The sequence below is a fragment of the Eulemur rufifrons genome, chromosome 16 (genome assembly GCF_041146395.1).
Source record: "Eulemur rufifrons isolate Redbay chromosome 16, OSU_ERuf_1, whole genome shotgun sequence".
Lineage (NCBI taxonomy): Eukaryota > Metazoa > Chordata > Mammalia > Primates > Lemuridae > Eulemur > Eulemur rufifrons.
This window is the reverse complement of record NC_090998.1, coordinates 70,720,518-71,008,875: the sequence shown is the minus strand read 5'-3', so window position 1 is coordinate 71,008,875 and position 288,358 is coordinate 70,720,518.

Here is a 288,358-nt window from a genome sequence, read left to right as displayed (position 1 = left end):
GGTGCCCTGTCAGCAAGAGGCTCACCACTCACTGGCAGCAGCGTCTCTGGGCTGGTATTAGCAGGTCTCTACAACCACTCAGGAGCCGACCCGCAGTCTGAGATACAAGGGAGCGAAATTTAACCTCTTCACCTACCCTTGGCGCTGGTCTCCAAGCCTCTCTCTCACGGGCCTTTCTCCTTCCAGTTCTCCTCCGCAGCTTCTTCCTGTGGAGTCTCCTGTAGTTTCAGGCACCTTACTTCCGACCCTCCTCCAATCTATGTTTCTCTGCCTGTTTATTTTTTCTCACTTTCTTCTAAAATCTCTCTTTCTTGCAGAGATGCTCTGGCTGGTGGTTTTTCTCGTCGGCCATCTTGCCCCCAAAATAATCCATCACGACCAAGTGGGTTTCATCCCAGAGATTCAGAGATGGTTCAACATACACAAATCTATAAATGTAATTCACCACATAAATAGAAGCAAAAACAAAGGCCATATGATCCCCTCAATAGATGCAGAAAAAGCATTCAACAAAATTCAACATCCTTTTATGATAAGAACGCTTAACAAATAGGCATAAATGGGACTTTACCTAAAAATGATACAAGCCATATATGACAAACCCATGGCCAACATCATATTGAATGGGGAAAAATTGAAAACATTCCCACTTAGAACTGGAACCAGACAAGCTTGCCCTCTATCACTGCTTCTATTCAACATAGTGCTAGGCATTCTAGCCAGAGCAATCAGACAAGAGAAGGAAATCAATGGCATCCAAATGGGAGCAGAAGAGGCCAAACTGTCTCTCTTTGCTGCTGATATGATCTTAATATCTAGAAAACCCCAAAGATTCTGCCAGGAGACTACTGGAATTGATAAACAAATTCAGCAAAGTCTGAGGTTACAAAACAAATCTATAGAAATCAGTAGCATTCCTATATGCAAACAACAGTCAAACTGAGAACCAAATCAAAGACTCAATATCCTTCACAATAGCAACAAAGAAAATAAAGTACCTAGGAATATATTTAACTAAGGAGGTAAAAGACCTCTACAGGGAGAACTATGAAACCCTGAGAAAGGAAATAGCAGAGGACAAAAACAGGTGGAAAACCATACCATGCTCATGGGTCAGCAGAATCAGCATTGTTAAAATGTCTGTACTACCCAAAGTGATCTACAGATTCAATGCAATCCCTATTAAAATACTAACATCATTTTTCACAGATCTAGAGAAATAATTCTATGCTTCATATGGGAACCAGAGAAAACCCCGTATAGCAAAAGCAATCTTAAGCTAAAAGAACAAATTGGGAGGCATCCATTTACCAGACTTCAAGTTATACTACAAGGCTATAGGAACTAAAACAGCATGGTACTGGCACAAGAACAGAGACAGACCAATGGAACAGAACTGAGAACCCAGATATAAAACCATTCTCATATAGCCATCTAATCTTTGACAAAGCAGAAAACATACACTGGGGAAAAGAATCCTTATTCCAAGAATGGTGCTGGGAAAATTGGATAGCCTCGTGTAAAAGACTGAAACAGGATCCACACCTTTCATCTCACAAAAATCAACTCACAGTGGATAATAGACTTGAAACCTAAGGCATGAAACTATAAGAATTCTAGAAGAAAATATTGGAAAAACTCTTATAGACATTGGCCTAGGCAAAGAATTTATGAAGAAGACCCCAAAGGCAATCACAGCAACAACAAAAATAAATAAATGGGTCCTGATCAAATTAAAAAGCTTCTGCATAGCCAAGGAAATTATCAGGAGAGCAAACAGACAACCTACAGAATGGCAGAAAATATTCTCATATTACATGTCCGATAAAGGGCTGATAACTACAATTATATAGAACTCAGGAAAATCAGCAAGAAAAAATCAAATAACCCTCTCAAAATGTGGGCAAAGAACATGAACAGAAATTTTTCCAAAGAAGATAAACTAATGGTCAACAAACATGAAAAAATTCTCAACATCTCTAATCATCAGGGAAATACAAATAAAAACCACAATGAGATATCACTTACTTCCAGTGAGAATGGCCTTTATCAAAAAGTCCCGAAACAATAAATGTTGGTTTGGATGCGGAGAAATAGGAACACTCATACACTACTGGTGGGACTGCAAACTAGTGCAACCTCTGTGGAAAGCAATATGGAGATACCTCAAAGAGATACAAGTAGAACTACCATTTGATCCAGCAATCCCATTACTGGACATCTGCCCAAAAGAACAAAAGACATTGTATAACAAAGACATCTACATTAGAATGTTTATAGCAGCACAATTCAAAATTGAAAATATGTGGAAACAACCCAAGTGCCCATCAATCCATGAGTGGATTAATAAAATGTGGTATATGTATACCATGTAGTTCTAGTCAGCCCCCCAAAACAATGGTGATACAGCACCTCTTGTATTATCCTGGATAGAGCTGGAGCCCATTCTACTAAGTTAAGTATCACAAGAATGGAAAAACAATCACCACATGTACTCATCATCAAATTGGTATTAACTGATCAACACTTAAGTGCACATATAACAATAACATTCACTGGGTGTTGGGCAGATAGTAGGGTGGAGGGGATCAGTATATTCACACCTAATGGGTGTGGTGGACACCTTCTGGGGGAGGGACACATTTGAAGCTCTGACTCGGGTGGGGCAAAGGCAATATATGTAACCTAAACATGTGTATCCCCGTAATATGCTGAAATAAAATTAAAAAAATAAAATAAGGAGAAAAAAATATTTGCTTAAAATATTTATTCTCTTCCATTGTTTTTCTTCCTTGGTGCCTGCAATTACACATGCACTAAATTTCCTTTACTTATATTCTAAATGTACCATTTTATTTTAATTCTTATCTATCTCCTTATTTGTTTCTTTTTCTTACTTCTTTCTTACTTACTTTCTTACTTCATCAGACCCTTTACCATGGTCTTCACACTTGTAAGCCTTGTAATCTATTTTTCATTGTTGAAATATAAATTTTGTTTTTTTCCCCATGAGTTTTGCCAATTCCCTTATTATTGTTTTCAATTTGTGAGCATCACCTCTTACTGTGTGACTATGTTATTCCAGAACTCTTGTATTTGTGCTTTGTGATCTTCCTTCATAGCCAAAAATAATTCACTCTTATTTTTAAAATTCTTATTGTAATATTAGACTATAATTTTTATCTGCTGTGTAGCAAAGTAATTTTAGCAAATATTCCTTTCCTGTTGGAAAATTTCTCTAATTTTTCACATCTTTTTGTCTTTACTATTTTGATATTTTTTGTCTATATCTTTTTTCTTTTTTCTTTTTTTTTTTGCATCCTCATGTTTAGATAAGAGCAAAATATTGCTGGATGTGAGTATGAGGTAGAGAAGACTGGGTAGGGATAACCTCTCTGAGTCACAGCTCAAGCTGGAGTGATATAGTATGGAAACTGATCATTTGAAATAGACATCTCAGCCAACCATTACAGATTTTAGAGAAAAAAAAAATATTCAGGAGTGAGTTTCTATTGAAAATCAGTTCTGGGTTCAAAAATGTTTCTTTATAGTTGTGGCATTTCTATGCAGACACAGTTCCTTTGCTTCCCAGAACCTGACTTGGTCTGGAGAGCTCTCTCCTCCAGCCCTATATCCCCTGCTTGCTCTGTTGGCTGCTGCTACCAAGAGACATAGGTCTTGCTTTCCAATGTGATTCATTTACTTTTAAAAGAAAGTGAATTTTTGCTGACACTTGAACTCATCTCCTGTGAATTTGTCTGGGTGACTTCTAACCCTTCCCTCCACCCCAGTGCTTCTTCCTATTTGTCTCTCAACACTGTTCACAGCAGTTTGCCCTCGGTGTGAGACTCTTCACTTTTTCGAGGGTGAATATTTTGCTGTTGGTTTCTGGGATTCACCTCTGCAGTGTCAGCACCCCCCAGTCTTCCCTGCATCATGGCAGCTTTGGGGACTTCCTGTCTGGCTCTGCTGGTCTTGGCAGCATGTACACATAATTTAAATTTTGTGTGTTTTGTCTTCTATTTTAAGTAAAAATGGAGTTTGTGATTTTTCATCCTTTTTTTTATTATCTTATTGCTCTATTTCCAGGATGTGGACAGATTCGGAATTAAGCTGCCACTACGTTCTTCCAGAATCATAATTAACATAATTATTTTTTGTGGTGGTAAAAAAAAAAGCATATTCCTACTTAAGTCAGGTAAACAACGATGGAATTTTCATATGAAAATATGAGACTCTATAAAACATGTCTCCTTGAGCAAAATATATTCCTTGCTGGTGAGTTTTCAAGATGTGCTCTGGACATAATTGAGAAAAGGCAGCTCAATAAACTTGTTAGATAAGCAAATCTATGCGTATAGTCTGTCATTCTCTGAGAAATGAAAACTGGGGAAAAGAGTCAGATTTACATGTTACAAAAATGCTATTCTTTATTTTAATCGACAGAATTGGATTAGACTCCAGCATCAGCATGTATTTGCCATTGTTTTCTTTTTATATTAACTACAGGAGACTCATTAGAATTTCATGGATGTAATTGTTTCTGGGTTACATCCTCAATTAATGACTATAATTGAAAGATGGGATAAAACTGGGATGACGTGACTGTAATTTAAGTGTAAGATGTCTGGGCCTCTATTTACAATGCATTTGTTGTTATTATTTTTTTTCCCTACTGTGGAGGAGTATTTACGAGAGGCAGAAATAAGTGCATTTCAAACAGCAATGTCTCAATCAAAACAAGGAACATATTGTGTGCTGGGTGTTGTTTTCCTGGGCTGTTTTGTGACTCTGCAGCTCTCAGCATGATATGTGTGCATATAAAGAGCTTGTGCTCCCATCTTCTGGGAGGACTTGGGGGAAGAGAACATGCTTCCACAAAGGGGAGGTGGAAGAGAGGCTGTCTCTGCCCTTCTTTATGGACTGTGTTACAGCAACTGTTCAAAACACAGCAGCTCAGCTTGCACTTGCTAAAGATTCCCTAATCAGTTTTAGATTATGTCATGGGGAAAGAAAAAAGGAGCTCTCTTAAGCCCTTAATTATGGCTCTTCTCTACTTCCCTCTCCTTCTATCCCGCCCACTAGTAGATATTAACCTTATTAGTGTTTTGAGCAGGGCATCGCTGATTATTCACACGCAAGCCTTGAGAGCAGCTGCAAGGGGCAGCTGAACAATTATCCGTGGGTGGCCGGGTATGGTCCAGACTCTGGGCACAAAATCCATAGACTAGAGCTCCCAGGTTCAGAGGTGTCTGTTATGGCTCCATCCAAGGTCAGAAGTGGACAACTGTGCGGCTCATGACGTGTCCTTTTCAATAGTAATGATCTTTCTTTCTCTTGTGAGTCTATTGAATTGGAAAGAATGGCAAAAGCAGCCGCAGGATTGAAGGTGTGATAGCTGGGCTGGAGAGAACAGGACATGTGTCTGGACTAAACCACAAAGTCAAAAAAAAAGAAAGTGGGAGAAGAAACGGGGGAGTAGAGAGGTAAGAGGCAGAGCAGGCAGGGAGGGGCCCCTGACTCAGAAGTGACTTAACAACAGTGGTGGCCGGGCGTGGTGGCTCATGCCTGTAATCCTACCACTCTTGGAGGCCGAGGTGGGCGGATCGTTTGAGCTCAGGAGTTCGAAACCAGCCTGAGCAAGAGCGAGACCCCATCTCTACAAAAAATAGAAAGAAATGATCTGGACAGCTAAAATTATATATATAGAAAAAAAAAATTAGCCGGGCATGGTGGCGCATGCCTGTAGTCCCAGCTACTCGGGAGGCTGAGGCAGAAGGATTGCTTGAGCCCAGGAGTTTGAGGTTGCTGTGAGCTAGGCTGACGCCACGGCACTCTAGCCCGGGGAACACAGCGAGACTCTGTCTCAAAAAAAAAAAAAAAAACAAAAACAAAAAACAAAACAACACAACAGTGGTAATAACTTGACACTTATGTACCTTTTGTTTTTATAGCTCCACTGTTGATACTGCCAGCTGAGGAGTGTTTCCTCATAGGGGACGTTTGGTTCAGAGAGACACAAGGGTGCTCTCTAGGATGCAGATTATCAGGCTCCATTTATGTGAATCAAAATTTATGGATATGGGTCTCAGCGAGCTGCATTTTTCCAAGCTCCCAGGTGATTCTGACAGATGTTGAAGTTTAAGAATGACTGGGATAGAGGCAGTGGAGAGTAGAAGGAATGGAATGGCAGTAACAAGCCAGAAATTAAGGATTGTTAATGCTGGGAGTGAGTGGACTGAGGTCAGATTTGACAGGCACGTATTCTGTACTTACCAGTGAGGGGGCTATAAATTAGAGGAGTTGAGTATTTTCCTGTGAGCTGTATCTCTAATGAGCAGCAGAGCCACGCTTTATACTCAGAGATTTTTAAGATGTAAGGCTCTTTTCTTTGCATCAAGCTAAGTCAATAGGAATAGGCACGTGCTGGCATTTGGATGGCTGGTTACAGGAAGAAGGAACAGGGCTTGGGATCCAGGCCTTGAATTGGTTGTATGCTGAGATAAGGACATCTTTCAGGAAAATGGTGTGAAAGGCAAAGTATGTTCCAAGTTCCTTAATTCAGTATTCTGAACGTAACTTTTATTTGCCCTCTTCATGCTTTTGTGGGTTTTTTTTTTGGCACATCACTGCTGCATATTAACTGTAAAAATACATGCTCAACATTTTTGTTAAGTTGATGCAATTTTAAAATTCAACATGATTCCAATTCATCACAAAATCATTTTGATATGTTGTTTTTCTAGCACACATTAGCAAATATTCAACTAAAATTTCTTAAAAAGTATATCTGTGTACTAATAATATTTAAAATTATCTTGCCAGTGGTACTACACAGACTCTACTTTGGATAGCATGCTTTTATCTATTTTATCTTCTGCTCTAGCTTGATGCCTCTTTCCATCACTTTTCGGCTCCCCGCTGACTGGGATGTGTCTGCATTATCTCAAACCATGGTGCTCATTGGCATGGCCTGTTCAGCATCACTTTCCTGGTGCTGCAGCCTGGGTCCCCCTCTCTCTTCACTGGCTCCGCCTGTCCTTCCCCCACTTTGTCACTGAGCTTCTCCTCCAGCTCTTATTTCTAGTTCAGTTGTACCCCCAGAGTTTGGATCTCTGTGCCTTTACCCATCAATGCCTTTACCCAACAATGCCCCTTATTGACATGGTGTCAGTAAAACAATTTAAGGCTGCTGAGCATATTTTAGGTGGCTTTCAAGGGCTTAAATGATAAGCACTAAAAATGAACAAATATATATGAACTTCATATACTGATTCCTTGCATGGAGAAAGTCAAACAGAGCAAGGTATTAGAGAGAGAGACAACAGGGGTTGTACTCTCTGTGTAGGATGGGTAGGGACTATCACTTGGGAGGGGAAGCCTTCAGTTATAAGAAAGAGCCAACAATGAAATCTGGTGGCAGAGCATGCAAGGCAGGGGTGTGCAAAGACCCCAAAACAGGGGTGGGGTTGAGGGCCTGGTTGGGCATTAGAGGCAAAAAACAAGCCAAAAAGGAGATAGTAAGTAGGAGGAGAGGTTAGAGAGAAAGGCAAGGGGAAGATCCCATGGGTTCCTATAGTCTTCATGAGAAGGATGAGGTATACTCTGAGCACAGTGAAAACCACTGACGGGGTTCCAAAGGGAGGAACATGATCTAACCTCTCGGTACAGGTTCTAGAGCCACTGAACTAACTGCGGGTTCTCTTACTTAATGCACTTTCGCCTGCTTTTGTGTGTGACAGTCTCCTAATCAGGTTTACCTCCCTAACTCCTCCAGTTTTTCCAGCTTGTCTTGTTTCATTTTGACTCTAGACTCCCAGTGTAAAGAAAACATGATCAACTTTGTTTCAGTCCACATTTATCAAACTTATCTGACTACACACTTTTTAAAATTTATTTATTGAAAGATGAAGTCTTGCTCTGTCACCTTGTAGTGCAGTGGCACAATCAATCATAGCTCACTGTAGCCTCGCACTCCTGGCTCAAGTGATCCTCCTGCCTCAGCCTCCTGAGTCACTGAGACTTGTAACAGGCATGCTCCACCGTGTCCGGATAATTGTTTTATTTTTTGTGGAGACAGTGTCTCTCTGTCTTGCTCAGACTGGTCTCAAACTCCTGTCCTCAAGCAATCCTCCTGCTTCAGCCTCCTAAATCGCTGGGATTACAGGCATGAGCCGCTGTGCCTGGCTTCAACATACACTTTTTACAAGAAATGTCCACTACCTTCTTTGGGAAAGCGTTCTAGAGTTTTGAGCCACCCAAGTGCCTTTTTCTTCAGTTGTAAATTGATATAGTCACTTTGTTGATTACCTTTTATATTAATTAGTGTTCCCCTGGAGGGGAAAAAAACAGAACCAAAAAGAAAAAAATGTAAGAATGTGTGTGTGTGTGTGTGTGTGTGTAGGGAGAGAGAGAGAGAGAGAGAGAGAGACCTACTGGCTGAGGAGATTATGGAGGCTGGCAACTCCAAAATCTGCAGACTGGAAACCCAGGAAGAGCCAATGTTGCAGTTCAACTCCAAAAGCATCGGGCTGGAGGCACTGGAAAGAGTTAATGTTGAAGTTCATGTCCGAAGGCAGTCTGCTCTAGAATTCCCTCTTGCTCAGGGGAGGTCAGTTTTTGTTCTATTCAGTTCTTCAGCTGATTACATGAAGCCCACCTACATCATGGAGGGCAATCTGCTTTACTCAAAAGTCCACCAAATTAAATGTTAATCTCATCCAAAAACACCCTCAGAGAAACATCCAGAATGTTTGGGCACATGTTTAGGTACCACAGTTCACCCAGGTTGATACATAAAATTAACCATCAGACCTTTCTTATAAAAGAAGACAAAGGAAGAAAAACATTTTTTCCATTTTAACAAGTAGTATTTTCTGTATTTTATCACAGGTGGATTTGGACATATGCACTCTTTGTACTGTTTCCATGGAATTAACAACCTCCTCATGGTAATGTTCATATTTAATAAGACTTTCCTGAGATAAATGTTAAAGGTGTACTAGTCAGACAGGAAGAGTGAGACGAAGAATAGACCAAGAGTAGGAACATAGACTAGAATGGGATAAAAAGAACAGGAAAAAAAAATTGATGGAAATTTACTGATGAGACCCCCTAGTAAAAGAGAGTAGAAATAGCTAGTAGTAACCTAAGCTTTGCTGATGCAGGATGGAAGAGAGCAAGAATGCTTGATGATAATTTTTTTTTTTTTTTAGAGAGAAGCTTTAATTGATCAGCACTTCACGCAAATGAATAATGTAGGTGAATCTTATCAACCTGCTGGAAGCTCACAATTATTCAAATTACACAAAGCCATCAAATTTATGGAAATCAAACAACAGAAAGAGCCATTAATTCACATTCTATCCCCCAGCATTGTAGGGTTTTACCCATTTTTGTGATGGGAAGACACTTCAACCTTGAAATTAAACAGAGAACTCGGTGTGGTAATTTAGTCACACATTCACCATTTAATTGCTTTAAAGGTGATCTAGGCAAATGTACAACATTGAAGTATGCACATTTTTAGTGTGCAGTCCAATTCTCTTCCTGTCCTGCATGATGGATTCAGAATTTCAGATCACTCCACTTAAAAGAAAATGTATTTATTAAGATCAGTTTAATAGTGGTGGCTTTGGAGGATTAAAAAAATGTTTAATTTGAGCACCACATTTCCATTCTGAAAAGCTAGGGTGAGTGGAAAATCAATATATTGGCCATGACACACCTCCTAAACAAATGATCCTTCACAGACTGGATTTATGTCTTTCTCCAGTATGAGTCCATCTGTTAATCCATAAAGGACCCTGCCCTCCTCTCCCAGCCTTCCCCTGACTCTCCACACATCTGTGACATCAATAGCTTCAGAAGTGGCTGCCAACCAGAGTTCTGGAGCATTGCTGGGGAGAGAGGCCCTGGAGAATACAGGCTCTTTGCTGAATTGGAGAGGAAATTCATAGTAGAAGTGTCCATCAGCTACTTCCCATTGATCAAAATCCCATTTATAATGTGGCCACCGGGAATACTTCCTATGTGTCCCAACCATGTCTCATTTTAAGATGTCAGAAAAATGGCCTGATGATAAGTTCTATCACAAAAGAGATATTAGACTAAGGGGATGTGATAGTCTGGGAAATTCACTGCTACTAGCAAGATGTATGATGTAAAGCAATTTATTAATCTTTCTGTGTCCCTATTTCTTCATCTGTAAAATGCATAGAACTATCATTAATTGAGGTTGTGTTATGTGCTATGCACTTTTCATAATTTACCTCTCTTAGTTCATTAGGAAGTAGGTACAATGATATACCCATCCTTTCCTTTGTAGAAGACATAACTTATCCTTAGAGATGTCAAGTATTGTCCAGGGTCACATAAGCTATGGAGGCAGGATTTTTAAACAAGCCCCCCCATAATACCTGACCTTAATTATAGCACTGACCCCCCCCAGGACATAATTATCACCTTCATGATAGGGCTGTTCCTGGGCTGAAAGTATATGATGCTTGTAACACACGTAGCACAAATGCCTGAAAACAGATGTGAGCTTTAATATTTGGATAAAGAAACAATAACTAGTACTTCTTAGATAAGCTTTTTTATTAATCCCCTTTCAAAATTTCCCTTGATTTCCTTCATGCTAATAAATCTAGAATCAGTACCATTTAACAGGTATCTATCTATGGAATTGAAACCTTTCAATTGTTCCCTAATTATTTCTTGAATGAATGTGTTGTCTCTACAGTTTCGATTGCTTGAGGCAGTGTGGGAGGTCAAGGTGCAACAGGCTCTGGGTTAGAAGGTCAACCTGGATTCTTAGCTCTTCCACTGGACTTTGAGGAGAAAAACTCAGAAGTTCAGTTTTCTCATTTCTGAAAAGGTAGTAATACCTTTTCTTCATCCCGGTAAGCCCTAGATTAAAATCCAAAGGAAAGCAAGAATACAAAAGGCTTTATAAACACCCATATGCCACAGAAATCTAAGGGTGGTATTAGTAAGAGTTATGACATCTTCTACTTCCTTTCTCTTTGCATTTTCATGTGTCTACCAACATAACAATAATTTTTTACTTGCAAATATTACTATTTAGATTCTACTGTTGAAAGATGCAATGAAAGGAGGATGCATTCACAGGTTAATTTTATGTGAATAAATTATAGAAAAAATGTTTTTATTTTATACTTGCTCTTTTCTGGGACAAATGGTCTCATTATATTCATATTTAGACCAAGGTTTCAAATTTCTTTCTGCAAGTATTTAGGCTCTAAAAGTTAATGTAGGATAGTTAATTTGTATGAAGTTTGGTTGGTTGGTTTCAGACGGTGTTTAGGTTGGGATCCACCAGAAGACTTTGAGACAGAGATTTGAATACAAGAAGACTATAAGGGAGCACTTTGGGGTTCGATGCTTATGGACAAAGAGAAGGGTGTAGGATTGGGCGGAGGGAAAAGTTGGCCCCAATCAGACTCAGGAACACTCTCAACTGATCCCATGGGGAACCCCACAGTCCTTCAGAGTTGCCTCTAGTAAGAAAGAAAGGACTGAGTCTTTGTACGGACATTGACCAGTCTTGGATACAGACTTCCCGAGGAAGGGGATAGAGCTATAGGTGAGTTGGCTCTCTTCAGACAAGAACACTTGGCAAAATGGACTGACATCCAGAAGCAACTTAGAAAATGTGGAATTCTGTCCCTCATTCCTAAAAGGAGCCCTGGGCAGCATATTACAGCGTGCACTACAGTTGGTAATGTACCTGCTTTACCAGATCTATTTAGGAATCTCATGTACATCCTCTTGACAAATGGTCATGCAGACTCAGGCAAGTCATTATCTCATGAGTACCTCTTACCTGGTTTATTTAGAAATAATGCCTATTATATTACATTGAGATTTATATTAAGCTGAAATCAGACTCCAGATTCATTAATCCTTAAATAGAGAAGATTCTGAAGAAACTCTGCTAAAGACTCAGCCTGGCATCTGGAGCAAAGTGAGAAAAGTAACATACTTGGGCCTCATAAATGTTTGCTGAAAGAATACATGGTTATGTGAAATGCAAGAGTTTACGTAGCTAATGGCTATTGCACCAATCTTTACTCACGGCCACAGTTATATCAGCCCTGAGTGAGAATAATAGTTAATATTTATTGAATATTCACTACTTATTGGAGTCTATTCTAAGTGCATTACATAAGTTATCTATTTTTATATCATAGTAACCCTATAGGATGGGCATTATAAACCTCATTTTATAAATAAGAAAACAGGTTCAGAGAGGTTAAAAAGTATATACCAAAGTAATATGAATAGTAAATAATGAAAACTGTTACACTCTCTTGCATTTCATAATAGGAAAGATAAAGCGTTTGTTTAATTGCTTGCAGAACAAGGATAAAGAATTCTCTCCTAATAACTTTCCATGCCAAGCAAAACTACATGCAAGGATGTTTTAAGCCAAGCTACAGATCTTCACTTGCACAAACAGAAAACTTATGTTTATGAACTCTCCAGGCCCTCCCAATATTTCTCTTCCTAAGGCAAGCAACAAGTAGAGTTTCTCTTTGTTGACCAATCTAGCAAAAAGTTTCTAAGTTCTTGGAATAAAATAAGAGAGTTTATTTAAAAAAAATAGGAAAGATAGTAAAGACAGTAGACATCTCACATTTTAATCCTCACTCATTTTTCTGACATTTTCTTACTTTCTTTGCCACATGTATTAGTTCCCTTGGGCCACTTTATAAAGTTTCACAACTAGGTGGCTTAAAGCAACAGAAATGAATTATCTCACAGTTCTGGAGTCCAGAAGTCTGAAGTCAATGTGTCAGCCAGATCAGTTCCTGCTGAAGAGCTCTGAGAAATAGTACATTCCATGTCTGTTGTGCCTCTTAGCTTTTGGTGTTGCCAGCAATCTTTGGCATTCCTTGGCTTGTATACATATCAGTCTCTGCCTCCTTTGTCACATGGTGTTCTTGTGTGTGTGTCTGTACGTTTCTTCTCCTTTTCTTAAAAGGGATAATTTCAATTTAGCATGGTGAGTGCTACAATAAGAGTAAACCTAGATGGAATTCTCAAAACTGTTTGGGAAAACTTGAAGGAGGCTACAGTTTCCTCAAGACTGGTGGGGATGTATCTTTCATAGCTGATACTTTGTCCTATCTCATTTCAAAGGCTGGTGTGCCTATGAGAAACATGGGGTGCAAATGGTATTCTGCACAGAGAGAACCCACATCACAACACTGTATGTTTTGATGAAGACTTTTGTTTTACATTTCCTGAAATATAATGACAGTGTGTAGTACTAGGTAGCCATTTTTTGAGTGGAGGGACAGTTAGAATTAGAATATGACATTGACCCCAGTTGTCTCTCTCTGACCTTAGAGGAGCAAAGCATGAGGCAATGGGGTACTGCTTTTGAAAGAAGTCCTATATAAGAACGTAACAGGCAGACACATAGTTCATCCAGGGCCAATCTTTCTAGGTACTCTGTGCTAAAGAACACCAGGTCTCTACCATGCCAACAAAATTTCTCTCAAAATATTGGGCTCCCTCAGTGAGGGCACAGACTCTGAGTGGAACTTGCATGACTTAGTTCCCAAATCACATTTTCATAGACACCATCATCTGTATTAGTATGTGACAAAAATATCAGTAGCACAGACTCGATGATTATAATTGCTCTGTATTAATCAAGGCAGAAGCATATTTACTATTGCCAAATGGCCATAAAACTTCCTATGGTACCTAAGCAGATTTTAACTTTATACATGTATTACCTGTGCTTACGTCATTTTATCATTACAATATTAGAAGCTTAATTTGACCTTGACCCAGGATGTTGGCTTCCCCACCATGCCTTGCTAATGTTTTCTGTTTTTTGTGGAAATGGGTCTCATTCTTGCTCAGGTTGGTATTGGACTCCTGGCCTCAAGTGATCCTCCCGCCTTGGCCTCCCAAAGTGCTAGGATTATAGGCGTGAACCGCTGTGCCTGGCCCATCCACCTTTTTATAACATAGATGCTGCTTTTAAAGATACTGCCACTTAATTTCAAAGGTACTGAACTCTGCTGTCATGAAATTTTTAACACATCCTGAGAAAATCATGTAGCAAATATTTTAAGTGAATCCAGAGAGTGGCTTCCCTCAAAACAGTAACTAGTTTTCCCAGTGGAGATAATTCTTTCTTTCTGTACAGTCCAGAATAAAAATCAAGATCATCGGTTTAGAGCATAAATAGTGAAACATACTCTGGGTGTCCTACATGCTGGTGAGTGCAAGGCAGTAAAAATCAAGCAAAATCAAGGGAAAAGAAATGTGCTATGAAAATCGAGGGAAAATAAATGTGATATGAGAAAACCTGAAAGCCCACTCTGAGACATTAGTTTTTAAAACTGAAAGAAAGTCTATAAAATCATGTATAGAAATTTAAATAAAAATATTTTTATGAATACTCAAGACTTATCTCAGTGAAACATTTACTGAGTTGTGGCACCTTAGAAGTGACTGTGGCCAATCAGAATAACCATATTTTCCTAGAATATCAGATTCCAACATTAATGAACAGTCAAAACCCAATGCAGACATCAGCCTTCGTGCCCCATACCTCTGCTGAAAAGTGATGGCTGTGGGTTTGAGCTGGGAGGCATGACAACATGGTAGCATAGGGGAGGTTCTCTAAATAAATCATAACTAATTAAGCAACCACCATTAAAAATAAATCATTGTTGTCCTGTCACGATGTAATTTCCTGCTAAATTAGCTCCTAGATATTGTATCATGTCTAATCTCTTTCTGCAGGTGCTGGTGCTGGATGCTTTTTGATAGGAAATGGGAGAAAACCAAGAAAAAAATGCTCATGGTACATTAGTCATTTGGTAAGTCCTTTGAGAAGAATACCATTTGAGAAATGCTGATTTCTACCTACTGTCCCCTCCAGTACACTGCTATATATAACTGGTGAGTAGTGCATAAAACAAAACATCAATATTCTAATATGAGTTTCATATTCATGACAACAAATGGGGATAACTTTGTGATTTTTTTATGTAAGTGTATGTTTTGGAAAACATGTTCATATATATCATTAGTGCATAGTGGCATCATTCAGAAATTTGTGGGAGAATATACCAATTTTGTCTAAATTAAAATACTTTTCTGAAGGGATTCACTTTCAGCTAATTTAATGTTCCTGAGTGCCGGATTATGTCATCTTTTCAATAATAATTAGACAAAAATTCAGTCCTTGTAATTGTATCATGGATACATTTATTGTAGGCTGCATATAGAATTAATTCTCTCTGTTACAGATTTTATTTTTTGTTTGGAATTACCCAATACAAATAATTATTAAGGGACATAATTAGAGTTGGGTTGCCTTCTGGTGTTTGGGCAAATTAACTAACACTGTCGGGTTCCTTGGAGTTTCTGTGATTTGCATTTATTTTAATGCTTAGGTAGCTGAGCATCTTCTTATATGTCATAGAGGGCTGATAGAAAAGGTGAGAAGTATAATGACGTATTTCATCTCATGTGGAAAGTTTAGCTTGCCATGATGGCCTTCAGATGTGAAGAAGTGTTAGGTAAAATGTGAATTACTTGACTAGGGGAAAGTCATGTCTTCTGCCACCCACATGAATCTAATGAAAAATAGCGTTACGTTTTAATGTTGTATAAGAGAATTTTTAATAGCTGTTTTCTTTCTTACATTTACCTGTACCATGTACCAGTATCTGTGTGCATTTATTGAACTATTATGGACTTTTATTTTGTAAATAAAGAAAAAAAGTATTTTGCTGGAGTGGAGAGGGAAATAAGTGGAGGGGATTGGTATAACTTTTGTTACCTCAAATTCTTTAACTTTATGTTGTTTTCATCATTTAATGTCTTTTTTTTTTGAGGAGAGACTGTGGAAATTTGTTAATAACACATTTTATTTTGGAGTCCAGATGACAAAATCTAGGAAAGAATTTGGAGAAGGCAGTTTTTACTGCCTATGCTCAAGACCCAACAATGTTGTGGCTTTGATAGAATTGAGAGATTGAGAGATCATCCTCTTGGTGTTCATGTTACTATCAGAGGTAACAGCAGTGAACAGGCTCTTCAAGTGACTTTTTAGGAATCACCCTTTGAAAGGGATAGTCAGAGCAGAAGAAAACATGATGGACAGATACCATGGGAGTGTCACAGCCGACAGTTTGGATCACAAAAACACCTGAAACATTCCTGGAAAACACGTGGGACTCATAAAGAACTTAGTGGTTCTGCATGCACAGTTGACAGCAAGAATAGTGACATTAATTTATTGATTTTATTGTGGCTTCATTCATACCTATCAGGTGATGTGACCTGATATTTGGGAGTTGTACATTTTTAAAGCCTATCTTAGCTTTGATCTCATGGCTCTAGACATAGTCAGAACAAAGCCCAGATCCCCAAATATCATTGTGTTAGGATACATGATATTAGCTATTTCACTGATATATTATATAAAGGTTTGTTTTTCATTTAGGAGAAGTATGGTGCAGGTTGAGTATCTTTCATTTTGAGCCAGATGACCTGGAGACCATGACCTTCTCTATCTTTCTCTTCCATGCAGCAGCAAAAAAAAAAGAAAAAAAAAAGATAGAGGAGACACCCCATTCCTAGCACCAAAATCTGTATTAGTCATGGTTCTCTAGAAAAAGTAACATGAACACCAAAAGGGTTGCCTCTCCATTCTATCAAAGCCACAACATTGTTAGGTTTTGAGCATAGGTGGTGAGAACTGCCTCTTCATTCATATATCTGAGAGAGAAAGCAAAAGAGAAAGAGACATTATATGGAAATGGCTCACATGATTATGCAGTTAGGCAAGTCCCAAGATTTGCAGAGTTGACAATCTTTGGAGATACAGGAAAACTAATGGTGTAGCTTTAGTTCAAAAGCATGAAAAATAAGAATGTTCCAGTTTAAAAGTAATCAGGCAAGAAGAATTCTCTCTAACTTGGGGGAAAGTTAGACTTTTTGTTCTATTCAGACCTTCAACTGATAGGATGAGACTCACATTAGAGAGGTCAATCTGCTTTATTCAGTTTACCGATTTAAATGTTAATCTCATCCAAAAATATTCTCATAAAAACATTCATAATAATGTTTTACCAAATATCTGGGCATCCTGTAGCCCAGTCAAATTGACAAACGTTAACCTTCACAAGCCCACCCCTTGTCAGCTGGGCACTCACATGCATCTCCTTAACTCACACACAACCTCCAAATAAAGACAATAACCTATCATAATTCTGTTTAACATGATACAGCTATCCTGAATGTTACTGAAACTGCACAAATCCCATGCCCAGAAGTGGAGGTAAAGTCCACGCGTGAAGTTTACTACTTGCCTTGGTATCTGATACTCTATAACTTAAGTATTATGATATAAAGTTAACAATACTTAAATATTATGTTGTAAAGTCAATACATCATAAATTACACGATAAAGGAATAAAAGAGGAAAGAAAGCAAACATATTGGTTTAGTACACACCCATACAGATACATATTCATAACAAAATAGAGAAGAAATACTCATAACAATTACAGTCCTTATTTATGTAACTGGCCACTTGGTCATAGCTGGAATTTATAACTACCATTTTCTACTATGCATTCCGTATTTCCTTCACCCTCAGCCAGCACCTCAGCTAGTCATGGTTCTTCACCTGCTTGGGCAACCCAAACCTTTATTCCTGAATGGTATGGAAGGGCATTCTGGGAAACATAGAGAAGCGCTTTGAATGCTTTGTGAATCATAAACATCTCAATAATATAGCTGAAGTTTTAAAATTGAAAAAGAAATATTTAAGGCCATGAAAATCAGATACCAAAGCTAGAAAGCCAGACATTTTACTTTTTGACCATATGGGGCAGTTTTTATCTGGGGATTATTGATCCTATGTTTTTCACCTAAGTGAAAAGAGACTTGCTTTTATGATTCAGTTCTGAACAACTCTCCCATCGATCCCTCTCCCTTCCCATGGCCTATCCATTGGCCATTTCCCTAGGGAGTCTCAGGCATTTTCACAATATGGTATGTATTAATTAACTATGAAGTGATCCAGGCTACTCATTAAGCAAGTTGAAAGTTCACTGTCGGTATCATTTCTGAGGTATAGATAAACTCCTTCATCAAATATTTCTCTTCAGGAAAAGCACCTTTTGGGATTAAGCAAACAAACAGTTATATTACATAGAGTTATTCCATCAGTTACCCACAAAATGTGGTGCTGCCATTTCATCTCCCCAGAGAAAACATCCATCAAACAGAAACAAAATTGTTTATATTTAGTTCTATATCAGGCTGACTTCTATTCTTAAAGACTCTTCCTTCCATGAGCCCTGTGCTCTACCCAAGACTAAGCCAAAGACTGGGCATCCTTGAAGATTTCTTCTTTATGTTCTTCTCAAACCAATACAACTAAACTATAGTAATAATGATAATGGCACTCATATTACTACTACTGCCAGTAAGTTTACTGAATAGTCACAGCTGAGAAAGAATGGAATGGATGGAAACCCCAGAGAAAAGGAATAAAGAAAGGGGAGGAATTAGGAGTGATACTATCACAGGAAGACAAGGTAAGGAGAGGATTTTACTATCAATTAGTTAAGTGGTTTCCAAGATGCTATGATCTGGATATAGTTTGTCCCCTCCAAAACTCATGTTGAAATTGATTGCCATTGTGGCAGTGTTAAGACACAAGTCCTTAGAGAGGTTAAAAGAGATTAATGCATTTCTTGAGGGACCAGGTTAATTCTTGTAGGAGTGGGTTAGTTATCTTGACAATGGGTTGTGAGAAAAGCAAGTTCAGCTTCCTCAGCTTTCTCGTATGTTCTCTTACCACATGGTCCTTTCTGCTATTCCAACATATTACCATGCATTCTTAGACCCTCACCAAATGCATCATCCACCTTGAACTTCCCAGCCTCCAGAACCATGAGCTAAATAAACCTCTTTTCTTTATAAATTACGCAGTCTGTGGTAAGTCATCCCTCGGTGTGAGTTTTGAATATGTGAATTCAACCACCTTCCCATCAAAACCTGTGGATACAGAGGGCTGACTATACTATGCCCTTTTATATAAGGGACATGAGCATCTGCAGATTTTGGTATACTGGGTGGTGGTGGTTCTGGAACCAATCCCCCAAGGATATGGAGGACTGCTATGTTCTGTCATGGTAACACTAGGTCTTTTTTTACTTTTCTATTTTATCCATTAGTCTGCCTGTAGCAGTTATATTCTGGTCTGGATTTCTTTATAGATATCAAAAATATTGATTAGCATTAATTAGTTAAAGGAGAAAATTAGACTTATATTTGTCATCATATGGCTAAAATAAACAGATTTTCTAACTTAGCTTTTTTCTACCAAGTTCTCTTGGAATCAAAGACAGATGGCCTTAACCTCATCCACATACAGAACAAGGTCCTGTCCACCACAATATACTCAAGTTAGCATATCTAGTGGGGAGTATGAAGGAGTCACCTGGTTTTTGTTTACTTCATTATTCTGTAGTAAAGAAAACCCAGGGTTATATACTTTATTATAAAGATTTTTTGGCATATGGGAGGGTGTGCAGGGTATGTATATGTTTGTATTTGTTGATATGTATGTTTGTGTATCTGGAGTCTGATGAAAAATAAGATTTAAAGTTAGTTTGAGATTAGACACAATCAAATCTCCTATTATGTTTTCCAGTTTTCCTACTAAGCTTTCTTTTCTTTCTTTTTTTTTTTTTTTTTTTGATTGTCTTTAGACTTTGTTCTGAAAGAATGCATTTGATATCATTTTTCTGTAACAATACAAATTTTTAGTCAACATATTTGGGGTATGAACATTTGCCCCTATACTGTCCTTATCTGCTTTGATGTTTCTGACTCCTTCCTTAGATAGGATTTATTGTGTTATTTTCTTCTTTCTGATCAAAGAAATGTCAAAAAGCTCAGGGATTTCCTATCTTAGTGGACAGAAAATTCAAGGGTATGAAGTTTGGAAAAATTTAAAAGAAACATGTGAATGATGCAACTCTCTGTAGCCTGGTGTTTCTTGCAACTTACATTATAACATAGGTATGATGTAACTGAGATCAGGTCCAGAAATCATAATAGTATTTCTTTGATATTATATACAGTTAACAAAAACATTCATGTATATAAGCTCATGTTATATTTACAGCAACTCCCCCCAAATGGTGGTACAAATATTTTTATCCTTATTTTGTCAATAATAAAATCAGGGTTAAGGTTTTAAATAACAAGTATTTAGCAGTGGACATGATTAGAAATTATCTAATCTAGCATATTTCAAACAATGTTAGTGTAAGTTTACACAGGTGGAAAGGGGCAGTACTGGGACTCTGATGTTCCTAGCCAAAGTTCTTAAGAATGGAGACTCAAAAACTGGGAGACCAGACATATACATGAGGTCCAAAGGACTAGAATGAGATCATAAATGGGCAATAGAGCTAGAGGTTAGAGTGATCTGGTAATAAGATTAGAGTGGTTCAAACAAGCAGAAGAGTCCTGGGTCATTACGGAAAAATAGTAGGAGCTATGAACTGGGAGTCTGCTAAGTTAGTAGATCATGTTGGTATGAAGGTACAGGGTCAGAATAGACAATGCTGTCTCTCTATACAGAATTTCTAGATGTGAAAATAAGAGAACTTGGTCATCAGATTTACTTTGTCCCATCAATGTTTGACTCTGACTGACTCCAAAACTCTAAAAGGTAAAAATTGAGAAAGAAGTAATAGTGGTGACTCAGGGATGAAATTTGTATAAAAAGAATCACAGATGCTACTGGCTCTTGGGCAAGGTTTAATACCAAGATGGCAATAGGCACTGAGAGAGTGCTGGGACACTGGTCACTCAGCTGTGACCTGGGGATTTGACTTAACATAGGATGACTACAAAGCAAACAAACTGTTTTTCTGGAGCTCACTCACAGAATACTTTTGACATCAAATTTGTAAGGGGCTTTTTCCACACCAAGCAATTCCCTAGTTCTCAGATGACACCAACTAGATATGCTAAAAATTAACTCAATTCTGACACCATCTGCCTGGTATTAGTGAAAACCCCATAGGCTAAGGGCTCAGTCTCAGAAGACTCCCTGCCATTTCAGAAGCCAATATCACATAGTGGGCCCCTGGGTTACCCACAACTTCTGTCTAATTTGGCTACACATAAAAGGTTCCCACAACACCCTCCTCATGTTGGATAATTTGCTAGAATAGCTCACAGAACCTAGGGAAAGTTTACTTACTATTACTAATTTATTGCAAAGGATAACATAAAGGATACAAATGAACAGCCAGTGAAGAGATACATGGAGGGAGGTCTACGAGGGTTCCAAGCACAGAAACCTCTGTTCCTGTGGAATTTAGGAAGCACCACCATCCTGGCATATCGATGAATTCTTGCTCATCAACCTAGAAGCTCCTGGAACCCCATAGTTTAGGGTTTTTATACAGACTCCATTAGGTAGGCATGATTTATTAAATCATTGGCCATTAGTGATTGAACTCAATCTCTACCCCTTTTCCTTCCCCAGAGGTTGGGGGTGGGGTTGAATGTTCTAACTCTCTAATCATGTAGTTGGTTCCCCTGGCAACCAGCAGCCCGTCTTTAGGGGCTTTCTAAAAGTTACCTCCTTAACAAAAACTCAGAGATGGTTGAAAGGGGCTTGTTATGAGTAACAAAAGATACTCCTTTCACCTTTACATTCTAAAAATATTTCAGAAACTGGGGACAAAACCAAATATTATAACAAAAGATGCTCCCATGGCTGTTCTTATCACTTAGGAAATTACAAGGGTTTTAGGTGTTCTGGCCAGGAGCCTGGGCAAAGATCAAAATAGATATTTCTTTTTATCTCATAGTATCTCAGTGATTCACCTATAAATTGAGGAAGTTGGACTAGGGAGGGCATTAACAAAATACTTGTAGATATGAAGCCTTTTCTTTGAAAGATATCATGCATGGTTACTCAATCTATAAAAGAGATAGTAGGAAAGTTATCTTGGCTGAAGCTTAAGTGGGGGGGCCCAGAGTCTTGCCCTCTCCCATTCATCCCTACAGTGGCCCCTGAGGTACATTTTAGAATCCCTCATGTTTTGCAGAATGTTATCTGAAAATCACTAGATTAGATGGTTTCTGATCATACTTCCACTGTTAAAAATACTAGGAAACTGTGGTTCTAGATGCAGGCAGACTTTCACATTTGATTAAGGAAAGTAGAGGGGCATGTCATTACTCTAGTTTATAATGTTTGTATATGGTGAGAAATAAAAATAAAATCCTAAGCACCACCCCCCCTCAACTGACTGAACAGACCCCCTCTTGGCCGAGGGGACCCCAGAGAACCTTTAAAAACTGAAATCCTGGCCATGACAGGATGGGAGGTCAGACACACCTTGTTATACTCCCTGCCTCTATAACCACCATTGGACTTTCTTCCCTAAGGGTTAAGCGGAACCAGCCCTTTGGAAACACTTGCTCCACTATTGATTTCAACCAACTGCTGCTCCTCTGTTTTGCAGTTTCCACACACAATTCACCATTTTATTCCTTCCTGATAGGAGACCAACAGCCATGGTCTGGCCAGTCTATGAAGGCTTCTCCTAGATGGCCTTCCTGTCCTCTGTTTTACCTTTTGATGTCAGAGGGCTGAAAACTTCATCCTGGGATCATGCTAATGCCACCATTTTTTGAACATGGTACCCGCGAGGAGGCATGAAGCTCAATTGTACATGTACATGTTTCTTCTTTCATTAATATTCATGACTCTGCCTATAGCTTATTAAATATGTATATTTGGCCACCCTCTCAGCATAAATTCCTGTTACCTTTACCCCTCCCTTGAAGTGCTTTTTCTTGATTTCTGCCCAAAACAAGCTTCCCAGCCTATCAGAATGGCTGCCTGCAGGCTGCAGCCCTTTATGAGAACTTTATAAACCTCCTTTCCAAATGTATAAACCTCATCATTCTTCAGTTGACAATGGCTTCTTAAAATAACAATTTTACAGAGAAACAGATCCCAGTTTCCATCTGGCTTTTACTGTACTCTTAAATTTGGGGATACAATGGGGAATCAGGGCAAAATACATGTAAAATTACAATTCTCTCTTCCCAGGGCCAGGTGATAAATTGCCTTCTAGGGAAGTCCAATCCTGTCTCTCAGATAGCCCGAGGAATTGGGTATTGGCAGTGTAAGAAGCATCTACTGTCACATCAGCTATGGCTTTCTGGACATAGAGAAGCTGAGCAGAGTTGACAATACAGCTACACTTCATTCCCAACTTGGCTATTTCCTGACTGCAGGATCTTGGGTGTACCATTTGACATAAAGGTCAGCATGGCTTTTATCTTGCCACTTGGAGACTCAGGAGACCTAGAATCTTTAGGCCAGGTTTTCCAAGTCATAGTTTTTTGACTTTGGGCATGCTGCCAAGCTTATAAATAGTATTTAAAAATGACAGGTGCAACGAAACCAGCAGCAACCATAGTACTAATATAACTTCTTCTCTGTGACTAGTCTTTTCAGCAGCAAAATTATAAATAAAAAACACCTAACAAATCATTTTCTAGGGATGAGAGATCTTTTATTTCTATCGAGGAAGCTTTGGTATCTCTCTAGAGGTGAAGTCATATATTTGGAGGAATTTAGCAGCAGAGTCCAATGGGTTCTGTTAGGCTTAATCTCAAAGAGTTCTGTAGGAATAACTTTGTCATCAACCTTTGTATAGGTGAATTAGAGGAAGTGGCGGTAGCATTACTTGCTATATGCTTTAGGAGCAGGCATAGGGCAACACTCTAATATACTTGGAAACAAAATACTCTTGCCTGAGATGACATTTATTACTGCTGAAGTGTAGGGATCCTTTCTTTGCTGCTGATATAATAAATGAGTGATATTAGGCCTCAGAGGGCACGCATTTTCATGGTGCATCAATATTCTCTTGCTTTTGCTATTGCTGACAGGAAATATATAATTGGCCTTTCCTCATTCATGAAGCCTTATCATTTACAAGGTTTCAGATTTCAATAATAAGATATTTGATGAATAGGGGAAAAAGAGACTTTGAGGCAACCACATAATGGATCATCCATGATGTAGAATCAAAATATTTTCTAGCAAAATATAATGGAGCCCTTCCGAATAAGTTCAAACCAAGAAAAAAGAATATTAAATAATATTAAATATTGTAGTGGAGTTTGGGACACTAAGGTTGATTGGGCTATTTGTTTTGTGATGTTCCCAAGGGTTATTTTGTTGAGAGTTTGCCATTAAGTGGTCTAATTGTGTCAGTGGATGGGGGCCTTTTCAATTTGCATAATTTCCTCAAGGGACTATAGCTGCTAATTTGGTGATTAATTATCCATATTACACATTGTTTATTTGACCATGCCTAGATTAATTTCTTTTTCCTAGCAAATCACATTTAGATATGAATTTGCATATCTTGATTACATTTTAATGTCTTGGCTATCATTGTCTCTTCCCTGGACACCTCATGAGATTACAGAAGAGTGCTCAAGCAGAGAATGATGGAATGTCTTAAATGACATTGCACGTCAGTGGACAGATAATGCACATGACTTATTTTTAATGAAGAATGTGTTCTTTCATAATCAAGTGAGTTATGACATCTAATGTGTAATATACTTCTTATTTTTACCATTTCCATTTTACCATTACCAACCAATTTCAAAAGTAGTCTTCTTTAACATTTGGAATGTTGCTATATGTATGTTTATCTTGTTATATGTCCAAGTATTTTACTTTGATTAATCTGCAATCTTGCATTGTGTTGTTAAACACTTGCAAGCTGGGTTAATGTTCAAAGTCTCTAATCAGCTAATCTTCCATCCAATTTTTTCCGGGCTTGAAAACCACTAGGATTCTGGTGGCATGATACTATAAATTCCTTGTAGTCAGAGACTGTGTCTCAATTTCTCTTTTATTTCATTTCTTTTTTTTTTTTTTTATTTTATTTTATTTTTATTTTTTGTTTGTTTTTCAGCTCATTAAGGGGGTACAAAAGATCAGGCTATATACATTGCCCATGCCTCCCCATCCCCCCGAGTCTGAGCTTTAGTTGTGTCCATTTCCTAGACAGTGCACATCACTCTCATCATGTAGGTGTGCACTCCTCCCCTCCCCCCACCCCATCCCCCCCAGAGAGAACTTCAAACGTGTCCATTCCCCAGGCAGTGCGCATCGCACTCATCAAGTAGATATACACCCATCCCTTCCACCCAGCCCCGACAGTGTTTTTACTGTTACTATTTTTGTAAAAGTAAGTAGTAATTCATATTCAAAGCTACACCTTACTGAACACTACCTAGGTTCCAGGTAGCGTTAAGAGGTTTACCAGCATCATCACCTCTAATTGTTACACCATCTTATGAGAAAAGTATTATTTTCCTTGTTTTCTGGTGAGGTAATGAGTTCTAGAAGCAGACAGAAAGGCATTTGTTCAAGGTTAGATAACTAGGATATAATGAAGCCAAAATTTGAAACTTTCTGATAGTAAAGCCTGTGCTCTTCACCAACTGTATGGATGCAGAATGCTAAGTGATAAATACTCTTCATCTGTAATGAGCAAATACTATTATTCAACAGAATAGGCACAGAATTATGAGTGAACAAATGTTCTTAACCATAAGTGAATGAACATAGAATACTTGATAAATGAATAAATGAATGAATGAATGATGGCTTATCATTTTTCTGTACTAGAGATACAGCCATATGAAGAAATTTTGTTTCAACCCTCCATCCAAATGTCAAAGAAGGAACAAACAGGGTCAGCTCTAAGGCCTCCCAGAAGTGGGGATTGCCAAGCTGGTAGTAATAAGTAGGCTGTGGTCAGACTGCTGGAGTGAAGCACAGTATTGTTCACCTCTTCCTCTGCGTTGCATTCCCCTCACCCCACCCATGGATGGAACACCGAAAGTAGGTACTCAAGAATCTGCATAAACTGTGGCCTCTAGCCAGCATGTTGTCTTTAATGCCTGCAAGTAAAGAATAGCAACTTCCAAAGAATGCTGTTTAATATGGGACAGAAGTGCTGTTCTCTCCTTGTTTCCAGAAGAGGTATGCTTCAGGCACCCAAAAGCTCTTTCCCACCTGCTGGATGGTGCCAGGGCTGCATAAGTTGCTGTTACAGTCTTAACACTTAAGCACTTTACCTTGGTGGTTTGCACCATGCCCTAGCCATGCTAGATGCTGCACAAACTTCTTAACTTCTTTGCACTTCATTTCCCTCATCTATGAAATGAGAATAATAATATTATTATTAATATAATATTATTAGTATGTTTTAAATATGTAACTATATATGCTATTATATATCACAATATAATTAGTATATCAATGGTAATATAAGCAAAATATTAATAACTAATAAAATAATAATATTATAGAGTTGTTCTAACAAATAAATGTTACTGCTTATCGACTTTGGTTACTGCTATTTGGACTTTTGCCAAGCACTAAATATGTTAGGTATTATTATTACCATCAAAACTCTTATGCTTTTGCTAACAGCTCTCCCAATTTACACTTGGGCCATCAGTTTTAAAAATTCAATTTCATCATCTCTACTTCCTGCTCTTTCTGAAATTCATTATTTTTTCCCACTATCTCAGATAATACTGGAATTAATCTATTCATTAAATAGACATTTATTAAATTTTTTCTATTCTTGAAAGGACATCAATACTGATCTGAAGAAATTTGAGATCTAGATATGAAATTTGTAAACAAATAAATAGAGAATGTACTTGTGATGGTAAATTTTATGTGTTGACTGGGCTAAGGGATGCCCAGAGAGCAGGCAAAACATTATTTCTGGGTGTGTCTGTGAGGGTGTTTCTGGAAGAGATTAACATTTGGACTGGTTAGCTGAGTAAAGATCTCCCCTCCTGAACTCAGGCAGGCATCCTCCAATTCATCGAGGGCCTGAATAGAACAAAAAGGTAGAGGAAGGGTAAATTTGCTGTCTCCTCTTGAGCTGGTACATCTTTTTGCTCCTGTCCTTGGCCGTCAGAGCTCCTGGGCCATCAGAACTTTGGCCTTCAGGCTTTAGGACTTATTAGCACCCTTCTCAGTACTTAAGACACAGATTGAATAATACCACAGGCTTTCCTGGTACTCCAGCTTGCAGACAGCAGGTGGTGGGACCTCATGGTCTTCACAATCACATGAGCCAATTCTATCTATCTGTCATCTATCTATCATCTATCTATCTATCTATCTATCTTTCACCTCTTTCCTTCTGTTACTCCGGAGAACCCTAACTAATACAATATTCTAAATATTATGATACAGGAGAATTTAAAATTCCAGACAATTGCTATGAATATTTTGAAATATTCAGGTAAATGTCAATTTTATTTGTGCTTATAGAAAAGTCTTATCTTCTAAATTAGCAAAATGAGCCCGCTTCTGCTTCAAACCTTTAAAAACACGTTGTTGAAATAATTCCATACTAATGTTGGACTCCAAACAGAATTTCTAAGAGCATCCTGTTAATGAGGAGTCTCAAAATCTTCCTACTTTTTCCATGTATTTCCTGCACATATTGGCAAGTAGCATTAGGCTGATGAGGGAGAAGGAAGCCAAGAAATTATCTCAGAGTCATCTAATAAGCTGGAGAAAGACCTAAGCTTGTAGTCACAGACTGGGTTCATTACAGTTCTATAAAAACTCTTCAGTATTTTCTAATAGTGCATGTCACTAAAATATGAGTGATGAAGAGGAGTTTAAAGTAATATCTTTGTTAACTGGGGAATGAAGGATGATATGTTATTTCTAAATTAGAAAAACGTTGCCCTTTATATCCCAAGAAGCATTTCTTTCTATCTGTATCTGTGTCTTTCAAAATTTCTTGTCTATTTTCCCTTTTCCAGTTGTAGGTGAGTTCTGAGTAGAGATCTGTGCCAGTTTTGTCATAGATAAAATGCAAGAAAACATGTTTCCTTCCTGAGTTTTTTTGGAAGACCAAATGCAAAAGTCCCCGGCGAGGTCTCTGTCGCTGTGCGGGTGTGGATGTGCCGTAAACTGGGTGATGGATATCACCATGTGTCATGGTAGGAAAGATCATCAACCGAGACCCTATTCTGCCACTAATAAGCATGTGCCCTTAGACAAAGCAGATTACCTCCTTGGTCTTCAATTTCTTCATCTGTAAAACAGGGATAAGAACATGCCTTCATAGGGTTATTGTAATGATGCAACAAAGTTATGATGTGAAAATTCTCTGTAATCACTAAGGCCTAATAAAAACAAAATGTCAAACTGTATTGAGTAGTTGTACAAAATGGATTGAAAGCATGGGGGGTAAATGACTTTAGAGCTGATAGACCCCAATAGAATATTGTCTCTACTTCACTCTCCAGATATTTGGAAGGTTAACTTAACTCCTTGAGCATTAATTTTCTCAAGAAATTTATTGTACTATTAAATAAATAAATAAATAAGCATTTTATTTATATTATAACTTTATTATAAATTTATGTTATTTAATTTCCTTAATTTTATGATTTTCTCACAGTTTTAGTGAGGATTAAATAAAAAGGTATGTGAAAGCACTGTGTATACAGCATTGGGTGTAGAGTAGATGTCCCCAGAATGGTTTCTTTCCTCCTTCCTCTCCCTTCCCTTAACCTCCCTGTCTCCTTCCTTTCCTCTCTCCCTCTTTCTTTCCTTCCCTCCCTTTCACGCCTCTCCCTTTGTGCATTCCTCCCTCCCTCCCTGCCTCTCTTCCTTGCTCTTCTTTCTTCCTTCTATCCCTCTTTCTCCTCCTTTCCATCATCTCTTCACAAAGTCAGACTATGTATCACAACAAATCTCTTACTATCAATAGTCTCTTATTTAATATTTGCCCATCATTTTTTACTCTACATCTCTGAAAAAATTTGTTTTATTTCTCAAACACCTTTTAACCATTTTATCAGGTTGCATTTATTAGCGTCTCCAATACTCTAAACGCTGACCATGACTGTCACTCACCCTACAGGCTCCAGATGGGCTCAGCTTCCCCACGTCAGCTCTGCCATTCCCTACCCTCCAGGGCTGGGGTGAGAGCATAGCTAGAGGGTATCACAAACTGAAGGTGTAGTACCTTCTACATTTTTCTTACTTTGTAATTTCAGTTGTTTCATAGCTATTTAGCAATTTTTGTGTACTCCATGCTGCAAGAGTCACTGTTTTAATTATCTATATATTTAATTATCTGTATATGTAACTGTTTTAATTATCTTACAATTTATTTATATTTATGCCATTTGTGTGCTGGTTAGGATATTCTGCCTTATGCTGTGTGTGTGTGTGTGTGTGTGTGTGTGTAGTTCTTAACTACATCCTAGAGCTCAGTTCTAAGCTTTAATAAATTTTTCCAGCCCCTAGGTCTATGTTTATTTATTTAATGAATATTTATTGAATGAAGTCTATGCATTAGATATGTTATAAGCATAGGGAATTCAGCACTATCCCAAATGAGCACACTTCTTATTCTCACAGAACTTATATTCTATCAAGGGATAGACACAAAATACATAAATAAATAAATAAATAACCAAGATAATAGTAGATAGTAACTAAGTTATCCTCTCAAAATTATGGTTTCTGCTTTAAGAAATGGTAAAAACTAGGCTGAGCTCACTGGCTCAAGCTTGTAATCCCAGCACTTTGGGAGGCCGAGGCAGGAGTATTGCTTGAGGCCAGGAGTTTGAGACCAGCCTGGGCAACATAGTGATACCAGGTTTCTACAAAAAAATTAAAAAATTACCTGGGTGTGGTGGTACCAGCCTGTTGTTTTTCTAGCTTTTCAGGAAGCCGAGGCAGGAGGATTGCTTGACCTCAAGAGTTCATAGATACAGTGAGCTATGATGGTGCCACTGTACTCCAGCTTGGGTGACAGAGGTAAAAACTGGATCTTTCCTCCCAGGCTTTTGCAGCTGTTTTAAGGATGATATGGTTACATTTGGCAATGCCTTTGTACCCTATAAGATTATTACTATTAATGACAATAAAAGTGGAAGGAATCCTTGATTAAATGTCAGGGAACCTCAGTTCTAGCCACAACTAAGACATGAATTAGGTTGCATCAATTTTTCTTTCTTACCCTCAGTGTCTTCACTTGTAAAATGAAGGAGTTGGCCTGAATGATTACAGAGGCTCCTTCCAACTTAGTACAGGATGTTTCTAAGATCTATGATGTTGCTACTCATATCTATAGGCCCCAATTGATCCGTCAAAGCATAGAGAGTATCTTTGAAAAGACACTGACAATGTCTTCTGGGAAGAGTTTCGTTTTAATAACTATTAGGACAACAGGAACACTGTGTCTTTTATTAAATTTGTCTGTTCCCTAGTGCTGATAGTATCTTCTGAATATAAATTGCACAATATAATATAATAAAGCACAGTTTAGAATTGTTTTCATAATAGTGCATTCCATAGTACTAGGCCATAAAATAAGAACTGAAAGTACATCTTGTTCTGTAAACTCATAATTTTCAGCTGTCTAAAACCTGAGTGTAGAAAGGAAATTAATAAGAGAAAACATTTCACAGCATGCATGCACTGCTTAAGAAAAAAATTTTTTTTTTGTAGAAAAAATAGCAGGAACAACATTCTTTTGGAATTTGATAACTTAGAAAAATACTTATATTTTTTAAAATTTTGTTTTTGTTAAAAATTATTATTGCCACATTCATTTATTTTTTAATTCTTTCTATAAGCATCTGTTTAGCAATTACTACATACTCAGCTCTAGTAGAAAATGAACAGATATAAAGATTTATTAGACATTTAAAGAAAAGGTAGCCTCAAATGGTTGGAGGGCATGAGATTTCACAGTAAGGATAAGTGAATGTCTAGTTGAAGTTGAATATCTTTAATTTGAGTTTTGTCAACCTGTAGGATTAGTTTGAAAGTGATTTATTCTAGCAGCATCACTCAATTATCTTTGGTAGATCATTATTTATCGTGGGCATATGAAAGCTATAAGGTCCAAACTGAATGCAAAATGCGGTGGCAGTGCAGTTCTGTTAATCAGCTTGCCTTGTCTTTGAGATCAAAGTCATGGGTTTGATTTTTGTGAATGTAGATAATACAATAGTGGCATTAATAATGCTATTGTGTATTGTAAACTTAATTATGCAATGAGTGTTATACTTTTATTATGCCTCCATCATTTCACCATATCCCTGGGACAAATCAGGGAAAAGAGGAGTATCATTGTGCTCAAGAAGCCAATGCAGGGGGCTCACAGGAACAGCAGTGTGACAAATGCTGAGCAGCAGTGGTAAGGAAGAGCATATGAATGGTGACCAGCCCAGCCTTCAAGGGGTAAGTGGAAGACGTTGCACATTGTGTGTCTTGACTGCTTAAAATCTTTTACAGTAGACATGACAACCTGCATCATGTGCACAAAGAAAATGAGGCCAGAAATGATACATGATGAGATCAAGGTCATGTGGTAGAAATTGCGAGAGCTGAAATTTTAACTCTTGCTTCTAAAATTCTTACTGTTTCTGCCATAACAGAGCAACTGCTGTCTCATTCCCAGATGCTTGCTTGCTGATGGTCATGGGGAAAATGATTAAGAGAATGTGTGTAGATTAATGAAAAGCAGAAAAATGCTGACAACAAATACATATACACACATACATACACAAATACACCTACACACATACACACACGTACACACACATATTCACACACACAGACACATATTCTACTTGTTTTAAACCAAAAGACTCATCCTTATGCAAAAGAAGTAGCATAGTATAAGAGGAAAAATTAGGCTTTTGGAGCCAGATGACGTGATTTCAATTCCATTTCACATGCAAAATGAAACTGGTCACTGCACCCTTTAGAGGCTCACTTTCCATATCTGTAAAATGTCATTAATTGTAACAATATTTACTAATCCTGTATGTTGAATATTACACATTCAGTAATGCATTTGTAACCCATTATAAACTTTAAGCATTCAACAAATATTAGTCATTTGTTTTAAAGATGGTGATTTGTATGAAATTGTCTGATGTGGATGTTAATCTACCAGCCACTATGCCTAGAGTCCAATCTAAGTCAATTGGAGGCAGCAGTAGACATAATAAAAATTAACTGAATATCTCTCTTGTTATAGTACATTTGGAGCTTCATTTTTATAGTAACATGTGGAGTCATCTGGCTAGAAAACCTTTTTTTATGCAGGAGAACTGCCCTATTTTGTTGGATCCAGTGGTCATTTCTCAGGCCTCATCTTGCCTATCCATAGTTTTGACACAGTGATCCCTCCCTGCCAGGAAATGGGGTTGCTGCATTTTCCTAACTTTACAGACATTCCTCAAATCTCATTTAGTGCTTCCTCATTACCGCCCTGCCCCTCAAGGCTGCAGTGTCCCCAGGATCAAGCCATGGATGTCTTCTCAATCTACATTCACCCCCTTGGTGATCTCCCTCACTCTCATGACTTTCAATGCCATTTAGATACTGAAAATTTATTTCTCCTACCCACACTTATTTTCTGCACTCCAGACTCATATGTCTAACAGTCTATTTGATATCTTTACTTGGATGTCAAAAAAGCATCTTGAATTTGACATAATCCAAACTGAACTAATAATGTTACTATTACTCAATCCTGTGTATCCTTCAATATTTCCTCATTTAAGTGAATAGAGCATTATTTCTTTAGCTGTTCAACCACTAACTTTTGTGTAATCCTCTGCCCATTATTTTCCTCAAATGCTGTATGAGGCCTGTTGGTGCATTTGTTTGACTCTACTTTCATAATTTGCCCATTTCTTGACTCCAGTGCTGCCTTCAGAGCTATCATCACCTTGCATCTGGATTAGACAAGATTCTCCCACCTGCTATCATTGCTTCTACCCTTGACCCATTCCATGGTCTAATCTCAACACGGCAGGCAAACCAATTCTTTTAAAATGTAAGTCAGATCGTGTCACTTCTTTGCTCAGACTTTCCATTGATTTCCCATTCTGCTTAGAATAAAAGTTCTAATCACTGCCTACATGATCCTTATCATTTGCAGCACCTCCTCCCTCCCCCACCTCTCTGACCTCCTTTTCTTCTGTCTCAATTGCTCCAGAGACACTAGGTCCCCTCCTGCTCCTGGAAGTCCCTCCCAGGCACACTCCTTTGGGGCCTTAGCACTTGCTGTGTCCTCTGCCTGAAGTGATTTTTCCCAGGTATTTGAATACCCAGATCCCTTACTTCATTCACATGCTCAACAAAATGCACCTTCTCTGTGAGACTTTCTCAGGCCATTCTCCCTAAATCTATATTATGCCTTCATTTCGTACTTCCCTTCCCTGCTCTCTTTCTTTCTTGGCAATTATCACCACATTACACACGTTATTTTTTACTCATTTATCTTATGTTTTATGTATCTTTCTCATTTATGGAAAATAGGTTCCAAGAGTACAAATGTGCCCTAAACTTGAGTTATCTAGATAAATATCTCAGACATCCATCTATTCTATTTTGTTTGTGTAGGAAGAGTCTGAAGATAATTTGCATCACAAAAATTTGCATCACAAAAATGTCTATATTCATTCCTTAAACCAGGAGCTATGAAAACGTTAGAGAGAAATTAGTGTAATCTGAAGGCAAAATTAGTTGGGCATGTGTACAGGTATCACAGAAATATCACAAGCTTAATTGGTTTTAAAATTCTTCCTACGACCATCCTACTCAATCGGTGAGGAAGAAAAAAAAGCATCATAAAATTTTATTGCTGCCACAATGTGAAGCAGAATTTCAACATAGATCATTCAGTTGTAGCTTCAGATGCAATTTTCTGGGTAGACAAGAAATGCAGCAGTTCTGGCAAAAATATGTCACATTCTTTGTGTAGCAATAAAGGCCTGCGCTTTCAAGTTGAAGTTAATAAAGTGGATGGATTTGTGTTCTCACCCAGAAGTAGGTGCCATTAGAAGCAGTACCATCTTCAAAAAAAGAAAAACAGGAAATATTAAGTTTATCTAGAAATATCTAGAAATATCCTTAAGACAATTGAAGAGTAAGTGGGAAAGCACCAAAGCACTCTTTTTAAATGTGTTGGCAGGGCTTATCATTTGTCATCTAATTCTACAGGATCATGCTGTATCTACTGAATGACTGGCCTGACTTGTTTGTTATACACCATAGACTTACAGAGCGTAAAAACCCTAAGGTCAGGGAATTGGCTGCTTTCTTCACTTCTGCTAGTATCCACACTTAGTCACCTGGCATATTGGAGTAAAAAGCAAAGAAAAAGCCAGATCTGGGATAAAATTCAGGAAGTGTTGTCTTCCCAACATCCTGTGGCATCCAAAGGATTTTCCCAGGGATCTCCATTTAGTTGATATGAGGACCATTTGTTAACCCTGAGATAAGCAGATATAGGATACATTTGTGGATTAATGTATTCATTCAACACATATTTTCTGAATTTCTAGAATGTTCTTAACATTAATCTAGGACCTGGAGATACTGAGGCGAATACATAGACAATGTATGCATTGTAAATGGCAATTCATGTTTTTACAGGAATCCAGTTTGCTACACACCTTTGCATGTGATATTTTTATTTCCTGCATGTTATAGAAGGAGAAAAGCAGCAGGAGGGCAAGTGGAGCAAGGACAAGAGAATAGGAAGCATTTCTCCTGATTCAAGTTTCAGAAGCAGATCGTGAAACTGTCTTTCTACAGAAAGAGCAAAGATACAAAGAAGTTGTCTCTAAAAGTTTTTCCTTATGCTAAAGCAAAGCTATGGAAATGGAGCTGAAGATGTGCCTTTTGTGATTCCACATGAATTGTAGCATTGTTTTTTCTATTTCTGTGACAAATGCCCCTGGAATTTTTGATAGAGATTGCACCACATCTGTAGATTGCTTTGGTATTAAGCACATTTTAACAATAGTAATTCTTCCAATCCATGAACACAGAACAGTTTTCCATTTATCTGTCTCTTCTCTAATTTCTTTCATCAATGCTTTATATTTTTCCTTTTACAGATCTTTTACTTTCTTGATTAAAATTTTTTTCTAAGTATTTTTTGATGTTATTGTAAATGAGATTGCTGCTTTGACTTTTTTTTGGATAGCTTCTTGTTAGTGTATAAAAATGCAACTACTGATTTTTGAGTGTTGATTTTGTATCGTGCAATGTTACTGAATTCATTTATTAGTTCAATAGATTTTGGTGGAATCCCTAATTTTCCTATATATAGGATTTTATCTGCAAATAGATAATTTTACTACTTCCTTTCCAATTTGAATGTTATTTCTTTCTTTTTCTTGCCTAACTCATCTGGTTAAGACTTTCAGTGCAATATGAGATAGAAGTGGCAAGAGTGGGCATCCTTACCTTTTTTCTGAACTTAGAGGAAAAACTTTCAGCTTTTCACCATTGAGTATAATATCAGCTGTGGACATGTTATATATGCTATATATTTATATATAGTTTTATATGTATAATATATGTCTCTGTGCATGTGTATAGCCTTTATTGTGTGCAATTATTCTATGCCCAATTGGTTGAGACTTTTTATCATGAAAAGATGCTGAATTTTGTTGAATGCTTTTTCTGTACCTATGGAAATGACCATGTGATTTTAATCCTTTATTCTGTTAATGTGATGTACCACATTTATTGATTTGCCTATGTTGAACCATCCTTGCATCCCAGGGACAAATCACACTTGATCACAGTTTATGATCCTCTTAGTGTGCTCTTGACTTTGGTTTGCTAGTATGTTATTGAGGTTTTTACATTTATGTTCACCAGGAAAGTTAGCTTGTAATTTTCTTTTCTTGTAGTGTTCTTTTCTGGCTTTAGTATCAGGGTGGTGCTGTCTCCACAAAATGAATTGGAAATATACCCTACTTTTCAGTTTTTTTGGAAGAGATTGAGAAGGACTGGCATTAATTCTTCCTTAAATGTTTCATGGAATTCACCCACGAAGGCTTCAGGTCCTGGGCTTTTCTTTGTTGACAAGTTTTTGATTACCGATTCAATCTCCTTATTTGTTATTGGCCTGTTGAGATTTTCTGTTTCTTCATCATTCAATCTTAATACAGCGTATGTTTCTAAGAATTCATCCATGTCTTCTGGATTATCCAATTTGTTGGTGTATAATTGTTTATAGAAGTCTCTTTTATGATCCTTAGCTCTCTCTGTGTTATCAGTCGCATTGTCTACTCTCTTATTTATTAATATAATTGTATTTATTTGAGTCTTCTCTTTTTTTCTTAGTCTATCTAGTTAAAGGTTTGCCAGTTTTGTTTATCTTTTCAAAAAACCCAACTCTTATTTTCACTGATCCTTCCTATTATTTTACTAGTTTCTATTTCATTTATTTTTACTCTGATCTTTATTATTGCCCATCTTATGCTGACTTTGACCTTAGTTTGTGCTTTTTCTAGTTCCTTGAAGTACAAAGTTAGGTTGTTTATTTGAGATATTTCTTTTTTCTTGATGTAGGCATTTATTATTATAAACTTTCTACTTTGAACTGCTTTTGCTGACCACAGGGCAGTTCCTGGGGCCTGGGTCCATGGGGACTGGCCTGGAGCCTCTCAGACTAGCACTGAGAGGGCCTGGAGTTTGTATTCTTAGGGGCCAGCCTGAAGCCTGGATCCATGGGTGCTAACCAAGATTTTGGGCAGGCCTGAAACCTGGGGCCTCAGGGGCTGCCCTGGTTCTTGTGTACCTGGCTGCCTGGCCTGGTGCTGGGTTTCACTGGGGGGGACCCGCTGCTAGGGCCTATTGCAAAGTCAGGTGATCATTTCATTCTCCTTCCCCCTCACAGAGGGTTCCTCTCTCTGCGCACTGTGTTGCCCAGACTTATGGGAGGGGTGACTTGGGTAATGTGAAATTGTGCTTAGGAACAGTTTCAATGCATCTTTAATTATGTCTATTACAGGCCGGGCGCGGTGGCTCACGCCTGTAATCCTAGCACTCTGGGAGGCCAAGGCAGGTGGATCGCTCAAGGTCAGGAGTTCGAGACCAGCCTGAGCAAGAGCGAGACCCCGTCTCTACTAAAAATAGAAAGAAATTATCTGGCCAACTAAAATATATATAGAAAAAATTAGCCGGGCATGGTGGCGCATGCCTGTAGTCCCAGCTACCCGGGAGGCTGAGGCGGTAGTATCGCTTAAGCCCAGGAGTTTGAGGTTGCTGTGAGCTAGGCTGATGCCACGGCACTCACTCTAGCCGGGGCAACAAAGCGAGACTCTGTCTCAAAAAAAAAAAAAATAATAATAATTATGTCTGTTACAACCAGGTGCTGTAATCTTTTACCTGGATTCCTTAGCTCTTGTGAAGATTTTTTAAAATCAAGAATGGATGATAAAAACATCATTGATGTTTCTGTGAGGGGACAAGAGCTGGGAAGTTCTATGCCACCCTCTCACTGATGTCATGCCCAGCTTGAACTTCTTTCACCAAGTGTTGGTCCAAAGTTGTTTTCAGTAGAAAGAAAGGAGGATTTATTTTAAAATGCACAAAGGCACCTTCTAGTTGTGTTCTTGGCTAATATTATCCAGAGAGAGTAACTTTTTCTAATTTACACCAAGGCTTTTTATGGGCCAGGGGTGGTCCTGAGAGTCTCCCTAATATTTAGGTTACAAAGCGAGGATTGAATGAGGAAGTCTGACATGAGAGCTTTACACTGAACCACTACACAAATGCCTTCTTTAGGAATAAATTCCCAAGGAGGCAATTGCTAAGTCAAAGGGTAGGCACACTGAAAATGTTGAGTTTCTCCTTAGAAGACTTTTGCTTATTTTATGTGAGTGCTTGTTTCCCCATTCTCCAGGTAATCTTGGATGTCACAATTCCTTTTCATATTTGTTAAAGGTGTACAAAGTTGTCAGATACAGGTACATTTTTTTCCTGAAAAGAGTTTTTGTTTTTATATTACTCAATCAATGGTGACCAATACTTTTCTGTTATTCGACTTTTTGTTCTACAAGTAAAAGTGGATATTTAAAAGTCATGACAAATTGATGTTGCAGTGCCATTGATTTTTCTCTGCTTTGGCAAGTTGATTTGACATACAAAATATCATAGTGCTGTTGTCACACTTCATAAAGAGATTTGGTTATACAAAAACTTAGGCTTCTTTTGGATGATGTTTTCAAATTTGTGAGAGCAGATATAGATACCAAAATATCTTGCTGTATTTTTAAAGGCCTTTGATCCATTGCTAAGCTATTTCCCTTGGTATGAACAAAATCAATTTTCTGAGAATATTTGCCAACCATAAGCTGTATCTATAGACAGTGTACATGCTTTATACTAGGCCACTTCAAAGTCTGTGTTAATAGGATTATCAAGGCCCTCCAGTACAGGCATATTTATAAATTGCTAGTGTGTCCTTTTATCTTTAAGATCTTCTGATGTGGAGAATGGATAAAAGTTTGGAACCATTTTTAAAGACTCATTTAAAATTTCATTTATGCAGATGCAGATTTTATTTGTATTTCTTTCACTTACATGCGTATTTTATTAGAGTAGTTCAAATCTTATCTCCCATTTTAATCTATTCCATGCATTCACATTTTAATTTGGTTTACCTTTTTTTTTTTTGCTTTAATTTTTTTGTTTCAGGAAATTATGAGGGTGCAAACATTTTGGTTACATGTTATGACTTTGCCACATCCCGACCATGATTTGAGACCTGCCCTTTCCCCCCAACAACACTCACCGTGTCCATTAGTTGTGAGTTTACCCACCCTAAACCCCCTGCCCCCAAAGAATATTACTACTGTGTGAGCACCTTAGTGTTGATCAGTCAGTGCCAGTTTGATGGTGAGTACATGTGGTGCCTATTCTTCCATTCTTGTGATACCTCACTTTGGAGGATAGGTTCAAGCTCTATCCAGGAAAATATAAGAGGTGTTAGATCCTAACACAATTTAAATAATAGCTAGCACTTATTAAGGGGTTACTAGATCCCAGGTACAACTCCAAACATTTTGCATGTGTTGACCTATTTATCCTATGTGCCCTACTTTGCACATAAGAAAACTGAGGCATAGATAGTCTAAGATTAAGTGGAATTGAATCAAGTAGCTTGGTTCATCTCTCTTAACCATTATGTTATCCTACAAAGAGAAGGAAGTTTGTTTTAAGTAACACAGGGGCCACTTTGGACCATGTCTTCAAGAGACAAATGCAATTTATTGAAATGGGTATATACTACTCCTGCTGCCCACCATGCTTTTGCTGCTCTTAAACCTCAGCTTTGCCCTGTATTGACTTCAGTAAAATGAAGGAGAGTGAATGCATCAATAGATTCTGTAACTAGATCTGATTATGGTTTGATAGCAAATATTATCTTGCAGAAATTGGCTTTAATCAACTAACTTTAAATAAAAAGATTTTTTTTTTACTTGATAGGAGAGTGTCAAGAGAAAGGAGGAAGAATATTCAAGAATTCAACCAGAGTATCTCAGATTCCAGCCCAAGAATGAAGAAACTTAATAAGCACCTAAGACACATTAAAGGAAGACAAATTCCTTTTGGTGAAGCTTTCTAATCAACTTCTCTCTCTCTTTTTGGAGCCTTTCTAGGTTATGCCATAACAGTAATGACAGTAGTAGTAGTAGCAGTGGCAGTACTAGCTCAGCAGCAGCTGTAGCAATAGTAATAGTATAAGCATGGAATTTTGAATCAGAATCAGAATTAGAATCCAATCTGTCTCTAAAAACTGGATTCTCTACTTACTAGCTGTATGACCTTATAAAAGTTAATTAATCTCTTCTAGCCCTAATTTCTTTAACTATAAAATGATTATAATAGTATCTACTTCAAAAGATGGTTAGGAGTAAGTGAGATGATTATTATAATAAACTAGAATATATCTGACACATAATAGGTCCTTAATATCAGCAATAGTGTTAGTTTCTTCCTCTTTCCCCCACTCTTTTGTCATTTTTTTTTTCAATTAGAATGAAAAGAGCAGGGTGTCTGACAGTTTTCAAAAGCATTAGTTATCTTCCTTTGTTAGCATGTTGTCCATATCTCCAGTATCAACTAGTCCCAGCATCAAAATAATTATTAAGTGCTTTTTATAAGCTTGGTACGATCTCTCTACTGCTCCAGGGTCAGTTAGGTACATGTAAAAATGCTTCTGTAACACATTTATTCAGTTTTATTTTTCTTCAAAACATATATCATCATGGAAACCGAACTTTAAAGTTCAGTAATAGACGCAGAATGTATTAAAAACCTCCAAGCCCAATACTTTATTTTATTAGTGTTCTTTAGAGATTCCCACTAAGACATTTGTCTTTCTCTTGAGCCTTGAGTACAAGGGCACTAGGATCTTTTCATTTCAATACTGAAGTACGGAGTTGTTATTAGGCTAAGTATTAGGTAGGTCCAGTAGTTGTAAAGAATTTTTGCTAACAAGTAAAAGTTTATGTCAACATTTCTGTTGTTTGTTTGCTTGTTTACAAAATAGAAATCAAATTAAACAGTAGGACAAGTGAAGAGTACAAATTCAATTCTTATTGGGAAAAACATCATTTCTGGCCATACACACAATCTGGGCGATGTTGCATCCTCTCTCAGGAACAGAGACAGAAAATGTATCAGTTAGACCCTAGGGATTGCAAGCAACAGAAACTGATTTTACCTAATTTGTACAGGAAAAACAAAAAGATATCACTTAGCTGGATCATGAGTACAGCAACGGGAAGAGTAATTAGAAGTGCGATGAGAAGACTAGAGAATCAAACTCCTAAAAAGATAAGACTCAGAGAAGATCCCTGGATCTACATAATGAAAACTACACAGAATGAATATGCTTCAGCTGTTAATTTTTCCTGGCCTTATATAATGAGTTCTCAAGATTAAAATCTTGAAAAAGAGAATCTGGTTGAATTAGTTTGAGGGGTAGGAACCAGGCAGGACACATTGAATAAGAGTCCCACTAAAACTATACACCATGAAGGCAAGATAATTCCTTAAATTGCTAAAACAAGAAAAGAAGAGAGAGTGGATGCTAGGCAAGCACAAATCAGAAAAAACAAATGTCCGTTATGGAAGACAAATGGGTCCTTCCTGGCAATGACCAAATTATCTGGAAACATTTTTATACAAATTGTTATACAAATTTTATAATTTTTTTCAAAACTAATATACCATTAGATTTAAAGTAGAATCAATATAGAAAATAAAACTTAATAAGCAAATCCATTTTTAGCTAAATTTCTAGGAATAGAAATTTATTTTATAAGTCTTTTCTTACCACCAGCCAGCTATGTGACTTTGGTTCAATAATATTAACCTTTCTGGATATCCAATTCTGTATGCCTTTAAAAAGAGGAAAATTAGGCAAAGATCTCTTTAAAGTACCAACTACAGCATAAAAATGATCCCCGAGCCCACACTTCCTTTTTCAACCCTAACCCAAACTGATAAGGTAAGTTAATTTATGGCCATTTTGTTAAGCTTTGGTCATAGTGAGCTAGATTAGCTTTTCTTGATTAACTCATCTTGTTCCAATAAAAAAAGAAGTTCCATAATTATTCTCGGCAAGCATCCAAAAATATGCCTCACCACCCAGCTCCAATTAATAATGTGTGACTTGTTAAAAACAGATTTTGTTCATTTGAAGGTTTTACTAGCACCCAGTTTCAACTTAGTTCTCTTGGGAAAATATTTAGCATGCATTTAAATAGCTTTACACATACAGCTAATTAATTTGTCTAAAGCAAAATATTATATGAATCATAAACAAAGAACTAAAAATTGAAATAGTGCCAGAAGTAAAGCTTGAGATACCCTATGCTTAATTAGCCTCATGTTGTTTTGTTGTTGTTGATGGTGGTGGTAGTTTTTGTCCTTATTTCTACTAAATAAGGTACATAGAAAAATGTTATGTCATCTTCAGATAGAACACTAAAAATTTATATATAAGAATGGGAGGTCTTTATGTATTTTTATAATTAGAAAGGACTTTCAGAAATCTGATGTATTTTATTTTTTTTAATTGATAAATAGTAATTGTACATATTCATAGGGTACATGGTGACATTTTGATTCATACAATGTATAATGATCAGGTCAGGTTAATTAGCATTTCCATCATCTCAAATATTTATTGTTTCTTTGTGTTGGGAACAATGTTCTCTTTCTAGCTATAGAAATCTGATTTTTGAGGAATGTGTTGAAATAACACAGACCAAATGATGACAGACAGGATAACGAACTACAATGGGCTGCTGTACCTCTCCCCCCGGCCCAAACCTGGAGATGCACAGAAGCGAGAGGGAGGTTGAAGGATCTAAGTAGGATATTTGCATTATAGAACTTATTAAATATTCAATACTTCAATTTTTTTTGGTGGAGGTATGTATTTATTATAAAAATATCTTAGAAAACAGAAGTTGGTCATGTCCTAGTGTGTGGGGATAACAGTCCCCCAAAGTAGAAAAGGATCAGATGAAGTGAGTTGGAAGCAGAATTTGCATAGAATTTCTATCTTTTCTTTCTTACATATTTGATACACTTAATCAGCGAAACAATCTGGGCATGGCGTATTCTTTCCAGGAAGATTTTAACTTGAAATTTGATTTTCAAAATCAATATAGGACTATTCAGATTATCTGAGAAGATTCAAAATGTGCTATAATACTGCCCAACTGATAGACTTGCTTCTGAAGAGAATTGGAAAAAAGGAGAATTCTCCAGCATTAAAGACTTGTAAGGGAAAGAGGAAAGAGAATAGAAGAATAGAATAAAGCTGATTGCAATAAGTTTTTCAAAATTTACTTATGAATCATGGCGGTAGAAAAAATATATCAAGGGATTTTCTTAACCTAAATACCATAGTCCCTCAGAATCCATGAGAAATTGGTTCCAGTGTTCTCCCCCGCCCCCCAAAGTTATCAAAATCTGCAGATGCTCAAGTCCTTTATATAAGGTGGTATAATATTTGCACATAAATGCTATACATTTTAAATTATCTCTAGATTACTTATAATACCTAATATAATGTAAATTCTACAAGATGGTTGCTATGCTATATTTGTAAAATTTATATTAGTTTTTATTTTTGTATTGTTATATTTTTCCAAATATTTTTGATTCATGATTGAATCCATGGATGAGGAACCCATGGATATGGAGGGCTTATTGTACTTTTAAGTTCATAAGGTTGGTTCTTATCAGACTTCATTAATTTATATATGTCATATAAAATTTATAAATATGGTAAGTCATGGTTAGTAATATATTTCATATTAGTACTTAAAAGATCAAGATAATATAAATGTCAATAAATAAAATCCCTTTTATTCATACATTTGTTCACAAACTCATTTATGTACTCATTGATTCAGTTTGTTAATGCATGAAATTATTCATTCTCAGCTACTGTTTACCGAAGGTCTTTTATGTGTCAGCCATTGTTTGAGGCCTGGGAAATTTAGCTATGAACAATCAAGACCAGCATAAGAAAACAAATTAGAAAATATCAAAGAACCATAAAGCTGTGGTCCTCTGATATTACGATTAAAAATAAAGCCAGATGATGTGAAAGAGAATGATCTAGGGGGTGCTTTAGATTGGGAGGTCAGAACAGTATTAATGAGAAGATGGAACCTAAGCTGAAATTTCAGTGACAAAGAGGAGCTTGCCACAAACACACTTAAGGGACCAATAGTTTGTGTAAAGGAAACCACTCATGAATTAAACATTGTGACGGAATGAGCTGGGGCTGTCTGAGGATCTCTGAAGCCAGTGAAGCTGGAGCAGATTGAGGGAAATGTGGTTAGTGGAAGATGAAGTCAGAGAGGTAGAAAGGACCCTCATATAAGGACACTTTAGGCCAAGGCACTTTCATGGAGGAGGGGTGGAAATCTCTTGGAAGGTGTCAAGCAAAAAAGTGACACAATTTGATTTATATGTTTAAAAGATTACTCCAGATGCTAAAGTAGGACAAGAGTAGAAGCAGGTGATCAGGTGATGGTGGTTTGAACTAGAGAGATGGTAACAGAAATGGAGATAAGCGGATGGATATGTGTTACACCTTGGATACAGACAGAACATCCATGCTGTTGGATTGGATTGAAGAGTTGGGGAGTGTTTCCTTCCAATTGAGTTGCACATTTTTGGCCTCAGCAACTGTGTGTAGTGCTGACAGTTCCTGAGATAGGAAATTCTGAGTAAGAAGAAGATTTGAAGGATGGAAATCAAGATGTCTTTTTGGACATTTTAAGTTTGAAGTAGCTAATGGATATTCCAGTGAAAATGTTAAAGGCATTTGTATATCTAAATGTAAAGCTTACAGAAATTCCATTCATTAACTCTTTCCCTCATTCCACAAAAACTTGTAAAATACTATTATATGTTAGGTAAGTCTGCTAGTGACGGGGATACCAATATAAGAAAGAAGTAAGATCATCCCTTATTTTTAAAAGTTCACTTTCTAGTGGGGGAAACAGACCTAAAAATGCATAATTACTATATAGTACACTAAGTACTATAATTAAAAAAAACAACAGAGCACTTTAAATAACAGATTATGGTGTGATCATTTCTGCTTAAGAAAATTGGTAAAGGACATAGTAAGGAGTGACATTTTCAGAAGTGCTAAGATTTTGAAGTTGATAGTATTTTATCTTTAGTACAAATATGATGCCAAGTTGCTAAAGTAAAATTTCTGAAAATAATCTTGTACATGAGATCTTTGAAAACTAAGCTTAATATCTTCAGAAAGACACCATGGGGAATTATCCCAAATACAAATAGAGACAAATAGAAGAATCAATGCACTGCATGTACTGAAAGTAAAACATTTCTCCCATGTTGCATTTTTGTCGGATTGGTTTTATTGCCTTTTTTCGTATAACATTATCCAATAAGTAATTCAATGGACATCAATTTCCTTTTCATCTCCTTTAATATTGTCTAGGAGAGTGAGAATTTTTCAAAGTATATTTAAAAAACTGCAATAAGTGCCCACATCTCTTCCAGGTATGTGTTCTTGGCAAAACATATATACCAAATCTTGTTTTCCAGTGCTTACTGCTGTTATTGCCTACTCTACTTAATTAAGAATTCTGTTGACTTCTTGCCCTACCTCTGCTTCACATATAGCTGTGAAAGAAGCAGACCAACTGCTTGAAACCAAAACTTTAAGAAACAAGGAAGCTCTAAATGGAGGAAGAAGGAGTGGTCCATTTGCCAGCTTTCTGGTCCCTCTGCAGATGTGTGCTGTAAGGCCCAATGTTGTGTGCTGCTTTGACTCTGGTGAAACAGGGAGACCCCCAAATGGCCTCACCACAGCTCCCATCCCCACTCTGCTCTCATAGATAAGATCCCCCAGCCAAACAACCCTCCTTATCCCAGGACCCCAGCACAGTGCCCACTCAACCTTGAGCAGTAGCTTTCAGTTCCCTGCCAGCCCATGCAAAAGCTAAACAGCCAATCACATCCTGTCATGTAACTAAGGGAGGTACTACAAAGCCTGCCTTTCACAGGCCCTGGTTGTTCACTTTGTTCCTGAGTGCAACCCACACGTGGTTCTGCATAGCATGTGATGTCCTCCTCCCCTGGGGTATGAGAACACATGACTAATAAATGAATGCTGATCTCATCTGTCAGTGTTGGGTGTGGTGTGTTCAGACCTTCCCATAACTCTGGGGTAGGACTTTCTCCATCACCAATGCAGGCAAATAGGGAATGATTAAAACAAGTCGGTACTAGGGTACATACAACTCTTTGCTCTGGCCAGATTCCACCTTAAGAATAGGAAGTATGTGCCTTTACCCCAAGAAGGGTGGGTTGACGGCAGCTAATTTTCAAAGTAAACACAAAAAATAATTAGTCTTGTTTGCCATCCTAACCTTCCCTAAATATTTTTGAAACTTGATTATTACTTATCTAAGGTTCATGTTTTTATCCTTCATTACATCATTGTAATGATCTTCTATCTGTATCAATGTCTTAATTCTCAATTCTGCATGTATTATTCCCTTTCTTTTTTTCACATTTATATTTTTTTTCTAAATTTTTTTTTTAAATTTCAGCATATTATGGGGGTACAAATGTTTAGGTTATGTATATTGCCCTTGCCCTACCCGAGTCAGAGCTTCAAGTGTGTCCATCCCCCAGACAGTGTGCACTGCACCCATTAGGTGTGTATATACCCATCCCCTCCTCCCTACTTCCATCTGCCAGTTCTTCTCACACTGTGCTACCAAAGCTGTTCAAAGCAGGGCTTCTGCCAGAGCAGATCTTGTCCATCCTCTCTTGGATCTTGGCTTCTGAAACTATGATCCTTCAAGTTTTTTTTTTTTTTATTTTTAGTTGACATAATAATTGTGCATATTTATGGGATACAGATTACAAGCATACAACGTGTAATGATCAAATCAGGATAATTAGAATATCCATCACCTCAAACATTTGTCATTTCTTTGTGTTGGGAACATTAAAAATCATCTCTTTTAGCTATTTGAAAATATGCAATAAATTATTGTTAACTACAGTCACCCTAGAACTTATTCCTCTAATATATCTATAATTTTGTATTTGTTAACCAATTTCTCCCTATCTTCCACTCCCCACTACCCTTCCCAGCCTCTAATAAACACAATTCTATTCTCTACTTCTACATGCACAACTTTTTAGGCTCCCACACGAGTGAGAACATATGGTGTTTATCTTTCTGTGCTTGACTTATTTCACTTAACATCATGTCCTCCAGGTTAATTCATCTTGCTGAGAATGACAGGATTTCATTTTTTTAATGGATGAATAGCATTCTATTGTGTCCACATTTGTTTTATCCATTCATCTGTTGATCGACAATTAGGCTGATTTCATACCTTGACTATTGTGAACAGTGTGGCAATAAACATAGCGTGCAGATCAGATATTACTTCGATATGCTGATTTTTTTTTTCTTTGGATAGATACCCAGTAGAGAGATTGCTGCGATCCTTCAAGTTTTGATTGGAACCTTTTCTTTGGGCATCAACTCCTGCCAAGTTCAGTAGTTAGAATGCTAGCATGTGGTATCATTATTTTGTTTGGAGTGTTATACAGTTTTAGATCACCAGACAACTTTCCTTTTGAAAACATAAAAACTTCACTATAAATTCAAGCATAAGTGATAGGCATTAGGCCTTTTCTGCTCCTTGGATTAGCACTGTGAATCAAAAGTTGACTAACATCTATTATCCACACGAGCATGTTTGTTAATATTTACACAATAGGCTGTGACCCAGTTGCAGTGGCCTTCCGTTTCTTAGTACGTGGCATTTTCCAGGAATAACTGTTGATGGCATCAGCTTTGTAGCTATCTTCATGCACATGAGTAGCCACTCTCTACTCACATATGGCATATGCATGTACATACTCGTACATACCCCATTCTCATGCATACAATAGATTTCTTCTTTGTTCTCCTTCCTCCCTTGCTGCAAAAATATTCCATTTCCATTTAACTCTGATGTAAAATGCTCTCCTGAGTGAAAGGGAGCACTCGGTTGTCCAATGAATTGGAGTTGCATTGATAACACTCTCAGAGTTGTCAGGGAGAAGGAGATTGATTTCTGCATGTGGAATCCAATGGCAACTGAAAGTGATAGCTTCAAAACTATCTTCCCCTTCTGTTTGACATTGATCTTTCCTCCATGTGCCAGATCATTATCTTGTGGGTAGAGGGGAATTACGACTTTACGTAACTTGTGGCAGTTTTACAAGGGGGAGTGGGAAGGACAGAATGTCTGGTGTAATGCTCTGATTGACAGAGGTTTGTAGCCCACAATGATGGCATGAGATACTCAAATAGGAAAAAAAAATGAACTCAGGTTGCAGTTAAATACCATGGGGATCATTTTAAAAATGGTAAGAAAACTCATAATATGCAATTCTAGTCCAGGCTAGTATTTAAAAGAATAAGCTTGTATTAACATGGCATTTTCGAGCTCATAGTTTGGTCTGCTCTGCAGCTTGAAGACAATTTAATTCCATTTTGAGTCTTTGTAGTGCTTTAGTGCATTTCCAAGGGCAGACTAAAGACAATTCATGGGCTGTGGGATGCATCAGTGATCCACGTTAGGACCTGGCAATGAATGAATCATATGAATGAATGAATGCATTTATTCTGGAAGGTTCTGAGATCAAACAGGCTTAATGAAATTGTTTTACATGGATTCTTCCCATAATTTTTAAAAAGTGTTTGTAACCTCATCAATTTACATTGAAAGGTTCTTTCAGTCTTCTGGAAAGATCAGTGTGGACGTTTACTTTTGATAAAATCAAGTTGGGCACCACCCTCTACTACACAGGCTAATGTGGGTCTGTCAAAGTGTGCTCTCAGTCTCTGGGAATTGTGCATCTCAGACTTTTTGCATTAATGTTGGAGATAATACAGCTTTAACAGAACAGGAATCTACGTGGCATGTGGAACAAAGAATTCTCTGCTGCAAGGAAGACTATACTAAATAACAGACTAAAATAGGTTGCAGCATAGGCACACTCTGCAACCACAGACCCAGTTTTTAAGGAATGAAAATACAAAGTAATTCTCTTGTTATATCAGTGTAAATCTTACTTACTTTTTATTTTTTATTTTGTTTTTTCAACAAGAAAAACAAGTTTTATTATGAAAGAACTTGATAAAGTTAGAGAATAGAAAGCAGGCTAAAATCAACTGAGCCTACACTTACTACTCTTAATAAACACATTCATATTTCAAAATCTTTCAAAAGGGATGTCTAAAAGATTCATTTACTCAACTGCATTTCATGAATTCTAAATGTATTTTTCCATTACAATCTAAGTTGCTTTGTAATATATTCCTTGCATTTTGCATGTAAGGGCATGACTAAGTGAATTAAATATGTATATATAGTATATATGCACACACTTACCTTTTAAAGCACAGCTCACATCTTCCCTCTGTGGGCAGGGAAGGTTCCCAACTGTTCTCTGACTTGTCAGCCCCACCTCCATGATCCCTACTCTCAATAGATGGCATTGTCCCTATGGTATGAAAAAGATAAAAGGACATAGTAAGCAGAAACCCTCACAAATTCTCTCCTCTCTCTCTCTTAATAAAACATTTTTGAAGAGAGGGCCACACCACACTCCACTATCTCATTCCCTGTTTGTTCTCCACCTACTACAATAAGCTTCTAGCCACACTGAGCTACCAAAAAAGGCTCTCATTAAAACAACAATGACTTTCCAACCGGCAAATTAAACCACCATTCCCTGCTGCATTCTACTTGATCTCGGTAGTGGCATTTGACATTATGATCCACTCCTTTTCTTCTTCCTTCTACAGTAGTTACCCCTGTCCACGGTTTCGCTTTAGTCATCTGTGAACCAAAAATATTAAATGGAAAATTCCAGAAATAAGCAATTTATAAGTTTTAAATTGCACACTGTTCTGAGTAGCATAATGAAAACTGCACCTTCCCGCTCTGTCTCACTCAGAGTGTGAATCACCCTCTGTCCAGTGTATCCATGCTGCAGATACTACCCCACCCATCAGTCCGTTAGCAGCCATCTCAGTTATCAGGTTGACACATTATTACACAAGAAGGACAAGAGTAAGTACAGTATAATAAGAGATTTAAGAGAGAGAGAGAGAGAGAGAAGGACCCCATTCACATAATTTTTATTACAGTAAATTGTTATAATTGTTCTATTTTATTTTTGGTTATTGTTGTTAATGTTGTACTGTGCCTAATTTATAAATTAAACTTTTTAATAGGGGTGTGTGTGTGTGTATAGGAAAAATACATAGTATATATAGTGTTTTCAGGCATCCACTGGGGGTCTTGGAACGTATTCCCCATGGATAAGGGAAAACTACTGGAATCCAACATACTATTTTCTCTTGTTTTAATATTTTTCTCTTATTTCTCAGATTGTTCCATTTCTGTTTACTGCAGGGCCTGTCCCCTGGGCATGCTTGGAGTACAGGTGAGGGAGGCAGGTTTGGCTGTGAGTGTTCTTGGAGTCAAGCAGCACAGGGCTCTTTAACGTTGGCTCCTCTCTGCCTTGTGCTTTGTCTAGTCTACCCCTTCTCTTGCCACTTTCCTTCCAATTCTCTAGCCAGGCTTGGAGATAGAAAGTGCTTAGCTCATTGCTTGGTATATAGTAACTGCTTAATTAAAATCAGCTAATTATAGATGGATTTAAATGATCAAATATAAACATGTTAAAATTTTCTGTAATTTGCTTTTGCTTAAGTCTCAATAATGCTCCCCCTTCTTTAAAACAATTCAATTAATCCAAATGAAAATATTCATGAATTATCCTGTGTCACTTCTTTCTTCTTTTCTATATACTAAGTCATTTCTTTTATTGAACTTGAGTCAATAGCTCTTTATATATTTCATCAGAGTTCCAGTAAAGCTTTTTGATAATTTCTTATTTAATTAAAAAATTAATCTAATTACATAGAGCAGGAGTCATAGATTAATTTTATTATAAAGTTAAAGGTATTGCTGAAATGAGATGAAATTTAAAGTCACGTATTTGTTTCGGTTGGGCATTTAGGTTAGCCTAAAGGTTCATTAGTAATGGAAATCACCATGTATTTGTGGATTTAGTTTTCATCTCGGAAATAGGATCTACCTCTAACATTTTCTAACATTTTTGAAAAGGTTTCTAAGGAGACCAATGTGCCAGACCTTCGGACGTGTGTAAAGAGATGATGAATATGAAAAAAAAATACACAGAAAAATAAGGCATTGAGGTTTAGTAGAAAAATATAGAAGACCTAGATTCAAATTATACCTCCAGCACTCGAAGCTCTCTGATAACTCACTTAACCTCTCTAAATCGGACCCTATAAGTTGGGAAGAATTCCACCTACCTATCTACTTCTTAGTGCTGGAAAGTTCTTTGTAAATAGTAACTGCTATACATATGTAAAGGATTATTTAGATGCATCCAATAAATATGTATTATCTATTGACTAAGTGGAATTGAAACTCACAGGAAGCTCAATTGCCTTTTTCCTAAAAGTCAATATTCTCGTGGCCCTAGCAAATCAATCCTAAGCTGCCTGAGGTAAATTGTTCTTACAATATTAACTGTTACTTTATCTTCCCAAGTTTTACTTTGTTTATCCATAAAATCAGGACATTAATAGTATGTGAGGGCTGTGGGAAAGTATCCAACCATGTAACTGTCCTTGTTATGTTAACAATGGCTGGATACTTACCTCGTGGAAGAGTTGTAAGGCTTAACTGAGACAATACAGGCATACATTGGAGATATTGGAGATTTGATTCCAGACCACCTCAATACAGCAAATATCACAACAAAGTGATTTACACAATTTTTTTTTTGTTTCCCAGTGCATGTAAAAGCTATGTTTACACTATAATATAGTCTGTTAAGTTTGCAATAGCATCATGTCTAAAAAAAGTACATTAAAAATAATTTAAAATAATTAAATTAAAATAATTAAAAATAATTTATTGCTAAAAATGTTGTGTCCCGAGAGTTTTATGTTATGTTTTCATTTTTATTTGTCTCTAAGTATTTTCTAATTTTCTTCTGTGATCCATTTGTTATGTGCTGTTTAATTTCTAAAAATTTATGAATTTTCCAGTTTTCCTTCTGTTACTGATTACTAACGAGATCCTATTGTGGTCAAGAAAATACTTTGTATGAAATCTATCTTCTAAAATCTATTAAGACTTAACTTGTGCCCTAACATTTGGTCTATCCTAGAAAATTTCCCTTGGACACTTGATAAGAATATATAATCTGTTGTTGGGTAGTATTCTGTATAAGTTTGTCAGATGTAAGATTCTTCCCTTTTCCAGGGTTTATGTTTTTTGTTTCTGTTTTTGTATTTCATTGTTGTATGCTGTCTCTGTGCCAACTATCAGCCTGAGGTATAAACTTTAGGTCTCCCCAGTTTTTTCTTGAGGTTGCAGCTTTCCCTGGGAATGCACGGTTAACTTTCTATTAGGGCTATTAAGTATGAAATGTCCAATCTCCTTAAGTACTAAGTTTGACAGTTGATATCTGTGATATTTCACTTTGACACTTCATGTTTTATTTTTACTATAAAGGTACATCCTCATTCTTTCAAACACATGGTTTGGCTTGTGATTATCTTTCAAAGTTTTTTTTTTTTTTTAGAGTAATTTTTGTTAAACCATGGATAAGTCAAAAATTCATGTTATTTTTTAACATGAATTCCATCATGGAGTCAATGCTGCACAGACAGCTCAAAATATCAACAAAGTGTTTGGGAAGGATGTGGCTAATGAATGTATAGTACATTGATGGTTTGAGAAGTTTTGTTCTGGTGATTTTAATCTTGAAAAGGAGCCACGTGTGTCTCCTGAGACCAAGCTGGATAATGATGAGCTGAAACCTGTAGTCGAAGTGAATCCATCTCAACCTATGTGTGAATTAGCAGCAAGGTTTGACATTACTATTCCAACCATATTGGACCATTTGAAATAAATTGGCAAGGTAAAGAAGCTGGATAGATGGGTACTTCGTGCATTAAATGAATGTCAGAAGAGAAGTCCTCCTGAAGTTTGCCTTTCTTTGTTGTCACAGCATAAAAGTGAACCATTTCTACACCATATGGCTCTGTGTGATGGAAAATGGATTCTTTTTGACAATCACAAGCATTTGGCATAATGGATGAATAAAGGTGAATTACCAAAACACAGTCCAAAACCTAATATTCATCCAAAAAAGCTAATGGTGACTGTTTGGTGGTTCAGTGCTGGTATTGTCTGCTACAGCTTCATGAAACCTGATCAATCCATTATAGTGGATGTCTACTGCAACCAATAGGATGAAATGATGAGGATGCTTGTGATGAAGCAGCCAAGATTGGTCAACAGAAACAGGCCAATCCTCTTGCAAGACAACGCTGGACTACATGTCACACAAACATGCTGCTCAAACTACAGAGGCTGGACTTGGAAACTTTCTGTCATCCACCATATTCACCAGGCGTTGCACCAACTGACTACCACTTCTTCCACCCTTTGGACCACTTCTTGCAAGGAAAAATATTCAATTCTCAACAAGCTGTGGAAAACGCCTTTCACGATTTCATCACCACTCACTCTCCAAGCTTCTTTGCTCCTGGTATAAGCAAGCTACTGTTAAGATGGTAAAACTGTATCAATAGTTTAGGTGCATACTTTTATTAATTGTACTGCTTCTTGTTTGAGATACAATATACTACACTTTTGATTCAAAATTGGACATTTCATAGTTAATGACTTACAATTACTTCATATATGTGAGTGTTTTTGAATGTCTTAGTCTTCAATGTCTGGCTTTCAAAAGGGAGAAAAGAAAAACAAAGGTAGAATAAATATGACCCTTTAAATCTCCTGGGTGACACATCTATCAAAGAGCAAGGGACTTGCAACAATAATGGGAGGTGCAACAACAATGACCATCACCTATTTGTTTGCACCTCTGTTATCAGAAGCAGTGGTCAGCACTTACAGCGCAGATCCTGGTATTTGGAGGACAAAGTCCTTTTTTTGGCACCTTGGCTGCCCCAAGCTACCTGCAAGATGCTCCTGGAGCAAGTGCACAGCCGTCTGCCATGGGCTGAAGAATGGGAGATGGGTAGCTGCTCTTTTGCTGAGAGCTGACATAGACCAAAATTAACTGCAATTTACCATCCCAGCCATCCCCCTGGAAGTTACAAGCCTTCTATAGATGCCAGAATTCCAAAATAGTTACATTCAGAGCAATCCTGCAAATGCAATTGTGTAGGTGGAGACAGATTTTTGGTGCTTCCTATGCTGCCATCTTCCCAGAGTCCCTGTATCCCTTCTCTTTTCCAAGATATTCTATACATGGCTTTAGTTACATTACAACTATTTGCCTATGTTTTTGCCTTGAGCAGAACCAAGAGACCCAATTACCATGCCCCTGCTTTGTTCTTACTAAAAGAACTATGATTTTCTTTCGAGCAGCTCTGCACCTAGCTCAAAACCTGTATCCCCTAGACCAGTGGTCCCCAACGTTTTTGGCATCAGGGACCAGTTTCGTGGAAAACATTTTTCCACAGACCGGGGGCAGGGTGGAGGGATAGGTAGGGGTGAGGGCAGGAGGGAGGTGGAGCTCAGGCAGTGATGTGTGGCCCTATTTTCCTAACAGGCCACAGATCAGTACCAGGCCATGGGTCCTAGGGTTGGGGACTGCAGTGGGCTCTTGCAATTAAGACTGCTCACATGACACAGTTCTGATTAATGAGAACAACTGAATATATTATGGCAGTTTTTAAATAATTTTCATTTCCTAATATAGGCATGCCTCTCTCTTAATTTTTTTTAAATTTTTAATTATTTTGGGTACATAATAGTTGTATATCTTTGTAGAGTACATGTTTTGATACAGGTGTACAATGTGAATTAATCAAATCAGGAAAATTGGGGTGTCCATCACCTCAGGTAAATTCCTTCTATACCCAGTCTTTTGAGCATTTTTATCCTGAAGGTATTTTGAATTTTATCAAATGTTTTTCAGCATCAATTTGAAGTGATCGTACGGTTTTTGTCCTTCATTCTATTGATGAGATGTATCACACTGATTGGTTTGCATATATTGAACCATCCTTGCATCCCTGGGATGAATCCCACTTGATGATGAATCCCACTTGATGATGATAAATAACATTTTTCATATGTTGTTGAATTTGGTTTGCTAGTGTTTTGTTGAGGATTTTTGAATCTATGTTCATCAGAGATATTGGCCTATAGTTTTGCCATTGTTGTGTCTTTGGTTTTGGTTATCAGGGTGACACAGGCCTCGTAGAATGAATTTGGGAGTATTTCCTCCTCCTCGACTTTTTGTAATAGATTAAGTAGGATTGGTATTAGTTCTTCTTTGACTGCTTGGTGGAATTCAGCAGTGAAGCTATCAGGTCTTTGACTTTTCTTGGATGGGAAGCTTTTTATTACTTCTTCTATATCATTACTTGTTACTGGTATGTTCAGGTTTTGGATTTCTTCCTGATTCAATCTTGGTAGGCTGTATGTGTTTAGGAATGTATCTATTTCTTCTAGGCTTTATTGGCATATAGTTGCTTATAGTAGTCTCTAATGATCCTTTTGAGTTCTGCAGTATCAGTTGTAATATTTCCCTGTTTCATCTATTATTTTATTTATTTACATTTTTTCTCTCTTTTTTTTTCTTAGTTATGCTAGCTAAAGGTGTGTCAATTTTGTTTATCTTTGCAAAAAACCAACTCTTTGCCTTTGCCCCACCTAAGTTAAGAGCTTCAAACATGTCCATCCCAAGACGGTGCACAACATACTCATTAGGTGTGAATATACCCAACTCCCCCTCCCCCCTCCTATCTGCCAGACACTTGATGAGTGTTACTACTATATGTGCACTTAAGTGTTGATCAATTGAAACTAAACATTTGTACCCCCATAATATGCTGAAATAAAGAAATAAATAAAAATAAATAAATAAATAAAAGAACAATAACCAAAAAATGCAAAAAAGTAAACATTTAAGAGACATTTTACTACTTTAAAAAAAAAAAAACCCAAAAGACCATCTTTTTCGTTTGTTGATCTTTTGTATTTTTTTTTGTTTCAATTTTATTTATTTACGCCTTTTTTCTTCTACTAGTTTTGGGTTTGGTTTGCTCTTGTTTTTCTAGTTCTTTGAGTTACATCATTAGGATGTTTATTTGAAGCTTTCTACTTTTTTGATGCAGGCACTTATTGCTATAAATCTTCCTCTTATTACTGCTTTTACTGTATCCCATAGGTTTGGATATGTTGTGTTTTCATTTTCACTTGTTTCAAGAAAGTCTCAAATTTCCTTCCTTGACCCACTGGTCATTCAGGAGCATATTGTTTAATTTCCATGTGTTTGTATGTTTTCCATTGTTTCTCATGTTAATGATTTCTAATTTTATTCTGTTGTGGCCAGAGAAAATAGTTGGTATAATTTCAACTTTTTTGAATTTTTAAGACTTGTTTTGTGGCCTAACATATGGTCTACCCTTGAGAAGGATCTATGAGCCGAAGAGAAGAATGTGTATTCAGCTGCTGTTGGATGAAATGTTAAGTAAATATCTATTAGGTACATTTGGTCTACAGCGTAGGTTAACTCCAATGTTTCTTTGTTGATTTTCTGTCTGGATGATCTGTCCAATGCTGAAAATGGAGTGTTGAGGTCTCTGATTATTGTATTGCAATCTGTTTCTCTCTTTAGCTCTGATAATATTTGCTTTCTATATCTGGGTGCTCTAGTTTTGGGTGCATATATATTTAGAATTGTTATTAATACATCCTCTTGTTGAATTGACTCCTTTAACATTATGTAACACCTTCTTTGTCTTTTTTTACAGTTTTTGTCTTGAACTCTATTTTACCTGATAGAAATATAGCTACTCTTGTTCTTTTGATTTCCATTTGTATGAAATATCTTTTCCCCTCTTTTTTTTTCAGCTTGTGTGTGTCTTTATAGGTGAAGTGTGTCTCTTGTCCACAATATATGGTTGGGTCTTGTTTTTTAATCCATTCAGCCGCTCTACATCTCTTGATTGGAGAATTTAGTCCATTCATATTCAACGTTATTATTGATAGGCAAGGACTTAACTACTGCCATGTTATTATTTGATTTCTGGTTGTTTTGTGGTTCTCTCTTTTGTTCTTACTTCCTTCCTGTCTTCCTTTGTTAAAAGTGATTTTCTCTGATATTGCTTTTTAATTTCTTGCTTTTTATTTTTTGTGTATCTGTTATAGGTTTTAAATTTGAAGTTACCATAAGGCTTGCAAAAAACATTTTATAACCAATTATTTTAAACATATAAAAACTCTGCTTACAAACAAATAAATAAGCAAAGAGAAATCTAACAGAAATTCTACTCTTTAACTCCATCCCCCCCATTTTTTAACTTTTTGTTGTTTTTATCCATATCTTTCTATGCTATGTATCTTTCAAAAAGTTGTTGAAGTTATTTTTGATAGGTTTGTCTTTTAATCTTCTTCCTCAAGATAGAAGTGGTTTATGTACTGCAATTACATAGCAATAGAGTATTTTGTATTTTTTTTGTACTTACTGTTACCAGTTATTTTTATACCTTCAGATGATCTCTTATTGCTCATTAATGTCCTTTTCTTTCAAATTGAAGAACTCCTTTTTAGCATTTCTTGTAGGACTGGTCTGGTGTTGATGAAATCCCTCAGTGTTTGTTTGTCTGGGAAAATCTTTTATTCCTCCTTCATGTTTGAAGGATATTTTTATAGAATACAATATTCTAGGGTTAAGGGTTTTTCCCTGAGTACTTTGAATATGTCATGACACTTTCTCTCCTGGCCTGTAAGTTTTCCACTGAGAAGTCTGCTGCCAGATGTATTGGAGCTCCTTTATATGTTATTATTATTTTTTCTTTTTTCTTGCTTCCCTTAGAACCTTTTCTTTACCTGTGATCTTTGGGAGCTTGATTATTAAATGCTTTGAGGTAGTCTTGTTTAGGTTAAATCAGCTGGATGTTCTATGACCTTCTTGTACCTGAATATTAATATCTTTCTCTAGGTCTAGAAAGTTCTCTGTTATTATTTCTTTGAAAAAAAATTTTCTGTCCTAATCTCTCTAACTCCTCTTTAAGGCCAATAACTCTTATATTTGCCCTTTTGAGGTGGTTTTCTAGATCTTGTAGGTGTGCTTCATTCTTTTTTTATCTTCTGACTATTTATTTTCAAATAGCCTCTCTTCAAGCTCACTAATTCTTTCTTCTGCTTGGTCATTTCTGCTTTTGAGAGACTCTGATGTATTTCTCAGTTTGTCAATTGAATTCTTAAGCTCCAGAATTTCTGCTTGATTTCCTTCATTATTTTACTCTCTGTGTTAAATTTCTCTGGTAGCCTTCTGAATTCCTTCTCTGTATTGTCCTGAAGTTCATTGAACTTCTTCAGAACAACTATTTTGAATACTTTGACTGAAAGGTCACATATCTCCATTGCTCCAGGATTGGTCACTAGTACCTTATTTAGTTCATCTGGTGAGGTCATGTTTTCCTGGGTGTTTTTGATGCTTGTGGATGTTAGTCAATGTCTGGGCATTGAAGAGTTAGGTATTTATTTTAGTCTTCACGGTTCGGGCTTGTTCAAACTTGTCTTTCTTGAGAAGGCTCTCCAGGTATTCAAAGGGAATTGAATATTGTGGTCTAAGTCTTTGGTCACTATAGCCATATCAGCACTGGAGTGCCCCAAGCCCAGTAATGCTGTCACTGTTGCAGACACCTGGTGGGACCACTTTGGTGGACTTGGGTAAGATATGGGCAGATTTTCCTGGATTACCAGGCAAAATTTTTCACTCTCTTCTATTACTCTCTGTGCTGAGCTCCTAGAGTTGGGGGAGGAGTGATGTGGGCACTCCCTCATGGCCACCAGTGCCAGGTCAGTCACACCTGAAGCAAGCCCAGTCTCACCCAAAGCCCGTGGTGACCATTGCCTGGCTACCTCTGACGTTTATTCAAAGCCCAAGGGCTCTTTAGTCAGCAGGTGGCGAATCCTGCCAGGACTGGGTTCTTCCCTCCTGGGCAGCATGTTGCCTTCTGGCCCAGGGTGGGTGCAGAAATGCCATCCAGCAACTAAGGTCTGGACTCAGGGGCTTCAGGAGTCTGCTTGGTACTTTATTTTACTGTGACTAAGCTGGGACCCAAGTTGCAAAACAATTTCCTCTGAACTTTTCCCTTTCCTTTCCCCTAGTGGAAGAAGGCTCTCCCTGAGACTATAGTAGGGGTGAGGAGTGACACAAGCACTGGCTTGGCCACCACCACTGGTGTCTTTCTGAGTTATGTGCACCTCAGGTCCACTCATTCTGAGCAAGCATACCCATGGGAATTGCCCAAGTACTGTAGCTTTTGTGGCCCGACTGCTTTAATGAGTTTAGTCCAGGCCTCAGGCTGCTTTTTGCCAACCAACAGTAGGGCTAGCCAGAATTCGGGTTTCAGGGCAAAGGATTTCTCTCTGGCCAAGCTGGTCTCAATGCTCCCTCTCTGGGAACCAGAAGAATTCTACTCTGTGCTGTGTTTCCCTGAGCCAGGGCGGCCCTGGGTTTCAATGCAAAGTCCCACAATCACATCACACCAGGCACAGAGATTCTCTCTCCACCAGACGTGCTGGCGCTGCACTGCTTGAGGCTGAGAAACGAGTGACGTAGGCAATGCAAGATTGTCTTTTCTGCCCTCCTCAGTGCCTCTTTCCTTGACATAATGTTAAAAACCAAGTAGTATGATTACTCACCTGATGTATTGTTCTTCTGAAGGTGCTTGCTTACATAGGTAGTTGTTGAATTTGGTGTTCGTGTGCAGGGATGATCAATTGCTGAAGGTTTCTATTTCTCCATCTTGCTCCACTCCCTCCCCCTCCCTTCTTCATAACTGGACTTTTGATGAGAGGCTATACATAGAGCATCCATTTTGGAGCCATGTGGCAATGAGGTGAAGAAAAGCCATCTGAGAAGGATGATGAAGCAAAAAGATAAAAAGGAAGTTATGGTATCATTATGGAGCTCTGTAACATGCCTGGTCGTGTACTATGGATTTTTCTAAAATACACTAAAATATCAACCTGTCTGATGGAGCCAGTGTTTCTAGTTTTAACATCACAAAATACATAGCAAATTGTAATATCTAATACTTGCATAGAAAAGGAAATTCATGGACAAAGTCATATATACAAAATGTTCTGTCTGTTCTCAGGTAGAGGAATGGGGGCCCGTTATCTTGTCATACCTGGAACACACTGGCAAAACAGGAACGCATTCTATAGCACACTTGGTGGGAATCTTTGCTAAGATTGCTTTTGCAGACAGCTGAACACAATTTCTTAACTAATAGAATTTCTCTAGCTAGACAATGAGATTATTGAGCCCCAAACTATGCATTATTTATCTAGTTTCTCACTCACCTAGTGTGGTGCTGGAAACTTAGTAGTTACTCAATATGTATTGAATAAATGAAAAGGAAACAAATCCTCAATGTTCCAGGATAACTGGTTTCCTCACAGTTCTGGATCACACTCATTTCTGACTCAAAGCCTTTACTCATTTTTTACCTGCTTAGAAAAACTTCTTGACTCTTTTCCACATAGCCAAATTCTACCCATTTTGCAAAGTCTTTCTCAACTGTCACCTCTTCCATAAAATTCTTTTTATCTTTTTCACTCAGGTCATTTCGTTCTTTCTCTGTATACCTCTAACTCCTATTGGAGGCTTCACTGTTGGTATCATATCTTATGGTTATTTTCTAACTAATGACCCAGCTTTTCCATGTTGTCATATGTTAGCCATAATTTTTGCTGACAAAATGTTGTACTTTGTATATTCTTTTCCTAGTAACATATTTCATACTATGAAAATATAAATAATTGATTATGTAAATAAATAAGAAAAAATTAATCAATTAAGCAAAACTAAACAATATAAAAACTACATTTTAAATGTTCTCTTTAGGAAAATATTCTGCCTGAGCTATATAGAGAACCTGCAGTTTCTTAAAATATGAATGTAATAAAATGTGTCCGAACACACCAAATTGGTCCAATCTCCCCAAAGTAAGGACTAAAATTTTTCAGGGTTCTAAAGCTCTTGGAAATGCATTCAAAGATACTATAACCTGTCCCAAAATTTTTACTGAAGATATAACATGCAGCTAGGCTTATAAAGGTCTTTGGATGTTAAACTAGGATAGGGACACTTTCTGCAAGGTTTTTGTTTTCTTGAACAATATCTGCTGTCTGATTCATCAGCCCTAAATATTGTGGGGAAAGTTCAAATTTCTGGAAATATTTAGATGCATCTGGATCAGTGCTTATAATATCCCCTTGAGCTCTAATTTCTTTCCATTAGAATTCCTCTTGACATAATCAAATTATTCTCTGCTCACACTGAAACTTCTTCCTTTGATTCCTCACTTTTTTCCTGGTCTTTAGTATTTTGTCAAAATTTTTACTTGGGTGTATTTGATTGTATGCTTACACCATTAAAAGTTATTGCAACTTGCAAACATAGCTATAGTAAAATAGACACTGATTAAACTGTCTGGTGTATCATACTTTCTTTGAGTTGGCTTTGGAAAATTACTCAGACCACAATTTGATTCTGTCTCAAGGAGCATTGTCATCTAACACAGAAAACACCATTTCATATCTAAAAGGGTCCTTGAATGAATTTGAATTTGATGTATGTGATGTTTCTAGACTTTATAGCCTTAATATTAAGGCTTTAATTCTTTGATGTAATGTAATATGTAGGCAATCTCTTTAAAATATCCACTGATAAATATAATAGAGTGGTAGAGATGGAGAAGAGGCAAATATTGAAAAATGTACACTTGGTTTAGAGCCCAAAGCCTCTATTTTACCTCTTATAATTTGTGTGACTTTAGACAATACATTAGTCACCCTGAGCCTTAGCTTTCTCATCTGTAAAATGAAGATGATTCTAAACTTACCTATTAAACATGGTTGTTGTAAAAATTATATATATACCATGTTCAAAGTGCTTTTTAAACTGAAGTATTATTTTAAAAATCTAGCTGCATTTACTGGTTGTCTGATATCCACACATAGACCCTCATTTTCTCTGTGAAAGAGAATCATACTTTTCATATTCTGGGAGTAATTCAATATCTGGCATTTCATTAATATTCTTAATCATTGGGTTAATTGATCCTTTGAATATTTCTGGGTTGGTTTACTCCCAGTTTCCTGTCAGACTGGAATATTTCTGTTCTATTCTTTCTGTACAGTGAGGAAAGAAATGCCTACCTACCTTCCTTAAAGTAATTTTAAAGCTGAATAGTGGCCTAGAACTTTTACTTTTACCTTCAAGTTTTTGTATTCCTTGATAAATTGCACAGGTGGATAGATTTTCTAAATGTATTGAGCACTTAAACGCTCATGGCTTATAAATGGACTTTATTTTGAGTTGCACTGTTTGCTTCCCCTTTCGGTGTTTATATTAGATAGCCTTCAATCTCGAAGCAGTTCCGCTAAAATAGCTTCAAAACTGAGCAGTCACTTATCATTGGCTACAAACAGTCAGTCTTTCACCCTGTAAAATTTGTCCCTGGCTTATTCAGAGGGTTTATTTTGAAAGGTTGGTTTACAGTGCCACTAAGGTCCTTTAAAAGGAAGCTCATAAGGCCTGTTTACCAGGTTATACAGCCACATGCATTCAACTTGCGTGTCAACTGTTTTTGAATTCAGAGCCATAAGGCTCTCTGCAGGTATGGCTTTCAGTAGGTTGTAAAGTGCTTAAACAGATGGGACATTGTTATTAACATGGATAATATATTTTCATTGTATTAGGGTTGAAAGTGATTTTCCAGATAATAGCTTAGACAAATGTTTGTTGAATCTGTCCAGTTAATCTCCCCAAAATGCAGCCTGGCTTTCAGGAGTAATTCTACTTTTATTGAATGTTTTTGATTAAATATTTAATTCCTGTGAATTTCTTAACACATTGTTGAAGAACTTCTGTTAGTTTCTTTTTGGAGTCATTGTCACTGTATTATTTAATTTAGTAGTGACCTCCAGAAACCCATTTTAAATTAAACAGCCACATGTTTTATTGTATATTAGGTGATTCATTTAAAAAATAATCTCAACAAAGGCCTTTTTATATTTTCACAGGTCTCATGAAGGTCAAAGTGTTGTTTGATAATTATTAGATGCGATGCTGTAGCGGGGGCCCAAGGACCAAATGAATCGCTCACTCCTCACCCTAAGAGTTAGCCACAGAATAGTAATGTCGTCTATTTGTTCAAAGAGCAAATTGTCTGTTAGGTAGCAGTCACTGTGCTAGGTGCTGGGGATAAAAAATAGAAAAGAGCATTCATGAAGACAAAAAACAAAGACTGACACTTAAAAAGTACAATTTCAACTTGATGTAATAAAAGCTATAGTGGGGATAAAATACTTATTAGCTGGGGAGCCTAGATAAATTACTTACTCTGTTTCAGCCTCAACTTCCCTATTAAGATGGGTGATACTAACAATATATACTTCAGAATTGTTAAAAAAGGCAAATGAGACAGGCTGCCTAGTACAAATGGAATCTCTTTATAGCGAAAATACAAGCAAACAAAAAAAGTAAAGTTTTAAATAACTTGGACTGTATGGTATTTAGACATAATGTATGCCCTTTCCGAAATTTCTGAGCTCATAAATATCTTAGCAACGATTTGACTGTGGATTTTATTATTTCTCAGGTCTTTTGAGTCTCTAAAATTGCCAGGTTCCTGTCTATTGTTATTAACTTGTGTGAGAAATTGGGAAGTCCTGATAGTTGCTTTTGGTTTTGTAAACTTTCTGTGCTGGCATTTACTTTTTACTTAGTTTCTTGACTCAATTATAAAACCTATACCGCCAACACCAACACCCTTCCACCGGCAGATTGAAAAATGACCCATAAAAATAACTGTGTTAGGCTAGGCATGGTGGCTCAAGTCTGTAATTCTAGTGCTTTGAGGCTGAGGTGGGAGGATCACTTGAGGCCAGGAGTTCAAGACCAGCCTAAGCAACATAGAGAGACCCCTATCTCTACAAAAAAAATGAAAAAATTAGCCGGGCGTGGTGACATGCACCTGTAGTCCCACCTACTTATGAGGCTGAGGCAGGAGGATCTCTTGAAACCAGGCACTGAGGCTGCTGTGAGCTATGATGATGCCACTGCCCTCTAGCCTGGTCAACAGAGCCAGACCATATCTCAAAGAAACAAAACAAAAATAAAACAAAATAGCTGTAGTAGTTTTCCTGTTGCTATTGTAACAAATTACCACACACTCAGTGTCTTAAAGCAGCACCAATTGATTCACAATCTGTTCTGGAGGTCAACATGGATGTGTTTCTTATGGAGATTCCAGGAGAGAATCCATTTCCTTGCCTTTTCCAGGTTCTAAAGGCTTCCCATGCCCAGTGGCTTCTGGCGCCACATCACTCCAACCTCTGCTTCTCTTGTCGCCTTGCCTTTTCTGACTCTGACTCTCCTGCCTTCCATTATTAGAACACTAGTGATTATCATAGGCCTATTTGGATAACCCAACGTATTCTCATCTACAAATAAAAACTTTTGTTCCTCGTAAAGTAACATATTCACATGTTCCAGGAATTAGCACATGGACATCTTTGGGAGGCCGTTATTTTGCCTCTGGTAATGACATAGGAAGATGAAAAGAAATCTAAAACACTTTTCAGGAATTAGCTGGGATGGCAGAAAGTAGACCAAGCATAGGCAATGAAGAAATGTGACACTATCTTTCAACAAACATGATCAAATTCCTTTAGGGCTGATTGAAGAAATAAAACCAACAATATTAGTGGAGAGTTTGAATTACAGAATTTTGTTTGTAAAAGCAGAATTTTGTCATTGAGTATGATAGAATAACTAGAACTAAGCTAGTGGAATTGGCCTAAGAGGCATTGTTGATAAATTTGTTTCAGGGAACAGATAAAGAATAATAAGAAATTAGCATATAGATTCATGATGAAGTAATAATAGTTTATTATTTTTTATGGTAACTTAGAGATCACAAAGAAGTTTCTTAGATATTATTTTCTCTTTAACACATTGACTGCTACACTAGAAAAAAAATTTTTTTCCCTGAGCCGATGGTGTTTTATTAAAACAAAACAATCCTTTCTAATTTGTTATTTTTTATTGTTTTCTGTGCATGAGTTATATGCAACACAATCCGTGTTTTTAGAATTAAATTGTCAATACTAATTGTAACAATAAGAATTTCAACAAGTAGGATTTTCACAAAGCAACTGCAGGATTTTGCTTCACGAGGCCCCGGGCTGAAAACTAGCCTGAGTTAAATATAACTCACATGGCAGTCAATGTGTGAATGCTCTGAGTACCCTTACAAGGTAGATGGATTTTGAACTCAGAGTCACTGATGAAGCAATGAAGCTCAGAGATAGGAAATAGCCAGTTCAGGGTTACAGGCTGGGATGCCAGCTGAGGGCCTGGGGGGGCAAGGTCAAGTCTGTGGACTCTAATGCCCTGAGGTACCTGACATCCATTTGATCCCATAAGTAGCTGAAAATTCCCTATCAAGTCTTATTTACACTGTAGTAGCTCCTTGACATTTTGAATGGTCATACCCTAAGCCTACAGAAAACTCTCTAAATTCTCAAACAACACCCTTTTTCTTGCTTTCTTATTTCTAATGGCACCTTTAGTGTAATTGATCACATCAGGAAGTGAGCTACTGTTGCATTAAATATTACAATTTTATTTTACTTTCTCTCACTGCTACCAGCAAAATGCACTGTTGTTGTCGTTTATTTTTCTGGAGCATTTCTAATACAGGGCCAAATATTTTTTATTGCTTTTGAACATGACCTACTTGCAATTGCTCTGACAAATTGTTAATCACTGTTAAAGAACAAACCACTTGGAGCTGCTCGATGTTGGAGCATGCTTAGTAAAAGCTCCTCATGTGAGAAACAGCAACCCTGCAAATCAAACCTGCAAACAAGAGCACCTGCTCCTGTAAGTCTCAGTGCGTGGCCGCAGTACCTGTGTCAGGTCTCCTGGCTGGCACCCCTCGGGGCTCCTACTCAAGCTCTCACCCCATTGAATGCATTTTGTGTGGACCAAAGGAGCCAGCATTTAAAGACAGACCAATGCAAGCATACTCTTAAAATTTGGTGCACAATCTGTCCTCCATTTCTTCTGGTCTGGAGGATAACAATTTATCTCTTTGAACTATTCCCAAAGGATTCCAGAGTGAAATTCCATTATCCCAAATGTATTCTTTAAATGTAGGTAATTACTATCCAGCTGTTTTCCTGGGGTGAAGTAAAATCTTGATTTTATGGAAAGGTAAGAGGTACTGTTTATTTAGAGATATGTAGAAAACAACAAAAATGTACCAAATGATTGCCTGGACTCTCCAGCTTCATGGAGAGCATGATTTGAATTTGTGCCTCAGCAAAATAAATCCCAGGAAGTTACAGATCTTCAGTTTTCATTCTCACGTAGTCCACCTGCACATTTTTCAAGCATCTTCTGAATTGATTTAATTAGCTAACTTTATACATATCCATCAGCAGGACTACAAATACTTCCAAGTGAATGGGCTGATATAGAGAAAATTTCTGCCTAGCCTCTGTGTGAATGACCACAGGCTCTTCCTAGTGCAATTGATAAAGTGCAACCAGGGACACCCGCTTATGCATCCTCCTTCCGTACACACCTTGCCCTATTCCCTTCACAGGTATTATGTTTTCATCTTCTCAAATGCAGCATGGGCAGCTGTTACATCTACTTGGAAATATTTTTTCCTTAATCAATTTTTTGGTGTATGCTATTTTCCACCCAGGCTTACGGACTAGGGGGTAAAAAGCCACCAAAATAAAATAGCAAATACTCTATCATTTTGAAAGATTCCAGTTCCAGAAGCCTTTATGACAGACTTTTGCTGTATTTTGTATCAACAGCGTGTCGTGTGGATCCCAGTTCATAGTAGGGGCCATTTTTTTCTAAATTGAATTTGCTTATCTCTGCTTCCCTTTATGGGTAACACTACCCAGATGACCAAGCTCATGGTGCTTTTAAGGGTGTTCATCTGAACTCTGTTTTTCTCCTTCTTGAGCACTGTGCACTGAAATTAATAAAATAATATGTGTATTAGGTACACTGGCTCATTTTAATCAGGCTCTTCTGTTCCCACAGTGCCTCAGATTTAAGGAAAAAACTTAGACTCTCGATTCTTTTATTCTAATTTGCAAAACTTGTATTTCACTGACTTCTTCCAAAGAGGAATTTTTTTAAAAAAGCATCCCTATTTGGTTTCTTGATCATTTAAAAATCTGTGGTCTGAGATTCTCCCTCTAACCCTATCTTACACCAAGAGTGAGTGACCTTGTTTTAAAGTGAATATTGTTCTTTGCTTTGATGTTCACATCCCCACCATCTAGTATGCTCCTATTACTGTTGTCTGTTCTTATTGGTGTTGACAGAGTCATCCCTCGGATGAAGCCAACCAAAGCAACTGCCCTAGGCCTAAAGTGCTGGACACCTTCACATTTTTGTCACTAGGCTGCAAGTCAGAGGGTTGAGGTGGGGGTGGGCAGGCAAGGGAGGGAGAGGGTGGTGAAAGTATTTGATAGAAAATATTACAAAGAACCAGAGCTCACACATTTAAATAATTTATCAACCTCTCTTTCTGTTCCATGGCCCCTCCCTAAAAAAAAAAAATAGGCAACACCATTCCATCCATGCATTTATGCATCCTCTATATCAGCTTTGATTTCAAGGAATAGACATCAACTCTGCCTATTTGCGGCTAAAGTGAAATTTACTGAGCTGTGATGAGGGCTCACAGTAATGTGAGGCCAAGTGTAGACAAATGGTAAGATCTGGGACTGAGTGCTGAGCATTAAGAAACATATCAAAAGTGATGCTGCAGAATTTATCTGGTCCACAAGCTGCCGCACCTGAGAGGCATATGAGGGCAGCTTCCCATGCAAAGCCCCAGAAGCAAGATCCGAGTGACCACAACTGAATAGGGCACAGCCTGTGTAATCTTTCCTGTGACTCTGCAGTTGGATGGGGGGCACTACACACAGTGGGGATTCCCCAAAAGGGAAAATGGGAGCAGGGAAGTTAAATAGGAGTTTAAATATTAAACAAAATATATTGAGAAAGTTCCATTGCATGCCCAAGAAACTAATGAGGTGCTCTGTTGCTTATTTGTGCTTACATTTTTCCTTGAAGGAAAACACAGACTCAAGGTAAGGCTGAGGATGAAAGGATTTCTCCACTTTATGACTGTATTGGCTCCAACATCCCTAAGTTCAGCTCCCAGAGACTTTCATAAGATCTCATAAAAGTGATGCTATAGGAAAAGGATAAAAACTGTCAGTGTTTCAACTAGGAAAATATTTTTCTTATAGTGGTTATAGCATTTTTAGGGAGTGAGAATTACATCAATTATACAGTTTAGGAATTACGGTGTTTAATAACATGAATGGTTAGACCACATTTTTATTTTGCTTAAATGAACTGCATGTCTAGATTAGTAATAATATGTTCTTGATCTATCTAGAATAAAGTAGCAAAACATCCTTTGAAAATTTATTTTGTGTGTTTGTAATGATTCAGTAGCTTTCTGATTAAACATAGGTTAAATACATGCTTTTCATTTCTGCTCCTTCCCAAACCTCATTAAAATGAAAGTAAAGAAATAAAAAATGATAAATACACACACACAGAATACAAGAAGAGACAATAGTGGACAGAAATGGCAACCATTTGCGGTAAATGGAAAGTGGATGGAGGAGTTCGCAGAAACTAGAAAGCTGACTGAAAGCGCTGGCTGGACAGAAAGGCAAGGAGAGCTGTGCTTAATTCCCTCTCTGGGAAGGCTCTGGAAGTGGGTATTACACAAAGCAGGGGAAGGTGTGGGGTTGCAGTCAGAAAGATGGTGGTAAGTCTCTTTAGAGACGTTGAGATATCTCTTCCCCTAGTGTGTACAGCCAGCAGACTCAGTCATCCCAAGCCTGGCAAGAGACTACAGATTTATTCTGAATCAAAACAAGAGGCTCTGGACTCAAGGACGGGAGGTGGAGCAGAAGGCACAAGAGAGAGAGCAGTCAAACTCAACACAGAGGACTAAGAAGTAAAAGTCTACACACCAAGCTGTATAGCCACTAGCCTCTGCTATTGCTTGGTGTGCACTGCCAGCAGGAGATTAGAAGATTCTTCTCTGGGGAAAATGACCAGCCTAGGTGCAGGGAGGATGGGTTTCCCGATATGAAATGAAAGAGTTCCCAATAGATCACCATGAAGGAGAAGCCCCTCAGCTGGAAGGTTCCATCTCCTCATGCAGAGCTTCTATTCAGGCTTTTAATGACTTAATCTTAAAAATGAATGAAAAACAGCAATCATTGGCTATTGAGGAAAGCCTTGCCCAAAATAAAAACACCAAAGATTGAAGAAGAAAAAAGGAACTCATAGAAAACAGTTAATGCAGACAGCAGATGAAACCTAAAATTAAAATTATCATTTATATTCTCACATAAATGAGAAATAATCTCATCCAATAGGATACTGTAAAAATGGAACTGTCAGCTTAGCCAGATAGAGTTTTTGAAAACTAGAACTATTAAATGAAATGCAAGATTTATTGAAAGAACTAGGTATCCTCATACACAGCAGAAGAAAATAAAATGGAAATTACTATAGGCATAAAAAGGTAAGAATAATAGATCAGTCCAGGAGGTCCAAACTTTGGCCAAAAAGGGTTAAAAAAAATAAGAGAAGGGAGGAAATTAATAAACAAATAACCAGTGAAAAGTTCCAAAATTTACGCACCCAAGTTTCCTGATAAAAAGAGCCTAGCAAAGATCTGGCTCATCACACTAAGACTCATCAGTGTGACAGTTTAACATACTGACAATAGAGAGCAGGTGCAAAAAGTTTTCAAATATGAAAATTAAAAAATTCACATAAAAAAAAGAATTTAGGATCAAATTAGACTTCTGAAGAGGAATACCCAAAGCCAGAAATCAAGGAAGAAATGGTGATAAAATTCTGGATCCTCCAAAACCAGAAAATGAGATTACAAAAAAGGAAAACTAGAGACCAAAATCTCTCATGAACAAGGATACAAAAATCCTCAATGAAAGATTAGCAACTCAAATCCAACAATATATGAAAAGAATTATGCAATGTAATCAGGTGGGATTTTCCTCAGATATTCAGGGCTGGTTCAACTTTTGAAAATCAATTAAAGTAATCCATTATATCAATAGGCTAAAGGAAAAAAATTCCATGATCATATCAATAGATGTAGAAAAGCACATAACAATAAATCACCCATTTATGATTTAAAACAAAACAAATAAAACTCTCAAAAAACTAGGTATGAAGGCAGGCTTCCTTGACTTGATATAGAACATTAACAAAACACCTACAACAAATGTTATGCTTCACAGTGAGAAGCCAGGTGCTTTCCCTCTAAGATGGGAAACAAGGCAAGGATGCCCCTCTCACCACTCCTATTAAACATCATGGTATAATTCCTGGCTTATGCAATAAGACAAGAAAAGGAAAGAAAAATTCTACAGATTGAGAAAGAAAAAATGAAACTGTCTTTGTTCACAGATGACATGATTGTCTATGCAGAACATCACAAAGAATTGACAGCAACAAAAACAAAATTGACAATACCAAATGCTGGTGAGGATATGGAATAACGTGAATTCTTATCCATTGCTGGTAGGAACACATAATGGTGCAGCCACTTTGGAAGACAGTTTGGCAGTTTCTTACAAAGTTAAACGTAGTCTTACCATATGATCCAGCAATTGTGCTGCTAGGTATTTTCTCAAATGAGTTAAAAACTTTTGTCCTTACAAAAACTTGCACATGAATTCTTAGAAGAGCTTTATTCATAATTGCCAAAAAACTGGAAGCAACCAAGATATCCTTCAAAAGGTGAATGGATAAATAAACTGTGCTACATCCATATAACAGAATACTATTCAGCAACAAAAAGAAATAAGCCATAAAAAGACTTCAAGGAAGTTTAAGTACACATTGTTCAGTGAAAGAAATCAGTCTGATAAGGCTACATACTGTATGATTCCAACTCTCTGACATCTGGAAAAGGCAAAACTATAGGATAGTAAAAAGATCCATGGTTGTCAGAAGTTTGGGAGAGAGGAAGAAGGAAGAATTTTTTTAAAAAGTCCTGGTTCCTAATGATTGACAATTCTCTCACATACAGAAATCACTCATGCTTTCCCCAAGACCCCCAGAATCTTATCCCATTATGGGGTCAAGTTTAAGCTCAAGTCCAGAATATTTCATAATCTAAATTTGTCTGAGGTAGAATGGGGTAGAAGGAGGCTTTTCAAAAAAAAAAAAAAAAAAAATCCTCAGTCACAGCTTTTTGAGAATGGTTTCTCTTGATTTGAAGGCTTGTGAGCTAAGAGACTCGTTGTTTACACCCCTCTCCCAGCCCAAAGCACCCCTTTCACAACACCATGTGATTGGACAATTGCAATTACAAAACCAGGCAAATGGGAGGCCCATAGAAACCTCAGTTTTATGAAATCAAACTGAGGACCTGTTTTGCAGCCTTGATTAGGGATCAGTTCCACTGTCTGCAAGTGGCTTTCTATATCTCTTGGTAAGTCATCCTCCTTTTCTTTAGAAATGGCTCGTGTTTGCAGCTGAGTGTTTTTCTCAGTCTGCTTCCTGCTCATAAAATTTTGGAAGCCCAGATACCTCTTTGCTAGGTAAATGATTCCTGTCCAGTTCAGTCAAAGCTGGAGATCCTTCGATAATTATAACTCTCTTAAAAGCTTTCTGAGTTTCTTATAAATTGTACTTGCTTCCATTAGACAAAGCCACACCCACAAAATTCTTTGAGACAGGCTTCACTCTGGGCTGAGCATAAATGAAGATCTTCTGGACAAGGCCTTTAAGATTCTTAAAACCCTTTATCTAGATAAGAGGGTCTCCGAGATACAATCTTAAATCTCTTCGAAGCCATAGAAGGGGTCTTACAGTCTCCTTTGAAATGACCTTTATCTTGAGGCCATATTTTATTGGCAGAGTCTTAGCTTTGATCTTTGCCCTGAGACTATTTATTAATTTTATAGTCCTTTTCAGGAAAGACTGAGATGAGAAACAATTTTAATTTTCAACCTGCCAAGTCCTGGTTCCCTTAATTTTTTGTTTGATTCTGCTTGAGAACGAAACAGTTCCTTTTTCAGCTCATCTTGCTCTTCCCATACATTATTATTATTATAAGCAGCTAAATGAACCCAGATGGCACTTTTAACATTCTTCTGAGGAATCTTCTTCGCTATATCCCCAAGTTACATAGGAACATTTTCTTTCTTTCACATTACTACAGGTGGCAGTTTCACTAATGATTCTACCAGGACACAATTCACATCCTCTTATCTCCAGCCCCCAGTGGCAACTTTTTCACTGCATTTCTAGCCACCACTACAGTCTGAAAAGTGAAAGAATTATGGAAAAATCACCTCATTCCAAAGCAAATAAATTTCACTTATTTTAGGCTTATATTTTAGCACCTGACGTTTAGGTGACATTTTTATTTTCTCTCTATATGTATTTTTTGGTAATCTCTTGCTACACCACAAACCACCTCAATACCTAATGGCTTAAACCAGCAATCATTTTATTTGTTCAAAGTTCTACAGGAAAGAATGATCTCATCTTTGAGGTTATTCTGATAGTCTTGCTCATAGGTGCTTATATGTCTGCATCCCACCGAGGGACACCTAGGGGTAGGCTTATCAGGATGCTGGGAAGGCTTCTCTTTCTCTCCCTCACTCCATCTACTCTCTCCCTCTCTATGGGGTTCTCCAGATGACCTCTTCTTACATAACAGCTCAGGGAACCCAAGAAAAAAGAACAGGCCTCTTGGGACTTAGGTCTGCAACTGCTACATTACTTCTGCCACCTCCTTTTGGTTTCAGTAACTCATAAGCTAGGAACTGCCCAGATTTAAAGGGTGGGCATGAATACCAGAAAACCTGACCAATTGGGAACCATCAGTGTAAAAAACTAACACGTTCCACATTTAATCCAACAGTGTATTTGGAGACTCTAGTGTCTCTGCATTCTTGAACACCTCCCATCCATTCTTCACCCAGGAGGTAGAACATCTTTAAAAAGTACAAATCAGATAATGAAACTCCTGTGCTTAAAATTCCCCCCTGGATTTCTGTCACATTTAAAAATGCCCTACAAGACTCTACATAATGCTTCTTCCACTTCCCGTGCCAGCATCCCGGCCATTCCTGTTATTCCCCCAGGCTCTAGCCACATCGCCCTGCTCTCCTTTCCTTGAACACAGCTAACTCACCCCTGTTTTTAAGGCCTTCACATCAGCCATTCCCTCTCCTTAGCATGCTCTTCTCCCAGACATTTATATGGCAGAGCGCTTGTCCCTCAAATCTCAGCTTAAATGAAACCCCCGGAGAAGTCTTCTCTGACCACCAAATCAAAAGTATTCCTCCTCTTTCCCTCATCACACAGTCAATCGTTGCACTTGATATTTCCTAGTTTATTTTTATTTAATTTCTGTTTGCCTCTGCTCATTAAAATGTAAGATCCTTGGTGTGGGTACATTGTTTTGTTTCCTACTGTATACACCCAGGGTCTAATCCAGTGTCTGTTACACAGTGGGCCATGAATATTTGTGGATGAACCCTATAAGTGAGCATTACTACTAGTAGTGGTATTCTTAGCACTATAGATGTGGTTATTGATTTATTAATAACCATTACAATTACAATAGGAACTCATTTAGAAGCAAAGCAAATGTTTCCATTAGAGATGAGTTGCTAGCTTGATTGTAGCCCCCTGTGGCCCCACCAGAGTGGTCAAGAGTGGGGATGCATTCCAAAGGGTTCCATCATGCTCTCCCTTGGCATATGTCTATATGAGATTTCCATATCAGTGGAATTAAGCATTCATAGTACCAGTTTCCTATTTATTTTAGGCTACTGGAAAAGTTTAAGATAATTTTCTACATAGCACTTAACAGAGGAAACACTCAGTGTAGGGTAGCTTTCATTAGTGTTGAGAACAGAGGGAAAGAACCTCCATTATGGAAGGTATTACATTTCGTCATCATGTAGATTCATCACCAGCTAGATAGGTAGGCCACAGACCTTACTTCAGTAAAGAAATATTTGACGATGAAGTCCTGTCTTTAGAATGCATTTTTTCATTATTAGATTCACTAATATGCTTCTATTTATTTAAATAGAGATTTTCATCGTTAAATATTCAATGAGACAAACAATAATATCAACTAGTCAGGAGGTATTGTTTATGACAAAATTTTACCTCTTATTAAAACGGATGCTGACTTTTTTATTGGGAATTATGATCCAGTCACTGCTAGGTTAGATTAGATTGACTCAACTGGGACATTTTCATTTTTCTATAAATACCCTCTGACACTATCATGCACTCTTATATTAATAAATAGAAGGGAAATGCTAGTATTTTGGGATTATTTCTCAGCTTTGTCTCTTTTTTTTTCTGTCTTTGTGAAGTCTGCTCCCCACACAGCTACACATTCATTTTCACGGGTAGCATAATCTCAGTGCTTCCTCGTGGCAGTTCCCTGGACCAACCACTTTAGATAACATTCAATCCTCATGACAGTGCTGCAAGGTAAGTACGCAACAGGGTAGACAAACCTTCTTCTGTAAAGTGCCACAGGTTAAAAATCTTCTGCTTCGTGGGCCTCAGAGTCTCTATCATAACTTTCTGCTGTTGTGGCGTGAAAGCAACATAAAAAGCAGACAGAGACAGTATACAAACAAATGAGCCTGGCCGTGTTCCAATAGAACTTTATTTATTCATCATGAAATTTAAATTTCATACAATGTTCATATGTCACAAAGCATTATTCTTCCTTTGATTTTTTTTTTAACACTTAAAAATGAAAAATCATTCTTGGCTTATGGGCCATATCAAAACAGTTGGAGAGCCAGTTCAGCCCACGGGCCAGAGCTTGCTGACCTCGGTGGTATACAGTCTAGGAAACAGGTTTGGCGAGGACATGAAACTTTCCCAAAGTGATAGCCCCAGTGACGGAGGAAGCCAGGACTCAAAAGTACCTCTGATTCTTAACACTTGTCCTATATTGCCTCTTGTACAGTTATCTTAACTCTTATTTTAAACTTAAATCTTTAGTTTAACGGAACTAAAAGTTCAGCTCACTTTTGTTAAGCCTGGAAACCTAATCACTATTTAAAACGCTATGTATATGGCCCAAGGTATTGCCGTTTTTAATTCACATCCTCACTTTGGGATTATTTTCTATTCTGGAGACTATCTATGTACATACATGCTCACATATGAAAATAAAGGTTTATTCCTTTTATAAACATTTAAATTATAGTGTTACAATTTAATCTATGATGATTAATTTGTACCAATGTGCACACAGATGCATTTTCAGCTAAAAATCAGTTTCTCTTGCAATCTGTCCATAGGGCCAACAGTTGCAGCTTGCTCAGAACAACCTCCCAGTTGGGGAAAGATAGAGGTCAGCTCGCCAGCTAGATAGGAGACCACAGATCTCTTCTGGGTGATTCAGGAGGATCATAATCATTGCACAGAGCTCTGTTCTGCCTCCTGTTAGTGTAACTATAACTATATAGCTGACTGAGCATCTGGGACGGCTCAGGATACAAAATGATTTTCCCAACTCTGAGAAAACAAGTAATGTGTTTGTACAAATGCTTATGTTTCTGCCTCCTCTCTTCTATGTCTTCACCATCTCACCCTGCTAAATCTCTCCTCTCTCAGGGAGATTTAGGTACAATCTCTTTGTTGAGGGCCCACTCATCATATTGAACCCTAAAAGTCTTACCTTTTATATTTTAATTCAAAAGGGAGCATTGTTTCAAATTGTCCATTATTTTCAGCAAGGGCAAAATAATACAGGCTGTTGAGGGCCCCCAAACACAGGTAATTTATTGCTCAGAAACGCTGAATTGAATGTGTTCCCCAGGAAAGCATTCTTCAAAACCAAATATCAGGCACTACTGTGCAGGAATCAGACTGTAAATGATTAAAAACACGATGGATCACTGGTCAGTTGTTCAGTCTGTCTAAAATCATTATGCTTGGAAGAGAAGTTAAGAAGCTAGGAAAGGAAACCCTTTGAGGTCTGTTCTCTATAAAGAAAGAGGATTAAACAGAAAGCCAGGTCCTCCTCCCCCAACATCATAGGCGATATATGTGCACACACACACAGCCATATAGTGCTCCAATAGCCCAGGGCTGAAGGTTAAGAATTATAAGGGAAAGATTTAAAAATGCAAGTTGGGGCAATGACTTAAAACACGGAAGAAAGAAGTCAAAGCAAATGAGCGTTATTTAATCTTATAAATTTGCTATCCTATGGTGTACATAAAGATGTAGGTAAGAGGCATTTGTTTGCTCACTGTTATGGCTGGAAGCCTAGGAAAATAAATTTATTCAGGCACGCCAGTCTGTCTGCAAAGACTTCCATTTAGCCTTTTATGGAAATCCTGAACAAAGAAGAGTATCATTGCTTCTGTCAGGAAAGGAGTTTCAATCAGACTGATGAATAAAAAGCACAGCTGCCAAAAGTGATCCATGGCAGGGTAAAGTTTAGGTGCCCAATTGCCCATTTTTCTATTAAAATGTGTCATTAGTGTTGGCCTGGGCCAATAGAGCGGGGCTGTGCAGCACACTAAATTGCTTCTCAATTTTAAAATATCAATTCCAGGAAGAATTATGTAAGATAAAATGTAGAACCTCAGCATCACAAAACAGTGGCTGTTCAGTGAGACAAAGGTTTGGTTTTGCAGCTACCAAATATAGGTTTATGCCGTTTACATATTTGGTAACTCCGTGGTTATGCCTCTTTCCCTGGGAACTGTGTCCAATAAATAATTATTCTGGGACACTTACATCTTTTATCTGAATTAAGGGAGCCAGTGAGGCTAAATTATTCCATTCAAAAGAGGTAGCATATATGACACTTTTTAATTTTCTAAAATAGTTCTGAGACCTTAGGAAACTCCAAGAAACTTAGCATTTATTTTATGCACTCTCATTTTACCAATGAAAAATACTTCAGATAGAAGAATTTGAAACTTCCTCAAACCACATGGCTAGAGGTGGTAAAACAGCAACCAGTGTCTTAAATCCTAACCCTATACTTTTTCCGCTCAGATTCTCAGTGGAGAAACTCAAGTTTGTGGTTCCTGAATAATATTTCCAGAAAGGGACACCTGATATTTTAATGATTACAAACAACAACCAAACAAAGCAACAGCAACAAAAAGAGCTCCTGCAGAGAAAAACATATCCTTCCAGTGCTAATCCTGCCTACTTCTGGCATGTTCTATCAATGTTGTCTTTGGTGTCTTCAAATGGCATTGACTCTAATCTCCTCTTTCTAGTTTACTACACTTCCTTCTGTTACGTGGTATATCACTGCATCAGAAAAGTAGCAAAAACCTACTTTCTAAATATACATAAACCTGGATAATCATAAAAATAAAACAATTAGATAATAGGGAAGAAAGAAAACAAAGAGTGCACCACATTTCTTGTCAAACTCATGCCAGAATGTCATTTGCTTTTGTCTATTTTTAAATTATTGGGTTTAGGCCCTGGTTTCCTAGAAAAATGTTTATTGCTTTCTTTTCAAAAGACTGTTGTATTAGTTATCTATTGGTACATAACAATTACTCCATTGCTTAGTTGCTTAAAACAATAAGCATTTATTGTTTTATAGTTTCTGTGGGTCAAGAATTCAAATGTGGTTTAGCCAGATGTTCCTGGCTTAAGGTCTCTCATGAGGTTACAGTCGCATGCAGCCACGGCTGCGTCATGTCACACCTTGACTGGGTCTGGACGATGTGCTTCCAAGAAGGCTTACTCACGTGGTGCTGGTAGCTGGCGGAAGGCTTCAGTTTCTCCCCACATGGGCCCCTCCGTGCACTGCTTGAATGTCCTCACAATATGGTGGCTGACTTCCTCAAGGATGAACCATGCAGGACAGTGAGGTGGAAATCACAATGTCTTTCGTGATCTATCCTTGGAAGTCACATAATAATAGCAAAGAATTCATTTCCACACTACTCTATCAGTTATCGAGGTTGGCCCTATCCAGTGTGGGAGACGACTCTATCAGGGCGTGAAGATGAAGAGTTAAGGACCATACACAGCCATCTTGGAAGCTGGCCGCACCACTGCCTTCACTTAAACTTACGCTGTGTTTACATTTGAAATATTTGATTTGGCTAAATGGGCTGCTCAATTCAAATCACACAGTTGCTGGTTACTCTAACCACACTATTACTTTCTAAAGCACTGCTTTTCATTATTATTTACATAATACTGCCTAACTTATAATGATAACCTTATGCAATTTATAAATATTTTCATAGACATCCCATCTAATCATAATTTTCATTTTTTTAACTTTTAAAAAGATTTAAATGAAATTAACTTTAAATAAGAGTTGCAAAGGTAGTAAAAAGAATTATCTTTTTACCCAGCTTTGCCTGTTGTTGGCATCTTTCATAACCACACAGTTGTCAGAACTAAGAAATTGACCTCGGTACAATACGAGAAATCAAACTATGGGATTTATTTGGATTTCTCCATTGTTTCTATTAATATCCTTTTTCTGTTCTAGATTCCAGTCCAGAACACCACATAGCATTTAGTCACTGTATCGACATACTTTCCTCTAATCTGTGACTATTTTTCAGACTTTTCGTGTTATTTATAATCTTGATTCTTATAAAGAGCACTGGTCAGGCATTTTGTAGATTGTCCCTCAATTTAGGTTTGTGTGACGTTTTCTCCTGATTAGACCAAAGGTATGGATTTTGGGAAACAATATCATAGAGGTGATGTGCCCTTCTCATGATGACATTATTATTAGTGGTTATTACTTAACCATGATTATTTGGTTAAGGTACTATCTGGCAGATTTCTTTATTATTAAAGTTACTGTTTTTCCAAATTTTCCAAATTTTATTCTTAAAATGAGTTACTAAATCCAGTCTTACTCAAATGGGAGAAGAATGAAGCTCTGCCTCCTAGAAGGAGGAGTTTCAAAGAATTTGTAAACATAAGTAAAAACTATCATAGTACTTAAACATTTTGAGTGAGATACTTTGAGGCTATGCAGATATTCTGTTTTTCCTTAAAGGCCTAGCCACTAATTTTAACATCCATGAGTAGATATTGCTGTGGTATTCTAACAGTGACTTTCTCCTCACTTCCTTCCTTCTACATTTATTCATCAGAATTGTTCTGTTAGAAAGATCTCTCCCTTCTCCTCTGTTTAGTTACTCATTCAGTCATTCACTTATATCAACATGGGCTCATGAGTGTGTATTTTATATTTTAGGTTATAATATAATACTATCATTATTTATGTTAATGTTCAAATTGTTTCAGCAACCTGTCTTTCAAGTTGTGGTCTGTGTTGTTTTGGTATGACCCATCCCCACCCACCTGTCTTCCTCTTTTTTTTTCTTTCAGTACTTTTTTACTTTCTGGCACCACAAAATAATCTAGGCTTATCTTGAATTTTTTTTTTTTTTTTTTTTTGCCCCAGTTCTGGAATTAGTATTTTTTCTTCAAAGAGCCCTGGTTCTTTTTATTGGAGAATGAAATTTAGAAACCAAGATCTAAGCATTAGCTGTGTTTATCGGCCCTGGAACATCACTGCTTCTAGGACGTCTCGACAAACAGAGCTAGGAAACAGAAGTATACATATTGAACTAGGTACAACTTTTATTTCTGAGTGTCTTCTATATGTCAGGCACTATGTTAGGCATTTATTATTCCTCATTTCATCATATTCTCACAGCAGATCTACAGAGGTAGGTTTTATTAGCCTCATTTTACAGAGAAAGTAATAAAGAGTCCAATTACATGTTATACACAAAGAGGAAGACTGGAAATCAGGTCAGTGGACTTTAAATCATATATTGTTTTCTTCAAATCAGCTTAAATAGCTATCGACTGTTTCCCTTTCAATGTCCCTCTTTTTATCTGTCCTTCCTTCCTTTTCTTTGCATTTTCCATCCTCTCTCTATGTTAATTCCATCATGGCAATATTTAATTAGGTATATATTTAATAAGTTGAGTCTAGGCAGTAGAACTACTATGGCCTTATATATTGCTTTAGTTTAAATTTTTGTTTTTGTCAGGATTTTGGTATTTGGCATGAAACACATCAAGAGATTTTCTTCACCAAGTGTATGGCATTGCAATTCTTCATTCCTCATCTCAATGAATACTTATTACTATTATGTATTTAACATGGGGCTCAATTCTAGATGCTGCAATACAGTGGGGAGCAAAACAAGTGAGAGCTCTATTTTCAAAGAGCTTTTTATCTCGTGTGGAAGAAAAACAAACAAAAAGTACAATAAGTAAATTTTTGGTTTATTAGAAGGTGATGTGGAAAAATAAATCAAAGAAGAAGATGAGAAAAGACAGAGGGATTATAATTTGTGATAGGGTCATGGTAATAGGTCTTCTGATAAAGTGACAATTGATGAAATATACATAGAAGATGTGGGAGGGGCCTACATGCACTGTGGGTGAAGCCCATTACAGACAAGGAGAAAAGCCAGTTCAAAGCCTGCGAGCCAGGACTGCACATGTTGTATTTGAAGAGCAAATAGAAGGCCAATGTGACATGAGCCAAATGAGACAACAAAGATTGGAGAGTTACAAGATGGGAGCACAGACCATGTAGAATTTTTTAGGCGATTATAAGGGCCTTGGCTTTTCCTCTCAGTGGGAAGAATGTTTTAGACAGAGGAGTAACCTGATGTAACTTGCATTTCAAAGGGACCACTCTACCTGCTGTATGGAGAACAGAATGGAGAAAGCTGGGAGAACAGTTAGAAGGTGGTCTCAATGAGATCCAGGGGTGGCTTAGACCTGTATCAGAAGTCTGGAGCTGGGGAAAGGTTGTAAGATATTACAGACATTTACTACTTGAGCCAAGAGGATTTTCTAAGCCATTGGATAAATGGTATGAGAGAAATAGAGTTGTCAGTTAGGACTCTCAACATTTTAGCATAGGCAACTGGGAAGAGGAAGTTGCCGCTGTGATAGAAAGAGGTTTGGGGTGGTTCAATTTTGGACAGTTAGGTTTGGAATGTCTATATATGATTTGCATGATAGAAGATTAAATGAGTCTGGGGAAATCTGAGGCTCTAGCAAACAGAGATGTCTTTCTAAGATTCACATAGGAATATAACCTCAGTGTGTCAGAGCCATGACCCAATCTTAGGGAGGTGTAAGGCATAAAAATTGGGCCTTCATGGGGATGCTGGGATACCTGGGGAAAAATCCATCTCAAGAAAAGGGAGTATTTCCAAAATATCCACCAGCACTTGAAAATTCATATTGGATCATCCAACTCTAAATTTATTTGTATCTTAAAAATGTAATTTTTATCTCCCCTTATTACTGCAATTTAAATAAATATTTCCTTTATTTTTCTTAACAACAGGGTTTGATGATAATTTCACATTCATGCTAAACCTGCTTTATGTTTTGATGAGCACTTGTCTTTTCAGACTATGAGGTCTAAATTTTATAGTCTCCTTTCCTATGACCAGCCCTCACTAAAAGGAATTTCCAAAAGAAATTTCTTTCTTTGTTTTAGAAGGTCAGATAAATAGCTATTTAAACAAACAAAAAAGCAGTTGCAAAGCAAAATAGAACCTCATGTATACACACTGATAATGATTAGAAAAAGGAGAAGGTCTTAATGGGGAGAAGGAACGAGTTTGATAGAGACTGCTTCTTGAAGGTGAAGAATGTTTGACTTGGCTTTAAAAGAAATGACATGAAAGGAAGGCCCATTTATAAGATTGCTTTGCCTGGGTGCATGAGAAAGGGTCATGTGTGTATTTTTTTGAAGGCAATTATAGGCTTTCTCTCTCATTCTTTTTTTTTTTTTGCTTCCTATTTTCAAAACCCACAATGTTTCAAAAAAGCTCATCCTACTTAACTCTCATGTGGTTTAAAATCTAACCTAGACATATGTTGTTAATACTCTTATATGTCAGAAGCCTGAAGGGTAAAAACAATTTTAAACTTAACTTTTTAATTTTGTTTTCCTGACAATACCTTTTTTTTCTGAGCCTGAGGAATTTTACAATGCCAAAAGTTATGAATCTTTCCAGACTCAAACCAATAACTGGCATGACAAGAAGCAAATGATTGATCATAAACAAAATCATGGGGTACAGGAAAGTGTCCCCATTTACTGACATAAATGTTGGGGGTGTCTTCTTCATGATATTGAAAAGGCTGACAAAACATAAGATAATGATGAAAATAGATGAAAGGAAGTAATGTGAAAACAGAAAAAAAAAAAAAAAACACGAGTACAATAAGTTAGGGCAGATAGTCTCCAAAAAAAAAAAAAAAAAAAAAAAAACAGAACTTAAGCATTTGAGGACAGGCAGCACATCATTCCTGGCAGAGAAGTAGATTCATGGTAATAGTAGCTCAGTCAATACATTTAAATTGAATCATTATGACTTAAATTTTTAAAATATTAATTCTGCAGTCTGAAAAAGATCAACCTTATTTCTCTCATTTGGTGAGTACTTTCAGATGGCTGTTAAAATGTTTTTTTCTTTCCTTCTCTTTCAACTGCTGGAGAATAACTAGAAACAAATCTGTTCCTTGGTATAAATGTTCAGTCCATATGTTATTTTTCGTGGTAACTGATAGAAGTGCGAAGTCCTCCTCAATCAATTCTGCTTGAGTGTTTGCTCTCCCTCCCTGTGCCCCACCCTCACCATATGTAACACATCTTGGGAATGGGGAGAATAATCCCTGTATCATTGTACTTTTGTTGCCTGCATTTTTCTCTGAAGTAACATAAAAATTTTAAAGAAACCCAGAGATACTAGTACAAAGAGTGGACAGGCCAATCCAGCTGTTCTGAAAGGCCACTGTGAGGAACAATAGGCCACAGGGGAGAAAAAGAAAATGATGCCATACAGCTGTCCCTTAAACAACATGGGGGTTATGGGCACTGAGCCCCACACAGTTGAAAATCCATGTATAACTTTTGACTTCCCCAAAACTCAACTACTAGTAGCCTACTGCGGACCACAAGCCTTACTGATAACATAAACAGGTGATTAACAGGTGATATTTTGTATATGTATCATGTGCTGTATTCTCACAATAAAGTAAGTAAAGAAAATGTTATTAAGAAAATCATAAGGGAGAGAAAATATATTTACTATTCATTAAGTGGAAGTGGATCATCATAAAGGTCTTTATCCTCGTGGTCTTGACATTGAGAAGGCTGAAGAGGGGAAGAGAGAGGAAGGGTTGGTCTTGCTGTCTCAGAGGTGGCAGGGGCAGAAGAAAATTCATATAAAATTGGACCAGTGCAGTTCAAACTCATTTTGTTCAAGAGACAACTGTAGTTATGAACATTGACCATATTCCCCAAGTATCTACACAGTGGGAGACAGAAGAATCATCATGGATTTTAGAAGCAGAGAGATCTGGGTTCATTCTCAGCAACACCACCCACCTAAGCGGTCTAAGCAAGTTTCTTAATCTGAATCTGAATGTTCTCATCTAGAGAATGCTGGTACATTACCTCGCAGTGTTAATGTGAGAATTTAATAAAATGATCCACGAACAGTAACTAGAACATGGTAAGCACTTAATAAATGTTAGTTTCCTTCTTCTCATTCTTCCTTCTGTCATTCCTATTATTAATAATGAAAAAATCTTGCTTGTGTTTCAGTAATTTATGAGCATTCAACCAAGACCATGAATGCGCCCAAGTATATGTTTTATGATGAAAGATTTACCAGTAATTTTCTTTTATACTAAAAAGCCAGTCCAAGTTGACTTCTCTTGGCAAAATTTCTGATGTAACTTGAAGACTTGAGAGTTTGAATATAGATCAATACTTTAAGAGAATTTAACCCCAGGCCAAATGCTTTATGCTGGGAAAATAGTCTTTGATGTTTGAATGGGTCTGAGTGTTGTACTGAGAGCCAAATGTGTGAGGTGGGCCCCCTTGTGAATCAAAGCATCAAAAAAGATTTGCATTAATTTCCTGCAAACCAAACATATAGAGTTTCATGCAGCTCTAATTGAAATGTAATAACTGTTTACAGATTTGACTGCACCATCACCACGGAGTAATTGGTTCTCTGCACCCAGCAAATGGAAGATGAAGTAAATGTGCCTAGAAGGGTTTGGAAACTCAATGAAATGTTTCTAAAATTCCTGTTGTGGAGGGTGTAGTGTCTGTCTTGAAGCTCAGTCAGAGCTGGACCTCGGTGGAGTCAAGTCTCTGCTGGTTTTGGGTATTAGAAGGGACCTTTGTTACTCCAGGTTGGATTTGTTGAAACGTGAAACTGCCCTATCTCAAAAAAGCAGCATTTTCTCAAAGTTACTTATTGTCGGTTTTTTTATGTTCTGCATAGTATTGGGCTCAACTAATCAGAGACATCTTGGCTTTTTTAAAAATTCACAGTAAGTGTTTGACATCTCTTGGAAGGCAGAAAGAAAGAATCCAAAGAACTGGGGCAAACTTGAAAATTCCTAATGAATCCCACTGCAATTTGTCATAGTGAACATGTTCAAGATTCATTATTAATATAATGGAATAATGACCAGCCCTGCTCAAAGCAACTGAAAATATAGTGTTTTTTTAAAAAACAACAAAATCCCCACCATTTGGGAAACTATTTACTTACTCAACATTAAGAGAAAAAGCAGCTTTTCTCCATCTGCAAACCCAAAGGCTTCAGAATATTTTTATAAATGGCAAAATAATCAGGGAAAAGAGGAGAATTCTACCTTTTGAGAATGTTGTAAAAATACTTCAGTAGACAAGGAATCCAGCTTTTTGAAAACTGCATAACAAAATCATGAGACCAGTATTATTTTCCCCATTTTAAAGATAAGAAAACTAAGACTCTGGGAAATTACTTATTTTCCACGTAGAGAGTAAGTTACAAAATACAGACTCAAATATAATTTGCTCTTCCTCCAAAACCAGTGATCTTGTTTTGAAAACAAGCAACCAATTTCAAAATTAAAAAAAAAAATCAAAATATCTACCATAGATTTCAAGAGAAATCACATTTTGTTATTAGCATCTGACTTGAAGTTTAGTTCATTATTTTCATACATTATATTCCACTACTCAGAAAGTTAAAAAATAGAAGGGTGATTGATATACAGTTGCTACACCAAAGTTCCTACTCTAAAAGATGGAAAATATGACGTAAATTTACCAGGGGTATTGTGAAAGGTAAGTGAAAACTGTAGTTGCTTGACAGTTCAGAAATATCAGTACGTTTTTATGATGACAATTATGTGGTAAGTGTTTCATCATAGGAGTGTAAACAGACCTGAGTTGGAACACCAGTCATTTGTGTAATAATGGGCAATGCACTTGCTTTTCAAAAACCTCAGTTTCTGCATCTGTGTATATAATAGTGCATATGTCACATTATTGATTTTTATTATTAACACAGTAGCTCTGGCAATATTGATAATTAACAGCTCGGAGCACAACTGCACCATTTCTCAAATAACAAGAAGCTGTCCACTAAATTATTTTGGTTCTTTGTCAACACATCTCACACCAATGTTTTAAGAACGTTTTTCCTGGTGTTAAGTGTCAGCAAAGTACTTTTATCATGGCTTTAAGAGATTTTAGGGTTGCAGTATACCCAGTGTGAGATGGTACCTTTTCTTGAATAACATTTTTCATACAAGAAAATTTTTTACGAAGATCTTAATTGAGTATTTACACATTAATTTTCTTCATCACCATATTTTATGTTTCCATATTGTCTCTTTTAACATGGGCTCCGCTCAGCTAAATGTGTCTTCAAGTCCTACATGCCAACATACATAATAAATAGAAAATAGTAGGACAGGGAGTTGTGGTAGGCAAAGTAACACACCTCCTCTAAGATTTCCACATCCTAATCCCTAAAACTTGTGACTACATTACCATACATGGCACTCCATGGATGTCATTAAGTTAAGAATCTTGAGATGGGAAGATTATCTTGGAATATCTGGGTAGGCCCAATGATATCAGAAGCGTTTTTATCAGAGCAAGATGGAAGGGTCAGAGTCAGAACAGGAGATGTGACAAGGGAAGCAGAGGATAAAGGGATGCCATTGCTGGAAGGGGCCATGAGCTACTAAGTGGAGGAAGTTTCTAGAAACTGGGAAAGACAAGCAATGGGTGTCCTCTAGAGTCCCCAGGATGAACATAGCCCTCTCAACACCTTGGTGTTAGTCCTGTAGGATCCATTTTTGGAGTTTTGACCTCCAGAAAGATAAAATTATAAACTCATGTTATTTTAATCCAGTAAACATATGGTAATTTGTTACAGCAGTAATAGGAAACTAATATGGTTATCTTTTTTCATATTAGATACCTATTTTATTACAGATCTGAAATGCTATTATCAAGACAAAAACATTTTGTCTTAAAACATATATATATACACATATTTGTGAAGAGATATATATCAGTAATAATATTGCCTTATATGTTATTTTACTTTCAAGAGCAATGTATGAAATTCAGGATGAAATCATCTCAGAAAAAAGTGAAACGGGAGTAGACATGGTAATATTTCTCAAATTTTAAATTGAAAGTTTCTCTTTTTCCCTTTTCAAAAGCATTATTTTCAATAATCCTGACCATGATATTAAATATACTTGAGAAATTGAGTTCAACACTTTTTAAAGGAAAGTCTTTTTCCCATAGTATTTGCTACAGACTTGGGGTCCTGCCGTCCTATGATACATTTTGTTTGTTTGTCTTTTGCAAATATAAGTTTCCAGTGCATGAAAGGAGAACTAAAAGTTAGGGGATTGTCTTTATTCTTTGTGTTCTTCAGACACATCTTTTAAAATGACAGTTCATGGAGAATTTTTAATTTAATTTGTCTCAAGGAGTGATTAAAAACAAGTAAATGGATTAGTTTCTTGTCTTTTCTTATTGTGATTATGGTTATAATAAATTTTAACAGGCTTAACAAAATAGATTTAAATTGGCAAACCAATTGGTTCATAGATTCGATGAAATAAAACCCAGAGAATAAAAACTTTTTTGTCCTATTGTTACTGGTAAAATAACTGTTGAAATGTGCCAGTTCTGTACATTTTATTCTATTGTTCTCTCTACTTTGCTGGTTGACCTCAAGCTAGTCATTGATGTTGTTGTTCCTATGTTGTTTCCTCATTCAAAACCCAAGGGAGATATCAAATTCTTTATAAAAATAGCTCTCAAGGACTGTATTAAAATATGCTAAGCACATAAAGTGCTCCACAGATTATTTAACATGCCCCGAGAAGCTGTTAAAATTAACATTGAGCTGTCTTGAACTGTGTCCTCAAACTATGTTGTTCTTACTGGCCCATAGAAGATTGATGAATGGTCATAACAGAGTTTTCAAATCTTTAAATTATAAAACAAATTCTTCAAAATTTGTAAATTCTAAAACCAACTCCAACATTGATTTAACTATTTATTTTCAGATAAATGTTCTGGGATAATCCAGGTAAGTATGCCTCAATGTCATACAATTCAGAGATTCATAGAATGTTAGAACTGGAATGAATTTTAGATATTATTTAGTCCAACCCCCTAAATTTACATCCTGAGAGAAATACTTAGATGTTCCCAGTGACCTAGTTAGGTAGAGACAGGACGACAATTGAAATTCAGTCTAAAGATGTATGAATTATTTCACTTTGCAAGGGTTTTCAGTAAATGTACCGGCCAAAATACTACCCTTCATTCTACTCATACAGGATGGATTCTTGTAGAGTGTGAAAGTTATCGATTCCATATAAATTTTTTATTGAATGGCAAACACTACTAGCAGGGAATGCTATTTTTAACCTCCATTTAGCTAACGTTTTAGCCATCAGGTAGCACCTACTCGGGGATTTACTACCAGATAGTCAGGCTGGAGCTGGAAAATGACCAAGAAGATAATAGTGTTGGGGGAAGAGACTGAAGGATGAGGAAGACTTAACATCTCATTATTATGTACTTTCTTTCCTCAAACACTAACAGCCCACCCCAACTTAGCTATCAAACCAGAAGCACCTTACGGGCAAGAATCAAGTCTTACTCACTTGTTTTACTTATTTTCCTTCCTCATAGTCTACATATTAAACTCTTAATAAATTCCATTTGTTAAATGAATAAATGATTATAGCTTCCCTTACAAAGTGCACCAGATTGTCTAGACCTAAATCCCAGCTCTACTCAATGTATATTAGCTGTGTAGCCACAGAAAGCCAGTAAACTTCTGTGTCACAGTTTCCACAATTTGTAAAATGGAGTTAACGATATTTACATTATAAGATGATTTTGAGGATTAAATCAATTTATACTTATAAAGTACTTAAACTTCGCTTATGTAGGAGAGGCAAAATTTGACTTCTACCTTCTTAGGGATTTTGGCTGGGACTGAAAGTTATATTGACATGAGACCAATTAACAGAAGAAAAATGTACAAATTTATTTAATACGAGTTTTACATGGCACAGGAGCCCTCATAAGGATGTGAAGACCCAAAGAAGCATGTAGAGTTGAACACAGATACTGAGTTGCACAAGGAATGTAAATTATAAAAATGTGACAAGGCAAAGGGACTCCTGCTAAGGTAGTTTATCATGCAGAAGGGACTGGGAAAGTAAGGGCTAGTTTATAAGATAATTATTTGTACAGATTTCCCAGCATCTGGTTATAAGAATGTTGCTCTCCTCCTAGTATAGGGAGGACATTTTCCATATTTTTTTCTCTTCTCAGGAAGAACAAGGGAAGGTTAGAAGGTCCTTCTTGAACCTGCTGTTTATCAAGTGCCTTGAGCTCAAAAGAATCATTACGCCAAAGTGGCATATTTTGGGGTGCCACATTCTGTCACCCTTCACTTAGGACATACGTTCTGAACAAATACTAGCTATTACCACTAGTTCTCAGCCCCCAGAGGATATTTATCAATGTCTGGAGTCATTCTTGATTGTCACAACTGGGGATATTCTACTGGAATCTACTCGGTACAGGCCACAGATGCTGCTAAACACCCTACAATGCACAGAGCGGCTCCTGCAACAAAGAAGAATCTGGCCCCAAATGTCACTTGGGCTGAGGTAAAAACAAACAAACAAAAAAACTCTGAACCTCTACCACTACTAGTGCTACTACTACCACTACCACTACTTCTGAGTAATGTAATGTGGGTATAACCTTTTACAAAAATTTGTTGTTTTTTAATTCGCATATGGAGATAAGGCAATTCCTTCTCAAACCAACTACTTGGAGTAAAGGAAATTTAGTCAATGTCTACTACTTCAATACAAAAATTGCTTCCATGGATAATATGTTTACTAATCTTCAATTCAGAACAGGGCAAAGTTAACTTTGGTAAGAGTACCAATAAAGCCGGTCAGAATTTTAGGTGTTAAAAGCAAAAGTGTTTTTCAAGGGCCAATTTGACATTAACATTCCCGAAGATCAAGGGACCCTATAGTTCTGGCTTAATCGAAAGCGTACAAGTTATCTGGAAGATTAAGAATGTTGATTTGATCGTGTAAAACTCAAATTCTTTTAAGTTATTGGTCTCACTGATGTTCTAAATGTGTGATTATGTCATATTTTTCTAATTTTTGAATTCAGCTTACCCAAGGGATGAAAATAGAAAACTAGATGTAAACAAGGAGAGAAGAAAATTGTATTCTACTCCATTGTAATCTCTCTCTCTCTCTCTCTCTCTCTCTCTCCGGGACTAATTAGAGCTGAGAATTATATTTGAAAGCATGTTTTAAATTTTGCATGCTGCAGTTAATTAATTCTGAAGAAAATTCCTTAGATTTACTTTTGTGTGCATAGTGTTATTCTGTCCTATTAGTCTGAGAGGTTGGTATGTAGAGGAAAATGCTCACATTTAAAAATATGCAAAAATAAACACCGTGTCTACATTTTTTTCATTGCAGAACACTGTCCAGGTCATTAAGAAGAATGTGTGTGAATAAGTTTCTTGTTTTTAGAGAGCGTAACACTTAATCTGATCATAGTAAGTTAATGTTTCAACATTTATTTTACCAACAAAACAAAAAATCTTACCTGAATTCCTGTGATCTACTACTAGAAAAAAATTTTAAAAGGTTTCCGGGCTTTGAATATGACTTTGGATAATCTTAAGAAATATTTTAAGTATGTAAAAGTTTAAAGTCCAACTTTCTCTGATCTACTAATTTGTTGAAACATCAGGTCAACTTTTTTGGCTTTCTAATTAGATTACTAAAATTTTCACCTCTATCTTCCTTTTTCCATCTTGTCCTCCTCCCACACTTATTGTGGTAAAGTTCTACATTATTTGGATTTGGAAATACTCTTGGAGAAAAAAAAAATTCTTTGCTATAAATTATGGAAGAAAAAGTCTATAAAAAGTGATTCATGACTATATTATATAGACTCTATCCTCCAAGCCTGGTGATCCTCCCTCCAGCCTAATCCTTCATGCTCTTTCTTGAGTGATGGCAAAACATTTGTAATGAACAGGATCCCTCTTGGATGATTCCACCCTTGCCCCAACCCCTGCCCTTCTTCAGTTCATTCTCCACTGAGACATCTTTTCAAAGTGTAACTCTGATAAACACCTCCCCTCAAGCCTACAACTCTTTAAAGGGTTTAGAATGAAAACTAAAACCCTGTCTTTATATGCTACTTCCCATTCATCATTTTGGCCCTGGTACATCTCTCATGTCTTCAGATAGTTGTTCCCTGACCACTTTGGTTAAAGTACCACCCCAATCCCCATGAATCCAGTCTCTAACTCTTGCCCTCCTTTACTTTCTCTGTAGCACTTGCCACTCTTGAAAATGCATTTATTTTGTTTCACATATGTATTGTCAGTTTCAACCCATTACAATCTCTGGTCCATTAAGGCAAAGATTTTTTTTGGTTATGTTCATTGCTGGACCCTTGTGCCTAGATTAGCAATGGCATATAGTAGGTATTTGTATTCATTTTTTTTTATTCCTGTGTTACAAAATACAAAAGACATAGAGGTTTGAAACAAGTCAAATTTATATTCTCATAGGTTTGATAGGTCAGAAGTCCAGCCATGGCTAAGGTAGATTCCCTGCTCAGGGTCTCATCAGGCTGAAATGAAGATATCTACTGGGTTGTGCTGCTTTCTGGAGCTTGAGATCCTATTTAAAGTTCAGTTGGCTATTGGCAGAATTGAGTTCCACGTGGTTGTGGCACTGAGGCTCCTCTTCTCTGACTAACTGTTGACCAGGAGTTGCTGTCAGTTCCTAGTGGTCTCCTGCAGTTTCTTGCCATGTGGCCCTCTCACGCTTTGAAGCTCTCCGACTTCTTCTGTCTCTGATCACTATCACCTGATTAGGTCAAGCCCGTCCATATTCAAGGGGCAGGCTTCATGTGGGGGGAGGGGGGGTGGGGCACACACCAGGGGAGTGTATCTTGAGGGCCAGCTTAGAGTTGTGTCAATCCCATGCTTAATACATTCTGAATTTACGAAGTTCTGCCATTCCACCTGTGCAACAAATTTCTAAAATTGCAAAATGTGAAAATCACAAAGAAATATTTAACTAGCTTATACTACGAAACACTTTTTTGTTCCTTTGTTTTAGTTTGATGCTACCTTTTCATAACTAAATTTTGAGGGATCAACGCTCTTAAACTCATGAATATGATTGATTGGTCACCAGTTTATGCTCATGCTTGTTCATAACTAACTAACCTCAATTAGAAAAAGTAATTTTTTTCTCATTTTAAACTACTTTCTTAATCTATTACTTATTTTATCTTTTCTTTCCAATGGTTTATGATTTTTTGATGGGAAGTTAGAAGATGTCATTAAAAAGATTGCAATTCTCTTGATGTTTCATTTTAAACTTTAGTGTTTTTCTCTCCAAAGCAAAGAGGGGGAAAAAAGCTTTATTTTAGTATTGATTGTGTGATTGTGTGATTGTGACTGATATATCTTTATCATGATAGTCAGATAGCAAATAGGAAAGAACAGAGTCTTTGGAATCTTCAACCTGTTCGAATTTTGATTCCACTTTTTATTTATTGTAATAGCATGAGAAACATATCTTCTTTCCACCTCAGTTAGCCTGTTAATAAAATGTGGATAATAATATTTAACTCAAAAGACTGGTATAAAGAGTAAAGAAATAAATAATTTATAAAAGTGGCACACAGTAGGCATTTAGTGAAAGTGAAATTTCTTTTTACAGGTGGAAAATATAGATAGCAGTATTTCCCTAAGCATGATCCAAGGGTACTTGCTAAAAAGGCAGATTCCCAAGCCCTTTTCCAGACCTACCAGGTCAGATACTCTAGAATGGGACCCAGAAATCTACATTTTACACCAACACCCTAAGTCATTATTAGCACACTAAGCCAAAGATAGGGAAATACACAAAAAACTCATTATATAAAGAGAAATAAAGTATATTTTAACATATTTAAAAGATTAAAAACTGCTTTTCATATCTTTAAAAGAATAATCATTATATAAAATGTCAAGTTTTACTTCCTGTTTTATTAAATTCTACATACTACATATGTCAGCTCTGATTGTATTAAAGTATTATATTAATATAATTGAAGAATAATATTTTTACTTCTTCTAATGTTTCAAGCTGAAATTACTTTATCCCTCCCACTGTCCAGTATCTTAGAGGCCTGTCTATATCTTCAAAGAGCAATATTCAAGAAGGAAAATAATATTCACGTTCTGACTCCTTGGTTTCACATTATAAAGATGGGCTTATTTCTCTATATTTATGTTTGATCTTCCAGTTGGAAGCAGAATGTTGCTGATCATAAACCACGCGCATCCTAATCTTTTAGAAACGTGTGCAGTAGTTACGTGAGCATAAAAAAAAATCAAGACATGGTTAAAATGAAGACAACTGGAGAGAATATTTGACTATTTGAAACCAGCATTTCCTGGAAAATGAGCCAAAATCTTGAGGTTCACAAAGTGTTTGCAAGCCTAATTACACTATTGAATAAAGAATAAGGAAAAGCTCTTGGATTTTTCATTTTTAGGGTTTTAAATTTCAAATGTTATCAATTAAATTCAGAAAGATGTCTCTTCTTTTTTGTAAACCCCACCCCCCTCCCTGACCTTGAACTGTCTCTAGCTCTTATTTTTTATTAGAACCATGTGCAGCAATATTCTTTACCAGGATAGAAGCTGATCATTGCAGTGCAGCACAACTGAAGCTCATAAAAACCTTGATTGCCATCGTCCTTTGAAACCGGTAGAGAATGTGGTCCATCTTCCCACTGTGTCACATCAGCCCAGCAAATTATATCTTTTCCCTTCATGAAGAACCACAAAATGCCCAGATGCGTTTTCTAAAGCACAATTTGAAAATAATGAGACGAATACCAGACACAACATGCTCTTGACAGAGGGCTACTGAGTCTAAGTCTGCAGAGAAGGATTAATTTGGCCAGATACTGAAGCTTAGCTTCCCTCACTTCTGCGATTGTTGGGATTCTCAGATTTAGGAGATACCAATGCACAGATCAAAAATTTTACTCTGAAATGAAAACGGCTGTTTTAGAAATTCCAGTAGCATTTGGCTTTGTTCTTGGATGGCAGAACTGAGGGAGGCTAGGTACTTATGTAGGCTATATTGTTCACAGGAGTGTCAGGGTTTAGATTTAAACTACTCCCCATCCCACAAAAAGTACTGCTTTTCTTTTTTCGTTTTAAATAACTAAAGACTTCAAATATTTCTTTAGATGGTGCAATTTTAAACTTAACATTTTGTTATGATATTAAAAAGATCTTACCTGGTAATAAATATGACAAAAGCTATATAAAGAGCTCATACCTATACTTAAAAAGGTCCAAAATGGTAAATAAAGGATATAATAGAATCTAAAACTAATTGAGTATTTATTATCTGCTAAGAGCACAGAATTTAGAAACACAATTTATGAGTTCAGATTTCAACTCTGGCAAATTACTAATTGTAGAATTTTAGAGAAGTTACTTTAACTCTTTGGGCCTTAATTTACTCACCAATATAAGGGGTACAGAACTAATCAGAGTTTTTGTGAAGAGTTAATTCATGAACAGTGCTCAGAATGTGGTCTAGCACACCATAAGTATTTAATAAATAACTATTATCATCAGTGTTAACTATAACTATTAATGACTCTATCATTTACAATAACTATTAGTATTAATAATGTTAATAATATTAATAATTAATTATTAATAATGCCATTCTTAGCATTACTGATAATTATTGTTAGTGATAACTTTTGTCATTCATAACTTGTAATTAATTATAACTGCAGTAACTCATGATGATATATGATACCTGTCATTACTTTTTAGGCATTATCTCTTCTAATTTTACAAAAATCTTCTTAACTCTGGTTCTAATTTCTCCCTTATGCAGATGCTTAACCACACAAAGTCAAGAGAGAAAAAAGAAATTGCTTGAGATTAGGTAGCCAACATTTGGTATCATGGGGAAGAAGTTGTTGGTCCAACTCTACAGTGTGAGTCATTACATGTTTCAGAATTTAGGTAAATAATTCAAAACAATTTTTTTTTAAAAAAGGCAACTACCCACATGAAAATCTGCACATGGATGTTCATGGCAGCTTTATTCATAATTGCTGGAAGCAACCAAGATGTCGTTCAGTAGGAGAATGGATAAATAAATTGTGGTATTTCCAAACAATGAACTATTTATTATTCAGCACTAAAAAGAAATGAGTTATTAAGCCATGAAAATATGAGGAGAAAACTTCAGTACATATTACTATTTGAACGAAGCCAATCTGAAAAAGTCTATAGCCTGTATGGTTCCAACTACATGACATTCAGAAAAGGCAAAACTATGAGGACAGTAAAAAGATCAGTGGTTTCCAGAGGTTAAGAAGAGGGAAGAATAGGTGGAACACAGGATTTTTAGGGCAGCAAAACTATTCTGTGTAATGTTGCAGTGGTGGACACACATCATCATACATTTGTCCAAAGCCATAGAATGTACAACACTAAGAGTGAGCCCTAATGTAAACTATGGACTTGAGTGATAATGATGTGTCACTGTGGGTTCCTCAATTGTAGCAAATGTACCACTCTGGTGGGGGATGTTGATAGTGGAGGAAGGTGGCGGGGAGGCAGGTAGCAAGCGGGTAACATAGGAACTCTCTGTACTTTCTGCTCAATTTTGCTGTGAATCTACAACTGATTAAAAAATAAAGTCTTGGCGGGGAGAAAAGTAACTACCATTTAGTAGGCTACTTCTATTCTCTATAAGAGATCTTTATCCTGTAATGGAACAAAGAGGAACAGAGAATGAAGGGGGCAGGGTGGAACAAACCATGCTATTTTATATCAAGGAAATTCTCACTGTGAAAGGGACTGATAAGGTTATCAAACCAAAGTGTGAATAAATGTGGCTGGTTGACACTTGATCCCCCAACTCCTTAGCATAACACGTGTTCATTACATATTTATGATTCCAAAGACAATGTAACCTTCTGATTACAGCAATATTTAAGTCATGATATATTCAACATAGCATGCAAAATAATTCTAAGTTGTGGATAAGATCAGGAAGAAATTCTCTTCTGAATATTGAAATTTCTAAATCATGCGATTCTTCTATTTGCTTGAATGGAATTATACCACTGAATATAATATTACAAATAGAGACCATACAATGAGAAAAAAATTAAGGGCATACAAAATCAGAGATAATGTAGAAATCTGGGGTAGGTTATTGAAAGTCAGATAAAGAACAGCTTACATTTGCTCTTTAATCGGAGACATTCTGGTGCCAAAACATTGTTACTGGCATTTCATTTTTCTTAATTCTAAAAGAGTCTTTTCAGATGTTTTCGTTAAAATAGTTAATTCTGGCCCTAGATCTTATTGAATTGATTAAAGAGAATCTTGTTTGAATTTGCTTTAACCTTGGAAGTCAAAATACCAATTGTGTTTTCATCCCAAATAAGAAAATGAGAGAAAGTATATTGCTAGATTTAGGAAACTGCTCATTTAATTGTCTCCTTGAAAATTTCTCAAGTTAGAAAACCAAGAAATTTGAGATTTTCATAGATAAACAATCATGTGATGCTAGAATATTAGCAGGGAATTTGGAGGTTACCAACCTTGAAAATTGTGTTGGGATATTTTCTATATCTTTGTCACCCCCACCTGTAATTCATCCATTATCACTCTCCATCTAAGTTACACAAAGCCTGAGACCTGAAGTGTACGGTATATGGGAATCAAATTTAACCATGTTAGAACTGAGACTCTAATTTCCTGTAATGAAACTTCTTCTTCCCGTGATACCCCTCTCTTGCTGTGAAATCTCCACAGAGAATTTGCAGATAATACTAAAGGCAACCAAAAGTTGATCTTCTTTCTGTTATGACCATATGCTGGCAATTTAAATAAAGTCGGTGATAAAATGTTCCACCTCACCTCCAAATATTTAGTTAGTGTAAATAGTTTAAACAAATGTAACTACTGTTGAGCTTTTATAATATATAAATAGTCCTTCACTTAAACAGCTGTTTCTAAATAAACAAAGGTAGCACATTGTAACGATAAAGAAACAGAACTTGAGTTACCTCAATCTTATTATTTTACGTGGCCACTTGGAATTTTTAGTTGTGCCTAAAACCCACAATAATAAAATAGATATATACTGCCAGCGATAGTATTTTTGATTGGTAAGTGAAAATTTTAATTCACAGAATAAATATATATTTTTTTAATTTTCTTTTTTTCTTGGCACTCACTGGTTATAGCAACAGATAAAATATCCTTATTGCACTTTTTGATTATTATTGAAAATAATTGTTTCAAATGAGAGAGTATTAAAAATTATCTCCTCAGAATGACTGTTATTAAAAAGTCAGAAAACAATAGATGTTGGTGCAGATGTGGTGAAATGGGAAAACTTAGACACTGTTGGTGGGAACGTAAATTAGTGCAACTTCTATAGAAAATAGTGTGGAGAGTTCTCAGAGTACTAAAAGTAGATGTACCATTTGATCTAGTAATCCTATTACTGGGTATCTACCCAAAGGAAAAGAAGTCCTCAAAAAGATACCTGAACTTGTATGTTTATCAGAGAACAATTCACAATAGCAAAGATATGGAATCAACCTAAATGTCTACCAATTGATGAGTGGATAAAGAAGATGTGGTATGTATATATCACATAATATTACTTAGCCATAAAACAAAAATGAAATAATGTCTTTTGCAGCAACTTGGATGGAACTGGAGTCCATTATCCTCAGTGAAGTAACTCAAGAACAGAACATCAAATACCACATGTTCTCACTTATAAGTGGAAGCCAAATCATGGGTATGTATGGTTATGCAGAATATTAGACATTGAAGACCTTAAAGGTGGGAGGGTGAGACGGGGGTGAGGGGTGAAAAATTATCTATTGGGTACAATGTACACTATTCGGGTAATGTGAACACTGAAAGCCCAGACCTCGCCATTATACGATACATCCAAGTAATAAAGCTGTACTGTACTAACAAAAAATTAACTGCTTTAGGTATCAAATATTCTAGATATGCCATTGAGTAAAAGCATAATTAAAATGTATTTCTGAGCTTAGGAGTTTGCAATATTGTAAGTGAAATGGACATCAAAGTTAGTATAGAGGTATGTAGATAGCACCCAGTTGGAACAGGAAAAGAAGAAACAGAAATATAAGTGCTGCTCGTTTAAAATTGTTCCAGACCAATTTTCTGTGTTGCTTTTAATACTTTCCTTATTTCTATGCAGTAAAATATGCAGATGCAAATAAAAAACACTAGGAATAATTATTGATTTGGAAATATTTTTTTCATGGAAATCTTGTTTGCCTATGTTATGCACACACATGTGTGTGCGTATTTAGTTTCAAATAAACTTTAAAAGCTACATACCAATTATCAACATTTCCACAATGTAAGAAAAGATAATCTGTCAGAGAATATATAAATACTTTTATTTAAATAAATGGTTGACAATACAATCTGTGAACTCTAAATTAAAGTTAGCAAGTTCTCTTAAGTAATTACACTTCTGACCTTTTTGGAATGTTGTGAGTTAAATAAATGTTAGACTTTTATTGCTTTGGTCTAAAATAGTATTTTAACTGATATCATGGAATTAAAAAATGTCATGCACATTAAGTAGACAGAGAAAAAAGTCTCGTTGATATTTCAAACACAAACCTAACAGAATGATGTCCTTTAATTTGAGGCATTCTTAAAGATTAGAATATAATGGGATGCAGAAATAAGTACTACTTTGGAATGATTTCTAGATTTTTCTTCTACTTCCTAAAAATATTATTTCAATAGAATAATCAGAGCTAAGTGACATATATATTTGTAAGTCTATGTGTGTGTATGTATGTATGTATTAGGTTGATTAACTTAAGTATCAAATCCCATAGGATAGAATCTACCTCTATAGACTAAAGAAGATAAAAGTGATGACAACTAGGCAATAACATAATATTGAATACACCCCCTCTTCAGGCAACTTATAATTCTTTAGAATCCAAGGGTTTAAGTGGCAAAGTTTAGAATTTACAGGACATAAAAAAAAAAAAAAAAAAAGAATTTACAGGACATAGATATATATGGGATTATTCACAATCCTAAACAGTTGGAAAAAAGTTTGTTTTTTAATATGCTAATAATCTAAATATGCTGCTTATCTGTTTTCTGTAATAAGTGAGAGCAAGATCTATAATAGTATCAGAATTAGAAATAAAAATTGAATTCAATTTCAGTTTAAGAAGGAAAAAAGTAACTTGTTTCTTTGCATGATAATTTTAATATTTAAGTTTTTAAATTATTTATTTAACATTTTTTTCTTTGCATATAAACTTATTTAAAAATGATATTAGGACTACCTGGGATTTGCTTTATAAATAAGCAAAGTAAGCACATAATCTTTTTAAATTCCCAGTAGCTGTGTTAACTCTTTTTTATAGGAGGTCAAGCAACTAAGCTTAAAAATAGCAGTTATACGGACCCCTTGAGAAGAAAATATGTTTTTAGTAGATGGGAATGAATTGATATTTATCTCTTATTTTTTGTTCTAGATATCTAAGCAATCTGTCTCAATACTTCTAGAGCAAATCCATATAAAAATTATGACATAAATATTCTCATTAATATTCAATGAGAAATGAACACTCAAGATGAAACATTTTTCATGAAGAAGGATGGTAACATAAACCTTGGTAAAAGCAGAATTTGCCAACAGTATTTCGTTCCTTGCCATCTACTTTCCAAGTCATTTTCATCAGATTGTTCAGAGTTTATGTAAGTTAAAACTTGTTAAAAATAGTGGAAGGGGGTATATTCTAATATTATGGCATTCATTTTATCTTATTGTCAATATGGATTCCCATTTATTTGCCATCGTTTTTTGTTGTAGTTGTATGAAACTTTTATCTCCCCTTCCTGAGTCTGTTGCAGTTAGCGTAGAGTGTTCTGTTTGTTTGTTGTCAGTCATAAGGAACAGTGTAGTCAACAAGCATCCAAGAAGTCAGTATTTTTCAGACTAAACTTAATCTCTTCTTATGTTTCACACACATTGTGGAAGTGGTCATTCAAAAAAGATGGGTTATTCTTCAATATCTCCTGATGGGCAAAACCAACCGTGGCCACCATGGTGAAGCTGCATGCACTGGAGATATTTTTCATGATTTTTAAGCGAGATTTTTGGGATGCTAACCTCTCAGGCAGGGTATTGTGACTCTTCCTCAGTTGAGATCAAGCATCAAATAAAAATGCACAATGTGAGTTCAGGCAGTCCCCGGGTTATAGATGAGATACATTCCTGAGAATGTCTTTAGGTCAGATTTGTGTGTAATTCAGATCCCTGATGAAGAGTGCATATACAGTAATATTACTAATAATAACAATAATACTATAATGGCTCACATGTGGTAATAATAATACAGTGTAATACTGTCATAATTGTAATACTCCTGTACTGTAATAAGTTACAGAAACTATTGTGCTCTTTCTTTTAATTTAAATAAACAGAACATAAAAACAAACTCATATAAAATGTTTAGCTGGAGATAAGAGAAATTTTGAAAAGGAATATTTAGGGTTAACATTCATCAAATGTTGCATCAACACTAGACTAACAGGAATATTATGCTTATTTTGATCTTCTAACCAAATCAATAATAACCTTTCCATTTCAATAATTAATCCACTATACTGCTTAGTAATAATTGATGCTTTTATTGTAACTCTGCCTTTCACATATTCCATTATTCTTACTTTATCCTCTATAATTGTTCCTATGGTCAAGTGACTGAAGCCTAATACTTTCCTCGTGAATGATGGCGTCTGGCCTTTCTCCAAATGCTTAATTATTTCTACCTTTATTTCCACTGTAATCACTTTTCTCTTTGTTGCAGACTCACCTGGACTTGCAGTGGACTTTCACTTTGGAGGCATGGTCACGAGGGTAAACACAGACTCACAAAGTCAAATAAAAAATTTAAGACAAAAGTGATGCTCTGCTTAAGAGACTTTATAAACAATGAGTCTAGGGGCTGGTGTGAAGATGCTGCACCAATGAACTGCTTACACCGTGTGGGTTTGCTTACATACATAGAAGAAATTAATTCCCTAATTATGATTTAATTATTTAATTATAAATTATCCTTACGGGGAGCCCATTCATAAGTACAGATCGCCATAAGTCATGTCATCCATAACCTGGGAGCTACATGTATTTAACAAAAAAACTGGGAGTTATGGGTTTCTGGCTTCTGACTTTGTCTAAGGAACTTTGTTTTCCTTATTTGTGAAATGTAGATTTTGTGAAAGGTGAAAGGCTACAGCCATTTTACATTAAGTAATGAATGGGGTGTGGAGCAAGCCCTCCCCCAACATTTCGCCCCTCCTGCTCATATTCTAAATGTGGCTAAAAGATAAAAGGCAAGTGAGTCTTAGACAACAGAAATTTGATCTCCTCTCAGGGCAGTCTGGCTTCAACTTGTGGCTCTATCATGTTGCTAAGATGGGCAACCCATGAATAAAGAAAGCTACTGTGGTTTCAGTTATTGTTATATGGTGGGCTCTGTGCTAAGTGTTTGATGTTTTTTTATTTTATTGAATTCTCACAGTCAATTATTCACATTTTCAGACAAGAAGACTGAGGTTTAAGTATTGGTAACAGTTAAGAGATGATGTTTAAAAATGTACGCGTCTAATTGCAAAGGTCGTGATAACTGAATGAAAGTGCTTCTGTGCTTTATTCTGTCCCAGAGCAATCTGCTGAATGGTTAGAATTTATCTTTACCACAATACTGAGATTGTTTCTTCATGTTCTGTCCTTGTATTTAGAGCATATGATGAATATTAACTGTATTAATTAGGATAGATGATGTTTGCTGCAGTAACAAGCAGCCCACAATCTCAGTGGCTTAAAGAAACAGGTTTATTTCTTGTTCATGTTACATATTCTTCCCTGGTCAGCTGGGGATTCTGTTCCACAGCACCCATGCTCGATGACTAAGGCTACTTTTCTGGTTAATCAATACATCATGATTATTTTCCATATCTTAAAATAATATGTCATCTGTTATGTAGCTATACTATAACTTTCATAACAAATCCCCAATTATTGCATCTAAGATGATTTCACAGTATTAGTTAAAGCTACACTGTGGGGTAGAGCATGCACAATTTACTAATAGAAAGTAGAGAATGGATGAAGCCATTCATTTACATATGGATAGGTTACTGCCTTTTCAGTACTATTTTCTCCCTAAATAACACCAGATCTCTGCAATCACAATCTTTTATCACTTTCCTTTTTAAGGCTGAGCAAGAATAATCCAACTTAACAAACATCCTTGGTACATGCAGGTGCCAGTTCCATGGTTTCTGTTCAGTGACTTTGTCTCCTTCTCCCTCCATGTTTCAACGATCTCAGAAGCATATTTTCCCCCAGACGTTTGATATAGCCCATCAACATTTACATTTTTCATGCCATACGGCTATATCATCTCTGTAATGTTTACAAAAGCCAATGGAGTTTTCAAAAATGGAAAATATCATTATAGTGCAGTCCATATGTTGCTAAGATTATCATTGTACTTACTATTTGACTAATTTTTTTTCCTGAAGAATTTAAAAACCTTATGTTCTTTTCTAAAACTTCATGTACTTACTGCATACATAATGCAGAGAAATAAATACAACGTTCACATCTAAATATCCTAAACAAGTGGATGAGTTGACTGGTATAGTTTTAGTGACAAAACATGCGGCCACATGCCACTGTAATCTGAGAGGTCAGCAATCCCTGTATTGATGGATGAAAAGACTCAGACACCATTGACTTAAAAGCTCAACATCCATTGAAAACACGAAGCCTAGATTTAGCTCTTTGTTCCCTGACCCATCTGACTAGCATTTGGTTAATGTCAGTGTCTTGATAATACGTTTAGTGCAATCTCTTCCTCAGCATGATTAACTGTAATAGGGATGCTGCTGAAAAGGTGTGCTTAATGTATTGTAAAGGGTCACAGATGGGGAGAATTAAGTCCAAGATGCCCAGCTAGCTAGACTATGAAAGACATAATCCATATTTAATATCCTTTCTCATTAGTGGTAACAGTCACATTTAAGCGATTTCAGTTAAGAATTAATCTAAAGCAGTAACAAAGTTAGATGGCATCCCTAATTACAGAAGGTAGGGCCCCATTAGTCCCACCCACTATTGGCTGTTCATCAATGTTGGTAGAAATTAATGTGGGTCTTATGACAATAGGGTGCCCAGAGCAGGTATTTGGTATATGGTTATTTCAGTAAAAAAAAAAATTAAAAGGATCAAGTTTATTCCACACTTTCAGCCATTTCGTTTTGAAAACATGATTAAAAAATCATCTACCTTGATATGCACTCTTGTGGTCTTTTCTTTTTCACCTATTTCTAAAATTATTGGGTATTTGTTGGGCCATGTATTTATTTACTCAGTATAAACGAAGCTTTTCTCAAAATATGACTTTTTCTGTATCATCTGATTTTGTTTGATGGAATTAATTAAATTTATTTTATTTCCACCTAATAGACTCTCTTCTTTTGGATAGTACATTATAAAAATGAAATGCTGCATTTACTAATTTACAACCAGGCCAATTAACGTGAACACATAGTCTGCAGTCCTGAAAGATATTAAGTGTCACACACAAAAATATATAGTTTGTATAAGCTGTAACGAAGCAAGGCATTCACAACAGAAAGGTACCTATGCTCAACTGTCTGTCTTAGCACTTTAGATTCAGTAGGAATTTTCCATATGGGTTTGAGACTTCGTGCTCACAGCCTTTGCCAGTTCCCTATCCCTCCTCCATATCGGACTATTAGACCAGGGCACATTCATAAACTGACATTCATCTGTTCAATCAGTACTTATTAATCACTGTACCGGATAATGTGCTAAGAATTGGAGAAACAATTGTAAACAAAATAGACATAAATTCTAACCATAATACCATAATAATCTAGTAGGGGAGATGGATTGTTCAACAAATACAAACACAAAAAAAGCACATAAATTGTCATGAGTTCATATAAGAATAATTCATATAGATGTCTGATTACAAATTTATTTTATAAAGTCAGAGTGAACTGATTTAAATTTGGTGAAATAGAGAAAGGCTTTTAAAAGGAGCACATTGAATATGAGGCATAAAAGATGAGTAAGAATTACCTGGACAGAGTTGGGGAAAGCTTCCAGCCACAGGAAAGAACATATGCAAGTTCTTGGGCAGTAAAGAGCTCGGTGCCATCAGGAAGCTGAAAGAAAATCTGAGTGAGTTTTAAAAAAAAAGTGTCTTTTGCCTGATTAATCTTGGGGCACAAATTATCAACAGGTGGTAAAGGATAATGTACATATTATGTCACAGAACTTAACTTGTTCTTGCTTAACACAGAACTCTTTTTTCATAGTGTTAGCTGGTTTTGTGTCCAAGACAGTCTCTTCCTAGTAGTCCTAGGCCTTGGGAAAGAATGATGTCCTATATGCCCACCACAGTCTGTATCTAAATTGACTAACTCCACCAGCAATTGCCTTACATTGAACTGTTTGCTCCTTTATCATGAATCTCTTGTCCAGAAGCTCCTTAAGCATTCTCTCTCTACTCTGTCAAATTCAACCTACTACTGCATTTCTAATCCTCTTACTTCAAAAAAATGTTTAGGCCCCAAATCTTTTCCTCATCATCTTCTGCGGACATTTCCTGCTTATTCTCCCATCTCTTCCTCTGTAAGGATGAACAAATGCTAAGTTTCCCAACTCATTATTTTTTAATCTCCTGTCTATCAAATATCTTACATACCTAAAACCCATTTGAAAAGATCATAGTTAAGACAAGTAATGTGTCTTTTTTTGTTTTGTTTTGTTAATAGCATCTCTCATGGTCCATGTTATCATATAAAACACTTTGAAATATAATGGAAATCAAGACAATAAGAAGACAAGCCATAGACTGAGAGTAAAATACAGATGTGATAAAAGACTGTATAAAGAATTTTTAAAACTCAACAATAAGAAAACAAACAACCTGGTTTCTGAAAATGGGAAAAATACCTGAACAGATATCTTACCAAAGAAGATATACAGATAGCAAGTAAACCTATGAAAAGATGTTCTACATCATATGTCACTAGTGGATTTTAAATTAAAACAACAATGAGATACCGTTGCACACCTTGTATTAGTGGCCAAAATCCAAAACACTGACACCACCAAACGCTAGCGAAAACATATAGCAACAAAAACTGTCATTCATTGCTGGTAGAAAAGCAAAATGGTACAGCCACTTTGGAAGACAGTTTGGCAGTTCTTTACAAAACTAAACATACTTTTACCACGTGATCCAGCAATCATACTTTTTGGTATTTACCCAAATGAATTGAAAACTTATGTCCACACAAAAACCTGCTCAGGAATGTTTATAGCAGCTTTATTTATAATTTCCAAAACTTGGAAGCAAACAAGACATCCATCAGTAGGTGAATGGATAAATAAACTGTGGTACATCCAGACAATGAACTATAATTCACTGCTAAAAAAAATGAAGAATATCAAGCTTTGAAAAGATATAGCAGTAACTTCAATGCATACTACTAAGTGAAAGACATCAATCTGAAAACCATATTGTATGGTTCCAACTATATGACATTCTGGAAAAGGCAAAGCTCTAGAGACAGTACAAAGATCAGTAGTTTCAGAGGTTGGGAAGGGAAGGGAAGTATAAGTGGAACACAGAGGATTTTTAGAGCAGTGAAACTATTCTGTGTGGATACTGCAATAGCGGATACAAGTCATCATATTATATGTTTGTCTAAAACCACAGAATGTACAACAGCAAGAATGAGCTCTAATGTAAACTATAAACTTTATGGATGTGACCAGGTAGGTTCATGTATTGTACCAAATGTATCACTCTGGTGGGAGATGTTGATAATGGGGGAGGCTATGCATGTGTGGGGGAAGAAGGTATATGGAAAAATCTCTGTACCTTCTGCTCACTTTTGCTGTGAACCTAAAACTGCTCTACAAAATAATAATAATTGTTATTATATTTAAACAAATAGACCAAAGTTTGCAGTCAAGTATATTTAATATGTAAGGTAAATATATTTCTATTTATGCAAATATTAATATAATTATAAATTGTAGTAAATCTAAGGAAGGGAAAGTAGATGCAAGAGCATATAACAATTGAAATTTAATTTAATTTAAAACTTAAAGATGAGTAGCTGTTAGCCTAATAAAGTCTGGGAAAGATAATTATTTCAGGAAGAAAGACAAACATATACAAAGCACTGAAATAAGAAAGACTATATAGACAAAAAGGTCAGGAATGTGCATTAAGAAATAGACTATGGTGATGAATGTACCAAAAGTATTGAAGTGAAGATGCTAATAGATACAGATATTATTTTTCAAGCTTCCAGGGAATAAAGCTTCAGTTCTCAGCTTCCTTATTAGTGGAATATGTTTAAGAAATACTATGAGACAAATGCAACAAATTAACAAGTGGCAACTTAGAGGCTACACTGGAAAAGGCTATGTGGTATAAATTTCATTGTAGGGTATCCTGTGGCTATTATATTCACTAATTTATGAATATATTATATTCACTAATTTATAATACCAATGATTTTTTTTCATCCTTTGGTATGCACTCTTAATACATGCATCTTCATATTTATACTATCTGTATAGGTTGGTGTTTTTCTGTTTTGTTTTGCTTTTAGATATTATCTGAAGCTAAACAAACTACAAAGTCTGTAAGCACAGTGCCCAAGACTGCCTTTACTTCTGACAGCAACTGTAAGTTTGGGGAGGAGGCAGGATTCTTAAAACTACTCTTGGTTGGATAATTCACTAGAAGGACTCACAGAACTCACCAAAAGCTGTTATTTCACAATTATGATTTACTATAGACAAAGGGAGACGTTTGTAAGGCAGAGTTTAGGAGGGTTCCAAACATGAAACTCTTGTTTTCTCAGCATGTGTTATATCCTTCGAGTGCAGATATATGAGGACAACACAAGAATATTGCCCAACCTGAGAACCTCGCCCAGGCTTTAGTGTCCAGGGCTTTTACTGGGGCTTCATTACATAGACATGATCTATTGATTGCCCATGTGAACTCAGTCTCCAGCCATGTCTGTCCCTCTCCAGAGGTCAGGCTAATACCATATGGCCAGAAGGGAGCACCATGAGTCACCTTGTTAGCACAAAGAGTCAGGTATGGTCTGATAACTGTCAGTTATCAGGCTTAAGCATAGCAGCAAACTATAGAACAATTGAGAGAGGAGGGTAAGTATAAGTTTTTAATCCAACAGGAAGAGAATTTCTGAATGTCTGTCTTAAGAATGAATAAACAGGAAGATGATACAGACAGGGAAATAAGGACAGCATTCAAAGTTCAGCATCTATGAATAAGTCCTAAATGAAATGTGATTGATAATCAAAGGCAAGAACTGTGCCTTTTATGTCTTTTAGATGGGAACTGAGAAGAAGCCACAGGTGCACACTAGATATCTGATTCAGATGGCAGAAGTGCCTCATTGAGGAGGAGAGATGAAACTCGTCTAAGCATCTGGGGAAAAATGTGGAAAAACACATCCTGTGAGGCATAGGAAATAAAGAGATAGTGATTGATGATTCATTCAATCCATACTCAGCATCTAGTATGTGCAAGGTACTGTGCCAGATACTAGGATAGAACAATATATGAGACAAAAGGAATCCCGGCCCTCAGGTAGCTTATATTCTATAGGTAGAGATATGCAACTTACAATCCTTTATGGAGTAAATTAATTATAATTCTGATATATCTTTAAGGGGAATTACAAGATGCTAATGAATACCCAGACAGGAAATGTGACCAAGAACATGCATGGCGGGGTATGGACGTACATGCATGAGTACTCTGGGAGACAGGAGCAATAAGGAAAGGCTTTTCCAAGAAGGTGATGTTTTAGAGCAAGATCTAGAAGATGAAAAGAAATTAACCAAGTAAAGAAAGAGGCGGGAGGCAAGAGCAGCTGGTAAGCAAAAACTAAGGTTGTATAACCTTAGTTATATAGTTGTGTAATGCTCTGGCCATATGGTATCAGCCTGACCTCTGCGGAGGGACAGAAGGTGGCCGGAGACTGAGTTCAATCACATGGACAATCAATCAATTATGCTTATGTAATGAAGCCCCAATAAAAACTCCAGACATCAACGGTTGGGTGGGGTTCTCAGGTTGGCAATATTTTCTGCTCTGTTGTCATATATCTATGCTAGGAGGATAACACATCCTGAGAAAACAAGCAAGAGCTTCACGTTTGGAACCCTCCTAGACAGGTTTCTATGGCTAAAGTTTAGAAAGCAAGAGGCACAGAGGCATAAAATGAAGCTACTAAGGTTGTCATGGGCCAGATGATGCACAATCTCATAAAACCTGTCCATCATTTGGGTGTTTTATTGTCAGTAATATACAGAAAACCATTAAGGGTAACCTGAGATGATCAGTGTTTTCAAAAGATCACTCTGTCTGTAAGATAGGGAATGAATAAACAGGATCTGTCTGCATGTAGAAGAAAGCAGTTAGGAGTCTGTACTGGTATATCATTGAGCAATAATGGTAGCTCGGACTCAAGACACAGAGTGGACGTGGCGAGAGGTAGACAGATTAGGCAAACATTTTAGGAACTAACATTGATGCAGTTTAATAATTGACAATATAAAGGCTGAGAAGGGGGTGGTGTCAAAAATTACTTCTATGTCTGTGTCCCATTTTTGAACTTATAATTTTGAAAAGAAACAAGACTTTAATTTCTGTAAGCCTCTAGAATCTCTGACATAAAAATTTCCCTCTTCTTTTTGATATTTGTGAAGATGTCCTTTAGTAGAATTATGTATATTTTTGGTAGATGGGTTTCTAACCTTTCTGAATGCCACATTAGTTTCTGTTGTTTAAAATGGAAAGGGTAGGTGAGCGTTCCTTAGAGAAAAAGAAATTGTCAAAGCAGTGGTTGGGTGGCAGTGATGAAATACGTTCACAGAGCCTATTCACTTGTCACTTGGCAATGACCTAAATTGTAGAGCCTTGCTATCATTTCTGATGATTTCATTAGCTAAGTCAAGTTCAAGGCTGTCAGGAAAACTAAGCTCCCTTCTCCTCAGTCTTCAAACTAGTCCATAAATCTACCTTGGTACATGTGCAAAAAAGAGCCTGGAATTGCTATCTTTGAAGACATCTGCTTGCAAGGTTGTCCCTGGGCTGGTGTCTAAGAACTTGACTGTCAAACTGTTCCCCACACTGATATAAAACTTTCCCCAAATTTTAAGAGTGGCTCACTGTTCCTAAACTGTATAAACAATATGCTTTATGCTAAACATCTGCTTTCCTTTTGGAAGTCTGAAATTTTGGTACATGCTACATAGAGGGTGCCTCTGTGACCAGTCCCCAATAAAAACCCAAGGTGCTGAGTCTCTAACAAGCTTACATGGAAGATAAAATTTCACATATGTTGTTACAAACTGGTGGCTGAGGGAATTAAGAATATTCTGCATGACTCCACTATAAGACAACTCTCATAGCTTGTGGTGCCTCGTTTCCTCTGAAGTTTGCCCCATGTAACTTCTCTCGTTGCTGATTTTGATTTGTTTCTTTTCACTGTAATAAATCTTTGCCATGAGTATGACCATAGGTTAATTCCCATGATCCCTTACAAGGAGTCATCAAACCTGGGGGTGGTCTCAGAGATCCCCAACACAGTAAATTATTGGGGAACACTATCTTGCTGTCACCTAAATTATTCCTGGGAAGAGGCATTGGAGATGGATTATCAAAATAATAATGCATGAGAGTAATGATCTTGTCATGTAATTCTGGTGGAAATTATTTAGGACAATTTCAAACATAAAAGCATCCCTTTAATATATCTTGAATTTGTCAGATTCACTTGAAGATAGACGTATGATTAGAATCATAATTTTGCATGTGATCATCTCCAGGAGTATAAAAATGAAAATGTCACTAATGTAAGTACTTTGGACTTTATTTTCATTAAATTTACTTTGTTGCTTGCATTCATATTTTTGATGTTATATTCAGACCACAAAGCTTTTCCGTGAGAAGGCTCTAGTATTTAAAATGTTTTTGTGAACAAAGCTAAAATATTTCATTGAAATGATGTGAAATGAACAAGATGCAGGAAACAGCTGAGAACTGTTTCATGCTAAAAGCCTCTTGTGCTACAGAAGATGGAACAGCATCAATAACGTTGCCAACCATAAGTGACCCCTGAATCTGAATTGTGATTATAGAAATGGTAATGTCCTTTCATTTAGGCAATTACTAAGCCTCTCAGAGCACCTTATGTGTGCAGGGTCCAGAATTCTTATTACCTTCTGAAGCCTTTATTACCTGCACAAATTTAGCTCTTACTCTCTAATGCTCTGCTTTATCAAATTCTCATAAAATATCAATAACATGCCCCGAAGAATTTTCTACCTCTTTTCCCCTCTGGAGCCATCACAGAGTTCTTTAATCTCTGGTTATTATTTTTCAGTTGAAACACACTAGGCTGCTCCTTCAGTGTATTCCTCACCCCACCTCACCCGGCCCATGATTGGATTGACTGCAAGCGTGTGTTCCTACTAAAAATGCCCTTGGGTAGGGATCTAGGCTAATTGTGAATATTAGCCCAAACTTCACCTCATGTAATTTTTGAACTCATTCTTAAGCTTTCCTAAGGTTTGAAAACCAAAGCTAAATATTTACAAGAGGTTATTACTTGCTTGATACTATTCTGAACCTATTAAACATATGAACTCATTTAAACCTCGCAGTAGTTTATGAGGTAGGTGCTGTGATTATCGTCATGGTATCAATGGAGAAACAAGATTCAGAGATGTTAAGCCACTTTTCCAAGCTCACACAGCTCTTCAGAGGCAGAGCCAGCGTGGGAGGGGTCCGTCTGGTTCCAGAGCCTGAACACTCACCCTCTGGGACTTACTGCCTCTGAGCATTTAGTCCTTATTTTTTCATCTTCACCTCCTCAGTAATGACTCGGGCTCCTTCTGGCCACACTTCATTCATTTCTGCAGCTGTCGGTTTGTCTCAACTTTCGCCCTTGACGAGCTTTGTCCTACGCATTCTCATCCTGCGATGCTCTTCACTCAGGCTCTCTCTACCGTAAAAGCTTTTCACAGTCTGATGGGCAGCCTGAGAAACACCGTGCAGACGGCGCGGGAACAATCGTTGCCCATGGGGTTCAGACTGGGAACAAAGTGTGAAAGATTATTTCTGATTCCATTACTTTCAATGATTTAGACTCCCCTGCTCTAGTGTGAGGAAGGGGGACTACCCCCAAAATCTAGACTTCTAACATCAAAGAATGCCATTCCAAAAGGCAAAAATTCTGACAAAAGAGGGGCCGGTATTGCTTGCCCAGTCTCAGATCCATGTTCATCCCGTAGAACGTGTCAGACAGTTTTAAACACAAGCTGTCAGTTTCTAGTGGAATGCTTTAGAATATTTTCCCTTCCAGTGAAATTATATAATTCTCATTAAAATGTTATCTTACGGTTCAAATGATTAGCAAGTATTATATTCTCTGAATCCAAGAAGCCTGAAATTTTACAGGTGAATGAAATTCCACTAGCTACTACGTGTTTTGTTAAAAAAATCTCCCAGCTTATCTATATGGAATTCCTTCCTTTTTTTTGTAGTTATAACCTTCTGGACACTTGTCAGTCATGCCACACGTGTTCGTTCCCAGTCCCCATTTCTCTGTCTCAGAAATAAATCATATTCTGAAACGAATTGCAAAATGTTTATTATGTAGTACTAATAATTTTCTCATTCCTTGGAATATCTGTAATGTGAACTCGGTGCCAAATCTTCTTTAGGTTTTTCAAATATACTCTTTTCTTCTTGTAAATGACAGCTATTTTGAATTTTTCTCTCCTTTTTCCTTAGCAACTTTCCAAGTTCATTTTCTAAACTGTTAATTCTCTAAATAAATTAAAGAAATAAATGTAAGCTAATGATAAAACCCACCAACCCTACACAATTTTCAGATAATTTTTTAGAATGAAGTCCAGTCTATGACTATATCTTAATTGTTTATATGTGAAAACCCTTGGAGCAATTAAGAAAAATTGGAGCTCAGCTGGAGTCATTTGAATGGGGGGAAAAAGCATAAGTAATACTTGACGATGTCTTTCATTAAATTAAATTTTCATGAATATGAAATTGTATCTTACATTGTCAGCTCCAGATTTCACAAAGAAGGATTACATGTAAGAAACATGATGGAATCCATATTTCATAAAGTTTATGATTTGGATCCCACTCGCATTTACTGAGCATCTGTAATAACAAGGAGTTATATAGATAGGTAGTAAGAAAGTAAATGCTTAGACAATATAGTAGACGGATGGATGGATGAATGAATAGATGGATTCAACACTTATTTTATACACACACACACACACACACACACAGTGATATATAGTGATGACTATTTATTACATCTCCAACTCCCATTTCTTCCCCTATGCTCAAGATTCATATAAGCGTTTCTACTTTGATGGTTAAGAGGTGTTTCAAACTTTACATGTCCAAAAAGTCTTAATTTCTTATTCTATTCATCTATGTCTTTCTACTCCCAACACCCTCCAAACCTACTTCTGCCCCAGTATTACACATAACAATTATTTGCATCACTCTCAATCATTCAATTAGTTTCCTAGTCCAAAAACAGATGCATCACCCAGCATTCCTTTCTTCAGTACAGTCTCCCCACATCCATTCTACCAGCAAATCCTGTCAGCTCTCTCTTCAAAGAGTATCCCAAATCCCAACACTTCTCACTGTTTACATGACCATTTATTCAACTCTCTGAGCAATGGCATCCTAATTTGTTTCCCAGTTTCTACTCTCCCCTTCTACAGCCAATTCTAAAATGGCAGAAAATAGGATTTTCATATGTAAATCATATTATTCTCTGATTGAAACTCTTCAAGGGTTTCCTATTCAAATAGAATAAAATTCAAATTTCTTATTATGGCCTAAAGGATCTGGCATTGTCTAGGCCCTGCGTACCTCTCTCTTACTGCTCATTCCTCTGCCCGTTGTGCTCCATGCCAAGGTCTTTACATTAAGCCTTATCACTAGCTGTTCTCTCTGTCCCAAAAGCTATTCCCACATCCCTCTGCCTGGATAGCTTCTTTCCATTACCCACACCTCTATTCAAATGTTATCTTCTCAGAGAGGTCTTCTTTAACCATCCTAATCAAATAGCTACCATTGCTGCCCATGCTATTGCTCTGTTTCATTTTCTTAAAATCACCTATCCTTATCTGAAACTATCCCATCATGTACGTATTTATTGTACTCATTTGCTTAATAGCTTCCTTTTCCTAATAAAATGTAAGCTCTGTGAGGCAGACTCCTTGTCTATTTTATTTACTTCTGTGTTTCTAGTGCCTCGCATGAGGATTGTCACATAGTAAGAGCTCAAATAATATTTGTTGAATGAATAAATGAGTAATTACATCCTATCAGATAATTTGCACCCCCGCTTTGTAAGGTGAGTGGCATCATCACTGTAATTTCAAGGCTGCAAGATTAGCATGCTAAAATCATACCTCGTGAAACCCAGGACTCTTGACACAGTTTCTAGTTTCAGTCTCATCAATGACGGTTCCTCCCAGAAGTTCCTCCACCGTGAGTAGACAGTTAGATTGATGTTCAAATTAAACTGTGTCACTCAGTATATTCCCATCCCACCTTAAAAAGAAGACAACTTTCCACATTCTTTAACTATGTCAGGACAAAGACTCGAAGATTTATGACTGCCAATGCAGAATGAGAACAACCCAAGAACTGCAAATTAACTGGACATAATTTTGGTTGTGCTGTTCTCCAGAGCCCTTCCCTGAATGAGAAAATAATTGAAGAAAAATGTAAGCGAAAAGGAGAAGCTTTCATCTGGGACACATGGCAAGTGTAATTGAAAACTTCAGCATGTGCCAATCACTCTTGGAAAATTTCAGAGCCTGGAGACCAGGGACAGGTACTCAAGTGTTGAGTTATTGCTACAAGAACGGAGAACTACCGCAGGTAGAGAAAGGATGTTGGCGCAGTTTTTGGATTTATACATGTTGCAGCGTATTCACTTCAGATGTCTTTCTGAAACTTTACATCAAATTTATGAATTAGTATACGGGCAGACATTCATTTAATTCATTACTCTCATGAATATTTGTGACCAAAATCTTGGGCTTTCAGTGAAGTCCTAGATCTAGTCCAGTAGGTATAAGAAAGCTAGGACTCCTGGCACCTTCCACAACAATTTTTACTTAGATATAGTACTCTGGTAAAGAAAATAGGGACTTCACACAAAGGGGGTAATGTGGCATACCATAGACATCAAAGATCCTGATGCTGGCAAAAGGCAGCAGTTAAAGGTCAATGCTTAAGAAATCTTGGTCACTATTAATATCAATAACTGCTTATTCAGCACAAATTTTGTGGAAGGACTGAGGGTGCAAATATCTTTATTATACAATCTGTCAGGGATATTGTTATCTCTAAAGAAAAAACAAAATATGCATGTCTAACCTATCATCCATTCTGGCTTCCTAACAATTGATTTCTTTCAGAAAAATTCTTTTGGTGATATGACATATCCAGGTGACTTCTACCCCAATGAGCTGCATGTCTGTTGTTATTTCTAAGGGCTGCTATTCAATTTTCTCTTTGATTGTGCTAGCTCCCTGATGTTCTCTGTAGTTTAAGTTACTTAGAGTTGGTTTCTGTTGTTTGCAATGAAAGAACCTTATTGATTTTTATACTAAATCTTCCTGAAAGATGTGAGTTTAGTATTTTTAGGCTTCAGAATCAGAACGGGCTTATTTTTAATCCATGGAGACCAATTTGGCTATAAGAAATGCACAGAGGTAGAGAATAACAGGAAGGTCTTTTTATTCAAGAAGAAAGGCATATTTACCAAGACTCTTAGCATTACTAAATGCACGTACTAAGCACCTATTGTATACCAGATACTGGTATGAGTCTTTGACATAAAAAAATATTCAGTTTTAGACTATTAAAGTTGTCAAATAGATTCAAGAATTGCTAGAAATCCAAAAAGTTCTGTTAAAGAAATTGCTTCTTACATATTCATGAATATGAATTGATAGAGAAAGCAGCTGTGGAAGCTTAAAGTTCAGGAGTTCTTTCACTTCACTTTGTATAGGAGAGAAACACTGCCTTTTTCTAAGGGCCCAAGGCCTTAGCGGGAAGCTGTCCAATCAGGGGAGGAGCCAGATTTCTCTGCTGCAGGGATCAGCATGATCCGCTGCAAACAGGGAAGTAGGTGGGACCTGTGGTGAAATACTACTTTCCCATGAGCCCAAGACTAAAAATAAAAGGGCTGGCCATACAGCAATAGAATGAGGGAGACGCTGCAGTAGCTTCTGTTTACATCGGCAAATCAGGGTCAGAAGTTACCGTACATGGTAAGATTGCACACACGCAACATAGGCAATGATTTCTGCCTCACATTTAGCTGTGGATGAGGGTAAGTCAGTCCTGTCAGTAATGTGGAATAGCCACCAGCAGAGACTTAAAGAAAATGCCAGACACCTATCTATTTATAACAGTACAAAGCCATTTATCGTCTTAGTTTAAAGCAACTCGAATTCCTGGGTCTTTTGACACTAAGAAGACCGTCATTCTATCACTCCAATCTTGAGAACTGTTAGGAATTGAAGCCTTCCTTTGTACCTTCTAGAACTTGGCAGGCAGTCAAGGACACATGCATGCTCCTCTTCACTGGGAATCACCTCTCCGGACCTTCTCAGATGCAGGCGTGGAGCCCTACCTGGTTCACACCTGGTGAACTGTCCTTGGCCTTCTCCGCAGCAGCAGGGCTGAGACCCACCATGTTCCTGATGAACTTTCTATCTGCTTCACTGCAGATCCTGATAAGTAACCCTTTAATCAACAACTCCAGTTCATATCATAGCACATTAATGATAAAATACTATATTTAAAGTAACAAAGATTTGAGACTAAACCATAACCCTGACATGTTTTTTCTCTTGGTCTCATTAGGTGAAACAAGTAGAAACTCTTTATTTAATTATTCTATTGCAATATTAAGATGCTCAATTCCATTTTAGATACAAACCATTTGGAAAATTAAAATTAATCTTAACATATATGTAATTATTATATATATCTATCTTTATATATGAAAAATATCAAGCTATGATCAGCTAATTTTGCTAAATGTTTCAGTTCTACTCATTCAATGGGGTTTAGGACATTGAAAGAAAGAGCAAAATTTAATTAAAATTGAACTTAAAAAAAATGAATATGACAGCTGTCCAGATACAAGAGTACATAGCATCGAGAATCACAGAGCCCTGATATTTATCTGCCTATCCTTATAATCATAAGCATACTCTACAACTGTGTATTGATTTAGAGTTAATCAAGGACTCTTACACTCTTTAATCCTGTATTTCGTTGATAAGAGGGGTGGATGCAGTCTTGGTTGTTATTTTTTCCTCTTATAATATGAAATGGTTAAAAATAGCAGCACAGTAAAAATATATCAACATATGGAAAATGGGCAGGTTTGTTTGTTTTGTTTCCTTAAATTACAGTTTACAAGCGTTTCAGATTCACCACACATACACTCACATTTGTTAGCTGTTATTACAGTAGCTATTATGCTAATGGATAAACAGATGGGAATGTAAGGCAGGCCTTTCTAAAACCTGTTTTCTTTGGTTGTTCCTTCTGTAGTTCTAGCCATGCTGAGTTTAAACAGTAAGATTGCTAGATGACTATTTATATCGTGGATATTGGGGAAGAAGTAATTCATATTTATTAAGTGCCTATTTTGTAGCTAACACTGCCCTGCAATTTTTTTATTTGCTATGACTGAATCTTCACAGCAATATTGAGAAGTAGGCATCATGTGTATGTTATCCCCAAGGAAACTGAGTCACAGAGGTCACCTAGCTTAGTGAAGGCTACCCCACTATTCTTAGTGGCACCAGGCCCCAAATCCAAATCTGTTTGACTCCATGCTCCTATTGCTTGCTAAGCATTAATTTTTTCTATAAAGTATCCCTAAAGGCAGAGGAGAGTGAATATACACCCCTAGGGAGTCTGGGGGTGTAGTTCAAAGGGAATCATAGCAAGTGTGAAATTTCTTTGAAGTTTCATCTTTTATCTTTAACATGCATACAGTCTACTCCATAATATATCTATATTTGTTTTAATATAAAATATGTTTGTTTTCCCAAATCTTCAAGTGAAACTGAAGCCCTAGAAATATGCATTGTGTTTATCATGTAGCTTCTAGATTCCCCCATGGGTATTGTGATATAAGAAGCACAAGCCATTCACAATACAACCTCTAAAGAAGTGAGGCATACAGTTCCAGCCCTATTGATTTAATGTGAAATCTCAATTTCCAACAGTGGTTCTTCAGAAGAAGTCACATTTTTAAACATCCCCTTCTATGCTTCCACAGCACACTGTACTTCTCTTTTATAGTGTTTATAATGTTTATAATTACTTGTTCAATATCTCCTTGCTCCATAAGACTGTCATTTCTATGAATTGGAAATTCTGTATGTTGGTTACTTCCATATCCCTCAAACCTATCCCAGTACCTGGAAAACAATAATGCCAAGTACATATTTGTTAAATAAATAATTGATGCATTTTATTTGCAAAATCTTTTTATGTAGACTCAGAGTAAATAATTACATAGGTGAGATATACCTTGCTATATCATTATAGGGCTGCACACATAGATTTGATGTTAAGATACATATTGGATGTTTAAGAGCTATAACTTCTAACTCTTCTCATGGAATTGATTTATTCAGTAGTCCTAGAATAGAGGAAATAGTAAAAATAAATAGTAACAAGGCAAGTGATAAACATCTCATGGTTTCACATCCCCATCTGGAATATGTGTATGACCAGATGTCAGGGTTTCAGGAGTTCAAGACCAGCCTGAGCAAGAAGGAATCCCTGTCTCATCTAAAAATAGAAAAATTAGCTGGGTGTTGTGGCATGTGCCTGTAGCCCTAGCTACTCAGGAGGCTGAGTTAGGAGGATCACTTGAGCCCAGGAGTTTGAGGTTGCAGTGAGCTATGATAACACCGTTGGACTCTACCTGGGGCAACAGAGTGAGACTCTGTCTCCAGAAAAAAAAAAAAAGAAAGAAAAAGAAACAGGTTTCAGATGCAACTGTATGTTATATCTAAGTACCAATCAAAATACATATTTTATATTTAAATTAAAACTTTTCCAAAGAGGTCAGCTACTTAACGTGACTCTTTTCCATACCTGTTCTGTGGGAGTTAATGAAGGATACCATTGGCTTGTCCATACTTAACAGTCCATAATTGTAATAACTACCTGTGAACTGACTGCTTAGTGATTTTAGTCAGATAATTGTTCAGTATCATAGTTATTTAATTAAAGACCTTTGATGCTCAACGTGCTTCATGCTAACTCCTGATGCTTCAAGATTGAGACAATAAGACTGAAAAAAATATGTCTTGACTCCATTCGCTTCTCTCTCTCACCACCTCTCCCCTATTCTAAGCCACCACCTCTCTAACTTAGACTAATGAGATAACCTCCTCTGCTTTACTTCCTATCCATCTTCAACAGTGCAGCCAAAGTGAGTTTCCAAACATGCACATATGATCTTGACACTCATCTGCACAAAATCCTCATGGCTTTCAACTACCTGAAAAATAAAATCCCTGACATTGTCTGTAAGGTGTTCAGAATCTAGCCTCTGTCCCCTCTAGAACCTCATCTCTGACCCTCTGCTCCTCACTCGTTACCTGACATCAAGCTTTTCCCTTTTTCTTTAAATTTTCAATCTCCTACTTCTCAGGAACTTTGCCAATCTGTTTTCCTCTCCTTAGAACACTGTATACCTTCCAGACTCTGCCTGGCTTACATGTACTCGGCCTTTAATTTCAGCTTATATATTATTTCTTTCAAGATGCCTTCCTTCACTGTTCCCATTTCCAAATCTAAACTGCATGGTATTATGATACACTTTCATAGCATCATCTGTATTTCCTTCATAGAACTTATCTCGGATTTTCATTGTATTATTTTTAAGGTGTTTAATATTTACTTGCCCATCCATATAGCTTGGGATCATATCTGTAGTTTCTAACCCAAAGATATTCTCTAGAGAAATTAACATATTTGATGTATGAATGAAGCCGTAAAAATTGTTGGCACAGAAAATAAAAGTTCCATTCATGGAGTGAATGAGCACCTCTAGAACACAGCAACTGAAAAAGAAAAAGGGATGTGACTTCCATTTGCTAACCCTAAAATAAAGCAAATGTAAATTGATGATAGGAAGAAACACACACATTAGCCGGGAGACTCTTAACAGTTCTACTTTATATTTGTATATGATAAAACCTTTAAAACAACAGGACTTTCTGAGTACAAAAGACATGCATAATTATGGCTAATATTTACTGAGAGCTCACTGTACTGAATACTCTGAACTCATTATTGCAGGCAACCCTTTCAGTGTCGCTGTGAGATAGGTACTATCTGACAGAGAGTAATAAACAGCTGCAAGTGGCAGAACTGGGGTTTGAGAACCTAAGCATCTAATTCCAGAGCAGGTGGAACCCCCACGCTATTGTGCTAATTTGAATATATTAAAAAGCCACAATGTAGTAAAAACTTTAAATCCCCCATAGTTTAATTTGTAAATATGTTTTGAGGATGTGCTATATACCAGGCACTCCTCTAGGCCCTGAGAATTCAGTGCTGATCAGACACATTTACTGCTCTTGTAATGCTGAGTGTATTCTAGCAGAGGCAGACAATCAACGTGGAAACAAATAAGATAATTGCAACTAATGATCTTTATAAGTAAAATGTAACAGGGTTTTCCTAGTGTATGACTGGAGTAGGGGGATCAAGTTTACACTGAATGATCAAGGTGGGGATATCTGAGGAGCAGGACTTTGAGTTGAGATTTAAATGACAAGAAGAGCCTTTCAAGTAAAGGTCTTGAGAGAGGTGAGGTTGGCAGGAGGAGCCCTGGCTAAGCCAGAAAGTCAGGGAAGTTTAGAGCCCTGAAAGAATGCTGGTGTTGTTACAGGAGCTGACGGGGGGGGGGGGGGGGGGGGGGGGGGGCGGTGCAGGAGACTTGGAGAGATAGGCAAGGACGAATCCACAGGGGACCTTAAAGATCTTGGTAAGGACCATAGATTATATTCTCAATCTGATAGGAAGATAATCTACTTTAAGGCAGAAAAGTCACAGGATCTGATCTCAATTTCAACTTCACTATTCAGCAACACAGTCTCTATTGGTAAAATTGTGTCATGTTATAACTTTAGAAGTATTGAATATAATTTTATCAACCTCCTATTTGAAGAGAAGTGAGGTCTTCAGTCATTCGTGCCTGGAGAGATTTTCCTGGCAGAGACAAGTTCTTGGAAACCTGAAAAAATCCTGAGGATTATGCCTAAAAGTGTTAACCATAAACAATGTTGCAAACAGTGTAAAAATAAATTAGTACTAATATCTAAGTAAATAATGAGATAACTCAATTTTGAACAAAATTGTCATTTTGTTTCCATGTGTGATGACTCTGCGTTGATAAAAGTATGGTTACTATCCCAGACTTTTACCATATACTCTGTTGAATTTTTCTCTTAAGCAATATTTGCCCTCCAGCCTCCAAAACTGCCACTGGTAGAGACATTTTGATAGACATTATAATAAACGATAAATGATCTACCATAGAAGGAAAAGTACCCTTTAATTTAGAAATGGTAGAAAAGAATATTCTCTAGATTTCTTATTTTACATTTTCTTTCAGTTAATGAAAAAAATGACAAATTCCCCATGAAGTTATGAAACAGCTAAAAGTGGAAAGCAACATTAGCTAATGCAATAAAATATAATCTATGATTAATTATTGAGCACACATTCCTGAATTAGGCACTATTGGAGGTTGGGGACAGGAGCAACTTCACTGAGGGAGAAAATTGAATTTACCAGGCATAAGCTCCCTCCAGGGTCATGACTCAAACTTGACTATAATAATAATATAATAGCTGTCATTTATTAAATGCATACTATGTGTCCAGCCCTGTGAAGTGATTTACATATATTATCACATTTGTTCTTGGCAAGAGCCCTTTGAAGGAGATATTACCATCTTCATCTTGTAGATGAGGAAACTGGGGCTTACTTCAAGCCTGGTTACTTCCCCATGTCCTCATCCTCTGGGAAGTAGCAGAGTTGAATTCAAACCCACTCTGCGTCATCTGAAAGCATATGCACCCAACCACTGCACCTACCACCTCCTTTCTATGACTTTGTGCCTGAATTGAATGCAGCTTTCCCCTGGTCTACAGCCATCACTGATTCTTCATATTCCTGAATTTTGATATTTTTACCTTTTCAACAAAGAAACTCAAGCAAGTCCTTTACAAAACTATTACACAAATAACAATATGCTATTTGTTTCAAAACTGAACTTCTTGGCTTTGAATATCAGCTGTATCGATCATTTGTTCTATGACCCTTGGAAAATTAGTTAACCCCTTTGTGCCTCAGTTTTCTCATCTTTAAAAATGGAGAGAATATAGAGTCTATATCACATAGGGTTGTTGTGAAAAAAAAGAATATCTTTCATTGAAAGCCCTTAGAATAGCTCCTGGTACACAATATGCTTCAAGAAAATGTTAGCTATTTATATAATTCAATGATACAATTTTATTAAGGTTCTGAAATTTAGATGCTAACAAAGTGTTTCAAATATTTAGTGCAAAAAAATCCTGGTGCTTCAGTATATATATCATTAATGAAAGAATAATATCACAAATCATACTGGTGTATATTTTAGGTCCTATTTTCTGTTTCTTTTTGTATTTTTAACTTCTCCCTACTTTCACCATTTTATTCGTCTGAATTTGGCCTCCTCCTTTTTCACAAACTGACTCTAAAAGAAATTAAATGAAATAGGTATAATATTAAAATCTTGCCCCTTAAGGCAAGAAATGCTCGCTCTCTCATTCTCATTGTCTTTCTTTCTGTGTGTGTGTTTGTTTGTGTGTGTGTGTGTGCCTGTGTATAGTGGGAAACCAAAGTTGCACCTGTGAAAAGTAATTAAAGGTTGTACATGGCTGCCTGCTCAGTACAAGTTAGCAGGCTGATCTTCCTGTCATGAGGACAATCTATTTTCCTCTGTGTTAATAGGACGATATTCAGCAACTGGAGGCAATAGCCCCTGTCTGCTTTCTATTGGTCATTTTTCCCTTGTAAAATATGCTATCAAAAACATTGACAAACTGGGGTGGCTTCAGGGGAGAATTGTCTGTTTATGAAGACGAGAGATTAAAAATCTCATTGTGTGAGACAGAGAATCTTGGAAGGTTTAAACTTGAAAGGGAAATATTTTGAATATTTGAAGAGCTGTCCTAAGGAAGAGGAATCAATGTGAGCTTTCATGGTGGCCTTACACAGAAAACTTAAGGCAAAGGCACTGAAGTTGCAAGGGGAGCATATTTCAGACCAACGTAGCACAAACTCTCTAGCACTGAGGTTTGCCCGAACACATGGAGTGGACTGCTTTGTGAGAAAGTCACTTTATGGGAAAGTTCATTGTCACTAAAGTTTTCAAGCAGAGGTGTTGGGTCTTCCTGTGGGAGGTGTTATAGAAGAGACTTCAGCATCTAGCTGCAGACTGAACTCCATCAGTATTTCTTAAACTTTAATTTGGGACCAATGCCACTGTACACACAAAATGTGAAATAGAAGGGCAATAGATTTAATGTTATATAAAGATAAATATTTTTTTAAAGGATATTATTTGTTCTAAGATTGTATTCTTTTTGCATTTTCAGTGGTATAGTTTTCTTATCATCCAGTGGTTATATAGTGTGATATAAAATCGTCCTAGAACAAACTCTTAGCACCTGTGCATTCTTGGGCAATTATGAATCATTCTGAACCTCATTGTTCTCATTTGTAAAATGGGGAGAATACTACTAACTATATAAGTTGCTCTAAGGGTGGAAAGGGGATGATGCCCAGAAGGTGCTCTGCAGGCTGTTTGGTACATAGTCACCACTCATTAAATGACTGCTTTCCCAGTAAAAATATTTACTTTCAAGAAATGATGGTGTTGGTAAAAATAACTTTACACAGTGTATTTATTCATTTAGCTAATGAATATGTTACATATTCATATGATCCAAGATGCAAAAATTTCACAATGTTCCATCCCTGCCACTGGGTACCATTAATTTCTCTTCCCTGAAGGCATAAATTATTATTACGTTTCTCTTATATACTTTTGAAGATATTTTATATAAACATAAGCAAATACATGTGGGTATGTATATTATGTTTCTTCTCTTTTTGCACAACTGAGTGTGTATAGTACTTGCTTTCTATAACTTCAATAACATATCTTGCTTATCATTTTGTAACAGCATATAAAGAAGTTCATTATTGTTTTATGTATTCTATTGTATTCTATACATTGCATTCTATTGATATCAAGTTACACTAACCTGTTGACTGTTCCTATGGGCCTTTAGTTTGCTTTCAATATTTTGCTACAAAAACCAATGTGCAGCAAACAACCTTGTATATAAGTTATTTCATACATATGTGATATCTGTAGAAAAAAATTCTAGATGTAGAATTTCTGGATAAACAGGCAGGTACTGATGTTTGTAATTATGATTTTGCCATGTTACCCTCTATCAATGTTATATCAATTAAAACACTTACTAGCAATATATCCAAGTTCCTGTTACTTTTATCCTTCATAATTGTGTCATGATACTATTTGATCTCTGCCTAAATAGAAAGTGAAAAATGGTATCTCAATGTATGTTTAATTGATATTTCCCATGTAAGTGAAATTGAGTGAGTTTTTCCATCTATGTAGGAGGCTAAGCATAATTCTAGATGTCCTCTTAAAATTCTTATTGCAGCCATAAAGATAATCTAATCAAAAATGAATTTAGGTACTATGGTGAAAGGACTTTGCAGATGTAATTAAAGTTACTAATTAACTGACTTTAAAATAGGGGGATTATCCTGGATTATCTGGGTGGGCTTAATCTTATCCCAGAGTCCTTAAAAATAGAAGAGGAAGGTGGAAGTGTCAGAAAGATGGAATAGCAGAGAAAGGCAGGAGAGATGAGGCAGGAGAGGTCAGGGAGATTTGAATCATGAGAAGGACTTGAGCAGCCATTGCTGACCTTGAAGAGGGAGGAAGACACTCTGAGCCAAGGAATATAGGAACCTCTAGAAACTGAGAACAACCCTGGCTCACAGCCAGCAAGGAAACGAGGCTCTCAGTCCACTTGACATTGAATTTTGAAAACCTGAATGCGTTTGGAAGCCTCAGAACTAAAAAGGGAAAATTTGGTAAATTGTAATGTTTGTAAATTTTACCTCAATTTTTAAAAAGCCAGTAAAAAACAGTAAAATACATTTTTTATGCAAACTGAGTATATTTAACTGCAGAACCAAGATAAAAAGGTGAAGACAAACCTTGGCAGAATAGTATGTAAATGTAATATGCTCTAAGAGAGAAGATATTCTACAACTAACAAAAATAGGAAAAGAGAAATAACTAATGGAAAGTAGAATTGGCTCCCTGATATTTTCAAAGATTTTAATAGGAAGTATAATCGTATAAGTTGAAATTCACAAATCAAGTAGTTCAGTATACTTAGTGATAAAAACATTAAAATCAAAATTGTTCTAATGATTAAAATTGGAAAATGATAAAGAGGAAAGAAGAAAGAGAAGTAAATAAAGAAGCAGGTATTACCTAATTTCAATATTGCTCATAGTAAAAACTAAGTTCCCAAAGAAAGAGGTAACATAGTTTTTACATAAAGTTATTAATATAAAGGTAAAAACTAAGACAAAAACACATACTTTCTAAATATCAAAAGAAATACTAAAACCACAGAGAACTCAAGTCATAACATGAAAGACATTAAAAAAAATGAAACAACTCTGTAGAACTATGACAAAACCTATCAGTCATATCAATAATGTGAGTTTATTGCACATATTAAAAGAAAAATTGGGCAGGCACTGTGGCTCATGCCTGTAATCCTACCATTTGATGAGGCTAAGATGGTAGGATTGCTTGAGGTCAGGAGTTTGAGACCAGTCCAGGCAACATAGTGAGACTCTCTCTCTACAAAAAATAGAAAAATTAGCCAGGCGCAGTTGTGCATGCCTATAGTTCAGCTACTTGGGAGGCTGAGGCAGGAGGATTGCTTGAGCCCAGGAGTTTGAGGTTGCAGTGAGCTGTAATGATGCTACTGCACTCCAGCCCAGACAACAGAGCAACATCCTGTCTCAAAAAAAAAAAAAAAAAGTTTTTTTTTTTCAGTTTGACTAACAGCAAAATGCAACTCATGGCTATACAAACAGATAAACTTAAAACAAAGAAATTTAGATAGTTAAAAGGATTGGCGAAGAAATAACAGGCAAATTACAAAGAAAACATGAGTCATAATGTTAATAACAGCTAAAACAGAATTCAGGCCAAGAAAAGCAGTTTTCCTTGGATCATTATGCCAATACCATATGCAAAATGAAGTTTCTTATTTCAGAATTTTTAACTGTTACTTGGGGAGAATTCAAATCTATATAAAGAAAGAGGAATGATTAAATAAATCTCCATGTAGCCATCTCTCAGTTTCAACAATGATCAAAATTTTGCCATTTTTGTCTTATCTGTACTTCTACACACTTCCCAACTTCCATTTGATTATTCCTTAGTATTGGTTGTCTTTTTATAAGTGAAATGTACATACATTTAAAATAATGCATTTTAAGTACATAATTTTGAAAAATGGATATACTTCTTGAACCAAGATCCATAAAGATAGAATACATTTCTATCACTCCAGAAAATTCTCTTATGCCCTTTTTCAGTCTCCCTATGAAAGGTAACCACTATTTCATCTATTTTAATATAGTTAAGGTTGCCTGTTCTAGAACTTCACAGAAATGGAATTGTACAGTATATGATATTTTACATTCAGTTTCTTTCACTCAACCTGTTGCCCATGATATTCATTTATAATACTTGGTGTATCAGTAATTTGTTCCTTTTGATAGCTTAGTGTCATTCCACAGTGTAGACATTCTTTGTATACCTGTTCTTCTATGAATTATAAAGTTAACATTTATATAAATTAATAAAACATGTAAATATTCTTCTATGAAAACATTATTTTAATGGAAATTTGTTTTTTATTTCTACTAGATAAATACCTAGAAGTAGCATTTCTGTGTCTATGGTAAATATAGATTTACCTTTGTAAGAAACTACCAAACCTTTTCCTAAAGAGATTGAATCATTTTATATTCCCACCAGCAATGTTGAGTCTGTGAGCTCCACATCCTCCCAGTATTTGGAGCTGTCGGTCTTTTCATTTTAACCACTCTAGTGGGTGTGTAGTGGTATCTAGTTGAAGTTTTAACTTATATTTTCCTAATAACTAATAGTTCTGAGCACTTTTTCATATGCCTAGTTAAAAAAAAACCTTTTTACGTATTTGTTCTGTGTACATTTTTGTTCATTGTTCTTGTTCTTGTTATGTATATATCAGATCTTCCAAATTCATTCTTTCTGCTTCTTTTATTCCATTGTGTTCCTAAGCTGTATTAACTCATATTTTACATTCTAATGTTTTACAGTCACAACCTCCTTGAACTACTACACCTCTTCTTTAAATTCTTAACTCACAAGAAGAAAGAATATTTCAGTAGCTTTTGTTGTTGATGGCAGAATATTTGGTTTCAATTTGAAGATACTCCAGGAAAAATTTTGCTTGTGAGGGTTTAATCTCTATTTTTCTGTTACTTTATTTTGATTCTTATGGTATATTTGTAGCAATCATTTGGAAGATACATTTTGAGTATTTATTTTTGAAGTTAGTATGCACTTTGTGTAGCGCTCAGGTGGAAAAAGCAAAATTTTCCTAAATTTTTCTTAGACTCACAATTGGTGGTGAAAGTTTATTTACTCCTCTATACTCTTCTGAAACCATTGAGAATGGTAGCTGTGGCATTTTTTATGATTTTAAAAGGAAAAGTATGTTTTTTTGTTGTTGTTGTTGTTTTTGCTGTCAGGGAGGCAGACTAGTTTTTTTCAATGACAGAGCGTCATGCATCCTCTCTCTGCTTCTTAAAAAGAAACTGGAATTATGCAAACATGTGTTGCTATTGTGCACTCCCACTTTTTATGCTGCAAACAGGTGGTTAGGTTTTTACTTCAGAAAGTGGCTCCAGAAAAGGACACTGCTATTCTGACATGTGTAGTTTCGGTATTCTCTGTTCCATTCTTCTACCATTGCCACTGCTGTTGGAAACATCTTGCCTATTCCAGTATTTGGGACTACAGCTATTTTCTGGTTTTACTGAAAGTGTATTTTGTACTTTTGTTTTATGGTCTTTCTGCTTTGGATGATTTCTAAGAAAAAAGAGAGAGAGATGGTAAATGTAAGTTCCATTTTCAAACTGGAAGGGGTTTATTAATACTTTTTTCACTGTATAAAAATTCTATGTCCCTATCTTCCATCCTTCCCCCCATTTTCTCTAGTTATTTTACCTTTTAAAAATTTTAGTTATATTTTCAAATGTTGCTAGTCCATGAAATTCTAAAGTCTGAAAAGCACTGGGTGAGACGACCCATGGGATTCTTTCCAGTTTAATTTTTAATTTTTTCAGTGGTGGAGACCGAATTATTTCCCTTCCCACTAATAGTGGGGGTAGATGAATATAAGCTGCCATTTGTCATAACAAAGATGCTTTCTGGGGGCAGGCTTGGTGAAGAATTCCTTCTGCTTGGCTCCTGAAAGCTCAAAGGCCTGTGTCTACTCTGGCAGAGTCTATAAGAGTTAAGAGACAATGTTACTATTGTTTGCCTGATACAATGCCTGGCAGGAGTTTAGTTATATTCATTTGAAGTAGCAGAACAAAGCTTCTTCACCAGTGGCCACACAAACTACCAGAGCTTTCAATTTATTTGTTAGTTAATTACATAGGAATATTTTTGGAGAGTGAATGAGAGTGTGTGTGTGTGTGTGTGTGTGTACACGCATGTGTACATGTTGATGATCACTAGGGAGTCACTCTCCCTTTGATATTAGATTTTATAGATTCACAGAAGGAATGAGTTGTATATTTTAGCAAACTCAATATATTAAAAATCTATATTTATAAGCATCATTTGGTGAAGGGATTTATAAGGGATTTATTTGGGTGGCTTCAAATGAATTTTTTCAGTGCATTTCAAATGAGATGATTTGTCTCCCCCCCAACTTTCTTAGCAAAAATTTAAGTATATTCCCATTGTATACATATATGTATACTTGGATACTGCTACTACATAGGAAATCCTCTAGTATTGTTCACAACTAACCATTTGCTAGGAGAAGCCAAGTTACTTGAGCTAAAAGGAAAAGTCAGACCATTAACTAGAGAGCTGTCTTCCTTAAGTTTCAAATTATCTCATCAATGATTGCTGCAAATAACTGATCCAAGTGGAGCAGGCATGCCTTTTGGACAGCATCATATGAAAAGATGGTTAAAGAAGGGTAATGCTTTGCTGCTCACTTTATGAGCAAAGCCTTTCTGCAACCACAAAAGGCAAGGAATGATCTTGGTTTTCTAAGCATCCAGAAAATGGTTGGTCCCAGTTCCTTCAGATACTCAGATATTCTGCAAGACTGATCCATGGTAAACAAATCCTAGAAGGATTTCTCCACAAACTTACCCTAAGATTTTCTATATACAATGGACAATGTGTCTTTCTATAGATCACAATACAAATATCTTCTCTCTTGGGATTCAGTTTCATAGTATCAAGGAGAAAGTTAAGGAAACGGAAATTATATTTGCTGAGAACCTAATGTGTTTCTGGAAATTTTACATGTGTTATCTCATTGAATCCTCAAATGATACAGTTCAGAGCAAATGCAGTTAGCATGTGTTAAAAGGCCAATGTTGTGTCCATTGTACTATCTCAAGAGAAAACAAATCCATCACTTAAGGTTTGAGGTAAACACAGCAGTTGAGCAAAGGGATCCAAATGATCTAGCGGTATGATTCAACCAGGGTCTGTAACATCCCAGTGGCTTGCTCTGTATGCTAAGCTATTTCAATCAACATAATCATAATTGAATCAAGAGCCTTTAATCTATTAAATTCAAGGTCAATACAAACCTCCTGACATATCCTGTGTCTGTCTTTCTTCACTTCTGCTACACTCAAGAACTAAGTTGCTTTATTTTCCTCTCTAAACACTTCTATCCATTGTAGGCTTTCTTCCCTCAAGAATGCCTATGGAATGAGTTAAGTTAAACTCAAGATCTTCCCATTCATTTTTGCATCCCTGAAGATCAGCACATGGGTATTTTTATTTTTACTTTCAGTGGGGAAGGGGTGGGTTTTCTTTCGTATGCATTGCTTTTGCAACTCATCCAGCTATTTATCACTTCAGTTAGGTTTCCCAGATATAATGTAGGATTATTCCGTCCAAATGTACTCTCTTTGGTGTTCAACATTTTTTTTCTCTTATAATGTAAACCATATTTGCCCTGTGTACAATTTCTCATCTAGGCAACCATTTCTGATACCCAAAGGTGGACCCAGGGTGCCTCTGACCTCCTTCCATAGCTTCAAGGCTAATCGAGGTCTCTCTCCCCAAAAATTAGAATTTTGAATGGAAAAGGAACACTAATTCACTTGAATGCCAGTTCTCTAGGGAAGAGCTTTACAAACTTGCATTGCTGAGAGTCCCTGATCTATACTAGTTTATATTCTTTCAGAGATTTAGTTAAGTATTTGCTTGAATTCCGTGAGTTATTCAAGCATGCTTCTAATATATCCCCTTGTGGTTTAAATTAGCCATTGTCTATTTTGATTACTTGCAACCAAATACAGTCATGCACCACACAACATTTTGGCCTGCAATGAACTATATATATGACAGTGGGAAGGCAAGCTTATGATGAGGCTGGAAAATTCCTGTCATCTAGTGATGTCTTGATGATCCTGACCGTGTGTAGACCTAGACTAATGCATGTGTTTATGTCTTACTTTTAAATAAAAAAGTTTAAAAAGTAAAAAAAAAAAAATTAAGAATCTTAAAAATAGAAAAAATTTATAGAATAAGAATATAGGAAATAAAAGATTTTTGTACAGCTATACAATGGGTTTGTGTTTTAAGCTAAGTGTTATTACAAGAATCAAAAAGTTAAAAAATTAAAAAGTTTATAAGGTAAAAATTTACAGTAAGCCAGGATTAAATTATTAATTAATAAATTTATAATTATTATATATTTTTAATAAATTTAGTGTAGCCTAATGTACAGTATTTATAAGGTCTACAGCAGTGTAGAGTAATGTCCTAGGCCTTCACATTCACTCACACTCACTGACTCACCTAAAGGGAATTCAGGCCCTTCCATTCATGATAAGTTCTCTATAAAAGTGTACCATATTTTAATCTTTTATACTGTATTTTTACTATACCTTTTCTACATTTAGTTATATTTATATACACAAATTCTTATTATCATGTTACATTTGCCTACAGTATTCAGAAGAAGAACATGCTACAGAGGTTTATCGCCTAGGAGCAATAGGCTATACCACTTAGCCTGGGTGTGTAGCAGGTTGTGTAAGTATCTTCCATGACGTGCACACAACAAAGTTACCTAATGATGTGTTTCTCAGGACAGAACATACCTCTATCATTTAGCACTGTGGGACCGCACATATATAATAATACATCTATTAATTCTTGATATGATTTCCTAGCTTGCTAAAGAGAACCAAACAACAGAAAGAAAACCTCCTGTCCTTTTTACTTTCCTCCCTCCATCTCAGAGTCCAAAATTAGTCCTGAGCTTCCAGTTGCGTGGCCTGGCCCATACTGTGTCTCAAGGACCAAAGTCCCTTCCCGAGGAGAACACCCCAACCCCCAAATGACGGCTCCGGTGTGCTGCCTCTTTAATATTGCCAGCAACTGGAAAGGACCTAGGGCAAGAAGAGGTTTTCATAATCCCCGCTCCCTCACAAGAGGCTCAGCTCCCTCAGGCTCTGCCACAGCTTAGAGAGGAAAACAGATGGTGAAACTTTATTATCCCTTCCGAGTCTTTCCACGCCTGTGACAGCTTCATTATATGACATTAAATGGGGCTCTGCCTTTGGAGGAAGGTTTAAGGTTGAAAGAGTATGAACAATATTATTCCATTATTCCCCAATGCCTTAAAAAATTCCATCACCTTATCATTATGTCACGCCTGGCATGCAATAGCACTGAGACATAAAGATACATATTGATCCCGGCCCAGTCCGTAACACAGTTCTAAACCACCTCTCAGCCTATGGCATTTAAATGGCCCGTATTATTCACATTATGTTGGTTTGCTACATAGCCTTTTCAGATGGTGTCTTCTCCCTTATTTGTGGCACCCATTCTGAAGACTACGGCACCGACCCCTACTGACTCTAGCTCGTGCCTCTGCTTTTCTGTGTGCTGACGCCCTTTCCAGGCAGTGAGGTCAAATGGCTGCCGGAAGCCCTGGGTTTATAATCTCATAGTTAAAAGTTTGGCACAAAGAGGCATTCTCTGCTAGCAGCCGTTTGACGCAAATCTTGGGCTGGAAATAGGGTCATGTGCCCATCTCTGAACCAATCACTGTTGCTAATAGCAAGAATTATGCTGATGGGTTTAGCTAGGAGTCAGTTTATCTTCCTGGAGGTTGGGATTAGGGCCAACTCCATTCAAATCACAGGGACTGAGTGGGACAAAGGGAAGCAGAAGCTGAGCAAGATAAAAAAAAATATATAAATGTGTGTGTAATGGGTGAAGGCGAAAGAATTGGGAAGAGTCCTTTCTTATCGGGGAAAATATGTTCTTAACGTACCAAGTCGAAATTTTGAGGATGTTTATTCTTGGAAGCATTGTTTGCCATGGTGGTTGAAATTGTTTTTATTAATATGTCTGTAGGTGTATGTAAGTATATTTATAACCAACACAGATATACATTCAAACACTACATGTACATATAGGTTATATGTATACATAGACACACATGTAACATCTATGGCTTATTTAATTAACTCTTCTTTTACCCCATTCTTCTAATGCAGGACTTGTACATTTCTCAGGCAAGTGGTTAGATTTTAGTATATTGTTATAACTCAGATATGGCATGTGTTAAGTAATTTTTCACTCAGTCTAAGAAATCATTACTAGATATAGCTGCCTTTGTATCATTTATGTGATCTGTGCCTCAAATATTTACAAATAGGGTATACTGTAAACACACAAATATGTGCTATATACAAACACAAATGCATATATATATATATGCATTATGTATGTGTATGTCCCTTTATGTGTGTGTGTGTGTGTGTGTGTGTGTGTAGACAAAGTGACCAAATTATAGGACAATTACCAGGGGAAAATATTTGGTGTTCCTTCTCCATATGGGAATCATTTGCAAGCCATTGCTTGGCTAAATTGCCCTCTCAACTCCACTCTGAACATTTTGTTTACCTGGAGCTAAACAGATTGTTAAGAATCTACTAGACATATCTACATGCTCTAGTTAATTTGGTTCACAGTCATTCATTTACTAATGTGTCAAACAATCCTAAGATATTTTGAGGATCTCTACTTCAGAGAAACCCAACTCTATTTTGGCATTTTCCCCCCTACTTATTCCTGGGAATTAAAAAACACATTTTCCCCCCAGAGACAAGGAATGAGGATTTCATTTCTTCCCTCCACTTTTCGGAAGAACTTTATTTACCCCTTCTCCCTTTTCATAAAGTCTCTCCAACCTACTGCTGAACTACTCTATGGATCTTGATTCAGTCTGATGTTTCAAATTTTTATTTTCTGCTATGGAATAGAATAGTGGCCCAATTCCTGATTCTGAGCCATGTGCAGTACGTTGAAGTTAAAAGGTACCAAGTGCATAGATTTTTCCCCAGCCTGGAGCACAGTGTCATATCTCTCTCCTTTTGCTTTCTCTAACCCTATAATCCCAAAGAGGAAGCGAGGCAAACTTTAGGGAATGTTATGAGGGTTTTCTCTGAGTTGATTTCAATCCTAATCTTTTACAGGATTTAGTTTTTACTTTATTTGAACATTGCTCCCAATTGCAAGCCTTCACCCCTGGCTTGTGTGTTCATGGGCTCTGTTGCTAACCAGGCAGATTGCATGAAGCCAAGTCAAACTGTTGAAGTGGAATGAACACTCCCTGAGCCCCTGCATGCACACAGGCACCCATCTGCTGTGACCGTAAGAGAGTCAATTCTAGCACTTTCCTGAGTTCAGGTTCTGCTAAGTCCCTGCAACTGAGAAAAAACAGCTGGGAAGGAAGCTGTAGGGATTTTTTAAACCATCAACATTAAATCTGATCTTTCAAAACTTAGAAAAGGAAAAAAAAAACTGCAATAATCATTATCATTTCAGATTGATGAATGGAATGTGTCTAAATGAACGTAAAAACACCTGGAATTGAATATTTGGTTACCTCCATCTAAAACTATTTTGGATTCAGTTTTTCTTCACATCTGTTTAGTTTAGAAATTTTGGAATAAGGACAGAGTGAAGAGAATTGATAGAATTATTTGGACAAGTTATTTTTTCATTTTCTATTCACTGAGAGATAAAATCTCGCATTTTATTAAAAATCCACTACTCCAAATATAGACATATGCTTCTCAAAAGTTTACTCTTAAATATTTACACTCTTACTTTTAGCTGAGAATAAAAAAGATAAATACATACATAAGTCATACTATTATGTTAATACATACCAATATATGTATTTAATATTTTCTGTATTAGAAATACTTTGCTGTTAAATTTCAATATAGTTATGATATTAAGAATTTGCTTTCTGCATATCACTATTGGAGGCAGAATGTACAATCTGACGTGGATTTATTACTGAAATTGATAAGAAGTAAATGACATACTGAGAACAATGACAACATTTATGATTTCTATCACCATGACTATTTGTATTGGGTCTTACAGCCTTCATGAAAACATGCACTTAAACTTTAGGAAAATTCAGGGTAAGAAATAGGTTTTAACTCTATTTTACAGAAGTAGAAACGATAGTGATTTGCCCAAGGCCATGTGTCTAGGAAGTGGTGGAACCAAGATATGAAGACGTATCTTCTGAATGAGAATTCTATGCCTTTTCCATGATACCACACGACTGGTCAAATGAAAGGTCAAGTGCTCAAAGAGACACCCATAGTGCTATAGCTGTAAAGAGGTGAAACACAAAATTACTGCTGGCTGAATGGGCAGAGGAGGTATGCAACATTTAAGGAGGCCCTCACTCTCAAATGTTGGCCCTGAACTTGAACAACCCTGCTGGTGAATACTACTGAGCCTGGAAAAGGGTATATTTGGAAAGAGAATACGGAGAGAAAGCATCCCAGGGGAAAGCATACACAAAACATGGGAATAAGTGGAGAGCAGATAAACCAGCTTAAATGAAATGGAGGATTCAAATAGGAGAGATGGATGTTCAAATAGTGGACAATGAGATTAAAAATGTAAGTTCAGGCCAGATTGTACCAGATCTTGAATACAGGCTAAGAAGATTAATCTAGTTCTGTCCTGTAGAATGTTCTGCTATGATGGAAATATTCTGTGTCTGAGCTGTGCAATGCGGTAGCCACTTGCTGCAAGTGACTATTGAATGCTTGAATGTGGAAAGTGCAACTGAGAAAATGAATTTTCAATTTCCTTTAATTTTAATTAACTTAATTCAAATAACTACATGTGGTTGATGGCTTCTGTTTTAGATCGCACAGCATCTAAATCACTCTCAGAGGGGAGTTACTTTATGCTTTTCAACTTGTAGTGGTCAAATGAAGATTGTGTTTTAGTCAAGTAAAGTGAAGGTGCTAGATTTTTCTACCAGGAGACATGGTGAAGAGTTTGGTTGAGGTTGTTTGTATCCATCCAGATTTGCACAAAGGCCTCAAACAGGAGGGACAGGAGTAAATGTGGAAATGAGAGGAATTATAAAGAGCAGTTTATTGGCCTTGGGTACTTACTAGATACCAGTTTTCCTTCTTTAGTGCCTGAGGGACAATAAAATAATTGAAAAAAAAATAGGTTAATAAGTACAGGCAGCTGGTTTTGAGGTAAAGACAATTTGATACTTTTAAAGCATCTGCATAGCATCTACAGGAGAATCCACTAAATGTCAATGAAGGCAGTGTATCAACTTTAGAGCGCTTTACAAAGGCAGGCGACATTGCATTTACAATATCTGTTTGGCACTGTCTAGGAGAGAGTTCATGGTAAAAGCTTGTAAGGAGCAGAGCCACATTCCAATCCAGACTTTCCTTACTCTAAGTAGAGTGCTTATTTTTGTCTATACTCTTAAAGAACATGAGAAATAGAGAAAAAAAGAAAAAGAAAAGAAAACAGAGCCTCACAAGGGAATCAGGCTCAGCTCCTAGGAGGTTTACATCAATGGACGGATATAAACCAAATCTTGAGGCTGTTTCTTTCATGTCATGATCTTCATCAGTTTGTTTTTAGATCTAGGGCTGAGTGAGATTTAGCCTTATTTCCTGAGGTATTGAATTCAGTTAGTGTTGGTTGAACAATGTCTTTGTTCAAGGCACTATAGCAGGCACTGGGATAGCTATAGAGAAGAATTCTCCACCCCAAAGAAGTCTATAATCTTACTGGGGCTCAGGGAACTGTACTGCAATGAAGAATATATCGAGGTACATTGTTGTGTTTAAGTCTAAAGGAGGAAGGAAGAGATGACAATTTATGAAAGATATCAGCAGTGGATTTATGGAGGAAGTTATAATCTTACAGGTTAGTATGGAAGGATAGTTAAGCCACTTTCAGATGCAGACAAAGTGCCAAGGATATTTCAAGTACGAGATTAATTATAAGTAACATTATTGCAGTAAGACTGTGAAGTGGCTTTGAGGAAATTAATTGGTCTTTTTTGTAAGTCTAAACTGGTGATGTATGTCAAAGGTCATACCATGAAGAGTCTTGAAGTTAGATGTATTCATTCAACAAATATTTATAAAATATCTACTAAATGCCGAGCATTCTCTTAAACAGTAATGATTAAGACAGGTTTTTACCATGAAGCTTAGATTTTAGGGAAGAAAGAGACAGTGCACAAAATAATTAAATAATTAAGTAGTTTTAATTGTGATAAGTTCTTTTAGGAAATTAAAGATGATGTTTAAGTATGAAACAGGGAATCCTGGCACTCTCTAAGGAGTCAACGGAAGGCTTTTCTGAGGAAGCATCATGTAAGCTTAGACCTGAAAGATCTGTGGGAGCATTAACTGGACAAAAAAGGTTTGGATAGTTAGTGAAGGGAGGAGGGATACATGGATTGTTCTAGGCATGTGCAAAGGTCCTGGGGAAGGAATAAGCTTGCTTAGTTCAAGGACTCAAAAGAAAGTCACCGTGGCTGATGTGTGGGAGTGATGGGGGAGGTAATGACAGATGAGGGTGAGGAAGCAGGTTGAGGCCAAACTGAGGACAGATCAGGCAGGGCCTGTGGCCTACTTAAAGCGTTTTGACCTTTACTCTAAGAGCAATGGGTAGCCATTGGATGATTTCTATAAGGGGATAACACCAAGTTGGGAATGCTGCACCTAGTAGGGGTTTTATTTGCAAATTTTATAAATCTGCTTAACTAATTTCCACAGAAAAATGGTTAAAGATATGAACTAATTTAAACAGAGAGCTTGGGTAAAAGATACGAAGTAATTTAAAGAGAAAGTGAAATGATTGAAGAATATTAGAATAAGAGCATTAGGATACACAGACGGGGCTCCAGGCCTGCCCCGTTAGAGACTCTCCTGCCACGCCTGCTGCTAGGAGAAGGGACATCAGATTTCATTACTGACGCTTGCCTACAGGACGTTATTAATAAGACTTCAACCTGAGCTGTCTCTCAAACGTTGACAAATGTCGATGCTTGTATGCCACATTCTTCTTCCTCTAAAGAATCTTCCTTCTTTATGTCACTTCTTTCTGAATTAAAATCTCTAGGAGTATGTTTGATAGATCACATAACTTCTGCCTTCGGGAAGTATGGACTTTTAAGGTTAGAAATTTCCTCAAATATTAAGAAAGCACTTAAAGTTCCTGGGTAACCAAAAAAAAAATTGCAATGTCCACAAAAGGGGCTATATTTAATTTTATAGAAGCCATTAAAATTTTTGAGCAGAAGAGATCCATGACTAAAGCTGTATTTTAGGAAAATAAATCTGGCAATCATATGTAGTCTAATGGGTGTGAACTCTGTTAGGTGGTGTTTGCAGTGTTTTAAGGAAGCAGTAAATGTCGTAAGTAGAGGATCAGCAGTAGGAAAAAACGGGATATACATGAGAAACACTCTGGCCATACTATCTAAATCACACTGTTAAAATGAGAAAGATCATAAATGATTCTAAGTTTTCAAACTGGCATGACTGTGAGATTGTGGCAATCAGAGAAATTTGAGCCATTTTTCTTTCTTTTTTTTTTTTTTTTTTTTTTTTGCAATGCTCTTGACATGCTCAAGTGAGAATATCCAATAGGTAGTTGGAAATAAGTTTCTTGAACTTAGGAAGAAGACGGTAAGGGCCAGATAAATAGACACTGGTATTGTTTGTAAGGGTGTGGGAACCACTTCTTTATCGGTGTTTACTGCTATTTTATGGAAGCTCAAATATATAACTTTTAAGGTCTCCTACCTCTCCTCTTACTCAGCACCAGGGAATGAGAGCAGTTGATCTGATTGTTAAATGTGGGAGCAATAAACTTGGCGTGCTTGGCCATGCTTTGCCCTTTTTCATTCTTGGAAGTCAATTCTTGCTTTCGGTCACTTTTCCAACCGCTGGTACTAGTTCTGGGACAGCCTCTGTTGCTGTAGGGTGAGGAATTAGGAATTGTAGCTTTCGGAAAAACAATATCAAGACCTTGACATTTTTTTTATATTGGCTAGGAACATCAAAAAATAAAACAAGAATAATTTGGGGGAGAAAAATATACAAATCGAGTGATGGAGCATCTGGTGTTGCCAGAGTAAACAGTCTTGGACTTTGAATTTTATATGTGGGCAGGATGTTTTGACATTGGTGGCTTTTGAAAGCTTATGTGGACCAGTTTAAACTGCTGCAACCTGGAAAAAGCTTGAAACTCTGGGTCAAAGGTGTTTTGACTTTGGTGAGTGACCTCAGACTATAATAGCTTTGTCCACAGTCAAGTGGGATGTTTCCATAGAGGCAGTAACCTAAGTAAACCCAGGCCTTAAACAAAGGTATTCAGACCACAGCAAAGACACTTGGGCCCTGTCGTAAGTGCTCAGGTGGTGGAGGTGCATACAGGAGGTTCAGTAAAAGGTCTGAGGACATTTTAGATAGTGTCAGAGGACTTCAGCCAAGCAGATTTAACAGTTTTAGCAATTGCAAGCAGTTTCAGTGTGTGGGCCAATGCAGAACACTACACAGGCACCATATGGCCTGGCATTTCAGGGGACTGAGGTGTGCAGGGGACAGCTAGCTAGTTTCAACCTATTTTCACTTTTTGCAGGGTGCAACTAGATCTCATTTCTTAGTCTCTATTGAAGTTAGCTAGGACAACGTGATGGAGTTTTAGCTGATAGTATGTGATGGTAACGATGGTGTACTATTTTCAGGCCTGGATCACATAAACCTTCCTCCTGCCATCCTGTTTTATTTCCTTCTATTAGCTTAGTCAGATGAACATGATGACCTTGGGAGCCACCTATGGAAGAAGACAGGACTAAGGAGAAAATTAAAATTAGGAAGTGTAACACAGATGTAGGTCTCGCTCCCCCCAAAACAGTAAATGCTTAGGATTTAATCTAACATCTTGCTGATAAATATCTTCCAGTTGAGATTAAGACTATAGGTTATGGATTACAGGTGGATTAGACTGACTGGCATCCTAATGAGGTTAAAAATAAGCAGAATGTCTCCATCTACTATTTCCTTCACTCAAATACCAAGGAGTTTCTGTTATGCATTTTAAAAATACTTCTGAGTACTGAATTCCTAATTTTACTTAATAGAAAAACTGTTCTAGGAGCTGGGGAGTGTATTGTCTGAGAAAAATTAATTGGTATGAGGCTAGTGCTGCAATAATCTTGGATATCTGGTTGCCATTACGGTGATGCAAAAATATTAAAACCACAATAAGATACTGTTACACACCTAAACATGGATAAAATGAAAAATGCTGTCATATGTTGGTGGAGATGTGGAGCAACCAGAACTCTCAGTATTGCCCAGGGAGTATAAAATGATACATCTGTTTGGTAGTTTCTTGTAAAATTAAATATTCTTCTACCCTTTGACCCAGGAATTCTATACCTAAGTACTTATCCAAGCAAAATGAAAATACATCCACAAGAATACTTTTACAATATTGTCAAATATATATATCCATAACCTCTAAAAAAAAGCTGAAAACAGTGCAGACATCCATCAACAGGAGAATGTATTTAACAAAAAAATAAAACTGTGGTATATTCATACAGTCAGTAATACAAAGGAATGAGCTATTAATAGACATAACAACATAGATGAATTTCAAAAATATTATGTTGAGTGAAAGAAGCAAGCCCCTAAAGAATGCAACTTCATAACTCTCTCTATACATACTTCTGGATCAGGCAAAATTGATTTATGATAAGAGAAATCAGAACAATAGCTATTTCATGACGGACAGAGATTTCTTGGGAAAGTGCACAAGAGAACTTCCTGGAGTGACAAAAATATTCTACTTAATACAGGTGTGAGCCTGTACATTCGTCAAAACTGATTGAACTGTACATACAAGATCTGTACATTTCACTATTTGTAAATCATGCCTCAATGAAAACTTAAATAATAGATTAAAAATTGCTACATAAAAAAAATGAGGCATAAAACTCTGAGGTTCAAAAGAACCATACCCATTCCAGCAAGCAATAGTCTAGGCTTGAACTGCTAAGGGAGTCTCAACTCTCCCCAGGCATAGAGAACTTCTCCATGGAAGCCTATGAAGAATAGGAAAAATGGAGAATGAATTTTGACTCTTTTTTCCTGTGACTTTTTAATTCATGTGCAATTTCGATTTTAATTCTATTGAACTTGCAATTTCATTTAATCTTTAACTTCTCTCTGGGAATCTGATAATGTCAGGGAGCTTATAATCATACTTAGGGCATCTATATATTGTGACTACATTTTTTACTGGGGAGTCTTTATGCTTTTTATCATATGGGTATCTTAATGTGGTCCTTTAATTTTCTTGGAGATCCCCTGAAATGCTATGTTGGACAATATGGCTGGACAAAATTTGGGTTGAGAAAAAGAATAGGGAGCAAAATGTCTGACTCAGGTACAGAGTCTTCTGATCAACTTCCACTTCCAGCTGAGGTCCCGGAAGGATGCTCAAACGGGAGAGTTGCCATGGTCCCCAATTGTGGTGAGTGGGCAGGGAATTATGAGGTCCAGGTAGCCGGAGCATTGGGTCCCTATGTAAAGCTGCATCCTTTAGGAATATGAAAGTGCTTGTGTTCTCCATCTGCAATATCTTATATCTCAAATCAAAATTTGGGTGACATGGAGTTGATATTTAAAATCAGTAATATTTAAATTGTCCACAGAAAGACTGAACAGAGAGAAGAAAGGGGACTGAGAAAAAACCGTTAAAGTATATTATTTATACTGAAAGAATCTGAAAGAATTAAAAAAATTCAGTGAATTAAATAGGGAATAAATGACTGAGACATAGGGGGAGCTACAGAAGGGTAGAGTCAGCCGAAGAGAAGCTTTAAGATGGAGTCAGCCACGTTGAATGCTGCAGCCGTCTAAAAAGAGGACAGATGAGAAAGGCAATTCTGTGTCTCTATATCAGTTGAATTACAAAATACACGGCAATTTCTAAAAAGCCTTGCGATACACTGTCATTGTTCATTGCTAGCATGTAATCGTTATTGGGCTGAACATAAGTTCCTCAAGGGATAGGATTGTGTTGCTGTTCATTTTGTGTGGCGGCTCCCGGTTGGCATTGAGGCAATGTATGTGTGGAATAAATGGTTTTATATTTCCTCACCACAGTCTTGAGTAAATATTTTTCTTATTCACATTTTACAGGTAAAGAAACAAAACACTTGGCCAGGATCACCAATTTAATGGTAAAGCCAAACTCCTGACTGTTGGTGCCATGCTCTGTTTAATGACAGTAAGATAATGAAATCTCCCCTACCTCACCTCCTTCACATCTTTGTTCAAACATCAGTTTCCCAATAAGGCCAACCCTGACCACTCCATTTAAACAACACTCCCTTCTCCAACCATTCACCCTGTTTTATGGCTCTTCACAGCATTTATTACCTTCTAATATGTTATCAAATCAACTTATTTGTTGTATTTCTAATTTACTGTTGATCTAGAATGTGAGCTAGAATAGAAATATTTTTCTTAGCTTTGCTCACAGATATCTTCCAGATGGTTGCAAGAGTGACCAGCATTAAGTAGATACTTTAAAATTATGTGTTGACTGAATTAAAAGTTATAGCTCTTTGGAAGCAAAAGAAAGTAAAACAAAACACATTTTCAGTCACAAATTTAATTGAGCTTCAGAAAATATGTGACTATATCATTTTTTTTTACTTTTCAATATTATAAAATCCTTGAACTTAATTAATGAGTAAAAATTAGTAGTACTACTACTTCATTGTAAGTTATATAGCACACTGAGCTATTTGGCAGAAAATGACTCTAAAACATAATATATGTTAACATATGTAAAGTGGATAGTGACTGATTTTCAAAACATTATTCATACATGTGTGAGTTTAATTAGGAAGCTATAATAGATACATTATGAATTTTCATGAAGAAAAAAGCCAGCATCTGGACTTGAGAGTCCACACAAAGAGAAAGCTGGGTTTCTTCCTCTTTTTTTCAGAGTCCATAAAACCTAAATGTCTTTCATTCAGAATTTTCTCAGAAATAACAAAATAAAACTCTAAACTGTAAAATCAATAAGCTGTCACTACTAATTTTAACATTGCTAATTCAAAGCTTATAAAAAAAAGACCACAATCAGATATTTTTTAATTTTCTCACAGAACTATAGTGAAAATATTTCTATAAGTTACTGTTTTATACATGCATTTTCAAAAGGTATATGTTTGTTACAAGTATATTTATCTGTAGATGTTCATACTTTCTATTGTTTCTTTAAAATTATTATCACCTATACACCTTCTGAGATTTGAATTTTTTAACATTGTAAAAAAATACCTCAATAAACATTATTCTCCTAAATTTATACAAAATATTTGAAGAGATCATGATTTTATATTAAACTCTCATAAAGAATTTTCTACCCTGTATAAACAGATTTGTCATCTTCAAAATATTAATATGTAAAAGGCAATAACTTTTAATTCACTAACATTTCCACTTAGCTCCTAGAGCACATATCTTACATAATAAAATAATTACTAAGTGCCTTGTAACTGTTCCTTTAATTTATAATCTCCTCAAGAATTTTAAGATACTAAACTACTGAAATTTTCTTCCCCCTTCTGTTATTAAACATAAAATAGGCATTCAAAAATATTTGTTTGATTCAACAATTGGAAATTTATTTGAATTCTCAATGCAAATAGCTATAGCTATACATACTTATATAAAAAAGTAAGGACCATTGTCATTCTTTAAGCCAAGTAAATAAGTAATTCATCTAAGAAGTCAAAAAACATTTTTTTTTCCTTTTTTGTTAAATATTAAAAAAATTCAACCCTGGTTTTTTTACAAAATTACCAAATGCATAATATGACTTTTATCAAAGTCAAATGTATATACACATATATGTATATATATCCAACTTATGCTATGTACTGTGTTAGATACATTAGCACATGCTTTATTTCCTCTCACAATATCTCTTAAAAGCATCATTGTACTTTATAGACAAGAAAGTTGAGGCTTACAGGATTAAAATTAATCGCCTAAGGTTTTACTGGCAGCAAAAAGTTGATGTTTAAATGCAAATCTTTAGAATACAAATTCAGTTATCTTTCCAAAGTAACAGCTGATTCTTTACAATCATATTCCACCTTCAAACAAATAGGTATTACTGGTATGCATTAAGTATGTATATAACATACTAGAACACATTATGTAAGACAGAGTAGCCTCTAAACATAGATAAACACCTCCAAATGGATTCGTAGTAATGCACACACAGGTGCAGGACTGGCTTTCTCGACCTGACATTATGTATATGTATCAAGTGAGAGTTGCATTTCAGCCCTTTCTATAGAAAAATGGCAGTTATTTTTTTCTGACAGGAAGGATCAGATAATCTTAATTCATCATCTACTTTGCATTTGCTCTTAATCATTTTCCTATCTTGAACTATGAGATAGTGATGTTTATATGTATTGCTTAGCATTACAAAACATTTATCTCATAGCCTAAGTTCAACTATATACTCTTTAAGTTATTCATTATCTGCCATGTGTTAGGCATATGATAGATATTTACATATTTACTTTACTGAGTCAAGACTATGTGGTAGGTTTTCTCTGAAACTAAGATCACTAGGTCAGTTAAAGTGCTGCATTCAACCCACTGTGAATTATATTGCTGATTTTAAATGAGCTTCTATCCAGGCTGTTCAAGCACATGTTCCCTTTGGCTCTTTGGTCTCTCTCATTTTATTGTACCTTCAGGAATTAAGAAAATGAAGTTGAATGCTCAGTTTTATGTATTCTCTTTATAAGTAGCCTCTACAATAAATGTCAAGCTTAAAGATTCATAAACCTCTCCATATACAATAGGATTCATGAAAGAAAACTCCAAAGTTTTTATTAATTATGACAAATAAAATTGAAAATGCCCACCTCTGGGTTTTCTCTTTTCATGACCGCAAAGGCCACTAGCATACGGATGCATCTTTTTGGTAGGGCTCATAATCTCTGATTCATCTCCAATTCTGAAAAAATAGTCCCTGCGGGGGGTCTGATTTACATTACTGGAACAGGACAATGGCTCTAATCTGCAATCTTCTATTTTGTTTCCACTGATCGAAGACCATTTTCAATTTTAACTTGCCTGTTTTCCCTTTTCTCTCGGTACAGAGCTGTTTTGATTCAAGGAGGATGAGATGGTGATGATGGTGGTGGTAGTTGTGGAGGTAGTGGTGGGGTATGTGTGTGTGTGTGTGTGTGTGTGTGTGTGTGCGTGTGTAGGAGGTGAGGTAGGAGGGGGATGGGAGGCAGCATACATGGGCTGTATTTGTTAATCTGCTTATAAACCTAACAGATTTTTCAGCTGAAATTTGGCCAATGTTAATTGTACATGCTGAATTCACGCTGGGAAAATCTCCTTGGGAAAAAAAAAAAAAAAAGGCAGAAAGCACAGCCGGCCTGTTATGTAAGATGTTTATTTTCATCCAATCCAACCCACCATAGGCAGTACAGAAAATAGGCCAGTGCTTCTGACCGGTGACATCACCTCATCATCAGGAGAAAGCGGGAAAGGCTGATCACCATATTGTTAGTAAAGAGGATAATTTCCTTTCAGCATTGTTTTCCTCGTGGAAACCTTTATTTCTGGGGATAGTGATCTCATCTGCCTTTGATGTTTATTTCTTCAGATTCCATAATAACAGTGAGGCTACCTGGATTTCAGTTCCTGTGCTATGCACATAAATACTTATTTTAGTACTTTTTCTTCAGGTCTCTAAACTTCGAAAGATTGGATCGTTTTAGCAGAACATTGAACATTCTAAGGAAATTGTGGAGGGGGGAGGGATAATCATCCTGTTATTTAATTTTATGCAGTATGTCATGTAATGTTGAGTAGTTTGCTTTGCAGAATGCCTCCTTTTCTTAAGCTGCTTCACATGTATATGCAGGTAGATGGGCATTGCGTTTATTTCATGAATATTAAGAATTAAATGCACAATTATTAAAATGCGTTTTAAGGAGCTCATTGTGTTATAATATAGACTTCTTGCAATTTATATGTAATAAAGTGGGTGAAATTGTATGTGTGCATATAGTTTTCTTCTATTAATTTAAAATTAAAAGGAAACTAAAAACATGGTACTGTTTAATTTAAAGGTTGATTCAGCTGCTTAGAAAAAATATCACAGTAAAACTATTATGTGATTTTATTTGTGACAGCTTTGGCAAAATGACTTCTTTCTGCTAAGGGACAGTCTTCAGGATTATTCTAATTCACGCACTTTTTTGTAAATACTGTATTTACCTAGTCTTGTTTTATTCTCCCTCTAGAGGAAATAAGTGGGTATTGCAACTCAAACTTAAAAAAAAAATCTAATGTACCAATATGCCTAATTTAAATACAGTACAATCAAAAGAATAATTCCTTGACTTCATTTATATTCTTAGCTCAGGCCTAGAAGCTATTATCTTAAGTAACTCTAAGTTTTCAGTACCTTTTCCTTTAAGCCAGAGAATCAGTATCTTAAGAGGTTTTTTTATCTTTTCTTTTTTTTTTTTTTTTGATAACAACAAAACCAAAATCTTAACCCTGGTGAAGAGTAGTTTTATTAGGAAATATGGATGTTCTGAAAAGTTTAGAATTTCAGTTTCTAATGTAATGAATGATGCATCTTTGTGGCTCCAAAAGTCTGATTAGTGTGTTCTGGGAGTCACGTTACATCTGCTATGCAGTCTTTGGGAACATTGGGGGCCATTTAATGTTGTATAAATTAAATAGCCACAATAAAAAGTGGCTCAGTAATCTGAAAACATGACAGTCAAAAATTAGAATTTGAACAAAAGTGTTCATAGACATTCTGCCTGGAGATGAGTACAGGAAAGGGCTTCGTTTTTGCATTCCAGAGACATGAATGGTTTGATCTGGGGAAGCTGTCTAACCCCTCAGAGCCTATTTTCTCCATCAGCAGAATGGGAATAATGATATGTCCCTTCAGTAGTGTGAGGACCAAATAAAATCTGTAAAATGCCTAATACGTGGCTGACTGAGAGCAAATTCTTTTCTCTTCTAGTGCTGTAATAAAAATTCTCCGGTTTGAGCTGGGAAGTAAAAACATAAAAATTAGCAAAACCTTTCAGGAAATTCCCCTCATTTCTTGATGTATTCTCTTCCGTGCTTTATACTTTCAATTTCAGAGTCATGGCATGATTTTTCTCTTCAAAAAGTTGTTGCTAGTTGTAGGTGAACAGAGTAGAAAGACAGAAATCCGTGATTCCATGTCTCAGTGTGGGGCTCTGGGGGTGTGTTTGTGGTGGGACATAGCAGGTAAGGGAGAAACAGGCAGCTCTTTATGTTTTGACCCAGAAAGAAGTTCAACATATAAAGTTTAAAAAAGCAAGATACAGTAGAGTGTCATAATACATGTTCTATTTGCATTTTAAAAGTCTAAAAATTTATGTATGAAACTATTTGCAGAGAGGTGGGTTTGGGTAAAACTTCGGAAAATTTTCCTTTGTCTGTACTGTTTGCATAAAAATATTTCCATAGATAATATGCATGGTAAAATTTCATAAGGTGAAAACTAAATCTTTCTCTCCCTTCTGAACTCTAGTGCCTTAGTTTCCCTCCCAAAAGTACCCACCGTTTACAGTTTAATTTATCATTTTCTTAAGAATTTTCTAGGCACAATGTATATATATGTACATATATATATCTCAAATTTGATTTTTTTTTATTTCCAGCAGTTGTGTTCTATACACCCAATTTTTTTTAGGTTTATTAAGCACCAAACGGTTTGAAAATATTTTGCTCAGACTTTACATAAATTCTCCCTAAGCTCATCACTACAGAATAGTATATCAGTCCAGTAAGATTTTACCATCTCAGTTAAGTAGGAGTAAACCTATCATTTCCTCTGTTTGATGCTCCTCTTTAACATTAGTAAACCTCCAATAAATTCCATTATTTAGGAAATGAAATAGGAAGAGCAAAATAATTGATATATACTGTGCTTTATAGGCACTAACACTGACAGTTGAAACTTGGAAATAAAAACACCAAATCTTGTTTAAAAGGATTATTTTTAATGCAAAGAACACTAACAACTTCCACAAAAATAATTCTAATATAAAGTAGTCTTCTGGCTTCCCCAATATTTTCACCTTGCTGATGTCTGGCTGCCACCCAAATCATTGTAGGAGAGATATGATTGAGTTTTTACTTCCTTTCACAACTTCTTCACTGTAGATTAGGTTTCACTTATTTATCTATTTATTTATTTATTTCCTTTAGGAACATTCATTAATCTCTTTACAAACAATCATAAAGGTTTCCAGAATTCTGATTATGGGTTGGGGAGACAATAACCACAGAGGACTGAGCTGAGGTTCATTTTCAACAAAGGGAGGATGTCATTGGAAGCTCTTGATGGGACTAAGAAAAGGTTCTAGAAAATAGTCTGAGTCACTCTTATTAGGAGAGTCAGAGAGAACAGCTGTACAAAATTAGTACCAGTATCTTCCTACCTTCCATTTTAAACTTTTCAAAATATTTTTTTTTTTTTTTTCTGGTCAATTCCTCCTGAGAAGGACAACCTAATCAGACATAATCTTTGCTTTTAGAGGTTACCATGGTGACTGGCCAGGACAGACTATCTTCGCTCAGCATCATAAACACACATTTTGTGTGTGCTAAATAAGCCTGTATTTCATCAGAGTTTTTCTTTGAATGATAAAACAAATAGGGAACATTGAAATTGTTCACAGCAATCAGAAATGATATTTCCCCATATTGATTTTTTCCCTTTCTTTTTGCCCTTCCCATATCTGTGCCGTATCTTTTGAAGTCTACATCAAGGCATAATATTTATTACAGGAAGCAAAACAGAGCGAATTTTTAAAAAGTATAAACCAAGACAGTGAAAGGTTTACCTACCATTTATGTTCTGTTAAGTGACAGACAATTTCACTCTCCAGGGTTGACAGACATCAGAGACTGGCAGAGGCAGTACTGTGGCTAAATGAATATAAAAGCAGTCACTAATTGGTGTGAGGTGGGGTAAAGAAAACAATGCATACTAATTTTTTAGCTCTTTAAAAATAGTCTTTATTTCTCAGAGTAGTTTTAGTTTCATAGCAAAATTGAGTGGAAAGCATAGTTTCCTTTTACCACCTGTTCCCTACAGCCTCTGGAACCATCAACATCCCCTACCAGAGTGGTACATTTGTTTCAGTTGTTGAACCTACATTGACACATCATTATCACCCAAATCCATTAGGGTTCACCATTGGTATTGTACATTCGTTGGATTTAGACAGATGTATAATGACATGTATCCATCATTATAGTATCATTCAGAATAATTTCACTGCCCTAAAAACCCTCTGTTCTCTGTCTATTCATCCTTCTCTCCTCCCAACCCCTGGCAACCACTGATCTTATTACTGTCTCCATAGTTTTGTCTTTTCCAGAATGTCACATAGTGGGAATCATGCAGTTATGTAGCCTTTTCAGATTGGCTTCTCTCACCTAGTAACATGCATGTAAAGTTATCTCATTTTTTTAAAAAAGAAAATCCCATTTTCCTCTTCTGCCATGTGATCATTTCATTTTCCTAAGGCTTCTGAACAAAGTGTAGGTGGTCAGAAAATGCCAAGCACAAAGTGGCTGAAAAATTGAAATCAGTTTTTCAGGTGTGGAAAAAGGGAGCTAATGGAAACACATACAACAAAAATAAAGAGAAACAAACAAACACTACCACCACCACCAAAACACAAAAAGGCAAGAAAATGACTAAGCTGGATTCAGTAATGCATAAGATTTAGAAAAGTAGATAAAGACTGACGGCGGGGGAGGAGAGGGACCTCTAATGGTGAGTGAGAATGTATGTGAAGAATCCCTTAGCAAAGCTACCTTTAACTTCTGGACCCTGCAAAGCATGCAAAGCATACAAATGCTATGGGTCAGGGGTTGAAGAAGTGAGTAATCCTCTGTACCCCTACCTCAAATTACCCAGAAAGCAGAAGGAATACCCAGAGAGTTATTAACATTCTCTTTGCTGGTAGACTATGACTCAATGCTAGATCTGAAGTCTTCTCCAATCCCCTGATTAAAATTAATCGCCTCCTCTGTGCTTTCCAAGCTCTTTGTTTATGACTCCTGTGAGCAGATTAATCATTTTAGGTTTCGTATTACTGTTATTTATATTCTAGTCTTTCTTCTTCACTAGACTGCAAATTCCTGTAGGACAGGCATCTTGTTTTTCTTCAACTGTGTGTTATGCAAAGTACCTTACAGACAGTAAATGTTCAGTGAACGCTGGTTAAATCAAACTGAGTTTGAATTTGTAGTTATACGATAGGAGTCCTTCCCTCAACAAGGGGGCAAAGTCCTTATGGATGGCAAAATTCTTTACCAGTTTTATTGTAATCTAGCAGAAAGGATGGCGATGATAGATAAAAACATGGTGGGCAAACATTTTGAGATATTATCTTTTTCTTTTCTCCTAACTCACCACAAGTCTTTCTGGGTTTTCGTTTACAAAAAAATCTAAACAGTTGGAAGAAGGGAATTTGAAGAGATAGACAGATTATCTTACAGCAAGCTAGTGCATAAAAAACAACCTCCCACCAAATATCCTTGTAAAGAGAACACTGGCTTGGGGTGGGGGAGAAAGCAAAAGTGAAACAGAGAGATCTACATATCTCGAACACAGAGGAGGACTGTGCATTGCAGTGCTCCTGGGAAGGCCACAAGACCCAGGGAAAAAAAGCACATAAGGCAGATGGCCCCCCAAATGCAGTATGGTAAAAAAATTTCCATGCCTGAATCATGGCTCAGAACAGAAGAGAATCCCTGGATTTGAAGGGAAGGAAGCAGATGGAGATAATGGATGTTCCAGAGAAAATCAGTGTGGACAACTGACTAGAAAGCAGATGGCTTCTCCCTCCCCCACCTGCATTCCCTAGCCTTCCAACTACCCTGCCAGGACAAAATCCCGGAGTGGAGGCTGGAGTTGAACCACAGGGAAGACATCCCAAAAGTTTATGAGGTTAAGGTTCCCAGCAGTGGTGCAATGGGGGTTCTGTGTAAAAAATTAAGTTGAATTATAATGGAATATATATAGATACAGTTATAGATAGATACACAGCGTGGAGTGGAATAAGCTTCCACTCTTGAATCTCAATACCTCTCAAACAGAAGGGAGGCAGAGGCAACAGCTTACTGTGAAATAAAAAGAGAGAAATAATTCAATGAGATCTCATTTCTCAGTCTGAAACTCTAAAATCAATAGATCTAGCCCTAAGTAGATTACCCATCTCAAAATGTATTCCCAGTTGGAATTAGGTAAAATTATGTAAGATAAATAAAAGTGAGTTCTGTATACAACTATCTGCACATTACCAGAGTTTGTATTTTGTAGGAGACAGTTTCCAGTTCAATGAAAGAGTTGAGGCCATTATCATAAAATCCTGAAGTTCAAAGTGGCATCCATGACCAACATACACAAATATATATAAAATATGTATTATATATAATATTACATAAAATACATACATATTTGTATATTCATATATATTCAATCACAGAAAGAAATACTCCTTTGCCTGTGAGAGTCCTCCTCCTGTGTTCTCTCTCTTCTCCTTAACTCCAACACAAATTCTTTATCCTGGCCAGTGAGGCCATTCCTCATCCCCTTTCCTGCAGTATTTCCAAACCTAGCCATCTCTTTTTACTGCATGCTGAATTGTGTTAAGTAGCTTTCATTCCTTAATCATGCCCTGTGATTTCACCTTTTCATATGCAGCTTGCTTTGTCTGCTGTTCCTTATGTCTATACCTTAGCAGTCCAGATGAGCCCCTACAACTCAGAAAGGCTAAGGAGAGCACCCCCTGTGTGTATCCTTCACTTTCTCCTCCACTTATCCCTCAGGTAGAATTGTCCACTTTCTTTTTGTGTCCCGCTGCACCACACACATCATTTGTTTATTCATTCATCAAACACTTATTAAATAATATCTACTATGTGACAGACACTGTGCAAGGTGCTGTCCTCCTGAGGAAGGAGGTTTATACTTTCTATGGCCATGCCTACTGTAATAGTTGCAGCTGTAGTTTAGGTGTGTCCTTCTCACTGTATTCCAGTAAGCTTCATTGAAGACTGATACTGCATCTTATTCATTTTTGTGCCCAAGCATCACACATAGGGCCTGGGACCTCATAGATATTAAATAAATATGCTCAATTCAAAGTTTCCTCTTGTCATAAATGATAAAGTGGAGTGCCTTGAAAGTTCTTTTTTTTAAAAAAAAATCACATATTTAAATTTAAAAAATTAATATACGTGTATTTGTTTTTAAGCAATACAAAGATGAAAAACTCAATGATTTCTTCACTACCCCAATCTCCTCACAGAAACCAATGTTATCAATATGGTTCTACTATTTTCTGTACTCCTGATATAAAGCTAAACAAAACTGTAAGATTTTATTCGTATATTTTATTAAAATGAAACATATATTTTCTTTTTATAAAATTTATTTTTATTTCAGGATATTACGAAGGTACAAACATTTTGGTTACATTTTATGACTTTGCCTCACTCAAGCGAGGATTAGAGTCATGCCCTTTCCCCTCTACAATGCTCACCGCGTCCATTAGTTGTGACTTTACACCCGCCCCCCACAACCCCCCAATCCCTGGAGAATATTACTCCTGTGTGAGCACCCTAGTGTTGATCAGTCAGTGCCAATTGATGGCAAGTACATGTGGAGCCTATTCTTCTGTTCTTGTGATACCTCACTTCGGAGGATGGCCTCAAGCTCTATCCAGGAAAATATATTAAGTGCTATATCACTGTCGTGTCTTATAATTGAATAATATTCCATTGTATACATATACCAAATTTTAATAATCCACTCATGAATTGACAGGCACTTGGGTTGTTTCCACATCCTTACAATAGTGAATTGTGCTGCCATAAACATTTAAGTGCAGATGTCTTTGCTCTTTTGGGTAAATGCAACATATATTTTCATGAGGACTATCTGTAGTTTTCCTGTAATGTCTTTGGATAAGTTTTTAACTACATATTTAATTTGAAATATAAAAAAGTCTAAAAAAATACTCAATAATGTGGAAAAGGAGTTATATATGTGTATGCACATATATACAGAAATACAGAAATATATCTATGTATATATATTTGTGTGAATGTGTCTATATATCTATATCTATACCTATATAGATATAGATATTTCCTATAAGGAAAGAGCTAGTTTATTTAAAAAATGATAGTTTAAAAATAACAGTTACTTACTGAGAGCTATTGCTCAACAGAGTTCTAAATATTTAATGTATACTATCACTTATAATCCTTATAAGAAATTATGAGATTACTTCCATTTTACAGATGAGAATACCGAAACAAGAAGTTACTAATGTGCTCATAGCCACATGGCTTTGTAAATGACAAAATTGGGATTCAAACTCAGGTAGTCTGACTTCAGAGTCTGAGCTATTAGCAGAGTTTAAAACAATTGCTATATGCTCTCAGTAAAATTCTAAAATGATGGATTATAATAAAAGAGATAAAAATGAGATAATATAGAAGAAGTTAGATGAAAAAGGAGCTGAAAAATTAGCAGATTAATAGAAAACAAAGTTTTATGAGATAGGGAAATGTTATAAGGATATTTTAAAGCAGTAGAATTAAAATCAGCATTAGAAACAGTAAACAATAGAACCAAATTCCCAAAATATCAAATCAACGATGTATCAGACAAACAAAGCTTAAAAAGTAAAAAGCTTTCTCTGAACCTGGAAATAAAAGAAAAGATGAAAGTATAAGAGCGAATGTGTTAGCTGTGAAGGCTGGAGAATAGGAAATGCAGAAGCAGCACAAAAATGAATGGCCTTTCTCTCCTGACCGGCTTGACTGAATTTATACTACCAATGCTTGGATCGATCATAGTGTAATTTCAAATCTGAGGTATAAATTTTTGAGATCTTCTGAGAAAATTCAGGCTCAGAGAAGTTTAAATGACCTTCCTGAGGTTCAATATCTAGTGAAGGGTTAAAGGAATCAAGCCTAGGTCTTCTGATGGTCAAAATACCACATTATCCTTCATCTATCCAGTGTATTTTATAATAATTCACTCAGAGCTTGCCCAGTAGCCTAAATAAGATTGGCAGACCATGTTGGAAGGAGTCTTTGAACTGACACCAGAAGAGTAGTGGGTTGATGAAGATCTGACTGGTACAACTGCCCTGCCACAATTTCAGCCCATTCCACAGCCACAAAACCACTTCAGAAATTCTATATTGAGACCACTGTCAGGAAATCCAACCTCAGGAACCCTTAGAGTAGTCCTTGCTATAAACTCACTTCATTTGAACCATCTGGGGAGAATCCAGTTTCTATCATGATCCAGACTGACATGATGCATAAGGCACCTAGAATTTATGTCTATTATGTCCAATGGTACAGGGGGAGATGCTGCTTTTTAATGTCATGTGTCTAGTCAAGGGGGTTAGTTACAAGTCTTAAAAGTGGGAAGGAAGGAAGGGAGGGAGGCAGGGAAGGAAGGAGGGAGCCAGGGAGGGAGGAAAAAAGGAAAGAAACCAATTTCCTACTCCTGTGTGATCACTGAGGAACTGGAGGTTTTAAAACATTTCTTCATGCCCTTCCTCTGGAGGGGAAATCATGCACACAGGGAAACTTTAAATAGCAGCAGCTGATTGTTCCCTTTAGTCAGTCCCTGTGGGAACTCCTCTCTTATTCCAAAAGAACTCTTTTATTTTCAAGTTCAACATTTTTTTTTCAGTTCTATTTGACAATGTAAAATGTTAGGATTGTTTTTCAGTAAACTGTTTTATACACATAACACCCCACTCTGGGGTCTGTGTTGGTCAGCCAACATCTGCACATCCTGGGTCTACTGAGGCTCTCTTGTGTACTTCAGTCCTTAGTTTGCCTCAAGCCTGCTTTGTGTTGGCTGCTGAACATACAGAGTTGTATGTTATTAATTCCATGGCTTATTTTGAAACTTGCCCCTGAGACCATCCCTTCAACTGCCCTTCAGCCTGAGATACAAAGCTTTCAGTCTCTAATAATTTTCTATCAAAGTAATTTATATTATCATTTTTCTACTTTCCTTCCAGAATAATACTATCTATTTTGAGTTTTTATTCAACCTGCATAGCCAAAGGATTCTGGACCAGAGTAATTACATGAAGCAAATGAAACATTTATTGATGGCAATATGTTATTGAGTGAAGGGGAGCATTTTTGAGGTAAAATTTTTTTTTTGCCACAAGTAACACATTGCCATCTGTTCCCATTTCACACAAATCAGTACTGAGGGAACAACTTGAAAGAGAAAACTGGGTCAACATTTACATTTCAAGTCAGGTTAAATTTTGCTTTGTCAATTTCTTTAGACTGGAAATCTAAAGGTTAAAAGATTATTTCAGTCATGGGGTAAGCAAGCCAGGAAATGGATCCCTCTGGGCAGCCCCAAGAAACTGGGAGACCCAAATAGAGGCAAGAAAAAATTACAGGGAAGGAGTAATGTTTTGTGTGATCTAGGTCTGTCCTTAAATTTATGAGACCAAAAGAATGAGAAAACTCACTTTAACTTGTCATTGTTAAATTTCTGTGTCCAAACGGCCCCAATTTTCTAACTGTTCTTGGTCCAATCGTGTGCCTCTAGATTACATACTAGACTACGGGGTTATCTGCCTTACTGGTGGTCTAGAAATATCCAGTATTTAAAAAGATAAATCTCAAAGCACATAACAACATCTAAAATAAAATACACTATCTCTACATTCCCTTTCTATAGCAAAGCCTAACATTTTACAAAATCATAGAGTGACTGAATTGTGGAATTTTTGGTCAAGGGAGACCTACGGAATTAGGAAACCACATTCACCCTACAAGAATATCTTGGAAGATTCTGAGCCAAGACAAGTTATTCCTATTCCTGCTGACTTAGCAGGCGCTCTGTTTCTCTCTCTCTCCCCCTGTATGTGTGTGTTTTGGGGATGACACCAAGATAGAACCCTGTTTTTTGTCGCTTATTCCTGGTTAGGCCTAATTCATACCTAAGCATTATCAAAAATCTCCTTTCTTCATTCTGTAAATTTTATTGTTAAACATGATTTGGTGCTGATAACATTTTTTGTTTTGATTTGTTTTTAGAACCTTGTTCTTTATGGCCCAAACCCATATAAATGTTTGCCGTAGCACTCATCTGATGACATTTGGAGTAGATTTGGGTAAATAAACAATATATAGTACATCGTCAGCTTTATATCCTTCCCTTCTTTGCTAACATTCTTCATTGTTTTCTCATTGAACTGTGGATTAAATACAAATTCTTTATCTTGATGTGAAAGATCTACATGGTCTGTCTCTTAAGATTTTCTCCCTTTTAAGATTTTCGTCCTAATTCTACTGGCAAGCATGGATTCTTCAGTTGTTGGGTATTGTGTTCTAAAAATGTCAACTAGGTCAATTGTTTAATAGGGCTATATTTTTACTGATATTTTGACCCACTTCTAAAAATTACTGACAGAAGGCTATTAAAATCTCCAACTACAACTGTCAATTATTCTACTCTTCTGGGTTTCTTTCTGATTATTTTTGCTCTATATATTTTGAAGCTTTTTTATTAGGTGCATATACATTTAGGGTTTTTGTGGCTTCCTGACAAATTTACTTTTTATCATTATGAAATATTCCTTTTTATCTCTGTTAATATTTTTATCATAAAGTCTACTTTGTCTGATGTTAATCTAGCTATATCATCTTTCTTGTGCTTAGTGTTGTATCATTTTAGTTCCAATGTATTTGTGTCTTCTATTTAAAATGTGTACATGCTGGAACTGGTTCTGTCATCCAACTTGGACTAAAAATGGAGTATTTATCCAGTTACATTTTTTAATGTTTAATTTGTCACTTTTTTTATTTTATATTTACATAAAGTCACAATAGTACAGAGAGCTCACATACAACCTATACTCTAATTACCCAGATGTCAATTTACATAACCAAAGTATAATTATTAAAACCATGAAATGCACATTGGTAGAATACTAAATAAATTCACCAAACTTCAACTTCACTTGAATTTTACCAATTTTCCTCCTAATGTTCCTTTTATACTTTTTCAGGATCCAATTTGGCATCTCATAATGCATTCAGTTATTGCGTCTCCTGGGTCTCATCCAATCTGTAATAGTTCCTAGATCTTTTCTTATCTTCCATGACCTTGACACTTTTGATGAGCACTGATCAGTTCTTTGGAGAATATTGGATTTGTCTGATGTTTTCTCAAGATCAAATTCAGATTATAAAATTTTTGGCAAGAATGTCACAGAAGTGTTATCTTTTTCTCAATGCATTATGTCAGAGAATACAAGATTTTGATATATCTCATTGCTAGTGTGTTAACCTTGATCATTTGGTAAAGGTAGTACCTTCTGAGTTTCACCACTGTAAAGTTACTGTATTTCTCTTTATAATTGATAAATATCTTTGGAGAGATACCTTGAGATTATGCTATTATCCCATTTCTCCTCAAACTTTTGCCCTTGATACTGACATATGTTGGTGCATAGCATATTTCAAGCTTGTAAACATTGTTATGACATATTTATTGAGCAAAATATAGAACTACTCATTTTGAGTGAGGACAAAGAAGAAAAACCACTGTAAGAGATACAAGCCACATGAGGTGTATAACCCAGCAGTTCAATGATTAGAGGCATCTGTGGTAGAGAAAGATGCCAAATGCAGCCCCTGGCAAGCCCCAGTGGAAGAATCCCAGCACAGACCTCTGAGGTTATGGAATTAGGCCATGCCTTCTGCAACAAAGAGCATATATATTGTTTGAAAAACAGTTCATGTCATGCTACAGCACCATGGTAGAAAAATAAGTGTTTGTAGAAAAGCAAGTAACCTTCAATGGCTGATTACTATGTGACCCACCAAGATGTAAGGTGAGGCAGGGTGATCAGCAATTTATCATAAGATTCACATTATACACCATTCCTTCAACTCACCCCTATGGGTTCATGAGCTATAATCAGCTGAGGGAGGAGGAAAAAGTCCAAGCTGGCTCATGAATGGACCAGTATGATATATGAGTACAAGATGTAAATGGACTATTTATACAGCAAAGTTCCAGTAAAGAGTCACACTAGAAGACAGTGATGAAGGGAAATCCTACTAAATGGGAGAGTACTAGGAAGGGCACCTGATTATCCACTCTATGTGGAGACAGAAGCAGCCTCATGGGCAGTAATGAACAACTTAGCTGGCTGGTCAAGAGCCTGTAAGGACTGAAATCATACATTCAAAGAGGAGGTTTGGAGAAAAAAATATGTATATGGCTTTATGGAAATGGACAAAGACTGTGAGCATATATTATTTGTTAATGAAGCTGTAGAAGAGGCACTAACCAACCAAGTTCAGAGAATGACTCCACTAGTTGATGTCAGCCATCCCAGCCCTAGCAAATGGGTTCATGAATATTGTTTACCATAATGGTAGAGATATAAGCTATGCATTGTCCCAACAGCTTGGGTTCCCTCTGACCAGGACTGGCCTAGCTATTTCTGTTGATGAATGTCTCATCTTCCAGGAACAGAGACCAAAACTGAACCCCAAATGAGGTAACATGTTTTGAGGAAAACATCCAGACATGTATGGCAAGTAGATTATCTAAGACCCTTTTGGCCCTAAAAATCACTACATTTCTATTCCTGCTGCAACAGGATGTTACAGAAATGTAGGGCCTTAAAACAGTACAAATTTATTTTCTTACAGTCTTTAGGTCAGAAATTGCAAGTGAATCTCATTGGGCTAAAGTCACATAGAATGAGGTAGGACTGAATTCCCTCTGAAGGCCCTAGAGGAGAATCCATTTTCATGTCTCTTCCCACTTCTAGAGACTGCCTTCATTCCTTTCCTCATGCTTGAAGTGAGCAATCACTTCACCATCTGCTTCCATAGTCACATATCCTTCTCAGAGTCTCACTCATCTACATCCCTCTTTTATCTTCTAAGGATCCTTATACTACATTGTGCATATCTGGATAATTCATCATAATCTCCCTATGTTAAGGTCCTTGGTTTAATCACATCTGCAGAGTCCCTTTTGTCATGGGAGGTAACATATTCACAGACACAGACATAGACGTCAAGCCCAGCTGCTTGCCTCAACAGGATTGACACATATTCTATGTATGGTTTTGCCTCACTTGCCTGTAATACTTAAGACAGTACCACTATCCAAGGACTCAGACTAACTGGTCCATTGATATGGCATCCTTCATAATATTGTTACAGATCAAGGTACCCACCTTACAGCAAAAGAAGTATGGCAGTGGGCATGTGAACATGGGATTCATTCATCTTACTACATGTTATGCTATCCAGAAGATGTTGGCCTGATAGAGTGATGGAATGACCTCCTGAAGGAGCCGTTGATGCTCCAACTTGGAAATGATGCAATGCAAAGATGGAGCTCTATCCTGCATAGATCAGTACACAACTTAACCAACAGCTACTACAGGATGCTATATCACCAATAGCTATAATACTGGGGTCTGGGAACTAGGGAAGTAGCAACACTCACCATAATTTTCTCTCCCTGCTAATTTAAGCTTTGCGAGTCTAGAATTTCTGGTTCCCAAAGAAAAGAGGTTTCTACCAGGTGACACAGTAAGAGTTGCACTAAATTAAACGCCATGACTGCTACCTGTACTTTGGGATTTTTATGCCAGTAGACCGGGAAGAAAAGAAAGGAGTTACCATACTGGCTTGGGTAACTGACTTCAGCTGTCACGGGGAAGTGGAGGTACTGGACAAAATGGAGTATCTGTAGCACTTAGTGATCCCTTGGTGGGCTTGTGATGCTCCCAGGCCCTGTTATAATTCTGTAATAAATGTTCAAGTACATCAATCATGGCACTTTGGGGCATGAGAAACAGGAACTCAAGTCTCTCAGGGATGAGTGTTTATGTAAACCCAGCAGCAAGGTACCCAGAATGACAGGAGTGCTAGCTGAGGAGGAGGGTGATCTAGAATGGGTGATGGAGGAGAGCATGATTAGTAGCGTTAGTTATGGGCCAAAGGCTGACTGTGTCAGTGAAGTTTGTAGTTTATCCCAGTAACTCTCCTCTAGAAAATTCTCCCAGAAATTGTGACCAACAAATATCACAAAGAAACTGTGCCTGGATGGAGTAAACTTAATGAGAAAGTGATTCTGAATGGTGGAAGTGGTGAATTAGGACTGATGCTGTTGGTATCCTGCTCTGATTCCTCCTTAACAGCCAGTGCCACCTTCCTTACTGTTATGTGGATCAATGATGACTCACAGCTGTCCCCTTTAATAGAGATTTGTCCTTAGCTGAAGGGGAGTTACCTTGCCATGGGATACAGTGCTGCCCACCCATATACCCCTGGAAGCAGAGCTTGACCTATGACTGACTGGCATGGGACATAAAGGGTATTACAGAAAGAACAACTCTGTGGTCCTGTCTTTGTTCTAAAACTTGCCTACGTGATCAGACGGAAACTAGTCTACATCTGAGACTACACCTTTGCTTTCTTCATCCCCTGTTCTATCCTGCTTCCTTTACCCCTTTCTCCTGAAAGATGAATCCAAAAAAATTACTTAAATAAGAATCACCATGTTAGCTTCTGTTTTTTAGGGAACCTGAACTAAGACATTTACCACCAGATTGTTTATTTAGAAATATGCATATGTTTATATTTAACACATACATATGTTAAACAGGATATGTTTATATTTCTTGTGCTCTCTACTTCCCCCTTACCAGTTCTTGTAGGCAAGATATATTCTTTTTCCTTATCTTTGCAGCCTTTATACAGCCATTTGCATAATAACACAAACGTAGTAGGCTTTCAATAAGCACTTCTGGCTGTAAAGGCAAGAACTACCTAATCGTGTGAGTATTTTTTTTTTTTTTTATAAAGCATCCACTTTATAACAGTTTTGAGCTATAGTCTCCATAAATGAATTTTTAATGTATTTTATAGTGGAAAGTTGGCTAACAAAAGACAAGCTCAAATATATAGCACTAAACCCTCACGGTCTCAATTCCTTACTGAACAGTGTCATTTTTATTGTTGTTTCCAAAATGAGATCATCTTTCTCTTTTGCTTCACATTAACTAGATTTGTTCAAAGATCTGACGTTAATGTCATCAGTCTGGGCTATTGCACGAGATTTGCTAAATGAGTTTTAAAATATAGCCAATAGCACGCCATGGAGGAAGATTTGATCTCATCATGCTATAAATCACTTGTTTTTCTGAGAAGATTGAAAATATGACAGGCAGCTGTGCTTTATCAACGTTTTCATTTATACATATATCTTTTCCTCTTCAAAGTTTGCAGAAGAGAAGTGAGATAATGTGATTAGGTAGCCAAGCATATTCAATGTTCTGAAAACTAGGTCATTGTTGAGATTAACTGAAGGATTAAAAGGGTTTAGAAAGGTGGTAAATTTTTGATTTGCATATTTCTCTAAAGAGTTTTGACTCTTGTCAAGAGCCCCCCATCTTTTATAAAGCAGCAAGCCAAAGCACTACATCTTGCAATTTAGTAGTTGCAAATTACTCTTGCCTGGTTTTTTTTTTTTTTTTTTGACCTACAGCAAATTATCTGTATTTCCACACTAGATTTATTTTCCATAATCTATCAACTGCATTGCTTTAAGGGCACTGAAAATGAGACAAGAGAGTGCTAATGTGACAGATGAGGACTGAAATAATTAAATAGTGCTCAACATAAGGCTACTATACATCTCTTTGACCAGGCATGCTTTGAAAATGCCTTAAATGCCAGTTAAATAAAGACTACTTAGTGGTGAATATTGCTCAATGCCACTCTTCCTTTTGGCAATTCTGACCTCATCAGTGGCATTTTCCAAAAGATAAATTAATAGCATTCTACTATAAGGGTGAACATAATTTATTCTATTTAGTTCTTTACTTAACTGTTTTATGTGAACAGTAAATATTGTATGAATATATAAATAAAATATAAAAATATTTAAGAGATGATTCTTTTTAAAAGTTTGAAATATGCAAAACATTAAAATATTCTCCCACTCACTTATTCACTCATTCATTTATTCATTTACTCATTTAATAAACCAGCTTACACATAGTGAGGAAAGAAGCACACAAAATTCCACAAAGGATACCTAACCCGAGGTCAAGATATTGGGAAAAATCTTCCTGGCAGAGATGATGCCAGCAGCTGTGTCTTGGTGAAAGTATCAAAGTCATCCAGGTGAAGGGAAAAATGAAAAACATCATGGGTGGAGTGAGATAGGGTAACATGAGTGAAGAACATTGCAAAAAGCAGGAAAAACACATGTGAAATCAGTGGGGCAGGGTTAGAGTAAGACCTTTAAAAGAAAATTCAAAATAAAACGTTATTTTTTTGCAATGACACAAGATATATGTGCATGCTAAAATTAAAAAAAAATTTTTGTTTCTAGATTTTCTGTTGACAACATTCTGTATACATTCATCCAAACTACTCTTTTATCATTTAGGGAAATGGCATGGGATGGAGGTGGGTTTGCTTTTTTTCTAGTAACCTAAATTTGGCGTGCAGTATGCCTAGGGCAATAATCCAGCAATGCACAAACGTAGAAGGCAGCTAGCATGCTGTCGATGTCAAGTGAGGCTGAAGAGTTTGGCAGGTTCACATCATGAATCCACTAGGGTTGATACACCAAGGAGTATGATCTTCATTGATGACAACAGGAAGTTAATGAAACTTTAAGAACTGTAAGCAGGAAAGGGATATGAGATACTGATATGAAGTCCTGATGCACTACTTATTTAATTCTTACTGAATTCTAAGACATAGATATGCAAGGTATGGTCAGATGAAAGCAGAATAAATCTTCTACGTCATTATTTTCATGATCCTGTATCTTACCATAGGCAAAGCTTTCCATTTTTATCATTTTGTTCATTATATTATTTTTCCTTCTCTAATGAAGTATGTTTTCCACTAATACAAAGGATAACAAATGCAGTTTCCTATGGATGGTCAATAAAAGTGAGTCAAGCAATATTTATTCAGAGCCTACAATATGCCTGATACTGTGCTTTCTTGTGATAAATGACAGTGAATATATCATGAAATGCTTTTTATAAAAATTTAGTGTACATATTTTATAAGGTAAAACTAAAACCTGAACCCATGCGGTTTGATTATTCCACCAAATAATTTCTTGATTTTATATTGAAGAACAATTTCATAATCTCTTATTTTTTAAAAATCTTGCCCAAACCATTTTAACTTTGATATATGTTCAAAAGGTGTTAAGTTTGTACTTAAAATTTTACTTTTTGAAATGCTTATGGTAACTTGAAAACAGACAATCTATACATATGACTTATTCAAATCTTCGGAATTTTCGGAAATATCAATCAGTACAACCACTTCATTAAAAAAAAATCACATGATCAACCAAACTAGCTTTTCACATAAATAAATTGTGGCTGAGGGTGTAGAGTAAAACATCTCAGCATCATCACCAATGTTGAAACGTCAGTACTTGATTACAAAGCCAGATGAAATGATCACACGGCCCTATTAAATCTATAAACTTTACCATTTACAATTAAAAACTATATAGAGAATTTATAAATATAGTTACAATATTTATTTAAAAAATTACAAAAAGCATATCATCTGGTTGTACAAAAGCAAACAGTATAGAAGTGTGTAAGATAAAAGTGAAATTCTTATCTTCTTTTCTCTGCTTTCCAAATTATACAACAGAGATGATCACTGTTACCTGTTTAGTTTGATTCTTGCTTATTTTTATTCTGTAAATTGCAAACAAATGGAGTTGCAGTATTTTAATCAAATGACATCATGCCATGCATTCTTTTCTGTATCTTTCTTTTTATTCACTCAATATATTCTTGAAAAACTTTTCATGTCACTACCAATAGGTGTATCTTCTCTCTTAAAATGATTGCAAAGTATTTAAATCATTATGATTGCAAAGCATTTACCTGTATATATACAAGATAACTTTTGAAATGTTTGCTCTTTTGATAAATTCTTAACTTACAAGTTTTTACAAATTTCAAATAGTGCTGCAATGATCCTCCTTATATGTGTTATATGTAGGTACATAAGTACAAATATTTATCTAGCATGAAATAGCTGGGTTAAAAACCATGCACCCTTTAAATGTTGTTAAGCTGAAAAGATATTTCTATCAACAGTATTTGATGTATGGAAGTACTCATTTCCCTATAGCATTGCCAAGATTGGATTTTAAAAGTCTTAAATTTTATTTAATCTTATGGACTAAATATGTTATTTCATTGAAAGCATTGTCCACATGCTCTTTTCTTAACTAGAAATGTTATTAATTGAAACTAAATAAGTAAAGGCAGGACAAGTTTTGATTGAAAAGGATTTTGTTAAAACTTCTTCCTCTCATGTTGGACAGAGTTACAGGCAAGACTCCCCTATTACATAGAGATCTATGCCTTGTTCCAAATTATAGTGCATGGCATATACTGAAAAAGAGTTATGCATCTATATATCTCATATTTCAATTTTTGTACTAGAATTTAATTACAAAGGACAGATTTTATTGTTAATAAAAGTCCTTATCTTTTGTATTGAGTTGAAAATCATAATCATACTGTAAACTCATGCATAGCTGCTTGATTACTCATCTTACAGAAAAGTCGCTGATTCAGACAGTAATAGGGGTAGAATGGTAGATTTGCCTAGAAAATGTTATTATGAACCTCTGCATATGCTATGGGGTAGTATAAAATCTATACTTTATTCAACTAATGTGTTTTTATTAAAAAATAAACCAACTTTAATATTGTATTTGTAAACAAAAATCAATGTAATTGGAAGAGTACTTATGCTCCAGGACTTCAACCCCTTTGTTAGACCTATCATATACTGCATGGCTGCAGTCTAATGTCCACAGAGAGACAGAGAAGCAAAGTCATGCAGAAAGGGGTTACATTTCTACTGTGAAATATAATAATCTGTTAACCTAAGGGAGTTACCTAAATCTTCCCTTGAGTGAAATGGTAAAATAATGATAATAATCATGATATCATAAGTCTTTGAAACAGGAGGCCAAACTCTCACTGATATTCCTGGCCAGTAAAATTGGGATTCTCAATTTCTAAACTCCGTAAGCCACAAGACAAATTTAGACTGATATGTTATACAAATAAATTTTACTGTTTATAACTATTTTTCCTATTTCTTAAGTTTACTGGGTTATACATGAGCAAGTTAATTAAGAAAAAGTTACATTTAAAATGTAAAATTTTGAAAGATCTATATACATACATTCATATGCAAGGTTTTTAATGACAGATACACATTTTCTTAGTGGAAGAAGACGGTTTTATTTATAAAATGGCTTATACTAATAATGGCATCCTAATTCATAAAGTCAAGTAATAACTTTTAATGGTTGTAGATATTCAGTTATTCAGTACTACCCAAATAACCGTGGTCAAATTGCTAACTCATTATAGGAACGGTGGACGTGGAGCATTCATTTTTGCATTTATTAGACATTCATTCAATAAACGTATTGGCTCTTATTAATATCTTGAAAGTTATTTTGAACAACTTGTTATAAGATCAATCTATTCAAAATTTCTAAGTTCCAAGTTTGTGTGCCACTCTCTTCCTGGCTTTAAACAGCCACCTCTGCAGGTTTCCATTGTGATATTACTTTTATAAACATTTGACCTACCAAGAGGCATCCTTATTGTCTGTATTCTCATCACCTCCGAGGACAATCTGGCTTTCTTGTAGGACTCCTCACAATTTACTCTGATTGTTCTTCCCTCTTCTCAAATCCTCCTGCATGCTCACCGTTTTCTTTGCATGACATCCAGCTGCCATAAAGTAGGGACGAATTGTTGTGTCTCTTGCTTCTGGAATGCTCTATTCCTATTTTAAAATACAATTCTCATATATTATTGATTACTCCAGAAAGTAAGAGTTTTCTGTTCTAAGATCTGAAATATATTGTGTTATACGTAGCCAGGCACTAGCTACAAAACAAGCCCCAAATATTTTTGAAGGAAAATAAGTGGTACCAGTGGACAAGGAGTGATGATTCAGAAGCTTAAAATGTTCACTAAAAAAGAATGATGACTGTCGTATCGTGATGGATGAGTTGATCTTTATTCTTTCTTTTTCTGTTTTAGCCTTCATGTTTTCTATCTGGTTGGACTTAAGGATTTAGGAAATTCTGAATTCAAATAATTTCCACTCTGTCACTTACTACTTTGGGCAAATTGACAAATGTTTCTGATTTCAGTTTTTCACCTGTTATGTAGAATGATAATACTTTTACAGTTTTGAGGACAAAAGCTTTGAGCATGCTCTGCCACCGTATAAACTAGATGCTCCTCAATTTACAAGGGGGTTACATCCCAATAACCTTATTGAAAGTTGAAAATATCTAAGTCTAAAATGCATTTAATACACCTAACCTATCAAACATTACAGTTTAGCCTTGTCCACTTTAAACGTGCTCAGAACACTTATGTTAACCTACAGATGGGCAAAATCATCTAACACAAATCCTATCTTATAAAGTGTTGAATATCCCATATAATTTATTGAATACTGTACTGAAAATGAAAAACAATGATTGTAAGCGTACTCGAAGTACAGTTTCTACTGAATGCATATTGCTTTTGCATCATTGTAAAGTCAAAAACTTGTAAATCGAACCATGCTACATTAGAGATTGTCTGTACTCAGTCAGTACTAGATATTATAGTGCCTGGACTAAGAACCAAGTACCCACAACCCTAGACTACTGATTAGTTTCCTAGGAGTCCAGGGAGGTTGGAAAGAACCTAATTTCTGATGCAAAGGAAAAAATGTTCTTTTAACTCCAGGAGAATATATGTAAACATTTTTTACTGCTTTGTAAATGCCCAACAATCTGCAAGGTAAAAATCTTTGCCTTGAGTCTGTAGAGAGTTGTTGATTTGCATTTCCCTAAGAAATGGAAGAGGATGTGTAGTGAATATTATTTATTTTAGTTTCATTTCTGTGGAGGCACTTGCCTGTTATAATGCCTACATCACTTTAGCCAAATGAGGAATTTCAGGCTGCTATCGGATTCTTACGACACAGTAACTAAAATGAATCTGGAAATAAAATGGTGGGTTCAAAATGTTCACATAGGAAATGTGATTTGAAAGGACTGAAATACCTTCTCATTAAATTGTCGAAATGAAAAAATTTAAAAATGATCGGTGGCAGAATGCTTTTTATTAAATAAAATGTGAAATTTATGTAGAGGCATTTCTAACTGGTCTGTAAATTATTTTCTTATTCTTTTAAATGGATCTTATGGTAGTAGAGTGTTGTGTTGTTGCATCTTTAACATGATTGCATTTATCATATAATGCTTTCTTTTTCAAATTTATTAATTTGAACTGCTGATTACTTCTGGCTATTTAGTCTTTTCTAGCACATTTAGCATTGAGTCAAGATGGTGTCATTTTCACATGCAAGCTCCAACACCATTCCAGGCCCTTTGACCTTTCTTCAAATAGCTAATTCCCTAGGGTATAGAGGTGGTGGCAGAGATGGCAGCAAATGACAAGGTGCTGAAAATTCTACTGCCTTCATTAGCTACTTAGCTGTCAAGGTCTTTATTTCTCCATGAGACTGAATGAAACCAGTATGATTCAAAAAGATTGAAACACTTTATAAGAAAAATAATTAAAAAGAAATTGATTCCTGGCGGCTGTTGCTGCTAGGTATCTATGAATATTTTTATGATTTTGCTTTTTACTCCTGTTAAAATAAAAGCTAAAACTAAAATTTCACTTGTGTATTGAATAGCCATGTAAATATCAAGATTATCCAATAATGGTCTGTAGTAAATAGTCACTAAGTATTGCCTAAAAGCAGAAAAAAAAAGTTAAAAGGAGAAATTTTCAGTAGCCTTTGTGAAATTCATGCATTGTTCCCTGTGGTAGGCAGAATTCTAAAACAACTTCCAATGCCCCCCCGCTCTTGTAAAATATCTTTTTGAGTGTGGGTGGAACCTGTGATTATTGACAGATATCACTCTCATGATTATGTTATATTATATAGCAAAAGGGATTTCCCAGATCTAATATATTTAATTAAGGTTTCTAACCAATTGACCTTAAAATAGGGAGATTATCCAGGTAGACCTGACCGAATCACATTGGCCTTCTAAATCTGAGTCTAGAGGGACAGTGATGCAGGAAGTCAGAGAAGCACAAGGACTGAAGGTGCAGTGCTGGCCTGAAGACGAAAGGGGCCAGATGCCAAAGGATGAAAGTGGCCCTTGGCTGACAGCCAGCAAGAAAACACAGACCTGGATCTTACAAAAGGAAAAAACTGAATTCTGCTAACACAAGAATGAACTTGAAGGCAGATTTCCCCCCGCCCCAGAGGCTCTACGCAAGAAATCAGCCCTATAACATCATTATTTAGCTTTACAATGTTCAGAAAGGAGAACCAACTATGTGATGCCATGCTTCTGGCACACGGAAGTGTGAGCTAATGAACAGTTATTGTTTTACCCTTTCCCTAAAAAAATGCCAACTAATTTTCACTGAATATTCCAAATTAACTTCTTGTTTTGCATGTTAAAATTGTCTTTTTCTCAATTATTGTTAATTTTGAGAAGTGTTTTTTGTTTTAATACCAGTTTTAAATGTTTTAACTTTTAGCTAACATGGGAAAGATCTCTGAATGTTCATATACTTTATATATTTAAACCAGATTTGAAGTATTCATTGATGGGGACGAAGGTAGAAAGAAATATGGGCCATTCAAATTTCTCTCTGTTAAAAAATCCAGGTTGGAAAACTACTTGGCTTGCTTAGACACATCATATTAATGCTAAATTTAACTCAAAAGATGAGACTAATTGCAAACAGGAATGTAATTAAAAGCAATTTAACTAAGAAGAAATCATGGGAAAGATTGCCTGGATTGGAAAAGAAATTTCATAGATGATGCTTTTGAAGATACTATCTATTATCTTCTAAACACGGGAGTTTCCAGAGAGAGGCTTCAGGGGGAAAGAGTGTTTAATTTATAATAGAGGTGCTCATACTTATTTGATGTAAGAAGAAAATGGTATTCTAAGGAACCAGAGTGCTTTTTTGGTTTTAGATGAAATGAAATTTAAGAATAATTCCCCTTTACCACTATATACCTGAGACAAGCCCAGGCAACCTGCCAAGTGATGGTATAAGAGATAAGACCTATGTATCTTTTGTTGGTTAATTTTCAACTGCATCTGTCTATTTTGTAGAAAAAGGAGCAGTAAAAGCATTTTTCTTTACAGTTTAGATTTAATTTAATTTAATAAAAGAACTATGAGGAAAAATAGAAATTTTGCAACTTCTTTCATCTAAGAGCTTCCATTCTGTTCTCCCAATACATTGAATTTTAACCTATTCCGTATCACCTTTAGGGTTTTCAAGCAAAGACACCTCTCTTTGACAACTGATGGTTCTCTTTTTAAAAAATAACTCTTGGTTTGCTAATAGTAAAGTGGCTATAGGTTCTACTTTCTCTAGTACAATCCTACTTTGGCCTTGCTGTTCCAGTTTTATTAATAAATTATATTGTCAAACTTTTTAAGGGACCCTGATGAGCATTTGATCATAGGCTCAACAAATGATCATGCAATCAATCCAACTTTGTATTATAAAATATGTATTGTTAATTACTTTGACATGTCCATCAGCAATCTACCATGAAGTATAAATAATCTAGGTTTATGAAAACTAAATGAAGAGATCCTGAAGACACCTTTGAGTTGAATGAGCGGGTAGGTCACACTTGCTATGTGCCTGTATTAGGCACAATGCTGGCTCTTCTTTAACCTGTACCTGTGGCTTTGTGGGAAGGTTTTTTATAAGCAGTTGGCTAAGAAGAAATGATAACTTGAGCCTAAGTTATAGGTGATTCTGTATGATACAATGAAATTATAATTCAGTGATATTACAGGGTGAAGGACATAATGGGGGAAACATGCCAAATGGATGGGTTATGCAAGGCATCTCCCTTCTACTAACTGTTCCTCAATGAGAAATGGCCAAAAGTAACATAATGAGTTCATGGACAGTAGCTAAAAATTTGTCTAGGTCACCACCTTGGGACTTGGAAGTTTCACAATTAGAGAAGTGATGAGAGAGAAGATTGCATATGTCTGGGTTATTCAAAATGTGCTTCAGTGTGAGAACATTTGAGATCCATGTAAATGTACAGCAAAAAGTTGATCCTGTAGAGGAGAATTTAAATAACTATGCTGATGATTAACTTGCTTTGCAATTAGCCATCACTTTTTTCTCCAACTACCCTATAATATGCCCAATGGGCTCAAGAACAATAAAAGAAAGTAACAGTATACACAGAACAATGACACTGAAGATAATGAACATCCGTTTATGAAATACAGTGATGTTTTAAAGAGGAAAATGAAATAAAGAATGCTGTATGATTGACTTAGATTACTGAATGAGAAACTATTCTGGGCCAGAGTGCAGAGAAGGGAACCCAGGAAGAATTTGATGATTTCCTTGAGTTGAGATGGATCTCAGACACTGGGGAAGCAAAGGTGGTTAGAGCTTTTAAGGCAGAGTGCTGGGGAAGAGAGAGATGTATTGAGAAAACTCTGAGAGCCTGAAGAAGGTATCCCTAGAGTTTTCAACTAAGTACTGATCTGCACATGCATGTGAAAACTCTAGCTGATGCAAAAATAATCAAACAAAAGAATCAGAAAGATGAGTACCCCAAATTGCAAAGATTGGGAGTAGTGCCTGGTACTAACACCAAGAGTAGAAAACTATAATTCATGAAGAATCAGAGCACTAAAAATATCTTACCTCAGTAGTGGAGTAAATTAACCCAAGAATAAACATTGCTCTGGTATTTTACAAAGCTTAAAAGATAAAGACCTGAAAAGATCGAACAGTTTCCATTAATCCAGTTTCCATGTAACAATTGCATCTCCAGAACAAAGTTCAAGGATATTTTTAAATGAAAATAATACCAGCACTCAGCAAGGTAAAATATACAATGCCTGTGATCCAACAGCAAGGTAAAATATACAATGCCTGTGATCTAATAAAATATGACTGGGTATGCGAAGTTCTAAAATTTAAAATGATGCAGAAATGACATGCATGATAGATTTAAAAGAGAAAAACATTAAATATATTCCATATGTTTAAGAAGTTAAAAAAAAAGATTAAACAGGTGAAGTAGAGGTAGGAAAGCTGTAAAAAAGATCCAAATCAAAATTCTAGATTTGAAAACTACAAATTCAGAGATGAAAAAGATGTCTGGATGACATAAAGGGAAGATTAGACATTGTAGAAAAATGGATGAATGAGCTTGAACATACAGCAATGTAAACTGTTCAAAATAAAACAGAGAGGAAAAATGACTGAAAGAAATGAACAGATCACCAATGAACTAAATGGAAATTTAAGCTGCCAAATATATGTGTAATTGGAGTTTTGAAAAAAGAGGAGAGGGAGGATGGAGAGAAAAAAATTTGAAACTATAATGGCTAAAGATTTCCCAAAGCTGATGAAGCAGAGACTGTAAATTTGTACAGTTATGTGCCATATAACAACATTTTGGTCAACAACAGACTGCATATACAATGGTTGCAGTAATAGCTGTCTTATACCATATACGCTAGGTGTATAGTAGGCTAGACACTCTATGATGTTTGTACAATGATAAAATCACCTAATGACATATTTCTCAGAACATATCCCCATTGTTCAGTTGTGAATAACTGTAAATGTAAAAGTGGGCTACAAGAAACCTACTTTAAATGTAAAGGGACAGATAGATGCAAAGAAATGTAGTCTCAAAACCATATACCATGCTAGCACTAAACAAAAGAAAGCTGGAATGACTGTATTAGTTAGTATTAGACAAAGTAGATTTCTGAATTAACAATATTACTAAGCAAAACCAAAAATGGTCAAGTATTTAACAGACACTTTCACTAAAGAAGATATACTGATGGCAAATAAGCACATAAAAAGATGCTTAACATCATTACTTGTTAGGAGAATGCAAATTAAAACCACCATGAAATACCAATATGCATCTATTAGAATGTCAACTATGTATGTGGAACACGTGAAATTGTCATACTTTGCTGGAGGGGATACAAAATGGTATAACCACCTTGGAAAACAGTTTGGCAGTTTCTTTATAAATTAAGCATATACCTATCATGTGACTCCACCTTCATTCCAACACATTGGAATGAAAGCACCTTTGCATACAAAAACTTGTATGCAAATGTTCTTTGCAGCTTTAGTTGTAAAAACAAAAGACTGAAAACAACTGTTAGTCAACAGGTGAATTGACAAATTATAGTACATCCACAAAACAGAATACAACTAAACTACAAAAAGAAATGAACTATTGATACACACAACAATATGAATGGATAATGAGTAAAAGAAGCAAAGTTAAACAATGCCTTAGTCTATACTTTTATTTAGATAAAATTCTAGAAAATGCAAACTAACCTATTATACTAGAAAGCAGATCGGTAATTGCCTTGAAATGGGGTTTGAAGAACAGTGGGAAGGAGGGATTACAAAGAAATAAGAGAAAATTATTAAGGGGGTGTGTAGGATGTGTTCATTATATTGATTGTGATAGTGGTTTCATGGCTTATGTATGTTAAACTTATCAAATTGTATACTTCAAATGAATACAGTTTATTACATAAATTACACCTCAGAAAAACTGTTTAAAAAAGTAAAAAGAATTTCAGACTTTGGGACTCAGAAAATGATACCCCAAAATATGGTGCTTTGACTTACTGAACTAAAGTAAGAAACTCAAGGTCTCTCTGTACCCACCATACCCCCTCCTACTTCTCAACTGTGTCTCTCCCAAACCACAGTATAAAGCTGTTCTCTGAAATTCCCTTATTATTCCCTAGAAGCCTGCCAAACAGGAACACAATTGCTTTCAATCCTGCCCCTGAGATTTCATTAACTAGCGAACATTGAAGGTCATATCACAGAGTAAGAGAAAGAAAAACACCACACCTAAAGCCCAGATGAACTTTGTCCCAAACTATTGTTTCTTCTCAGGTCCCAATCAGTTTACAAAGAGAATCATTTACCAGTTAGTTTCTGTTTTCCAGGTCCATTTTTCTCTCTTAAACTCATTTACTAACCTCTAAAATTGCCTTTAGCCCCCAATTCCCTCTCCCCTCTGAGGAGGGTATTTAAGTTTCAACTATCTTGCCCTTCTTGAAGTCTCATTCTTTTTATATAGCTCTCATTTTTATGCATGTTAATAAATTGTATGCCTTTTTTCCTGTTAATCTGTCTCTTGTCACTTAATTTTAACAGAATTGGACTTGAACCTTCAGAGGAAAATTTGAACTTCCTTACAAGACTCTGGAGTAGTGATGCTTCAGTTCAAATTTCTGGTTTTTCTCTGCTTGCTCTGTGACCTGTGGAAATTATTGAACCTCTTTGTGTCTCAGTTTTCTTATCCTCAATATGGGTAATACTCAAAGTACTTAATTAGGTTTTCTTGAAGATTAAATAAATTAGTACATGCAATCTGCTTAACACACTGTCTAGCAAATCATAAGCTCGTATAAATGTTGTTGTTTCCACTGATACCAGCTGCCTATATTCAGAATATATAACTCAAAAAACAGGGGTTTCCCTTTTTCAATTGAAATATTAGTTATAAATATTCTTTTTACATTATTTCTTCTAGTCCATGTGACTTGATTAAAAGATTTTAGTACTGATGTAACCTGACCACAGACCTGTTTGACTTGAATCTCAAAGACTATAGTAAGTCCTTTCAGCTCTCATGCCACCAGGCAAAGAGGCAAAAATGGGGTTATGGTATTAGCCAAGGTAATCATCCCTGGCAATCCAAGGGAAATAAGTCAATTACTTCCCAATACATTCACAGATTGCCAAAAAGAAAGAAAGAAAGAGAAGGAAAGAATGAAGGAAGGAAGGGAGGGAGGAAGGAAGGAAGGAGAAAGAAAAAAATATACGACAAGGTGCCTTCCATTATCATGCCTGATGGTAAAAGTCAATGAAAGATGTTTGGAACATAATATCAATAGAATGACCAAGACCTAAATATTTTCAGGAAAGGAGGTTTGGGTTATCACTTTGGTACTAATGAAAGGACAGAAGATGAAGAAAAAAGAAGCAGAAAGATGAAGTAATAAATATTATTTAATGGTTGACTATTAAGTTTTGGAAACAAAGAATTGAGTCTTTACCCATATTCCTTTATTTTGAAAAAACGAGCATTCTTACCAAAGTAGAACCCATGACATATATAGATAAAATGTGTCTCTATCAAACGTGCAGAATGATGTAATTTTAAAAAATTAAACACACCTGCATAACCACCAGAAGTTCAAGATATAGAACATTACCAACGCCCCAGAAGTCTCCCTGGGCCTCTATTCAGTCATTGAATCCTGCTAATTGTAATTACCCTTCTGATTTCAATCACTTGGTTTAATTTTGTTTGTTTTTGAACTTTATATAAACAAAAATTTACAAACAATATTCTTTTGTGGCTGGCTTCATTTGCTCAACTATGTCTGCATCTATTGTTTTTGCTTCATCCCTACAGGTGCTTTTCAGATTAATTATTTATCTTTAGTTTCTGACAGATTTACTATTATGTGACTAGCTATGGTTTCATATATATATTTATCCTGCTTAGAACTTGTAGATCTTTTCAAAGCTTTGACTTGATATTTTTCCACTAGATTTTGAAAATTTTCAGCCATTATCCCATCCTTTCTTCTACTGCTTTTGCACCATCTTCACCCTCCTCAAACTCCTGCCTAATTATATATTGTATATTCACACACACACATACGCAAAACTGTGTCATTGTCTTTTTGCTCTCTTTTTAATTATTACTTTCCCAAACTTATTTCTCTTTATCCTGAAATCTGGATATTTTTTACTGACCTATCTTTCAGTTCACTAATCCTCCCTTCTACTGTGTTTAATTTGCTGTTATAGCCATCCTTCGTATTACCAATTTTAGTTATTTTTATACTATGATTTACATTTAATTTATAATAGATTTTAGTTTTCTGTTGAAATTTTTCATCTTTTTATACATTTCCTGGATTACAACAATAATTGTTTTTTTAAGAAGTCTGGATCTAATAGTGCCAATATTTGGATCACCTGTTGGCCTTTTTCTCTTGCTTTTTTTTTTTTTTTTTTGGTCATTTGATTCTTTTTTCTGACATATCTGATAATTTGTTTTAATTTGCTTATTGAATTCTAGATACTGTGTATAAAAATATGATCTTTGATTATTGTTTCTTTCTTCATAAAGGTTTTAATTTGTATCTGGTAAGAAGATAAATATTAAGAAAATCACATAAATCCATTTGAGGCAAAAGTCTATTTCAGGTTGTCCTTCTTCTAGAGTGCAGCCTTTTCAGAGTTTCAGCTCTATGCCTCACGTTCTTACCAGATTCCTTTCTCCTTGGTGAACTCTGAGCTCCAGTTTGGTCTCTCCAATATCGGGAAACAGTTTAAAAAATAAAATCTCTGCTTACTCTGCTTGTCTTTTTAGCCCTTTAGCAGCTGCTTTCTGTTTTTTACCTGTGTTTCATTCTGCATGTTTGCAATTTGGGAGTTGGCAGTTGCCTTCAGGGAAAATTGACAGCAGCGTATTGAGCTCACCTCTGCATTTTACTTCTCTCCAAGATCTTGCCCTTTCAAGTCCATGAACCTTTAGGTTCTCACTGATGCATTCAATCTGTTCTTTTATGCATATATCTAACATGCATAGTCATTCTCTGTGGGAATGTTAGCTTAAGCCGCCACTCCTCGTGGCCATTGGTATATGGAGCATATCCATTTTTATATTTTAAACAATTTCCACATTTTTCCACCTGCTTCCCCCAAAATAGCATGTAGGGCACATTGGCATTCATGCTCAACTAAACCATTTAGTCTGGAATAGTGACCTCCAATATAAATATCCTGTAAACCACATATATAATTTTAAAATTTCAAGTACTCACACTATATAAGTAAAAAGAAACAGGTAAAGTTACATTTAATGATATATTTGACTTAATTACACTTAGTTATATTTAAAATATTACCATGTCAACATATATGTCTTCAAAACCTGTTTTATATTTTACACTTACAGCTCATCTCAATTCACAGTAGCCCCATTTCAAGTGCTTAAGAGACAGCCTTATGTGACTTGTGATGACCGTATTGGAAAACGTAGGTCTATAGGTTTCAGAATATTCCAAGGAGATGTGACAGGACTAAAGGACCAACGTCCATTACATGATGATACTGACTTGGAGACTCGGATGGAAGTCTTCAAGTCAGTGTCATTCTTTGGGGAAAACAATGGGTTTCTACTTAGCTATACAAAGAATATTTCCTCATATTAGGAGGGAAAAAATTGTAGACAGAGTCTTTCTAACTGCTCAGCATTGAATGCTCCATCCTATTTTGGAGAAATAATTTAAATGATGTTATTCAGTGGAAGGTACCATTCAGCTTCCCTGGACTGAATGCTAAGGGTGAAAAATTCTCTATATTCTAAAAGCCAAGATTCAGACATGTGACTCAGGCTGGGCCAATCATATATGTCTTTCAAGGATTCAGTAAAATTAAGTACAGAAATATAGGGAAAATTTAAAAATATTCCCGCAAGTGGCCTTGACAGAAGTAAAAGAGAATCTCAACAGTGACCTTGTGCTCACAGTGCCAGCCTAACTAGACAATTTCTGGATTATAAATGTCACTGTAGGGCTATTTTCTAGGTTGACTTTGTTCCTGCAGGTACTCTAGGACTTTCCATGAATCCCTGATTTCAGGGATTTTGCAGAACCATGATTTCACTTTTTAGTACAATATAGTTAATAAGTTAGTATAAGCTAGTGCATAAATGTAGGAGCCAGATGGCCTGAGTTTGAGTCTTGGCTTTCCTACTCATTCGCTTTCAAGATTTAGACACATCATTTTACTTTCTTTTTTCCTCAGTTTCTTCATCTATCAAGCAGCAGTGATAATTGTACCTATTTTGTGAGTGGTTATTACGCCTTAATGAGATAATCCATATATAGTAAGTATACTTATTATAGGTATTTATCATATACTGAATATTTAGCTTTTGGTAACTCAACTCTTCTTATTAGTAAAAAAAAAAAATTATGGGATATCTACTGTGTACCAGGTACACAAAAAACAATACTTCTTATTTTTTCATTTAAAATTACCTTAGTAAATGATAATTACTTCACATCCCTATAGTTTTGGGAAGGAGCTACATATAGCCTAAGGAATCTACTGCAATGGTAAATGCTTTTTACATTATTTACCACTAAGTAATGTGCCTTGTTTGCCTTGGTGGCTGTGAGTAGTACCAGGCATATAGCCCGCTACCCCGGTTTAAGAAGTATGGACAAAATAACATAACTTAATACCAAAAATAAATCTCTGCTGTGGGCATTCTGTTTCCATTTTTTAGATGAGGAAATTGATTCAGAGAAGTGAGGTAATTTGTCCAAATTTCACAGCTGATATGTATCCAATTATACATTTTATTTTGATTGTGAGTTCCATTTTCCTAGACAAGGGATAATAATGCGGATAATAATATGGAAGGCCTTTAATCACTAGGCCTGCAGTTCATAAAAGGATTCTGCCATTATTGGGAGCATCCTTGATATTTTCAGAAAGGTAAGCCAAGCCTCAAAGAATGCATACCTCATAAATTTATTTCATTTCACTGACATCACCACTTTCTTAATCTCTTTCATCTTCTTCAATTTTTTTCCTTTCTTTTCTCAAGTCTATGATCATAAATATTTCTATAACTATAAACAGCCCATAATTTAAATACCTTTCATCTAAAAAATTCTGGAAATTTACTTTAGGTAAATTTAAAAAAGGAGAAGATTAATCTTTCACAAAAGAATGACTTCTAAGTTCTCAGTATTACTGTGCCAGACAATTCAAATATGATAGGGTTTAACGTAAGACACTTACTTTTCCAAATGCTACCCCTAGACTTTTCCAGGGACCAACTGTTTGACTATGTCCATTAATATTGAAACTGCATAGGGGTGAAACTAACTCTTTGAGGAATTCAAATCAAAGGCTATCTATCTAAACTTCTACATCTTCTAATCCAATCTATGTTATGTTTTCTTTTTCAAGAGTTTTAAAAACTAGCAGAGGCATTGAAACAGCTATGCAACTTTACTTTCCAAGGCTCCCTCCGATGACTCTTTGACTTCTAACCACCAAAATGTGTGAATTCTCTTCTTCCCTCTCTAAATCATCCTAGAAGCTTCTCATCTCACCTCTATGTAGATGGCACTCTTCCATTTATTTTTGGAAATGATTCATTTTGAATGCAGAGAATGACCTTCTTTATCATCCTCATTAATGAAAAGCATCTCTGTGCTGTAGAAATACACTGGACAGCCAATTTTCCTCAGCTGCTGTTGCCTTTGCATAACGAGCCTCCCGTGAAAAATAAAGTGTCAGCCTGATTATAGCAAAGCCTCAGTTATTAAAACACACACACATACACACATGCAAGCAAATCCCACATCCCTCATGCTTTTAAGGTAGCATTGGTAAACTCCCATCTGCATTTTCAGTAATGTTATTTCAAGTCGAATCTAATACTAGATGATTAACAATGATGAACAAAAAGTTTTGACACGTGAAATTTACTTATTCATAAAATTAATTCACCCATTATTTAAAGCTCATACCAATCATATTTAAGTTTTTAAAAAATAGGTAGTCAAGTTTTTTCTTTTCTCTTTTTGGATTAGTATGAAAAGTTCCAGGTATGTTGAGGTTCCAGGAGAAATAAACAAGTTGAATAAGTGACAAAGTAAAATAGCAATGATTATTAGCTAAAAATCTTCTGATGTGGTAGCTATGCTTATAAGTGAGGCTTACAGGCTTTGAATTAACAGAACTCATGCAAGAAGAAAAAAATATTTGAATATCCAGATACTTGGGCTCTGTACTGCCAATTTTAAAATAGATTATCATCAGAAGAAATCATCTGGATAAATGAGCGAATGTTTTCCTTTACTGGTGGCCAAATCTCTCCTTGAAATCCAGACCACTATAGTCAGTCACATGCTGGACATCTAAGCTTGGACTTCATCAGACTCAAAAGTAATTTCCTCATCTCATCCTGAACACCTGTTTCTCCACTACTGTTTCGATTTAATATATTTTCTATCTCATGAAAGATGCCACTATTTGTGCAGCTCCTCAAACCTGAAATTTGACTCTGCTGCCTCTATTGTGTTTCATATTTAATTAAGCAACAAGTTCTATGGTTTCAACATTATAAATAACTCTCTAACCATCCACATTTCTGTATCTCCACTAAAATACTCTGGCACAGATACCTCGCCTAGATCCTGAAGCAGATGCTTAACAAAGCTTCCTGTCTCTCATTTTTCTTCTGCTTCTCCTCCAAATCATTCCCTATACCCCAGAGTGATTATTTAAATATATAAATCCCTGTTCAAAATTCAGTAAGACATCCCCATTGCCCTCCAGGTAAACAGGAGTCATCATAATAAGGTTTATAGGGTCTTTGTGATTTAGCCTCCAGGTATCTATGCAATTGCTTTTTTGGCCACACAGATTTCCCTCTTCACCTGCAAGTCGGATGCGCTGGGCTTCCTTGCCTCTGGGTGTTTTCTTGTGCATTTCATTTTCACTGTCTCCAATACCTTCTCCTTTTTGCTGGGCTCTTAGCCTTCAGCTCTCACATGGGGATTTCACTTTCCCTGATACTCGTGTTGGGGCCATATATCTTTTCTTTGAACTCCGATAGCAATATATAGTTCCTCTATTGCAGTAATTATAACACTGTATAAAAATGTCCTGCTCATTCCTCTATATTTTTAAATAAACTGAAAATTTCCAGAGGACAAGAACAATGTCTTTCTTGTTCACTATTATATTTCCATATCTATCATACTATAGTGACAGGAGCATAGCAAATATTTAATAAGTATTTATTAAATGAGAAATCCAAGAACACATATGTATTAAGATTTTAGGCAAATAGCTACATTGCTAAAACAATAACAAAATATGAAGGCATAAGATAAGCAAACCAGAAAATGGTTTTAAATAAAAATATTTATTTATTAAAAACTAGAAATGAATTCAGGAAAATATTTCTGATTTTTCTCCCAATTTTTACATAAGCTTATATATTGCTACAATAAATAATCACCGGATGTTTTACATTTTCAGTTTTCTTCTAACATAATATGGACCATTCTTTCCCTAACCTCCATCTCTTGGCCATTTTCCAAGCCTTTCCTAATAGATTTTCTAACTGTCTTTCAGTTCCTGCCTGCCACCAATTTCTAGGCCATTGGCACATGTTTTAGGTGTTTGGTTGGTTGTTTGCTGCTGTTTGTTTTTTTTTTTTTTTTTTTTTTTTTTTTGAGACAGGGTCTTGCTCTGTCCCCCATGCTGGAGTGCAGTGGCCTCATAATAGCTCACTGCAACCTCAAACTCCTGGGCTCAAGCGATCCTGCCTCAGCCTCCCGAGTAGCTGTGACTACAGGATATGCCACCACACCTGGCCACCACACCCAGCTAATTTTTCTATTTTTTGTGGAGATGGGATCTCGTTCTTGCTCAGGCTGATCTTTACCTCCTGGCTTCAAGCAATCCTCCCACCTCAGCCTCCCGAGTGCTAGGATTATAGGCATAAGCCACTGTGCCCCACCTGTTTTAGGTTTTTGAGATGAAAACACCCCACTTCTGAGAGCCTAAATTAGTTATGGCTCAGTCAAAGAGGCAGAACCATTTTGAGTGTTAACCATTAAAGGATTTACTATAAGAATTAGATCTTACATAATTTTTGGAGCAGCTGGGGAAACGAAGGTCTTGAACAGTGGGTTGTAAGATCAGAAAAACAGTCTTTAACCAGTTCTCCTGAAGCACTGGTACAGGACAACAAGCTGGAGCTTCCATGAAGAATCTGAGAAGCCAAGAAAGTCCAGCCACTGAAGTGGAACTGTGAAAGAGATGTTTGTGGTGAGGGCTATCGGAAGCTGTTGCCTCTGTGTAGCTACCACCTCTGCCAGTCCTCTCTTACGCACCTGTTGGTGGTCCTAGGGACATTATTGGTCAGAATGTCCAGTGGCCCGTATGTAGAATGACTTAGGTCATGGACACATTGGAAACCACCAGGCACATTTGCAACTGATAACTGTCACTTTATCTAACCACGAAGACCTTCCAGGAGAAATAGTGACCGAGACTCATTGAGTTTTGCCTCCCAAATCTCTCACAGTTCTCTCTCTCTCTCTGTATTTCTCTGGCATGTGTAATCCAGTATCACACAGAGAAGGAAATTCTAGAAACATAGTTTTCATCTTGATCAAGTCGATAATGAAATCATCCAGCACAGGAGGGAAATCAATCTGTTTCTGTTGATGAAAAAATGAGACCTTTTTACATCCTATGCAGGTCTAGGATTTAAGCTGTGCTAAGATGCCCAGGAAAGATGAAGGTGTGATTATGTTTCTAATTACAAACAAGTGACCACAGTAGAACTCTGGCACTCTGGGACTTTTAAAATATCAGGATTAATGCACAGGTGCACATGACTAGCTGGGCTGGGATTTGCCCTGATAAAAATCCTATATAGAAACTCAAGTGGCTAGACCATTCTTTCTTACGTGATAGTCTATATCCACCAGATCTCAATTTATCTCATGTTCCATGAGTTTTAGAACAATTCCCCCCACCATACAGAGACTAGCTCTCCAAAACACAGAATTCAATCATAGCTATTATCTGTGTTGTTTTCTTTTAGTAGTTCCCTCTAAGAGACTAACAAAATATCTTAGACATAATACATTCTCAATAAAAGTTTATGAATGCTGAAAAGCTAAGCAGGAATGCTGAAAAGCTAAGCAGGCTACATGAGTGGATTAATAAAATGTGGTATATGTATACCATGGAGTTCTACTCAGCCACAAAAAACAATGGCGATCTAGCACCTCTTGTATTATCCTGGATAGAGCTGGAGCCCATGCTACTAAGTGAAGTATCCCCAGAATGGAAAAACAAGCACCACATGTACTTTCACCATCAAACTGGTATTAACTGATCAACACTTACGTGTATAGGTAGTAATAACATTCATCAGGTGTCAGGTAGATAGGAGGGGGGAGGAGAGGATGGCTATATACACACCTACTGGGTGCAGTGTGCACCGTCTGGGGGATGGACATGCTTGAAGCTCTGACTCCAGCGGGGCAAGGGCAATATTCGTAACCTAAACATTTGTACCCCTGTAATATGCTGAAATAAAAAAATTAAAAAACAAAACAAGACACAAAAGCTAAGCAGGAAGAGAGCTGAAGATAAGTGCAAGCTATGTTTCAAAGAGTCATAAGCAAATAGGCTGGCTAATCTGTTGCTAAGTTCAAAACTAAAGATGAACCCAAGGTGGGGAGAAAAATTAAATGCATCATGGACTAGCTACACACAGGGATAAATAGATGGTCAAGCTAATGAAAGAAGGAGTGAGAGAATCCAGAAAAAATAAGATGTGTAAAGCTGACATCCACTTTTAGTAAGAAAGTGACATGATTCACAGGTAAATTAGTATAAGGGTCCTGAGCTTCTGCTTGTTACTTCTTAGCTGTGTGACCTTGGGTAGATAACTGAACTCTTCTAAACTACCCTAAGTCTCATTTTCATCATTTTAAAATGTAGCTACTTCCTGGAGTTCTTGTAAGAATTAATTGTGATAGCACATGAAAAGCTCTTAGTCTAGCATAAAGTATTCAGTGAATGTTGATCACTATTATCAAAGGTTGTGTTAGATAACATCAGTCTTCTTTAATGTTCTTAAAATGTTTCCAGGGTACAATATTCCCAATATGTCTACTCACTCTCAATGCAGTGAAATTATATTCTCTCTAATCTGATGCTGCAGCTCTGTGGAATTACTGCTTTTTACATAAGTAGCTAATAGAAGACATAATGTATACTTCTATATAAGTTATATACACCCTGACAAATACTATACATACATCTTGCACACAAATTCTTTATCCTAATTTCCCCTTTATTACCAGTCTGCTTATTTAAAATCTGATTGAGACCATGACTAAAAAATTTTGGCATAAATACTTAATGCCATTGACTAAACACATTAAGAAGAACTTGGCTCACATTTCTAGTTTGCCCTTGCTTCTTTGTTTTAGAAATGATTTAGAATTTATCTCCTTTTTAAAAAATCATTGAATGCTTGTGAGAATCAGAGTAATATAGTTTTAGCTTTTACGACTCTCATGCCAAATATTTGCCTTATGTTGGCAAACAAGTGATGGCTATTTAACTTAGACTGAATTTATAATGACTTTCGAATTGCTCTGAATTAAGGAAAAATGATCCTAGGAAGGAGATGGAGAACATAGACAGCCACAGGTTTTCCCAGGACATCTTATTTGGAGTTCATTTTCTCCACCCTTTACCTCATCAGTCCTTATACTTGGGTTCAATTGTAACAAATTTTCTGTTATTTTACTTTTCTGCATGTACTTATATATCTCTTGTTTCTTGTCCTTCTTCTTCTTCTCATTTTTATTGTGATTTTCCAAGAAGCTAACTAGAAATTATCCAGCCTCATATCTGATCTTGTCCTAAACAATAACATTAGTGTAACCCCAATATCAGCTGAGTTTGTACCATCATTCAAGATTTACAATTACATAAATTTGCAACAATCACTCTTCCTAAATGGTAAGCCCAAGGTTCTCAACAAGATTCCAGTGGCTGATACCTTCGTAGTTGCCTCTGGTGTTGAATTCTTCTTCCCATTGAACTCCTATTCTCATGAGTGTCTCACCTCCTGCATTGTTCATGATCTCTGACTTATGCTCACCCACAGGTGGACTATTCATCTCTGATTTCTCCAAAATACCACCCCGCACAAGTCATTTGTAGGTGCAGAGAGCGGGTTTGACCACAAAGAGGAGTGCACTGCAGCAAAAATTCCCAAACTGTTTAACAATGAGTATTAGTATTAAACACTGTACCTGTTCTTCAGAGGCATTTGGCCACTAGCCACCTACCAGGAATTTCTCAGTAATCACAGAGTTCCAACATCTCAAGCTTCCTGCCATATTGCTTCTCTCTCTCCCTCCAGGCCCCCACTGTATTTCTATCTTTATCTACTTTGGAAGGGGTAAGATCTAACTTTCTGCCCTCTCCTATTTCATATTTTCTTTTAAATTTCTATTACATTTTTGGACAGAAAAATTTGTGTTTTTTTCCTTCTGGGATACTTTCCAGAACATATCCTGAGGGCTCACACATCTAAAGCATAATATCAAGGTGTTTTCCTAAACAAAGATGGTTTTCTCTCTAAGGGGATCTCTGAGCCAGCTGTTAACATTACAATCTTATTTATTCTGCCACCTTTGCTTAAAGGATAAATCAATGAAGATATTTTAGGATTTAACTTCTCCAGCAAAAGGCACATGCACATGGCAGGAATATTTTCATAATATAATTTTTCTTAAAGGTTTTGGTTACATTGATATATGCAGTCCAGCTGTCTCAGTACACAGAACCCTGTTAGAGAAAACTAGATCCACTGTAGCAGTAGCACACATTTATTTCTACTCATCATATATTCATGCAATATTCACAAATGTCTGCCCCCTCCAAGACTGGATCACTGTCCTTGAATCAAGCTTTCATTTCTTTTTCTTATTTTCCCTTAGGGTGACTTCTTTCCTTATTATCCTAAATGTATTCATATGTTTCTACAAACAAGTCAGGTGATCTTCTAAATTATAAACTAATGAATAGGAAATGAGGTCATACTGCAAGGAGCTCAGCCATGCCCCTGGTCCTTAATAGGTGTCAAGTCATGCTGTTGACTAGTTGTGGATGTGTCTTATTGCAGTAATTAATGAGTCTGATATTTCTCTATCAGTTTAGTGTGCCTGTGCATGTCAACTGTATTGTGGTCCCTCAAGCTGAAATCCAAATGGTGTAGAAACACTTTAGCCATAATATTAGTAAACACATTTTGATAGAGGGCCCCCTGTAGCCAAAGCTTTATGAAAGGAGCTGTGGAAAAGATGCCAAAGAGTAAGTAAATGATGTTACTCTTGTGCTTGGTGCAGGGATCCAAGGGAAAATAACAACAAAAGTAAAAACTTTATGGGAGCTATGCTTCCTTGTATATATACACAAATTTGAGTCATTTATATGCATATACACCTATCTGTGCATTTCTGTAAATATACATATGGTTGACAATTATACTTCTGACTTTCCAGCCTTCTTTCTTGCCACATTCTGGCAGTAACACTGAACTGCTTATGGCTCTTTTTCCTGCCTCTGTGATCTGCACATACCATCTCCTCTAACTCCAAAGTCCTTCACAATGAGCCATTCTTCTCAAAGTAACTCTCCCTTACCCTTCAATTCTTCTCCTTGGACTCAAATCCTCCACAAAGCCTGGTTGGGGAAACACACATAATCATATTAATCCTTGAGTTTTAATTTGTTCCTTTCTTCAGAGTGAGCTAGTCACAACCAGGAACAATGTCGAGTTAGATTTTTTAAATGATCTGCAGTTTGCTAATCTGATTAATAGAGAACTACACATTTTCCTGGTCACAGCCACCTTTGTTTCTATAGTCAGCAGCTGTGAAAATGTCTCTTATATAATTTTTCCCTAGTGTCTCCTTGCTGATTACAATTCCTTCCAGAACTCACCCTTTGGAGAAGCCCCTGATGCAATTACTAAACTGGTTCCAGGAGGCAGGACTACACAATTGTGTGTAATCGATGCTGGGGTATAGGACTTAAGTAATGTGTTTCCCATCTTTCCCATGGCAAGACAATTACTGGGGGAGAGGGGTGCTCAGCATTTTTTTTGCATTTTGTTTCTGAAGTACAGCAAATGAGGAATTGCCTTGTGTGTGGACTTCTGGTATTTTTCCTCAGCTTAGCCATTGCTGCAAGATTGTGGTATGAGTTTGGCAAGTCCTGGTTTCTTCCCAATGCAAAATACTCCTTATTTCTGTTTCATTTTGTGTTCTTAAAATCTAGTCTCAAAAACCCCATTTGCTACATCAGTTGTCTCCAATAAAGAACATAACATAAGCTAACATAAATAAACCATATTTTGAGGATGTAAATACAAGAAAGCACATGAAAAGCTTACTCTCCGTTTGTTCTTGATAACCACTGGTTTTATACAGTTATACAGACATTTATACAGTTATGTGCATTCATGTATTTTACAAGCAAATGATGAGAGACTTCTTGAGCTATTAAAGTTACTGAAACAAAGTAAAGGCTCAAATGCACATTTTCCACAATGTCTCTTGCACACACACACACATATACACACACAAACACACACACTAAGAGCCACCTACACCGAGATGAGTTCAAATAACAAAGTTGGCATTGTGTGTGTGTCAGCCTTATTCAAACAGTATCTGCAGTTGAGTTTCTCAAATTACTCTGCTTCCTACAGAACTAATTTTAAAATGAATCTCCCACTGACTTCAAGGGGCTTTCATCTTTTTCGGATGGTGATGAAGCCTAAAAATGTGTACCTGGTACCCCAGAACGCTAAGGAATAAAGTCTGTGTCAGCCCAGCTCAGCAGTTCTGAAACAGCCCCAATTTCTCCCTGGGTGCTGACCATTAATCCCTGTGAAACCTTTCAAAGGGTTTTAAGTGATAAGCTAAGAGAAAATGGGCCCCAGGAAAAACACCAAAATTTTATAGTCATATCATAAATGAGATTGCTCAGTATACAGTTTCATTTGTGCAATGAATACAGAATGGTTTATCCTTACAATTTTTTACCTCAAATATACTTTTGTGCAAGGAACGCAATTCACCCACAGCATTATAGGAAATAACACAGGAAGTTGCTCTCAGTATCCCAGTGCATAATAAATTCCAAACAACTTCCAGGAAATTAAGATGTTTTTAAATTGCTGAGCATGATAAAGAAGTAATCCTGAGAAGAAAACACAGACACACACACACACACACACACACACGAATTAATTATGGTATAATTACTGCACAGCTGGTCCAGAAATTTGGAGGTACCCTGCTTTCTTCTTTGTTAATCAAACGTAATCTGATTATGCTCTTTGCTTGAAGTAACGCTAGTCCTTCAATCTCCAAAAATAAATTTTCACTGAAGTATGACATTACCACATCTACTGACTAATTAAGAATGGGATTTGTTTTCTATGGCTTTAACATAATCCTTTCACTCATATAGATTAGATCACAGTTGGGTGTTATCAATAGAATAAATTTCTGTCAAAGAGTAATCTATCAGAATTTATTACCATGGTCTTACTTCTTCTTTGTTAATATTTTAACAAGGTATCACTGAAGAAGACTTTATTTATTTTCGCAAATATTCTTTTAGCTATGGTCCTCTTTTCTTTCTTTACTAGATCTTTCTCCAATTTGCAGCTCCGTTCATTCATCTCTTCTATTCCTTTACGGAAATGTGTCATCAGTTTTCCTCCTTTCTGCCACTGACACAAGTTTTCCTTCATGTCATTCCTTATACCTCTAAGACAACTAACCCAATGACAGTTGCATCAAATCCTAAAGTCTTTTGCTTTATCTTGCTTTCTCTCTTCCCAATCTAGATATATAACACACTAATATTTGCTTGGAATTTAAAACATATGCTGTGTTTTCATGTCTATAATGATAGCCTTTACAACATTTTAAATGCTTGTCATTAATTATTATAATTTAATAGGTGAAAAATAAGATCAATAGATATTCCCAAGTGGATACATATAACAGAGTAAAGGGGAGATTTGAACCTGTGTGTGTTTAGTTCCAGAGTTTACTGGTATCGATTGCATCACCGTGCCTCATTCAAACAGAAGCTTCATAAACCACAACCCCTATAGAAATATTAATGAGCAAAATAACTTTAGATAATACAAAAATTCTATCACATCAATAGAGACACATTAGTGAATAGTAGGTACATGAATCAGAAATTTGTGATTTTGAATGTCATTGTCTATCAAATCGTATAAGGAGTTAGGACGTAACCCTGGCAGATTGGAATCTTACTCGTAGCCATTGTTTATTAAAATCAATTAGGTAGTCTGTCCTTCTTGCCAAAAGCAGATAATTCAGATGATACACACTTCTTTTAGGATGACTTGTCATATCAGCAGGAAGTCTTATCACATTAGATTTTAAACACAGACACTTTCCTTGTAATAGCTGTGGAATGAATTGCTTTCCAAAGAGTTTTGCATAATTTTAATTTGCCTTTTTATTGCTATTAATGGACCATCTGTACCTGTGGTTTTCTATGAAATTTAAAAAGAACATACTGTGCAAGTCTTGTAATTTAAAATGTAGAAACATATAACTAAATAAGCCATGTCAAGTGGGATGAAAAAAGTATATCGATGAATTCTAAAAATCAATAAAAATAAAGAAATTAACATCTAGGGTAGATGCTCAAAAATTAGAACTAGAAAAAAACAATTTGGACCAACTAACTAATTTTTAGCATGCCTTTTTTTCCTAATTAACTTGTGAAGCATAGAGAGAAAAAAGAATAAAAATTATTGAATTCCAAATCAAATACTTTTCTTTCTAATTGGATTAAAGATAGAAATCAGGATTCACACAAATTATATGAACTAATATAAATTATCAACTCATTGATAGTTTGCTGTGGAGTTTGATAACATTTATTGAAAATTTTGTAGTATAATTGAAATCTTTCATAGAGAACTATGATTCTTCCCATTATATCATAATTTTAACTCATAGACCCTTCTTTTTTAGTTTTCAGCATTTCCCCCTCTGTAATTAGGGACAATTCTCGATGTTTATTGTTCATTCATATATAACAGTTATTCACATTCCATTGTCCCAAACTTAATCACATGGTTACCCTGACTGCTAGCAACGCTGGGCAATATAGTTTCTTCCTGGGTATCTTTGTGCCCATCCTTAGGCCTCAAACATATGTGAATTTCTGCTTAAAAAGATAGTTATGGGGATTATTGACAATAGTTGATAATATTTGACAATGGGGATTAGAACAGACTAGTTATGGGGATTGTTGACAATAGTCTCCACTTTGCATATCCTTTTCAGTACTCACAGAACATCTTTACCATCCTCAGTGGAGCCACACGTGTCCCATACATTTTCCGCATCCAGTTTAAAGTCCAAAATCTCTTAATGTTCAGTCCTCTTCTTGTGACCCCTCATTGGTAAACTAAGAGACATGTTATCTTCCCCACTCATCCCTATCACCTAATATACAAAGATGGAGTAGAAAAATAAACCATTCATAGAGAGAAAAATAGAACACATAGAGTCCTCAGTGGTCCACAGCAGTTATATATTGATGCACATAAACTTTGAAATATCTTAGTCCTTGCTTAATTTACCCCAGACTTTGCTCCCTTGGAAGGTTTTCTTGGCCATTGCCCTCCATGACATCTGGAGCCCTCTGGAAGTTTTCCTTTGCATATTCTACTTTGCCATCAAACTTGAAGCAAGTTTTTTTTGGGGGGGGTTATGCTTTATTTGGGGGATGTATAATTTTCATATGCTGCATCTTGATTATACACATTTAGGAACTTAGGGGCTTGCTTATAGGCATGGATTATGTTTCTCTCTCTCTTTCTTTCTTAAAGCAATATTAACTTCCCCCCAAATTTAGTGAGGCTTCTATTTGCTTTTCAATCAGTTCCGGGTGAAAAGTATCATACCTGATGATCTCTCCTGTTTTCTTCACTCCTATTTTCTGCTTTTGTGCTAGGATAGCACCATCTCTCTGAGACTATAACCTATAGGGAGAAGTTAACATAATTCTATTCCATCTTTGTAGCTGGGTGGAGCTTCCACCTAAGTAAAAACTAGAGGCTTTTGAGAAAGTCTCTGAGCGAAGGTCTTGTCTTCCGCTAGTTGACACATAAAAGAGGGGGATTGCCCTTTTACAAGGAATACCAATATCAAGTTTAGACCTCTGTGAGAGATGGATTCCCTTAGCAAGGTCTATTTCTTTCTCCTTGCACACTGGCAATCCTTACTTGAGCTTCCTCTCTCCTTGTATTCGGCTAAAAGCTTCAAGGGGGCAGTTAACATAGACAGATATTTAGCCTTTTGCTGATAGTCTTCTTTAGAGCAACAGAATTCAGGAGTAGAACCTTCCTTGCATTGCAGCCATCAGTTTTACCAAATACTATGCTGTGCTGTAGCAAAGGTCGTTAGCTTTCCAGCCTGCGATGTTTAAGTCCTTGTAGTCTGCAACGCAACTACTAAGATAATGCCACTTTTTTTTTTTTATGGCAGTACACACTTTTGGTACCAAGTACTTTATTAGCTGAGACATAGGCTAAAAACTTATCACAAAGAAACCTCGAAATACAAGGTCTTGAATTAGATAGAAGAATAGTTCTCTCTTGAGATTAGTATATGGTCCCCAGGAACTCTGATTTGACTAGTTGGTTGTATCATTTTCAACATGTGGATTCCATCACTGGGTCCAAGATCTGCTACAGCTGCTGCTCTTGGCCAAGGGTAGGGAGAAAGAAGAACATATTGAGCCAATAGCTTTATCTTTAAGGAAATAATCTAGAAGTTGCACATATTTTTGGAGTACCCCACTGGCTCAAGCATAGTCACTGACTGTAAGGAAGGATAGGAAAATGGTCTTTAGTTAAACGGTCATGTGTCCTGGTCACCAAAGTAAATTTAGAAAAACAGAGAATAGGTACTGGATGACACAGTTGCTTTTCCATCAATTTTTGGAGGAAAAAAATTAAAATAAAGGTCCTCTCAAGACCTAAATATGTGGGCTAATATACCAATATTCAAAGTAATTTTAATGAGTATATTAATTCCCATTAATATAACTAATTTTTAATCTAGAAAAGACTTTCTCTCTTATTTTATTTTATTTTACTTTGTTTCAGCATATTACAGGGGTACAAACGTTTAGGTTACATACATTGCCATTGCCCCACCTGAGTCAGAACTTCAAGTGTCCATCCCCCAGACAGTGCACACCACACCCATTAGGTGCAAATATACCCACCCTCTCCTTCCCCCTCCCACCTGCCCTACACCCAATGAATGTTACTACTATGCATAGTTTTTAAAAAGAGATGTACTGTTTGATTACTAGAGGGGAATTATTGAGCACTATTAAAGTGCCTAATGATGCCTATTCTTATTCTTTCTTTTTAAATTTAATCCAATCACGACACATATGTACTTCATTTAGAGTGGTTTTTGTGAATTTGTTTTCAGTTCTAGATTTAGGCAAAAATAGTTAGCCACTTGAACTCAAACTTCTATCTCTATGAATCAGACCTTCTGCAGACACGTCTTTCTACCATAAACATCCCTATTAATCTAGCAAAGTAATGACACTTTGTAGACTAACTCCTTCACTTATTCTCCTATGCCTTTGTATCATTCCTAACCATGCTTTCAAAGCTGTGTTCCACAGAGCCCTGGAACTCTGAAAAGATGCCAATACAGTAAAGAGAGGAGGGGCTGGATTTCCCCGGCCTCTGGGCTCTCTAAATCCACTTCATAGACAACAGCTTGATACTTATCTTTGTTATATATTGTAGGTCTGCTTAAGATTTTCTTTGAGAAAAAATTCTAATGCTTAAAACATGTTTAAAAATCAGAAATCTAAGTTCCATGTTATTTTTTCCAACTTCCTACAATTATCTCCATCTCATGGAGAAATTAGAAAGAGGAAAATAATAGAGCCAAATGGACCTTCCTGTTCTAAGAGCTTAAATAACTCTCTTCTAAATAGTCCTCTAAAAAGAAAAATACAAAATTAATTTTCCATTTTACTCTTTGAGAATTAAATGTAAAAACCAATGAGTAATACTCTATATTCCTCTTTCTGAAAGTTTTGTGTCTGGAGTTAGATAAGCCATTTTTACTTGATCAAATAAGCGGATAGAGCAATGGAGAGAATCTAATATTTGCATTGGCATGATAGCCACTGACAAATGTCTAATTATAATAGAAAAGTCTAATTACAACGGAAAAGTCACAATCACTAAGTAATGCCTAGGTCCTCTACTGAGATGTTCATCTTGACTTGTATCCTAACTAGAGTTTTTAAAAAATACTGTAAAAATTTTAGAGCTCCCCATATAGACAAAAGCAATTTTACATTTTACTAGCCTTGAAATATCAATTTAATGCACTCCACTGAGGAGCATCTCCTGGAAATGTGACCAGTTTGACCTCTATTATTTCAGTATGTCACTGTAATGAATAGAGAGTAAAAAGTAGGTTGGTCCCTTTTTCAGTTTTGTCTTAAACTCAAATTCTGGAAAGAAATTATGTATATAGGCTAGGACTGGTGGCTCATACCCGTAAACTCGGCACTTTTGGAGGCTAAAGTGTGGGGATGGCTTGAGGCCAGGAGTTCAAGACCAGCCTGGGCAACATAGCAAGACCCTCTCTCTACAAAAAATTTAAAAATTAGCTGAGCATGGTGGCATATGCCTTAGTCCCAGCTACTTGGGAGGCTGAGCAGGAGGATCACTTGAGCCCAGGAGTTCAAGGCTGCAGTAAACTATGAGCATACCAGGGCACTCTAGCATGGATGACAGATTGAGACTTCATCTCTACAAACAAAAAACAAAAATAAAAACAAACAAAAACCAAAAACACTTACTTCAATGGGACAAAAGGAGGAAAAAGAAAGAACGCATATTTTACTCACTGTAGGTTTATAGAATGTTTCTCTAATGAACACGCATTATGAAATTTTCAGCTCATTCCCTTTGGGCAAGGTGGGCGGTATTAAGGAAACAAAGAAAAAGCTTATGCTTTTGAAATTTTAGAGCATTTACTTCAAAAACTGAAGCAAATTTAACTAGCATTTTTCTTAGTATTGTTAATAATACTTATTGTGTAGATGGAGACAATGGAGGAGAGGGGAAAGAGTACTACAGAGGCAGAACTCAGACATCACATTCTGTACTTGACCTTAACAGGTCTTCAGTTTACTCATTTCTAAAGTGGTGGGTTAGACGAGGATAATCCAATTGGACTACCTAGTCCAAACCATTTCCATAAAGATTTTAGCCAGAAAAGGTCAATCACAATTATTCTGAACTTTAAAGTTAGTTCTCAAATAAACCTAACTTTTAGAAATGTTTATTAAAGTATAAAATGGGAAAATATCTGAGAATCTTAAGGAACTTTATTCTTGATAAACATTGAACATTTTAGATTGTAATTATGTTAATCTTTTACTGTAGAAATCAACATTTATACTTCACTAAATGTCCAGAATTCTATCAAAGGAAAGCAACCTTTTTACAGCTTTCATTTTCTAAGCCATGGCTCTTGAAAAGAAGCTGATGACAGTCATTGTTGGTTGAGATGGGACATATTTTACTTTCTTTTGTTCTATTAAAAGAGTATTAAAGGATAATTGGAAACTTAATTTTACTTATTCATAATGTTGCATGTGTCAAATTATATTTTAAAAGTAATGCGTAATGTTTTTAAATGTATACAGTCATTTTCTTTTTTAGGATGAATAACTCTAATAAAATAACCCAAATTTGGATTTTTTTTTAATCTTCAGAAGGTTATTTAGTATTGTTCAATCATAGTTTTACCAGTTGTTCACATTAAAGAGATATACTCAAACTTGGCCAAATGCATCTCTCCATAATGTTCTGGAGAGCAGGCACTTGGCTTTTATTTTCTGGGACAGAGTTTTGAAAAGGCTTAAGGCATTTGCTTTATTTTTATTTCCTGAGGCCTTTAAAATAACATTCTGGAATAGTTGGAGGAGGTTTTCTACCATAACAATAAGTTTCCTTGGACTCAGCCCAGTGCTGCTGCTCAGCATTGATTAAAATAGTAGATTTAGACCTAGTGGCTCTTTAATGTGCGGTACATTATTTACTTGGTACAAAAAATATGTAGGACGGTTTTTGTCAAAAACAAAAAAAAATATCAGCAAGCAGAGAACTTACTGTGGTTTTTCTAAAATGTTAAATACGGCTTGGAATTGCTACCTGAAATGAACCCCACTGTGTATAGAAAAACATGCACATTTCTCCAAAGCTTGTTTCTCATAGATGTAAGATAAACTTCCTCTTCACGCCAATCTTGTGTATCATTTCTCTTTGAATGGAATGGTTTAGAATTTATCTGCATGTCTATTATAAATTTGTGGGCATAAATAAATAAATACAAACAATATATTTATATAGTTTTATATCAAGACTTGTTTGAATTTATAGAGGTAAAATGTAATGGGTTTGAGTAATTACTAATTTAAGTCTAAATATATTTTACTATTATTTGCATGTATAAAACAAAAAGAAGGACACAGTGATTGAGTCTGTCTCTATTCGTTCAAGTATATGAATTAGTTCAAACTCCTTTCCAGTATACATTTAAAGTCAATACATTCTATGTTCCCTGTTTCAAGTGCAAGAATTATTTGAGGAAAGCATATGGTGGCTCAATTTTACCTTGTAGATAAGTCCTTATTAATTCAGTTTGTACCAAAAGTTATACACCAGGATAATTAGAATGTTTCCAACACTAAATACAAATATAGCTTAAATCCTTTGGTAAGTTCTGACAAGGAAGTACCTTAATATATGTAGTGGGAAGAGTATAGACTTCTAATTTTGCTTCTCACTCACCATGGTTACATGGGCAAATCACATAGTCTCCAAGAGCTCAGTTTCCTAATCTGTAAAATGGGCTGCCGTATAGTTTAAAAGAGATAATGTATGCAACATATATCAAACTAGAAGCTCAGGAAAGTTACTCTCAGAACTATTCTGTCCAGTCCATTAGCACTAAATGCCTGGTGGATTAGAATCTTTAAAGTTATTCTAAGATAAGAAAGAAAATAATCATTATACCATCTAAAACATTATTTCCTATAGAACTACTTCAAACAGAAGCGTGGGAAAAGTGTCCAAGCACTGACTGGCACAAAGTGATACCACTGAGAGTGGATGGGAGCAGCTGTCTCCATGTGAGGGATTTGCATTCATAGGGCTGGTTTCCTTGGAATCAGCCTAATAAGGTGTTGACTCCACCCTAACGTTTATGGGCATCACTTCTCAAGAATTTATCTATTTCTGAAAGTGATATGTTTTGTTAAAAATACACATAAACATATAACCATTATAAAAATTGTTTGGCATGAAAGTAGACAAGAATGAAGAAAATACACTTTTTTAGAATTGACCGCTATTAACATTTTGTTTTATTTTTTTCATTTTCTCTATGAGCAGATAGATGTACACAGATAATTGAGCTCCTACTGTAGATAATTTTATAGTCTACTCTTCATAATGTCATCATCAATTTGTGAAAATATAATTTTAAGTTGATATATAATTATCTATGAAGTAAACAGCACAATTTCTAGCCACTACCCTATTGCAAGACATAAAATTATTTTCGACTTTTTGCTTTATAAAATAATACTCTGAGCAACAACCTTGTGCATAAACTCTGTCTGCATTTTTGATTACATATTTCCTAAGAGATTTCTAGAAATTATGTGGTCAAATGATTTAATATTTTAAGATTATTGGCCAATAGTATTAAATGTCTTAAGTATGTAGTGAAACATTCTATACTCTCATTGACACTGAAGCAATTTATAGTCTCATTGACGTTCTATAGAATGTTCATCTTATTATCCCCTTACCAGAGCTGACTATTACCCTTACACACACACACACACGTATGTTTACAAGGATAACTTTTTAAGGGCTTATTTATTCAAGACACCACAGCACCTTTGTTTTCCTTCCTAGTATTTAGCTTCACTAACACAGCTGATTCTTTCTATCAATAAGTGAACAAACCCTCTTACCATCCTTCAGTATGATGTATATCCTATGTTTTACATCTAATATTTGTTTAAAGCTATGCTTTAACATATCAGTAGATGCCTGGGGCTATCAATATGATGTGCTGTGTTCCTAGATGAGTTCTAATGTAAATTTTACTACTACTAGAATTTTCTTGTCCAATTAAGCAAAGTAGAAACTGGAATAAAATTACTATGTAAATTAGTATAATGAGAATTAAATTAAAGTTTTAGAATATTGACAGTGAAAATACTCTCATTCATTGCAAACAGAGCCCCTTAATAATAAAGATTTCAAGGGACAAGACTAATACATTCTTACTTACAGGCTAATTATATCTAAATATGTTTCTATAATATTATAGGAGTCTGTATTTCTGGAGACCTAATTTAATCCAAGTATGCTTGCTCTCACGGAGTGGGAATGAGACTAAGTCATAGGGATTTGAATCCTGGTGTGGTTACCTATTGTCTTTGTGACTATGGTCAAGTTACTTCATTTCTATAATCCTGCAATTTCTCTCCTTTGAATGAGTGAGAAAATGAATGCCTGCTTCCAGGAGCCATTAAAAGAATCAGATTAAAAAATGCGTGTATACATATCTTGGACATAATAAATACACAAAATAACAATTTTGTATATAAGACAATTTTTATGAAGTAATAAGAGCATCACTTTGGGGAAGATTTCTTTAAGGAAAAGTTGGCTTCATAGGCTAAAGATTTCAGAAATATTTTTTCTTCCAAAATTCTAATTCCTGAACCATTCTTCTGATGATATGACTATATATCTAGAAAACCCCAAGGATTCAACCAAGAGACTCCTGGAACTGATAAATGAATTCAGTAAAGTCTCAGGATACAAAATCAATACACACAAATCACAGGCATTCATATACGCCAATAACAGTCAACCTGAGAACCAAATCAAAGACTCAATACCCTTCACAATAGCAACAAAGAAAATAAAGTACCTAGGAGTATATTTAACTAAGGAGGTAAAAGACCTCTACAGGGAGAACTATGAAACACTGAGGAAGGAAATTGCAGAGCACGTAAACAGGTGGAAAACCATACCATGCTCGTGGATTGGAAGAATCAACATTGTTAAAATGTCTGTACTACCCAAAGTGATCTACAGATTCAATGCAATTCCTATTAAATTACCAACATCATTTTTCACAGATATAGAAAAAATAATTTTATACTTGGTTTTCATTATGTTTTTATCTCTTTTTGTAAACACTACTTTTGTATTAAAGTCTTCCTTAGGTTGTTTAATTTTATCTAAATTAAACTCCTGTTTTTGTTGTTGATTTTGTTGGATGTACTTATTTATTATGATGTATTTCGTAAGTACAGGAAATTTAAATAACCTGTATTGTATCAAAGATAATATAACAAAGATCTTTATACCTGTTTTATATTAATATTAGGTCATTAAATATGAAATGTCTGATTTCAAATCAAAAGTGGGAATTTTTTTTGGAGGGGGTCATAATTTATCCAAGGGCTGTGTCTTTAAGAGTCCTTGTTTTACACTGGAGTCTCCGCCTTTCCCACCTTGAACAGATTCAAGACTTTGCTTCCTTGTCTTGTGTGGCCATTTACAATGACACTCAATTGGAATTAGCAGGTGCTTATTTTAATACTTGCTTACCTCTCTGCATATGTGCTCCCATTTTTCTTTTAACCTTTGAGGAGTTAGCTTATTTCATTGCAATCTTAACCATGCATTTAGAGAATTTTTTAAATAATATTTTATGTAGCATGTTCAGATATTTTACAAATGAGGATAAAGTATTGAAATCGCAATTTCGCAATGGCCAAGGCTCCATTCAGACCTTCAGCATATCCTCCCTTGAGTTTTTGTGATAATCTTTCAAGTCACAAGTTGGCAAACAATTGATTGCCTGTGAGACAAATCTGGCCCACCACCTGTTTTTAAAATAAAGTTTTATTGAAACACAGCCTGCTCTCATTTTTTATGAGCTTTGGAAATAGGTGTTTTGGACTTCAATTTTACAGTCATTTGTAGTGTGTGTGAACGAAAGGGGGGGGGTCTTTATTTTATTTTTATCTTCTCTTTTTCTCTTTCTCTTTCCTCTTCTAACCTCATCTCTCCTTCTCCAGTAAGGGCCTCCTTCCAGGGGCTCAATCTAAAACCATTCTTCTAATAGTGATTTTGATCCTGAAGGAGGGGAAACACGAGTGCAGCCACTGAGCTAGCGTGTGGGTCGGTTCAGCTCTGAGCTGTCCACGTCCTTCTGCCCCTTTAGGCCTGGGTCTCACCACATGCCACAGCCCTGGCAAGCGGAGTTTTTCTCAGGCTCTTCCCATAAGGTGGGGACTCTGGCTTCATTGAGAAAGGCAGACTTCAACTCCCAAATGCCACCCGGAGTACTTTTGATCTCCTTACTTTGGTAGGAGTTAAACTCTTGGCTTCCACTGTTTGTTTCTGCATAGGAACCCCAGCATATCCCATGTATATCCCACGGCACCAGTTCTGCACATTGTCTCATTGCTTGTCACGAGCACTTTACCTTATGTTTGAGACCAGATGTGTCTTTTGTTTTTAGTGTTTTATCCATCATTGATATTTGTTTAGAGCTCAAGGGGCTATCAAAATGTTAAGTCACTGTATCATCTGTCTGGAATTTGAGTTTATGTCATGCTTTTAAAGAAGGAAATTTCATCCTCACTTAGGTAGCAGATATTATTAACTTCTCAAAAGAGATCTTTCTTCAAGAAAGAAATGGAGTTAAGAATAGAAAAGACAAGAATATACATGTGTCTGTTCATGTTAACTACCTTAAAATATATGAAAAAGGAAATGTTCTCATTAAAAAAGCCATTATTATCAGAAACATTTTCTAATTACTTGGAACACTCTATAATAAGCTGAGAATATTAAGTGGCTATGATCCCTGATTTTTGAAATCTTTGATTATGAGAAATGTAAACCTTTGGAACTGCTTAAGGATCATCCTCGGGGAAGTTGTGATTCAGCATGTGATCTGAATGATGAAAAGGACTAATGACAATAGCACCCAGCTGGGAAGCTTCTTGCCCACTAGAGTAGAGGTGAGGTGGGCTGTGTGTAAATACCCTCTCAGTGCGTTTATGTGCAGGGAAATGTCAGGGTACCAGGAAGGGACTTCAGGATGCATAAACATGCCTTGATTACTGTGCTGGTTCACTGAAGACATTATACTTATACCTCAAATTGAAAGAATGGTCTGATAAATTCTTAATATATCTTACACATTCTCTCTCATGATAAAGCATTTTAGAAAACTATTCTACCTCCAGTGATGTATGCAGGTCCATGTAGTGTGTTAAGGAGTGCACCAGACTGTGTCAGGCGACAGAAATTTTATTCTTGCCTCTGCCCTAATTAGCCATGTGATTATGGCCAAATCAGTAAAATTCTCTGGGCCTGTTTCCTCATTCATAAAATTGGTGGTCATTGGACTTCATGATTATCAAGATCCCTTCCAGCTATAAAATTCTTTTTACATGCCCTTATGCATGTGCTTAGTATTGTATGTCAGCTTAAATAACAGAGAAAAATCACCTTTCCCAAATTTTTGTCTGGTATGTTATCTGGATCAGTGGTTCACACAAGGCTCACAGAGGACCCTGGGGGTCCTGTGTCAGAGAGAAGTTGGTAGAAGGGATAGTCTGAGCAGACAGGTTTTCCAGTTCCCTTCACTTCCTTCTTGCAGGCAAAATGTTATTGGAAGAAAGTATTTTTTTTCTATTTGGTTTAAAAAATACAAACACTGCTGATCAAAGCTGTTTGGCAGGAGTGCACTAACCTCAGTAATGGAATAATTCTACACTCAATGCCTCTATTCAGTGTTGTTCAAATATGAGCCAATTATAAATTTTAATTTTATGACATAAGATCACAGATGATATGTTTGGCATGTTTTAAGAGATTTTACAACATTCACTCATCTTGTTTTTTTATGGATAACATCAATTTTTTAAAATAATTGAGTACAGAAATAAACTGGTTTGGATGAAATAAAATTAGATAGCTTTACATGCAAAAAAAGGTGAAATCTTGAAATTCTGTATCAGACCATTGTTGAATTGCATACATTTTCTTGAAAGGTTAATCTTTATCTCAATATTCCCTTTTTGTGTTCCTACTGTATTTTTACTGTACTTACACGATATTGTGGTTATTCATCAAACAGAATCCTACTTTAGACCTTTTTTGTTTCCCTCACTTATAAAATGGGGATAAGGCACACAATTTAAATGATTAACTTGTTCACATCATGTTTATATCCATGTTACAAGGTTTAAAACATTTAGCTCTGTTTTTGGCACATAGAAAATAGTGTACCAAGCCATTATTGTAATGTACAGAAAAGGTTTTACCTGAGAATACAAACTTCAATTCAAACTGATCCAAAGAGCCATGTGCTTTGGATACTACTAATCCTTAAAGATAAAAGGTATGAGGTTAAATGAATTTAGGAAAGTGTTGAATAAAATTTTCCCTTTCTGGAGATTTACCTTAGCTTATTAGAGGTCCTGAGAAGTCTTGAGGTAAGGGGTTAACTTTATTTAAGCCAGAATTTTCCAAACATATTTGAACACAAATCCCTTATAAAAATAACTTCCATTACATTTCTTACAAAACTTGTGTTCTGCAGAACACATTCTTGGAAAATACGGCCTATAATAAAAAGAGTTTATTGCATAAAATCAAAACAAAATATGGGACTCATACCCTTGCCCCCTTCTCTCATGCTATTTCATTTGAACTTTACTACACTCTGGAAGGTGGACTAGGAAGCGATCGCTGTGGCTGTTTCACAATAAGGAAGCAGGGAGATGTTGTCTGACAACGGGAAAAATTACACAGCCCTTAGTAGTAGAAATAGTATTTACAACCAGGTGTTCTAACATCCAGGCCAGGACTTTCCCCACTAAACTTTTGCTTTTGATCTAAAAATATTAGTCAAATGTCTGAAATGTGCTCTGAAAATTTTCTATGTAAAAACTTTAGGGTTCAGACTTTTATAATAATTTTTACTTTTCCCACAGAGGGAATTTAACCTATTGTTCTCCTACGCTATGCTACTGCCTGTCACATATGTTCTCTCTACTGGGCTAGACAGAGTGAATATGAAGTCAAGCTGGCATTGGGACACAGACGTGTCTAAACCCTAAGCACTTCTAAATATGATGAGCTCAGTCATACAAAATCCCGAATGTATACATGCCTTTTTTGTAAATTTTTTGAAAAATACAATTCTGCAATTTGTCCAACATGACAACATACAGGTAAAAGGGCAACAATGATGACTATCATGATATCCATCTTTAGAGAGAGACCCTGCCTGATTTGCTTTACATTTGGTGAAACTTAACTTGGAATTGGTCAAAGTAGAACCAAGTTTAACACATTAAGAAAGTAAAGCTCAAAGAAGTAAAAAATGTACTTGTTGTCACGTAGTTATTAGGAAGTGGACATAGGGATTTAGTTAGATCTTGGGATTCTAAGCAATCCTACTGCACTGTGCTGCCCTTCTTTATTTATTTTCAAACCAGAAGTGACTGGGCTTAGTTAAAATATCTCCCAACTTTGATTCATATATGACATTTTACAAAACTCAATAGTTTTATTTATTTATTTTTTATTTCTGGATTATAAAGTTCTTTTTTTGTTTATCTTTTCAAAGAACCAACTTTTTATTTCATTGATCCTTTGTATTGCTTTTTGTTTACCATTTCATTTAGTTCTGCTCTGACCTTAGATATTTCTTTTCTTCTGCTGGGTTTGGGTTAGATTTTCTCTTCCTTTTGTAGTTCCTTGAGGTGTGTCATTAGATTATTGATTTGTGATCTGTCTTTTTGATGTAGGCATTTATGGCTACGAATTTTCCCTTGGTATTGCTTTTGCTGAATGCCATAGATTTTGATAGCTTTTGTCCTCTTTGTCATTCATTTCAAGGAATTTTTTTTTCTATCTTAATTTCATTATGGACCTGATAATATTTCTATAGCAGGTTTTTTAATTTCCATGACTTTGTGTAGAATTGGATGTTTGTCTTGGAGTTGATTTCTAGTTTTATTCCGCTGTGATCTGAGAAGGTACATGGAATGGTATCTATTTTTTTGAATTTGTTGAGACATGTTTTGGGGCCTAAGGTATGGTTAATCTTGGAGAATATTCCATGTGCTGATGAAAAGAAATTATATTCAGTAGTTTTGGGATAAATTTTTTTTTAATGTCTATTAGGCCCATTTGTTCTAGAATCCCGTTTAAGTCCCGTGTTTCTTTATTTTCTGCTTAGATGATCTATCCAGTTCTGTCAGTGTCCTGTTGAAGTCTCCAGCAATTATGATGCTGCTGTTTATCTCTCTGTTTATATCTAGTATGGTTTGCTTTATGAATCTGTGTGCTCCTGTGTTTGGCACACAAATATTTAGGATTATTATGTCTTCTTGTAGAATTGCTCCCTTTACCATTATATAATGACTCTTTTTGTCTTTCTTTACTATTGTTGATTTAAAGTCAGTGTTGTCTGATAGGAGAATGGCTGCACCTACTTTCTTTTGGTTTCCATTTGCATGGAATATTTTTTTCTGTCCCTTCACCTTGAGTCTGTATGACTCTTTGTGGGTTTGGTGTGTTTCCTGGAGACAGCAGGTATTTGGGTTGTATTTTTCCATCTATTCAGCCAGCCTATGTCTCTTGCATAAGGATTTCAAACTGTTTACATTGATTGATAGAATTGATATGTGGGATGCTGTCCTGTTCATACTGATGGGTAGTCACTTTTGCTTTGTTCTACTTCTTGTGCTATTCTTTTATATGAGCTCTGAGCTTTAGCTTTTGGGTGGTTTTACACTGGTGGGCATCTATTGTGCTGATCCATATATAATGTGGTTCTCAGTATTTTCTGCAGGGCAGATCTGGTCTTGAGAAATTCCATCAGTGTTTGCTTGTCGGGAAAAGGCTTTATTTCTCCTTCATATATGAAACTTAGTTTTGTAGGATACAAAATTCTAGGCTGGCATTTGTTCTGTTTAAGAAGACTGAAGATGGGGCCCCAATCCTTTATGGCTTGTAAGGTCTCAGTTGAGAAGTCTGCAGTTACCCTGATGGGTTTTCCTTTGTAAGTTACTTAATGTTTTCACCTTATAGCTTCCAGGAGATCCTCCTTCATGTTAACTTTGGCCAATCTAATGATTATGTGTCTTGATGATTGTCTCTTTGCAATGAATCTCCCAGGTGTTCATTGGAATTCCTGTACCAGGATATCTAACTCTCTAGCAAGGCCAGGGATGTTTTCCTTAATTAGTCCCTCAAAATAGGTTTTCCAGCCCTTGTGTGCTTTATTCTTCACCCTCAAGAATGCCTGTGATTCTTATATTTGGGTGCTTTACATAATCTCATATTCCCTGTAGGCTTTGTTCATTTCTCTTAATTCTCTATTTTTAATTAACTGATTTAATTCAAAAGAGTGGTCTTCAAGCTCTGAGATTCTTTCTTCTGCCTGCTCTAGTCTATTCTTAAAACTTTCCAGGCTGTTTTATTGTTACTTAAATGAATTTTTCATTTCCAGTAGTTCTATTGTGTTTTTTTTTTTAATATGTAGTAAATTTTTCATTCATTTCCCGAATTCTTTTTCTGGTTTCTGGATTTTATTGAGCTTCTTTATAATCCATATTTGTAATTCTTTATCTGCCATTTCAATATTTTCATTTTGGTTGGTATCCATTGCTGGAGAGCTGTTGTTCCCATCTGGGGGTGTCCTTTTGCTCTAATTTTTCATACTTCCAGAGTTCTTTTGCTAATTCCTTCTCATCTAGGGCAGCTGTCACTTCATATGTTCATATTTTCTTTTGTTTAGATGGGGCTTCCCCTCCCCCACTTGTAAAGAGTGTCTATAGCATATGTTGGGTAAGAACCTTTGTCTTTGCTTATGGGTACTTTCATGATTGCAGATGGCCCTGCTTCCACAAGCAGACTTTCTGGCTGGGTGGGGCCACTTCAACCCCTCCCAGGCAGCTTTCCTCAAAAGCTAGGAGCAAACCTTTGACACCTGCTGAAACAACTACCTTACCAGCTTTTTGTGGAGCCCAAGGGCAAGCTAACCCAACCCAGCCCCACCTAGCATCACTCCCCCACCTGCCTCAGCTGTTGCAGAGAATAAGGACTCATCCAGAATTTCCAGGCCTTCGGCCACCACCTGGGGCATTCAAGTGTTTCTGAGGGGCTAGAGCTGGTCCCAGGTCCCAAAAACAATACTGCAACTTATTCCCTTTAGCAAGCACCACCTACTGACAGGGAGTTCAATTTGCACAGCCCTTTACAGAGCAGTTACTGACTCAATCAAACAAGGTGTGATTGATTCTCACCAAAAAGCATCACCTACTGTCTCAGAAATTAAACTGGGCATTCCAAGATGATTCACATGGCCAAGATGGCCACAGTTCTGGGAAAGAGAGAGGATTTCAAAGACCTCCATCATCCTTCATCAACAAGAGACAGGGAATCTGCACACAGACATAGCTCACCACTGCTACAACCTACAAACAACTAGCAACTGAGATGGCACTGCTGCTGTATTATTGTTACCTTTTTGTCTGAAGGAGGTCATGCAACTGCATTGCTGGTGTGGCCTGAAAACTAGAGCCCACCCATAAACCAGGCATTTTACTTTACTCTGCTCACAACAGTTCCACGGTACAATAAAACTCAGGAGCAGATATTGGAAGGAAAACCAGTTATTGATTAGTTCTTATGTGCTGACTGCTATGGGAATTTCTGAGTTTCACACAGATAAAAGTGCTGATTGCTTTTAGAAACCATGGTTAGAGATTTATTTATTTATGTATTATTTAATTAATCACATGTAGCACATGCATTAAATGATTTGAAATATTTACATGGACAACTTCGTCCCCTCAGTTTATGTACAGAAATACTCCCCCACCACAGGATAATGAAGATGGGAATGAATATTAACAGAGGATGGAGCAGCCTGTCCTTGTGTGCTCTACAAATTGAATTAAAATGTTCTCTTGAACATAAATCTCACCGTTTCCCTTCCACTATTGATTTTGTATAACTGGTTCAACATGGCCAACAAAATAAATATTACATAATGATTTTTAGCATTTGGATTCACTAAAGAAATAAATTTACTCGTGAGTTGAAGATTGTATGGTATCTCTGCCATTTAGAGGCTAAAATTTAGTCCTTCATTTAATAAATGTGATAAGTTGCCTATTATAGGCAAATACTTTGATAAATATTAGCGATACCACAATAAGAAAAATATACATGGTCTCTACTCTCAAGGAATTTATTATTTTGTGGGAAAGATATACATTGATAACCATAGGGAGTGGGGAACCTGCACCCTCAAGGCCACATGTGGCCCTCCAGATCCCCAAGTGTGGCCCCTCGCACAAATCCAAACTTCACAGAACAAATCCCTTTATTAATAGGAATCACTAAGGCAGTAGATCTCTCACCCCTGATTGTGCTTGAAGTCTCTAAAGAGCAAAAGAATTAAGAGAGAAAAGAGGATATTGATGTGTGCTGAGAATTCGAATAGAATAGACGGGTGAGACCCAATGGAACCTTATGAGATATAATGAGAATTTTATATAGGTGGACTGCAATGGGTTAAAGTTGTCAGATATTTCAATCATAACTTGTTTTGCTTGAAATATGTGATCAGTGTGTAAGCCAATTCAACTAGCTTTAATTAAATTGCTGTTATTATTATTTTTTTTTAAAATTTCTATACAATCTACCAGATTGACCATGCAGTTAATTCTATAGCTTGTGGTTGTCAAAACCACTTTTTCTACTTATTTTCCTTCTGGGACATAATGATTGGCTAACACATGGCCTACTTTTTTTTAAATCAACTTTAGTAAGCATGTTCACTTTTAAAATGTAATGCTTTCTTCCATATCAAGGATATAAAAAGTCTATTGAAATGTAAATGTTCAACTTTGTGAAATATAATCTTAAAGTTAAGTGTGAAAAGTCCAGAACTAAATGCATCTCAGATTTTGTAAAAAAAAGTTTCTATAGCTCCCTTTTATGATTGTATTTTGGCTTGAGAATCAAGACATCTCACCTTTTATTTATCTATGGATGTCTGGTGTAAATACTTTTCCCATGTTACCTTTTCCTTCTTTCCGATGATCTATTTAACAGGAACAATTTCTGTAACAGTTATAGACAACATCAGTTATAGTATATTATCTAAGATTTGCTTATTAAATATTCTCTGGGCTATGCTGTGGGCAGTTCTAGGATTTGATATTCCCACTCCATATAGTTAAAGATACACTGTAAGAACATTTTAGAATAATATTATTATAATAAGTAAAGTTTGTGTAGTACATTTCCACTTACAGAACACTTTAAAATGTGTTATTTCTTTTGAGTAGTTTACAACCCTGGGAGATATAATAGCATCATTATTTCCATTTCATAGGCCAGGAAATTGAAGGTCAGAAGCAAAGTTTTCTGCCAAAGGACATCTGACAGTTGACCTATGGTGAAATCTATGTCTTCTGCTTTGGGTCTCATTCACCTTCCAGTAATCCACCACTCTTCATATGTAAATTAGAGCCACTAATACTGAATTTGTAGAGGCAGATATTATATATTTAATTACATGTGTAGTTACATATTTGGAAGATTGGAGACTTTCGCCCCCCCAATTTCCTAATATAAAAATCTGTGGCAGCAGAGTGTACACAAGGAACAGAGCTCATCATTCTGCAGTAATATCTCAACCCTTTGACATCAGTCCTTTGTGTTTTAAATTATCTCCCTAATTTATGAATGTTCTGAGCCTCAGATATTTATCATTTTTTTCAAAAGCTAAAATTATAACATTTCTCTCAAAGTATCCTCTCTTCTTTGTTTCCATGTTAGTGTTAATGACAGCACTATTCTTCCTGTCACTGAAGATTTCAGTGTGATTCTGAGACCCTTTCTTAATTCCCTTTGACACACAGAATGGACTAATCCAATCATTTTCTTACAGTTGTTGCTTAATGCTATCTCTCCCTCTTTTCTTTCTGCAGTACTAATCTGGAGACAGATTCTCAGTTTGCATATATTTATGTTCTCAGGAAGAGATTGAATCCTTCCTCTTCCATTATTATAATCTTCAACAAACTGAGTGCTAGGATTTCTCTAGTAATGGCCACACATTCACATATAATTGAAAAGGTTAGGATGAATTAATTGAAGCATTTATCCAATTGCATTAATGCCCCATTTATACTCCCAACATTATCATAAAATGAAGAATTTTATATATGTAAGGGGATTTTCAGAATACCTAAAGTATATTCATCTATGTATCAACATTTTTGTTTTAACTATTCATAACACAAATGTCCACAAGCCAGTAAAGACCAGAGATATTAGTTTAATGAAATACCTGAGTTTTATAGACTCATCTGCTGCAATCTTGTGGGGTTTTGCGAATTATTTTTAGTTATCTCTAGAGGGATCTAACAGAGTATTCACGCTGCTCCACTGGACACTACATTCTTCCCTGAACTCTGTAGAAACTCCAGGTCTCTCCTGCCCCTGTGGCTGCTTCCTCACTGGGTCCTGCTTCACTGGCCCCCAGAGTGTTTGCCAGGTGTGAAACAACTCTGCCATTGCCCCAACAGTGCAAAATGAATTTTGCCTCAGCCCCAGTACTTGCCAGATGCTCCCACTCCACTGGGTTCCAGGGGATTCCCACCAGTACGACTTGCTGCTCTTTTGAGTATTAGCATCTTTAATGCTGTTCTTCCAGGAACTCATTGATAGCTGCCCAACTATTCATTGTGCCAAAGCCAAAATGTGTCTTATGACTGCATGGGAAACCTCAAGGCAATGATGTTTGGATAGAGATTTGTCTTATGGGTTGGTTGACATGACTGTCTCAAGTATTATTTGTTTTGCTTGTTTATTTTGTTCTGTTGGATCTTAGGTCCACGTCATTGATTTCATCCTTTTATCACTGATCTACACGAAGTCCGTCTCTGATTTGCTCTTTTATATGTACTCCTTTTTGTCCATCACTCACTTTGTTTTCCTCTTCTCTCCAGGGTCAATAATTCTACTGTGTTTAATGCATATTTTTTTATCTTATAACTTTACTTTTAAAACATGTATTATTGTTTTAAATGATTGTCATAATGTCATATTATGCCATATGTTGTAATTATTTCTTTTTTTCCTCTTGCTTTCAAGTTTGCTCTATGAACATCTAATACATTGTTTCTAATTGCTGCATGGTACACCAGAATGGATAACCACAGCATTTTGCCTATTCATTCCAGTGACTGTCAGCCAGATTGTAGCCAGCTCATCACCTTCTCAAATAATGCTTCAACTTACATGAAGAACCATGCCCCTCATGGTCCTGTATGTGGATTTATTTGAGTTACATACCTAGAACAAGAATTTTTGGATAATACAGTATAAACACACTTAATCTATCTAGGTGCTTCCAAGCTGCCCTCCAACAGCATCAGTCTATGTTCCCATCACTATGTGAGGTTTCTTATCCATGTCCACGCTATCCTAACACTTGGCAAAGTACCGATGGTCTCCAGTATTTCTAATTCTCTACTTTCTGGGGATAAGATAGTGTTGTACATTCCCACCTCTTAAAGTTCCACATGCCTATGTGATTTGTTTTGAGCAATGGAATGTGTATGGAGGTCACATTATGGCCAGGCATGGTGGTTCACCCCTGTAATCCTAGCAGTCTGGGAGGCCAAGGCAGGAGGATCACTTGAAGTCAGGAATTTGAGACTAGCCTGAGCAAGAGTGAGACTCTGTCTCTACTGAAAATAGAAACAATTAGCCGGGCAACTAAAAATAGAAAGAATTAGCCAGGCATGGTGGCGTGCACCTGTAGTCCCAGCTACGTGGGAGGCTGAGGAGGGAAGATTGCTTGAGCCAGGAGTTTGAGGTTGCTGTGAGCTAGGCTGATGTCACAACACTCTATACTCTAGCCCAGGCAACGGAGCAAGACTCTGTCTCAAAAAAAAAAAAAAAAAAAGAAGTGACATGAGAGCTGATACCTTAGTTGCCATCTTCTCTTCCTTTGACACAGACACCAGTAACATTCTAGATTGTGGACACTCCATCAGTCTTAGGCCTAAGAGAAGATGAAGTGGGCCAGACTGACTCATTGATCTAATATATACAAGTATATGAACAAAATATAAACCTTTGTTGTTTCAAGTCATTATAATTTGTGTGTTGCCTCTTACCTCAATATAACCTGACTCATATATACAGCTTGTTAAATTTGCCAGTATATGAAGCCAAAGTAATAATCCATTGTCATTTTAATTTGCATTTCTATCATAATTAATGACTGTGATACATCTTAGTTCTTTCATTTTCTCCTTCATTCAATTTACCATTCATTTCTTTTGTCCCTTTTTGTTTAATTAAAACTCTATCATTCTTTTTAAATTTTACTGCAGAAATTTTTCTATGTTCTAAAATTAGTTTTTGTTGGTTACAGACAATTAGAGTATCTATTCCCAGGCTTAAGTTCATACAAGCTGTCCTTTGTTAAACAGAATCACAACTTTTGATGTAAGCAATTGATCGATTTTTGCTTTGCAGTTTCTGCTTTCTAAGTTTTCTTTAAGATGTTCTTATTTTTCGTTAAATTATAAATATATGTACCCTATACTTTCTCCTATCTACCACCACAGTTCTAATTTCCACATTATGTCTTTCATCCTTCTGGAGGTGTCTTTTTGTGTAGTTTAGGTGAGAATCCAGTTTTGGTTTTTTCCCATAAATATGAAAAAGTTTTACCAATAACGTCTATTAAACAATCCATTGCTTTACGGTGCTACAGTTACTATTTATTACATAATTTTGCTCTGGTATCTCTATTCTTTTCAATTGAGTCATGCTATGTTTGAATGTTTTTATACCAAAATTCATTTTAAAGCTTAATCCCTAATGCAACAGTTTTGGGAGGTTGGACCTTTTGGGAGATGTGTAGGTCATGAGGGTTGTGCTCTCATGAGTGGATTAATGCCATTATGAAAAGTCTTGCCAGTGAAGGTTTGGTCCTGTTCTGCTATTTCACTGTTCTACCATGAGAGGACAGAATTTGTCCCCTCCAGACATTGCAGCAACAAAGCACCATCTTGGAAGAAGATACCCAGCTCTTGCCAGACACCAAACCTGCTCTTGCCAGACACCAAACCTGCTCTTGCCTTGATCTTGACTCCTAGTCTCCATAACTCTGAGAAATAAATTTCTGTTCTTTACAAATTATCCAGTATCAAGTGCTTGATTATACCAGCACAAATGAACAAAGTCTATTTGTCTACTCTAGCACCAATGCCACAGATTTTTTTTCTGAAGAGTGGCTTTGTACTATGCTTTTTTGTGTGTGAGTCAGTCTTGCTCTGTATTATATTTCTCAAAAAAGAGAGAAAAAAACGCTAACTGAAATGTTAATTTAGATTGTCTTGAATTTATTGATAACTTGATGGAGACTGACATCTTAAAGGATTAGCTCTTCCTATTAAAGAAAGTGGAATGCTTTACTATTTATCAGATTACCTTCTATGCCTTTGAAAAGCATACTTTGTTTTTCCATAAAGATTACTTTATTGTTCTATTAGTTCCTATATATTTTATTGGTTCGGAGGCTATTGTGGAGTGTAATTTATATATTTATGTTATTTAGTTATTTATTGCTAGTATAGAGAAATGCTTGCGATTTTTGCAGGGTGAGCTTCAATCATTGTTGTCTGCCTCTTTGAAATGAGATACAATGCAGAAGCTAGCTAAAGTAATGACCACCCTATTGTTCTCAGGATTTCAACTCCATTGGAAATATGAAGGCTTATCATTGGTTCAATTTATTGTGCCTGGCTGCATCCTTGTTTTGTGCTTCATTGCATGACATTCCTTCTAGTGAGTTGACATTGTGGGGTCTCTCAGTCATTCCCCATTTATAACCAAATATCCTTGAACCTCCATCACTAGACACAGGCCTGGCTCAAGAGGAGACCTGTCTCAGAGATTTACAATGTGCCCACATTTGTCTGCCTTTTAAAATAGGGCTTATTATATTATTGATGGCCAAGTCCATCATTTGAAACAACAAATACTGCAAACTATTCTATTAGAATCATGTACTCAGAAATTCCTGATATGTACAGGGCAGCCTGACCTTAAGCTAAATGAACCCAGAAAATGATGCTACTTGGGTTCTTGCATCTACTTTTCTACAATTTTCTGTTCTCTTTCAGCCTGCCACTCTGCAAATAACTCTTATTCCTACTGCTAGCCAGCTTGCTCCTTTGGGTGCTCATTCCTCTCCTGAGCTCTAAGCTCCACAAAAGCAGAAACAATCAGTATTTTTATCACCTCTGATAAAAACCTCACAGGATGTGCTTAATTAATCTTTTTAATATTTGCTGTTTTAAATTTGACGTGATTTGCAAAACATGCAAAGTAAAATTGTTGTCATTGCTCCTAAAACAATTGCAAATATTTGTTAAGGAAGGGACTAAGGGGTCCCTTATGGATAAAGTGGCGAAGATTTAGTGTCAAAACTTAATAAGCCGATTTTGGTTCATCAAGGACCTTGTGTGCTATTTAATTTTTAAATTATTGTTTAAATCAGTCCTGTTCCAATTAGTTGAGGTTACACAACAAATTGTTTTTTGAAATAAATGCCATTACTATGCTAAAAGGTTTTTAGAAAATTTTCAGTAAATCAAGAGACCAACACCTATAAGATATTTGGGATAAAAGTCTTCCATGGAGGATGTCAGAATATTTTTTCTGCGGCGTATAACCTCTCCTCTATAATATCAGATGGCTAGGTCAGATCATCTTTTAGTTTCTTCTTCCTCAGATATGCTGTTGATCCTATAATTCTATGTCAAAGTTTTTAATTTTTTATTACATACCCCTCAATTTTAATATTCCCAGACAAATATTTTAAAATATCTAAATACTTCACTTTTAGTTTTATAGAAAAAATATCCAGAATATCCAGAGGTGTTGCTGTCTAGGGTTTGGTTTTGAAAAAAAAACCTTAGTTTTTACTTTAGAAAATTATTTTTACATAGCACTCAGCTGAATATTTTTTTAATGTGCAAGCAAAGAAAAAGATTTTATATAATATTTGTTTACTCTCTTGGGAACCACTGCTAATTTCATACTCTTGGAATTATGAGTCATCACTTCAACAGTTGTTCTTTTCAAGGAGTCACCAGTGTGTATCTCTCTTGTTTTTAACAAGTTCAAATCAGGCAATAGGAGACCAGCTAAAGGCTCAGAGGAGCTATATAAAGACAATTTTTTTTGTTTGTTTTACTTTTAAAAGTGCCGTCTAACCTTTAACTTCATGCAGGGTGACACTCCATGGGGGATTGAGGTAGGAAGGTATTAGTCAAGAGCAGTTTACAGATGAGCTCAGTTCTGACAACAGAGTATGTATCAACAATGCACCCTCCTGAGCCCAGAGAATTGGTCCCCAGGTACCAAATTGGTGACAGCCAAAAATGGTCCGCAGTGCAGCTTTTAAGGTAAGAGGGGACTTCACAGGCTCACTGTAGTGCCCTGTCCAGTATGGAGAAAGCAAGGATTCATTCTAGCAGAGGTTTAGGGATTTAACTGAGGCCAAAGAACTAGTTTGAGATGAGTCATGATTAGAACCTCCCCTTTGCCTCCTGCTCTAACTTTTTCCACATCACACTGCCTCTGGTTTACATCTTATATAACTGTTTTCTTTTTGGCTGTATAGAATTAATTTTACATTTTCTGCTTCTCTGGACTCTTCACAGAAGTATCTTTTCTGAGCTACATTATTGAGACAGGGACTGAGGGTTCACCTACGAATAAAGTAAAGAATCTTTAGTGTCAAAATTTAAAATATGTCACATTCAGAGAGAAAGAGAACAGACAAGGGACACTATTTAACTTCACCCACACTACTATTGACTGTAGAAATTTCCATGTTTCCCCCAGTCCATTATGTATTTATAAAAATAACCAGACGGGTTTGTCAGCTTAAGGTTTTCTGGAGGTGACAAAAGCCCTCATTAGGAAAACTGGAACAACACGCCATGATAAGGAATATATACAGCTTATAGTATGAACTATTCTGAATTAAATCACTTGTTCTCTGAGATCAGTCTCTATAACCTCGTCAATAAAAATAGAAGGTAATGTCACCAGAGGGGCTATGGATATTTTAATTTAAATCGGGAGAATTTCCCGTGAATCACAGCTTACTTTGTCCCAGCTTATGTCTTTCCTATTTCTTTTTTCTGCCGAGTTGCAACATACCATCCCTAAGTACAAAAATTGTATGTCTTGATTTCTTCTGGAAGCTTTGCCTCCTTTCAATACATTCTTCAAAATGCTGCAAAAACTGCGATGCTTCAGCTTTCTGTTTCTTGGAGAATTCTGATCCTTTGCTGGGTCTTTTATTATTATTTCTCCTGAGAATGCTGGTTTAAGTCTAATTTGCCTTGAAAAGCCCCCATCAAAAATGAATCCCTCATTGTGCAAAATGTAACCACTGTTATATTTTCTTTGTAGCTCTCAAGCAGTGGTAGCTTAGAAGTAGCCCCAGGGAACTGAAAGTTTAATCTTTCCTTGTCCAATATCATGGGAATTACACTAATATAGTTGTTTATCTATCAGATGGCCTTTTAGCATAATCCAAATATTCTGAGGAGCTACTTTTAAGGTACTGTCTGTACAACATCAAGCATCTGAATAAAGGATAGGAAAATTTGTCTCATTAAGCAACAAAAAAAGAATCAGCTTTGTGTTTTGGAATTATGGAGTTTATATTTCTTCCTAAGAGATTTAAGTTAGATATAAAATAGATGTGGTATTTTTTAATTTAGAACAAATTGGATTTAGTGGGTATAACATGGCCAAAAGAAATCAATTCAACAATAATTTTTCAAAGTATACTATGTGCAAGGAATTAAAGTAGTTACAGTGATGATTGAAACCTGGTTCTTTTTTCTAAAGAATCTAAAACTAGCAAGTAAGAAAAGCTATATGTGTAAAAAACTGAGTCTGCTAGTTAGCAGGAGAGGGTGATATAATTGTTATTGCTGCTATGTGATCCATTTATAGCCACAGGCTGGTAAAGTCTAGCGAGACCTGCTTATATAATTGGAGGATGAAATGGAAGCTCCATGGGGGCAGATGCTGAGCCTGTCTTGTTTATCATTACATATCAAGAATCTGGGGAAGTATCAAATATTTCAATTTGGGTGGTGTGCTGGGTGCATGAAACATTGTAATGGGGAGAATATGAGAGTTTCAAGTGCCATGGTAAAGAATTGAGCTTTATTCCATAGAAGTGGTAGCTGTTAAAGCTATTTGAACTAGAGAGTGATGAAAAGCTGGGTTCTTCAGTCTCCCACTTCTTATAGCATATATTTTGTTTCACTCTACATTTAAGTGTAAATAAACGCACAGAAAAAGGAATTGAATATTTCAATCATGACATATATACTGCATTGAGAGAGAGAAATTCTTTTTTCAATTCATAGTTATAAGCTCTGTAAAAAACTAATTTCAATGATGTTACTTTGCCTTGGTGAGTGAAATGTATTAATAGTTTTAGAAGGAGAAACAACTGTCTTCCTCTGAAGTCCAAAGAGCCTTGGATTCCCATGTATTTCTAGGTATGTTCCTCTAAGGTTTGGAATTTGTTAAATGCTAGGTTGTCTTAGGCAAGAAGATCAGGCTGGCTGGCTAATTTTAGGATGACTTGTCAATCACCATCTGCAGAGAACGGTTACAAACACCCTCAGTACGTACCTATACAGCATCAGTTCTCAAAATAAATTGCCTCAATGTATTTTAAAAAATACAACAGTAAATACAACCATCGTCCAAGTTTCTATTCTGTACCAGTTGGATATGTTGATAAGTTGTATCCATACTAAGCACTCTTGTGGATAGAAGCAAAAACTGGTTTCAAGTTCTAGGTTTTCCTCTGCCTGTTCATTTTGTTTTATTTATTTAGTTTAAATCTGAATGTGTATTACTGAAGTTACATTTATATGAAAGTAGAGAAAAGTTATGTCAGATCAGCTGAAATGTAAAAATTGAGGTAAATTGATCACTTAGTTATATTGGTTATGGCACAATGTCTGAGCAAGAAAATAATTTTCAGAGTCAGAATTCTGCATTCCAATCTGAATTTATACACTTATGAGCTCTGTGTATCTGGGAAAGCCATTTAATTTTTCTAGGCTTCAGAATATCCCTTATAAAATTGAGATAAAAATGCCTATTAACCAGGTTTTCATTTGATTAAATAAAATATGGAAAAACATATTACATATTGCTTTGCTGATATGCTAGACAAATTGAGTTGTCATTTTATTCTCTTTCTATTCTACATCAGATAGCTGTTTTGAATGATCTGTTTTAAATGAACGTTATTGGAGTTTTCTTTTTCTTATTGACATTTATACATTGCATTGTATGTTTTTTGCTACCATCAAAATGAATTTGAGGCAATTTGCATTTTTAAAAAACATAGAACACACAATTAAAATTTTAAAAATTAACATGCAAAATAAATGTCTGCAGACAGTTGAGAAAATAACTGGTATGAATTAAAAACTGAAGTTCTTCACATTTGTCCCTAACATACATCTTCTGCTCCATTCGAACCAGGTTATTTGATAATCCCTATATAAATATAATCTCATTTACTTTCCTTCTACCTCCTCCTTCAAACTTGAATAAAAGCCAAAACAAAATGTTAATGCAAAATGCTACTCTCTTTTATATGGACTATAGAGTCCCAGATCGGGATATTTCCTTGTCCTCAAGACAATCCCCTTGATTCTGTCTTCGGGAACCATCTATGTTGATTGTCCTACCCACCTTATTTATTCACTTGCCTTAGCTCCTCTTCTCCCTGCAACAAGTATTTGGGAGGGACTGTCACCATGGCTAAAGTGTGAACTGAGTCATTTATCTGCAGCACCCAGCGTAGTATCTTCCTTATTTTTGTTGTTCATTATATATTAACTAAATTGTACTAAATGGAAATTTAATAGTAAACTGTTCTTTGAGCTTCCTGACAACCAAGGGGGAAAAAAAGAAATTATGTTATATAACTTAGTTATCCACTAAATAAAGCAAAATAAAGTCATTTGAAAAGACTGTTTTTTGTTTTTTGGGTTTTTTTTTTTTTGCTGCTGCTTTCTAGGGTAAATTTATCTCATAGATCATTATATAATGTTTGTTACATGATAATTCGACACTAAGTAAAAACATAGTTCTCCAAAAGATTAAAACAATCTTTATAAAGATGAATTCCTCTTTTATTGTACATATTTAAAGTTATGGCTCAAACCAATTTTAACTTCAGGAAGATGAATGGCATTATTCAGCAAGAATTGTTTTCTGATTATATTTCTTAACATAGGTAAGAGCTTGGAGAAAAATGTAAGAGTAGGTGGTTAGCTTGTCTCTTTAAATCATCCCATGTTCAAGCAAAGTTTTGACAAGACCTGGTTATTTGCAGTCAATTTGTGAAGTAACTCTCTGACAAGTGTCCAAAGTGCATATATCTGTGTTGCTGATTAAAGAGTACTATCGGCATCGTACATACCAGACTTGCAGATGGCAGAATTTATAAAATCTTCTGGAATGGTAGGAGCTTGTTTTGCCATCTTATCCAAAGAGAAAACCATATAATTTTCAGAAAGCATAATGGTAGGATGTAGGAAAGTAGGTATGTGTCTGTGTGTGGGCAGGGTGGGAGATATGGAAAGAAAGTGGGGAAGGGGGAGGTTGTTGAGACCTTTATGTCTGCTCAAGTATTGGTATAAAGAACTCCTTAGACATCCTAGAGCTCTGTATCTCAAATAATGAAAAAGAAAATTATGTTTCAGAATACTGTTTTTATTATCCAAATTAGCAATTTATTGCTTTGATCGGAACGTTACCGCAGAAAGGCCCTGACGTCATAGCACAGCTGTTTTTGGGAAAAAGAAAAAAAAAAACAAACTTCCTTTATTAGTAAGATGCAAAAACATTTAACTTAATTACAAGAATAAAGACCTGCAATTTATGGATTTTCTTTGCTTTTGTCCTTTTTAAGCAATAAATGTTAGATCAGACACTTTAAAATTGGTGGAACTCCTGAACATACACACAGATTTTCCTTTCCTCCCTCCTTCTTTTCTTCCTGCCTCCCTCTCTTTCTTTTCTCCTTGTACCTACTACACTGGACATGACGTGTGGCAGGCAGTCTAATCATGAGCAAAATCAGACATGATCCCCCTCCTCTCACTGGAGATAGTCATCTACCTCTTTATAGCAGATACCCATTTGCATTATAGTTAACAGGAGCATCCTAGCCCACTAGCACAGAGAAGGATAATAGAGCAGATGTAGGCAACAAAATCGATAGCTATGGATGACATTTTCCAGCCACAACCGTTTCTGGCCCCACTGGTTACTTCAAGACGTGCACAATACCACAGGGCTCACTACAACTCTTTATTTCTCTGGTTTTTAGCCTTCCCACTTCCTATGACTCTCTCCTAGGCTAACCCCCATCTCCTCTGGGAAGATTATTTTATTTATTGCTGTGTTTATACATAAGTTTCTTGGCGGGGTACAGTGGCTCATGCCTGTAACCTGGGAGTACTTTGGGAGCCTGTGGATCCCTTGAGGCCAGAAGTTCAGAACCACACTGAGCAAGAGCAAGACACCATCTCTACAAAAAATAGAAAAATTAGCCAGACTTGGTGGTGTACGCCTGTAGTCCTAGCTATTTGGGAGGCTGAGATAGAACAATTGCTGGAGCCTAGGAGTTTGAGGCTGCAGTGAGCTGTGATGATTTCCCTGCACTCTAGCCCAGGCAATAGAGCAAGACACTGTCTCAAGAAAAAAAAAAAAGTGAATATAAGTTTCTTAGCTAACAAAAAAGCCACTGCCTGGGGCTAAAATACAGAAGCAGAATTCTGATTGTACATTCCAACAACTCACCACTTTTGCCCATCTTCCTACAAAACATTACAGGTACACAGAAGGCAGTCTCATCTTTTTCCCTCTATCCTACCCAGGCCTGAACATAAATATGTTCATGATTCTTGTTCCACAACCCCATAGCCTTCCAATGACTGTAATCTATGCCATCACTTCAAATATTTCCAGAACTTATTTTCTGCTATTTTCTAATGCAAGACCACCTATACGTTCCAATTGCAGAGTCAAATTTTATATATTTTCCTTGCTTGATGCATCTTAAGCTTTACATAACAACTAAAATCTCACACAGTCTTAAGAAAGAGGTTGGTGGGAGGTAGAAGTAGAAGTAGGGTCCCTCAATCAGAAATTGTGTAACTAAAGAGATGGAAATATTTGCTAACGCCTCAACATGTAACAACAAAATTATTTTCAGGAAAACTATTACTTTTTTTGAAAATATATCTTAAAAAGTGCTTGAGAGCGACTTTTGTTTCCAGTAATTGTGGACTAAGTAATTCAAAGTAATCCTCCCATTGAGAAAACCCTTGAAAACTTAGAAAAAAATAAACAAAATAATATTCATGAAGGTGTAGAAAGCTAAATACTTATTTGAAATTTTCATGTGAGATCTGACAGAGAACAGAGATGTACACAGGTAAAAGATTGGTGTTAAGCGTGCTTGTCCATAGTGAATATTTACTGAATCTGAAAGAGGTGCTGAAAGTTTAGGAAGCTGAGCGATTTGTGGGGATACACATGAAAACCGGGGTAGCAGATCCATGAGAGTGGGTGTAGCTCCAGGAAATAACATACACTCTGCAAAGTTAGACTAGGAAATTATCTGGCCCTCACAGAAATGGAAGCCCAGCTTTGAATCACCTCAATCTTCGAAATCAAGTTAAAGAGATTATAGATTTCTAGAGACAGACATCCAGTGGAAAGAAAAGCCTATCATTTCCAGAGAAAGACAACATCATTCTTGGCTTCTAATTATTTTTTATATGCAACGTCTAGGTCTCAAAGCGATTTGACCACGTACGTGAAGGGATTGGACAGCATGAGCCAGAATGAGCAGAAAGAGGAGCTTCATGTGTTTGCAGTTGTCAGATACAGATTTTAAAGAAAAACTGCATACTGTGTTGAGGGAGATAAGTGGCATTATCGAGGATTTAAAAAGAGAATTGCAAGTTAAAGAAAAGATGCTTAAAAAAGAAATTATAGAATCTAAAAATGTAATAATTAAAATGAAGAAATCCACATATGGATTTAACAGATGATTAGACCTAGTCTTGGCTACTCAGGAGGCTGAGGCAGGAAGATCTCTTCAGCCGGGGATTTCGAGGCTGCAGTGAGCCATAATGACACCCCTGAACTCCAGCCTGGGGGACAGAGAGAGACATTGTCTCAAAAACAAACAAACAGAAAACAGAGAATTGGTTCGGTGAAAGAGGAGCTAAAGGAAAATATCCAGAACGAATCTCAAAAAGAGAGAATAATGACCAATATAAATGTTAGAGCAATTCATACAGTATGGTGTTGGTCAGCTTACCAGAGTAGAGAAAGCAAAAGCAGAACCATACATATGTAGCTACCTGACTTATGACAAAAGCAGCAATGCAGTACAGTAGAAAATTTGGTCTTTTCAATAACCTCCACTATATACAAAACTCACATTCAAAGGGAGAATGAATGTAAACCCCAGAGGTAAAACAGTATCTTTTAAAAGAAAACATAAGGAATGTATTATAACCTTGAGGTGGTCATAAATTTCTTAAGTGGTAAATAATAACCCTAAATATAAAGAAAAAAATTACAAACTGGGCTGTAGTAAAATTAAAAATCTGTTAAAAGAAATTCTAAAAGAAGAAGAAAGCCACAGAGTGGGAGAAGATATCTTCAAAACATATAATTAACAAATGGACCATATTCTGAATACAGAGAAAATGTCCATAAAACAATTTAAAAGATAATCAACCCAATAGAAAATGGTTAAAAAGTTTGAAAAGACACTTCACAATAAAGTAATTGAATAATTAGTAAATGAAAAATTGCTTAACACATTAGTCTTCAAGGAAATGAAATTAAAACAACAGTCAACTACCACTATACACCCACCAAAATGGCTAAGATGAAAAAGACACACTACTGAGTTTTGGCAAGGATATAGAGCCTTGGAAATCTCATATGCTCTTGGTGGTAATAAAAATTGGCACAGCCACTGTAGAAAGCAGTTTGGAAGTATGGGCTAAAGGTGCATATATGCATAGTCTATAATTCAATAGACTACTGCTAGGCATATATCCAACAGAAATACATATGTCTTCACCAAATACATGTACAAAGTTGTAAATAATAGCACAATTCCTAACAGCCAAAATAATCACCCAAACCAAAAACAAAATAGGAAAAAATATCAATGTTCATAGTAGTACTATTCATAGTGGCTAAAATTGAGAGACAACCCAAATGTCCATAAATGGTAATTTGGATAAATAAATTATGGTGTATTTATTTAACAAAATACTATATTTTGATGAGAATGAACAAACTATAGACAACAGCATGGATAAACCTTACAAATAAATCTTGGGGAAAGGAACCAGATACAAATTATATACTATATGATTCCATTTATGTAAATCTTAAACAGGCAAAGTTAATTTTTGCTTTAGAAATCATGATAGTGCCTGGAATGGTGCTTGATGGGGGCTGCTGGGGTGTTGCATATGTTCTGTTTTTTGATCTGCTTGCATATTATAACAGTGTACTGAGTTTGTAAATATCCTCAGAGCTGTGTATATATGAATTTTTCCCTTTTCTGTAGATATGATATAATTCAATAATATTTACCTATAAGAGGTACTATTTAAAAGATCATCCAAGAATATCAGACAACTAACTTTAACTTTTACAAAAAAATGTAAAAATATTTTTTACTGAAAACTATAAAATATTATTGAGAGAAATTAAAGAGCCTATAAGTAAACAGAGGGACATACCAAGTTTATGACTCGAAAGATTCAGGATTATAAAGATATCTGTTTTAGTCAAGTTGATATTAAAATCCAATGTAATAACCAGGCAAATTTTTAGGTGAAACATGACAAACTTATTCTAAATTTTATAAAGAAATGAAAATAGCCAATGCACTCTTAAACAATAGCAATATTAATAAAGATATTGGTTTAATAGTTATTAAGACTTATGGAGCTTTATTAATACAATATGATATTGATGCAAAAATACATAAACCACTCAAAGAAAAACAAAGAATCCAAAATCAGAACCACACATGTATGCTTGATTTGTTTCAAAGCTAATGTTACCTACTCTTTTCAACAAATGGAGCCCTTAGATATCTGTATTTTTCTTTATATCCTCTCCAACACTTGTTGTCTTCTGTCTTTTTGAAATCATTGCTTCAGACCAATTTTATGGATATTTTCCCTATGTTTTCCTCTGTTAGTTTCATAGTTTCAGGTGCTATCCTTAAGTCTTTAATCCATCTTAAATTAATTTTTATATATCATGAGAGATAAGGGTCTAAGTTCATTCTTATCCATGTGAATATCTAGTTTTCCCAACACCATTTATTGAAGAGACTGTCCTTTCTTCATTGTGTATTCTTGGTACATTTGTCAAAAATCAGTTGACTGTAAATGCATGGATTTATTTCTAGGCTCTCTGCTACATTGATCTATGTATCTGTTTTTATGCCAGTACCATGCTCTTTTGGTTACCATAGCTTTGTATTTTATGCTATGAAGTCAGTAGTCTGATGCCTCCTGCACTGTTCTTTTTGCTCAATATTGCTTTGTCTATTCGGGATCCTTTGTGATTCCATATAAATTTTAGGACTATTTTTCTATGAAGAATATCATTGGTATTTTGATAGAGATAGCATTGAATCTGTAGATTGCTTTGGCTAGTGTAGACATTTTAGCAGTATTAATTTTTTCCAATCTACAAAGATTGAATATCTTTCCATTTGTGTCTTCTCCAATTTTATTCATCAGTGTTTTACAGTTTTCAGTGTGGAGTCAAATTTGTTCCTAAGTATTTTATTTTTGGTAAATACAAATCCTGTTGTAAATGGTTTTCTTGATGTCTTTGTCAGAGAGTTTGTTGTTAGTGTATAAAAACATCACTGATTTTTGTATATTGATTTGTATTCTTCAAATTTACTGTATTTTTAGTTCTAACAGTTTTTTGGTGGAGGCTTTAGGGTTTTTTTACATATAAGATCATGTCATCTGCAAACAGGGGCAATTTAACTTTTTCCTTTCCAGTTTAGATGTCTTTTATTTCTTTCTTTTGCTTAATTTCCCTGGCTAGGACTTCCAGTACTATGCTAAATAGACGTGGCAAAAGTGGGCATTCTTATCTTATTCCAGATCTTAGAGAAAAAGCTTTCAACTTTTCCCTGCTAGTATGATGTCAACTATGGGTTTGTCATATATGGCCTTTATTGTGTTGAGGTACAGTCTTTCCATACTTGAAGTTTTTTTTTTTTATCATGAAGGGAAGTTGAATTTTGTCATATGCTTTTTCTGTGTCTATGAAAATGGCCATATGGTTTTCATCCTTCATTTGTTAATGTGATATATCACATTTATTTATTTGCATAGGCACTGGTTGAGATGTGGGGGTAAATATGGTCAATTTAAGTCCAATTCATGATCTATGTATGCATGTACCTGTGGAGTAAGTAAACATAAATGGAGGAAAACACACACACACACACACAAAACTCTTAGTCATACTTGAAATTCATGATCTCAGCTGGGCCCTTAATATTGGAAGCAATTCTGATTTATAGTGGATAAATAATGATTTATCTAAGTAATGCCATATTGTCAGACCTATAGGTTGTTTTCAATTTTTCACTGATAGAAAAATTGCTGTAATATATTGTACATATAGCTAAATCTTTGACACATTCACAATTATTTCCTTTGATTAATTTCTTTTTTAGAATTGGAGCTCTAATTCAATTATGATGGAGTGACTTTATTAGAGTAACTTTCCTGGTGTTACAATTATTAAAGATAAATCAGGATATAAAGTACAACTATTTGAAGGCCCTGAAATGCAAGCAAAGTAATTATGAGCAAGAAGGAATACAAACATTATAAGGAGGAAGGAGCACTAGGGGAGTTCCACATTTAGCTGGCTTTTCTCCTGAGGGTAGAAATTTTCTGTTGTGTGAGGGAATAGAGTCTGAGCAGAAAACAAGAGTCTTACAGAACTGAAGAGATTACAAGTCAGAGTGTGAGACTAAAAGAGGAGGTACAAATTGAGTGGCAATATTCCAAAGAGGAGGAAGATTGAGGAGGGTCCCCAAATGTCCTACTGATTCTTGTCAAGATATTGATGGATTCCTAATTATGTAGGCAAGAAAACCAACAGAAATCAGCAGATGGGAGGAAAAGAACTGAGCAGATTTCAGTACCTGCCTACTGCTAAGGAAAGAGATTGGAGTTCAAGTTCCCCCAAATCAGAAGGACTTTCTAAATACCCAGGGCTTTTCACTGAGTTCCCAGAAAAACCATGCCAGGATACTAAGGACAAAATCGAAACATACCAATCTTAGAAAGAAAAGAAAAACACTAAAATCAACTTATGAAAGGACTAAGATGATCTTCTGATATTTTATCTGCCTTCCACAAGAACACTTAATCCTCTTTGGAGGAAAATAACATTATCCAGATATCATACAATTTAAAAAAAAAAAAAACCTGTCATCTCAAGTATCAAATGAAAAGTTAATGGCATGCTAAAATGCAGGATCAATTGAACAAAATCAGGAGAAAAATGGGCAACTGAAACAGACCCATGGGTGAATTAGATATTGGAGTTATCAGAGACTTTAAAATAACTACAATTGACATACTTCAAGAAAATAGAGGAAAGAACAGGAATCTTCAAAAGACATCTAGAATCTATTAAAAAAAAAAAAAAACCTGTCAAATGGAAATTCTACACTAAAAAATACAATGGATAAAATTAGGATTTCATTAGAGTAGTTTATTAACAGATTAGAAATAGCAAAACAAAATAGAACATAAAAGAATTAGTAAATCAGGTGTTAAAGCAGTAGAAAGTCTCCAGAGCAATGCACAGGGAGAAAAAGCATACAGAAAAAAACATAACAGGCATGTGAAATAAAAGGTAAATGTCTACCATACATTTAACCAAAGAATCAATTGTTGAAAAAGTACTGGCTGAGAATTTCCCAGATGTGATTAAAGATACTAAGCCACAAATTCAGGAAAATGTGTAGACCCCACGTAGTATAAACAGAAAGGAAACCACATTTAGGGGCATCATAACCAAACTACTGTAAACCATAGAGTGAAATCTTAAAAGGCATACAGAAGGAGGAAAAAAAAAATTGAAAAAGTGCAATTGCAGGATCAGTTTATGATTTTTAAGACTATGACATAAATTCACGACATCCTCTCCAGAAATTCTGCACATTTTACCCACACCCTTAAAAATGCTTTCACAAATGTTGATGTGACTTTGACATTCTAAGTAGTAGAATTTTTAAATCTCTTTAATCTTTAATCTTTTGTGGTTTCTGAATGATGAATGAAGCTGTTGGCAGTTTTGGAGAGTTCAGACCTTATGAAACTTTTAATGAACTTTAGCCTTTTTTATTTTTTCTTTTTTTGATGACTTAAGTATAGTTTATATTTAGACATTACTAGTTTTCCTTTGTATATTGTATGCTCAATTATGCCTGTGCATATACACTTAGGTTTATTTTATAGCTGTGGATATTCACTCTTTTCTGTCTCAAAGAACAGAATTTCAGGGGCTCTCAGAGTTTGCATTATTTATATATTGTAGTTTTTCTTAAAAAACATTCAAGCCACACTCACTCATAGAATGGTTTATATATTGCAGTTACTTTTCTAAGTAATTTTGATTTTCTTGGAGCTCTTGGTTTCATAACATGCTTTCAGGTGTCCTTGAAAGAAACGCTTTCATCTTAGTGTATTCAAATGCCTTCCATTGGCTTCCATGGGCAGCAATTATGGTGTCCTGTATCATCTGATCTCTTTATATGGCCATCTCTGTGAAGCTAAGATGCAAAGATTCTACCCCCAGTGATTTAGGTCTGGCCTCATTCCAAGCCTTAATTGCTGGAGACTTTGTCCTGTGTTTAGTATTCAGCAAAACCCAAAACATTTCTCATGAAAAGGTCTAGGGGATGAAAATGACCACTTTCTCTTACAAACTAATCTCCTAAGATACAACTGGGCTCATTTTGAAAATATAAAACTCTATTAAGCATGTGCAATAAAGTGAAAGAGGAGAGTGCAAAAAGAAGGATGCAAAATATGATGTGCACACATTAGAATTGTAAACAAAATAATTAATAAAAACATATGAAGAAAGGCTGGAAGGAACTCCACCAAAATAATAATAATGGTGGTTTGAGTGCTGGGATAATAGGCAATTATTTTTCTTTTCACCATTTTACATGTTTTCTAGATTGTAGCTATATTACCTTTATAATTAAGCAATAAATTTCCTTTAGAAACAATGCTAAAATAACTTTCCAATAAAGATTTTGACAACCTACTTTTATAACCTCCTCTCCTTAGCAATAGACCTGGGATTATAATACAGGAATGTCATAATTAAGATCATAACATGTTAAGAACCAAACTGGATTTTCTGACATTATGGTTTGCTTATTTTGTAATACACTTCTTTTTAGCACCTGTACAATTCAAACCTTTTAATTACATTTTGCATGAATGTCAGGCAAAGTAATTGCAAGCAAGTTTCCGTATATGCATTTTTCTTAAGCTTGACTTATTATAGCAATCGGAATGTAGTGGGAACACTGCATTTAACCAAGCAGGAAGACAAAGCAGTAATTGTGATTTCATTCTAAGTCACCAGGAATGGAATGTTAGAACCATCTTTTTAATCTTACAGATGCCCTAATCGTCCAAAGTAAGACTAATTCATCAAAAATATGTGATCCCCTATACCCTCTAGCAAATCTTCTAGGTTACAAATGGAAAAAATATAAAAATTAAAAACTAATATGAAAGATTTTTTTTCTTGAAGTTGCTTTACTTGACTCCAAAATAGGTTTAGAAATAGAACTGAGATTTTTATATGCATCTAATCCATGTTCATCCTGATATTGTTCATTGATATTAACTCTATATAGTTTGGATGACTATAGAAAATATCCATAGAATTTAAGTTAGTATAATTTTAATCTTTACTTGCGTGACTGGAAAAAATTCAGTTATCTATAAGTTACTTTCTTATAGAAATAAATTGCACAATGGCATTCCTTTCTTAAAAGGGCTATGATCAGAAACTGTAGAAATAGCTTTCATGGAGAATATGACAGCTATAGAGTTACCTCACGGCTGACTTCTTCCTTTGTCTTCCTGTGGTAAGTCCTGAAGCGTATTTGTTTGTCCTCTTGGCAAGTTTATGCCAATTCTCAAGGTTACTTTGAGCCCCATAAAATGTATTTCAAATAAAGCCTTTCCTTGCCTGAGGTGAGCATGGCAAGCAGCACCTTGTTTTGCAATATTATTTGTTCCCTAAACAAGGTTGAGTAGGTGACATCAAGCACGTGTCAGAGCAATTTCATATGACTACAATCTCACCCCATGCCATGAGAAAGAATGTGAATTAACTTTTGCTGCTTTGAATTTTTTCATTCATATGCTCTTCATATAATCATAGATAAGTAGAGTCAGAAGGAAATTCTAACTTAGTGGTTTTGGAGTTGAGTTCCTTTTGCAAAATTCAAGCTTGTGTAGAAGCCTAATTCACAAAATGATATAAACAGAGATTCTCCACTGATTAAGAGGCCACTGAGTAGCCCCTACAATTCACTTGCTTTATTTCTTCTTTGTCCATGGGAGCTGTTGAGCAGCTCAACAAAACACAAGAGGTCCTTAGAACAGATTGCAAATCAAGAATCTAATTCCAACCTCTTTAAGAATTACAAACATGTTGACAAAAACTTAAAAAAAAAAATGAAGCAACTTGTCACAAATGAAGATCACAGAACATAAAGCTTTGTAAACATTAGATCTCAAAATATAAATTTCCATGGTAAATGTCATATTAATTAGTGAAAGAGACCTACAAATCCAGGGTATTTTTCCCACCAAAGTGACTGCTATTGTTTAATAGAATGCTTTTTTAAAAAAATGCCTGAAAGTGTTCAAAGGAAAGTAGAAGAGGAGAATGGTGTTGTGAAATAACACCCAAAAGCCTACGGATAGGCCGAGGAACTTACAAAACATCTGGAAGAGATCTCAGTGTGGAGTCTTGAGGGGACTACAAAATATTCACCCCAAGTACCACTGCTGCACAGATCTGGTGGGCCTCTGGCTGCCACTGGAACTGCAAATGCTTCATTGTGTACATCATCCCAGAGTCCCAGAGATGTTTATCAAGAACAAGACTCGCCAGAGGTATTTCCCAGGAACCAGAACTCTGGTGAACTCTGGATTGGGTTGAAGGTATGCTGGATCTTCAATGTGGAGGATCTATAATGTAGATTATAGTTGAAGAAATTAGCAGGCATGGAAAGCTCTAGAAGTTCTAGGACTCCTGTATGTTCTGATTGCTTGAAAGCTACATGAGTTGTGGCATACATTCTAGCTTTATATTATTTTAAATTTTTGATTTAATCGGAGCACTGATTTCTTACATCAGAAGAAGAAAACTTCCCTTCTCTATACTTTTGTTATCCCATAACTCAGGAGCTATTATAAACCAGCATTTAATAGAAACACAAAATAAGTTACCACAAGATGAAAAAGGTATGCTCATTACAACCATGACAGATATGTAGAGAATGAAATGAGACATTTTCTGGGTCTCAGAATTTCATCTAAAATTCGAAAGCAGAGACAATGAAGGAGAGCATGGTTACTTATCTAAAGTGATGCAAAAGAGCCATCCTCAATATTCTAACTGGTTCAGCTGTCATCCCTCCCCACAGCCAATGTAAGAAAAAGAAGATTAGAGAGTTGTTGGAGATCAAAACTTAATCAAGATATTTAATAGATATTTATAAGACTATCACATTCCTTTTTCTCTTTAGTCAAGTAAGAATGTGTCCCAATAACCACTGAGATTAGAATGTGTATTAAAAGGGGAGATAAATATTTCACTAACATGCCTCCAGTTTTTCACTAGATACTTGGTAGCTACCAAAATGCATAAGTCTGCCCATGCTGCTATAAAACAGATACCTCCAGCTTGGTATGTGTTCCTTGGAGTTTGTGGAGGAGGAGAGAATGGTACTTGCCTCTTGCCTAAAAAAATTCTGAATGCAGGAGGTTGCCTGTGATTAGGCCACAATGGCAGGGCAAGAAAAAAAGATGGTCTCATTCCTGGAGCATGTCAGGGCCAACTAGCATGCTTTTTCACATGGACCACCTGGATACCCAGAAAAGTAGCCAGGCTTGAATATTTTTGAAAGGACTCAGGTGCCTGCCAAGAGGGAAAATAGACCGTTTTGCTTTCTTGCCAGCAAGGGTGGGTGAGTTGTATGGAGTCTTCCAAAGGATCCATCGCCTACGTCATGAAATGTTGCAGTGCGGGATCCCCAGCAACGGGGGTGGTGTCTTTGCCACTTTACTTTGTATCCCTCCTTAGCTCCTGACCACAGAATAGTTAGAAGCAGAGTAAAGAAAAGACAAAAGAAAGAGATTTTAAGAGCAGATCAAGAACAGGGAAGAACAGCTTTCCCTACTTCTGGTTTCTGTGAGCTCAGATTAGGCTCAAATGAACAAAGAAGAGAAAGTCATATTTGAAGTCAAGAAGAAGAAAGAACAAATGGTCACTTTGTTTAGCCTATTGAAGACCGACTGTTTAGTAAGCTGGTTATACTTTTTAAATCTTGGTTTGTAGGAAAAAAAAAAAAACCACATCTCAGAAAGATGAGTGGCCCAAAGACACAGAGGTTGGAGGTGACAGAGCCAGGAGTCTTGTGACTCCAGTAAGAATTCCTTGAGAAAGTGTCACCTTCCCTCTAGAGAAAGGGTGCAAAAAAAAATCAAGCATAATACATATATTCTGTGCTGCCTTTGTCGTTGCCATCTTCAACTCATATCCTAGAAAGAGTGGATTGAAAAATTGTGAATGAGGGATTCCAGCACTTTCTGGGTGACCGCGAATAAGTGGCTTCACTTTCCTAAGCCTCGTTTTTGTTCAATCTATAAAATGAAGAGATTGGATCAACTTAGCTCTAAATTCCCTTTTAGATTTTATGAAGACATAATCATAGCTTGTGGGGGGCGGGGGGCAAGGGAAGGGAGAGAGGAGAGGAAAGAAGAAGAGGGGAGGGGAGGAGACAGAAGACCAGAGGGAAACGTGCAGGTGTGGGTAAGAGCCTGTATTCACTGCATTTTTTGGATATTTTACACCTTAAAATTCACATTTTTCGGGAGAGTCAGAGAATTGAATTAGAAATTCAAAAAGTGGCTTTATTTCCATATTCTCTCTCTCTTCTTTCCTATCACTTCTTTTAGAGCCATTGCTAAGCTGACTTCATAATTAAAAACAAAAACAAACAAAAAAAAAACGCCACATAATTTTAAAAGGAAGAAGCATTTCTACCTCTCTGAAATACTTTCAGTTGTGGACAGTAAAGAAAATTCTACAGCCCCTGAAAGCATCCCCCCCCACCCCCCAGTAACTGGATTCCCAGGAGAAATGGTGGTAAAGACTTTTAAAAAAACACATGATGGGAATGAGACTGGGAAATTGTAACCTCAGATGGGTTTGTTGCTGCAGCTTTCAATCCTGTCACAATAGGTGTCATGAAGATGAATAAAGTTGGTGCCATCTTCTGTTTTCATTATCATCTGAGGGGCTGGAATCGGAAAGGATTCATTTTGTGGCACTGTCATTTTTCATTACTATCTTTGTCATGAGAGTGAATTATAACATTCCTCAGATGCCAGCTATGGCTTTGCTCTCATTACAGACTTTCATTCTTGGGATGAAGATGGTAATAAGAATGGAATGTCGTGTAAAAACAGAGCTCGCTTTCATGACAGTTGGAAATTGGTGATGAAAATGGAAAATGGCAGAAAAAATTAATCCTTTTTTTGTGGCAAAAATTGCCCTGCAAACAGCATTGGGCACCAAAGGTATCCTTCACAGTGGCAATGACAAAGCAATGAAAAGGCAAACAATGAGCAGCTTTTGGAGCCAATGAAGGGATTCCAAAGCATCCATCTTGCCTGGTGCTTTGGAAATATATCCCTTAATCCTGAATAATGTAACACCCATTTGGCTCCAAAAGTAATGTGATAGGCAATTAGGAGTGGCTCTGTTCTCCATTCAGTGATGTGAATGTCTCTATTACAGACTGGCAGAAAGGCTCTACCAAATTTATGGAAGCCATTAGAATTTCTATATGGGGCACCTTTTATGCACACATACACATGCATATATATGTCTGTGTATAGGTGTTTTCATATATGTATATATAATCCTGGAAAAGTATTTAACTGATTCAATAATAGTGGTATTTAAAGAAAGGACTTTCACTTTCTATTTTATACATACACATTCAGTACAATGCATTCAATACATTCTTGTATAGATTGATTCTTTAAAAAAAATCAAAAGCATTTATCACTCTTAAAATTACAGAAATAATAATCTTCTTTCCCAATAAAATAAATGGCTCTGTATACAACTAAATTACCCTTATTGCTAGAGTCTATTTATTGTCAACTCTAGATACATATTCTCTACTTAAAATTGCAAAGGAGAAAGTGTCATTTACATTCAAATTTTGAAAATGAATGCCCTCAGTCTCTTTCTTTACAGATTCTTTTTACCACCTTATTCCAACTGTGATGTTTTTCTTCCCCCCCCCCCCAGAGGTTGTATCTTTTAGAATGAGGGTTAGAGTGTGCTAATAGTGGAAAGAACTTGGTGTGAAATGGTCTTTTCATTAGATTTCACTTAGAGCAGTCTATTTAATGTTTTATCATTTGCCAACATACATAACAGGTATTTAGTATTTATCCACTTTTCAACACATGTCATTGTCGGGAGGGGAAAACAGACATTTTAATATGCACATTGAGCACAGAAACATTTATAAGATGGTTATTGAATACAGAAACGTTTATTATGTGCTCCTTAGTGTCTGGTATACATTTAAGGTTGCTAAATGTTGACACAGTTGCCTATGTTATATGGACGAGCCAGGGAAAGTAGGCATGAGAGACCACTTTTATTAGTGTGAAAAGAAGGCAATTACGCTGTAAGAAATCACCTGAATTCACTTGGTTCCTTTTACTTTGGAGTGGTTCATAGCAAGGGCACATTTTAAATCTGAAACTCTTTTACACTTACTTTAAGGGGCTGAGGTGAGGGGAATAAAATGATAATTGTTAGAAAAAGAGGAGGAAATTCTTTTAAACTAATAGAATTTTTTACATAGGAAATGTTTCCGAATAATTTTACATGGTTCTGCCAAGTCATTGATGGAGTGTTTTCGATTAAAAATCTGAAATAATGGATTATCCTAAAGCTTTTTTCTAAAAAGAGTTTTGTGTAATTGCTAAGGGTGAAAGTATAGAACCCTTCAAATCATATTAATATAAAGAAAGCTCATTTTAGAGCAGAGATTATTAACTATCTTAGAAAACCCATGAGGCATTTGTTTTTAAGTATCTGTGACCAGAGGTTCTAACTCAGTAGATTTGCAGCATGGCCCAGGAATCTGTATTTTTTAAAGCTTTGGAATTTTTTTATTTGTTATTTTATTTTTTGTTTTTCTTAGTTCTGATATAGACCTGCCTTAGAAACTACTGTTTTGGAGCTTTAATTCATAAAATACAAACTAACTAGCTATTCATTTTTTCTGTGAGTCTTGATCAAATGTTTCCTTCTTATTGAAAGTATTTTTGATTCAGTCCATACATCTGTTAAACACTTATGTGAGCACCTATTATGCACCAAATGTTCAATTTGGGGAGCTAGAAATATAGTGGTAACAAGGCACAACCAAAGTCTTCAAGGAACTTATTCAACGGTGATGGTGAGACAGACAAACTGTCACAATACATTGTGAGAATTATTGTTGTAGGAGGAAGATCCTTCTATGTAGGACGACCTAGAAAGGGGTCTGCAAAAGACTTTCCTAAGTAAGTAATGCTAAGCTGAATCTTAAAGAGGCAATCATGAGTTAGGCAGCTGGAGAAAGTTGTATACTCCAGGTAGATGGACTAGCATGACAAAGGCAAGAAGAGGTTAGAAAGTACAGTACTCACTGAGTTCAAGAAACTGTATGAGATTGTTGGAGCAAGAACTCAGGTGGCGGTGTAGTTGAGGACCATATTAATTGACACTAACACATATAACACTATGTGCCAGAAACAGCATTCTAAAAATTTTACTCATTTAATACTCTCAACAATCCTATGAGGTAGGTAGTACTATTGTCCTTGTTTTATAGATGAGAAAACTGGGACACAGAGAACCTATGAGAGGGGCTTTTCTATATTTTAAAGAAATTATTTTTAAGATAATAAAGATTCATTGGATGACAATAAGCTGTGGCAAATTAGTGTCCAACTTATGCCAAAACTTCCCATAAACATGAGTCTATTTCATATTTTATCTCATGCATTTTCTAGAAAATTGAGTATATTTCAAAAAGGAATGCAGTAAAATTTGACTGTGAGGCTCACTTCAGCACTTGCTCAACAAGATGCTATATGAAAAAATATGGGTAAATAGCATATTTTCATTAAATTCAACAGATACTTTTTCTTAACACCTACTTAATGCCTTGAGCCGTGATCAGCATTAGAAACCAAAGAGGACTAAGTTTCAGAGCTTATCAACTAACTTAAGTTACATAAATAATCACAATATTGAGGAAATGGAAATGCCTTGTGAAAATTATGTAGCATTTCAGATCATTGATTACCATATAAATAAAAGCTGACTATAAAGAAAGTTTCATAACACTTAATAGTAAATACATTTATATAATATAACAGCAAAAACATTTCTTAATACTTATGTAATTAAAGATAATATATACAAATCTGATCCTAGGTAAGGCAAATCCGGAGTAATTAATATCCTACATCATTATCTTTTTTAGTAAGTTTTGAGACTATTTTACTTTATAATCTGGGCTTCACCCCAGAAATGCAAGGATGGGTCCACATATGTAAATCAATAAATGTGATTCGCCACATAAACAGAAGCAAAAACAAAGATTGTATGATCATCTCAATAGATGCAGAAAGAAAAAGTATTCAACAAAATTTAGCACCCTTTCATGATAAAAGAAAAAAACTCTCAACATACTAGGCATAGAAGGAATATATCTAAAAATTTTAAAAGCCATATGCAACAAGCCAACAGCCAGCATTATACTAAATGGGGAAAAGTTGAAAGCATTGCCACTAAGAAATAGAAAAAGACAAGGATACCCACTGTCACCACTTCAATTCAACATAGTGCTGGAAGTCCTAGGTAGAGCAGTTAGGCAAGAGAAAGAAATAAATCAGAAAACAGGAGGTCAAACTATCCCTTTTTGCAGACAATATGCTCTTATACTTAGAAAACTCCAAAGATTCCACCAAGAGACTCCTGGAATTGATAAATAAATTCAACAAAGTCTCAGGTTACAAAATCAACATACACATATCAGTAGCATTCCTATATACCAATAATAGCTGAGCTGAGAGTCAAGTTAAAGACTCAATACTATTCACAATTCCCATAAAGAAAATAAAATATGTAGGATATACTTAACCAAGGAGGTGAAAGATCACTGCAAAGATAACTATGAAACATTGAGGAAAGAAATCGCAGATGATACAAACAAGTGGAAAAACATATCATGCTAATGGATTGGTAGAATCAACATTATTAAAATGTCCATACTACCTAAAGTGATTAACAAATACAATGTGATTCCCATCAAACTACCAATATTGCATTTCACAGATCTAGAAAAAATAATTCTATGTTTCGTGTGGAACCAGAAAAGAGCCAGAATAGCCAAAGCAATCTTAAGCAAAAGGAACAAATCGGAAGGCATCACATTACCAGACTTCAAACTGTACTACAAAGCTGTAGTAACTAGATAAGTATTCTACTGGAACAAAGGCAGAGATATAGACCATCAAACAGAACAGAAAACCCAGGTACAAAACTATCCACACACAGCCAACTGATCTTTGACAAAGCAAACAACAATATACACTGTGGAAAAGAATGCCTATTCAATAAATGGTGCTGGGAAAATTGGAAAGTCATATACAGAAGAATGAAACAGAATCCATACCTCTCACCACTCACAAAAATTAATTCAAGATGGATAAAGTACTTAAATGTGAGGCATGAAACCATAAGAATTCTAGAAGAAAATGTGGGGAAAACTCTTTTAGATATTGGCCTAGCAAAGAATTTATGAAGAAGACCCCAAAAGCAAATTCCAGCAGCAACAAAAATAAATGGGACTTGATTAAATTAAAAAGCTTCTGTACAGCTAAAGAAATAATTAACAGAGCTAATTGGCAACCTACAGAATGGGAGAAGATATTCACAAGCTATACTTCCAGTAAAGAACTAATAACCAGAATCTACAAAGAACTCAAATAAATCAGCAAGAAAAAAATCAAACAACTGCATTAAAAAGTGGGCAAAAGAGATGAACAGAAGTTTTCAAAAGAATATAGACAAATGGCCAATAAACATGAAAAATGCTCAATGTCACTAATTGTCAGGGAAATGCAAATTAAAACCACAGTGAGATATTCCCTTACTCCAGTCAGAATGGCCTTCATTAAAATGTCCCAAAATAATAGATGCTGGCATGAATGCAGACAGAATGGAACACTTATACACTGTTGCTGGGACCGTAAATTATTACAACCTTTATGGAAAACAATATGGAGAATCCTCAAAGAACTAAAAGCCAACCTATCATTTGATCCAGCAATCCCACTACTGGTTATTTACCCAAAAGAAAAGAAATCATTTTATCAAAAATACACCTGCACTTGAACATTTATTGCAATGCCATTCACAATTGTAAAATGTGGAATCAACCCGAATGCCCACCAATTCATGAGTAGATTAACAAAATGTGGTATATGTATACCATGGAGTACTACTGAGCCATAAAAAGGATTAATTAATGCTTTTTGCAGCACTTTGGATGGAACCAGAGATTATTATTCTAAGTGAAATATGTAAGGAATGGAAAAACACACACCAATGTACTCACTACTAAATTGGAACTGATGAGCACACATGTGCATAAAGGGATGTAAAACTCAACGGAAATCAACCAGGTGGTAGGGAGGAAGAGGGGTGAAAACCTACCTAACCAGCAATGAACAATATCTGGATGACAGGCACTCTTATAACCATGACTCAGGCATTACAAAAGCGAATCATGTAACCAAAATTATTTGTACCCTGTAATACTTTGAAATAAATAAAAATTAAATATAGTCTAATCAAGATCTTGTTCCAAATCTTATTTGATCTTCCACACATTGTTAGATCTTAAGGTTACTTCTATGTTTCACTATTATAAATAAATCTGTAGTAAACATTTTCATGAGTATAATCTTTCTTATATGTGAGATTATTTTATTTTGGTACAATAGTAGAGATGTTTGTATAAAATATATGACCATATTTAAAGCTCTTGATATTAATATATATTACTACATTATTTCCCAAATGTTTCTACTAGTTGCTACTAAAATATACAGACATGCACACTAATATTACCATGTTTCTTTTTCTTTTTTGTTTAGTTTTTTCCATTATTGTTACTCAAGACATAATTTATACACAGGAAAAATTATCTGTTTTAGTTGTATAGTTTGTTGAATTTGACAAATGTATACTGTGTGTGATTATAACCTCAATCAATTTATATAATATTTCCATCACCCTAAAAATTTATCTTGTGGATCTTTGTACTAATATATGTTTCACCTACTCTCAGTCCCTGAAAACCACTGATTTGATTTTTGTTGCTATAATTTTGTGTTTTCCAAATTGTCATATATGTGGAAACATAGGCTTCTTTCACTTAGCTTTATGCTAAGAATATTATGTTGTTGATGTTCCATTAGTTTGTTCCTTTTTTACTTAGTAATATTCTATTTTATGAATGTATCACAATTTGTGTATCCATTCACTAGTTGATGGAATTTGAATTGTTTCCAGTATTTGGTGATTGTGAATCAATCTATGTTAACTCTTACAAATATTTACATATAGGTCTTTGTGTGGAGTTATGTGTTCAACATTCTAGTGAAAATGTCTTAGAGAGGACTGGTGGATTCCTATGTTAAGTATATGTCTAATTCTACACCACACTGCCAAACTATTTTCTGAAGTGACTATACCATTTTCCATTCCCACTATGGCAGTCTATGGGAGTAGCAGATGCATTGCTTCCCTCACCAGTAATATTTTTTTGTAAGTTTAGCCAACATTGTATGTATGTAGTGACATGTCATTGTGGTTTAAACTGAATTTTCCTAATGATTAATAATGCCAATCATCCGTTCAAGTGCTTATTTGACATCTATATTTAATGTGTGAAGTTTCTGTTCAAAACTTTTGCTCATTTTTATGAGATTGAATGGGCTTCAATAGTTTGTCATTACCAGAAATGTATCCATTGCATCTAGGTTTTCAAATTTATTGCCAGAGTTTTCACAATATTCTGCTTTTATCCTTATAATATCTATAAGAAGTGTAGTTATAGCTTCTTTTTAGTCTCAATATTAGTAATTAGTCTACTTTCTTTCATTCTTCATCACTTTGACTGAGGTTATTTCAATTTGAACTTCTGAACAAATCAGTTTTTAGATTCATTGATTTTATTTATTGTTGTTTTCACTTTCATTAATTTTTGTTCTTTATTACTTTTTTCCTTCTGATTTCTTTGGTTATAATTTTCTCTTCTTTTTGTAGTTTTTAAAGTGAAGACAGTGTATTGACTTCTGACATTTCTTAATTTTTGCCAATTTTATTGAGATAAAATCGACAAATTTGTATATATTTAACACATAGAACATGACGATTTGATATATATACACATTGTGCAATGACTACCACAATTAAGTTTAATACATCCATTATCTCACATAGGTACCAGTTTTGTGTGTGTGTGGTAAGGACACTTAAAATCTCTTATAGAAAATTTCAAGTTGACAATACAGTATTATTGACTGTAGTCACCATGCTATTGAGCTGTATGAGTTTCTTACATATTTTGGATATTAACCCCTTATCAGACATATGGTTTAGAAATATTTTTTCCCATTCTGTAGCTTGCCTATTCATTTCGTCGATTATTTCCTTTGCTATGCAGAAGCCTTTTACTTTGATGTAGTCCCACTTGTTTATTTTTGCTTTTGTTGCCTGTGGTTTTGGAGTCATAGTCAAAAAACTATTGGCAAGACCAATGTCAAGAAGCTTTTTCCTTATATTTTCTTCAAGTAGTTTCATGGCTTCAGGTCTTATGTTTAATTCTTTAATACATTTTGAGTTTATTTTTGTGTATGGAGTAAAATAAAGGTCCATTTTATTTTTTACATGTGGATACCCAGTTTTCCTCATACCATTTATTGAAGAGACTATCTTTCCCCATTGTGTATTTTTGTCATCCTTGACAAACATAAGTTAACCTATGTATTCTTAGGTTTATTTATGGGCTTTCTAGTCTGTTCCATTCACCTGGAATAGGTCATGTATCTATTTTTATGCCAATACTATACTGTTTTTATTACTATAGGTTTATAATACAATTTGAAATTAGGAAGTGTGATGCCTCCAGTTTTGTTCTTTATCAAGATTGCTTTGGTTATTCGGGGTCTTTTATGGTGTCATACAAATCTTAATATTGTTTTTTCTATTTTTTTGTAAAATGCCATCAGTATTTTGATAGAGATTCCATTGAATCTGCAGATCTCTTTGGGTAGTGCTGACATTTTACCAATATTAATTCTTCCAATCCAATCCCATGTATATCTTTCTTTATTTGTGTCTTCTTTAATTTATTTCATTAATATTTTATATTTTTCAGTGAAGAGATTTCTTACCTTCTTGGTTCAATTTATTACTAAATATTTTATTTTTTTCGATGCTATTGTAATGAAATTTTTTTCTTAATCTCTTTTTTAGACAGTTCATTGTTCGGTAGGTTCACCAGCATCAATAAATTTAATTTACTATATGTACTCTCCTGAGAAATGTTACATTACCAATATTCTTTTGGTATAAAGGGCAATATCAGATGGGAAAACATGGGCATCAATGACCCTGACTTAGAAAGTGATTTAAAAGACTAGAGAGATATGAAAATACCTTCAACAATAGTTAATGGATCTTTTCTTTTTATGTAGACACAAGACAAATATTATCAAAATTTATGTTTAAATATATCTAAAAGAGCTCTTTTAGAATTTGAAGTTAAAAAGTCTAAATGATAAGAAAGTATTGTCATACGATTGGCTGAATATTTTTCTTGCTTAGCTGTATAGCAAACAAGGTGCATCTTACAAACAATGGGATGAAACTCAGTAAAATATGGTCTATCATAAATGTTCTGTTCATATGTAGGAGTTAACAATTCTCAATAGTAGTTATTTAACTCATTTCTATTCATCTTTTGTGAACTCCCTTTATCTTCTAAACAAAGTGCTTCTCATTACAATTTTAAAAATGTACCTCCCTCCTTCCCCATATAAATATTTATTAAATCCTTAAATATTTACTTTAACCTATAATCATCTGTATATTTTGTCTCTGTGACAAAATAAAATTTCACCATTAACCCTAACAAATGGTAAGCAAATTCAGAGGCTACCAAAGTAAAAAAGAAGAAAAACAAAAAGGGACAAAGGCAGGCTATTTTCTCCTTTAGAACATATTTCATTGTTTAGACATTACCGTAGAAATGATATTCACCAATTATTCAAAACTTTATGGTTGACTTCAAAGTATAAAATTATAAAGATGGAATATTATTGCTTTAGCAGATAGAGCAACTTCATAGATAAATTTCTGACATAAGTAAAATTGCACTGTCCTCCCGACCTATGATAAAGAAGACTTTAATGGTAAAAGTAAAACCTTTTGAAACTATGTATTTTATTTTAGAATTTTATTCAACCTTTTCCCCTACCTTTATTTTTGAAAAAAAGATTTCTCTCTAAACCTGCCACAGTTATTCATTTGACTTATAATTGCTACTCTTGTCAAGAATTTTAGAAACACTCAATAATGAAAAGGCAGTGTTAGCGTGGGCTCAGTCTATGGAACCAGAACTGGGAGTTCATTTCCAGTTTCTGCCTCTTCCTAGCTGAGTGACTTTTAACAAACTACCTAACCTCTCTGTTCCTATATCTTCAACTATAAGATTGGGATTAAAATGATACCTGTTATATCAATAACTAGCATTTATAGACTATTCAGTATTCAGGCAATACACTGAATACTTTTTGCATGTCATTCCATTTTAGTCCATAAAAGAAGCATACAGAGAAGGTACTATTAATACCTCCATTTTACAGATGAGGGCACTAATGAAGTCACTATAGAATTAAATGAAATAATAACTTAAATATTCTTGGTCTGGACATTAATGGTTATGCCGAGGATGACAGAAGTGGTGATGGTAACAACAATGACAAAGACAAAATTACTATGCATCAGCACTGTGCCATCGTCTTAGATGAATATGCATTTATCCATTAGAAATATAGCATCAATAGTTTATTTAATAAGCATTTACTGACACTCTTTTATAGTCAGGCACTGAAGTCTAAGATATAATGCTATTCTCAAGGAGTTTCTAATAGAAAGGGGAAAAATATGATTAAAAGAGGAAAATATGGGAATGAATGGTGGGGCAGAAAAAGAAGAGAATATGCAGGAGAGAGCAGAGAAAAGATAAAAGGAGAAAAGAAAGGAAGGCAGGGTAATCTTGTAGGAAATACACTTAGCTTCGTCTGGCTTGCACAGTAGGAGGTAGATTCCAGTCTCTAATACATGCCATGCATCAGTGCCTATATTCAGAAATCAGCTGCTGGGAAGACACGTGTAAACACAGCAAGCATTTTTCTTAAGGATGTATGGTGATGCATAGCACATGTCAAACTAGAATCTGGCTTTATACAAAATGACTTGCTGGATCACTGGTCCTAATTCAGTGTGCCATCTGTAAAAAAACACTGTAGTGCATGTGTGTACAATTGGTTTTTATGACGTGATGCTAAATTATGAAATCCAGTGAGAAAGAAATGGATTTTTTTTTCATTCATTCTGTGACCAGCACTGTTTTTTTCAAATATGCATATCTAAGGATTATGGAAAGGGTTGGAAGGAATATGGAGAGACAGAGAAAAGGGAGGGGGGAAAAAAGGGCAGGAACATCGTTGTAGCTTCCAGCTGCTTCAAATCCCATGCAAAGAGGTTTGGTATAAATTCTATCAAGAAAAATAGGTGCATTCAATAGCTTTAGATACATTTTGTGCTGATCCAGTTAATATGTCAAAATGTTCTGCTTCAAGCAAGAAGACAGAAAAGCTTCACCACGCCACAAAGGGGTATCTAAATCCCATCAGTCCTTTGTCACCCTCCAAGGAAATAGCATTATGTAAGCATCTGATTTGCATCAGGGGGCGGCCTGGATTTCTCAAAAAGCTGTTTGCAATTCAATAAGCTCCATGCACAATGTTGCCTTTCATGTGATTCCTTATGCTGCTGTTGATAATGATCATAATACATTTTTCCCCCAATGGAGAACACTGAGGCAATGCTGAAAACTCAAATTTTGTTGCTTTGCAAGCTAGAGGACATATGAAGATTAACAGAGATGAGCCTTCATATTTTATGATCTCTGACATAGATTAAGTTTCCAAAAAGGTCACTAGGTCACATGGAAGCAACTTTGAATTGATGCCCTCAGAGATGAAAGCTGGAACAGTTTGAAAAATGAGAGAGGAAGGGAAAACGGGGAGAGGGAGAGTGGGAGGAAGGGGGAAAGAGAGAAAGAGACAGAGACAGACAGACAAAGACAGAGACAGATGGAGAGAGAAGGAGAAGACAAAGAAAAAAATAGAAATTGCTTGGGAGACTGGATAGAAAACAACTTTGCCACCTTTGAGAAGGTTAAAAGTTCATGTGAAAATTCATCAAATACTCATTTCCCTCCTTCATTCCCCTTAGCTTTTGAAGTATACTGGTTATGCCATAGGATCTTGTAAAGCCTGGGATTTTCTTTCATTTCCCATTTTGAATAGTTAAATAACAACCACCTCCTTTATAGTCCTGTAAATCTTAATTCTGTTTCCATCTGAGCTGAGTTGTTCAGAAGTTAATGATTTAGAGCTGCTTCCTGCTTTGGCCTGCTTACTGTTTCACAGGAAACATTTGAGGGAAGGCACTTCTTAATGTGATGGGCGTGGCTACACGTCCCTAACTTGGACTTTCCAAGTGATGTGGCCGCAGTGTTGAAGGCAACCTTCAAATACGGACGTCTCTGCAAATGTCAGAGAAATGAGCAGTGATAAGACTGTCCAAGGAAGGATAAAGAGGGAGAAATAACAACGACAAGGATTTTGGCAACAGGGTCCATGTGTTTGTAGCCATCACCACAGAGCCTGGAAAATGCCTAGAAAAGATGCTGCAAGCTTATTATTATTCATTCAAACACATGAACTAATTGACTTGGTGCCTATAATCAAAGCAAGAACAAAACAAGATTTCTAATGTCAAGTTGCTTAAAGTCAAGCCAGTGTGACAACAGTAAGCCAACAAAAGAAATATAAATATCCTTAACATGTTGTCCTCATACAACATTAATGTCCCAAATGACATACAGTATTTTAAAAAATATAAAAAAATATTATATGAAGTAGACTTTCTCAACTTTACATTATTGACATTTTGAGCCAGCTAGTTTTTTGTGGTGGAGGTTGTCCTTCTGTGTACGGTAAAATGACCAACAGCAGCTTTGGCCTTTGTGCACTAGGTGCCAGGTGCAACTCGGTCTCAGCTGTGACAACCAAAAATATCTCCAGACATTGCCAAATGTTCCTTTGGGGGGCAAAATGCTCTGGTTGAGAAACACCACCATAGAGCACTCAGGTTCTCTTTTTATATCATTATTATAATTATTATTACTTTTTGGATTTTTGCTGCCTTATTTTATATTATTGTGTACAGTAAAAGTGGCAAAATTGCTAAACTTCTCCTGCAAACCATTTTCACCTTCTGTGGTAATATAAGCTTACCTGAGCATTTGGTCACTGCATTAGAGTCTGCATATCCCAGCTTCCTCTGCAGGTAGATATGGACACGTGACCATGTTCCATGACTAAGTTAGTGGAGAGATGAGTGGCACATCTAGGCATTGCAATTGAACAAAGAGGATTCTCTCTTCTATTTTCCCTTTCCCTTCTAAGATGAACTAAAACTATGACAGGAATGATCCAGGTTCAACAATGCAACACCCTAGTGGGCAGGAAACCGATGGAATTACATTTTCTGTGACAAATTTTATGAATTACTTTGTGAAACAGGACGGCCTTATCAACCACTCACCTTGAAATTCTAAGGAATAAAAATTAAAAACTTCTATTTTATATAAGCTACTGTGTTTTGGCATCTCTCTGTTGCAGAAACTTAGCTTTTACCCTAACAGATACAGAACATATAAGAATACATGTTTAATTTCATGCACATATATATTTTATACACATGCTATATTAGGGTTCTTCAGAGAAACAGAACCAATAGAATATGCATATATATATGTATATATGTGTGTGTATATATATGGAGAGACAGAGCGAGAGAGAGAAAGAGAGATGGCAAGAGAGAGAGAGAGAGAGACAGCAAGAAAGACAGAGAGAGATAGAAAGAGATTTATTGTACAGGATTGCCCCAGGTGATTATGGATGCTGACAAGTCCCACCATCTGCTGTCTGTAAGCGGTAGGCCCAGAAAAGCTGGAGGTATAGGTCCAGTCCAGACTTGAAGGCTTGAGAACCAGAGCAGGCAATGGTGTAAGCCCCAGTCCAGTATAAGTCCCAGTCCTGTTCAGAAGCCTAAGAATCAGGAGCACTGATATCCAAGGGCAGGAGAAGATGAATGTCTCAGGTCAAGTAGAAATAGGAAATTTGCCTTTTGCCCACCCTTTAATTTTATTTCCGCCCTCAATGGATTAGATGATGCCCACCCACATTGGTGAGGGCATCTTCTTTACTCAGTCTGCCAATTTAAATGCTAATCTCTTCTGGAAACACCCTCATAGACACACCCTCAGGCAAAAAATGTATTCCTGGCTGTCTGGGCAACCATTAGTTCAGTCAAGTTGACAGGTAAAATCAACTATCACACAAACTCATACACACATAGGATGAGTATGCAAAATTCTGGTTAGGCAAGATGTTTTGGAAGAGCGAACTATGTAAGTAGATGCATGTTCATATCAGAATATCTCTTACAAAGCTACAGGAACCAGATAATGGAGTGATTAATTCTGCCAGCGTGGCTTTGGGGCCTTAAATGATGAATAAGAGTTTGTCAGAAAGATTAATGAACCAGTGAAGTACTGCTTTCTGGTTTCACACTCCAAAGTCTCTCATCCAGAAAGAGACAGTGGTGGCTCTACAGACAGTAGCAGTGGTGGTCTGAGTCATGCTGACATTCTCTTTTACTCGAATCACTTCACCGCACTCCCACCTCACACCAGGATGATCACCAGACTTCTGGAAGTGACAGGCGCTTTAGTACAGACAACTGACACCTGAAGAGTGAGTGTTTTGATAAAAAGACCTCCATGTTTCTTTGTCACGTGTAGGGAGCCTCTGAAAGGAACTTTAACAGAATTTGGTGGGACTTTTAATGATTCATCTTCTTCTATATTTTTCCACTTTTCACTGATTGTGATTGTATATCAAATGGATTTCCCTCTCTCCTGAATTAAATCTTGTTCTCTAAAATATAGCATTTCCAGCTAGAAAAGCATCTGAAACATACTTATATAAAGGGTACATGATGCTTCCAATATGTTTTCTTAAGTCAAACTAAACTGTGTCATAAAAATCAATATACACTATGCCAATGTGCTTGCATTACTAAAAGAATTAGCTGTGCAAAAAGAGTAATTGACTTGGTTGCATTTTTAAGAAATTTTTAATCTCTAAAATAGGAAAAAACAGTATTATATATTTTAGGTGGGTCACAATCACATCAAATTAATTTCAAAATTCTGTATGTATTTATAAGTCAGTGAAATTTCTCATGAAATCTCACCATGCCCATTTAGCTTTATTATTTTTTTATTTTTATTTTTTTTATTTCAGCATATTACAGGGGTACAAATGTTTAGATTACATATATTGCCTTTGCCCCACCTGAGTCAGAGCTTCAACCATGTCCATCCCCCAGATGGTGTGCACCACACCCATTAGGTGTGAATATACCCATCCCATCCTCCCCCCTGCACCTGCCCGACACCCAGTGAATGTTACTACCACATGTGCACATAAGTATTGATCAGTTTAGTACCAATTTGATGGTGAGTACATGTGGTGCTTATTTTTCCATTCTTATTATACTTGGTAGAATGGGCTCTAGCTCTATTCAGGACCATTACCAGATTTTTAAAATATAACTGGTGTTCTTCCAATGAGTTGTGCTTTAAACTTCTCTCAAACTTATGTAACATTCTAAAGAATCTTGCTATCAACTCTTATTTATTATTTTCTTTTTACTATATACCATTAAAATTCCTTTTTTTTAAATTTATAAGAAGTTTGATCTCCCCTTTAAAAATTTTTTTCTCTGCCCTTTTTTTCTGTTTAATAGTTGCAAAATACAGTCTCTTAATTTAATCTTTTCTTCTTGCAGCAACTACATAATGTCAATTCTTTCCTTTAAAGGGGCTCAGTGTTTCTGTTGTATCCACATATAACACTTTCATGGATGTTGTAATGAAGAAGTTGTGCTCCAGAGAGTTTACGTGTAGAAATGTGCCTCTAAATTTTTCTTAATAATTTAATTTTGAAAATCTACTAAAATGTTCAAAAGCCCTTATAATAAAATTCTGATCCTAACTACCCAGATTTAGCACAGACTTCACAGGTTAAAGGCACAGTCCCCAGCAAGATTTCCGTCATGTCAGACACCAGTCAGCGTTTGGGGGTGCCCAGGCTACTTGCAATTTTGATGACTTGCTACCAATTTGAGGGTCACACTCTTCCCTCAGATTCAATGAATTGCTGGAATGACACAGGATTCAGAAAAGGGCTATGTGAATGCGTACACTTTTATTATAGCAAAATGATACACATCTGGAACTGCCAAAGACAGAAACAGAGTTCTGGGAGAGCCCCAAATGTGAAGGTTCTGTGTTCTCAGGATGAGACACCCTCCCAGACCATCAATGTATAATTACCAACCAGGGAAGCTCACATGAGCCTCAGTGTCCAGAGTTTCTACTGGGGTTAAATTCTATATTGACCACATGCCTAAACTCAATGTCCATGCCTATCCTCTTTCCAAAAGTTAGAAGTCCAAATGATACCATGTGGCTCAACATTCCAACTCTGCAATCACATGGCTGGTCTTTCTGGGATGGCCGGCCTCCACCTTGAAACTATCTAGGGGCTTGCCTTAAGCCACCTCATTAGCATAAATTCAGGTGTGATCCCAGGAGCCCATCATGAATAACAAAAATACTCCTATCACTTGGGAAATTCCAAGGATTTAAAAGCTCCCTCCTAGGAACCTGGGACAAAGACAGATTCTTTCTTATACCAGCAAACTTCCTTTGAAAAGCAAATTCAATTTTACATATTCGCATCTCTGAAATATTTCCTGAGCTTAATTTTTTTATCTACTACTGTTCTTTTCAGGAAGAATAGTATACAAGAATTTTGAAGGGAGGAAAAGAACCAAGAATAGAGTATATGTGTTAGGGGCAGCCTTGGGCAAAATTATGAAACAGTTGGACATTAGCATTTTAGAACTTGAAGGGATTTCTCTGAATTAGACAATCTCAGAGATTATCTAATCCTCCATCCTTGTTCTACAGAAATAAATAGGTCAGGAGAATTAAGTGATTTGCCCAAGGTAGAAATGACAATTAACTCTCAAATAAGAACCAAATTTCTCAGCTCTTCCCAGCATACCAGTCAGCATGCCTTTAGAGCCTGCTTCAGCTCTTTCAGGGTCCTGAAACCACCTGGTTTTCCTTTCCTGCATTACATTCATCTTTCCTCCCATCTCTTGGGAGACTTCATGATACTATGATCTCATCTTTCCCCACTGTTCTCTTCTACCTCTCCCTCTTCATTCCTTTGCAACTCCAGTGAGCCAAAGAGCAAACTACAAATTCTCTTCCCTGCAAGTTCTGCTCTCCGAAACCTGGTGAGGGCAGAAATGTGATAATTAACTAATTTACAGCTCTCCTAGACATCATGATACCTTAACTCAGTTTCTTAAAGTTAACCTTCTAGATTGCTGTTGATGAGGGAATTTCAAGAATGAGGTCCTTGACACTTTTATGTACGGAGGTGGTTATATATGCCACAGAAGGCAGAATCTGAGTAAATAAAAAAGACTGTCTTTTGCAGATTGAGTCAGTAGCTGAGCTTGATGTTGAATCTGATAGGAGAATCAGAATAACAGAGAGGTACCTGCTGGCTGGTCATCTCATGGTCTGTCTATTATTCCTCTCCCAGAGTAACCTTTCTAAAAACACAAATTTTATCTGAAATACAGGCTGGCAGTCTGCCGGTGCATCTCCGTAGCCTCATTCCCCTCAGCCGTGCATACAAGGGCTGCTGCTTCTCTTTCAGCCTAATCTCCAGTCGTCCCAGCCAATATCACTCTGTATCTCCTCCACCATCTCATGCTAGTCCACATCTTCCACATGCTATTCCCTCTGCCTGGACTTCTCTCCTGCCAACCCTCCTGGGCCTCTTTAATACATAGAGGTAACTCCTTGAAAAACCAGCATAAAAATGATTTTTCTTTGAATAATTCTCAAATACTCAGATTTGATTAAGATGTTCCTCTTCTGAACCCCTTAAGCAATCTTTAGAAACCGCTGAGAGAGCAATTTTCATGCTGTATTCTTTATAGTGAGTTACCTGTCTCTCCCAAATGGATTATCAACTCCCAAAAGCCAAGGACCATGTGTTTGATTTTGTATCCCCAGAACCTGGCACAGAGCATGCACTAAATTAGTGTTTGATGAATAAAGGAATACATGCATGAAGGATATTTATCATTATCATCCTCATCCATCTTCATCTTTCCTAGAGAATTGTGGAAAAGGTCTTTAAAATGTACAGTTTAAAACTAACATCCACTGTAGGCTTTGGAAGAATCAGTAGCTTCAATAAAATTGTATGTATGTGTGAATCTCTTTCTTTCTCTATCTTCCTCTCTCTCTCTCCTTCTCGTTCCCTCCCTCCCTCTTTCAATTCCTCACTGTTCACTGGATGTTATTTTGAAAGTGAATTTCCTATCATGATTTTTTTTCTAAGAGAATATGTTATGATCTTTGTTTTCAAACATAAACAGCTTTTCAGGGCTATGCTGAAAGGTGAATGTTAGAAACCCTCATTCTTTGCAGTGGTAAATATTTCAAAAGAAATGAAAGAATAATATCTGCAGCTGCATCCACGATTATCAAAGCCACTATTATATTTTGACAAAACACACATGGAATTTTGGTGATGTCTTTTATAAATGTCATGAGATTTTATTTTTCAACTTAGAGAACAGTGTTTTCTCCTGGCTTCTGCTGTCATTACCTACATACCATAAACCTATCTTGTAATTTACTCAATTCCATACAGTTCACAGAATGTGTAAACAAAAGTCTGAGTTCATAACACTAAAAATTCTCTTAAGCATCTATTGACAAAACTATGGGACAACAGACCTCTTGCCTCCTCTAAAATTCACCTTTGCTATTTAGTCCTCACTTGTACAAGGCTAGAGCTCTTTGTTTGGATTTTTATTTAAAAGATTATAAATAATGGATGAGTTAGTTCAAGTGAATAAGTTACTGTGTAATATCTAGCTCTTCCAAAAGTGATATTTCAAAGATAAGAGTTTATATTCAGACTGAGAATTTTTTCGTGATATGAAATATGTGTACATGTGAATGGACAAAGGAATTATAATTGATTGTTTAAAATTGATTATAAAAATTGAAATTTAATAACAGAATGTAATTATTTGTGTCAACAATTCCAATTTTGTTCATCAGACGTTAGTATGAGGAAAGAGTAATAATACATATACTGTTTTTGTGGGTTCATAGTGGGTGCTGCCTTTTGAAAGTTTGGGCTTCCGTGTTTTTGTACACATGAGTAGGTTCTCTGATTTTGTGACTTTGGCAGACCTCTGGAGCTCCTATGATAATGCTGACCAAATTTTCATAGGCTGCTGTAAAAGCAGCATGATGAGAAAAATAAAGCAAGACACAAATATTTTCACATGAATTATTTCACAGAATTAATGAGTGTTGAGAAAGAGTGCTAGTTTTCCTCAGAAAGATCAAGGATTAAGAAGAGTTTTATTTTCCTTGAATTAAATAAGTAAAATTGTGCCTTTGGGGGGGGGTCACATTAAAAGTAGTTGTAATAGTACAATTTTGGAAATTTTTAGATAATTGAGAAATTAAAATAAAATAATATAAATGTTCTCCCTTTTAAGATTGAAATCTCAGATTTTACAATACTATAATTTATAATCTTTAGTCATATATACCACTATGACAACTTAAGCATTAAACATACTATGCTCAGATGGGGCATCCATAATCTTGGGAAAACTTACTGAAACAAAATAGTACGCACTTTTAGATTCATATTATCATGTTTTACCACATGATATAGAAGAAATGATATAGTTTGCAAGGTCAGCTCTAAGCTTACTGGGAGAGGTTACAAATTTTATTTATAACCCTATCATTTGGGATGGGTCTTTCTAAATGGCTGGTGAATCATCAATTTTTATTGACTCCACTTTTCCCTTGATAACTAAACCTCTACTATTTCCATAGCCTATTAAAATGATTGAGTAATATATCTGATATAACCATTAAAAATGCTAAAATTTAGGTAACATTTGAAGGTATGGCAATGATTTTATTAGTAGTATTAATATTTTGGTAGAGATAACATTCTTTTGGGGGAAAAAATGACCTTTTTTTCTCAGCAAGTCTTTTTATGTCTCTAACTCTCCTTCAGCTCCACTATGTCAATTCATTTGATGAGAAGGAGGGAAGAGGATGAATCTAAGGGATGCTTGAACAATATATTTTGCTGTTCATGTTGGATGCCTAGACAATCTTAAGAGTAGACATTGGCTGGTTTGCAGGACTTGCAGTAACTTAATTCAAATATCTTGTTTATCCTAAGGATGGACTCAAACCAGGCTATAAATGGCAATTAGTGCTGAAAGAAGTTTCATGTTTTACTATTGCTAGAGTGTTTTGGTAAGAAGTCTCCTTTTCCTGTGATATTCTGATGTAAAAATGTTACAGACCACACTGAGATTACAGAGGTCAACGAGGTTAGGAGCACTGAGTTCTGCCAGTAACTTGCTGTGTGGTCTACAGGGAAGATATTTAAACTTTTAGGGTTTCCACCTTCCCATGTACATGTACAGAAGAGAAATAATAGCACTTAAATATTTCTCAGAGTGGTACAGTAATTAATTCTGAAATGCTTTGAAATAAGCATCAAAGAGATTCAATTATTTGCCTCAGCTTTTGATTTTATTTGTTAATGAAGGAAAACATATTTTGCATGGGGAAAAAAAATTCTGGAAAGCACAATCCTATGTGTTATATTAAACTCATTTTACTCCATTTCATTAAGATCATTACAGGAAGTGGGTATCTGGATTTCTACAGAGATAATCATAGAAATGGTGACCTCCACCCTTGTAGCCACCACTACCCCTAATTAAATACCTGGCATTACAGGCACCAGATTATATTATTAATATGATGTACCTTTGGGAATTTTTTCTGTTAAAAGGTTTTCTTGATACACTTAGGATTAACAATATTATTTAATTGACTAAAATGGGTTTGTCAGGGAAGATATTTTCAAAAGAAAATGACAGAAAACTCATGCTGGTTTTAAAAATGAAGGACATTCATTGCCTTATTTACTGGTAAAATTCAGGGGTGATAGTATTAGTCAACTTTCTCTAGACTATGCCATAGAAAGAAATCTGAAATTGTTGTGGCTTACAACAAATGTCTCTTTATCATGCATGTTACATGTCAGTTGAGGCCACTGCTCTGCTCCATGTGTCTTCATTTTGGGATCCAGGCTAAAGGAGCAGCCCTTGCCTAAGAAAACTCAAAGCATAATACAAAGTGAAACATATTGCGAGAAATGGTAGAACTATTGGATTTTAAAGATTCTTCTCAAAAGTCACATGTGCTTTCTACAACTCACGTATCATTGCCAATGTTGCATGGCAAAAACTGACGTCAAAGGGGTGGGTAAGTACAATTCTTAGAGGGATAGGAGGTAAATATCCTGGAACAATAATGCAAACAACCACATAAAGTTCATGTACAGTTTGATCTGGGCCTGGCTGCATTGCCCTGTGAGTCTCCACCCTACCCTATTCAATGGCTTTGACCTTAGATCAGCTTTCCTCATGGTAGTAACTGACAATCGTTCCAAGCCTCATATCCAGAAATCATCCACCAAAATAAGTTCTCTTTTCCAAACCATCGGGAAAAATTTCAGGAGTCATTGTGATTGGGTTATGTGGGTCACATGTTCCACTCAGGAATCATCACTGTGGCCAAGGAAGGCCAAACATTGATTGTCCAAGACCTAGGATTGAAATCATGCTGGGTGACTAGACCAACAGGATGCATCTTGAATCTGGGATTGAGGTCTATCTCACCCAAACCACATTGTGGCAGGGGTGGAAAAATGTAGGGAACCAATCCCAGATCAAGCGATCTCAATCCACCTTGTGATTGGTCAACTTTTCATACCACACCTTCATGAGGGTCCATTGCCTTCCCTGTGCTCAAGCTCTGTGGTATAACTGAATAGTGTCATTAAAATGTCCTCATGAAAGCTTAATGTAGTTTGAAAAAAGTTTCTGTTGCTTGCAACTCGAAGTGTTTTACTGGGGAGAATACAGAATTCACAGAAAATTTTTACCTAAAAGAGAATTCAATACAAATAAAAGAAAATACACCTTGGTTGCAATCCAATTCCTCCACTTCCTAGCTATGTAACTTTCAGAAGGTTATTAACTTTGATAAGCCTATTTCACCACCTTTAAAAAGAGAATAATGAATTTATAAGGCTTTTGGCAAAAAACTATGAGTTAATGTACACTTGTAAATGTCCTACCTAGTATATAGCAATGACTAATTAACATGGGGTGTTTTAATAAAGTGCTAGAGTTTAGAGATGGTAGGGATCATAGCTGGGGAATTAGAAAATCTTTGTGGAGAATGTGGCATTTAAACTTGAGTTTAACATCTGGATAGAATTTCCACATGGAGAATCTCCAGGAGACAATAAATAAGCATCTGAGGCTTACAGGTTAGGGTGCAGAGGTGAGAAAACACAAAGTATGCTCAGAAAATTGGAGAAAAAGCAAGTTAGTGCTGTGAAATCTGTCATTCACATCTCCTTGCATAGTTCATCTGTCTCCATCCCCAAGCCTGAAACAAACCTTTTACCCCATCAGCCAAGTTATCCACACCTGTGACCAAGGTCCGAGTCCAGCCTCCTCTTCTGTGGGACTTCCTCAGTCTATGCAGGAGAAGGATCTTCAGTCACACTTTTCATAAATATTTGCTTATTCAAGCAAGGCACTTTGAATACTTTTATCTGTTTTACAATACTGTTATCCTTCTTACTTATATGTTAATATTTCATCATTTCTAACATACTATGTGCAGGAATTTGAAAATATATACCTCTATTCAAAATGTGTATAATTAAACTTTTTGCTGACTTAAGAGGAAAAAAAATAACTTTCCAAATGGAATTAATTTTATTCCCAAATGGGCTATTAATAATGTATACTATGTACTTACATATAGGATTCTTCATTTAGAGAATGACACAAAATTCATTTTTTCCTAATTAAATTGTCCTTTGTCCAAAAGCACGTGTGCATTATTTATTGCTGTGCTCAATTCCAAGAATGAAAAGAATTAAATACCCTCAGTATCACAAAACTAGCTTCGGTTTCCTGTAACAGTTCTGTCCTTATATGATCAATACGAGCTGGAAACATTAGGGAGCCAACTAATTCTATAGATCACATCATCATCAAAATATCAAACGTAACACTTCCAAAATTCTCGATATAAGATATTCAGCTGCCTGCACTCTGAGTCTCCTTTTTTCCTGACCTTTATGATAAACTTTGCATTCTTCTGTTTGAAATCTATTAAATATTTCTCATGGTTTGCTGGTAACCTGAAAGGTTTTGGACAATAAATGGAACATGGAGAGCGTCTAACAAGAAAAATTGGGTCAAAATTTTTGAAAATACGCATGATGATCACAGATAAAAATTAGTTAAGGAAAATAAAGGGTAAATTTGTTTTATACAAACATTGCGTTTGACAGTCTAAGACTGGATTTTGTTGTTGCTATTCTTGGTTTGTTTGTGTATTTGCTAGCATTTTTTAACCTCTATCAAGTATTCAGTTATGTTGCAATTGCTATATCAACCAGTAGAGAACAAAGAGAATTTCTGGTACAATTCCAGTATGATTCTGAGAGGAGAACTTTGAATGAAGGCCCACAGAGAGGTATATGTAAGTCCCATCTGTTCAGAAGTTATTGATAATACCCCAGGCCTTCCTGCATCCTGATAAAACATCCCTGGAGTTTTTTGTGCCAGAAAATAACTACCTTTTGTCCTCACCATATCTTAGTTTCAAATAAAAATCAGAGGTTTTTAATCAATAAGACTACTTAGTTCCACTTGGACTATGTTTGTATGTTGTAAAAAAAAAATTCCGAGATTATTTAAATCAAAATAAACAACAAGTTTGGGCCATGTGTCCAGTCATGGAAAATTCTGATTTGCATCACAATGACCTCAAGGTTAACTTGTTTTAATCTCAGTTCAGATCCCATCACTCAGAACTACCAAAACATAAAATATAAAAATGAACCAATTATCAAGGAAAATTTTATTACTGGGCATTCCAAACGATCTTTGACAATAAAAAGAAATGGAAAACTTCAGATATATGGAAGTTTATCTGTTAAACTGGAAGGGAAGACAACAAGTTTCCTAAATTTAAATTTCAATCCAGAAAAAAAACAAATTTCTGAAAGAAATAATTACATACAATAAGAAATTAACTTGTTTTGCATTTAAGAAATGAAAAATAATTAAAATATAGGAAGCATACAATGATGTGGACTTAGGGGAAAAACATTTTTTAAAAGCACTTTAAAAATCGCAAAAAGAATTCATAGATCTATTTATACAAATATTTTCTTGTCTTAGATACTTCTATTTTTCCACAGAATGCTATTCTTATTGAGGGTGCTCAATAGTACAGGTGGCTAAGTATATTAATAATATGCAGAACCCTCTAGTATAACTCCATGCCAGCCTATATTTCCTGTCAGGCAACACATACTGCTATGAACTCTTCTGAGAACCAAATGTGATAATAGACACAGAATTACTTTGTGAAAGGTCACATGCTAGTCAAATTTAACTTGTTTTACATCATGGCAGCCCATCACTAATTGTCTTCTGAATAGCAAGATGAAGTAAATTCTGCTTATATCACCAGTTTGCCTCCTGACAACTCCTATGGTGTTTGTAAGTGTATATGCCACTTAAAATGGAAGAGCATTGTCAATTTTATAGTCAAATAAATCTCCCCTTAGGCACGTGAATACTTTCATTGCCAATTCCACGGATTTGTGTATTTTTCCTATTGAAGTGGTCAGCTTTGCAAATTGTGCTCCAGGTGTGGATACCCTAGGTTTTGAATACAGATATAAGTATTGCTTTACAGGAAACTTGTTCTTAATGCTCATCATTTTATTGTCTGCAGCCCTGAGAGCTCATCGGGGAACCTCCCACCATGGCTACTGTTTCCACTTTTGTTTTGTGAGTGGTTGCTCCAGAGCACAGGTTCATGGGCATTTGGTGGTGCACTTTTTTCCCCCTTTCAATTGGTTACTTTCTTACCCTGTAACTCATCCAAGTACTTTCCCACCCACTCACAATAACATGGTACATCTCCCCACCCCCACCTCCAGCCTGGCATTTCACTACTTAGAGAAAGCTTAATGCCATCTGCAAACTGGGAAATTCAATTTAGAGAAGTTGAGAAAATGTAAAATATAATTGATCTTAGCATATTTCCAGTAGAACCCAGCTTTTAACCCTTTTATATCTGTTTGAATAAAAGATGTGGAAACTCTAAGTAATATCATTTTTTAACACATTTCAGTATCAAGCAACCAAGCTTTACACGTTTAACTTGATTTGTGTTTAAAAATAATTTTAACACATTTAATACTTTCAAAGTATTTTATAATAAAAACACCATGTATTGAAGACATATGTGAGTCAGGCATTGTGCTAAGTTCCTACATTTAACCCGACAACAACCAGGGAGGTAGCCACTGCAAACTTCATTTTACTATTGAGGTGGTAGATTAGAGATGATGCCAGGTACACAATCTAGTTAAAGATGGAACAATGATTTGTAGCCATTGTCTGAATACTTAGTTAAAATTAGCATGACTGTAAGTACAAGTTTTAAAATCAGTTTTTTTCTTTTTGGCAATGACAATGCATGTACGTTGAAAACATTCAAACAGCATGGGAACGCATAATGTAAAAAAAAGCAAAAATTCTGTTTGACACATACAAAACTTTCAGACAGTAATTTATGTGACTGCTGAAGTCAGATCAGCCTTGGCATTCAATTTATTTTTGTAATTTACTGTGTTGTTTAGAAAAATAGAACATCTTGATTCTTATAGACAAATAGGAGGGTACAATCTTGTACTTTGTGTGTGTGTGTGTGTGTGTGTACATATGCACAGATGTGAGTTACAAAAAAAAACAGCACAGAGCTAAAACCGTCTTAATTATTGACACGTTTTCAAGTTCAAATATAGTCCTAGAGATGGTAAGAAAGATTTTATGTTAATGCCTAAACGAAAATGAATTAACCTGGCAGCAGAAGTCAATATGCTGGTGGTCTACAGTGTACTAAAATTTATTATATAACACATTTGAATGTGAGTCTTAACAATAATTACGGTTAAACTATTAAAATGGAATCAAAGGTCAAGGGACCACTCAAAACATCTTTAAGAACTATAGTTCTGTAGAAAACAGTTTGAAAATCACTTCTCAAAACATCATGTCCACAACTAAAACCTCTTTATTTAAGAATTAGGAACCTTTTTAACCACTGCCGAACCTGTTGATCTTCATATTAGATAGTTGAAAAGTATCAGAGAAATCAAATATGTGCATGAACACACACACGCACACACTCTTACTACTGTAAATAATCTTTATCCTATACACACCCTAAACACATTTCATTTACATCAAATATATTATAATTCTGGAATTGCAGAGAAATATGGGAAATTCCTAAGCCAATGGCTCATGATGAACCATACCAAAGGTAAGAATATTGTATGAAATAATTTTATGAAAATAAAATATGGTTAAAGTTGGAAGTAAATAGCACATAAATCATGTGATGAGTTTAGAGTTAGTGTTTGATATTTTAATCTGTGATAATGATACTCCAAATTATCAAAGTTGTTTTATTTTTTCCATAAATGTATTTTCCTAGTAGAAGAAAATGCTCAATTAGGGATGTTAACTCACACAAAAGTTGGTTATCTTTGGTTATTTTAAGGGAAGTCCAGTCTTGGAAATTACAAACTTAAATTCAACGGAAAGGAAATTTTTCCATAAGTTTGTTTGTTTTATTCTTCCTGTATCTTGAATTCAAAACTTGGAATAAGCCCTCCAACAGAGCCTCTAAGTTGTTTTGCTACATGATTAAGCAAGATTTGGTGAATAAGCTACATTTGTGCAGATAATATAACAGGTATGCTAATATATAAAAAGAGAGATGAATTTCTTCATATTTTTAAAGTATTTGCCTCACGATAGTTGAGGATTTAATCATCTGTTTTTAAATCCTGTCGTGTTTTTCTGGCAAGACTTAATTAGGCTTTTCTTATTCATTTTCTGTGGCCCTACAGGATGAAATGCAAAACTGGAAAACATCAGGCACATAAGGAACTAATTTAACTTGGGACCCAGTAAAGAATGAAGGAGGGTCTTGGTTCTGTGCCATATACAAATGTGAGGGGCAGCATTTAGCTTTTGCACTATTTAACATACCACCTAACACAGTCTTTTCAAATGATGGTTCTCAATGTTCTCAATGTGGGTCCTGATTTGTACTTTAAAAATGTTAATTTTAAAAAGTATGGGAAGACTTTTACAACATCACAATGAGGCTTTTTTTTTTTTTTTTTTTTTTTTTAACTTTACCAAGCAAATGGTGTAGGAAGTCTGCGGAACCTTTACTCTTTAAATGTAGTCTGTGAAATAAAAGATTTTGGGTGATGTTCCTCTCATAGTTTTATTTACATAGCTGATTTTACATGTCACAAGGTTTAACAACATTGAAAAAGAGGGACATATAGATCCAGAATCCCTTGTATAAAAATCTCAAAGTCAGATGTATTTCAGAATTCAGAATTTTCCAGATTTTGAAAAGGCAGGATAGGATGTATGCCATATGTCACCTAACACCAATTGCAGTGTTTGGCTGGAGCAGCACCCAGTAATTAAACATGTCAATACAGCAAAATGTATGAATATTCACTTTAACAGGATAAAAAGCATAAATGACCTCATTTCCATCATGTCAGTGGAAATTTTGCCAAGAAAATCTGATATGAAGTTTTTCTAGATTTCAGAATAGTCGTTAAGAGATTATAGATCTTTATTACCTAATGGTTCTCCAAGAAGGCGTGCATGCTCATCTTCTCACCAGCACTTACAGGTAATGTTTTGGCAGGTCTTAGTCATCTTTGAATTAGTGTCCAGCATGTTGTCTAACCCCTAGTGAGTACTGATTTTTTAAATTGAATTGCTTAAGTAAAAACATCACCATCAAGAATAGAACCATAATAACAACTTCTGAGAAATGTCCAATGAGAAGTCACTTAAAAATAAATTAAAAAAAAAATATGAGGTTTTCTAACACACTACAGTCTGGTTTTGGTTTGAGTAGAGGGCCAAACTAAAAAAGATCTATGTTTCACAAGGTATTGGGGCTCCTGGGATGTAAATGACCAAGCTCTGTGCAATCAGTTATAGGTTCACATGGTCAAGTCAATCCAATTTAGGATTTAAAAGGGCCAAAATAAAATGTGTTAGAAGTGTTTCTCATACCTTTCGATGACAATGCCGAGGGCCTACTGACAGTTAAGGATACAAGCCAAGGATTCTTGCAAAACCTGGAGCTTTTCAAGGTTTTACTATAAACATAAACCTCATATGCTGAAATCTAGTTCTTTTTTTTTTCCAAAGACGACTCTGGAATTTTTCTTATCACATATTACCACTAAAACAACAGTAATTTTTCTTTTCTAATTAGCCTTTGAAGTTATTTGTCCAGACACTATCAGACCTTGTCTTGGAACGTCTCAGAGAGCAAGTATCTTTTGATCCAACACAAAACAGATTAGGCATCCAGAATTTTAACTATCTACTTGTGAAAACAATTATGTTGACCTACTCTTTTTGAATGACTCTGGAGATATGCCCTGCTTCTAGGTTTTGGGCTACTAGCGCTCTCAAACCCCAGTGGCTGCCGGCAGGTTCCTTCAGATAGTCAATATTCTAGAAGTGCATTTATCACCAGCTCTGGATTTTGATAGGCCTAATACATTTCCTCTGAACATCAAAACTTTTGTCTTTCAGAAACTATAATGATTTAAAGTAGAGAAAATTTTAATTCAGAGATTTAAATGGTTTGCTTGCCTTCCACTATTTACTATTCCTTCCAGACTGTATATCTGTCACCCTACCATAGTAATATTTCTAAACTAATAATCCAGTTAGTCGTGTTAGTCCTTTTCTTGAAAACCTCCTTTGGGTCCCCCTAATGTAAAAAAAATATTTTTTTTGTTTTTTTAGTATTATTCTGAACATACCTATGTCACTTCATGGGCCTTCCATCCCCACCTTCCCCAGGTAAACCTGTGTTTCAATTTCACTAAACTCTTTGCCATTCTAAAAACACCACAACCTTAATTTTGTGTCTTTGTGAATATACATCTTTCTGTTTGTGATATATTCCACTCCTCAGTCAAACTCATATTTATCTCCCAGGCAATAGTTCAAATGTCATCTTCTCAGGGAAACTTTTCCCAGCAGCTCCCTCTGTGGTCTTATAACACAATTTACATCCTCGTATACACTACTAGTTTGTCCATGTTATTTTAAATATTCTGTTGTATTTCCATCTCTTCTTAGCCTTTTTTTTGTCATAACCAGAATATCTCATATTACCAAGCACACTTTTTGTGCTCTATAAATGTACCTTAATTAATGAAAATGAATAAATTTTATGGACTCATAAGCAAATTTCTTTTAGGAGCTATCAGTTCATGACACACCATTTACTAAAGAAATCCATGGAGTCTCTGTGGAACATGTTTTTCTTTTTGAACACAGTTTATACAATGAGGCAGAATGTCATATGATTTCTGTGCAAACAATATTATCTGTCATAATGAGAAGATTTGCAGTTCTTTCTCAACAACTGGGTTTTGAAAAATCCTCTGAAACATCAGAAAGAGTGATCCCAGTTCTAGGAGGAGCCAGCAATTAAGGATTACGAGAATACCAAAGACTTGTGCTAAATAGATGAACTTGAGCATTGCACACAATTCCTAGAATATAATATATGGCACTTTAAAAAACAGAGACAAAGAAGCCATCCACACCCTGATGTCAAAGCAGAGCTAAGCCTGATGTCCTTGCAGTGCATATTGTGCCCATATGTAGAGCAGTGGTTTCTCTGGGCTGTTTCCTACTTTCATGAGGGCAGGAAGCAGGACGCCCTGACCTGCCATCCCATACTGTCCCCTCTCTTTGCTGTCTGACAGCAAGACCAAGCAGAACCCAAGGCATCCAGGAAACCAGAATCTTCACCTCATCCAGGCCATGAAGAGATAAACCACTTGGTTGCATTCCCTCACAAGATGAGAAGCAATACCCACTCTAACCGTGGTTACACAACAGCTGAGTAAAACAGTGCCACAGATGAAACACATCCTGGTTAGTCCAAGACACTTGTATTTGGAGTGATTAATTTCTTGTCTCTTGTTCCATGATGGCTACTCCAGCCACTTTTTGTCTCTAAATTTCCATTTTAGCATTCTCATTTGCAGCTAGGGAAGATTATATTCTTTTATTGAAATTTACGTTACCCACTGTAAAATTTTCTATCAAATCTTTCCCCTTTTGAGCTTGAGGGTGCTTGATATATCCCCATTTTTTTCTACATATCATTCATTCTATAATTTTTTTCTGTAGTGTTGAAAGAAAAAGTGTTTTTATACTTTTATGGTTTTAAATAATCCTGTTTTCAGACAAGATTTATAGAAAAAATGTAGGACATTTAGAACTCTCAGATGTTACATTCAGCCAACAGGAAGTAGGATCTGGATGTTGTTGTATCCATCTCTTAGGAATTAGAATTGGGATGTCTTAAAATTTTGCTATGTTTATATATTAATAAACATGTATTGTGCTGAATACTCAGGGATCTTTCTCAAAATAAAGATTCAAGTTTTCTTCTATCTCTGGAATATTGACTTACTGACTTATTTGTCTATTGTAACACCAATGCTGCACTAAGTTAAATACTACACCTTTATAAATCTAGAAGTCAAATAGTGTTATTTCTGCAATTTTCTCTTTTTCAAAATTGTCTTAGAAATTTTAGACCCTTTTCATTTCCTATGAATTTTAAAATCAGCCTTTCAATTTCTAAAAGAAAATGCCTGCTGGCATTTTTATGAGTATCATGTTGGAAGTATAGATCAATGTGGGAAGAACTGACATCTTAACAATACTGAGTCTTCCAACCAATCTTAATAACATTGGACTTTGGAAGGGAGAGAAGAAAACCCATGTGTTTTTACTTAATCTTTTTACTAGAAGTTTTGTTTATGCTCTTTACTTTTTTCTCAACTCAGTCTTCCCCTTTTAACTTCTAACATAGAAAGTGTCAACTGTTGTAATAAACAACAATACCTAATTTACATAACAGGGTTCTTTCTTAACTAGGTCTCTGCTTCCTTCCACAACCAGATGAATGAAGCCACCTTGCTGCCAGTAAGTTTACTATGTTTCACTCTTCCATCCTTGAGGCCTAGTTTTGTTTCCAACTTTACAACATTAGTCACTAGTGTTGCATTCCAACTAATTTGCTTTATTATTATTATTGTTTTATTTTTCAGTTTTTCAGTCCTCCTCTTTTTGGTCTTTCTGTGTGTTTCAGTGCTGTCTATGCTTTCTTCAAAACTGTCTTTCTCCATTGAATTTCATGGGCAATATGTTCATGGTTCTGCCCCCAGCCTCTTTACACCAGTTGTAAGATCTAGCATAATATTTCCTATAATGCATTTCTGCACTCCAGAGAACGCTAGCTCCTCTGGTTACTAATTGGTGAAAGAAATAATGGAAATAAAACTAAAACAAGAAAAACAATCAAGTTTAGGCAATACAAACTCAAGATTCTTTTAATGTGGAGCCTTTAATATGCCAATGTTCATCATGTATTATTTGTCAGAAGTTATGACATACAGCATTTACCAAACATTTATGATTTAACAATATTTCCATGGAGAATTTTTGCAGAAACATTCAAAATAGGCTTTAAACATACCAAGATGATGGTATAAGAGTAAGTAATGGGCCATTAAAAATTACCATGATTAACAGTGGAACCTAATTAATTCAGGTATCTTCCCATTCCTCAGTTTCCTTATCTATTTTATTCTTATACAATTTTTTCCAATTTCATCTTTGGAATTAGATTATATTTAATTACTCAATAAAATATTAATTCATGATTTCTCATCTTTACTAAATTCCTCATCTGTATAACAGTTATAATGATCCTCAAATTTCAGTATTGTATTACTTTACATGATGGATATTTTCCTCTGAGCAACTAATGGGATTACTTTTAGATGAAAATGTGTTTTAAAAATAATTTGGGGGAAACAGTGGGGGTGGAAATGGTGTTAAGGAAGCAAAATTACCTTAAATGAAAACATAACTCTGAATTACAAAACTGTTTCAATTTTCCATCCTGTGGTCAGAAAGAAAAACTGTATCTGAAGGTACCAATTATGGGTTGTAGCTGGCATGTTCAAGATGACTAGAAGTACTTTGCATCAAGGATGCAGAACCCAGCAGTCAGACTAAGAGCTAGACATGCACTTTAAAAATGTTTCAGCAGTTGAATTAAACCAAGCTCCCTCCACCTGAAAGAAGGATGGCCAAACTCTAGTGAAAGCATTAGTTTCCAGTTAACATGACAGTGTGGCCCACTCAATAATAAATTGCAATGAGTTCAGGGGCCATTCTGCCTTTCTTGATCAATATGGTTTCTGACATCTTTATGGAGTGCTGCCAAAAGTGATGCTCCCTGATTCCCAGGGCAAGAAGTTCCAAGCTCCACATTATGAAACCAAGAGCTGAGACCCTTCTCTTTGGCACTTAAGAACAAGGAGAGAGCGGGGGGAGGAAACAAGTATTCGTTAATTTAATATTGTCTTCTGTGAAGAAGATAAAACACAAGAGCATTTCTGCTTGATAAATGAAGAGAGATAATGGTTTATATTTTGTGTTCATTTTACATGTGGTTTATTTTACAAACTTTCTACACTAATTTTTAACTTGGGTTTTTCAACTCACATTTTGCTTACTATTTACTTGCAAAACAAATATGCTTTCAATTCAGTTTTAATATGAATGAGTTAGTCATTTAATCAATATTAAAGGAATACTAAAACATATTTATCTATAATTAAAAATGTAAGGTACAACACAGAAGGAAATGTAGTTTTTCCCTATTAATCATGTAAAGATATTCGATAGTTGTGCTTCCTGCTGTGTGTTCTAGAACAATGAGATATTTTCTACAATTTTTTTTTGCATATTTAACCACAGTGAATGGCCTAGAATTTTGTCTGATCAGCTGTCATGGTATAGAATCTTACATTTCAGGAAAACAATTTCTTTTTAAAATTCTTATTTACTGTGATTTTGATGTGAAAGATGTTCAAACAGTCTTGGGAAAAAGGTTTCCACTGGAAAGCTGATTACACATCCAGATCCTCAAAAGTATGCTTTAAGTTAAGAAATTCATAGTTAAGGGATTAACATCTTAGAGCATGTCATGATCAATTTTATGAATCCAGTTGGATAGGCTATTCAATAAAACACTAATCCTGGTGCTGCTGTGTAGACATTTTGTAAATGTGATAAACATATACAATCAGTTGACTTTAAGGAGATTAATTTCTATAATTTGAGTGGGCCTGATCAAGATCCAATGAGTTGAAAGGTTTTTAAAGAAGTGAGGTTTTCCTGTAAAAAGAAAAGAAATTCAACCTGTGGACAATAGCTTTAGCTCCTGCCTGAGAGTTTCTAGCCTGTCCTATTGATTTTGGACTTGCCTAGCTAGCCCCTGTGTAAGTCAATGACTTGCAATGAACACACACACATACTCACACACTATATAAGTGCATATGTGTGTTTGCAATGAGAAGGTTTGTGTCTAATTGTGAGACACATATATTTACTTTTTGTTGAAAAATAATCGCACAATATAATTGTGCATGTGTGTGTGTCTGAGAGAGAGAGAGAGAGAGAGAGAGAGACTTGTTCTGTTTCTCTGGTGGAACTCTGACTCATACAGAGCACATAGAATACACACTGTCCACCTCTTCACAAAAGACACATTTCCTGCACATCCTGAAGTCTGAGCCCACTCCTTCCCATTATTATCTACCACAGTATCCTGCTTATTTTTTGCAGAAAACTCGTGACGATCTGCAAATATTTAAAATTCAATGCCTTACTGCCTTTCTACATAACTGAAACAAAAATTTCTGAAGTTAAGCACCCTGACTGTCTCATTCACTGATTTATCCCCAGGATGTAACACAGTTCTTGGCTCATAGTAGGGGCTCAGTTTGTTGAACAAATGCAAAATAAATGGATTAACTTGTTGAATCCTTATAATCCTCTGTTATGGAAGGTCTATTATCCCCATTTTATAAGCTTCAGGGCAATTAAGTGACTTGTCTCAAATCACAGAACTGATAAGTGACGAATCTGGTATTTAAACATCAGTTGTCCTATTTCCAAAATCTATTCTATTTCCTTTACATGATATTGGCTGATTTGGCCCTCTCTTGAACTTAACAGCTACAATGCATCAGGCTTTCAATTAAGCATTGTGGCAAACACAAGAAGGACTCACACAGTGTGATCAGGAATATCTATAATTAGCTCTGTTACTCAGCCTCGTGCACTCCAGTAGGTGAAACAATTGAGTGGGTGGTACTCCTGCTTAAGAGACTGGGAAGAGGCACTGGGGAGAAAGACGCTGTTCAAATGAGCCTTGAGTTTTGGGGCTAACATTGTGAATAAGATCAGCTTAAACCCAGAAGATAATATTGGCAAAGACATAAACGTTTGCAGGTTAGGAATGTTTGAAGCATGGTGAAAAGCTGAGTCACTTTAGAGTGTGAGATATATGCGGGGATGGACAGGAGATTGTATGTGAAAAGGATTTAGAGTCTGGACTTAATCCTATGTGTAGTTGTGGCAACCATGCTAGGTCATGCTTCATGTTTGCTTCATACTGAAATGTGAAATGTCCCTGAAAGATTGTTAGCAAAGTTGACCTTTGAAGGTGGAGAAATTTATGACTATCTTTGGAGCAGAAGAGAACTCTCATGGAGACCTTTTAGTATGTTATTCCACTCCTCCAAGAGGCATATATGAAGAAAGCATTAAATATGCAGGGGTTTCATTAGGGAACACAACTGTGAGAGAAAATGGGGGAGGAAATGGAAGAGACTAGGGCATCTGAAGGAACATAATGCAGGTCTGACCCCTAGTGAAGGAGAGATGGAGGGGAGATTGAGTAAAAGTGTCCTAAACTGCCCCATAATCTAAAGAATGTTCAGCAAAGCCATCAGGAGTTTTTAAGCGAAAAATGAAAAATGACTGTCAGAAGAGTCTTGAGTCTTCCAGGAGAACCTGTCTTCCTCTTCCTCTTCCTGTTGTGGTCAGCAGTTGACCAGCCATGAACTGTGGGGGATGTGGCAAAGCAGCTGTTGGCTAACAGTGCTGATGTAGTTGGAGGTCTGTGAGGTGGACTCTTTCCCTACACAATTTAGGTAGCCTGTGCTCTTGCAGAACTAAAGCACTTTTTTACCTTACTTAAAGCTTTAGATTGGACTCTCGTTGAAAATCATAATGGAACTTTTGGGAATGGTAAGTGACTTTTTGTGCAATTATTCCTCAAAAAGAAGCTTACAAATTTATTTCATAATTAGGTACAAAGTCCTCTAACTGTAAAATATGAATGTGAGTTTCCATCTAATTGCCTATAACTGAAGATGCGTCCTTTCTACTTTAAAAGAAAGACATAAGCTGGCACATAGTGGCCTATGGGAGGGAAAAGAAGAGATTTGGATAATGCTTATGGAGGTTCACGCTCTTACCAAATGAAATATTTATATTAGTCATTATTTTTGTGCCCATTTTACCAATGTAGAAACTGATACTCCATGAACCTCATACAACCCAAGTGGGACAAAGTCAATAAAGGTTGTCTTCGTTCCTCTGTCCCATGCTGCCTTTTTAGATCCTTAGTGTGAAGGGCGTGGACATTATTCAAGGGAAAGGGCAGAAGAGATTAATGTTACAAGGCAGAATTTCACTTACTTCTTATTTTTTCCAGGTCAGTGCTGCCTTCTTTTAACTGTGAGGACGGTTTTTGAAGGTCAAGGCACAGCACCCCTGGGGAACACATAAAAACTGGGTGAGGCATCATGCAGGAGGTGGCAGGATTAAGAGGCTGCCCCCACACTGCCATTGATCCAGTCTTGCAGAGACAGACTACCTTCTCCTCCTCCTAGATTGATGTCAATGTATTTGAAAATCTTAAGCTACCTTTCCGATTTGTTACTCCTGTGAATCTTCCATCTTCTGAAATTCATCAATAACTTATTATTACACTAGTTCATATCAATGCAACATGACTGTCACATTTGTCATTTCGTTGGAAAAGTTCTTACTGCTTGGTATGCACCATGTACTGTGCTAGGGGCTTGGACAGAGCAATACGTAGGTCAGCCATGGTCCCTACTCTAATAAAGTCTACTCTGAAGTGGCAGTGTAGCAACTGCACTTGCCAAAACTAGCTATTTTACATTTTGCAATATGCATTTTTGGAGACTCCTAACAAGCTTCTCTATTTATAAGCATTTTCGCCCCCCTTCTTATTTGCCTACACACACAGACACACTCCACCCCCTAAAACTTATCCTTCAAACAGCTAGCAAATTGTCTTTCTCACTGTATCTGATAGTGACCGTAAAAACCATCCATGAACTCCAGACTCCATAGCATGATCTCTCTGTGGCTGTGGCCTGATGTTCCAGAATTACCTCTGGCCATTCTTTCACCCACCTTATACTCCAGCCACACAGAGATGTTTCAGATTCTCCCAAATTATCCCAAGTTTTGTATGTGCTATTCCCTTTACATGAAATGACCTGCTTCCCTTTTTCATCAGGCAAACTCCTAATGACCTTCTATGACCCAACTCAAATGTCCCTTTGTCTAAGAAAACTTCACCCTCTCTTCCAGGAAACTGGACATTTTTCCTTTGGAGTCATAATGATTTACATGTGCTGTGGCAAATATTGTATTATATTGCAATAATTTGCCTAACTACATTTTACCTTTTGTTTCTTAAGCTCCTCTAAGGGACCATGCCTTTCTGTTTCTGAACTTTCAGTGCCTAGCAAAGTTCCTAAAACTTAGTAGGGAATGAGTAAATGGCTAGTTGAATTGATTTAATTTTAATTAAGACTATATTTAAGGACAGTTGGTTTTGATTGTGATAAACATTATTCCCTATCCAGAAATATCATTTGATTTAACTAAATAAGGGTACCAGCTTCTCATTTTTTGATCACTGAACATGTAGCTAGAAATCTAATCAGAGTAAGTCAGTTTATGAGAATTGCAGATAGGTATTTCTCAACATTTTGTTAATTCTTATTTGGGGCAAAGACTCGGCATTTAAAAATAAAATATGATGAATAACAAGTGCTTAACATTTAGCATTTCAAGTACTATAATGCAAATTTACATCAAATCCAGGATTTGGGTAAAAGTTACTATAGAGATAAATTAAAATTCCCACACTTTTAAAATAGCTGAATGTCGGCCACTCCTGAGTCTGTTTAGTTTTACGTGCTATACAAAGAAAACACTATAATGAAGAATGGGCAAACCCAGCTATGTTTTAGGCTTATCAAATTTCTTAAAGTTGCTTTTGACTTTTCGGAGTCTGTAAAGACCATAGTCATTCTAACTGGGGGTAAGGTGATATCTCATTGTGGTTTTAATATGCATTTTCTTGATAATTAGTAACCTCAGCATTTTTTCATATGTTTATTGGCCATTTGTCTATCTTCTTTTGAAAAGCTTCTGTTCGTGTCTTTTGCCCACTTTTAATGAGGTTGTTTGATTTTCCCTTGCAGATTTCCTTGAGTTCTTTGTAGATTCTGATTATTAACACTTTGTTGAATGCATAGATTGTGAATATTTTCTCCCATACTATAGGTTGTCTATTTGATTTGTTGATTATTTCCTTAAATGTGCAGAAGCTTTTAAATTTAATCAAATCCCATTTATTTATTTTTGTTGTTGCTATGATTGCCATTGTGGTCATCTTCATAAATTCTTTGCCTAGGCCACTACTAGAAGAGCTTTTCCAACATTTTCTTCTAGAATTCTTATGGTTTCATGCCCCAGTTAGAATGGCACTTATTAAAATGTCCAAAAACAATAGATTCTGGTATGGATGCAGAGAGAAAGGAACACTTATACACTGTGGGTGGAACTGCAAATTAGTACAACCTCTATGAAAAACAGTATGGATATTCTTCCAAGAACTAAAAGCAGACCTACCATTTAATCCAGCAATCCCATGATTGGGTATTTACCTAAAGGAAAAGAAGTCATTTTATCAAAAAGACACTTGCACTTGAATGTTTATTGCAGCACAATTTACAACTGCAAAGACGTGGAATCAACCCAAATGCCTATGAATTCATGAACAGATTAACACAATGGGGTATATGCATACTATGGAATACTACTCAGCCATTAGGAAGGATGAATTAAGGCCTTTTGCAACAATTTAGGTGGAACTGGAGACCATTATCCTAAGTGAAGTATCTAAAGAATGGGAAAACAAACCTCACACGTACTCACTATTAAACTGGAACTAACTGATGGGCACACATGTGCACAGAGGGAAGTAAAACTCTGTGGAAATCAAGCAGGGGGGAGGGGGGAGAGGGGATGAGTGAGAACCTAACTAACAGGTACAATGAACACTATCTGGGTGATGAGCACACTTATAACCCTGACTGAAGCATAAAAAAAAATTGATACATGTAACCAAAAACATTTGTACCTCTGTAATATTTTGAAAGAAAAAAAAGAAAAAAAAAAGACTATGGTCTACTTTTCCAAGAATTTTCCCTCAATTTTTAAATCAGTGTTTATTTTAAAAGAAATATTATCCATATGGTTTTGATTCCTCCACACTTAACTCATCCAAATGCAGTTTTGTAAGAACTATTTGAAGTCAAAAGTGTTTTGAAATTTTTATGAGCTTTTTTGTCTTCCCCCCCACTCAGAAATGGAAGCAATACTTTCCAAGTATAAACAAAGTTAATCACCAGACACTTTTATATTTTAAAATAATGAAACTAGATTGGGTGCTGAACTTGACAAAATAGTCCTTTTATCCTTAGTGAAACTGTTGTCTAAACTCATAGACTGCCTTTGCTGAAGGACAGCCTCAGGCGACACTAGCTCTGCATCATCCAGACTGTAAGATCTTGCACAGTATAGCAGTTGTTTTCCAGCCAGGGTTTACTCATAATATCTTTATTTTGTTACAGAAGCCACTAAAGTACAATATTAAATGTCATGACAACACAGAAAAGTTAGTGATAGGACATATAAATGGAGAAGCAATGCTGTATCTATGAATGAGCACCTCTCAGCACTGTCAGACCTGAGCAGGAAATCAGAAAGATAAAAAAAAATGGCCCTGTGCATGCTATCTAGAATGGCCCTCAGTAAACTACAGTCCATAGACTAAAAGAACCTGCCAACTACTTTTGTAAATAAAGTTTTTAGAACACAGCCATGCCCCTCATCTACATAACATTTACAGCTGCTTTTGAGCTACAGTGACTAAGTTGAGTGATTGTGACGGAAAACCACATGGCAGGCAAATCCTGAAATATTTACTACCTGGACCTTAACAGGAAAAGATTATGACTCCTGACCAAGGTGATATACAGCTAAAAACCCTAACTTCTTAGCCCTGGCAATAGTACAAAACTTCTCTAAGTGTCATATTCTCACTGTAGATCAAGGATTAGAAGGACATCAAAAGCAAATAAAAAAAAACTTATTGTTTGAAAAAAAGAAGGTATTATTATAAAATAAACAAATATTTATGTTATAAATATGTTATTTTTCTTATAAGTGAGAAATGAATAATTGCTGAAAATTTTCCAACTTCTAAGTTCTCTACGACTGAACACATTGGGGATTTGAGAAGTGCATACAATTCTGTCAGCACTACTGTATTCATGGTAGAGATCTCTTTGGAAAAGTAATTATTTTTTCTCCTCTATTATTTCAGACATCATAAGCCTCACTTTATGTTAGGTACCTATGCTGGGCTTGTTTTTGTGTGTGCGTGTGTGTGTGTGTGTGTGTGTGTGTTTTATTATATTTAATCCTATAATTAAGTACGTACAAGTTATTTATTTATTTTTAAATTTTTTTTATTTCAGCCTATTATAGGTGTACAAATGTTTAGGTTACATATATTGCCTTTGCCCCACCTGAGTCAGAGCTTCAAGCGTATCCATCCCCCAGACAGTGTGCACCACACCCATTAGGTGTGAATATACCCATCCCATCCTCCCCACTCCCATCTGCCCAACACCCAATGAATGTTATTACTATATGTACACTTAAGTGTTGATCAGTTAAAACCAGTTTGATGGTGAGTATATGTGGTGCTTGTTTTTCCATTCTTGTGATACTTCACTTAGTAGAATGCATTCCAGCTGGGGAAGCTAGGGATAGCTATGGGATAGCTAGGGATCTCAGTTTCCTCTTTTGTAAAGTGGGGATAATAATATTACCTACCTCACAGTGCTCTTTTGAGGAGTAAGGAAATTAATACATGTAAAGTACTTAGGACAAAGCCTGTGACATCCATCAAACCTCCAAAGGACCCCCTCCCCCACCCCACAAAGCCAGTTGAGCTAGCAGAACCCAATTTAGTAACCCTTTTATAGTAAAGAGTATGGCCATTCTGTAGTTTTAGAATAGGAGAGTCTCCAATTGGGGACATCAGGAGAAAAAAATACACACGCACATAATTGGACTGATGATTTTACAAGGAGTCTTAAAAAAGGAGGGGCTATTTGAGATTGGGCAGTTTATAACATGAGTGTTATAGATTATAGGCTCAATGAAGCAAGGGCCTTGGTACAAGTATTGATGAATAAGTGGTTAAACATGTTAAATGAGTTATCTTAGTTGGTTTACCTTCCAGGAACAATTATTTCCTAGCCCATGTTGCTGGTATTTTTTTGCCTGGTCCCAGTATTGTTTAGCATAAAACCGGGAAAGGATGTTGGTTTTGGTTTTCTCATCAGATGTAGTGAGTGCTAAATATTAGCAATGATCATTATCATTATTTTTCATCATCATTATTTTACAGATGAGCTAGTCGAGACTTTGAAATGTTAGGTAATATGCCCAAAGTCATCCAGTCCAGATATCATTATTGCCAGCATATTGCCTCCTAGCCATTTGCTAGGTGAGAATTCTATTGTTCTGATAGGAGAACTGTTTGCCTAAATATTTGAGCAAACTATTTTCCCAAATTGATTTGTACAAATTTTATGGAAGAGTAAAATTATTTATTGGTTATATTCTTATCTTCCTGAATAAGAATTTTCCTGAAACAAACATGTAAGTCATATTGACACAGGTGAGCTCAGTTCTCTGTTCTAATAATTAAGATATGTGGCTGTACGTGGTTTCAGTTCTCAAATCAGACAAAGTGATGGATTATACTTGTGCCGATTCTCATTTCCAAGGTTATTTCTTTTTTAAAAGCCCCTTTTGGTACATTAATCCTTTAATCATGTGAATTGTCTACAGATTAAAAAATTTCATTAGGATAAACAATGATACTCAGGCCAGCAAATTGACCTATTATTGTTTATCTTTACCTGTAACATTCATATAGGATTGTTAATTTGTGGCAACTTTGTTAACATCTCTATCTTACAAAATGCAAGTGTTTACTCACCTATTCACCAAAAGTTTACTATTTTGTAACATTGTATCAATTGGGCTAAATCACTTTCCAAAACCAAAGGTGCAGTAGTCTTTCAGTTTAGATATATTTATGCCCTTTACTTATGTAGTCATCCCACCGTATCTGTGGGGGATTGGTTGAAGGACCTCTGTGAATACCGAACTCCACAGATGCTCAAGTCCCTTACATAAAATGATATAATATTTGCATACAACCTATGCACATCTTCCCATATACTTTAAATCATCTCAAGATTACTTATAATGTCTATTACAATGTAAATGTTATATAACTAGTTGTTATACTGTATTGATTTTTTATTTTTATTAATTTTTTATTTTTTCAAATATTTTCAATCTGCAGTTGGTTGAATCTGTGGATGCAGAACCCTAAATATGAAGGGCCAATTGTATATCCACATTTTTAATTTTCTACCTTTCCATGGTAAAATTAATGGAGGATGATTCCTTTATTTCATACTGCAGCAGATCGACTTCTTTAGGGTTTTACTTATCATTACCTAAAAAAATTAAAACTCTTAATTATGTAATTGTACCTGAGCAAGCAGATAATCAAAGCCCTGAGATTTGTAGTTATAAGACTCCACTGAGTTACATGGTTAGGAAAAAAATAATGCAAGAATTTTGATAAAAGCTAAATAAATATCATAATAAAGTAAGGGAAAAGGGGAGGAGGGGATAAGTAAAAACAAAATCTAAAAATAATTTAACCAACAGTAGAATGGGGGAATTAAAATGAACATTAATTTATTATATACTTCAAAGTAGCTATAAGAGAAAAATTGTAATGTTTTCAGGACAAGGAAAAGATAAATGTTTGAGGTGATGGATATCCCATTAACCTTATTTGATTGTTACATATTATACATATGTACCAAAATACCACATGTACTACAAAAATATGTACAACTATAATATACCAACAAAAAATACAAAAAAGAAAGTCCACTTTTTATGCATATATACTGGAAATATATATATGCATAAATATATAATATATATTTTCAACAAAATATGAATAATATATATATTCAACAAAAAGTATTTTTTCAAAGAAAGCAAAAAATCATGTGAAAAGGGGATATTCCAAATCATAAACATATTTATCCAATTATTATACATAAAATATATATCACAAATCAAGTTTTCTAAAATGCTATAAAAATGAAAAAAATAAGAAAAAGAAACTAGAAAAAGGTCAAGGATCAAAGTTGATTAGAAGTCCAATAAAGAACTATTATGCATGGAGGTAGATGATGTCAGGTACATATGGATTATAAGCAAAATGCAGAAAATATATCCCCCCATAAGGTTATTTTATTCATTTCATCTCCCTTGATTAATCAACAAAGCTCTACAGGTAAAAGTTACAATTAAATATGCATAATGTGCATTTCCTTTTTGTTGCTGAGTGTGCAACAAGAAATATGAAATGAAATGCAAATGAACAGCCCTTGATTGGAAAAACATTAATAAGGAAGCTGTATGTTGTACACTAACAAGAACCATAGATGTCTGACAAGCCACTACCAATTATATATTATAATTTCTCTGAATAATAAATCAGCCTTTCTATTTTTCCAACTTTATGTGTGTGCATAGCACTTCATATTTAGAAGAGAGAAAGCAAAGCCAGCAACTAGAAGCTAAAGCAGATCCTACCGAGGCAGCCACAGTCGGTCGGCTAACTGCACTACTTGTGGCCAGTACTTTCTTGAAGGGAGATCTGACCCAGGCACTGTTATGGCTGTCACAGTCCACACCTTGTGCCACTTCTCCCTAGATGGTGGAGAGCAGCTCCTCAGCAGCCCCTGTGGACCTCTCTTTCTGAGAGAAAACTTAGAATGAGGTTAATGGGATGAACTACAACGCCCGCAGCCGCAGTTGGTATTGGGTCAGCAACTACTGCTCCTCCAGTCTCTTCTCCACTATCCATTCTCAGCTATTACTTCATTGGTTGTGGGTGGTTACCTAAACTTTCATTTCTGAGGGATCTGAGCCCTCAGAGACCATACGTTTCTTAGCAGGAGCTGTTGTTCATATCCTTTCATAATTACAGTGGAACAAGGTAGTATGAAAAGGTGCCCAAGTTCCACACATATTTCTCCCTTGCCCATTGTGTAAAGTAGTCCCACCTCCGCCTGCTAATGAAGATCAAGTGCTCCTCCATGATGGTAACTCTTTTTTTTTTTTTTTTCCTCACCATAAGGATCCAAAGTATGCAGTATTGTGTAGCTCAGTTCTACTCTTGCTGTTCCTCTGGCAAACGAGTATCCTCGAGGCAGGATCTCTCAAGTTTGCACTATGACATCTTGGGCCTGATGAAACCCTATGAAAGTGGGGCCACCCTGTGCCTTGTAGGATGTTTTGCAGCATCCTCAGCCTCTACCCTCTAGAAGCCATTATTCCCCTCCCCAGTTGTGATACTAAGGAGGGGTCACCTCTGTTTCCATACCTTGCATTTCAGACTCCATGTATTCTTCCCTCTGAGGACACAGAGCAGTACATAAACCTCTGACTTAATGCCTGTACTGCATTGTAAAGGATGGCACATCATGATTTCAGATCATTTCCTCTGAATGGTGCTTCAGCTGGGTCTTTAGAAACATGTTCACACTCTCTGAGTTCAGTTACTTTTGGATTGTATGGTATATAGTGCAGTTCACTGCTGCACCTTCTTTGCTATAGAGAACAGCTAGTACTGAACTCAGTGCTGCTGGTGCCACAATCACGAGTGTATTCTAATGGTCTTGGTACCTGGTGTCCTCTGGGCCCTCCCATGAAACATAATCCTCTGCTGGGTCTTCTGGCCTCACATATCCATTCCAGCAAGCCCTCTTTCAGCAACTCCTTTATTTCTTTCTCTCCTCTCTGCCAGGCCAAATCAAACAATGCCACTTGGTCAATGTTATTGTTAGTGGTGACTTATGGTCAACACGGCAGGAAGTTCTCTCCATCCTTAGGAATCCTCGACAAGGGTTTAAGTCCCTTGTCTTTAGAGAGTGCCCCCATGTCAATGAATTCTTGCCCTCTTGATCAAGCACTCTAGAAATTCAAAGTTAATAAGTGAAGGTACAGATGGCTTCATTTATGAATTCTACCAAATGTTTACAGAAGAAATGGTAAGTTCTAATTCTACACAAAATCTTCAAGACAATTGATAAAGAGGATATACTTCTTAACACATTCTATGAGGCCAGCATTACTCTTATAGGATAATTCTAAAGTTCATATGGAAAGGAAAAATAGATCAAAATAGTTTTTAAAAACACTTTGTAGGAGAGCAATAAGCTAGGAGAATTTATGCTACCTGACTTCAAGGCTTACCATGTATCTACAGTCATCAAGATCGTGTGGAGCTTGAGTAAAGGTAGACATACACATCAATACATAATAATAGAACAGAATCTAGAAATAGACCCAACCATGTGTGCTCAATTAATTTTTGACCAAAATCTAAAAGCAAATTGCTAGAGAAATGGTCCTGGAATAATTGGCTATACATATGCAAAAAAGAACACCATCCATACCTTGCAACTTATACAAAAGGTATGGCAAAATAGATCATAGACCTAAATATAAAATCTATAACTATAGAAGTTCTCTTTGGCAATGATTTCTTAGATATAATGCCAAATGCATGATTAATTGAAAAAGTTATAAATTCAACTTTATCACATTTTCAAAAAGCAAATTACTTTTGTATCATAAAAGTCACAGAAGAGACTCTCCTTTGTGGAAAGGATACCAATGTCACCAAAGTCCAGGATCTTGTCTCTTCTTTGGAGGATGAAAAGATAAGCCATAGACTGGGAAAAAATACTCACAAATCACATACCTGATAAAGGACTTGCATCTAGAATATAAAAAGAACTTTCAAAATTCAATTATTAGAAAACAAACAACACAATATTTAAAAAAACAGACAAAGATTTAAACAGATGCTTCTCCAAAGAAGATGTATGGTAGGCAAATAGGCAGAAAGAAAAATGATGATGATAAAAATAATAAATTTAGAAAATAAGAGCCTATAAGTTAATTTTTACTGAGTTAGGATCGTTTAATTTAACAATTGGTATTGGGACTTCTCTCTAAGCTTCAGGTCAGAATTAATGAAACCATGGGCTTATGTTAAATGAAATATAACTGCATCCTTTCTCCACCCTTTTTAGTTGCTTTTATTTATGGGTTTTGTGTTTGTGGTAGCAAATAGCAAAGTCAGGAATTATTTGGTTTAGCTAAGCATAGAGATTGATTTAATATTTGTTCTGGGAAGAAATAAATTTTATCTGCTGTTTTTGTGGTTTGTTTATAATGTTTCATAGTTGTAAAATTGCAAAAGCCATTCCCCTGATGGAGGTAGAGGGAATGGGATAGAGTGCAGTGCTTCTTGAATAACCAATTATAGGGGACCCAAGAAATTATGTTGAGCCGTTAACCCAAATGGAAAGGATCTGATTATCCATTGAGCCCGTTTCTCTTATAAATATCATGCAGTCCAAGACTTAAAGGAGAGGTGCCAAGGGCCAAGGGCTAGAGAAAAGACTGGAAAATAGATTCTAGAATGGACTAAGAACCCCACTAGAAGAAGGGCCAACTGGCATGCCCCTGAGTTGAAGTCTTAATATTTTTATTATGAATTTAGCTCCAACAAAGGAAGGGGACAAACAGTGGACTTATTCATTAAAAGCCTTCTCTGTGCTTGGCATTAGCAGATGGGGGATACAATCGTGCAAGGACAGACTTGGTCTGTGATTTCATCAGTGTACAATCTTCAGTAAGCATTTAGGGTCATGAGGATAAGGCTTTTAGACTTAGTCTCTTTCTTACTTCAAATCAAGTCAGGTTGCTAGACCTTAAATTCACAGAGGACAGTATTAACATGAGGCCACATTATGAATACCACAAGTAATCCAAATATATTGAGGAATCATCTATCTCCAGGGATAGAGATTTTGTCCCAGATTAATACAGCCCACATCTTTTCTAAAGTTTCTCTTCTGGCCAAAGACAAGTTCCAGGTCCTTAGTAACCTTGGTATCAAGTCAAAAGCAGCTGTTTAGAGTGAGCAGACTAGTCTACCCACAAAGCTTTTAAGTATCTTTGGCTTCCATGCCAAAATATTTTAAACAGAGCATGTGTGCCATGTATTTCAAATTGTTAAAACTTCTCATACATAATTAATATTTTCAGATAGGAAAATCATGTGATAAAGAGATATTCAGATTTTTCCATAGTTTGGGGAGTTTTATTCTTTCTCATTTTCTTTCACTCTGTACAATAACTGAGAAATACCTCTATTTTATTTGGTTGATATTAATGTTATTTAATTATTATTTTGTCTAAATTACCAAATGGGCCCCAGGTTTCTAACATGTATTTATTTCTTCCAGCGTGTTTGTAGCAAATTATTAACTGCTCTAATCTACTTTGAACAACTTTTTGGAAACTTGATATATTTTGATAGGGCATTAAAAACATAGATTCTCTTTCTGCCAAATATTTTTGTATTAATAAATGCAATAGTCTGGAGCTGTATGTTACACTGCAAAAATTCACTAAGCATTTACTATGTGCAGTGTGTCAGTGCTTACATATATAGTTAATTTTGATCTTTAAAACAACCTCATAAAGAAGATATTATTGATACTGTAAATAGATTAGAAAACTGAAACTTAGAAGAGTTAAGTAAAATGTACAAAGCCTCACAATCAATATGACTCCAAAGTCCTTTGCCTTAACCTCTGCACTCTCCCTCACCACATATAAAATTTTCTTGATCTCAAGGAACTAACATTCCAAAGAGATGTTATTATTATTTTTCACTTACTATTTTTATTCACAGTTTGGCCCAAGACTTGGGTCATGTCTAGCTTTGATTGTACATGAAATAGGCCAAAGAATAACATGCTTAAGAGAAAGAGAGTCTGATGAAATTTCTACTGACTTTATTGAGCATCTTAGTACTTTAATGGAAGAAGTTTATTTTGTATTTCAAAGGGAGGGTGAGTTCATTGTGAGTAGTCTTTTGTTACACAGTGTTCCAAGACAGCAAACCAGGAGGACCAATGTAATTGCACACATTCCCAACTAAAGTACATTAGTCATGTTCTATTTTAGAAGAAGAACCAGGTTTAGGGTAGGCGAGAAAAACATGAGGAGTGGTTGTACCCATTAACTTGTTCTACGTGGGATATGTAAAGCAAAGGTGCAAAGTTGAACTCATAAAAGAAGGAGGAGTGGGGCCATATCTTCTGGGTTTTGAATATTTCCTGACCAGCCGCACTATAATAGCTACCTATTTAGTACAAAATGAATTGTTCATTTTTATTCTAGACCATCAGCAGTTTTTAGCTTAAATTTTTTCTCTCTCTCTTAGAAAATGGGTGTCTTCTTCTACCTATTATAGAGTCATAGATCCAGTTAATATTTTGGGGAGACAAATGCTAAGATCATCATTTTGTTCGAAAGCTGTCAAGTCCCTAAAATAGCATCATTCACCATTCATATTTTTTGAGTGTTCATTCAAAAAGAAAAAAAAACTCACACTTGACATTACTTTCTTGAAAATCTTTAATAAATTCTGATTAAATGTGTTTTTAAATGCTATGATGTAGTCATTTTAGATTTGTACTTTAAGATAATATGTATAGTTAGGAAATCACATACTATATTTTCTGATTGAAATGCTTGCTCTAGTAACAATTGAATGAACAGTTTTCTTTCATGAGCACAAAATTATTTATTATTACAGAAAAGCAGGAAGTCAGCTAGTAATATGAATGAGAAAACTTTACCTAATTAGGCAAGAGACTAGCTTTCATGAAGATCAACATCCTCACATCCTGGCAAATTTATCTCTCTTAGCAGGAACTAGAAGGAAATTGGAAAGAGGATGTGATCTTTATCTTCCACAATGGTATTGTTATGTTTGTGATAGCAGGAGGTAGAGGGGAGGTAGGGTAAGAAAAAGCAACCTAATGCTGCCCTATGATTAGCTGACTGTGAGCTTCTTGAAGTAAGACACCAAATAGTATATTTATTTTATTTCTCTTAATTCATTTGCAGCAGTTAAAAATTGTGTACAAGTTTGCAGAAGTTATGTGTGTGTGTGTTTGTATGCATGTGTGCATGTCTGTGTGTTTGTGAGAAACCTCTTTTCATACTGGCTATTTGGTTTCTCTCACTAGAAAAATAAATTAAAAAACAGATTTTTACATAAAAACAGTATTACAGCTACGATAAAAAAGAAAATACAATGACAAATTTTATTTCAAGGAAATATAAAGATGCAAGGTGCATTTTTGTCAAAACAGGATAAAATTGGAAGAATATTAAAAGGTAATTAGAGTAGAGGAAGAGTGAGAAAAGTAGCAAATCGTGAGGAGTTTATTACTAAACAGGTATTGGTAGTGTCTTTAATTTCATCCTTTTGGAGTTATACTGTGTTTTAATGAAAGGTTTAGCTGTCTGAACAAATTGTTGCAATAACTCTGTATCAGTCAGAAGTCTTTAGGACAGCCATGGAGGTGTGCTGCTCAGACAGCCCTTCAACAGAAAACCTATCAAATGGAATACAGTCAGATGACAACCTCCAGGTGCAGGTGTCTTCAAGATATGCCCCAACTTTGAGCCAAGGCCCCATGTTTCCTGGACATTGCTCAGCCAATGAATACAGTAGTGTTGCAAGAGTCCTTCAATTTTGAGGCAGCAGTCCTTCTAATAAAGGTCCCCATGAGGTTGGCTGGGATCTTCTGAGCTGCATTGCTGCATAAGGCTCATGCTATCCAATCTTCTGGACTCCTATCTCCTTTCAGAGGAGCCAGACTTTAACCACAGGTGTTTCACAGGTATTATTCTTCAATATATTTTTTGCACTTCTAAACCAGTCTTGGCTTCCCCTTCCTAGAAGAACCAACTGACACTAATTGATACTGGAAATGATCTGTGATATTAGTGAATAAGGAGGAGTTTTGCAAGTGGGTCATTTGCCCCTTACCAGACAATGAGGATCCCTTTACATTGGTGTGTGGGGCATGGATATTTTCTGGCACAAGACAGTAGTTCAACTGATAAAAATTTCATTAATGGTGACTTTGGAGAAAGTTGTGTTGGGGGTGAATGCCTCAGCCAGGTCAATATTCAGGCATTTGAAAATTACAGAGTGAGGAACATAGAAACACAGTGGAATTGGCTATAGAAAGTCAATGGAATTGGATAATTATTACTATTATAAGTTGCATTGTGGGATAATGAGAAACTGAGCATGATTAACAAATAGCTCAAATGTTAACTGTGAAAGCTGCGTGGCCTATAAAGAGTTTATTATCTTTTGCCAAGAGATAGTGGACATAGCTGGAGAGCAAATTTAGGCTCTGCTATTTAGGGCCCCTGAGCTGCAAAGATGGCTAAATGATGAGTTAAAAAGTTTTCTTATGCTAAAGTCAGAGACCTCCTTGGGAGAACTTGGGGCATGGAAGTGTAGGATGGGGACATTTGAGTGAATTCCCTCAAGGATCTACAACCTAAGAGCATGCAGAATTGGCCCACCATTTTCTATTAAGATATGGAAATTTTCTCATGCAAGAAGATACTTCTGAGGCCACTGTCACATAAGATAAACAGTGCATTCATCAGGAATTGCTCCCACCCTCTCTAAGCTTCTAGGCTAAAAATTATGAAATTTAATTTTCAGACTAACCCAAATGGGGAATGAAAACATACTGGGACTGGTAAGTAAGGAAAGAGATAACTACTCCATGAAGCCTCAAGAATTAGCTAGCATGTGCTATCTGGATTCAGGATAGTATCCATGGGATTGGATTTTCAGAGCATGCTATGGTCTGAATGTATCCCCCAAAGTTCATGTGTAGGAAACTTAATCCCCAATGCAACAATATTGAGAGGTGGGACCTTTAAGAGGTGATTAGGTAATGAGGGCTCTGTCCTCATGAATGAATTAATGCTGTTATTGTGGGAAGGGGTTAGTTAGCACAGAAGTGGTTTTCTGATGAAAGGATGAATTTGACCCGCTTCCCTCTCTCGTGCATACTCTCTCTTGCCCTTTAAGGAGGGTCTTTCTTATAAAAGAACAAGTTTGGTCCCCTTTTGTCTCTATTTCTTGCCTTCCTGCCATGGGATGACACAGCAAGATGGTTCTCACCAGATGTGGGCTCCTCAGTCTTGGACTTCCCAGACTCCAGGACTGTCAGAAATAAATCTCTGTTCTCTATAAATTACCCAGTCTTGGCTATTTTCTTATAGAAGCCACAAATGTTCTAAGACAAAATGCTTGCTCTCCAGAGCTAGAACTTATGACTGAAAAAGAAAGTTTTTTGACTAGGGGGCATTCTTTTAAAACATGGGATTTAATGCCCTGACAAATACCTCAGAGCTTGGAGAAAATTGGATGCTAGGGTGGGCCTCTGAAACCTAGAGAAAGTCTTAGGAAGTTGAAATGCCTGAATTATCATGGAAGGTCCGGGAGGCATTAAAAAATAAAGGCTCAGAGAAGTGGATATACATTTTTTGATACCAGGAAACCCAGCTGAGTAATCTCTCCCAGGGAAGGGCCCAGCACATGAAAAAGTCATGAAAGTTATAAGGAATATGCTGGGCAGATAGACAAAAGATTCGCTAGTATTTTCTGTCATGACTCTATTGTGAAGAGCTGACAATAGGAAAGACTGTCACATACCTTAATTTGTTAATAGCAATTGAGATGATGGAGGCCTGCAGAAGTCGAACTTATGTGTCTGTGCTTACCTGCTGGAAATCAGGAAGCTTCAATGACCACAAATGATTGGCACAGGTGGATGGGCACTGAAGAGGGTTTCACATCCAGAGAGTTTTGTTCTTTTCTATACCATCAGAAAAATGGATTAGAAACCATTTGCATTCACATGGAACCCTCAACAATATACATTTACATTTTTGTCTCTTGGCTAGGTTACCTCTCTTGCCCTCTGTCATAATATAGTTCAAAGAGATCAGACCCATGAGGACATTCCACAGGCCATCACCTTGTTCCATTGCACTCAAGGCAGACTGAGAAGGAAGTGGCCAGCAAGCTCAAAGCTTTGGTATGGCATATGGACACAAAGTGAGAAAAAATCTGTAAAGAATAAGGGACCTGCCACTTCCGTTAAGACTTTAAGAATTCCATTCCTTCAATGTACAGGGTTATCTCCTTTAAAGACACGGACAAATTGATTTATCTTGCATCCCTACCACAAAGGAGGAGGCACAAAACTTTGTACCTCTTCAAGCTCTGTAGGTCACCTACCCCACACCTAAGAATAATGTCCGGCCCATCTGCTGTGTAACACAAAAGGCTATGAGTTTTGAGTGTGACTTGGAGCAGGAAAAGACTCTGTAGCAGGTTCAGGCTGCCATGCAAGCATCCCTGCTGTTTAGCCCATATGATCCAACAGACCTTGTACTGCTGGAGGTGTTGGTTGTGGAAAAAGTACAGTTTGTAGTATATACCAAGAGCCAGGGGGAAAATCACAACATTGACTTCTAGCATTCCAGATCAAGCTCATTTTTTTTCTATAGTAGAAAATTATAAACCCTTTAAGGCAAACAAACCAACAAACAAACAAACCCTTCTGGCATACTCCTAGGCATTGGTGGAAATGGAATATTTTACCATCAATTCACACAAGTGACCATGTACCCTGAACTTCCCAATTCAGGTGGGCCCAGCAGCAGTCCACCATAAAATGGAAAGGATACATCTGGGATCTATCCAGGTAGGGCCAGAGAGTGTGAGTAAGCTGCATGAATAGGAAATCTAAGCTTCCATATTATGCACTCTGGTTGAACCAGTGTCCCTCCCTTACCATGCACCTGAGGTGATACATTGGGGTTCCATAAGACCAATGGAAACAGAAGAAAAGTATGAACTTGATTTATGGATGTGTTGGTTGGGTGTATGGACACAAACTGAAAATAGATGGTGGCTACATTATAGTCACAATCAGAAAATGGCTTTAAAACAAAAGGTTGAGGAGAAATTTTCCCAATATGAAGAACTTTAAGTGAATACTTTGTCATCCATTTTGTAAAAAGCAGCTTAAGGTAAGGCTATAGTTGGATTCATGGAAATGTCCAATAGCCTGGCAAGCTGGTTAGGGAGGAGCCTGAATAGAAAAGGACTAGAAGATCAGATAAAAGGACATCAGATGTAGAAAGATGTTGATAGGCATATAGAAGAGGGGGAAAAATGTAAGATTTATTTTATAACTTTAATATCTATTAGAAAGTGTTCACCACGGAAGAGGCACTGATCAATCAAGTTTTAAAAAGTCTCAACCAGTTGATATTAGACAGTCTTCATCATTGGCTACCCCAGAATATGTACAATGGGCACGTCAACAAAGTGGCCCTGGTGGCTCACATGGAAGCCAAGCCTGGATCTAACAGCATGAATTCTTATCCAGTCCATTCTAACCAGGGTCACTCCTAAATGTCCAATCCACCAATAATAGAGACCAACACTGAGCACTCGTATTGCATTATTCCTTGAGAAAAATCAACTTGCTACTTGGCTGGAAGTTGACTAGATCGGGCCCCTTCTGTCCACAAAGTGCTGGTAATTTGTTACTCTAGAGATAAACACCCATTTTAGGTGAGTTTGCCTTTCCTGGCTGCATGTCCTCAACCATTACCACTATTGGGAAACTTAAGGAGTGCATGATCTACAGGCTTAAAATTCTGCACAAAATAATGAAAGACAGTTTACTTCACAGTGAAAAGGTACAGAAGTGGGCCATGATGATAGGATACACTGGTTGTATCATGTACCGCACCATTTAGAAGCTGCTTATCTGATAGAGCTACTGAAGGCTGAAGCTAAAGCACCAGCATGGAGGCAATGCTCTTCAAAGATTGTGTGCAGGCTGAGTAGACTACTGAAGCTACAGAAAAAGCCCCGAGGCAGAAAGGCGGAGAGTAGCATGGCCAGTGCTGGAGTTGTGACGCTGTCAGCAGACTCAGAACTGAAGTCAGCAGTAGGCTGAGGTGATGTGACCTGTGGCACCACGTGTCTGCATTAGGTTCTGTCGTGCTTGAGATTTTGCTTTCCACCACAAAAATAGCATGTCCCAGAGAGTGGCTGCTACTTCAGTCTAGGTCCCAGAATGATAAGACGTGGGAAGAAAGACCCATCTGAGTCCAGTAGAGCCTAGCAGAGGTAAAGCCAGTCCAAGTCTAACTAGATGAGTTATGCTATAGGCTGAATGTTTATGTCCTCCAAAATTAACATGTTGAAATCCTCACCCCCAAGGTGATGGCATTAGGAGGTGTGTCCTTTGGGAGGTGATTAGGTCATGAGGGTGGAGCCTCAATGAATGGGATTACTACTCTTAAGAAAGAGGCCCAGGACCCCTTCTGCCATGTAAAGGTAGAGTAAGAAGGACATCTACCTCACCCGGCCTGATTTATTTTCTTATTCTTTGTATTTTTTTAGTGTCAAAAGAAATAAATCAGTAGAAAACTTGGCATTTCTATACATAATATAGAATTTAAATGATGAAAATTGTGAATTAATGAGCATTTCAAATTTCTGTTTTTAGAGGAATGAAGTATTTTCTTTTTTATTGTATATAGTGATCATAAAATATATCAGATGTACACCGTGATGTCTTGATATACATGGTGGAATGGTTATTTGACTGCTTTTTATAGTTTTATCTAGATAGCCTGCATCAGTATGCCGTCATATTTCCAACTTCAAAAATGTTGCATAAAGAGTGTTCCAGGAACTTTAGCTATTTAAAACATAATATCTCTAAGAACAATTTAAAATTATGTAATAAGGGTGCTTGCAAAAGCAATAATGCGTGTCAAAGGCTATTATTTGTGTTGCTTTGCAATTTTGTTTTCATTGTAAACATCTTCAAAATGTCTTTTCATCGAAGAAAACACTCATTTAAGATCGACAATGGTAAAAAAGTGTTTATTCATTTAGTAATATTTTAAAATGTTAAAAAAACTTTCAACTAATTATAATTTTAAAGAGATAAGGAAAGTAACTCAAGTGATGAATAACAAATCCGTACTTACAGAGCAAACTAGAACATAGTATACAGCATAAAATGTCATAGAGTATTTCAAGTTGTTTCTCAATAAAAGATAAATTTGGTAATTATCACAAAAAAACTATTCATTATCTACATATGAAATTTAAATGTTATTTATTCCATCAATCACGAAGCAAGAGAACAGCATAAAATGCCACTGAGTAATCTGAATAAGACATTTCTTTCCTGTAGGGACAAGTAAACTTTCAACACAGTGTTGTTTCTCCGGTTGCTTTCATCAGATAAAAGCAGCTTCCGCACTCTTAAAACCTCCTGACCTAGGTTGGGGCCAAACTTAATCTGTCTAAATACTACTTAAGAACTGGGGAGAAACAATCAAGCAGAAAGTTTTGCTTAATGTTCTCAGTGCACTTAGAGTTTGAAGCTCAAAAAACCCACCCAAGCTGCTTGAAGTTCAGCTCACACAAATTTCCCACAGCCACTGCTCCTGAGGAATTCATTCTGGTCCTCACTTCACTTCCTCCTTGTCTCTACATAGGATCTTGTTCCTACATGCCTGTCATATACACACTAAGGTGACCAACCTAGTTCTACTTTGCTAGGAACTTCCCTGGTTTTAGAACTGAGTATCAGGTGCCCCAGAAACCCCTTAAATCATGGGCAAACCAGGACCGTTGGTCACCCTGACCCAGTTCAGCTCCAATCCCATATTTCCTATTACCCAATTTACCTTCAATGGTAGAGTCTACAGTGGTGTGAGAAAGAAAAGAAAAGAAAAGAAAGAAAGAATAAATGAGGATATGAGGATGAGAAATAATAAAGAAAATCAGAAAGCAACTAGGAATAGGAAGAAAAAACGGATGCCAAATTCCACCTGGTCAATGTTTAGTATCCCCTCCTTCATGGCTAGCTGTTCTCAACTCCTCATTCTCAGTATTGTCTCCCCTCACTCCTACACTTATTCTGAGCAGTTCTTCTCTCCACCCCTCCCCTGACCTTTCCAGAAGTGGTGGTTGAGAACACTAGCCCTGGAGCCAGAATGCCTGGGTTCAAATTCTTCTACAAGTTGAGTGCTGTGTGCAAGTAACTTAAACTCTTTGTCCTCATAAACTCTGTGAAAGTAGTACCTGTCTCAGAGAGTTGTTGCTAAGTGAGTTAATACATGCAAAGCACCTAGAGCTGAATAATTAACTACTATTATTACTATTTTCCAACTCAGGGTCCATGACAAAATATCTTTAGGAGTCATAGCACTCCATACCAGGCACTGATGGGCTTCTGTACCTCACCACAGCATAGCACTGTTGCAGTGAGTAATAGATTCTGGGCTCTAAGAAACTTACAAAAAAAACTTTTGGAAAAGGACCTGTTCATAACCATGAGATTGCCTGTAGGTCAGATAAAATTTATATTGCATTTGTCATTCGCATGCTTTGTTGCTAGAGCTGATTGTATCTGAGAGCAAAAATCTGGCGTGAGCTGTTTGCTCATACATTTTTAATTTATGGACTCAAAAGTTTTGAGTAATTCAAAATCCTTGATGCTTATCTGAACCAATCCTAAAATATTTTGAGGCTTAAATATCAGTCATAGCCATCAGAGAATTGTAGCTGGAAAAGAAAAACCTTTGCCTGACAAAAAAAGAACTGAAATTTATTTTTAATATTTACCTTAAGAAAAACTACTTCTAGATTTGCAAACTATATCACATGTATAGATAGATTCAGAAATATTTTTGCCTCAGTGGAAATTGGGTTAAAAATATGAACCCATGATAATGAATAGTCCCCCCTAGAAGCATGCATCCAAATATTTTAGGACACTTATGATCTACAAAACCAAGAAGATTTCTAAAGAGGACACAATTTTGAGGTAAGGAAAAAAACAACCAATAGTACTTGGGATGGGACTTGGCATACTGGCAATGAAGAGAGCTTCTCCTGGTGTTCTAGAAGGTAATTCTAGATGGTTACAGTGGTAGACTAAAGTAGAGGAGGTAGCATAGAGCACAAAGCTAGCCGTATAAGGTAGATAGATACATATTACAGCAAATTAGGCTTAAAATTAGTGGAGGACTAGTCACAAAACTAAGTAAATTTTACTGAGAAAAGCAAGCACAATTATAAATGACTCCAAAGAATGAGAAAACATTTAGAAGATGGATCTGGAGAGTTTGGGGGTCGGAAAATTTACAAGCTACATCTCCAGTGATATTTGGACATTAGAAATCATGCTAAAATACCACAGCAATTTTCATTTTGTAGACAGCAAGGACATGATGTAGATTTTAGGTGCAGATATGGCAGCCAAAGTTGAATGGTTATAGGATAAAAAACATAAAACAACGAATAAACATAAAAATCTAACTGATGTATCAAGGATGCCAAAGCTGTTAGTTCTTAATTTAAGACAGGAGTTTGAAGAGAAATAAGTAACAGATTGAACAAGAAATAGTGGAATCTGCATCTGTAGCTATATGAAGCCAAAATTGGGAAGGGGGATTGATTTAATGAATTATTTACTGTTTAACTCATTTTAAAAAAGACTTCATCAAAATAATTTTATGTGTACTATAGATCCATCATCAGGAGACGGTGATGTAATTGGGACTTGCTGCACAAGCATCCCCGAGTCCTTCTATTCCCGCAATGAATGGTTCACTTGTCTGCCTCCTTCAATAGATCAGAAGCCTCACAAAAGCAAACATAGCTTCTGTGTATTTCTATATTTCTACCACCTAGTACAGTACCTGAAATATAAGAGGCTGAGGATGGACAGAAACTTGATTTCAGCCCTAGTGGAAGTTCTGTTTATCTGGTATGGCTGCCAAGAGCACTTGCAGAGGATTCTGATACAGAGCCTGTCCTGAGACGGAAAGAATTCCATGATTGATTAATGATGTCTGCCACGGGAGTGGGAATCTGGGAGAGGCAGCATGTGCATCACACAGTCACTCTTTTCTCATAGGTGTTCTGTAACTGTTGGTTCAGAGAACAAATACATGTGCAAACCTAATAGTAATATAACTTGACTTTATCCAGCAATATTAGATAAAATATTCTTTACCTCATCTCAGAGCATCTGATCCTATGGATCATAAAACTCATTGAATACTTCTTACACCTGTGCCCACTCCATTTTAGTTTTAGATGTAGGTATTCATTTCCCTCAGAAGGGAATCTGAGACTCAGAATCTTTGCAGACACCGTGGGTGTACATAAAATAAATGTGATCTCCATACCAAATACTCAGGGTATTTTCTTCAGTGACTTGACTAACAGTTTTTACCCAGAATTAAGATTACATGGTCAGTCAGAAGTAGGTGTTGAATGCCTTACCAATTTCTCCATAATAAGAGACAATATAATTTATAGACTGTACTGGGACACTTTCAAGAGTGAATGGGGTGCTATTAATAACTATGTTCAAGAAGAGATGTAAACAGGAACCATTCTTGGAAATCTGTGATGTATAGATGCCCTACCCTATAGAACCATAATTCTAATTCTCCAATAGGCTATATTAACTTATTTGCTTGAAATAGACCCAAAATTTTAATCCCAATTGATTATCCATGATATCTTGGGTCACTGCATTGAGAAAGATTATTAGGCTACTTCTGGGCTTCACAGAAAAGGGGGCTCTGGTTTATTGGTGATGCTTGGTGGCTGACAAATACAAAGGAAAAAACAATAGGAGTGCCCCTAGAACTGAGAATCTACAGCTGTTTGCACTTAGACACTAGTGTAATCACTAAGAAGTAATTCTTTCCTCAATATTGACTCCTTTGTTACTGGTGCCTCAGTTCCCTTTGTGAGGATCTGGATTCTGAATGACTCAGAAAATTTATAACCAAGATTTCCTGCTAACTTTGTAGCCCTACCTATGATTTTCTAGATTTCAGATTTACTAATAGTTTCCAGTTCCAGCTATGCTTCTCAAGATTCTAGATTCCTAGGCCAGGCGCGGTGGCTCACACCTGTAATCCTAGCACTCTGGGAGGCCGAGGCGGGTGGATCGCTCGAGGTCAGGAGTTCGAGACCAGCCTGAGCAAGAGCGAGACCCTCGTCTCTACTAAAAATAGAAAGAAATTATATGGACAACTAAAATATATATACACAAAAAATTAGCCGGGCATGGTGGCGCATGCCTGTAGTCCCAGCTACTCGGGAGGCTGAGGCAGTAGGATCGCTTAAGCCCAGGAGTTTGAGGTTGCTGTGAGCTAGACTGATGCCACGGCACTCACTCTAGCCCGGGCAACAAAGCGAGACTCTGTCTCAAAAAAAAAAAAAAAAAAAAAGATTCTAGATTCCTTATCAATTCGTAACATCACAATCATAGACTTTTTTGTAGAACCACTTCCACAATTAATAATCAGTAACTTGACTAATTGTGGAATTACTAGGCTTTTGGTCCTGGTGATCAGACCTCTTCATGCAGGGTACATATATGAGATCTTGTCTTTTACATCCCTTGGCTTCCATTTCTTAGCTTTTCAGCTGTGACCAATTTCTCCTTGGCACCTATAACCAGCTACATCCCAAGTCCTTATGTAACAATTAATCTCAAAAATCTAACTTCCAAGGCAATGCTCTCTCCAGAGCCTGTGATTCTGTTTCCCAAAGTAATAATATAACAGGTAATTCTGACAAGAAAATGATTTTGGGACAAAATTACCCAGAAAAGTATCTCAATTATCAATTTTGTTCTGGCACAGGACACAGAACCTGAATGAGCTTTGCCAAATCTCTCAACTTAGTGTTTGTAAGACTTTAAAATGTTTAATAAATGGAGATTATAATAATGACAAATCCCAGAGAGTGTTGTGAAGAATAACATAAAAGTGAGAGGAGCTTGCTCTGTTAACGCTAAATAATAAACACCTGTCTTAACTCTATTATAGGATTGTACTGAGGATCAAATGCAGTAATGAATAACATAGCTGTTGGAAAATGCAGATGATGGGTTTTTGTATGATTTAAATCACAGATATAGAAGAAATGGCTTCTGCATTATTTTTCTTGAACTAACTTGTTTTTAACTCCAAGAAATAATTCCACCATATTTCGAGGATTCCTCTAGCCTTCTCAAATAGCACCAGAGTTTGGGAGCCTTCAATCTGCCTGAAGAAAGGGACTCCCTCTCTGAAGTGATAAACCTGATGCATGGAGACAGTTACTCCTTGAAATGGAAAACACGGGTGAAAAATGGAAGGAAACAAGGGAGAAATAAAATAATAATGTTTTAAAAACATACATTTTACGTAGATGGTAATGTAAGGCTTCACATTCATTAGAGATAACCAGCTGTGGAAAGAGAGCAGCTTTGATTTCCTATGAGGGACGCTTCAGGACTCCAGGAAGGTGAGGAAGGCAACTTACCGTGTGCTTTTGACTCCAGCTTCAGAGATATACAGGCAGGTGGAACAGGATATTTGCTTTCCTTCTTCCCATCTCTTGTTTTCTCAATGAGCACCATGATAATAACAAGGGGCAGCTGTCTGGGCTGGGGCTTGAGCAACTCAGCTGTTGGCAAGCTCAGGGAGACAGGCAAGCAAATCTCTCATAGCCCAGGCCTCTTCCACTGCAACCATCTCACCCTATTTCTAAACTAAACTCTCTCTCATGCATGTTGCAGCTACACATTTGGTGATGAATTCCTTCAACTGGCTCTAGGCCAACATGATAAAGCAAAGACTATAAAACACACAAAAGCACTGTCAGGAAACAGAACCCACATTCTTTCCAGACATTGCATGTTGAAAACTCCATATAGACAAATCTCTGGGGACTTAGTTGTTTACGAATATAATTCCTGGGTGGATTTTTCTTTTTCTCTTCTTTTATTATTATTATCAAAGGAAACTATCATAAACTGAATGTAACAGAAAAGAAGAGGTGTACACCATTCTAGTTTTTGTATTAT